The sequence below is a fragment of the Pseudophryne corroboree genome (genome assembly GCF_028390025.1).
Source record: "Pseudophryne corroboree isolate aPseCor3 chromosome 3 unlocalized genomic scaffold, aPseCor3.hap2 SUPER_3_unloc_51, whole genome shotgun sequence".
NCBI lineage: Eukaryota > Metazoa > Chordata > Amphibia > Anura > Myobatrachidae > Pseudophryne > Pseudophryne corroboree.
In genome coordinates, this window is record NW_026967543.1 from 635,428 (window position 1) to 923,785 (window position 288,358).

At 47.2% G+C, this 288,358-nt stretch overlaps 2 protein-coding genes, 1 long non-coding RNA gene and 2 pseudogenes across 3 annotated transcripts; 4 read left to right on the plus strand and 1 right to left on the minus strand.

Moving 5' to 3' along the window:
* Positions 1-8,478: 8,478 nt before the first annotated feature.
* LOC134984414 (5S ribosomal RNA) lies at positions 8,479-8,597 on the plus strand (annotated as a pseudogene).
* A 4,837-nt stretch (positions 8,598-13,434) lies between these two features.
* On the minus strand, positions 13,435-190,129 carry LOC134984405 (zinc finger protein 585A-like; annotated as a pseudogene).
* Positions 73,883-74,943, plus strand: LOC134984407 (uncharacterized). Its single transcript, XR_010191745.1, has 3 exons — positions 73,883-74,066; positions 74,653-74,728; positions 74,848-74,943. It is a non-coding gene; the product is annotated as an uncharacterized LOC134984407 (long non-coding RNA).
* On the plus strand, positions 101,811-103,099 carry LOC134984406 (oocyte zinc finger protein XlCOF6.1-like). The gene is made up of 2 exons (XM_063949996.1): positions 101,811-102,604; positions 102,689-103,099. Exons 1-2 carry the CDS (start codon positions 101,848-101,850, stop codon positions 102,970-102,972), a joined length of 1,041 nt encoding a protein of 346 aa, XP_063806066.1. The 5' UTR covers positions 101,811-101,847; the 3' UTR covers positions 102,973-103,099.
* Positions 190,130-246,406: 56,277 nt separating the features above from the next.
* Positions 246,407-249,053, plus strand: LOC134984411 (gastrula zinc finger protein XlCGF57.1-like). Its single transcript, XM_063949999.1, has one exon. It carries the CDS (start codon positions 246,444-246,446, stop codon positions 248,070-248,072), a length of 1,629 nt encoding a protein of 542 aa, XP_063806069.1. The 5' UTR covers positions 246,407-246,443; the 3' UTR covers positions 248,073-249,053.
* Positions 249,054-288,358: the final 39,305 nt, after the last annotated feature.

The window sequence follows — 288,358 nt, forward strand, 5'->3', positions numbered from 1 at the left end:
GAGGTTACTAACTAATTTATTAATAGTTTGGGGGCTCTAATACAGTCCCACCTGCTTGGTATACAGAACGTCACGTGCACACTCGGTTGCCGAGCAACAGGACACTCAACCCTGACGGCCTATCCGATCTCTGGAAAAAGATGACGTCACCTAAAACATTCGAGGACGTCCTGTATCCTAGCAACGTGACACCGGAAATGACGTTATGCAACAGGGCTCAGGACATATAAGTATCTGAAATAGGTAAAGCGGTCATCCCTGCGGCCAGAATATATTAAACCACTGTACTAACGAGGACACCAATAAAGAGTTTATCAACATTCTCTCCCTTCTCGTTTGTCTCTTTGCTAAAGCAAGAGTTATAGGTTGCCTAGCAACTTGATCAAATCCACCACTTCCGCTGAGCACAGCGAAAGTTTGACGATGATTACAAGCCAATTGAGCACATCGCAGCTATTGGCTAATAACTAATTATACAGGTATTTAAACCTCAGACCAGCAGCATTGGAAGTGAACAAGCCCGCAGGACGGGTGAAACGCGTTTTCCAGCATGACCTACCCCATTCCAGCATAAATCACTACAATACGAACTAAGGACCTGGGAAGTACACCTTGCATTTTGCAATCTAGTGACTGACCCAGGGACCTGGGCAGGGACCAGTACCCTTTTGTGCTTTTTGTTGTTTTTTGTTTTTGTGTTTTTTTCTTTAATGTTTTTCTCATTTGAGTATATGCAGCAATTTGGCATGTCCTTTTCGTGACCCTAATTAGGGCATCCCAGTGATCTGGGCAGTGACTGCTACTTCTAACAATTTTCCACAAATCTTTTGTGTCATATATATATATATATATATATATATATATATATTTTGCCAATTGTTATTTTTTGCTCTTTTCAAATCACAGCCTCATAATTACTATAATCATCTTAATTACCATTGTCATTTTATGATTCTTTTGAATAGCACCGAAGAGAGAATAATAATAATATGTAGCCAATTATATGTAGCCAATTAGTATCTGCAGGGGCCTGTCCACTCCCCTTACCTGGTATACTGGTAACAGGAGTATTCTCTAACATACCCTAAATTGTGAATTTTTCTAACGTCTCTATGTCACGATCCGGGTATCTGGACGCCATTTCTTACCCAACAGATGCCTCCTAAGGCTGGCTCAGCGCTCCAGGACCGGATCCCATCTGTTATCCTGACGTCCACTTTCCTGCCTCCTCTCCTGTTTCTCTGAGACACTGTTACAGTAGCGCCATATTACATCTGGCATGGCGTCTCCGCGGCCTCCGCCGCCGTCCCTGAGCTTCTGCATGCAGAGTGTCTGAGTGGCGATTACGTCAGCCGCGGCCTCCGCTGTGTCCGCGTGGTTGGATGTGCTCTTATCAGCCTGGCGTCTCCTGTCTCCGGTGGCCGGCGCCGCCATTACTGTTTTCATTACCACATGGATTACAAACCAAACTTCCCTCCAAGTGTCTGCATGGGCGCAGACATCTTGGATGTTGTCAGCTGATCATTTCCACCAATCTGTTGTCTGTATTGTTTATTTGCATAATTGCCTAGCCAATCCCTTCCTTGCTGCAGGTATAAATACACTGTGCCTGAGCAAGGAAGGCGTCAGTGCTTTGGTTGTCAAACCTAGTTCCAGTTTGTCTCTCTCCTGTGACTGTCTTCCAGGTTCCAGCTCCTGTCTCAAGACTTCCACTATAGAGACCCGCACCAGCATTCCACCTGCGGTGTAGCCTGACTTTCCCATCCATTTCGATTCATCTGTTTCCAGCTACAGATCTACCTGCTTTCAGCATCCAGCTTCCAGCAGAGGTCAGCTCATCTTAAAGTGCCGGTACCCTTTTCTGCAGATTATCATTTATCACCGGCATTATTATTTCACCGCTCTCAAACTCCAAACTTCAGCTCATATTTCATCGCTCTCAAGTTCATTTATTATTTAACTGGTTCCAGCCAGTATCCACTCCGTGCCTACAACAGTCTGGTTCCAGCCAGTATCCACAGCAGCTGTTTTATCTACAGCAGCCCAGCTTTTCCTGGAACACCAGCTGGTACAATCCTGGGCTATCTCCATTGCTACAGTCGGGCCTGGTAAGGACTTTCCAACTAGAAGATTATATAAGAACTATCTCACACTACCAGAGCCCTGTGGCTCTTGCCACCCTGTAGTACCCAGGAACTGTATTTATTCTGTGCTGACTTTTATGTTTCCTTTACTACTGCTGTGTTACGGAGTTTGTCATAAATAAACATCATTGACTTTTACCCAAGTTGTCGTGGTCACGCCTTCGGCGGTTATTCTTCATGTTACTTACATGTCCAGGGGTCTGATACAACCTCCCAGGTTTCAGTACATCTCAGCCCCTACAACTGAGGCTGCCTCCCGTCAGCTCAGGCCCTCAGTTGTGACAGTAAGCACTGACCTAATGAATCCAGCCGGAGACCAGGATCAAGCGGCCAGGCCGATGCAAGAACTGGCAGCCCGACTTGAACATCAGGAGGCTGCACAGGGCCACATCATCCGCTGTCTCCAGGATCTCTCTACTCGGCTGGATGGGATTCAGACAACTCTCCGTGGATCAGGCGCGTCTGGTGCGTCAACCACAGTGACTCCAGCTATAACCCCACCCACCTTACCCATTTCTGCTCCACGTCTTCATCTTCCAACGCCAGCAAAATTTGACGGATCTCCAAGATTCTGCAGGGGATTTCTCAACCAGTGTGAGATTCAGTTTGAGCTACAACCTGGCAATTTTCCCAGTGACCGTACAAAAATTGCCTACATTATCTCTCTTCTCAGTGGCTCAGCCCTTGATTGGGCATCACCGTTATGGGAGAGGTCCGACATCCTGCTATCCTCCTACACTGCCTTCGTGTCAACATTCAGGCGTATCTTCGACGAGCCAGGCCGGGTAACTTCAGCTTCATCTGAGATTCTCCGTTTACGCCAGGGATCACGTACTGTAGGACAATATCTAATTCAGTTCCAGATCCTGGCATCCGAACTGGCATGGAACGACGAGGCCCTGTATGCTGCATTCTGGCATGGCTTATCTGAGCGTATTAAAGATGAGTTAGCTACCAGAGACTTACCTTCTAAGTTAGATGAGCTAATCTCACTCTGCACGAAAGTTGATTTACGTTTCAGAGAGAGAGCAACTGAGCGTGGAAGACCATCTGCTCCAAAATCTTCTGCTCCTCCTCCTCGCCAACTGTCTCCATCTAAAGATGAGCCCATGCAAATTGGCCGTTCCCATTTAACTCCTGCTGAGCGCCGAAGACGTCTCTCCGAGTCTCTCTGTCTTTACTGTGCAGCTCCGTCTCACACCATTAATGCCTGTCCCAAACGTCCGGGAAACTCCAAATCCTAGCTTACCAAGGAGAGGGCCGGCTAGGAGTAATGATCTCCTCTCCATCTCCTCAAGATTGTAATCTCCCAGTCTCGCTTCAAGTTGCTCAACGTTATCGGAACGTCATTGCCCTCCTTGATTCCGGAGCAGCTGGGAACTTTATTTCTGAAGCCTATGTTAAACGGTGGTCCCTACCCACCGAGAGACTTCCTTCGTCCATTTCCTTAACTGCCGTGGATGGCAGCAATATTTTTGATGCAGTTATATCTCTAAGGACTCTACCAGTTCGTCTGAGAGTGGGAGTTTTTCATTCCGAACTTATTTCTTTTTTAGTGATTCCAAGAGCCACACATCCTGTGGTCCTGGGCCTTCCATGGCTCCGTCTTCACAATCCTACAATTGATTGGACGACTACGCAAATTCTGGCATGGGGTTCCTCCTGTGCTGAGACATGTTTGTTTAAAGTATTGCCTGTCTGTTCTTCCTCCCCCAGGTCATCTGATGTGCCACCTCCTCCATATCAAGATTTCACGGATGTGTTCAGTAAAGCTTCTGCTGATGTCCTTCCTCCTCATAGAGAATGGGACTGCCCGATTGATCTCGTTCCAGGGAAGGTTCCACCTCGAGGCCGAACTTATCCGTTGTCTCTGCCTGAGACGCATTCCATGGAGGAATACATTAAAGAGAACCTAGCAAAGGGGTTCATTCGACCTTCTTCTTCTCCAGCCGGCGCAGGCTTCTTTTTTGTAAAGAAGAAAGATGGTGGTCTGCGGCCGTGCATCGACTACAGAGGTTTGAACGACATTACCATCAAGAAACGCTATCCTTTACCCCTGATTACTGAGCTCTTTGATAGAGTTAGCGGAGCTACCATCTTCACAAAGCTGGACTTGAGAGGTGCATACAATCTCATCCGGATCCGTGAGGGTGACGAGTGGAAGACCGCCTTTAACACCCGTGACGGACATTATGAGTACCTCGTCATGCCCTTCGGATTGAGCAATGCTCCAGCTGTCTTCCAGCATTTTGTCAATGAGATCTTCAGAGACATTTTATACCGTCATGTCGTGGTCTATCTAGATGATATCCTCATTTTTGCCAACGATTTAGAGGAACATCGTTTTTGGGTAAAGGAGGTTCTGTCCCGTCTCCGTGTCAATCATTTCTATTGCAAATTAGAGAAATGCGTCTTTGAAGTCAAGTCCATTCCGTTTCTAGGGTACATTGTGTCCGGTTCCGGACTAGAGATGGATCCTGAGAAACTACAAGCAATCCAGAATTGGCCGGTACCCTTAACCCTCAAAGGGGTCCAGAGGTTCTTAGGGTTTGCCAATTATTACAGAAAGTTTATACGAGACTTTTCCACCATTGTGGCGCCTATTACTGCTTTAACTAAGAAGGGTGCTAACCCGTCCAAGTGGTCTGAGGAAGCTATGCAAGCCTTTCATCTTTTAAAACAAAGGTTCATCTCTGCACCAGTTCTGAAACAGCCCGACATCGACTCTCCTTTCATCTTAGAGGTGGATGCCTCCTCCGTTGGAGTAGGAGCGGTGTTATCTCAGAGGGCTAAAGATGGCCATGTACATCCTTGCAGTTTCTTCTCCCGGAAGTTCTCCCCAGCGGAGCGCAACTATGCCATTGGCGACCAGGAGTTGCTAGCCATCAAGCTCGCTCTGGAGGAGTGGAGATATCTCTTGGAGGGAGCTTCCCATTCAATCACCATACTTACAGACCACAAGAACCTTTTATACCTGAAGGGCGCACAATGTCTCAACCCTCGTCAGGCCAGATGGGCACTTTTCTTTTCCAGGTTCGACTTTAAACTCCAGTTCTGTCCGGGCTCTCAGAATCGCAAGGCCGATGCCCTTTCCCGCTCGTGGGAGCAAGAAAATGAGTCAGAGTCTTCAGACAAGCATCCTATTATAAATCCGTTGGCATTCTCCACGGTAGGGATGGACTCTACGCCCCCATCAGGGAAAAGTTTTGTGAAGCCGATGCTAAGGAAGAAGCTCATGCATTGGGCTCATGCTTCTTGTTTTGCCGGACATACAGGTATCCAAAAAACCCTGGAGTTTATCTCTAGGTCCTATTGGTGGCCAACTCTGAAAAAGGACGTCTTGGAGTTTATTGCATCTTGCCCAAAGTGTGCCCAACATAAGGTATCCCGCCAGTCGCCTGCGGGGCAACTGGTTCCACTATCCGTTCCCCGTCGACCATGGACCCATTTGTCGATGGATTTCATTACAGACTTACCCATGTGCAACAAGTTCAATACCATCTGGGTGGTAGTTGACCGGTTCACCAAGATGGCACACTTCATTCCTCTCACCGGTCTTCCGTCAGCTTCCAAGTTGGCTCAAGTATTCATACAAGAGATCTTCCGACTCCACGGTCTTCCTGAAGAAATTATCTCAGATCGAGGAGTTCAATTCACAGCCAAATTCTGGCGAAGTTTATGTCAAGTCCTCAAAGTCAAGCTAAAGTTTTCCACGGCTTACCATCCTCAGACCAATGGTCAAACTGAGAGGGTGAATCAGGACTTGGAGGCCTTCCTCCGCATCTATGTGTCCTCCTCTCAAGATGACTGAGTTCAATTACTTCCCTGGGCTGAGTTCTGTCATAACAACCAGTATCATTCCTCATCTTCTTCAACACCATTCTTCACTAACTTTGGATTCCACCCTAAAGTCCCCGAGTTCCAACCGCTTCCAGCAACTTCTGTTCCAGCAGTGGATATCACCTTGCATCAGTTTGCCAATATCTGGAAGAGCGTACGATCAGCTCTGCTCAAGGCATCATTCAGGTACAAGAAGTTTGCGGATAAGAAGCGTCGAGCAGTTCCTGCTCTCAAGGTGGGTGATCGGGTATGGTTATCCACGAAGAATTTGAGGTTAAGAGTTCCCAGTATGAAGTTTGCACCTCGCTACATTGGTCCTTTTAAAATTGAACAAGTCATCAATCCTGTTGCTTACAGACTCCAGTTGCCTCCCTTCTTAAAGATACCCAGGACATTTCATGTTTCCCTGTTAAAACCGTTGATCTTGAATCAGTTTCATTCCTCACTTCCTCCAACCCCGAAAGTCCAAACTCAACGAGGCATTGAGTATGAAGTGGCCAAGATCCTGGACTCACGTCACCGTTACGGTCAACTACAGTATCTTATTGACTGGAAGGGTTACGGCCCTGAGGAACGTTCATGGACCAATGCGTCTGATGTCCATGCTCCTGCCTTGGTCCGGAGATTCCATTCCAAGTTTCCTCAAAAGCCAAAGAAGTGTCCTGGGGCCACTCCTAAAGGGGGGGTGCTGTCACGATCCGGGTATCTGGACGCCATTTCTTACCCATCAGATGCCTCCTAAGGCTGGCTCAGCGCTCCAGGACCGGATCCCATCTGTTATCCTGACGTCCACTTTCCTGCCTCCTCTCCTGTTTCTCTGAGACACTGTTACAGTAGCGCCATATTACATCTGGCATGGCGTCTCCCGCGGCCTCCGCCGCCGTCCCTGAGCTTCTGCATGCAGAGTGTCTGAGTGGCGATTACGTCAGCCGCGGCCTCCGCTGTGTCCGCGTGGTTGGATGTGCTCTTATCAGCCTGGCGTCTCCTGTCTCCGGTGGCCGGCGCCACCATTACTGTTTTCATTACCACATGGATTACAAACCAAACTTCCCTCCAAGTGTCTGCATGGGCGCAGCCATCTTGGATGTTGTCAGCTGATCATTTCCACCAATCTGTTGTCTGTATTGTTTATTTGCATAATTGCCTAGCCAATCCCTTCCTTGCTGCAGGTATAAATACACTGTGCCTGAGCAAGGAAGGCGTCAGTGCTTTGGTTGTCAAACCTAGTTCCAGTTTGTCTCTCTCCTGTGACTGTCTTCCAGGTTCCAGCTCCTGTCTCAAGACTTCCACTATAGAGACCCGCACCAGCATTCCACCTGCGGTGTAGCCTGACTCTCCGATCCATTTGGATTCATCTGTTTCCAGCTACAGATCTACCTGCTTTCAGCATCCAGCTTCCAGCAGAGGTCAGCTCATCTTAAAGTGCCGGTACCCTTTTCTGCAGATTATCCTTTATCACCGGCATTATTATTTCACCGCTCTCAAACTCCAAACTTCAGCTCATATTTCATCGCTCTCAAGTTCATTTATTATTTAACTGGTTCCAGCCAGTATCCACTCCGTGCCTACAACAGTCTGGTTCCAGCCAGTATCCACAGCAGCTGTTTTATCTACAGCAGCCCAGCTTTTCCTGGAACACCAGCTGGTACAATCCTGGGCTATCTCCATTGCTACAGTCGGGCCTGGTAAGGACTTTCCAACTAGAAGATTATAAGAACTATCTCACACTACCAGAGCCCTGTGGCTCTTGCCACCCTGTAGTACCCAGGAACTGTATTTATTCTCTGCTGACTTTTATGTTTCCTTTACTACTGCTGTGTTACGGAGTTTGTCATAAATAAACATCATTGACTTTTACCCAAGTTGTCGTGGTCACGCCTTCGGACGGTTATTCTTCATGTTACTTACATGTCCAGGGGTCTGATACAACCTCCCAGGTTCCGGTACATCTCAGCCCCTACAACTGAGGCTGCCTCCCGTCAGCTCAGGCCCTCAGTTGTGACACTCTATACCATACCGGATGTTCCAGGGACCTAGGCAGGATTATCATACGATTACCTCTCTGAAATAACCTATCAGTTGTGCTGTAAGCTATACACAGTGTTCTTTTCTGATAATCTTTGCAGCATATGTGTTAATAAGTACAATAACAGGTACCCATTTGGGCCTGTGTACCAACCTTCAGTCAATTGGGCTTATACCCAATTATTCTTAACTTTGATTCTATTTTGGCTCTGATACCAAGCTGACATCTGACTCAATCTCCTTTCAGCTCCTTTTCCCTCCCCCCCTCTTTCTCTTTTTTCCCCCTTCACCTTGCTCTTCCCCTCCTTTCCTCTTCCTTTTCACTTCTGTATATATCTGCGGACTCTCATCCATGATCCACAGGTTTACCCTGTGCCTAACATAGACAGATCTGCCCCATTTTCTGTCTCTCCTTCTAATCTTCTTTAGGTGCACTCTCATTGGTGAGTCAGCTATAGCAGGCCCAAGAAATTACTACCATACCCCACCGATAAAGCCCGATCTCGTCTGATCTTGGAAGTAAAACGGTGGTGGGCTGGGTCAGTATCTGTGAGGGTGACCCCCAGAGAATACCCGGTGTTGTAATTTGTGACCTCCTCGACTCTTAGCCAACAGCAGGATCACCACATTCTCCCTGAATCATTTATTTTGCTTATTCTTCTGATCTGTGTACCGTTTCCCTTTATTCATTATAGATCCAAAATTGGTCAATACTAATCAGGATCTACATTTTTGACTATAATTCGGTTCAATGACCCTTGGAGGTCTTATTAATACAAGCTGAGCTTGTGCTGGTGGGATAGGATTAGGATGTAGAGCCAGAGTGTCTACATCCCTCCTGAAGTCTACTAATATAGACTAACCAGAACATTTCAAATTTTCTAAAAAATGTCTACATTTCCTTAATTTTAATAATTGTGGTGGACTATATAAGTGTGGATTTTTTTCTTAGAGTATTGAGTTAATAAAAGTTATGTTTTAATATCTTCATACTAACAAATATAAACAAGAGTGCACCCACACAAGAGTCTTCTGTAAATCCTTTTCTTCCCAGTTGTTTCTGACTCTGGGTGCACCACCAGACTTATCAATCAAAATACGAATCATTCGTACATATCATATGTTATTCTGGTACTCTATCATTATTGTTATCACTATTTTTTCTGTACCTTCAGAAAACTGGTGCAGAATCACGTCTACTTTGTGAGATACAATCTATATCGTCTAAGGCATCCAGTTGCCGCATAGGAGCTACTATCTAATAATCAATATATTTGGTGCTCATTTAATACATGTAGCATTGCATTAGCACCTGATTTAGCTAGGTAATTATATCTTGCATTTTGTCACCTCACTGACGTGACAGGCTCAGCTGTCAGTCATGCAGACCCACTGCGCCCACTCTCTCCGTACTCATACATACATGCCTTTCTGGGAGTGTCTCGTCCTGGTTGTCAGACAGTATCTCTGGCACAGCTGTGTAATCATGATGTGAGTGTGTGTGCTGAGTAGCGAGTACTGCTAGCAGCAAGTCTCACAGCTTAACTGCAGTGTAGCAGTGGGGTGTGGGGAGAAGGGGGTTGCTACACCAATGAGTCAAGGAATGGAGTAGTTGGATGGGACTCACACAGCAGGTGGTGAAAAGCTTAAAAAGGAGGAGTGGTTGGAAGGGGAAGCAACTGGTAGGTTCAGAAGGGAATAGTGAGGGTAAGGACTCTCAAGGGAAATTGGAGTGGGAGCCCACAGGTACCAAACTGGGTAAACAGCAGCTTTTAGGAAGGAAATTGGTGAGCTAGTCCCTGTGGTTGACCCTTCTCTGCCTCATGTGGGGTGGATCCTTGGACTCTCCAGTTCCTCAGGAGGCTGTGGATTCTTCTTGCCCACTACTTGGTGGTTCTGTGGTCATCTCAGGCCATGAACCTCCCAGATGCCTGGCCTCCAGATTAACATGTAATGGTCATGGAGGTGGTCCTGGGCTCTGTACAGGAGGAGGTAGAAAAAGCAAAGTTGTGTCCCTTCTGAAGGGGCAATGGTGGACATTGTGAATGGTGAAGGGAAGGTTTTTGTGGGTGAAGAGGGAGTTATGCCATATATCCCAAAAGCATGGGTCCTTAGCCTATATGATGTGCCACCATTAATGTGGCCTCTGTCTTGTCCGACCAAGCTTGATTTATGGGCTTTGTAATTTTTTTAAGTAGGATAAAGGCTGAGTTTTTTATTTCTGCAGTAGACTAGAATAAGCCCAGACAGTCAACTTCCATGATACCACCGGAATGTGACGGACAGTGACCACCGTGCCATCAATTACCTGTATGCTTACACGAAACACAATGATGGAACACTTACACGGTTTCTTTACATCTTCTGGGGTCCACTCCGAGATTAGACATTATGGCGTAATTACTCAGACGGGAATATAAAACAGAATAAAAATAAAAGATTTAATGTAATAATTAGATGCAAACAAAAGCTTTTATTATGAAATACAGGGGAGTATCCGCACCATATAGATGTAACATACAACAAACCACCGCAGATGGAACCCGGGTGACTCTAATGCACATGATAATGTACAGGGTATATATGGACAGGATCTTGTATCAGAAAACACTCGGCACTCCTTATCAAGATGAGTGTCTGCAACAAGTTAGGTAAACTAGAAGAAGTGAAAACACGTTCCAATGGCCGCCATACTGTCATGCAGCAATACAGATTGTGGAAACTGGTATTAGACATTCACATTTACACAAAGCACAAGATACAAAATAAACAGCAGAAAAAAGACCTAAGCATTTGGGATGTATTATTTAGGAACTAAATATACAGATGGGTCCTCCGTTATCTTGGCTGACTGAAACGTTAGTCGCGATCAAGCATATGCAGCGTACCTGGGCGCAAGGTGGCGCGCCTAGTCGTAGGAAGGCACACAGTATGGTCTATTGATGTTAGGGATATGCGAGTGTCCAAATCCTGTAGTATTAAGTATAATGGGGAGAGATAAAAGCTCCTCCCTAAGTTTCTGGATGCCAAATCCCTGTGTGTATAGTTTATACAGACGCAAATGAACGTGTTAAAACACTTGTGTATGCAGACACAACTAATGTGTGAAAGGAATAATGTAGCTCATTGACTTTACAGTATGTACAGTGCATAAAATGAGCGTCCGACTCCCCTAACGGCATAAACAAACACCAATGGGGAGGAATCGCTCTTTGCAGTACTTTTACACATGAACTTGAGAATCTTCCATGCAGTGCTGTGGGCTAGCGATGAAGGCTCCGGTCTGCCACGCTGAGTACCGGGTTAGATTCCCAAAGTGTCAATTTTTTTTGTGTTCCAGTGACATTCACTTTATTATTTTTTCTGTGTAATCCATTGTAAAGCATTCAACAGAAGGGTGCACACAGGTTTCCCACAAATCGGGGTAAATCTGCAGGAGTGACTCATTCACTATCTAAAATACACAGCAGTAATGAGCACGTATAGACATACCAGTAAATATAAATTAGTGTATTCTGACGCAACTAACTGTTCGAGCAACACAGTACTGTAGATCGTCGGCGTTAGAGAATCTATGTTGTACATTATAAGCTGTTCCTGCTAATTAGTACTCTAACAGAAAAAACTGTACAGAGATACTAAGGACAGTGATTTGGCATCCAGGAACTTAGGGAGGAGCTTTTATTTCTCTCCATTATACATAGAAAGATTAAACTTGCCACTCTACGTTACAAGCTGAATCCGATTGAGCTATTTAGTACACTACTAGTGTACTAAATAGCACGAACCCCATCACAACAGTTGCCCAGATCAAGAACACTCTCCAGGAGATAGGTGTATATGTGTCAAAGTCAACAATCAAGAGAAGACTTCACAAGAGTGAATATAGAGGGTTCACCACAAGATGTAAACCATTGGTGAGCAATAAAACAGGAAGACCAGATTAGAGTTTGCAAACAACATCTAAAAAAGCCTTTACAGTTCTGGAACAACATCCTATGGACAGATGAGACAAATATCAACTTGTACCAGAGTGATGGGAAGAGAAGAGTATGGAGAAGGAAAGGAACTGCTCAGGATCCAAAACATACCACCTCATCAGTGAAGCATAGTGGTGGTAGTGTCATGGCGTGGGCATGTATGGATGCCAATGGAACTGGTTCCTTTGTATTTATTGATAATGTGACTGCTGATAAAAGCAGCAGGATGAATGCTGAAGTGTTTTGGGCAATATTATCTGCTCATATTCAGTCAAATGCTTCGGAACTCACTGGAAGGCGCTTCACAGTGCAGATGGACAATGACCCGACGCATACTGCGAAAGCAACCAAAGCGTTTTTTTGAGGCAAATAAGTGGAATGTTATGCAATGGCCAAGTCAATCACCTGACCTGAATCCGATTGAGCATGCATTTCACTTGATGAAGACAAAACGGAAGAGAAAATGCCCCAAGAACAAGCAGAAACTGAAGACATTTGCAGTAGAGGCCTGGTAGAGCATCACCAGGGATGAAACCCAGCGTCTGGTGATGTCTATGCGTTCCAGACTTCAGGCTGTAACTGACAAAAGGATTTGCAACAAAGTATTAAAAAGTAAAAGTTTGATTAAGGATTCTGGAAACAAAGGAAGAAACAAGAGAGCGACTATGGTGTAGTATTTTTCAATCAGTTTTGTCTAGTGATGAGCAGATTCGGTTTTACTCGGATCTCAAAACAGAATCTTATTGGCTATCCAAAACACATGACATCTGTAAGCCAATAAGATGGCGTTTTGAGAACAGAGTAAAACCGAATCCGCTCATCACTAGTTTTGTCACACGCAAGATTATAGCGTACGGATTACTGCTTGACACATGGCGTATCAGTCCCCCATTCTTTAATCCAGGTTACTACTGGGATCTAAATGCTGCTAGGAGACACAAAGAATCGCTATATAGCGCAGTATATTTCCGTATGTGGGATTAAATTCAGTTATCACACAAAATTTATATGCGTACCAGATAAATAAATATTTGCATATCAGTATGGATATTGTATCCAGGTCTTCATCTAGGAGATGGTAATCAAATCGCACTTGGAAAATATGTCAAAGCTCAATTCATGAAACACTGATCCGGGCTGCGACCACATTAAGTAGTAAAGTACTTTTTGTTGAACTGGACGAGCGCACTGATCTACTGATTTACAATATTTGATTTAGGATTGTTTAGCTTGTACCATTACTTTTGGTCCCTTAAAAAGTGGGAGGCACATATAAAAACCATTTCAATTCCTACACCGTTCACCTGATTTTAATGTATATACCCTCAAATTAAAGCGGAAAGTCTGCAGTTAAAGCACATCTTGTTTAATTTCAAATCCATTGTGGTAAGTGTATAGAGCCCAAAATATGAGAATTGTGTCAATGTCCCAATATATATGGACCAGACTGTATATTGCATAAAGCATAGGAGATAGGATTGACCCTTGAGGAACATTGCATGACAGTGATAATTATACTCCAGAAGATTTAAATGGTTCTGTGCTTGGGTAATGTCTAATATGTTCAACAAGAGCGGATTTATTTCTCTCACAGCATGAAAATGGCTTCTCACCTGTGTGACTTCTCTGATGTGTAACAAGAGCTGATTTAGATGAAAAACATTTCCCACACTCAGAACAGGAATACGGCTTCTCACCTGTGTGACTTTTCTGATGTTTAACCAGATTTGGTTTCGATGCAAAACATTTCTCACACTCAGAACAGGTATATGGCTTCTCACCTGTGTGACTTCTCTTATGTGTAACAAGGGCTGATTTCTGTGTGAAACATTTCCCACACTCAGAACAGGAATACGGCTTCTCACCTGTGTGACTTCTCTGATGTTTAAAAATATCCGATTTATATGCAAAACATTTTCCACACTCAGAACAGGAATACTGCTTCTCATCTGTGTGACTTCTCTGATGTGTAACAAGATTTGATTTCGATGCAAAACATTTCCCACATTCAGAACAGGAATACGGCTTCTCACCTGTGTGACTTCTCTGATGTTTAAAAAGACTCGATTTCTGTGCAAAACATTTCCCACACTCAGAACAGGAATACGGCTTCTCACCTGTGTGACTTCTCTGATGTTTAACAAGATTTGATTTAGATGAAAAACATTTCCCACACTCCGAACAGGAATACGGCTTCACACCTGTGTGACTTCTCTGATGTTTAACAAGAGCTGATGTAAATGCAAAACATTTCCCACACTCAGAACAGGAATACGGCTTCTCACCTGTGTGACTTCTCTGATGTTTAACAAGAATTGATTTAGATGAAAAACATTTCCCACACTCAGAACAGGAATATGGCTTCTCACCTGTGTGACTTCTCTGATGTGTAACAAGAATTGATTTAGATGCAAAACATTTCCCACTCAGAACAGAAATGCGGCTTCTCACCTGTGTGACTTCTCTGATGTTTAACCAGATTTGGTTTCGATGCAAAACATTTCTCACACTCAGAACAGGTATATGGCTTCTCACCTGTGTGACTTCTCTTATGTGGAACAAGGGCCGATTTCTGTGTGAAACATTTCCCACACTCAGAACAGGAAAATGGCTTCTCACCTGTGTGACTTATCTGATGTTTAAAAAGATCCGATTTCTGTGCAAAACATTTCCCACACTCAGAACAGGAATACGGCTTCTCACCTGTGTGACTTCTCTGATGTGTAACAAGATTTGATTTATATGTAAAACATTTCCCACATTCAGAACAGGAATACGGCTTCTCACCTGTGTGACTTCTCTGATGTTTAAAAAGACTCGATTTCTGTACAAAACATTTCCCACACTCAGAACAGGAATACGGCTTCTCACCTGTGTGACTTCTCTGATGTGTAACAAGATTTGATTTATATGTAAAACATTTCCCACACTCAGAACATGGAAATGGCCTCTCACCTGCCTTAGCTGGCTGATGAGTAATACGGGTTGTGTTCTGTGTAAAACATTTGGCATCTGTAGAACAGGGAATCACTGTATCTACTCTCAGAGCTGTAACAGATGCACCAATATCAGAGTGATCAGGAGAACATTTCCCAGGATCAGGTGGATCAGTTGATAGAGCTGGATGTATAATTGGGGTAATGGGATTATCTCCTGGAGAATCCTGTCTACTGTCATTATCTTTTATTTCACAATCCAGGGATAACATTAGATTTACTTCTGAGATATTCCTGCTTGTGGGTCCATCTGCTGGAAATAAAATACATTAATATATAAAATGAGCAGACAATATATAATTCTATAACTGCCATTTTTTTTAACCTGTAATCAGTGCTTTTATGTTTATTAAAAAAAGAAAAAAGCTAGGATGCTTAGACTGGAGCTTAATCAACACTGAATGCTCAAGTGGGATTACTAGAGGTGACACAGACGCTCATATGGGATTACTAGAGGTAACATGGAAACTCATGGGGGATAATTAGAGGTGACATGGGCATTTATGTGGGATTACTAGAGGTGACACAGACGCTCATGTGGGATTACTAGAGGTGACGTGGACGCTCATGTGGGATTACTGGAGGTGACGTGGACGCTCATGTGGGATTACTAGAGGTGACGTGGACGCTCATGTGGGATTACTAGAGGTGACGTGGACGCTCATGTGGGATTACTAGAGGTGACGTGGACGCTCATGTGGGATTACTAGAGGTGACGTGGATGCTCATGTGGGATTACTAGAGGTGACGTGGACGCTCATGTGGGATTACTAGAGGTGACGTGGATGCTCTTGGGGGATTATTAGAAGTGACGTGGATGCTATTGGGGGATTATTAGAAGTGACATGGACTCTCTTGGGGGATTATTAGAAGTGACGTGGACGCTCTTGGGGGATTATTAGAAGTGACGTGGACGCTCATGTGGGATTACTAGAGGTGACGTGGGCGCTCATGGGGGATTACTAGAGGTGACGTGGAAGCTCATGTGGTATTACTAGAGGTGACGTGGGCGCTCATGTGGGATTACTAGAGGTGACGTGGGCGCTCATGTGGGATTACTAGAGGTGAGGTGGGCGCTCATGTGGGATTACTAGAGGTGAGGTGGGCGCTCATGTGGGATTACTAGAGGTGACGTGGGCGCTCATGTGGGATTATTAGAGGTGACGTGGGCGCTCATGTGGGATTACTAGAGGTGACATGGATGCTCTTGGGGGATTATTTGAGTTGACATGGACGCTCATGTGGGATTACTAGGTGGTGACATGGACGCTCATGGGGGATTACTAGAGGTGACATGGACGCTCATGTGGGATTACTAGAGGTGACATGGACGCTCATGTGGGATTACTAGAGGTGACGTGGATGCTCATGTGGGATTACTAGAGGTGACATGGACGCTCATGTGGGGTTACTAGAGGTGACATGGATGCTCTTGGGGAATTACTAGAGGTGACATGGACGCTCATGTGGGATTATTAGAGGTGACGTGGGCGCTCATGGGGGATTAGTAGAGGTGACATGGACGCTCATGTGGGATTAGTAGAGGTGATATGGACGCTCACGTGGGATTACTAGAGGTGACGTGGGCGCTCATGTGGGATTACCAGAGGTGACGTGGGCGCTCATGTGGGATTACTAGAGGTGACATGGATGCTCTTGGGGGATTATTTGAGGTGACATGGACGCTCATGTGGGATTACTAGGTGGTGACATGGACGCTCATGGGGGATTATTAGAGGTGACATGGACGCTCATGTGGGATTACTAGAGGTGACATGGACGCTCATTTGGGATTACTAGAGGTGACATGGACGCTCATGTGGGATTATTAGAGGTGACATCGACGCTCATGTGGGATTACTAGAAGTGACGTGGATGCTCATGTGGGATTACTAGGAGGTGACACTCACAATCATGTGGGATTACTAGAGGTGACATGGACGCTCATGTGGGATAACTAGAGGTGACACGGGTGCTCATGTGGGATTACTAGAGGTGACATGGACGCTCATGTGGGATTACTAGAGGTGACACGGACAATCATGTGGGATGACTAGAGGTGACATGGACGCTCATGTGTGATTATTAGAGGTGACATGGACAGCTCGTCTGGGCACAGATTCAAACAGAGGTCTGGAGGAGGGACATAGAGGGAGGAGCCAGAGCACACTAGTATGCAAATTCTTTCTTAAAGTGCCCTATCTCCTGCGGAGCCCGTCTATACCCCATGGTCCTTGCGGAGTACCCAGCATCCTCTAGGACGTAAGAGAAAAGAATATTGTTTTTTGTAGCAAAACTACAAGTCCCAGCAAGCCTCGCCCGCAAGCTGGTACTTGGAGAACCACAAGTACCAGCATGCAGGGGGGGTGGGCGCTGGTACCTGTAGTTCTACTTCAAAAATACCCAAATGAAAACAGTACACACACACACACACACACACACACCGTGACATACATGTACACCGTCACACAAATACTTACCTATGTTGACATGAAGCAGTCGGTCCTCTTCACCAGTAGAATCCATGGGGTACCTGTAAATAAAATTGTACTCACAACCATCCTGTGTAGATCGGTCCTCTTCAGAGTTTGTAATCCACGTACTTGGCTAATTAATAAAACGCAAAACACGATCCACGCACTGCCTTTCCTCGACTGCCGGGACCCCCTGTGACTGCTGTCAAAGAGGGTCCCTTCAGCCAATCAGGGAGCGCCACGTTGTGGCACTCTCCTGATTGGCTGTGCGCTTCTGAGTTGTCAGGCGGCGCACTCGAGATACAATGTAGCGCATAGGCGCTCCATTGTATCCAATGGTGGGAACTTTGCATCAGCGGTTGAGGTTACTCGTGGTCAACCGCTGACCGCAAAGTTCCCACCACTGAATATAATGGAGCGCCTATGTGCTATGCGCCGCCTGACAGCTCAGACGCGCACAGCCAATCAGGAGAGTGCCACGACGTATTGCTCCCTGATTGGCAGAAGGGACCCTCTTTGACAGCAGTCACGGGGGGTCACGCCAGTCGGCGAAAGGGGTCCCATGTGTAAACATGGAACCCCTTTCAGTGCGTGGATCGTATTTTGCGTTTTATTATTTTGCCAAGTACGTGGATTACAAGCTCAGAAGAGGACCGATCTACACAGGATTGTTGTGAGTATAATTTTATTTACAGGTACCTCGTGGATTCTACTGGTGAAGAGGACCGACTGCTTCGTGTCAATATAGGTATGTGTGTGTCGGTGTGCATGTATGTAATAAAGTTATACTGTCACGGTGTGTGTGTACTGTTTATTTGGGTATTTTTTTGTAGTAGAACTACAGGAACAAGCGGGCCCGTTTACCCCCCCACAAGCTGGTACTTGTGGTTCTCCAAGTACTAGCGTGCAGGGGAGGCTTGTTGGGACTTGTAGTTCTGCTACAAAAAACAATATTATAATTTTTTACACTTGGCTGGGGGGGGGGGGGGGACACAGCCTCGGGCTTCACCCCTGGCCCTTGGGTGGCTGGAGAGGGGGACGCCTTGATTTAAGGGGTCCCCACTCCTCCAGGGGTGACTAGTTGGGGATTTAATGCCACGGCCGCAGGGACTGGTATAAAAGTGTCCCCCGGCTGTGGCCTTATTTCTCTAGCTAGTGGAGCCCGGTGCTGGTGTGAAAAAATAAGATTTTACTTACCGGTAAATCTATTTCTCGTAGTCCGTAGTGGATGCTGGGGACTCCGTAAGGACCATGGGGAATAGATGGGCTCCGCAGGAGACAGGGCACTTTAAGAAAGAATCTGGATACTGGCGTGCTCTGGCTCCTCCCTCTATGCCCCTCCTCCAGACCTCAGTTAGAGAAACTGTGCCCGGAAGAGCTGACATTACAAGGAAAGGATTTTGGAATCCAGGGTAAGACTCATACCAGTCACACCAATCACACCGTATAACTTGTGATAACCATACCCAGTTACCAGTAAGAACAACGGAGTATCAGATCAACCCTGATGCAACCATAACATAACCCTTATTTAAGCAATAACTATATACAAGTATTGCAGAAGAAGTCCGCACTTGGGACGGGGCGCCCAGCATCCACTACGGACTACGAGAACTAGATTTACCGGTAAGTAAAATCGTATTTATTTTCGCTAACGTCCTAGTGGATGCTGGGGACTCCGTAAGGACCATGGGGATTATACCAAAGGTCCCAAACGGGCGGGAGTGTGCGGATGACTCTGCAGCACCGAATGAGCAAACACAAGGTCCTCCTCAGCCAGGGTATCAAATTGTAAAACTTTGCAAAAGTGTTTGAACCTGACCAAGTAGCTGCTCGGCAAAGCTGAAATGCCGAGACCACTCGGGCAGCCGCCCAAGAAGAGCCCACCTTCCTTGTGGAGTGGGCTTTTACTGATTTTGGCAGCGGCAATCCAGCCGCAGAATGAGCCTGCTGAATCGTGTTACAGATCCAGCGAGCAATAGTTTGCTTTGAAGCAGGAGCATCCAGCTCTTTGGATGCATATAGGATAAACAGCGACTCAGTTTTCCTGACTCTAGTCGTTCTGGCTACATAAACCTTCAAAGAACTGACCACATCTAGTAACTCGGAATCCTCCAAGTCACGAGTAGCCACAGGCACCACAATAGGTTGGTTTATATGAAAAGATGACACCACTTTTGGAAGAAATTGTGGACGGGTACGCAATTCTGCCCTGTCCATATAGAAAACCAGATAGGGGCTTTTATATGACAAGGCCGCTAATTCTGACACACGCCTAGCTGAAGCTAAGGCTAATAGCATGACCACCTTCCACGTGAGAAATTTTTACTCCACGGTTTTAAGTGGCTCAAACCAGTGTGATTTTAGGAAACTCAACACCACGTTAAGATCCCAAGGTGCCAATGGAGGCACAAAGGGGGGCTGAATATGCAGCACTCCCTTTACAAACGTCTGAACTTCAGGCAGAGAAGCCAGTTCTTTTTGAAAGAAAATAGACAGGGCCGAAAACTGGACCTTAATGGAACCCAATTTTAGTCTCAAAGTCACTCCCTCCTGTAGGAAGTGAAGGAAACAGCCCAGCTGGAATTCCTCCGTGGGGGCATTCCTGGCCTCACACCAAGCAACATATTTTCGCCATATACGGTGATAATGTTTAGCAGTCACGTCCTTCCTAGCCTTTATCAGCGTTGGAATGACCTCATCCGGAATGCCTTTTTCTGCTAGGATCCAGCGTTCAAACTCCATGCCGTCAAACGCAGCCGCAGTAGGTCTTGGAACAGACAGGGCCCCTGTTGCAACAAGTCCTGTCTTAGAGGCAGAGGCCATGGGTCCTCTGAGAGCATTTCTTGCAGATCTGGATACCAAGTCCTTCTTGGCCAATCCGGAACAATGAGTATTGTTCGCACTCCTCTTTTTCTTATGATTCTCAGCACCTTGGGTATGAGAGGAAGAGGAGGGAATACATAAACCAACTGGAACACCCACGGTGTCACTAGTGCATCTACAGCTATTGCCTGAGGGTCTCTTGACCTGGCGCAATACCTTTGTAGCTTTTTGTTGAGGCGGGATGCCATCATGTCCACATGTGGCAGTTCCCACCGACTTGCAATCTGCGTGAAGACTTCTTGATGAAGTCCCCACTCTCCCGGGTGGAGGTCGTGCCTGCTGAGGAAGTCTGCTTCCCAGTTGTCCACCCCCGGAATGAACACTGCTGACAGTGCTCTTACGTGATTCTCCGCCCAGCGAAGGATTCTGGTGGCTTCCGCCATTGCCACCCTGCGCCTTGTGCCACCTTGGCGGTTTACATGAGCCACTGCGGTGATGTTGTCCGACTAAATCAGCACCGATTGGTCGCGAAGCTGAGTCTCCGCTTGACGTAGGGCGTTGTATATGGCTCTTAGTTCCAGGATATTGATGTGAAGGCAAGTCTCCTGACTTGACCACAAACCTTGGAAATTTATTCCCTGTGTGACTGGCCCCCACCCTCGGAGGCTTGCATCCATGGTCACCAGGACACAGTCCTGAATGCCGAATCTGCGGCCCTCGAGAAGGTGAGCACTCTGCAGCCACCACAGGAGAGACACCCTGGCCCTGGGGGATAGGGTGATCAGCCGATGCATCTGTAGATGTGATCGGGACCACTTGTCCAACAGATCCCATTGAAAGGTCCTCGCATGGAACCTGCCAAAGGGAATGGCCTCATATGATGCCACCATCTTTCCCAGGACTCGCGTGCAGTGATGCACAGACACCTGTTTTGGTTTTAATAGGTCTCTGACCAGTGTCATGAGCTCCTGAGCCTTCTCCATCGGGAGATAAACCCTCTTCTGGTCTGTGTCCAGAATCATGCCCAGGAAGGGCAGACGAGTCGTAGGAATCAACTGCGACTTTGGAATATTTAGAATCCAGCCGTGCTGTTGTAACACTTCCCGAGAGCGTGCTACGCTGATCAGCAACTGCTCTCTGGACCTCGCCTTTATAAGGAGATCGTCCAAGTATGGGATAATTGTGACCCCTTGCTTTCGCAGGAGCACCACCATTTCCGCCATCACCTTGGTAAATATTCTCGGTGCCATGGAGAGACCAAACGGCAACGTCTGGAATTGGTAATGACAATCCTGTACCACAAATCTGAGGTACGCCTGATGGAGGTGGATAAATGGGGACATGAAGGTATGCATCCTTTATGTCCAGAGACACCATAAAATCCCCCCTTCCAGGCTTGCGATGACCGCTCTGAGCGATTCCATTTTGAACTTGAACCTTTTCAGGTATATGTTCAGGGATTTTAAATTCAATATGGGTCTGACCGAACTGTCCGGTTTCGGTACCACAAACATGGTCGAATAATAACCCTTCCCTTGTTGAAGGATGGAAACCTTGACCACCACCTGCTGAAGATACAATTTGTGAATTGCAGCTAACACTATTTCCCTCTCTAAGGGGGAAGCTGGCCGGGCCGATTTGAGGTATCGGTGAGGGGGCATCTCTTCGAATTCCAGCTTGTATCCCTGAGACACAATCTCTATTGCCCATGGATTCACCTGGGAGTAAACCCACTTGTGGCTGAAATTTCGGAGATGCGCCCCCACCGGGCCTAGCTCTGCCTGTGGAGCCCCAGCGTCATGCGGTGGATTTAGTGGAAGCCGGGGAGGACTTCTGTTCCTGGGAACTAGCTGTGTTGTGCAGCTTCTTTCCTCTGCCCTTGCCTCTGGCAAGAAAAGACGCACCTTGGACTTTGTGTTTTTGTGATCGAAAGGACTGCATTTGGTAATACGGTGCTTTCTTAGGTTGTGAGGGAACATATGGCAAAAAGTTTGACTTTCCAGCAGTAGCTGTGGAGACCAAGTCCGAGAGACCCTCCCCAAACAACTCCTCACCCTTGTAAGGTAAAACCTCCATGTGCCTTTTTGAGTCAGCATCGCCTGTCCATTGCCGAGTCCACAGGACCCTTCTGGCAGAAATCGACATTGCATTTATTCTAGAGCCCAGAAGGCTAATGTCTCTTTGAGCATCTCTCATATATAGGACAGCGTCTTTTATATGCACCAGGGTCATTAATATTGTGAGGAGACCAGGGAAAGGGATGTATAGGACTTGCTTTCATGTTAAAAAGGAAAGAGTTAATCCTATGGCCCAAGTTCCGAGTTCTTAAATTGAAGCCCTCAGTCTGCAGAAGTCACACACAGGAAGTATCCCAGAAGCAGACAGCAGGGCAGTGTTCCTTTTAGAAAATCCCTCCTCCTTCCCCTCTGGAAAGACTGACAGCATGATCCACCAATCAGAAAGGAGGAGAGAGAAGGAACCAGCAAGGGGGAATTGTGGGAGTGATGAAGTGGCTGGGAGAAGGAGACTGTGTGTGTGTGGAGGTGATGGTGCACAGCTAGACTCACTGGAGGTTGGGGTGTCGTCCCCTCTCAGTGTCATCAGTGACCAGCCACTCTGTGTGCCCTGCTACAGCTGTCATTACTGCCCAGGCCTGGAGGAGATATACAGCAGCTGGTAAGGACTTTGCTGAACTCTGAGTGGACATTATTAGTATAACCCTGCTTGCTGTTCACTGGATTTCTGGGTCTCCCTGAATAAAGATCACCTTGTTTTCATTATAACCGGCTCCACAGTGTGATCCCTGAACCCCAGGATACCCAGGTCACCCGGTATCCTCACAAATATAGTATCCTTGTCCAAGGTATCAAGTTCCTCAGATAAGGTATCCGTCCATGCTGCTACAGCACTACACACAGGCCGACACAATTGCCGGCCTTAGTAAGGTACCTGAATGTGTATAAATGGACTTCAGGGTACCCCCTTGTTTTCTATCCACAGCATCTTTTAGGGTGGCCGTATCCTGTAAAGGCAGGGCTACCCTCTAGGATAAGCGTGTTTGAGCTTTGTCCACCCTAGGGGAGGATTCCCAGCGTAACCTGTCCGTTGGCGGGAAAGGATACGCCATAAGCATCCGTTTGGAAATCTGCAGTTTTTTATCTGGAGATTCCCAAGCCTTTTCACATAACTCTTTTAGCTCATGTGAAGGGGGAAGGTCACCACCTGCCTTTTTTCCCCATACATATGAACCCTCTTGTCAGGGACTGGGGTTTCCTCTGTGATGTGCAACACATCCTTCATTGCTATAATCATATAACGGGTGGCTTTAGCCAATTTAGGCTGTAACTTTGCATCATCGCAATAGACATTGGAGTCAGAATCCATGTCGGTATCTGTGTCAACAATTTGGGATAGTGGGCGCTTTTGAGACCCTGACGGCCGCTGCGACATAGGATCAGGCATGGGCTGCGACCCCGACTGTCCTAAGGTTTCAGCTTTATCCAACCTTTTATGCAAGGAATTAACATTATCATTTAAAACCTTCCACATAGCCATCCAATCAGGTGTCGGCACCGTCGGCGGCGACCCCACATTCATTTGCTCCCGCTCTGCTTCCACATAGCCTTCCTCGTCAAACATGTCGACACAAGCGTACCGACACCACATACACAGGGGATGCTCTTTTTGAAGACAGTTCCCCCAGAAGGCCCTTTGGAGAGACAGAGAGAGAGTATGCCAGCACACACCCCAGCGCTATATGTCCCAGGAATCACACAGTAACTTAGTGTTAACCCAGTAGCTGCTGTATAATATGTTTTTGCACCTAATTTATGTGCCCCCCCTCTCTTTTTACCCTCTTCTACCGTGAATCTGCAGGGCAGAGCCTGGGGAGCTTCCTCTCAGTGGAGCTGTGGAGAGAAAATGGCGCTGGTGAGTGCTGAGGAAGAAGCCCCGCCCCCTCAGCGGCGGGCTTCTGTCCCGTGTTTCTGTACACAATTATGGCGGGGGCTCATGCATATACACAGTGCCCAACTGTATATATGCCCAACTTTTGCCAAGAGGTCCTAATTGCTGCCTAGGGCGCCCCTCCCCTGCACCCTACAATGACCGGAGTATGTGGGTGTAGTGTGGGAGCAATGGCGCACAGCTGCAGTGCTGTGCGCTACCTCAGTATGAAGACTGGAGTCTTCTGCTGCCGATTTTGAAGTCTTCTTGCTTCTTTCACCCGGCTTCTGTCTCCCGGCTCTGCGAAGGGGACGTCGGCGCGGCTCCGGGATCGAACGACAAAGGGTGAGTTCCTGTGTACGATCCCTCTGGAGCTAATGGTGTCCAGTAGCCTAAGAAGCAAGACCTATCTGCAGAGAGTAAGGGCTGCTTCTCTCCTCTCAGTCCCACGATGCAGAGAGTCTGTTGCCAGCAGATCTCACAGAAAATAAAAAAAAAAACTAACAAAATACTTTCTTATAGCAAGCTCAGGAGAGCTCACTAAGCAGCACCCAGCTCGTCTGGGCACAGATTCAAACTGAGGTCTGGAGGAGGGACATAGAGGGAGGAGCCAGAGCACACTAGTATCCAAATTCTTTCTTAAAGTGCCCTGTCTCCTGCGGAGCCCGTCTATTCCCCATGGTCCTTACGGAGTCCCCATCATCCACTAGGACGTTAGAGAAATACGGGGGACCTACGTCTTTTGTCCCCCATATTTTTGGCACCAGGACTGGACGCAGAGCCCGGTGCTGGTTGTTAAAATACGGGGGATCCCCTTTCATCCCCAACCCCCCGTATTTTTACAACCAGGACCGGCTCAAAGAGCCCGGGGCTGGTTATGCTTAGGAGTGGGGACCCCACGCATTTTTTTTCAGGATTTTTAACCCATTCCCACAGAAAAACATGCTCTGATCTCTCCATATTATTTTAGTCAGTAAAAAAAAAAAAATGTTTAAAAAAATATTTTAAATAATACTTGTGGCTCCTAAATAGACAAACCAAGTAGATAATCCCTTCTAATATAAATAGATATGCTATTACCAATAAAAAAAAAAAAACCACCAAAAAAACATGTTTTAAATTTTTTTTTTATTAGATCACGCCAGCAAAATGAGGCGGACTGAAACTGACGAAATGACTGTCGAAAAGCACTGTTGTCGAATCGACATTCTTCAAGTGAATATACTTTTGTCGAAAAGCCGCATTTTTACCATTGCAGACATGTCGAATTTGACCAATGTCGAATTGCAAAAAGTCGAATCTGAAACGGCCATTTTTTTGTCGAAAAGTACTGTATTGCAATGTTGAATCAGTTTTTGTCGAAAATGCCCTGTTTTTCGACATTTGCGGCAATTCGACCACAATTGCATATGGCCCTATATCTATCTCACTGGGGCTCTGCACTCACTATAATAACTAACAATAATAAACAGGGGAGATTTAGTTCACCTATTGACCAATGCATTTAAGCCTGCAGCCCCCGACAAGGGACCCCACTATACTGCAGGCTCTGCTCTATTGCTCAAAATAATTACCATAAAAATAGCTATCACATTAGTGTTACACTTTAGGTATGCTGCTACCTGGTGTAAAGCTCACAGCAACTTACCTTATATAGGTGAGACCGTTACCTACACACCTAATGTAAAGCACCCAGGAGAACAGCAGACACAATCTATACTTACCTTATATAGGTGAGACCGTTACCTACACACCTAATGTAAAGCACCCAGGAGAACAGCGGACACAATCTATAATTAACTTAAATCAGAGTGCATGAGAGAATGTGACCACAAAAAGATTAATGAAAAAGCTAATCTAATAAACAAAAAAAAAATATATATATATATATATATATATATATATACATACACAGGTTGAGTATCCCATATCCAAATATTCTGAAATACGGAATATTCCGAAATACGGACTTTTTTGAGTGAGAGTGAGATAGTGAATCCTTTGTTTTTTGATGGCTCAGTGTACACAAACTTTGTTTAATACACAAAGTTATTAAAAATATTGTATTAAATGACCTTCAGGCTGTGTGTATAAGGTGTATATGAAACATAAATGAAATGTGTGAATGTACATACACTTTGTTTAATGCACAAAGTTATAAAAAATATTGGCTAAAATGACCTTCCGGCTGTGTGTATAAGGTGTATATGTAACATAAATGCATTCTGTGCTTAGATTTAGGTCTCATGACCATGATATTTCATTATGGTATGCATTTATTCCAAAATACGGAAAAATCCGATATTCAAAATACCTCTGGTCCTAAGCATTTTGGATAAGGGATACTCAACCTGTATATATATATACACACACACACACACACACACACACACACATATATATATTCTCCTATGTAACCTGTAGATCTGCACAGACCAGGAGATAGACATTTATGTATGTAGTAGGGCTACTGGGAGACCTTAGATTGAGTAATATTGGATCTGACCATTACATTCCCTAAAGTCATAACCTCAGAACTGCACAGAGCAGGAACTATTATTCACAAGTAATTAGGAATTTTTTCATCAGGAACAAATCCACAATTACCATTTAAAGTTTACACAATTATTTGAAGTCTACACAATTGATATTTGAAGATAACAAGACTTATGGTCGACTTACCAGGGTTAACTCTTTTTCTTTGAGAAAAAAGGTACTACCACCTATACGCGCTATCCAATACAATACATAAATGATACAGTGAATGATGTACAAACAATGCAATATCAATGATGGATATCCCAAATGATGTGAAAATATATATATAGAAGGACATCTTTTTCTTTGAGGTCCACAGGATCCACAGTCCTTGTATTGGGGTGTAGGTGGTAGGAGTTGACTGGGCACCACACAGTTAAGCTTTTAGCTCCCATGATGCACCGGACCTCCTCATATACCCCGCCTCCGGCCTAGGGAAGATAGTTTTGTTAACAAGCCAAAAGGCAGGAGCCGGATTTCAAGAGAAAAGGAAGACTTGAACATACAAGACACACTATCCTGCTGATCAGAAAAAAAATCAAAGGGGGAAAAAAATTGGATTTTAATTACCTGCCGGTAAATCCTTTTCTCATAGTCCGTAGAGGATACTTGGGTCCACATTAGTTCCATAGGGTATAGACGGGTCCACTAGGAGCCATGGGCACTTTAAGAAATTAATAGTGTGGGCTGTCTCCTCCCTCTATGCTCCTTCTACCAGACTCAGTCTAGAAACTGTGCCTGAGGAGACGGACATACTTCAAGAGAAGGATTTAACTGAACAGTAGTGAGATTAGAACTAGCACACGCAACCAAGAGGAAAGCCATGCTAACCAAACTTGAAAAGGAACAGCAATGGCTGAACCAACTATAATAATACTTAACCTAGTAACAGTGCAGAATTGCCTCACGAAAGTATTTGTGAGGCAATGCCCCCCAGTTCCGACACGCGCCTGGCTGAAGCCAGGGCCAACAGTGTAACGGTCTGCCACATAAGAAACTTTACGTCCACTGCCTGTAAATTCTCAAACCAATCCGATTGGAAGAACTGCAACACCACGTTGAGATCCCAAGGTGCCATAGGAGGCCCAAAGGGCAGTTGGATGTGCAGAACACCCTTCAAAAAAGTATGAACCTCAGGAAGAGACGCCAATTGCTTCTGGAAGAAAATGGACAAGGCCGAAATCTGGACTTTCAAGGAGCCCAAACGGAGGCCCACATCCACTCCTGCCTGCAGAAAAAGGAGAAACTGTCCCAGCTTAAATTCCGTCGCAGGAATTTTCCTGTTCTCACACTAAGACTTATTTCTTCCAAATACGGTGGTAATGTTTAGACGTTACCCCCTTTCTGGCTTGGATCAAGGTTGGAATAACATTATCCGGAATCCCTTTCTGGGCTAGAATTTGACGCTCAACCTCCATGGCGTCAAACTTAGCCGCGGTAAGTCTTGATAGACTAACGGCCCCTGTTGCAGAAGATCCTCTCAAAGAGGAGGAGGCCACAGGTCCTCCAGGAGCAACTCCAGTAGATCCGCGTATCAGGCCCTTCTTGGCCAGTCCAGAGCAATAAGAATTGCTTGAACCTTTTCCCTTTTTATTTTTTTTGAGAATCCTTGGGATTAACGGAAGTGGTGGAAACACGTAAACCATCTGGTAGACCCATGGAGTCACCAGAGAGTCCACCGCCACTGCTTGCAGGTCTCTCGACCTGGAACAATATCACTTGAGCTTCTTGTTGAGACAAGAGGCCCTCATGTCGATTTGGGGGAAGTCCCCACCGACGTACCAGGGACCCAAACACCTGCGGGTGAAGGCCCCACTCTCCTGGATGGAGGTCGTGTCTGCAGAGGGAGTTTGCTTCCCAGTTGTCCACTCCCGGAATGAAGATTGCCAACAACGCCACCACGTCTTCATGCCCAGAGGAGAATCCTTTTTACCTCCGACATTGCAGCTCTGTTTTTCGTTCCGCCTTGTCGGTTTATGTATGCTACTGCCGTCACATTGTCCGACTGAACTTGTATGGCCTGATCTTGAAGAAGATGGGATGGAAGGCAGCATATACGGCTCTGAGTTCCAGAATGTTGATCGGAAGAATAGATTCTTGACTTGACCATTTTCCTTGGAACTTTTCCCCTTGGGTGACTGCTCCCAACAACTGAGGCTTGCGTCTGTGGGTAGCAGAATCTAATTTTGAATCCCGAACCTTCGGCCTTCGGCTAGGTGAGACGTCTGAAGCCACCACAGAAGAGAAATCCTGGCTCTTGGCGACAGACGTATCCTCTGGTGCATGTGGAGATGCGATCTGGACCATTTGTCCAACAGATCCAGCTGGAAGGGCCTTGCGTGAAACATTTCATATTGCAGAGATCAGTAAGAGGCCACCATCTTCCCCAAGAGGCGAATGCACAGGTGCACCGGAATCTGGGTAGGTCTTAGAACGTACCGTACCCTCGACTGGATCACCAATGCCTTTTGCATTGGGAGGAATACCCTCCGCGCCTCTGTATCCAGTATCATTCCCAGGAACGGACGCCTCCGTTCACTCCCCGCAAGCGGAGGAGCAACATCAACTCTGCCATCACCTTGGTGAATACCCGTGGAGAGTCCAAATGGCAGGGCCTGGAACTGGTAGTGGCAGTCCTGTAACACAAACCTGAGATAAGCCTGATGAGGCGGCCAAATCGGGACATGAAGTTACGCATCCTTGATGTCCAGAGACATCAGGAATTCCCCATCCTCCAGACCTGAGATCACCGCTCTCAGAGATTCCATCTTGAATTTGAACACCTTTAAATATGGGTTCAGAGACTTTAGGATTAAAATGGGTCACACCGAACCGTCCGGTTTTGGCACTACAAACAGTTTGGAATCATAACACTTGCTTTGTAGGTGAGGTGGAACTGGCAGAATGACCTGAGTCTGTACCAGTTCTTTTTTTTTTTTTTTTTTACATCAATAAGTTTTATTCAGATTTTTTTTTTGTTATGCAAAACAGGGGTAAAGAAAGAAAAGGAGAGGGGGGGAAGGGGGAGCAGTAAATACATAGGAGAGACATTTTGTATACTTATACATACATTTTAAAATCGATCAAACATGTGTATCAGAAGGAGTACAATGGACATAATGTAGTGAGGGGTACATAATAAAGGAAAAATAAAATAAAAAATGAATGAGTCCACAATAACTCCAAGAACTGCAACCAAGAGCACCGAGCGGCCCCATGCCTAGGAAGGGGAGGCGTCTCCAACTAGGGGAAGGGTGTGAGGGTGAATGTCCGGGGAGGACGATCGCCGTACTAAGTTGGCTCCCTCACCCTCCGTGGTAAAGAGCATCTAAGGCTTCCAACGCACTAGAGGGGACTTGGCAGAGAGGGAGCAAGGCATATACTCAGTCTCCATCAAGAATTGCTTCTGAATTTTATGTAGGACTTTCATTAGGGGGGAAGGGGGGGGGGTACGAATTGTTTCCAGTTCTGGGCTAAGGCCGCTCGGGCATCAAGGCAAATATGACCCAAACCATATTGTAGATTAGCACCTACGGTGCGCGGGTAGACATTTAGTAAAGCGATGAGTGGGGTGGGGGTCAGGGTGAGTCCCAGTACTTTATTAATCAACCCAAACACCTCGACCCAGTACGACTTAATAGAGGGGCAGGTCCAAAAAATATGAAAAAGATGGCCCACCTCACCGCAGAGACGCCAGCAAAACTTCAAGCATGCAGGCCAAATCGTGTGCAACCTATCGGGGGTGAGATATAACCTATGCAGTAACTTGACGTGCATCTCGGAATGGTTTAGGCATTTAGACATAGTGAAGGATGACAGAAAAACGTGTTGCCATTAGGGTTCGGTAAGGGTACAGCCAATATCAACCTCCCACCTGATTTGGGTTCTAGTTTAAGAACGGGAACTAATGCTAGTAGTGTCTTGTACCAGAAGGAGATCTCACCTGCAGAGTCATCCTTAAGAAGACGACCCAGGACCTGAGACATAGTAGGGTGCAATGGGGAGGGGGTAAGGTGTAGGCTGTTCCACCAATGTTGTATTTGATAGTATCTGAGCCTCTCAGATTCAGGTAAAGCAAAGCGTTCTTGGATGGTAGAGAAGGAGCTGAGAACGGGCCCGTTGAGCAGATCTCCCAGTAGACCGATCCCCCTAGAACGCCAACCTGTCAAATTAAGATTAGGGATTAGGGCGGTTACTGTATGTAGGGAAATTCGAGGCAAGGTATGAAGGGGAGAATATGAGTCGATGGTCAGTTTATCCCAGACCTGTAAAGTGGCTCGGGTTGAGGGGAGAAGGTGTAGATCAGAGGGTCGCATAGATTTAGGTAGCCAAAAAAGATCCCTCAAGGGGAACCTGGGGCAGGTTAGTCCCTCCAAACACGTCCACTCCGAATGGACATCACTAGTGAGAGCTTAAATCTGAGCCAAAAGGCAAGCTTCTTGGTGTAGAGGGAGGTTTGGCATGTCGAGGCCGCCTACTCTCCTAGGTAATGAGATCCTGGTGCGGGACAATTTAGGTGGTCGCAAAGACCAGACATAATTGGTGAGGATAGTAGTAGCCTTATCTAAATATTTCTTGGGGAAGACGAAGGGAATTGTGCGAAACAGAAACATTAATTTGGGAAGCAACGACATTTTAAAGGCGACCAGGCGTCCTAGCCATGATATCTCAGAGTTGAGCCACGATTTGGTGGACAATTGTAGCGCAGTCAGTAAAGGGGGGAGGTTAACATCAAATACAGAAGAGGAGGATGGGGGGATATGGATACCCAAATACTTTATCAAGGTTGTTTGCCAATTGTAGGGGTATTTAGTACGCAGAGGGGCCATGGAATGAGCGAGATTGATAGGCAGAGCGTCAGTTTTAGTTGTGTTTAATTTGTAGTAGGACGCTGCAGAGTACCTATCTATAATATTGTGTAAATGAGGGAGTGAGGTGCAGGGGTCGGTTACAAATAAAAGAACATCATCTGCAAATAAGCATAGTTTATGGGGGACGGTGCCTAGATGGAATCCTGGGAACTGCGAGTCCACCCGAATCTTAGCTGCCAAGGGTTCAATCGCCAGGACAAAAATGAGAGGGGAGAGGGAGCAGCCCTGATGTGTGCCATTGTAGATTGGGAAAGAGGAAGACAGGAAACCATTACTAAAGGCCCGGGCCGAGGGCGAGCTATACAGGGCTAGTTATAGATGACAGGATACGGTCGCGGAAGCCAAATTTCAATAATAATTCCCGTATGTAGGTCCAGTTTATGCGGTCGAAAGCCTTCTCCGCATCTAAGGATAACAGGAGGAGGCCCTGATCACGGGCTATGGAGTCTACGAGGTTAAATACCCTATGGGTATTATCAGACGCTTGTCGACCGGGGATGAATCCAACTTGATCAGGGTGTATCAAGGAGGGAAGGAGGGCGTTCAGTTGGTGAGCTATTAATTTAGCATATATTTTAATGTCTCCGTTTAACAACGCGATGGGGCGGTAGTTTTGTCAAGAAGTCAAGTCCTTACCTGGTTTGGGGATCGTGACAATACGAGCCTCCAGCATCTCCGTTGGGAGAGTGCCCTGAGAAGTGATTTTATTATAAACTGTTACCAGGGAGGGAGCCAGGAGGTCCTGGAGTGAAGCATAAAAATCATTTATAAAGCCGCCTGGGCCTGGGGCCTTATCTTTAGGAAGGGATTTAATCGCCCTTAACGTATCCGTGGTGGACCAGGGGGCATTCAGTACTTCTAATTGGTCATTGGTAATGGAAGGAAGTTTCAAGTCAGTGAGGAAGGAGTTGATAGAGGGAAGAGTGGGCTGCGGGGTAGAAGGGTCAGTCGAGAGATTATAAAGTTGGGAATAGAAGCCAGCAAACTGATTAGATATCTCCGAAGGGTTAGATATTTTGGCGCCTGTTGGGGATATAATAAGTTTAATTCTATTCCTAGCTTGTTGCGCTCTAGGCTTACGAGCAAGCAGTTTTCCCGGTCTATTCCGCGTCAGGTAAAATTTCTGACGCATCCTGTTTAATGAGGCCTGGGTACGCACCATAAGCAACGTCTGAAGCTGGGACCTAATATCAGCTAACTCTTTCTGGAGGGATCTCGAGGGTCGAACTTGGTTTTTCTCCTCCAGTTCCTTTAATTTACGCTCCAAATCATTCAAGCGTTGCTGATGTAGTTTCTTAAGGTGGGCTCCTGCCTGTATCGCCGCCCCTCTAGCAACGGCTTTCAGCGCACACCAGAAGTTCAGAGTGGACGTGTCCGCAGGACAATTAAATTACAAGTAGGATATGATGCTGTCTACTATAATTTTTTTTAGAGACGGGGTTGGCCAGTAGGTGAGGGGAGAGTCGCCAAGGTCGGGGTGGGGCATCCTGACTATTAAGATCCCATTTAAGAAACAGTGGGGCATGATCTGACCAGGTTATTGGAAGGATATCCGCGGATCTAGTAAATTGGAGGGTCCATTTATCAGAAAACAAAAAATCAATGCGGGAATAGGAGTTGTGAATGGGAGAATAGTATGTGTACTCACGGCCCGTAGGGTTTTTCACTCGCCAAATATCGTAGATGTCAAATTCAGCCAGGAGATTGCGGAAAGCTAAGCATGGGGCGTTAGAGGAGGCTAATGGGGAAGGGGAGGGCCTAGGAGACCTGTCCAACCTAAGGTCAAGGACCAGATTGAAGTCCCCCATGAGTAGGAGCGAGCCTGTACGGTTCCTCTGGATAACTAAACATAGTTTACGTAAAAAAAAGGCCACTTGGTTTGAGTTAGGGGCATAAGCTGAAACCAGGGTAACCGGTTTGTCATTTAAAAGGCCACTCAAGATAAGATAACGGCCATTTTTATCGGCAACCTGGGACATGTGGCCTGACGCCACCACCACCTATGACCTAGATAAGGAAAAAGGGAAAAAAAAACATATACAAATACAAATATGCCTACCGACCATGTAAGGACAACAGAGAACATATACGCATGGACTAATGAACTAAACCATGAGGACGGAGCCAGGACTCCAGCATTACAACTACTAAGAGGGTGACTCACGTGGCCGCGTCTAGACGAATAGTTAAGACCTATCCGCTAGAAGGGTACAGCATAACGTTCATATTCAAAGTCCAGGTTTACAGTGACGACTTCAGGCGACGAGCCACTCCGATTGAAGGGTTGACTGTTTCTTGGATCAAGGCGGCATCGTGACAGGGATATCCCACTCAGATAGCAGCTTGACTCCTCCTTCCAATGAGGCAACTGTGTAGGATTTATTTTCATATGAGATGATGAGCTTTATCGGAAAACCCCATCGGTAATTAATCTCGTGGTCACGAAGCGCTAGTGTAACAGGGATAAACGATCATCTTTTAGCCAAAGTCAAAGTCGGAAAGAGTCGTAACCCACCAAGAGCATCAGAGTCGGAGTCTCTTTCCGCCTTTAGGATGCGTTCTTTCGTCGTGAAGAAGTGCACTCTCATGAGCGTGTCTCGCGGGAGCGAGGGGGGCAACGAGCGTGGTTCAGGTAGTCTATGGATCCTGTCTATAAGCAGCTCCCTGGGATCAGCCCTGGGCAAGAGCTTCCTAAATAACGAGGTGGCGTAATCTTCCAGCTCGGAATTTTGCACGGAGTCGGGAATGCCTCGGAACTTGATATTATTGCGCAAAATCTGTCCTCGATATCCGCAATCTTGAGTTTAAACGCCTCCAGGTCATTCTGCCGTTGATCATGCGCCGCTATGGAGGTCGTTGTGAGACGAGACCAATTCCTCGACTTTCCGTTCCAGATGGTCTGTGCGTTCCCCTATAGCATGCAATTCTGTCTTAACCTCTCGGACAGCCGCTGTGAGATCTTGAGTCAGCTCTGTTTTAAACGCTGATAGAGCCTGGTACAGAGTTTTGACCGTGAGAGGGGCGTCGGATTCCGGGTCGAACCCCGGCACAGAAGCAGGACTGCAGGGAGGGTCTGACGCAGAGGTGACTATAGGGGACTTCCGTGCAGTAGGAGGGGCAGGAGCCACTTTCTGAGACAAAAAAGATACTCTAGGAGGGAGCACCTCTTTAACCTTTTTCGGCGGCATTCTGAAGCGATGGATCCCGGAGAATATATGGTGACAGGTTAGGTAAGCATAGAGGTCAAAGGAGGTGGTGTGTAAAGGGTCTGGACTACATCAGAAGAACGGCATCACCAGGGGCCCGGCATCCGTCTGTCAGCCTCCAGAAGAGCCCAAAGGTAAGTATCCAGCGAGCAAGGGAGAGAGGGATCCAGATACTCAGACAACAGTCAGCAGCACAGTGTCACAGGGGTCGGGCAGACAGTGCTCCCCAGGGCAAACACTCACCCCTCCTGGGATATTCTCACGGTGCTGTGCAGGGTCGAGGGGTATGATGAGAGAGCACAAAGAAGAAGCCAGTCCATCCACATCTGCAGGGGGGGATAAGTGGCTATTAACAGGCCTCCACACTGGCAGGGCTCGGCAGGCAGGTGTGTGTAGTTAATTTAGGCCCCGGATCCCGGTGCTGATGTAGGCCTCAACTCCCGGGTGCTTTAAAAGGAGCAGCAGACCACCCTTTTTCCCCACGGAGGGGGTATTTATGTGGCAGGAGGTCTCAGGGGGAGCAGGTCAGGCCCGTGGGGGCAGAGGAGTGCAGTCGGCCGACGGGCTGGGTGTAGCAAGATGGCCGCCGCCGGGCTGGGTGCAGGGACAAGGAGGCCGCAGCCGCGGCTCCGGAGGGCGGGGAGCAGGAGCTTGATCCTCGCCGCTGTCCCTGATGGTCTGGGGGAGGAGAGGGGCCCTGAATGAGCCGGGTTGCAGGTATATGGGAGACGCCAGGGGTCCCGGTGCGGCCGCGTTCCGGTCCTGGAGCCCGCGCCTGGGGTAGGCCCCAAACTCGAGGTCCCGGCTTCGGGACGGAGCGTAGGCCTCAACCTTAAACCAGTGCCAGGGGGCACCTCTCTAGCCTCCCCGAGCCCTGGGCGTGTTGGGCACTCGTCAGAGGGGAAAACCAAGGGTGAGGGTCTGAGGTGTATGCTCTTTAGTAGCAGGGCCGGCAGGAGCTCATGCAGGGCACAACTACTCAGGATGCAGGTCAGGCCACGCCCCCCGCACCAGTTTTTTAATTGCTGCCTGAAAGGTCAAACTTGCTTCTGGAGAAGCTGATTTGAAGAATCTGGGAGGTGGGAGTTTTTGAAAAATTCCAGTCTGTATCCCTGTGCGATAAGATTTTTCACCTAGGCATCTAGGCATGACGTTGCCCAGATGTGACTGAAATAACGTATCCGGGCTCCCACCTGCCTGTCTTCCAGGAAGTGTGGTCCACTGTCATGCTGAAGACTTTGAGGAAGCAGAACCAGAGGTCTCTTCCCGAGAACCTGCAGCTGCGGCTTTTCTGGGTTTACCTTTACTGCCTCTGAATGCTATAGAAGAACCCTTGGACTTGTTTTTAAATTAAGCTGTCCGAAAGGACTGCCAAGTCGGGGCAGGGTAGGTTTTGCTAGCAGGGGTCACTGAGGAAGGAAGGTATGTAGACTTACCCGCAGTGGCCATAGATATCCAAGTATCTAGTTCATCTCCAAACAGAGCCTCGCCCGTGAATGGTAGGCTCTCCACGCCTTTTCTGGAATCCAAATCCGCAGTCCACTAGTGTAGCCACAAGCCCCTGCGTGCTGACACTACCATGGCAGTGGTGCATGCGTTGAGTAAACCAATTTCTTTTATGGCCTCCACCATCTTGGATGTGCTGTAGGAGTTAATGTCATCCCTGGTTAGTGAATATAAATCTTCACTTAGATTATCAGACCATCTTGCAATTGCCCTAGTGATCCATGCACAAGCAATATTGGGTCTCTGGGCTACCCCAGCAGACAAGTATATAGATATGAGAGTGGTCTCACTCTTACAGTCAGCCGCGTCCTTTAAGGACACCGCCCCGGGAACCAGTAAGACTATCTTTCACGGGGGCGTGGTCTGGCTGCTGAAGGAAGCAGCTGTGTGTTGGCAGAGCTCCCGGGACTCACGGTATAAAACACACAAACCCATACCCACCTGCAGTCTCTATCCTGCCCCAATACCTTCCGAGCCCTTATTACACCCCCTGCTGAGTCCCCCGAGGCGCCGCGGAATCGAGGAGCAGTTTTAACTGCTCCCGCGGGTTGCGGCCTACGGGGACCACAGAAGCCGGGGCCTCGATTTTAACCCAGAGCCGGAGATGGTTCCGGGACCCGATGCCCGGGCTGTGAATCTCCCCCAGAAGTCTGGACCTCCTGCTACCGCTAGCCGCTGACCGCGACTACACATATCTCCCCGCTCTCCACTGCACCCGCAGCACTCCTACCTGACGGAGATCGGAGGAGACGCCGCGCGGAGCTGAACTGCCTGGAGCCCGGCGGCCATCTTGGAGACGGGCTCTGAGGAGAGCTGTGAAACCGGGGACCGAAGAGGAGTCTTCCCCCCGCCTGGACTCATCCCTGGCACCCCGGAGGCAGAGTCTACACCTGCACACATCGGAGGGCGGCGGCGGACAGGAGGGGAAACCGCGGGACGTGGCAGCGGCGACGGAGATTTGGTGCACCCGAGGACCAGATGGAGGCGACGGCTGGTAGGTCTTTGCTGGCTTGCCGGTCCCTCGTTTCCCGGCGGTCCCACGGCACCCGCTGCACTCCCCTCGCTCCTTGTCGCCTAACCAAAAGGCGCTCAACTTAGGCCTGACATCCTCTCCCCTGCATCCGAGGACAAGGAACTGAAACCTAACGGAGGCCCGGCTGTGAGTTCCGGGACCGGAACGAGACGCGGCGGACCCCAAGATCCTGAACCACGTGTGGTAGGCCTAATAACAATAACCTACACCAGCAAACAAGACACAGGGGTATTGATTATTTAATACTAAAAACCCTAATGACACACAGCACATTGAGGTGAATACACCCCCTGGAGACCCTGCACCATTTATCTCCTCATATCCCATTAGGCCTGCAGAATCCCAGCGAGGTCTCTTCATAAAGCATAGTCTTACTATTATACCTCCTGAGACCAGCAACTCCTAATCTACAGAGACTGTGCCCTCTGTGATTAATGTCCTGAGTTGGAGCTCCCTCTAGTGGCCTATCTATATACACAGTTATACACGTGTCACTCAAGCCCCTTTGTACTTTCACAAGAGAATCTGTAAAGGAGTTGGGCTGCTCCCTGGGAGCTGGCAATGCAGACACTTCATGTCTGCCTCCGCACCGCCGAAGAAACGAGATCCGACGCCATCTATATGCCTAGAATTGTAATACCGACCACCGATTAATGGCGTGCTAGTGCCATTCCACTGGGAGTCACCATGCTATAGGCACCTCATAACGCACCAAGCAAAGCCAAGTCTACACTTATGATAGCTCTTGCAACCAAGTACTCATCTACTCATTCTTAAGCATGGTCAGATCCTGGAAAAAAAAAAAAAAAAAGAGGTAAAGCCACGCAACCTAAGGAGACCGCGACCCAACCGGGGATGAGACCGTTCCTACAACCTACTCCCACAAGGCTATCCGAAAACCTCTCCCCCTCCAGCCCATCTTCCTGCCATTCGGCTTCCTCTGCTTCCCCGTCAACGATGGAGCAACCTATCTTACACACTCACAGCGATACCGCTCTTCAAGATATCCTGCAATTCATGAAAACACTACCAACTAAACAGGATATCCAAGATACTATGCGAAGAGAGCTGGCATCAATCAAACAAGATATCTCACAGCTCTCTGAAAGGGTAAACACACTGGAAGAACACCGAGACTCCACTGATAAATTCCTGGGGTCCTTAACAGACGCCATAAAATCCCAGTCGGACGAGATAAGAGTGCTACGGTCCCGTGTAGTGGATTTAGATAACAGAGGGAGGAGGAATAATATCCGGGTGAGAGGGGTTCCGGAAGAGGTCCCCCAGACAGGCATAGTGGATGCCTTGACGATAATCTTCAACACAATTATGGGCAAAGACCCAACCACCGCCATAACATTTGATAGAGCCCACCGCGCTCTAAAACCAAGGGGGCTTTCCTCCGATCGACCCCGAGACGTCATATGTCGCCTGCATTATTACTCCCAGAAGGAAGAAATCATGAATAAAGCGCGTCATATTGATGACTTGAACTACAACGGCGACCCTATCTCCATTTTTCAAGATCTCTCCTGGCACACCCTACAACAAAGGAAGATTCTTCGCCCCTTGACAGATGAACTCCGCAAGCGACAGCTGAAATATAGATGGGGTTTCCCTTTCAACCTACAAGTATCTTCCTCTGGCAAAATACACTCTCTCCACACCATATCTGACCTCCCAACCTTCTGTTCCGGTCTCGGCCTCCCATCTTTAAAGATCCCAGACTGGGACTTTGCCCCCCCGGATTTACATCCACCACAGCCATCAAGAGGAGGGGAACCATGGCAAGTGGTCAGCAGTGCTCAAAAGAAACCCTCAAATCCACTTTCTCCACGCCAGGATCATCCCCCCGCCTGAAGAAATTACTTCCCACTATCTCGCTGAATGAACTCTGCTGTTCTCTGTGAGAGAACTGAATATCTTGACTTTAAGGTACCGGGTGAGACAAGCCAAACACGGCCTAGTGCCAGTTTGACCTCGTTGTATTGTACCCTACCCTTCCCCCCCCCGGTCTTGTTCTTGGTCCTAGAGCTCAGCGACGAGACTCTATTAGACGATGAGTACCTGTATCCACCGATGAATATTATTATCGGTTGTTATAAACCTTATTAAATTGGTTTTGCACTATCGCGATGTTTATGCTACAATAGTGCTTGTAGAGGTGACTCCCTTACCCCGATCCCGCATACGGCCGTCGTGCCCCATGGGGATGCTGGTTAATATACCTACCAACTTCCCCATTGCGGATGTTACTATGTTTATGATGTTTCTATTCTTTGTAACCTGCTCTTTTTTTCACTCTTTTTCTCTTCATGGTTTCTTTAACTTTCTTACTTTTTCTTTGGTGAACTGTCCGAGTCCTATGCTTCTTAGTGTTGCGATATAGTGTGATGTCTACTTCAAAAGTAATTAAATTTACTTTGATCAATGCAAAGGGACTCAATACCCCCGAGAAAAGATCCCATTTACTTCGGACACTAAGATCTGACAAGGTAGATGTAGCTCTAATTCAGGAGACACACTTTAGGATCTCCGCTCGAGGCCCCTCTTTAGTAAACCAAAGATATCCCTTAGCTTTCTATTCCAATAACCCTGACAGTAAATCTAAGGGAGTCGCCATAATTTTTTCCAAGGCCCTCCAAGTATCTAATGTCTCGGTCCATAAACTTGTCCCAGGGAGGTTGCTAGTAGTCCAGTGCACTATATTTTCCCAAGCATACACTCTCATATCCCTCTACGCGCCAAATCAAGGCCAAGTACCCTTTTTTCGATCCTTCCTTCCCCGACTTGAAGCACTTGCAATAGGTATAATGGTGTTAGGGGGTGACCTAAATTGGTCCATGGATCCCTCCGTAGACACTTCTCCCCCAGCCCCGAGATTCTCTGAACACAAACATAGACAGGTTAGGAAGATCTTCCATGAATCTCAACTGGCTGATTCCTGGCGGGTCACACATCCCACCGATAGGGACTTCTCTTTTTTCTCACACCCACATCAGGTTTACTCACGCCTTGATTATTTGTTCTTGGGCCATAGACACCTCCCCCTAATTGTAGAAGCCTCTATAGGCTCCATCACGTAGTCTGACCATGCCCCAGTATTTTTATCCTTATCGACCCCCTCCCGAACCCCCGGTCCTTGGACCTGGCGCCTCAATGAATCACTCTTATACGATACGTACTGCAAATCAGAACTGGATAAGGCATTGTCTGACTACTTTGATATCAACGATGCAGGAGAGGTGTCTAAAATTACGATTTGGGAGGCCCACAAATGTGTTATACGGGGTAAACTAATCCAATTAGGCTCATTTGTGAAGAAAAATAGTCAGGCCTTGATCACTACATTATTACATAAAATTCACGCCTTAGAAACCCGCCACAAATCCTCCCTGACTCCATCAGATTTGGTGGAGTTGTCTGCGGCCCGAACACAACTCCGAATGACCCTTAATAACAAAACTCAAGCCACCCTACGCAGATGTAATAGTAAATATTATAAGTGGGGGAACAAACCAGGTAGACTGTTGGCCCAAGCACTTAGATCTCAGAGACTGGCCTCCTTCATTCCTTCAATGAAAAACAACACGGGCTCCATATGCTTTAAATCTCCGGAGATAGCAGCATGCTTTAAAAACTATTATAATTCCCTATATAACCTAGGTAACCCTTCCCAGACCCACGATCCCCTCTCCAATATGTTGAGAGCCAGGAAATATTTAGCCGATGTAGCATTTCCTCAACTATCACAATCCGCTCGGGAATCTTTAGAAGTACCTTTCACTTTAAACGAGGTGGAACATGTCATTTCTATCGCCCCCTTACGTAAAAGTCCAGGCCCAGACGGTTTTACAGCCACCTATTATAAGATGTTTAAAGAAGTTCTTGCTCCCAAACTACTGCAGGCTTTCAACTCCATATCTGCCGAAACCAACTTTTCTAGACAATCACTTGAAGCCCATATCACAGTAATTCCCAAACAAGGGAAGGACCCCTCAGTATGCTCCAGTTACAGGCCAATCTCCTTACTTAATCTAGATCTCAAATTCTTCGCGAAGCTGATGGCTCTTAGACTAAATGACTTCCTCCCGTCGCTCGTCCATAACGACCAAGTGGGCTTTGTACCCGGTCGTGAAGCTAAAGATAATACGACTAAACTCCTCAATTTAATCCATTTGGCCTCTAGCAGTAAAACATCCACTGTATTGTTGTCCACAGATGCCGAAAAGGCCTTCGACAGGGTAAGTTGGGACTTCATGAGAGCGGTGCTGGAGCATATTGGGGTGGGCCCTCGAGCCCTCCATAGAATATTATCTTTGTATACACAACCATCAGCTAAGGTACGGGTTAACGGGACCCTCTCTGATAACTTTTCTATCAGTAATGGAACGAGACAGGGCTGCCCCTTGTCCCCCCTGATTTTCGTCCTTTGTATTGAAGCCCTAGCCAGGGCGATCAGGGCTAATGACAAGATTAAAGGACTACAAGTAGGAGATATAGATTATAAACTTGCTCTATTTGCAGATGATCTGCTAACAACGGTCACAGACCCGGCGCTTTCGCTCCCCAACCTGATGAGCGAGCTGGACATCTTTAGCTCCATGTCGGGTTTTAAAATCAACACATCCAAATCCTACGCCCTTCATATCTCCATCCCCCATTCGGTCTTAACCGATTTGAAAGCTACATTTCCCTTTCAGTGGAGAGACTCCCACATCACTTACCTGGGAGTTCAACTATCCAGCGACCCCTCACGTCTACTGTCACTGAACTTCCACCCTATTCTCCAAGCCATCAGAAACGACTATTGCAGATGGCAATATCATAACCTCTCTTGGCTAGGAAGAATTAACGTTGTAAAGATGAATACGTTACCCAAACTGCTTTATCTCCTTCAGACCTTACCAATCCAGATCCCCGACTCCTGGTTCCGGACTGTGAGATCTTTGATTCAGCAATTCATTTGGCGTCGTAAGAGACCCAGGATCAGTGGATCTATCCTGACTCGACCACCTCAAAAAGGGGGGTTCTCGCTCCCAGATATTAAAATTTACTACCAAGCAATCCTCTTAAACAGAGTCTTAGACTGGACCAGGAGCCGGGAGATTAAACAATGGGTGGTCTTAGAAAGTTTATGCATACAATTGATCCCAGAAATATTCCCGTGGCTCCCGATCTTGCCCAAATTACAACGCCCTCACCCGACCATTACTCCTACACTTTCTTTTTGGAAGGGAACACGACGAAGATCATATATCTCTTCTGTCTTTGGCCCCCTCACCTCCTTTCTCAGCAACCCAAACTTTCCACCTGGCCTCTCACTGGGATATTATCAAAATTGGGCGCTAGAGGGACTCTTTAGAGTGGGGCAGTTGGTCCACCCATCAGGGATTAAACAGTTCTCGGAGATACGGGAGAAATGGGAGATCCCACAGACAGATTTCTGGAAGTTCCTACAGGTCCGACACTTCCTATACACAGATAATGCATATCGTGAGGCTTCAAGGGAGCTGACCGCGTTTGAAAAAATGTGTGTGGCTCCTATGACTCCCGTACACACTGTCTCCACCCTGTACAAACTCCTAAGTGCATCTGACTCCCTGACACCTCCCCATTTTATTCAAAAGTGGGAGAGGGATCTAAACATCTCACTCTCAGACAAGGAATGGAACTCTATCTTTCTTAAAACACATAAGAGCTCCATCTGTATCCAGGTTAGAGAAACACAATATAAGATCTTGATGAGATGGTACAGACACCCCACTCTCTTACACGTCATTTCCCCATCCATATCACCTATCTGTTGGAGATGTCATGGAGACCTAGGCTCTCTATTACACATCTGGTGGACCTGCCCCTCTATAAAAAACTACAGGGATGACGTAATTTCTATCTCTGGTGCTGTTTTACATACTCCCGTCCCATCTGACCCGGCCTTTTGGTTACTAAATCATTCCACTACCCCAATCTCTACCTACAAGTCATCGCTATTAAGACACCTAGGCAACGCCGCACGAGCAGTGATCCCCACAATGTGGAAATCTCCCAGTCCCCCCACAAGACATACCTGGTTTTCTAGACTAGATTATTACATGAACATGGAAGATGTCTTAATGAGCGCCGAAGACAGGCGCTCGGAATTTACTGCTCTGTGGTGGCCTTGGATAGATTATAAAACATCGGACTCATATAAGACTTACATTTCCTCTGTAAAATAGAGCAGAAGACGGAAATACCTCCCTGACTCAACCTGTATAGGGTCCTAGACGAATAAACTTAATCATTGAAACATTGCACATATCCTACTCTCCTCACCACAACATACTCGGTTCAGTCACCTCACCTCTGTGATGTTTTCTTTCTCTTTTCTCATATTATACACCTATTCTTTATTTTACTTCCTTAACCCAAAATGTTAATGCAGACTATAACTGTATGGAATATGCGATTATCAATATATGTACGCTCATGTTGACACATCATCTCGCTTTGATTGTTACCCAGAAATGTTTACAACCTGTTATAAGTCTGTATTGTTACAATAAAAACAGATTATACAAAAAAAAAGACTATCTTTCACAACAACCTGGACACAGATGCGTCCACTATCGGCTGGTTTTCCCATTTTTTTCTATCCTCCAAAGTAAAGGGGAAGGAAGAAATTAACCTTTTTGGGATCTGACATTTTTGGTCAGGGTTCACCCAAGCTTCTTCAAAGAGGACATTTAACTCCTTTGAAGCCGGAAAAGTAACTGAGGATTTCTTTTTTGTATTAAAGCAAGATTCCTCAATTACTTCCTCTGCCATACCAGGAATATGTAAGACAGTTCTAACCGCCTCTATGAGGGCCTGGATACCCTGTGACAGGACAGCACACCCCCCCCCCCCTTCCCACTGGCATCCATATCACCCTGCATGAGTTTGGCCAGAGTACGCTTTTGTAGGCAAATGGCGAGGGATTGAGACACAGGTATGGGAGCTGAATCTTTGTTGATCAGGTCATCTATAGACTGCCTTAAGAATTGTGTCTCCCTTTCACTATGAGATAGCCTAGTGCAAATATTAGAAATCATCCCTTTAATGGAAGTCAACCACGCGGGTTCAGCCCCACTAGCTGGAGAGGGAGCACAATCGTGGGTGCAGGGTAGTGAGTCCCCAGGGGATTAGAGACATTCTGCAGTACAAGAGACACAGTCCATGGACATGATTGTGAAAGGGACACACACACACACACACACACACACACACACACCAGGTGAAACACAGTATATGTAGGCAGGGTCCTCAGAAATCAGAGCCAGCCACACAGCGCCCCTTTAGCAAAGTTAAACCGAGCTGGGTCGCAATAACAAGCACTTTAGTAGAGTTTTATAAATTTACACCCCCCCCTTTCACTGAGACCCCCTGGTACCGCTGAGGGGACCTGGAGTCCTTGTGGAGGAGCAGCGCTTCCCTGTGAATGCTTCCTGTATGAGCTGCAGAGGGAAAATGGTGCTGGAGAGCTGTAGGATCCGCTCTGAGTGAAGCCCCGCCCCCTGTAATGGCGACAGCTTCCCGCATTTTTTATACTGGCCTAAGGAACTAAATGTCTAACCAATTGATTAAAATCCCTGTTAGCACAGTGTGGCCAGTGTGGATATTATAGGAGTCTTAGTGCGGCCCTTAAAGGGGGACCCGCCGCAGCGCGTGTCCTTCTGAGCCTCCCTGGAGCACAGCCTGCATGAAGAGCTGCGCTCCTACCCTTGTGCCGCCATTCCTACCGGCGACCCACTAACCGGGACGCCGGCGCTGTACTCACCACTCTTCTGTCTTCAGGCTCTGTTAGGGGTGGCGGAATGCTGCGGGAGGGTACGCTGTGCCGTGGTGTGGCTTGCGAATGGCTCCCTCAGGAGCTCAGTGTCCTGACAGCTGAGAAACGGGACCATTAACTCTCTAGGAATTTGGGCCGTTCTCCCCCCTAAGTGCCACGAAGAAGTCAGTCTGCTGCCTAAACAGACCTGACTGAGAATAACAAACATTAAATAAAAAAAATGGAAAACTCTTCAGGAGCTTTCCAAACCATGACCGGCTCCTCCAGGCACAGTTTCTAAACTGAGTCCAGTAGGAGGGGCATAGAGGGAGGAGCCAGCCCACACTATTAATTTCTTAAAATGCCCATGGCTCCTAGTGGACCCATCTATACCCCCATGGTACTAATGTGGACCCCAGCATCCTCTAGGATGTAAGAGAAAAGTATTTCCCCAAGACAGGTGTGTCTTGGTGGGCACCCTCTGGATCCTATGGACCTTAAAGAAAAAGAGTTCACCATGATAAGTCTAACATAATTATTTTCTTCATCAAGATCCATAGTGATCCACAGTCCTTACATAGGGGAAACTGCTTTAGGACATCCCCAAAGGGTGGCGACGCTCCTGAGTAGACGGGAGAATCCGACGCCCTAAGGAAGATTCCTGAGAGGCAAAGGTATCAAAAGGCATAAAAACCTCAGGAACGTGTTAATAGAAGACAACGTAGCTGCCTTGCAGAGTTGTTCAGCAGTAGCACCTCAGAGAGCCACCCATGAGGGACCTGCTGAACGTATCGAATGAGCAGAGACCGGAACAGGAAGATCAGCTCGAATGTAAGCCTCTGCAATAGTCATGCAAAGCCACCTGGACAGCGTTTGTTTACTAGCTGGCCAACCTTGCTTATAGAATCCATACAGGACAGATAGAGAATCCGTTTTCCTGATCAGTCTGGTACTTTCCACATAAATCCTTAGTGCACGAACCTCATCCAATAAGGCCTCACCAATAACAGGATTAAAAGGCTGGAACCAATATCTCTGTATTTAGATGAAACTTGGACACCATCTTAGGAAGGTGACCCACCTTGGTCCGGAGAACTACCCTATCTTGATGGAAGGTCAGAAACGAAGGAGGACAGGAAAGCACTCCTAAATCAGACACTCTTCTCGCAGAGGTAATAGCCAGGAGAAATAACACCTGTACAGCCAGCCACTTAAGGTCCACTGACTCTAAAGGCTCAAATGGGGAAGTCTTAAGAGCTTGCAGGACTAGGGATATATCCCAGGAGCCACTGGATGTACAAAGGGAGGCTGGATATGGAGTATTCCTTGAAAAAAGGTACGCCCATCTTGTAGTGGAGCGATCTGTCATTGAAACCACACTGATAGTGCAGAAACGTGTACTTTCAGGAATGCTAGGCAAAGACCAAGGTCTAACCCTGCTTGTAGAGAGGCCAGTACCCTGGAGACCCTAAAAAGGTAGGAGGGTCATAGCGCCTAGGCGCACACCACTGAAAATCAGCGTGCCAAATCTGGTAATAGATGTGGGTTGAAGACACAGATTTTCTATATCACTGCATCCGAGAACCCCTTCGCTCTAAAAACTGATGACTCGAGAGCAAAGCCGTCAAAGACAGTGGAGCCAGGTTCCAATGCAGACAGGGACCCCGAGACAACAAGTCTGCTCGCTGTGGCAGTAGGAATGGCATGTCTATGGATAGATTTTGGAGATCGGCGAACCAATGGTGCCTGGGCCATACAGAGTAATCAGTATAATGGGGCCTCCTTCCTGTTTAAACTTGCAAAGAAATCTGGGTAACAGCGATACTGGAGAAAACAGGTATCTCTGAAGGAAGGTCCACCGTACTGCTAAAATGTCCACGAAAGCTGCCTGCGGATCTTTGGTCCTGGATCTATAGATTTGGACCTTGTGATTGTGACGCGAGTCCATCAGGTCTACATCCGGCAGACCCCATCTGTTTACCAGGTTCTGGAACACTTCAGGGTGCAGAGACCATTCGCCGCTGTGGACATCCTGCCGACTGAGGAAGTCTGCTCCCCAGTTGAGGATTCCTGGCAGAAACACAGCTGAGATGGCCGGAAGGAGAGTTTCGGCCCACTGGAGCATGCGCTCCACCACTGCCATAGCCAGATGGCTGTGAGTGCCCCCTTGGTGGTTTAGATAGGCAACTGCAGTGGCATTGTCGGACTAAATCTGAACAGGCCTGCCTTGGAGGAGATCCTGAGCCTGAACGAAAGCTCTGTAGACTGCCCGAAGTTCCAGGACATTGATTGGCAAGCAACTTTCATCTGGAGACCACCGACCCGGAAAGACGTGAGGACCACCCAATCCAGAATCCATAAAAGGACATCCTTTGTCCAAGTGTGACATCTCTAGCCACCAGGTGAGAGACAGATGTACCTCCAGAGATAGTACCATCTTCTCAGCCCTGATCCAACGATACTGCCTGTTCCACCTGGAAAGGATCATATGTTGTAGGGGCCTGGAGTGAAACTGAGCATACTCCACCATATCGAAGGTGGAGACCAAGGACCCCAGAACCTGCATTGCGGAATGTATGGACACCCGGAGATTGTGCAGTAAGTTGTGGACCATTGACTGCAGTTTAGTAACTTTGTCCACTGGCAGGAAGAGCCTCTGTTCCCACAAATCCAGGAGAGCCCCTAGATGCAACATCTGTTATGAAGGGACAAGGAAGGGCTTTTGCCAATTGATCAGCCACCCGTGGGTCTGTAGAAAGGCAATGGTTATTTGAAGATAGCAGTGCAAAACTTCTTCAGATTGTGCCAGGAGCAACAAGTCGGCCAAATATGGGAGCACACTGATCCCTTGACGATGCAGCTGAGCACCAATCACCGCCATCAGCTTGGTAAATACCCATGGAGCCGTAGCCAGCCCAAAGGGTAGTGCCTGAAACTGGTAATACTGTGGCAGAACAGCAAAGCGGAGGAATCTCTGATGAGTAGGTTCTATAGGAACATGTAGGTAGGCATCTTGAGTATCCAGGGATACCATAAAGTCCCCTGGCTCTGACATCAGAGCAATAGACCGTATTGTTTAAATACAGAATCTGGGCACCCGCAAAAACTTGTTAAGAGATTTCAGATTGAGGATAGGCCGATAGGTCCCATTGGGTTACTGAATCAGGAAAAGGGGGTAGTGAAAACCCTTCCTCTGTTGTTCTTGAGAAACAGGGATAATAACCCCTACGTTCAGTAAAAAATGAACAGCTCCTTGGAGCGCCATGGCTGCGCCTTGATCCAATGGAGGAGTCGTGCAAAAGAACTGCTGGGGTGGCGGTCTCACAAATGAGAGGGGATACCCGTGAGGTCACTTCTCGCACCCAGGCGTCTATAGTTGACTGGAGCTATGAGACTGCGAATCGCAGAAGTCTGCCTGCCACCCTGGGGTCCCACAGGAGTAGGCCCGCCTCGTCAGGTGGAGGGCTTATCCCTCTGCTTGGGGTTCGGGGAATCTGGCCATCCAGGTTTACTTAGTCTGCGACTTAGCTGCCTTGCTGGAGACAACCTACCATGGAAAAGCCTGCCCTTTCACTTTGCCTTGAAACCGAAAATTCCAAAAGAAAGACATCCCAGCCTTCGGGTTAGATGCTGACGGCAAAAAAATCAGATTTAGAAGCTGACAGTGTAGACACAATATTATCCAATTCTGCACCAAACAGAATGTTTCCAGCGAAAGGCAGAACTTCCAACGCCCTTTTAGACTCTGAATCCGCCATCCAGGAGTGTAGCCAGAGTACACAGCGAGCTACCACTGAAGTAGTCGAGGCCCTGGAAGCCAACAGACTCGTATCCCAGGATGCCTCTTCTATATATCGGGCTGATTGCTTGAGGTTAGCAATAAGAGACAGGTGGTCTATGGAACCATCTAACTTCAGACTGTCCTCTAGTGCATCAGCCCAATTAATGTGGAGGAGTGCACCAGGCGTGCCACGTGAACATCCACACGAGGGGGAATTTCCCATTTAGCACACTCTCCTTGTGGTAAAGGGTAACGAGATGCTCTTAGGCACCAGGACCTTCTTCCTAGGAGCATTCCAAGCTTCCTGAAGGAGTTCAGCATGATACTCAGTGAGGGAACTCAGCCTTAACCACCTTCTGACGCTTAAAGATGATCCTCCTCACCCGACAAAGAGCCAGAGAGAGAGAGGTGTCCAACTCTTCCTCTGAGGACTCCAGAGTCTAACCACTGTGTAGACTGTAAGGATAAGAGAGAGAGAGAGAGAGAGAGAGAGAGAGAGAGAGAGAGAGAGAGAGAGAGAGAGAGAGAGAGAGAGAGAGAGGTGTCCAACTCTTCCTCTGAGGACTCCTGAGTCTGGCCACTGTGTAGACTGTAAGGATAACAGAGAGAGAGAGGTGTCCAACTCTTCCTCTGAGGACTCCAGAGTCTGACCACTGTCTAGACTGTAAGGATAACAGAGAGCGCTTATGTGCCATACTCATCTGAGGACGGTCTGCTGCAACAACTGCTGAGAGGTGGCCGACGTGTGGTCTGAGTAGGTCAATAAGTTCATCCATGGAGGATACCCCGGGGAATGCAATGCATGGGGCAATTGCTGCAGAAACCCCACATTAGGCAGCAAAGCAGGAGGCACCAATCGCTCCACCTGTGCAAAAGAAGCCACCCAGGGTAGTTCCTGCACAGGGCCTGGTTGGAGCAGCCGTTGTAGGTTTGGCACATAGCATTTATCACAAATGTTCCTGCACAAGGTCCTGTGGAAATAATGCTGCCGCACAGGCCTTACATGGAACCAGCACAGGTGCTATATCCTCTTTCTTACACTTTGGAAGATAGTGCAAACGGATAACCAGAAGCTAAGCACACACAATGTACAGCTTTAGCAATTGCAAATGTGACGGCCTTCACAAACCACAAAGTCATTGTGAAGTACCATAGCCCGGAACACCTGCACTCACATGTAAGGGACAGATACAATGCAGTCACACAGCCCGGAACACCTGTACATACATGTAAGGGACAGATACAATGCAGTCACACAGCCCGGAACACCTGTACTCACATGTAAGGGACAGATACAATGCAGTCACACAGCCCGGAACACCTGCACTCACATGTAAGAGATAGATAAAATGCAGTCACACAGCCCGGAACACCTGTACTCACATGTAAGGGATAGCTACAATGCAGTCACACAGCCCGGAACACCTGCACTCACATGTAAGGGACAGATACAATGCAGTCACACAGCCCGGAACACCTGCACTCACATGTAAGGGATAGATACAATGCAGTCACATAGCCCGGAACACCTGCACTCACATGTAAGGGATAGATACAATGCAGTCACACAGCCCGGAACACCTGCACTCACATGTAAGGGACAGATACAATGCAGTCACACAGCCCGGAACACCTGCACTCACATGTAAGAGACAGATACAATGCAGTCACACAGCCCGGAACACCTGCACTCACATGTAAGGGACAGATACAATGCAGTCACACAGCCCGGAACACCTGCACTCACATGTAAGGGATAGATACAATGCAGTCACACAGCCCGGAACACCTGCACTCACATGTAAGGGACAGATACAATGCAGTCACACAGCCCGGAACACCTGCACTCACATGTAAGGGATAGATACAATGCAGTCACACAGCCCGGAACACCTGTACTCACATGTAAAAGATAGATACAATGCAGTCACACAGCCCGGAACACCTGCACTCACATGTAAGGGATAGATACAATGCAGTCACACAGCCCGGAACACCTGCACTCACATGTAAGGGACAGATACAATGCAGTCACACAGCAGAGCTAGCACCAGTCACACACAATGTAAGTACATAACAATTGCAATGGGCACTGAAATCATCTCCTCGCACCACATTGGTAGGTAGGACTAGTGCATGTATAACCTGGCCACTTCTGGAGACAGAACCCAGCATTCCCAGAGCCTGGCATCACACTCATTCCCATTGGAATGTCACTCAGAGACTCTTATAAGGGAAGCATGTGGGGGAGGGAATCCCAGCTGTGGAATCTGGCTCTGGGAGAGGGCCTACCTCCCCTGGCTGACATCACCCACCAGGCACCCTGGCCTCCATTATCCTATATATGTATTATATGCATGCCCTGGTGGTCTAGTGTAACCCGTAGCAGCAGCCAGGGATCACATCAGAGCCTGCAGAAGCATGGACAGTATGTATTGTGGGTCCCACGTGCCGAAGAATGCCTTACCTGTCCTCCGGGTGCAGTCCTGGGCCCTGGATACTGTACTAGCGTGGCGATCAGGAAGTAACCACGCCGGAATCATCAGTCTCTTAGCCTCACTGACGTTGCGGCACCAGCGGGGGATTGTTGGAGCAGCAGCGGCGGCGCTCAGAGAGACTCCCAGCGCTGCTCATTCATTCCTCTCCGCAGTGTGACCGGTGCTCCGGCTTCTACCAGCACCAACACTAAAACTGGCCACTGGCCAGGGGCGGGGTACATGGGGAGGAGGTCCGGAGCATCCTGGGAAATAAAAGCTTAACTGTGTGATGCCCGGTCGACTCCTACCACCTACACCCCGATGTAAGGACTGTGGAGCACTGTGGACCCTAATGAAGAAAACGCCTTTAACAGAAAACACCCGATACAAATGTTGCTGCTGACGGGCGCAATATTAGCATTTCAGATCACCACCCCCGGGGGAGGCGAGCTGAAATGCGCAAAACTTTTTGTGATTGCGCCCATGATGTTAGTTGGGTTAAGTAGCTTTACAAAGCTAATCCAAACTGCTATGGGCGCGATATGACCAAAAATGGGGGACAATTGAATATTGCCCCGCAAACTCCTGTCACTGTAGACGGGAGATCGGGCGCGATATTACAATTGAATATCACCCCTTGTGTTATAAACACCCAACTGAGAACAGGGCTGATGGTCCTAGACTACACCACTGGGCAGATACATTTCCATCATTAGTCTGTAATAAGAGAGGAGGGTGTAGGATAAGAGATTGCTGTAGTGACTGAGCAATGAGAATATGTAACTTCTGTAATAAGTGTTTATTACTCACCTGTGCTGATATCTGTAGGGATCTCCTCCTCCTTACACTGCTGATCACCCCTCACATACGTCTCTTCTTCTCCCTCTATATCTTCTGCCTTTATATCAGTCACATACGTCTCTTCTTCTCCCTCTATATCTTCTGCCTTCATATCAGTCACATACGTCTCTTCTTCTCCCTCTATATCTTCTGCCTTCATATCAGTCACATACGTCTCTTCTTCTATCTCTATATCTTCTGCCTTTATATCAGTCACATACGTCTCTTCTTCTCTCTCTATATCTTCTGCCTTCATATCAGTTACATACGTCTCTTCTTCTCCCTCTATATCTTCTGCCTTTATATCAGTCACATACGTCTCTTCTTCTCCCTCTATATCTTCTGCCTTTATATCAGTCACATACGTCTCTTCTTCTCCCTCTATATCTTCTGCCTTTATATCAGTCAGACAGTCATCCTAAATAGCCCACAAAACAATATACATTAATAATATCTGATTTCAGATAGTGTAATATCAGTGTATAAAATACACAGCTTCTCTACAGATCATATAGTAACAGTCACTTTAGTATATTGGGGAGACCCTAAATCCCACCTACCTGATCCTCCTGTGGGATCCTGTGATTCTCCTCTGTACAGTCCTGGGAATACAGAGGACGGGGACATCTCTCTGGGGAATCTCTGTTACTGGGTCCATCTGTAGGAGACACACAGTGACTGAGTACAGTGTATATATGTGATTATCAGGTGATGTGTGTATATAGGGGCCCCCATATCTGCTCTCCCCTGTACAATACATGGCAGTCTCCTCTTACCCAGTGATGTGAGGGGGCCGGTGATTCTCCATCATCCCAATCCTTGTACAGACCCCTGTGTTCCTCTGTATACTCCCCCTCCTGCATGGAGACATAGACAGTGACATCCTGACACCTTATAGGAACCTGACACACGCAGTGATACAGTCATCACCCAGACACGTCCCCTGGTGTTACTGTATAATGCTCCATTCCCAGCAGTCACCTCTCCAGTCATCACCCAGACACGTCCTCTGGTGTTACTGTATAATGCCCCATTCCCAGCACTCACCTCTCCATTCATCACCCAGACACGTCCTCTGGTGTTACTGTATAATGCCCCATTCCCAGCAGTCACCTCTCCATTCATCACCCAGACACGTCCTCTGGTGTTACTGTATAATGTCCCATTCCCAGCAGTCACCTCTCCAGTTATCACCCAGACACGTCCCCCGGTGTTACTGTATAATGCCCCATTCCCAGCAGTCACCTCTCCAGTCATCACCCAGACACCTCTCCCGGTGTTACTGTATAATGTCCCATTCCCTGCAGTCACCTCTCCAGTCAGCAGCTGAATGATCTTGTTGGTGAGTTCCAGGATCTTCTGATTATTGTGTCTCATGTGTCAGTGACTGAGATGGAGGCACCGTGATGGGGCTCTGGGTCCTGCTCAGTCCTACACACAATGTGATGGCTGCTGGGTGTCTCACACTCACCGGAAGTCTTCTTCACTACTGTGTTAACCTGCAAAATGGAGGGGACATGAATATTAATGTAAATGCTCCGAGATCCCTCACCGCTCCAGTCATGTCCCTGTAATATTACTGTAGATATTAGTAATGTCACTGTGACACTCCCAGATCCCCTCACCTTCCTAGTCATATCCCTGTATTATTACTATAGATATAAGTGACGTCGCTGTGACACCCACAGATCCCCTCACCTCCCCAGTCATGTCCCTGTAATATTACTATAGAGATAAGTGATGTCATAGGGACACTCCCAGGATATACATTTGCTTCATACTGCTCCAATTATCATCTGTTACACATGCCAGTGATATTATGGTCTCTGCTTTAATATAATCTAGAATTTTAGCAATATTTTCAATCCCTACAATTACATAATAAATTAATAATAATAATGACACTAATGGCTGCACCCAGTATACAAATAATAACGTGTCTTTAAAAGCAGGACACCTCAGACCATTCCTCCTGTATTGTAGGACATCACCACCACTCCCAATGTATAATAATAATACCAGGACACCACAAGCTGCTGTCCCTGTATAATAATAACCGTACAAAAAAAACCTGCTCCCCCTGTACAGCACTAATAACAACGACAGGACACCCCATTCTGCTCTCCTTTATAGTAATAATAAAATGACATTACAGGATGCTCCCCCTGTATAATAATAACAACAGGACACTACAGGCCGCTCCCTCTGTATAATAATAATAACAGGACACCACTGGCTGCTCCCCCTGTATAATAATTATAATATTATTATTATCATCATCATCATCATCATCATCATCAACAGGACACCACAGGCTGCTCCCCCTGTATAATAACAGGATACCACATGCTGCTCCTCCTGTACAATAATAACAACAACAAGACATCACAGGCCGCTACTTTTGTATAATAATAACAACAACAACAACAACAACAACAGGACACCACAGCCCCCCCCTGTATAACAATAATAACAGGACACCACAGGTTGCTCCCCCTGTACAATAATATTAACAGACCACAGGCTGCTCCCCCTGTACAATAATAGTAACAGGACACAACAGGCTGCTACCCCTGTAAAATAATAACAATCAGACACCACAGGCTACTCCCCGTGTATAATAATATTAACAGAACACCACAGGCTATTCCTCCTGTATAAAAATAATACCAGGACACCACAGGCTGCTCCTCTTGTATAATAATAATAATGATAACAATAACAGGACACCGCAGGTGGCTCCCCCTGTATAATAATAACAACAACAACAGGACACCACAGGCTGCTCCCTCAGTGTAATAACCACCACAGGCTGCTCATCCGTTATAATAATAATAGGACACCACAGGCTGCTCCTCCTATATAATAATAACAACAACAGGACACCACAGGCTGCTCCCTCAGTATAATAACCACCTAAGGCTGCTCATCCGTTATAATAATAATAGGACACCACAGGTTGCTCCTCCTATATAATAATAACAACAAGACACCACACGCCACTATTCCTGTATTATTATAATAATAATAATAATAATAATAATAATAATAAGACACCACAGGCCGCTCCCCTTGTATAATAATAACAACAACAGGACACCACAGGCTGCTCCTCTTGTATAATAATAATACCAGGACACCACAGGCCACTATCCCTGTATAATAATAACAACAACAACAACAACAACAACAACAACAACAACAACAACAACAACAGGACACTACAGGCTGCTCCTGCTGTATAAAAATAACAACAACTGGACACCACAGGCTCCTCCTCCTGTATAATAACAACAACAGGACACCACAGACTGCTCCTCCTAAATAATAATAACAACAGGACACCACAGACCGCTCCCCTGTAAAACAATAATAACAGGAAAAAACAGGCCGCTCCTCCTGTATATTAATAATGACATGATACCAAAGGCTGCTCCCCCGTATAATAATAACAGGACACCAAAGGACGCTGCTCCTGTATTATAATTATAATAATAGGACACCATATGCTGCTCCTTCTGTATTATAATAATAATAACAACAACAACAACAACAACAGCAGAACACCACTGGCTGCTCCTCCTGTATAACAATAATAGCAGGACCTCACAGACCACTCCCTCTGTATTATAATAATAACAATAATAATAATAATAATAATAATAATAATAAGTCACCACAGGTCGCTATCCCTGAATAACAACAACAACAACAACAACAGGGACACCACAGGCCACTCCCTCTATATAAAAATAACAGTACAACACAGGCTGCTCCCCCTGTATAATAATAATAATAATAACAACAACAAAGGGACACTACAGGCTGCCCCTCCTGTATACTAATAACAACAACAGGACACCACAGGCTGCTCTTCCTGACGCCATTACCTGATGGTGGACGCTAGAACCGCGATTTAGAACCAACCATCACGTGATTTTCCTGTGTGTGGAACGGAATGCAGTGACCGGAAGTAAGGTGGACCGCACAGGCCGGAAGTAGGGAATGATTGGCACAGGCTGCTTCCTAGCGTCTGGCCCCTCCCATCCCATGCCCCGCCCTCAACTCCGTCTTCTGTAATCAGTATTACCATACATGTCCTCAGTGCAGGAGGCCGGCGGCCATTTTCTTGTAGACCAGTCCGGCAGCAGCAATAGGTTCCCTGGCCGTGTAATGACGTCAGGAGCGGCGGCCATTTTCCCCCGGGTCCGAGCTCCGCCTTCCTTCTATCATTCCCACAAGGCAGCAGGAGCAGAGAGCAGCCATTGCTGTGTCTGGCAGCAGGTAATGATATTATTATTATTATTCTATAGGCTGAGCAGCTCTGGTGTCAGGTTCTGTACTACAGGGGGAGCAGCCTCTGGTGCCTTGTTATAGTGCAGCTGGAGCAGCCTCTGGTGCTGCATTATCCCTGTACAGGTGGCACAGAACCCGGCGTTACCGTAATACAGGTGGCGCAGACCCCGCCGTTACCGTAATACAGGTGGCGCAGACCCCACCATTACCGTAATACAGGTGGCGCAGACCCCGCCGTTACTGTAATACAGGTGGCGCAGACCCCGCCGTTACTGTAATAAAGGTGGCGCAGACCCCGCCGTTACCGTAATACAGGTGGCGCAGACCCCGCCGTTACTGTAATACAGGTGGCGCAGACCCCGCCGTTACTGTAATACAGGTGGCGCAGACCCCGCCGTTACTGTAATACAGGTGGCGCAGACCCCGCCGTTACTGTAATACAGGTGGCGCAGACCCCGCCGTTACCGTAATACAGGAGGCGCAGACCCCGCCGTTACCGTAATACAGGTGGAGCAGACCCCGCCGTTACCGTAATACAGGTGGAGCAGACCCCGCCATTACCGTAATACAGGTGGCGCAGACCCCGCCGTTACTGTAATACAGGTGGCGCAGACCCCGCCGTTACCGTAATACAGGAGGTGCAGACCCCGCCGTTAGCGTTATACAGGTGGCGCACAGACCCCGTTGACCGTAATACAGGTGGCGCAGACCCCGTTGACCGTAATACAGGTGGCGCAGGCCCCGCCGTTACCGTAATACAGGTAGCGCAGACCCCGGTGTTACCGTAATACAGGTAGCGCAGACCCCGCCGTTACCGTAATACAGGTGGCGCAGACCCCGCCGTTACCGTAATACAGGTGGCGCAGACCCCGCCGTTACCGTAATACAGGTGGCGCAGGACCCGCCGTTACCGTAATACAGGTGGCGCAGGACCCGCCGTTACCGTAATACAGGTGGCGCAGACCCCGCCGTTACTGTAATACAGGTGGCGCAGACCCCGCCGTTACTGTAATACAGGTGGCGCAGACCCCGCCGTTACCGTAATACAGGAGGTGCAGACCCCGCCGTTACCGTAATACAGGTGGAGCAGACCCCGCCGTTACCGTAATACAGGTGGAGCAGACCCCGCCATTACCGTAATACAGGTGGCGCAGACCCCGCCGTTACCGTTATACAGGTGGCGCACAGACCCCGTTGACCGTAATACAGGTGGCGCAGACCCCGTTGACCGTAATACAGGTGGCGCAGGCCCTGCCGTTACCGTAATACAGGTAGCGCAGACCCCGGTGTTACCGTAATACAGGTAGCGCAGACCCCGCCGTTACCGTAATACAGGTGGCGCAGACCCCGCCGTTACCGTAATACAGGTGGCGCAGGACCCGCCGTTACCGTAATACAGGTGGCGCAGGACCCGCCGTTACCGTAATACAGGTGGCGCAGACCCCGCCGTTACCATAATACAGGTGGCGCAGACACCACCGTTACCATAATACAGGTGGCGCAGACCCCGCCGTTACCGTTATACAGGTGGCGCAGACCCCGTTGACCGTAATACAGGTGGCGCAGACCCCGCCGTTACCGTAATACAGGTGGCGCAGACCCCGCCGTTACCGTAATACAGGTGGCGCAGACCCCGCCGTTACTGTAATACAGGTGGCGCAGACCCCGCCGTTACCGTAATACAGGAGGCGCAGACCCCGCCGTTACCGTAATACAGGTGGCGCAGACCCCGCCGTTACTGTAATACAGGTGGCGCAGACCCCGCCGTTACCGTAATACAGGAGGTGCAGACCCCGCCGTTACCGTAATACAGGTGGAGCAGACCCCGCCATTACCGTAGTACAGGTGGCGCAGACCCCGCCGTTACTGTAATACAGGTGGCGCAGACCCCGCCGTTACTGTAATACAGGAGGTGCAGACCCCGCCGTTACCGTTATACAGGTGGCGCACAGACCCCGTTGACCGTAATACAGGTGGCGCAGACCCCGTTGACCGTAATACAGGTGGCGCAGGCCCCGCCGTTGCCGTAATACAGGTAGCGCAGACCCCGGTGTTACCGTAATACAGGTAGCGCAGACCCCGCCGTTACCGTAATACAGGTGGCGCAGACCCCGCCGTTACCGTAATACAGGTGGCGCAGGACCCGCCGTTACTGTAATACAGGTGGCGCAGACCCCGCCGTTACTGTAATACAGGTGGCGCAGACCCCGCCGTTACCGTAATACAGGAGGTGCAGACCCCGCCGTTACCGTAATACAGGTGGAGCAGACCCCGCCGTTACCGTAATACAGGTGGAGCAGACCCCGCCATTACCGTAATACAGGTGGCGCAGACCCCGCCGTTACTGTAATACAGGTGGCGCAGACCCCGCCGTTACCGTAATACAGGTGGCGCAGACCCCGCTGTTACCGTAATACAGATGGCGCAAACCCCACCATTACCGTAATACAGGTTGCGCAGACCCCGCCGTTACTGTAATACAGGTGGCGCAGACCCCGCCGTTACTGTAATACAGGTGGCGCAGACCCCGCCGTTACCGTAATACAGGTGGCGCAGACCCCGCCGTTACTGTAATACAGGTGGCGCAGACCCCGCCGTTACTGTAATACAGGTGGCGCAGACCCCGCCGTTACTGTAATACAAGTGGCGCAGACCCCGCCGTTACTGTAATACAGGTGGCGCAGACCCCGCCGTTACCGTAATACAGGAGGTGCAGACCCCGCCGTTACCGTAATACAGGTGGAGCAGACCCCGCCGTTACCGTAATACAGGTGGAGCAGACCCCGCCATTACCGTAATACAGGTGGCGCAGACCCCGCCGTTACTGTAATACAGGTGGCGCAGACCCCGCCGTTACCGTAATACAGGAGGTGCAGACCCCGCCGTTACCGTTATACAGGTGGCGCACAGACCCCGTTGACCGTAATACAGGTGGCGCAGACCCCGTTGACCGTAATACAGGTGGCGCAGGCCCCGCCGTTACCGTAATACAGGTAGCGCAGACCCCGGTGTTACCGTAATACAGGTAGCGCAGACCCCGCCGTTACCGTAATACAGGTGGCGCAGACCCCGCCGTTACCGTAATACAGGTGGCGCAGACCCCGCCGTTACCGTAATACAGGTGGCGCAGGACCCGCCGTTACCGTAATACAGGTGGCGCAGGACCCGCCGTTACCGTAATACAGGTGGCGCAGACCCCGCCGTTACTGTAATACAGGTGGCGCAGACCCCGCCGTTACCGTAATACAGGTGGAGCAGACCCCGCCATTACCGTAATACAGGTGGCGCAGACCCCGCCGTTACCGTAATACAGGTGGCGCAGACCCCGCCGTTACCGTAATACAGGAGGTGCAGACCCCGCCGTTACCATAATACAGGTGGCGCAGACCCCGCCGTTACCGTTATACAGGTGGCGCACAGACCCCGTTGACCGTAATACAGGTGGCGCAGACCCCGTTGACCGTAATACAGGTGGCGCAGGCCCTGCCGTTACCGTAATACAGGTAGCGCAGACCCCGGTGTTACCGTAATACAGGTAGCGCAGACCCCGCCGTTACCGTAATACAGGTGGCGCAGACCCCGCCGTTACCGTAATACAGGTGGCGCAGGACCCGCCGTTACCGTAATACAGGTGGCGCAGACACCACCGTTACCATAATACAGGTGGCGCAGACCCCGCCGTTACCGTTATACAGGTGGCGCAGACCCCGTTGACCGTAATACAGGTGGCGCAGACCCCGCCGTTACCGTAATACAGGTGGCGCAGACCCCGCCGTTACCATAATACAGGTGGCGCAGACACCACCGTTACCATAATACAGGTGGCGCAGACCCCGCCGTTACCGTTATACAGGTGGCGCAGACCCCGTTGACCGTAATACAGGTGGCGCAGACCCCGCCGTTACCGTAATACAGGTGGCGCAGACCCCGCCGTTACCGTAATACAGGTGGCGCAGACCCCGCCGTTACTGTAATACAGGTGGCGCAGACCCCGCCGTTACCGTAATACAGGAGGCGCAGACCCCGCCGTTACCGTAATACAGGTGGCGCAGACCCCGCCGTTACTGTAATACAGGTGGCGCAGACCCCGCCGTTACCGTAATACAGGAGGTGCAGACCCCGCCGTTACCGTAATACAGGTGGAGCAGACCCCGCCGTTACCGTAATACAGGTGGAGCAGACCCCGCCATTACCGTAATACAGGTGGCGCAGACCCCGCCGTTACTGTAATACAGGTGGCGCAGACCCCGCCGTTACTGTAATACAGGAGGTGCAGACCCCGCCGTTACCGTTATACAGGTGGCGCACAGACCCCGTTGACCGTAATACAGGTGGCGCAGACCCCGTTGACCGTAATACAGGTGGCGCAGGCCCCGCCGTTGCCGTAATACAGGTAGCGCAGACCCCGGTGTTACCGTAATACAGGTAGCGCAGACCCCGCCGTTACCGTAATACAGGTGGCGCAGACCCCGCCGTTACCGTAATACAGGTGGCGCAGACCCCGCCGTTACCGTAATACAGGTGGCGCAGACCCCGCCGTTACTGTAATACAGGTGGCGCAGACCCCGCCGTTACTGTAATACAGGTGGCGCAGACCCCGCCGTTACTGTAATACAGGTGGCGCAGACCCCGCCGTTACCGTAATACAGGAGGTGCAGACCCCGCCGTTACCGTAATACAGGTGGAGCAGACCCCGCCGTTACCGTAATACAGGTGGAGCAGACCCCGCCTTTACCGTAATACAGGTGGCGCAGACCCCGCCGTTACTGTAATACAGGTGGCGCAGACCCCGCCGTTACCGTAATACAGGAGGTGCAGACCCCGCCGTTACCATAATACAGGTGGCGCAGACCCCGCCGTTACCGTTATACAGGTGGCGCACAGACCCCGTTGACCGTAATACAGGTGGCGCAGACCCCGTTGACCGTATTACAGGTGGCGCAGGCCCCGCCGTTACCGTAATACAGGTAGCGCAGACCCCGGTGTTACCGTAATACAGGTAGCGCAGACCCCGCCGTTACCGTAATACAGGTGGCGCAGACCCCGCCGTTACCGTAATACAGGTGGCGCAGGACCCGCCGTTACCGTAATACAGGTGGCGCAGGACCCGCCGTTACCGTAATACAGGTGGCGCAGACCCCGCCGTTACCATAATACAGGTGGCGCAGACACCACCGTTACCATAATACAGGTGGCGCAGACCCCGCCGTTACCGTTATACAGGTGGCGCAGACCCCGTTGACCGTAATACAGGTGGCGCAGACCCCGCCGTTACCGTAATACAGGTGGCGCAGACCCCGCCGTTACCGTAATACAGGTGGCGCAGACCCCGTTGACCGTAATACAGGTGGCGCAGACCCCGTTGACCGTAATACAGGTGGCGCAGGCCCCGCCGTTGCCGTAATACAGGTAGCGCAGACCCCGGTGTTACCGTAATACAGGTAGCGCAGACCCCGCCGTTACCGTAATACAGGTGGCGCAGACCCCGCCGTTACCGTAATACAGGTGGCGCAGGACCCGCCGTTACCGTAATACAGGTGGCGCAGGACCCGCCGTTCCCGTAATACAGGTGGCGCAGACCCCGCCGTTACTGTAATACAGGTGGCGCAGACCCCGCCGTTACTGTAATACAGGTGGCGCAGACCCCGCCGTTACCGTAATACAGGAGGTGCAGACCCCGCCGTTACCGTAATACAGGTGGAGCAGACCCCGCCGTTACCGTAATACAGGTGGAGCAGACCCCGCCTTTACCGTAATACAGGTGGCGCAGACCCCGCCGTTACTGTAATACAGGTGGCGCAGACCCCGCCGTTACCGTAATACAGGAGGTGCAGACCCCGCCGTTACCATAATACAGGTGGCGCAGACCCCGCCGTTACCGTTATACAGGTGGCGCACAGACCCCGTTGACCGTAATACAGGTGGCGCAGACCCCGTTGACCGTAATACAGGTGGCGCAGGCCCCGCCGTTACCGTAATACAGGTAGCGCAGACCCCGGTGTTACCGTAATACAGGTAGCGCAGACCCCGCCGTTACCGTAATACAGGTGGCGCAGACCCGCCGTTACCGTAATACAGGTGGCGCAGGACCCGCCGTTACCGTAATACAGGTGGCGCAGGACCCGCCGTTACCGTAATACAGGTGGCGCAGACCCCGCCGTTACCATAATACAGGTGGCGCAGACACCACCGTTACCATAATACAGGTGGCGCAGACCCCGCCGTTACCGTTATACAGGTGGCGCAGACCCCGTTGACCGTAATACAGGTGGCGCAGACCCCGCCGTTACCGTAATACAGGTGGCGCAGACCCCGCCGTTACCGTAATACAGGTGGCGCAGACCCCGCCGTTACTGTAATACAGGTGGCGCAGACCCCGCCGTTACCGTAATACAGGAGGCGCAGACCCCGCCGTTACCGTAATACAGGTGGCGCAGACCCCGCCGTTACTGTAATACAGGTGGCGCAGACCCCGCCGTTACCGTAATACAGGAGGTGCAGACCCCGCCGTTACCGTAATACAGGTGGAGCAGACCCCGCCGTTACCGTAATACAGGTGGAGCAGACCCCGCCATTACCGTAATACAGGTGGCGCAGACCCAGCCGTTACCGTAATACAGGTGGCGCAGACCCCGCCGTTACCATAATACAGGTGGCGCAGACACCACCGTTACCATAATACAGGTGGCGCAGACCCCGCCGTTACCGTTATACAGGTGGCGCAGACCCCGTTGACCGTAATACAGGTGGCGCAGGCCCCGCCGTTACCGTAATACAGGTAGCGCAGACCCCGGTGTTACCGTAATACAGGTTGCGCAGACCCCGCCATTACCGTAATACAGGTGGCGCAGACCCTGCCGTTACCGTAATACAGGTGGCGCAGGACCCGCCGTTACCGTAATACAGGTGGCGCAGACCCCGCCGTTACCATAATACAGGTGGCGCAGACACCACCGTTACCATAATACAGGTGGCGCAGACCCCGCCGTTACCGTTATACAAGTGGCGCAGACCCCGTTGACCGTAATACAGGTGGCGCAGGCCCCGCCGTTACCGTAATACAGGTGGAGCAGACCCCGCCGTTACCGTAATACAGGTGGCGCAGACCCCGCCGTTACCGTTATACAGGTGGCGCAGACCCCGTTGACCGTAATACAGGTGGCGCAGGCCCCGCCGTTACCGTAATACAGGTAGCGCAGACCCCGGTGTTACCGTAATACAGGTAGCGCAGACCCCGCCGTTACCGTAATACAGTTGGCGCAGACCCCGCCGTTACCGTAATACAGGTGGCGCAGGACCCGCCGTTACCGTAATACAGGTGGCGCAGGACCCGCCGTTACCGTAATACAGGTGGCGCAGACCCCGCCGTTACCATAATACAGGTGGCGCAGACCCCGCCGTTACCGTTATACAGGTGGCGCAGACCCCGTTGACCGTAATACAGGTGGCGCAGGCCCCGCCGTTACCGTAATACAGGTAGCGCAGACCCCGGTGTTACCGTAATACAGGTAGCGCAGACCCCGCCGTTACCGTAATACAGGTGGCGCAGACCCCGCCGTTACCGTAATACAGGTGGCGCAGACCCCGCCGTTACTGTAATACAGGTGGCGCAGACCCCGCCGTTACCGTAATACAGGAGGTGCAGACCCCGCCGTTACCGTAATACAGGTGGAGCAGACCCCGCCGTTACCGTAATACAGGTGGAGCAGACCCCGCCATTACCGTAATACAGGTGGCGCAGACCCCGCCGTTACCGTAATACAAGTGGCGCAGACCCCGCCGTTACCATAATACAGGTGGCGCAGACCCCGCCGTTACCGTTATACAGGTGGCGCAGACCCCGTTGACCATAATACAGGTGGCGCAGACCCCGTTGACCGTAATACAGGTGGCGCAGGCCCCGCCGTTACCGTAATACAGGTAGCGCAGACCCCGGTGTTACCGTAATACAGGTAGCGCAGACCCCGCCATTACCGTAATACAGGTGGCGCAGACCCCGCCGTTACCGTAATACAGGTGGCGCAGGACCCGCCGTTACCGTAATACAGGTGGCGCAGGACCCGCCGTTACCGTAATACAGGTGGCGCAGACCCCGCCGTTACCATAATACAGGTGGCGCAGGCCCCGCCGTTACCGTAATACAGGTGGCGCAGGACCCGCCGTTACCGTAATACAGGTGGCGCAGACCCCTCTCTTACCGTAATACAGGCAGCGGAAACCCCGCTGTTACCGTAATAAAGGCGGCGCAGACCCACCGTTACCGTAATACAGGTGACGCAGACCCCACCGTTACTGTAATACAGGTGGCGCAGACCCTGCTGTTACCGTAACGCAGGTGCAGACCCCGCCGTTACCGTAATACAGGTGGCGCAGACCCCGCCGATACCGGAATACAGGTGGCGCAGACCCCGTTGACCGTAATACAGGTGGCGCAGGCCCCGCCGTTACCGTAATACAGGTAGCGCAGACCCCGGTGTTACCGTAATACAGGTAGCGCAGACCCCGCCGTTACCGTAATACAGGTGGCGCAGACCCCGCCGTTACCGTAATACAGGTGGCGCAGGCCCCGCCGTTACCGTAATACAGGTGACGCAGGACCCGCCGTTACCGTAATACAGGTGGCGCAGACCCCTCTCTTACCGTAATACAGGCAGCGGAAATCCCGCTGTTACCGTAATAAAGGCGGCGCAGACCCACCGTTACCGTAATACAGGTGACGCAGACCCCACCGTTACTGTAATACAGGTGGCGCAGACCCTGCTGTTACCGTAACGCAGGTGCAGACCCCGCCGTTACCGTAATACAGGTGGCGCAGACCCCGCCGATACCGGAATACAGGTGGCGCAGACCCCGTTGACCGTAATACAGGTGGCGCAGGCCCCGCCGTTACCGTAATACAGGTAGCGCAGACCCCGGTGTTACCGTAATACAGGTAGCGCAGACCCCGCCGCTACCGTAATACAGGTGGCGCAGACCCCGCCGTTACCGTAATACAGGTGGCGCAGGCCCCGCCGTTACCGTAATACAGGTGGCGCAGGACCCGCCGTTACCGTAATACAGGTGGCGCAGACCCCTCTCTTACCGTAATACAGGCAGCGGAAACCCCGCTGTTACCGTAATAAAGGCGGCGCAGACCCACCGTTACTGTAATACAGGTGACGCAGATCCCACCGTTACCGTAATACAGGTGGCGCAGACCCTGCTGTTACCGTAACGCAGGTGCAGACCCCGCCGTTACCGTAATACAGGTGGCGCAGACCCCGCCGATACCGTAATACAGGTGAAGCAGACCCCGCCGTTACCATGATACAGGTGGCGCAGACCCCGCCATTACCGTAATACAGGGGGAGCAGACCCCGCTGTTACCGTAATACAGGTAGCGCAGACCCCGCCGTTACCGTAATACAGGTGGCGCAGACCCCGCCGTTACCGTAATACAGGTGGCGCAGGCCCCGCCATTACCGTAATACAGGTGACGCAGGACCCGCCGTTACCGTAATACAGGTGGCGCAGACCCCTCTCTTACCGTAATACAGGCAGCGGAAACCCCGCTGTTACCGTAATAAAGGCGGCGCAGACCCACCGTTACCGTAATACAGGTGACGCAGACCCCACCGTTACTGTAATACAGGTGGCGCAGACCCTGCTGTTACCGTAACGCAGGTGCAGACCCCGCCGTTACCGTAATACAGGTGGGGCAGACCCCGCCGATACCGGAATACAGGTGGCGCAGACCCCGTTGACCGTAATACAGGTGGCGCAGGCCCCGGTGTTACCGTAATACAGGTAGCGCAGACCCCGGTGTTACCGTAATACAGGTAGCGCAGACCCCGCCGTTACCGTAATACAGGTGGCGCAGACCCCTCCGTTACCGTAATACAGGTGGCGCAGGCCCCGCCGTTACCGTAATACAGGTGGCGCAGGACCCGCCGTTACCGTAATACAGGTGGCGCAGACCCCTCTCTTACCGTAATACAGGCAGCGGAAACCCCGCTGTTACCGTAATACAGGTGGCGCAGGCCCCGCCGTTACCGTAATACAGGTGGCGCAGGACCCGCCGTTACCGTAATACAGGTGGCGCAGACCCCTCTCTTACCGTAATACAGGCAGCGGAAACCCCGCTGTTACCGTAATAAAGGCGGCGCAGACCCACCGTTACCGTAATACAGGTGACGCAGACCCCACCGTTACCGTAATACAGGTGGCGCAGACCCTGCTGTTACCGTAACGCAGGTGCAGACCCCGCCGTTACCGTAATACAGGTGGCGCAGACCCCGCCGATACCGTAATACAGGTGAAGCAGACCCCGCCGTTACCATGATACAGGTGGCGCAGACCCCGCCATTACCGTAATACAGGGGGAGCAGACCCCGCCGTTACTGTAATACAGGTGGTGCAGACCCCGCTGTTACCGTAATACAGGTGGCGCAGACCCCGTCGTTACTGTAATACAGGTGGCGCAGACCCCGGTGTTACCGTAATACAGGGGTAGCATCCTGTGCTATTATAGTATACAGGAGGAGCAGCCTGTGTTGTCATAATATACAGTTGTAGCATCCTGTGCTGTCATGGTATACAGGAGGAGCGGCCTGTTTTGTTATAATATAAAGGGGTAGAATCTTGTTCTGTCATAGTGTACAGGTGGGCGGCCTGTGTTGTCATAATATACAGTTGTAGCATCCTGTGGTGTCATAATATACAGGGGTATCATCCTGTGCTGTCATAGTATACAGGTGGAGCGGCCTGTGTTGTCATAATATACAGGGGTAGCATCCTGTGCTGTCATAATATACAGAGGGAGCAGCCTGTGGTGTCCTGTTATTATTATTATTATACAGAGGGAGCAGCCTGTGGTGTCCTGTTATTATTATTATTATTATTATTATACAGGGTGATCAGCCTGTGGTGTGCTGTTATTATTATTATACAGGAGGAGCAGCCTGTGGCATCCTGTTGTTATTATTATTATTATTATTATTATACAGGAGGAGCAGCCTGTGGTGTCCTGTTATTATTGTTATACAAGAGGAGCAGCCTGTGGAATCCAGTTATTTTTATTATACAGGGGGAGCCACTTGTGGTGTCCAATTATTATTATTCTACAAGTGGAGCAGCCTGTGGTGTCCAGTTATTATTATTATTATTATTATTATTATTATTATTATTTTTATTATACAGGAGAAGTAGCCTGTGGTGTCCTGTTGTTATTTTTATACAGGGGGAGCGGCCTGTAGTGTCATGTTGTTATTATACAGATGGAGCGGCCTGTGGTGTCCTGTTATTATTATTATACAGGAGAAGCAGCCTGTGGTGTCCTGTTATTATTATTATTATTATTATTATACAGGGGGAGCAGCCTGTGGTGTACTATTATTATTGTTTCTCTAGCATCCATAAGGGATATTGGGGTAATCTAGCACAATGGGGTATAGATGGGATCCAAAGGAGCCAGTGCACTTTAAATTTCTTCCACTGGGTGTGCTGGCTCCTCCCCTCTATGCCCCTCCCACAGGCAGTGTAGAAAATGTGCCCTCAGGAGAGGATGCCACCCTGGGGATCCAGAGAGTTTTCTTTAGTTTCTTTTCAATCTTTGTTATTTTCTGTATACTGCATACCGGAGATGGGTAACAGTATACCTGCACCGTGGGAGTTAGGAGGGGGGCGGGTGCGGTCACCGGCCTTGCGAGGTGTCAGAGCCGCTTCCCCGCTGCAGGACCACCGTCCTGAGAGGTTGTTGTACAGCAGGCACTGCGCCTTAGCGGTCACAATCGCCGCACACCCCTAATAGTAGCCTGAAGGTGACGAATGTGGTGATTACAAACCACGGCCCCACTAGGGGGGTCTCCCGGTTCATGGTGCTGCAAACACGCAGGGGTGGCATATGGGACCCTCCTGGGGCAGACCCACTATAGCCCCCTGTGTACACTGGCAAGCAGTAGTGGAAACAGGTATTTATATTATGTTTCTCTTACGTCCTAGAGGATGCTGGGGTCCATTTAGTACCATGGGGTATAGACGGGTCCTTTGGGAGCTATAGGCACTTTAAGAGTTTAATAGTGTGGGCTGGCCCCTCCCTCTATGCCCCTCCTACCAGACTCAGTTTAGAAAATGTGCCCAGAGTAGCCGGTCACAGCTAGGGGAACTCCTAGGAGTTTTTCTAGGTTTAGTATTTTCTAAGAGTTTGTTAGGTACAGGCAGGCTGCTGACAGCCTCCCTGCTTCGTGGGACTTAGGAGGGGGAGTAGGAACCAACTCTGTAAGTTAATGGTTCTCTATCTCCGCTGACAGGACACTGAGCTCCTGAGGGTGCTGATCGCAAGCCCACGAGGTGACCGCTCACTCCCACAGCACGGCTGCCACCCCCTAACAGAGCCAGAAGAAAGAAGAGTGGTGATTATAACGCCGGTGCCCCGGGAAACGGGTCGCCGCAAGAATGGCGGCACAAGGGTGGGAGCGCAGCTCTGACAGGCTGTTCTCCGGAAGGCTCAGCGGACACACGGTGTTAGGCGCAGTGAGGGGCATCCTGGGCCAGCGCAATACCCTACACTGGTCAAAATAACTTTCAAGGTCTAATCCACTGTTTGCTGCAGAAATATCTCAGACCAGTATAATCTCTAAGTGCGGGAATACGCGCCATTACAGGGGGCGGAGCTTCTCCTCATAGCGGATCCAGCACTCACCAGCACCATTTTCTCCCTGCAGATCATAGGAACAGAACGCTGCCCTCCACATAAATCCAGCATACCTCTGCGGTACCAGGGTGTTATAGACAGGGAAGGGGGAGGGGGTGATTATAGTACTGAGTACCCTATTAAGGTTAGTTAGTCAGCGCCGGGCTTTTATCATAATAACTACCTACAGGGGCGCTGTGGGGCTGGCTCCTTATACTCTGTGACTCTCTGAAGGTACTCTGGGGGAAACTGTGTCTGACATTTTCCTGTCTCTGTGTGTAAATATGTATATCTCACATAATCATATCTAGGGACTCTGAGTCTTGTGCTTCAGAGTGTGTATCTTCTACCAGGGAGTCTATACTATCCTCAAAACTGTACTGATCAGGCTTCTGGGGCAGAACCCCCAGGGGTGGCCTCAGCAAGGTGTACTATACCGTATTTTTATACAAATATATCCCATACTGGGAAGGAGCCACAGTTTTGAGAACTCTGGGGATTGAAATCCCACAGCTGTGCCTCTCACCCCAACTCTGTACCCTAGAAAGCGTAGTCTTGCCCAAATAATGCATATGAGGGGTGTAACATATGATTGAGGCTATTAGGGATGAGGAATCTTATTAAAAATAATTTGACTGTCGAATTGTCAAATGTCGAAACGGATCCAACGTTTTTTTGTCGAAAACGTGTTGAATTGTCGAATGCAATTTGACATTGTTTTTTCGTCGAAAGAACCCCGGTTTCGACAACACAAAGGATTCGACACCAATTGAATACACCCGTATTTCACATCCCTAAAGAGTGTCTAAATTGTCAAAGAGGGTTGTGTTACCTATCCATAAGGTACAACCTCCATAAGGGATTGGGCTGATCGCAGATTGAGACTACTCTCTAATACTGTACATACAGGTGTAACTCAGTAACTTGGTCAGGCTCCTTACTTGATGATTTAGGTTCTAGGTATGACTGTGACATTTCCTTGTTTCTATGTCACATACAGGATTCTACAGACTTCTCGGCTGGTGGCCGTGACAGAGTTTGGCCTGCATGACGCAGGGTCTTCTGTCCTGGCGGCTTAGACATGCAGGGGACGGTGGCGACACCAATGGAATGCGGATACAGAGTAAGGTATGGAGAGTCTGTCCTTCACAGGTGAGACCCTGGTGGGGACGTGCTGGATACCTAACTATCCCAGCCGACTGCGGGTAAGTCGACATGTCTTCCTTCAGTACTAACCAGAATATTGTATCCTCCGCATACACTGCAATACATTCGAATGGCAAGGGTTACACATAAATCCAAGGGTTCCTCCACTTCCTTTAGAGGACATTGGGGAAAATCCAGAAAACCTGCACCGCCAGGTTCCCAGGGACAGATTCGGGTTCTGCCTTCTCAAAGCCTTCGGTTTGATGGTGGACCTCGCTGCCTGGGGATCAGGCAGGTGGGGGAAATGGTTTCACTCAAACATCCCGGTGATATCATGCCTAGGCCCCTAGAATGAGTTAGGTTGCCAAGGGGGCGGACTAGAGTTTCTAGTTTTCCCGCCTCACGGATTCTTCGGGATTACTAGCTTCTCAGGCGAAGGGTACGATACTGCTGGTAGATATTCAAACATTTTACAAACAAATGTCGTTATCCGGTTCCACCTCATGTCCTGTACTGGCTCAACTAGGACTCTAAACTTCAGCAAAGCCAACTTTGACATGATGAAGGAAGCATTGAGGGACATTGAATGGGAAATTCTGTTTCAAGGAAAAAATAGGATTTTAATACCTACCGGTAAATCCTTTTCTCTTAGTCCGTAGAGGATGCTGGGGACATTCAAAGAACCATAGAACCATGGGGTATAGACGGGATCCGCAGGAGACATGGGCACTTTAAGACTTTTAAGGGGCGTGAACTGGCTCCTCCCTCTATATCCCTCCTCCAGACCTCAGTTATAGGAACTGTGCCCAGGGTGGCTGCAGACCTCTCACCTACTAGAGGGCCGCAGGTTCGGGATTCAGAATTGGATCCTCCTAACCACGGATGCAAGTCTCAGAGGTTGGGAAGCAGTCACCCAAGGGGAAAACTTCCAAGGAAATTGGTCAAGTCTGGAATCCATCCTCCCAATTAACATTCTGGAACTAAGGGCTGTGTACAACGGTCTTCTACAAGCGGCACATCTTCTGAAAGATCAGGCCATTCAGGTTCAGTCGGACAATGTAACGACTGTGGCCTACATAAACCAACAAGGCGGAACGAAGAGCAGAGCTGCAATGTCAGATGTAACAAGAATCATCCTCTGTGCGGAAAAGCACGAAGTGGCGCTGTCAGCGATCTTCATCCAGGAGAGTGGGGCCTCCACCCAGAGGTGTTCGCAGAGGTGACAAGTCTTTGAGGCATACCTCAAATAGACAAAATGGCCTCCCGCCTCAATAAGAAGCTAGGGAGGTACTGTTCCGGGTCGAGAGACCCACAAGCAGTGGCAGTGGACGCCCTGGTAACTCCGTGGGTGTTCCAGTCAGTGTATGTGTTCCCTCCACTTCCATTCAACCAAAGGATTCTCAAACTAATCAAAAGAACAAGAGTTCTGGCGATCCCGATTGCTCTGGACTGGCCAAGAAGGGCTTGGTACGTGGATCTTCTGGAGTTACTGCTGGAAGATCCAAGGCCTCTTCCTCTTTGAGAGGACCTTCTGCAACAGGGGCGGTTCACTTATCAAGACTTACCGCAGCTACGTTTGACGGCATAGAAATTGAACGCCAGATCTTAGCTCGGAAGGGCATTCCGAACAAGGTTATTCCTACCCTGAAACAGGCTAGGAAAAGAGTAACGTCTAAACATTACCATCGAATTTGCAAAAAGTACATGTCTTGGTGTGAATCCAAGTAGTTTCCTACGGTGGAGTTTCAACTAGGGCGTTTTCTCCTCTTTCTGCAAGCAGGTGTGGATGTGGGTCTGCGTTTGGGCTACATTAAAGTCCAGATTTCGGCTTTGTCCATTTTCTTCCAGAAACAATTGGCTGTCCTCCCTGAGGTTCAGACTTTCTTAAAAGGGGTTCTGCTCATCCAGCCTCCCTTTGTGCCTCCTACGGCACCTTGGGATCTTAATGTGGTGTTGCAGTTCCTCCAGTCGGATTGGTTCGAACCTTTACAGGAGGTTGAAGTCAAATTTCTAATTTGGAAGGCAGTCACACTTTTGGCATTGGCATCTGCTAGACGTGTGTCGGAATTGGGGGCATTGTCCTGCAAGAGCCCCTACTTGATTTTTCAGGAAGATAGAGCTGAACTCAGGATGCGTCAGCAATTTCTGCCGAAGGTTGTGTCGGCTTTTCATATCAACCAACCTATTGTGGTGCCAGTGGCTACTGACTCCTCAATTATTTCAAAATCCTTGGATGTTGTGAGGGCTTTGAAGATTTATGTGAAGAGAACTTCTCGTCACAGAAAGTCGGACGCTCTGTTTGTCCTGTATGATCCCAACAAGATTGAGTGTCCTGCTTCTAAGCAGACGATTTCTCGCTGGATCAGGTTTACTATCCAGTATGCTTATTCTATGGCAGGCTTACAGTGTCCAAAATCTGTTAAGTCCCACTCTACTCGTAAAGTGGGTTCTTCCTGGGCGGCTGCACGGGGTGTCTCGGCTTAACAACTTTGCAGAGCAGCTACTTGTTCTGGGTCGAACACGTTTACTAAGTTCTACAGTTTCGATACTTTGGCCTCTGGGGAACTAAAGTTTGGTCAAGCGGTTCTGGAGGAACCTCAGCCCTCTCCCTCCCGTACTGGGAGCTTTGGTACATCCCCATGGTACTAATGTGGACCCCAGCATCTTCTAGGACGTAAGAGAAAATAGGATTTTAATTACCTACCGGTAAATCCTTTTCTCGTAGTCTGTAGAGGATCCTGTGCTTCGTATTGGTTCAGTATTGTTGGTTCAGCCGTTGCTGACTTGTTTTAAGCTGGTTAGCTTGGTTTTTCTGTTGTTATGTGTGAGCTGGTGTGAATCTCACCACTGCCACCACTATATATATTTCCTTCTCTCAAAGTATGTCCGTCTCCTCGGGCACAGTTTCTAGACTGGGTCTGGTAGGAGGGGCCTAGAGGAAGGAGCCAGCCCACACCAATAAACTCTTAAAGTGTCCATGGCTCCCAAGGGACCCGTCTATACCCCATGGTACTAATGTGGACCCCAGCATCCTCTACGGACTAAGAGAAAAGGATTTACCGGTAGGTAATTAAAATCCCATTATTACTATTATTAATTTTATTATATGTAGTTGTGGGGATTGAAAATATTGCTCAAATTCTAGGATATATTAAAGCAGAGACCAAAATATCCATGGCATGTGTAACAGATGATAATTGGAGCAGAATGAAGCAAATGTATATCACACTCCTGGGAGTGTCACTGTGACGTCACTTATATCTATAATAATAATATAGGGACATGACTGGGAAGGTGAGGGGATCTGGGTGTGTCACAGTGGCATCACGTATATCTATAGTCATAGTCCAGGGACATAACTGGGGAGGTGAGGGGATCTGGGAGTGTCACAGTGACATCACATATCTATAGTCATAGTACAGGGACATGACTGGGGAGGTGAGGGGATCTGGGAGTATTTTCAGTGATATTGATGTCTCCCCCATTTCGTAGGATTACACAGTAGTAAGGAAGACATCCAGTGAGTGTGAGACACCCAGCAGCCGTCCCTGTGTGTCAGTAGGACTGAGAAGGACACAGAGCCCCATTACGGTGCCTCCATCTCACTCACTGATGAGAGACACAGTGACAAGAAGATCCTGGAACTCACCAACAAGATCATTCAGCTGCTGACTGAAGAGGTAACTGCTGGGAATGGGGCATTATACAGTAACACCGGGGGATGTGTCTGGGTGATGACTGGAGAGGTTACTGCTGGGAATGGGGCATTATACAATAACACCGGGGGACGTGTCCAGGTAATGACTGGAGAGGTGACTTCTGGGAATTGAGAATTATTTAGTAACACCAGGGGATGTGTCCGGGTGATGACTGGAGAGGTGACTGCCGGGAATGGGACATTATACAGTAACACCAGGGGACGTGTCCGAGTGATGACTGGAGAGGTGACTGCTGGGAATGGGACATTATACCGTAACACCGGGATATGTGTCTGGGTGATGATTGGAGAGGTGACTGCTGGGAATGGGAAATTATACAGTAACACCAGGTGACGTGTGTGGGTGATGACTAGAGAGGTGACTGCTGGGAATGGGACATTATACAGTAACACCAGGGGATGTGTCTGGGTGATGACTGGAGAGGTGACTGATGGGAATGGGGCATTATACAGTAACACCAGGGGATGTGTCTGGGTGATGACTGTATCACTGTGTGTGTCAGGTTCCTATAAGGTGCCAGGATGTCACTGTCTATGTCTCCATGCAGGAGGGGGAGTATATAGAGGAACACAGGGGTCTGTACAACGACGTGATAATGGAGAATCACCGGCCCACATCACTGGGTAAGAGTAGACTGTCATGTAATGTACAGGGGAGAGCAGGTATGGGGGCCCCCTATATACACACATCATCTGATAATCGCATATATACACTGTACTCAGTCACTGTGTGTCTCCTACAGATGGGCCCAGTAACAGAGATACCCCAGAGAGATGTCCCCGTCCTCTGTATTCCCAGGATTGTACAGAGGAGAATCACAGGACCGCACAGGAGGATCAGGTAGGTGGGATTTAGGGTCTCCTCAATATACCAAAGTGACTGTCACTATGTGATATGTAGAGAAGCTGTGTGTCTTATACACTGATATTATACTGTTTCACCTCAGTCTAATCTGACTGTATGCAAATGTCATTATAGTGTTTCTTGTTTTTTTTTAAGATACAACGTCTGTCTGATATTAAAACAGAAGATATAGAGGGAGAAGAAGAGACGTATGTGACTGATATAAAGGCAGAAGATATAGAGGGAGAAGAAGAGACGTATGTGACTGATATAAAGGCAGAAGATATAGAGGGAGAAGAAGAGACGTATGTGACTGATATAAAGGCAGAAGATATAGAGGGAGAAGAAGAGACGTATGTGACTGATATAAAGGCAGAAGATATAGAGGGAGAAGAAGAGACGTATGTGACTGATATAAAGGCAGAAGATATAGAGGGAGAAGAAGACACGTATGTGAGTGGTGATCAGCAGTGTAAGGAGGAGGAGATCCCTACAGATATCAGCACAGGTGAGTAATAAACACTTATTACAGAAGTCACATATTCTCATTGCTCAGTCACTATAGCAATCTCTTATTCTACACCCTCCTCCGCCATCAGCCCTGTTCTCAGTTGGGTGTTTCTAACACAAGGCTATCCATGACAAACATCACATGTAGAGAGTTATTACACACAACACTATAATGTTATTAAAAGTAACAAGCATAAGTTTATTATTAGTGATTATATATAAATGTGTATATATGTATGTATGTATGTATATAATATAATTAGTATTGTTTTTTGTGGAGTGCCTAATTTATATGCATTTTGTTAGATGATGCAGGTATGAAACAATTTCTGCTATACAGTAGACCTGAGATCACCAAATACAATTCGTATAAGATTCAGAAATAAAATTAAATTTGAATCTAGAACTTCAAGTAAAACAGATTAAGAGCTTAACACAAGTACATATCTGTATAATCATAAGACAAGCGTTTTGCACTTGTTGTCACCCTTGCATGGGCGGACTTGTTCTTATCCACTCCAATTCACTCTAAATACAAATTGCGTACACCAACGCGTTTTGTCAATAGTGACTTCTTCAGGGGTGTTTTTTGTTAAAGGCTTTATCCTCGACTTCCGGTGGGCGGGGCACCTCGAGTGGCCGCATTTTACCTTCTCTCCAGACAGGGGTCTACAAAATCACCCCTCATCCACTACTATAACTTCGATTTAGGGGTTTACAAACTGCACCATCGGACAGCTATAGGGCTGTGGATTACCCCGATACCAAAAAACTGTCTGGAATCTCTCTACCCTCCGGAGTCTGGCCTCTGATGTATGTGGCCTAAATAAGCGCCTCTCCGTTGGCGCGAAAGCCAGCGTGGCAGAGCGACCACAGTAGCTATTAGCTTCCACTAATAACCGCTCTCCTACACCTGCCTGGACATCTAAGTCTACCCCCCTCCTAGCAAAAACCCTGAGACGGACTCACTGGGGATCGCCGTCAGGTCGCTGGAAGTGTTCCTGAGTCGGGGACCCGAGAGACTCCCTCCTCTAACAACAATCTACCACAGCTGCAGGTCAGATTTTTACATCGGGACCGCAGACGGAACCTGATACGTAGTGGCGGGATTGGAGGTCACTATTATTCTCCTGGCTGGCTCCTGAGGCTCCCTCCGCTTGCCGACGGCTACTACCCATAGGCGGCACCGTTTACCGGCGTGTCTCATCGAGGGGATCCCGTGGTGAACGCTGAAGCAGCATCATTTACCTGACGGCTGGTGCTGCCCGTCCACTAGCTGCTGTATATTTGCTGTTGAGACCTGTCTGCCTACTGCTGCGTGACCCCTTCCACCAAATCAACGGGTGTCCGCGGAGGCGCTACACCGCCTGCTCACGGCTGTGTCTTGCGGGTGGAGTGGATGCCGGATCATCCTCCAGTGTATCATCACACACTGACGAGCGGCAGTTCTATTTACTGGTGGCCTCTCTACAAGCCTTACTGCTTACCTAGGTCCTCAGCCGCTCGATTTCACAGATCCTGGGCAGTGGAGCTCCGAAGCTCTCTATACAGCCGAGTCCTGCAAATCATCCTCCTGCTGCCCTGCATTGATTTCCCCCTTGCCTGACTTATCTTCTGGAGTTCAAGTGTCCCTATGATTTGTCTAGCCGTGTACCTTGGCTCATCTGAGAAAATCCCAAGCTGCTCGATCCTTTCCGACTGGACCTGTTTTCTTCAACCTGGACACCTAGATTGGTCCCTCCCCAGAAGTCGATTGGAGTACTTCGGAACTCCACACCTGATACCATCACACCGGGGGGTTGCCTGAGTGAAGCACCGCAAGACTCAAAATTGCCCATGTAATATTTCATAGGGCACTATAACTGTGCTCTATCCACTTTCTGGACTGGTCTACACAGCACTCCTTCTACCAAAAAGCTGTTTCGTCTCTGCTGTGCTTCTCACTTTTTACTTATTATTCCTAATTATTCTCTAGCTAAACTTCAACAGGGTTTTTTTATTTTATTTTTATAGGATACTGCCCTCTTGTGGTGTTCTATACAACACCCACTTGCTAAAAAAGCTGTTCTATATGTAATTTTTTCTTATATATTTTTTTTTTTTTAATTTATATATTTTTTTTCTTTTTTTTTTTTTTTCATTATCCTTTAAATGTACATTAGGCGGTATTTCAACTGGTAATTCTCTGTGCAAAAAGAATACGCAACAATCTGTAATATTTCCTATTTTTTTTTTTTTTTTATATTCATATAAATTGCGACAGCTTATATCCTAGCACCTTACAGTGCTATTGTCTAACACCGAATTTAGCGTTAAACCTCACAATTATACTTCTCCCATGTGTTCTGTGGGATGCTGCCCTCTGGTGGTGCTCTATGCAACACCCATACACTAAAAAGCTGAGTTATATGTCATTTTTCTTTTTATTTCTTTCCTTTTCTTATAAAATATATTTGGCTGTATTTCCTCTGGCTATCTGGTAAGCGAATGTAATACGCTGCAATTTGTGATACTCATATGCTAAAGGTTGCAGTCAATGTCTTAATATCCTACAATGTCAATGTGATAGCCAAGACTTGGAATGTAATTAACTAATTGCCCAATTTGACCCCTACCCGCACTAATCAAGCAAGTACATTTTTTCTAGTTATCGACCTCCTCTCTTTATAACCTTCATAATTGTCCTCCTCTACAGGGGTATGGACAAATTTGTTGACAAAATCATGCCTCCCAAACAGCAGAATAATGCAAACAAGGCTCCTAAAACAAAATCCAATGCTCAAAAATCTGGGCCACCATCCCCATCTCTCTCGGAAAGCGATAGCCTAGACTCCCCGGGAACGTCTACCACCCCCCTGACGGCAAAAGAAATCGCAGATTTCATGATGCCGCTTATGGATAAACGTTTTGAAGACCTCCAGATGCGTCTAGAGGCTGGTCTTACTCGTATAGATTCTCACGCTTCTCGTATAACCGCTTTAGAAACCAGAATTAGTGACGTGGAGGACCGCCTGCACTCTTGTCAGGAGGGTGGAGATAGCAACGACAGGGCTATCATGCAACTACAAGAAAAGGTAGACGAATTAGAAAACAGGTCCCGACGTAACAATCTGAGATTCATAGGTGTTCCGGAACCTATAGTTGGCCAGAATTTGACAACTTTTCTCACGGTTGATTTACCTAAAGCATTGGGAGTTTTGACTGACTTAGAGATTCCCCATATCGAAAGAGCCCATAGAATTGGCATAGAACGAGAGGGTCCCGGGCGTAGGCCTCGCCCAGTCATAGCCCGCTACCTGGACTATAGAGCGAAAGAAAAGATCCTGGCGTCCTACCGTAGATCTCAGGGTCTAGTGGTGGGAGGGACTAAAATACTGATCTTTCAGGATTTTTCAGCGTCAGTCACGCAGAAGCGTAAAGAATTTTCAGAGATATGCACCTTCCTTCATGGTGAAAAAATCAGATTTTCTTTGTTCTACCCAGCAAAATTAAGGGTGATAGAGGATGGAAAGCCAATTTACTTCTCTAACCCACTGGAGGCTAAATCATACTTTAAGCCCCCTCAGCTGTCCCCTCACTCTCCTCGTAGATGACTTATAGACACAAAAAGGTCGATTACAGGGTAGGGGAATCATAATCACTATAGATTCCCTGAAATAGGGCTATGGAACTATTGATGAAACACTTCCTCTGTTACTGGAATTGTTTTATTCTTGTTTGTTTATGTTATATTTCTAATTTGAATTTCAGGTGCGCACATCTAATTTTAGATGATGCCCACCAACGTACTGGTTTGTTTGAAAAGTTGAAAAGATGGTGTTTAGAGGTAACTTGGAAAATACTTATTAGTTGTATATTACTTACTGCGGGTCCTGGGAGGCTGATATGGATCTTTTTATCCCTAGGCTCCCTGCCTTCCGTATCAAAATGGGTGTTGGTGGCCCCTTTGCCATTTGGGGGGGGAGCTATTCCCGAAATCTCCTACCTGGTGACATCCCCTTATGGATACTTGACCCCTGGTGGGGGGATGGGTAGTCATGTCGTCTCCACATTTAGATAGTGATAGCCCCCCCACATTCAAACCTTTACACATAATATCATGGAACGTAGGTGGACTTAATACCCCGGTAAAAAGAAAGAGAGTTATTACCCACCTTAAACGATCTACCCCAGATATCATATTTTTGCAAGAAACACACTGGATCACCACAGAGGAAAACACACTCAAAGCCCCGTGGTTGGGCGCATGTGTATCAGCCCCTTATCATCGTAAGGCAAGAGGAGTAGCGATAGTATTTCACAAAGACCTCCCGGTCACCATTCTGGAACAGATTGTAGACCCGGAGGGTCGTTACATCATACTGGACATTGACTTGTACCATACTCAATACACGTTAGTCAAGCTCTATGCCCCTAATATAAATCCACATGTATTTATCCGAGACCTTGGCCACATCCTCCAGGGCAGGACGAATCATACCTTTATTGTAGGGGGAGATGATTTTAGATGATGCCCACCAACTTACTGGTTTGTTTGAAAAGTTGAAAAGATGGTGTTTAGGGCAGGACGAATCATACCTTTATTGTAGGGGGAGATGATTTTAGATGATGCCCACCAACGTACTGGTTTGTTTGAAAAGTTATCCGAGACCTTGGCCACATCCTCCAGGGCAGGACGAATCATACCTTTATTGTAGGGGGAGATTTTAATATGGTGGAAGATTCATCTTTAGACAAAAGGCCACCAGGACACAGACCCTCTAACTTCTATGCGCACCTATACCAGTCCTTCAAGCTAGACTTAGGCCTATCAGATCCCTGGCGCCTCTTGAACCCTACAGACAAAACATACACACACCTATCAATGGTACATGGGTCTCTCTCACGTATCGATAGAATCCTTATCTCGGATACTCTATTCAATAATATAACTCACACAGATATTCATGATATAATGGTGTCGGATCATGCTCCAGTTTCCATATCTCTGACTCATTCACACATGCACCCCCGTAATCGAATATGGAGGTTTCCGCACTATCTAGCACAATCTGACGAGTTCAAGGCTTACCTGACTAGTCATTGGACTAACTATGTCGATGATAACCTTGAACACTGGGAGAATCCCGTCCTCTTCTGGAACGCCTCTAAGGCGGTTATGAGGGGACACATAATTAGCTACGTCTCACAGAAAAACAAAAACACTAGGAAGGAATATGAAGCACTCCGTGCTGAGATGCAAACCTCCTTTACTCAATACACTAATGCGCCTTCGGATGAGACTAAAACTTTGTATAAACAGGCGCGCCAACTACTGGAGACATATCTTATCACTAAGGCAAAACAGTCAATAGACTTTACACGGAACAAATACTACCGCTGGGGTAATAAAGCAGGGAAACTATTAGCAACAATGTCTAGGCCATTCAGAAAATGTCACATTATCACCACATTAAAAAATCCTGAAACGAGAGCCCTATTGACCAAGTCTTCAGAAATAAACGCACAATTCTGTCACTACTTTGAAAAGGCGTTTCGCTCAACGCCTATAAACCTATCTGACCAAATAACTATTCTCTCAGACTCAGTGCTCCCTAAACTGACATCTGATCAAAAAGAAGCGCTTGCAGGCCCGATAAGCATGGAAGAAATCAATAAGACTATATCTAACCTTCCTAATGGAAAAACTCCAGGACCTGATGGTCTTTCAAGCGACTACTACCGAATTCTGCAAGTTCACCTCACACCGACCTTGCTAGGATTATTTAGGTCCATACATGAAAAGAAAACTCTCTGTCCATCCTTTAATGAGGCTTTCATGACTTTACTTCCCAAGCCTGATAAAGACCCGAGCTTATTGACTTCTTACAGACCTATAAGCCTGTTAAATGTAGATTACAAAATACTGGCCAAAATTATGGCATCACGTCTACAGACTATATTGCCATCCATCCTCTCGGACCATCAAATGGGATTCGTACAGGGGCATCATGCAGTGAAGGCAATTAGAACTGCCATAGCGGCGGTTGTAGCGGCCCAAAACCGAACACCCACTCAAAATATACTAGTCAGCCTTGACATTCATAGGGCCTTCGACTCAATACTATGGTCACACCGGTATCCGGACTCCAGGTCGACAGCACAAAGGTCGACACACTTTAGGTCGACGCCAATTGGTCGACACACATTAGGTCGACAGGGACAAAAGGTCGACGGGGTCAAAAGGTCGACAGGAACAAGGTCGACATGGAAAAAGGTCGACATGAGTTTTTCACGATTTTTTGGGGGTAATAAAGCAGGGAAACTATTAGCAACAATGTCTAGGCCATTCAGAAAATGTCACATTATCACCACATTAAAAAATCCTGAAACGGGAGCCCTATTGACCAAGTCTTCAGAAATAAACGCACAATTCTGTCACTACTTTGAAAAGGCGTTTCGCTCAACGCCTATAAACCTATCTGACCAAATAACTATTCTCTCAGACTCAGTGCTCCCTAAACTGACATCTGATCAAAAAGAAGCGCTTGCAGGCCCGATAAGCATGGAAGAAATCAATAAGACTATATCTAACCTTCCTAATGGAAAAACTCCAGGACCTGATGGTCTTTCAAGCGACTACTACCGAATTCTGCAAGTTCACCTCACACCGACCTTGCTAGAATTATTTAGGTCCATACATGAAAAGAAAACTCCCTGTCCATCCTTTAATGAGGCTTTCATGACTTTACTTCCCAAGCCTGATAAAGACCCGAGCTTATTGACTTCTTACAGACCTATAAGCCTGTTAAATGTAGATTACAAAATACTGGCCAAAATTATGGCATCACGTCTACAGACTATATTGCCATCCATCCTCTCGGACCATCAAATGGGATTCGTACAGGGGCGTCATGCAGTGAAGGCAATTAGAACGGCCATAGCGGCGGTTGTAGCGGCCCAAAAACCGAACACCCACTCAAAATATACTAGTCAGCCTTGACATTCATAGGGCCTTCGACTCAATACTATGGTCACACCGGTATCCGGACTCCAGGTCGACAGCACAAAGGTCGACACACTTTAGGTCGACGCCAATTGGTCGACACACATTAGGTCGACAGGGACAAAAGGTCGACAGGAACAAGGTCGACATGGAAAAAGGTCGACATGAGTTTTTCACGATTTTTTTCTTTTTTTGAACCTTTTCATACTTAACGATCCACGTGGACTACGATTGGAACGGTAAAGTGTGCCGAGCGAAGCGTTAGCGGAGCGAAGGCACCATGCCCGAAGCATGGCGAGCGAAGCGAGCCATGCGAGGGGACGCGGTGCACTAATTCGGGTTCCCGGTCACTCTACGAAGAAAACGACACCAAAAAAACATAAAAAACTCATGTCGACCTTTTTCCATGTCGACCTTGTTCCTGTCGACCTTTTGACCCTGTCGACCTTTTGACCCTGTCGACCAATTGGTGTCGACCTTTGTGCTGTCGACCCTGAGTCCCAGACCCGGTCACACCTATATACTGTATTAGAAAAAAGGGACTTTGATGATACATTTATAAATCTAATAAAGTGCATATATCATGATCCCAAGACCTCCCTATTGGTAAATGGCCTCACAAGCCCAAGAATTACAATAGAAAGAGGCACCCGCCAGGGTTGCCCCTTATCACCCCTCCTCTTTAACATAGCACTAGATCCCTTATTGCGCACTCTTCAACAATGGCATGTCTTCCAGGGTGTCAGGATTGGATGCAGGGAAATAAAGATCTCTGCATTCGCAGATGACATATTGCTGTACATATCTAACCCGGAACACTCCTTAGATCAAATTCTACATATGATCCACTTATATGGTTCCATATCGGGCCTACAACTTAATATGGACAAGTCAGTGGCAATGCTCCTCAAGGGCACAGCAACCCAACCCCGATGGGCGTCCCATTTGTCTATACAATGGGCCAGAACATCTATCCCTTACTTAGGAATAATTCTGCCCCGAAATCCGGCCAATTTATACCAGTTCAATATTAAAAAGATAATAAATACCCTTATGGAAGATGTAAGACGTTGGGAGCGCCTACCGCTCTCCTTTTTGGGGCGGGCAGATCTCTTAAAAATGGTAGCAATGCCTAGAATACTATACCCAATACAAAACCTTCCAATAATTTTAACTAAAACGGACACTGCTCAACTAAACGCTTCCATTAGAAAATTCATATGGAAAGGAGGACGCGCACGCATAGCTTTGCGGAAATTACACCAACCAAAATCAAATGGCGGGATAAATTTCCCTGACATCACGGGGTATAATCAATCAGCTCTCCTGCGACATTTAAGAGATTGGTTACAAAGGACATCGGTTTATACCGATGTCTCTTTGGAACAAGAGTTTCTGAGGGACACTGCATTAATAGGCTTATTACACCAACACGATCGAGAAGTGGAGGAACATATCAAATTAAATCCTTTACTTTGGTCAACACGGAGGCTTTGGCATATCCTACGTCACAAAGCTGGACTTAATGGTTTCTATTCCCTACACCTACCCCTGGTCAAAAATCCCCAGTTCCTAGACGGCATGGCTGCCCATCCCTTCACTCTGTGGAGACTCGCGGGAGTGGAGAACATAGGGACTCTGGTATCAAAGGAGAAACGCTCTCTCACTTTCACAGAACTATCCACTAACTACGCTATGGTTAGACCCTATCCTTTGGCCTTCTTACAGGCACGCTTTTATACAAACCACGTCATACAACACTTTTCCGAAAAAGACTGGGACAACCCCCTAGACACCCTTTTGAAGAATGCAGTCCCTCAACGTAGAGCTATCTCAATCCACTATACATTCCTAAGAGATGTTATGGATCATACTAAAGTATCGGGAGGAGTGGCGGGGTGGTTGGTTCACTTTCCCGAACTAACAATTCCAGATTTGGAAAAGGCACTTCTATATTCTCGTAAAATACTTCCCTCTAGTATGTATACCAAACTGTTCCTGAACATATTTCATAATGCATACCTTTCTCCACTGCGTAGATTCCACATGGGAACCTCCTCAACCCATAACTGCCCCAGGTGTCACCAGGGGGAGGCAGACAACTACCATTGTCTATGGGCTTGTCCTATAGTAAAGTACTTTTGGCACCTGGTACGTCGGTATACAGAATTGAAATTAACAAATTTTGTCCCATTTACCCCGGAGTGGGCAATTTTTGGAATGATTAATCCGACGCTACGAATCACTCCAGGTAGCAAGAAATTACTACTGGCTATTAGCGCAGCAGGTAAAAAGACTATATTACAAAGCTGGCATGATAATTCGCCCCCGCAATTACCCTTATTTTTTAATAAATTATATTTTCTCTTTCGAATGGATTGGAGGGAGACAATCCTGCATAAAGAAAAAGAAGTGGGAATCATATATAGATACTCTCCCACTCATAATTAGAAATCAGATTCATTACAGTCTTAAAGATACCACCTGGTATCTTACCAGGCTAGTAACACAAGATCCTCCGATTGCCTTAACATAGGAGGGGAGGGGGGCCCCCCTGCGTTCTACCTTCAGACCCCGGGAAGTGTTTAGGGACCCGCAGTCTCCATTAACCATTCAGTTGAATGCCAATCTTAGTATATCTAAATGCAATGTCTGGAACTTTACTATTGACGGCAATTGATGTTAATGGAATACAACAAGTTTTACTCAAAACTGAAAATTCTATAATATGAGCATTGAATGGTGGAATAGAATTATGCATTGTTTCATGTACCAGAGTTTGTACCAGCATTTGATATTCGCCTCGCTTATGTTCAACGTTTAAATTTATCAAAATTATATTGTAATTACTGCGATTTACTATTGTCATTTTCTTGTTGCCTCAATAAAAATAATATTAAAAAAAAAAAAAAGGCTTTATCCTCAAATATCAATTGTGTAGATTTAAAATAATTGTGTAACCTTCAGACGGTAATTGTGGACTTGTTCATGATGAACACATTCCTAATTACTTGTGAATAATAGTTCCTGCTCTGTGCAGTTCTGAGGTTATGACTTTAGGGAATGTAATGGTCAGATCAAGTATTACTCAATCTAAGGTCTCCCAGTAGCCTTACTACATACATAAATGTGTCTTGCACTCACTATTTTAACTAACAATAATAAACAGTGGAGTTTTAGTTCATGTATTGCTCAATGCATTTAAGCCTGCAGCCCCCGACAAGGGACCCCACTATACTGCAGGTCCTACTCTATTGCTCAAAATAATTACCATAAAAACAGCTATCACATTAGTGTTAGACTTTAGGTATGCTCTCAGTGGCGGAACAGTGGCCGAAAGGCTTGGATTGGTTTTCAGAGCACCAGTCTGATGTGCCACCACATCTCACGTAGCCCTCCAATTCACCAGATCTAGGACTGCTTGGCTGGGTCCGGCATTGTACTGTTGGTGCAGTTCCTGATGCGTTTGGAATGATTGGTGGTTGCTAGGCGCCCTAAATGCCTGTGGTCCTGATTTGTCATGATCTACATTTTCTCCCCCACTGTTCTGCCGCTGAGATTCTTGGTGTCCATGCTTGTTCCACTGTAGATGCATACTACTCACTGTCTACAAGGGATCACCAACAAACAAATGCCGGTCTCGGCCACAACCAATGGCTCCCTTTTGCCAGTTGCATGGTGCACGACCCATGGTTCCATCTGAAAATGAAACAATATCTCAACAAATTTGCATTGTATCAATAACTCAGACATTCACAATGATCATCCAGTAGTTTTAGTGTCACCATCTACACGGTCCCGTGTCATTAATATACCCGGTGGAACCGCCCATGTCGCCATCCGTCGCTCACTCCAGTACATCAAAGTGACGTCATCTGACACACGCTACATCTGGGGACACGGAGAGAACCTCGTCCACGTGACCTATAGTAACCAATGGGGACAAAAGTATCAAGTAACCTGCCAACAAAACAGTGTAACACCGGTCAAATTCTATCCTCTTAGATATATATATATGTTCCTGTGGCAGAATCCACAGGTTATCCACAGGATAACATTGGGATATGATGACGTGACAGCGGATTTGCAACAAACGGTCAAAGCTTTCAGCCTCCCAGTATGCAACGGGCCTGTCCATATATCTCTGCCTCCTGGCTCAGGCAAATCAGTTTTTCTCCGGCTGGTTCCACAGGTTATCCACAGGATAACATTGGGATATGCCGGAGGGACAGCGGAAATAGCACCAAACAGTCACGAGCTTTCTGGCCTCCCAGGATGCATCGGGGCTCTTGCATATAATCCCGCCCACTGACTCAGTCAAATCAGTTTTTTGTTTGGTGCGGCAGGAGCCGGACCATGGTCACAGGGCTGCTGTTAGGGCAGCCCTAAGCTTTTATTATTTTATTTTTATAGTCTTACTATGTTTTGAGTGATCTTTCTTAACAGCATCTTAAACGCATGCTAGAAAGAGTCGCTCCAACAACTCTCCACCGGGTCGCAACAATGCTTACCTTCGCGGTACAGTGCTGTCTTGGCGGGCGTCTGTGACAGATGTTCTAGCAGGTCCAGCAGACGTAACCAGGCTGTGGCCGGAGCATGGGGAGAAGGTAAGGCATCGGTTTCCTTTTACTAGGGGTTTCCGGACATATTGGAGGAGACTACAAACAGTGGTTGATGCGCCACCACTCTTAAGTGCAACAGCGCTACGCTTTAGGGACCATAGGCGCCAGGACTAGGTTGAGGCTGCGATCCCTAGAGTTTATGTCAACAGGGGGAGTCAGACGCTCTCCTGGTCGCCCCTCCCCCCAGTTCATGACCAGTTTCCGTGCATCTCCCGTCCATGAACTGATGACCTCACTTCCCACTCAGACGCTACAACGAGGGTACTCTGTCGCAGCTTGGGCCGCTGCGATGGTGTACACTAGAGTTTCCGCCTAGACCGGATCGCAGACAGGAGCGTCTGCATATACGTATCATTCACTGAGCGTCTGTGTCCGTTATTGAGCGTCTGTGTCTCTCATCAGTTACCGGAGCGGTAGTGTACACTAGTAGCGTCTGAATCTACTCAGTGTCTTTCGAGCGTATTGGTAGATCATGGAAGTGGGGTGTGTCTCCCTGTATCCCACTCTACTGAGTAAGGGTTATACAGTAATAAGATTCTATCTACTTGTTAGTATGAATTGTTAATTTTGGTACATATTGCATATGAGGCCTGTACAGTACTGTTGTTTTCTACTAAAATGTCTGAAAAACTTGTTATAAAACATAAATACAATAATTGTACTCTTACTTACTTGTAAAGTAATTGTTTGTGGTTGATTATATTCTCATATGACAATGTTTAATATTTAACATGTGACTGACTGCTAGTATGATTGCTGACTTTTATATGTTGTCAGTTTTATTCTGAACCTCAATTCAGGTGCACGGTTGTGGTCAGATTGATTTCACTTCTATATATCTATATATATATATATATATATATATATATATATATATATAATTCTCAGTCACAAATTGTGTAGTTGGTAAACACAGAAAAATTGACCTGTCTGTGAGCGGCAAAAGTGACGAGGATACCTTATCAGGCACTCCTACATCCTTAACATGTTTATCTTGTAAAACAGTGATTTTAGAAGGAAAGGAACAGTTTATTACTTATGATGGGTTATGTACAAACTGTTATGCATATCGGCAAAGTAAAAAGCAGGCTCCGGTTCAACAACCAGTAGAGCCACCATGGAGTATGTTCACGCAGACCTTGTCTGCAATATTGGACAGATTAACTCCTGCAGTTCCACCCCAGGGAATAGGTTACACTATTAACCCATACATGCAGCTCTCACCTTATGGTTTGGTTCCAGTAGCTTCTACAAGTAGCCAGGCTGTTAGGACCAGGGTAGATACATCCATGTTCCAGACTACACAAGATGATACAACAGATGAGGATACAGTGTATTCTAATACCTCATATGATGATCAGTCGGAGAGTTTTAGCTCAGAGGATATAGCTGAGCTTATTGATGCAATGAAGACTATTCTCTCTTTGGAGGAATCAGCCAAGACAGTGTCAAAATCTAAAGCACCTGTGTTTAAATGAACAAAGACAGTTAGGACTGAATTTCCAGTATCAGAAGATCTGACGGAAATGATGGAAGAACCTCGGGCTACACCTGGTAAAAAATATAAGATTCTGAAAAAATGGGATTCTTATTATCCTTTTCCAGCTGCGGATTGTTCAAAAAGAGAAGTTCCTCCTAAAGTAGATGCACATGTAGTGCGACTTGTGCGTAAATCTGTTTTACCATTGCCGTCTACTTCACTGAATGATGTCACAGATAGAAGAATAGATGGTTTATTGAAAAATATTTTTTTCTCTCTCGGGGGCTGTAGTAAGGCCAGCTATGGCTTCAGTCTGGATGACGAGAGCGATGGTAGAATGGGTGGAGAAACTAGAAAAAGGCCTCTCCCCTTCCACAGGGGAGGCGGAATCTCTTTTAGTCCGTATAAAACAAGCTGCGCAATATTTGGAAGAAGCAGCAATTGATATGGGTACAATTGCTTCTAAAGCATCAGCCTTGACAGTAGCTGCTCGCAGAGCAGTTTGGCTACGTACTTGGAAAGCGGATGTAGAATCCAAGAAGGTTCTGGAAGCTCTGCCTTTCGCTGGTGATATTCTGTTTGGAAAACAATTGACAGATATTCTAGAATCGGAAGCTGAATCCAAGAAGGTCAGATTTCCGGCTAGTTATAACCCTAAGACTAGGGGTTCGAAATTTCAGCCAAGGCAGAGCAAAAGGGAAAAGGAACCTAAGCAACCCCATTTCAATAAGTCAACTAGGGGTAGGAAGCAATGGGCCAATAGACGGCCGGTTTCCAAGCCAGAACAGAAGCCATCAGTCTGAGGGTACGGGCCTCCGCCTGGAGGATTCCAGGGTTGGGGGCCGACTCCTTCAATTTGCACATATATGGCAGCAGTCGAAGACAGATGCATGGGTGCAGAAGGTGGTATCTCTCGGTTATGGTTTCCCCTTCAAGAGGCAGCCTCCTCAAAGGTTTTTTTGCACCAGTCCATCTCGAATAGAGTCAAAGGCCAGTGACCTGCAGGAAGCGGTTCAGAAATTGCTTCAGTCTGGTGTAATTATCCAAGTACCCCCAACACAATGGGGACAGGGGTTTTACTCCAATCTATTTTTGATGCAGAAGCCAAATGGGTCATTCCGACCCATTCTCAATCTCAAAATGTTAAACAAATACATTTGGTTTCCAAGGTTCCACATGGAGACATTACGCTCCATAGTTTTGGCCATGGAACCGGGAGATTACATGGTATCTCTGGATATACAGGATGCTTACCTACATGTGCCTATAGCACAGTCTCATCAGTGTTACCTCCAGTTTGCCATCCTCCAGCAACATTTTCAGTTACAGGCTTTGCCCTTCGGGCTAGCAACAGCCCCCAGGGTGTTAACCAAAATTATGGTGGTTATGGCAGTCTATCTCCGCAAGCAGGGGATAAGATTATTTCCATTCCTTGACGATCTTTTAATCCTGGCACAATCTCAGGAATTACTTTTGAGCCATCTTCAACGGACAATAGTTTGTCTACAAAGACACGGGTGGCTCATAAACTGGGAAAAGTCGTCTCTGAGTCCGTCACAACGGATGGTTCATTTGGGGGCCATATTGGATTCAGGTCTACAGAGAATCTTGTTACCATGGAAAAAGATATCCAAGGTGCAAGTAATGACTCAGGAGTCGTTGCACGCTCAGACAATGTCAGTCCATGCAGCAATGCGACTGTTGGGTCTGATGGTGTCAACCTTCGACATGGTGGAATATGCACAATTCCACTCCAGACCTCTACAGCATCTCATTCTGACCCGATGGAAAGGAAGACATCAGATAATAAAAAGACAGATGATTAATCTTCCAGTAGACGTAAGAAGGTCTTTAGCTTGGTGGCTACAGACAGACCATCTAAGCAAGGGGAGACCTTTTTGGGTAACGGATTGGCAAATCCTGACAACAGATGCCAGTCTTCAGGGCTGGGGAGCGGTGTTCGAAAGCCTCTGGTTCCAGGGAAAATGGACCATAAGGGAAAGTTGCCTGCCAATAAATCTGTTAGAAATAAGGGCCATATATATGGCTCTAGTTCAGGCAAAGGACAGTCTGCAAGGAAGACTAGTCCAGATTCGTTCAGACAATGCTACAGCAGTAGCATACCTCAATCATCAGGGAGGAACTCACAGCAAAAGATTGATGGAGGAAGTAACTCACATACTAAGGTGGGCAGAGCTCCATCTTCCAGCATTGTCAACAGTGTTTGTTCCAGGAGTGCTGAACTGGGAAGCGGATTTTCTCAGTCGACAACCATTCAGGAAACCGAAGTGTTTCAGACCATAGTAAACAGATGGGGGTTGCCAGAGATAGATCTCATGGCGTCTCATCTGAACAACAAAGTTCCGATATACGGATCAAAAACAAAGGATTCCGCAGCAATCCTTGTAGACGCACTGTCAGTGAATTGGGAGTTGCGTCTAGCATATCTGTTTCCTCCAGTCTCCCTGTTACCCAGGGTAGTGAGGAAAATAAAGCAAGCAAAGGGAGCCATAATTGTAATAGCTCCAGCTTGGCCCAGAAGGCATTGGTACACAGATCTGCTAAGGATGTCCGTGGAAGCTCCAATACTGCTCCCTCAACGTCCAGATCTACTAATGCAGGGTCCTTGTTATCACAGTCATCTGGATCGTCTGTCTTTGACGGCGTGGCTGTTGAGACCTCTATCTTAGAAGCAAGAGGATTTTCAAAACAAGTAATTCAAACTATGCTTAGAGCAAGAAAACCTTCTTCAGCTCGTATTTATCATCGAATATGGCAAGCCTATACTCATTCATGTAGCGAAAGAAGTTTGGATCCAAGATCTTTTAAAGTATCCAGGATTTTGGATTTCCTTCTAGCAGGATTGGATAAAGGGTTAAAAGTAGCTTCCTTGAGAGTTCAGGTATCAGCATTAACTTTATGGTTTCAGAAAAAGATTGCTGACTTACAGGATGTGCGTACTTTCTTTCAGGGAGTGATACACATTCAACCACCTTTTGTTCCTCCTGCAGTTCCCTGGGATTTGAATCTGGTTCTTAAAATCCTTCAGGGACCTCTGTTTGAACCACTTAAGAGAGCAGATCTTAAATGGTTGACAGCTAAAGTTCTCTTTCTACTGACAATGGCGTCAGCTAGAAGAGTGTCAGATTTAGGAGCACTATTGTGTAAGTCTCCTTTTCTGATCTTTTTTCCTTATAAAGCAGTACTCAGAACTAGATCTGGTTATCTTCCGAAGGTGGTCTCAAAATTTAACCTTAACGAAGAGATTGTAGTCCCGGTTTTTCAGGTATCGAGACTTTCTGCGGGAGAAGCGTCGCTGGACGTGGTCCGTGCGTTAAGAATCTACGTGGATCGTACTAGTGCCATCAGAAAAACAGATTCTCTCTTCATTCTCTACGGATTTCACAGAAGAGGATGGCCTGCTAGTAAACAGACGCTGGCGAGATGGCTCCAAATGGTAATTTCAGAAGCTAATTCGCGTGCTGATCTCCCTGTTCCGGCTAATGTCTCTGCACACTCTACACATAAGATAGGTCCTTCTTGGGCGGCACAACATGGTGCTTCAGCAGAACAGATTTGTAAGGCAGCCACATGGTCTTCCATTAACACTTTCATTAGACATTACTCCTTGGATACTTTTGCCTCTCATGGCGCTAAATTCGGACGAAAGGTTCTCCTGTCTAATCAGGAGCGTCCCCACCACTAAAAATGGCTTTGGGAATCCCAATGTTATCCTGTGGATAACCTCTGGACCCAGCCGGAGAAGTAGATGTTATGATAAGAACTTACCGTTGATAACTTGATTTCTCCTATGTCCACAGGGATCCCACCGTGACGCACCTGATTTGAGGATCTTTACAATCACTAAACCTCTTCCCTCTTGTATGGAAGGGGGTACATTTGTGTTCTTATCGCCTGAACAGGGTTCTACATGATGTTCCTGCCTAAATTGCTGTGGAAACAACTGATTTGACTGAGACAGTGGGCGGGATTATATGCAAGAGCCCCAATGCATCCTGGGAGGCCAGAAAGCTTGTGACTGTTTGGTGCCATTTCCGCTGTCGCTTCGGCATATCCCAATGTTATCCTGTGGATACCTATGGACATAAGAGATATCACGTTATCAATGGTAAGTTCTTAGCATAACGTCTATTTTGTTTGGTGCGGCAGGAGCCATAAGTTTTCTTATTTTATTTTTATAGTATTACTAATTTTTTGGAGTGAACTTTCTAAAAAAGCATCTTATACGCACCGTAGAGTCGCTCCAACAACTCCCCGCCGGGTCTCGACAACGCTTACCCACGTGTACAGTGAGGCATGCACAGGTTCTGGTGAACCTTCATGGGCTACTTTGCACAGACATTATCCAATGTAGCTGAGCAGTTTATACCAGCTCCTATACCAGTGATAGGATTCCCTATTAACCCTTACATGCAACATTCATTCTGAGGTTTATACACCTATGGAATTGTCAGCCTCTCAAAAAAGCAGGCTGAAAGGCTGGTGGTAAGTAAATCACATAGATATGATACAACATCTTCACAGTCTACACATGTTTTAGATGAGGATTCGTTGGAGGATGAGGACTCATTGCACTTCGGAAGGTCTGGACATACCTGACATACCTGAGCTAATTAGTGCTATGTAAGCCATTCCATCCTTAGAAAAGGCAGCGGAGCCTGTGTTAAAAACTATAAAAACTAAGACAACTGTGTTTAAACATCCCAAAACAGCTGATGGAAATTTTGGGTTACGCCCAATAGGAAGTTAGAATTCCAGGAAATGGAATTCCAGTTATCCTCGTCCAGCTGGGGACTGTTTAAAAAAAGGGAGGTGGCTCCCAAAGTAGATTTGCAGGTCTTAGATTGGTGCGAAAATCAACATTACTTTTGTTTTCAACATCAATAAAAGATGTCACAGGGGGTATGGCCTGACTGGAAAAGCAGCAGGAAACAGGATAAAGAAGCTCCTGCTTATATAGGTCCTTTCTGCCTTTTACAGCTGTCATACGGGTTCTTCCAGGCCCTTTCTTGCCCCTCTGTGTGTTTTGACACCCCGGTGTGTAGGTTGCGGCGCCGGGGAGCCATTCATTTAGCTTTTGCAGGTTGCGGCCTACACCCGGATCTGAAGCTGTGGACTGAAATTGTGCAGTGATCCCACCGCGGGACCGGACCTCAGCGAGGTAGCGCTGCTACTCACCGAGGGCTGTGTACCCTGTCCACTCTTGTGCCTAGCCGTGCTGATGGAGTCGTGTGGAGAGGCTGACTGGGGATCAGCAGTGACTGCGGCGGGAGACACAGAGCGGAGCTGCTTTCCCGGCATCTGATGCGGTGCATACTACGGGGATTGGTGGCCTCAGCAGGGACGTGTCAGGTTAGTCAGCTCACCCGCCTGCAGCCTGCCTTCTCCTACTGTCCGGCCGTTGAAGCCCTGAGTCGTGGCACCGGGGAATACATGGAGCACTTGCCTGTCATCACTTCAGCAGTGTCCCGGCATCTCCCCCTCTCCTCCTAACCCATGGTGCTATGGGGGAATCTGGTGGAGCTGTGAATTATAGTGGACATACATGTGGGGTTCTTACGCAGCCAGATACACTACCCTGTGCCACTGCATCCTAGTACTCTCTCCTCTCCTGCCTTATTACTGACCTGGTTCACCCGCCATAGCCAGCCAGTTTCTTCTGATCTGAGCTTCCCTGCCAGAAGTGCCATCTTGAAAACTGGCAATATAGCCACATGCCCTCCTGAAACCAGCCGCTTCTCTGGGAGCTACAGACACTGCCAGCTCATGATCAGTGCCCTTCACTACAGCCTCAGTGATTTCCTGCAAGGACTTCTGCCACTGCGGCCCTACCTGGGCAGTAAGTGGTCGCCTGAACTGCTTTTATTATTATTATTGTCTGGCCTCCACTCCTGCTCTGTCGACTCCCTCTGGTGGCAGACTGTGCTGACTACATCCTCCACACTATTTGACTGCTGCTGTTTTTTTTCCCTCCTGCTCCCATCAATCCCAGCCAGATCCAATTAGAGCTCTTGGGGCATCAGTATAGCTACGACGTAACAGTCCATGTGTCCAGGACAGTAGCAGGCTCCAGTTGCTGGCTCCTATAAATTACTGTACCGCTCAAGGATGGCACCTTCATGCTATTACCCATAAACAACTGACCTCACAATGTTCCTGTAACCGATGGCCACTTGGGGTCTATGCTCACTGATGTCTCCCTATTTCCACACTTCAATACTTCTACTATGTCGCTACTGGCCTCCTGACCTTGTTCTCTAATCTCCGTAATGTTATGCTGAAGAATGGGCAGAACTGGAAAATCATCTCATAAGAAAGCTAAACCTCGTCCTCAACAGGAAACCTCTCAAACTGACTTGAGACCTTTTCTTCTTCCTAATCAACTAACATTGAGCCCCAGTCCTGATCATTCAGAATCTTCTCCCATTCTGTCTTCTCCTCCAAGTCCTTCCATGATGGCTTAAACCCATTGTTTAAACTCGTTGTTTAAACCCATGGCAAGCCAGGTGGGCTCTCTTCTTCTCTCGGTTCTCCTTCAAACTCTTTAACCGCCCAGGAACCTTAAATTGAAGAGCAGATGCACTTTCTCATTCTTTTCAAACAGATGATTCACTCAACTCCTCTGAGAAACAGTTTATTCTGATTCCGGCTTCATTTGCTTCAACTCGTACTGTTCCTCTACCTCCTCCAGGGAGAACTTTTGTAGCACCAAAATTTTGCAGGAAATAGCTTACGTGGGCTCATTCTTCATCTTTCATGTGTCATGCCGGTGGTCTTAAGACTCTCCAGTTCATTCAGCGATTCTACTGGTGGCCTCATCTTAAAACGGGTGTTTTTGAATTTGTAGCAGCCTTTTCTAAATGTGTTCAACATAAAAGTCCACAAGCATCTCCCTCAGGTTTTCTTCATCCACTTCCAACACCTCAAAAGCCTTGGACTCGCATCTCTATGGATTTCATAACCGATTTGCCGGTCTCCAGAGGGCATAACACCATTTGGGTCATTGTGGAATGGTGTTCGAAGATGGCTCACTTCATACCCCTCACCGGTCTTCCCTCTGCTCCTCAACTATCCAAATTGTTTTTCTCATAGATTTTTCATTTGCATGGCCTTCCACAGGAAATAGTTTCTGATTAGGGTCCTTAATTCGTCGCCAAGCTCTCAGCTCTGTCCTAGGAATCAAGTTGAACTTCTCTTCAGCCTACCATCCCCAGACTGACAGACAGACTGAAAGAGTCAACCAAGATCTGGAAACTTTCTTACGGATGTTCATGTCCCCTGCTCAGGAAGACTGGATGGATTACCTCCCATTTGCTGAGTTTGCATACTGTAACCTATATCATTCTTCTACCAATTCCACTCCTTTCTTCATTAACTATAGTTTTCATCCATGAGTTCCTTCCTTCTAATCTCTAACACCTCTTGAGGTTCCTGCTGGTGAATCCGCTCTTCGTCAGTTCACTAAGATTTGGAGACAAATTCATAAGGCGCTACTTAAGACTTCCCAGAAATAAAAGACCTGCGCTGATCGGAAACATAGGGCTGTTCCTAGTCTCAAAGTGGGAGATCGTGTTTGGATATCCACCAGAAACTCAAAGTTCCTACAAAAAGTTTGCTCCAAGATTCATCGGTCCGTATCCTATTAAGAGTGTTGAATCCTGTTTCTTACAGGGTGAAACTGCCTCCCTATTTGAAAATTCCCAATGCCTTTCACATTTCTCTGCTAAACTCTCCTGTACTAAATCATTTTCGGGCAGCTTTCCCTTAACCTCCGAAGGTTCAAGCTGCTCAAAATGAGGAATTCGAGGTTCATAAGTTTCTTGACTTCCGCAAGAGGTATGGTCGTCTCCAGTATCTCATAGATTGGAGAGGATATGGTCCGGAGGAAAGATCTTGGGTGGCTGCAGAGGATGTTCATGCTCCAAGACTGAGTTGTGACTTTCATGCCAAGAATCCCACTAAGCAGCGTGGGTGTTCGGAGACCACCCTAAAAAGGGGGGTACTGTCAGCATCTGGAGTCTTACCACCGGTTCTGGTCCCTGCGGACTTCCTCTTAGCTGGCTTGTGTCGCTGCGATGGATAGAAACTACAGCAGCAAGGTCCTCCGGTGCGGCTGCCGGGTGTCTGGAGGCCGGGGTCCGGGTCCTGGGGAGCGGAGCATGGCAGCCGGAGGTGTCTGTTTCCGAGTGTCCTGTTGCTGGAGTGCGGCATCTGGGAGGCTGAGGCCAGAGGTCGTGGCTTTGTGCTGGTTTCACATGTGTCCTCTGTGCAGGGAGCCACCACATTGGAGACCAATCCTAGTCAATAGGTATCCCAGTTCGCGTCCAGCCAGTCCGGTACAGGCTTCCCTTATAAAGAAGGGTTTATGCTTAGCTAAGTTGCCAGTACTTCAAGTTACTTGCTGCAGTAAGGTGCCCTGCGCTCCCAGGTTAACCTCTGGTATCCTGGGTCTGTTGTGTCCGCCTGGTGGTCAGTTCTGTTATTGCAGTCCTTTGCTCCCAGTCCACCTGCTCTTGTGGTTTAACCACTGGGCCCTCTATCTGGTAGAGGGTCTCCATTTGCTGATGGTGCTCACAGCGATCCTCTCTTCAGCATTGTTTACAAATCACAAGTCACTTCTTCATTCACTATTCTTCAGCATCGTTTACAAATCACTAACCTTTCATCTTTCAGAATTCACTCAGACTTCTCTCCTAGTCATTGTGTATGATTGAGGTCTCATTAAAACTGAATTCCTCTTTCTTCAGTGTATCGTTCCGGGTCATTGTCCTCATTGCCTACCCCATTACATCTTCAGGCCTAAGTATTCAAGCCATGAGTAAGAACTACATTCAGCCACCTTGTTTCCTTCCTTTGCCGATAGCTGCTCCCTCAGTCAATTATCAGTCGTCAGATCCCCAACTCAAGCCAAGCGTGACATGGAAGAAGGGGAATTCCTGGTTTCTCTGGATATTAAGGATGCGTATCTTCACATCCCAATATGGCCGCCTCTTCAGGCTTACCTCAGGTTTGCACTACAGGACAGTCACCACCAGGTTCAGGCCTTGCCTTTCGGTTTCTCAATGGCACTGATGGTGTTATCAGGGGTGATGGCAGAGATGTTGCTACAACTCTGCAAGCAGGAAGTGAACATCGTTCCTAACTTGGATGATCTCCTCATAATGGCTATATTCAGAGCACCGTTGATGGAAAAGATCAGCCTTCCAACACGACTACTCACGGATCATGGGTGGATTCTCAATCTGCAGAAATCCCACCTAGAACCTACGCAGAGGCTTCAGTTCCTGATAATGATACTGGACACGGTGTCTCAGAAGGTGTTCCTTCCTATGGACAAGGCAAAGATAATTCAGACGATGGTATATTCCATTTTGAAGCTGAACAAAATCTCGGTACATCTTTGCATACGCTTACTGGGAAAGATGATGGCCTCCTACAATGCAATTCGGTACAGAAGATTTCATGCATGACCATTCCAGCTGGATCTGCTGGACAAATGGTCTGGGTCACATCTGCACATACGCCAGATGATATGCCTTACACGAAACGCCAGGATTTCCCTCTTATGGTGGTTGCTGATCTCCCTTCCAGAGGGTCAACACTTCGGAATTCATCATTGGATTCTGCTGACAAAGGATGCAAGCCTCCATAATTGGGGTGCAGTGACCCTAGGGGCTCGGTTCCAATGAAGGTGGTCTGATCAAGAAGCTTCCCTTCTGATAAATGTTTTGGAACTCAGGGCGATTTACAGTGCCCTTCTGCTGACCTCTTTATATCCTTCAGTATCAGGCCATACAGGTATGGTTGGAAAACGCACCAACTATGGCGTACATAAACCAACAAGGAGGTCCAAACAGCAGAGCTGCAATGAGGGAGGTGTCACAGATATTTCTCTGGGTGGAGCGGAATCCCAAGGCCATTTCTGACATATTAATTCCGGGAGTAGACAATTGGGGAGCAGACTTCCTCAGTAGACACGATCTGCACCTGGGGGAATGGGGCCTCTACCCGCAAGTGTTTCAGCAGATATTTCATCGGTGGGGCTACCCGCAAATCAACTTGTTGGTTTCTCAGCTCACCAAGAAGCTTCTGCGTTACTGTTCTGGGATGAGGGATTCACAGGCCACAGCAGTGGACGCTTTGGCGAAACCGTGGATTTACTGGTTGGTGTACTTGTTGCCTCCAGTTCCTCTAATTCCAAGAGTTCTCAAAAGACTTAAAGGGACAGAGTTCAGGCAATTCTGATTGCCCCAGACTGGCCCCACAGGGCCTGGTATGTACACATTTTAGCCTTATTACTCGTAGGCCCCTGGCCTCTGCCAATTCAGGATGATCATCTTACACAAGGGCCATTCGTCTATCCAGACTTACAACGGCTACGTTTGATGCAATGGAAGTATATTGGGAGGATTTTTGCCAGTAAAGAGATTCCGGGCAAGGTTATCTCGACTATGCTGAAAGCCGGCCAGATGGTCGCATCGAAATATTACCATCGCATATGGAAGAAATGTGTCTCTTGGTGTGAAGGTCAACCGTATTCTGCTGTGGATTTTCATCTGGTACATTTCTTGCACTTCCTGCAGGCTGTTGTGGATGTGGGCCTACGTTTAGGCTCCATAAAAGTGAAAAATCGCAGCCTTGTCTTTTTCTTCCAGGGAACAATTGGCCGTTCTCCCAGTGGTCCTTCATATTCGACCACCCTTTGTGCCTCCCACAGCACCGTTAGTTCTCAATTTGGTTCTGGCCTTTCTCCAATAGGTTTGATTGAACCTTTCCACAAGGTGGACATGGAGTATTTGACATGGCAGGCTATCATGTTGTTAGCCTTGGCCTCAGTGAGGCATGTTTTGGAATTAGGGGCCTTATCCTGTTAGAGTCCTTCTCTGGTGTTTCATGAGGATAGAGCGGTGCTTAAAACTCGCTAGACATTCTTGCCTAAGGTGCTGTCAGCATTTCATATCAATTGGCCGATGGTGGTTCTGGTTGTCACTGGGACGTCTGTTACACCAATGTCCTTGGACGTGGTTCGGGCTTTGGAGATTTATGCCAAGAGGTCAGCTATTCTCAGAAAATCAAACTCGCTCTTTGTTCTCTATGATGCTTCAAAGATTGGTTGTCCTGCTTCGAAGCAGTCTATTGCGTGTTGGATCAGGCTTACGATCCAACAGGCTCACTCTTCTGCGGCTTTGCCGCTGCCACGGTCTGTTCAGGCCCACTTCACACGGTCAGTGGGTTCTTCCTAGGTGGCTGCCCGGGGTGTTTTGGCTTTGTAGTTATGCTGGGCAGCTACTTGGTTGGGTTCGAACATGCAGTAAAGTTTTAAAGGTTCAACACCTTGGCTACTGAGGATCTTCAGTTTGGTCAATCAGTTTTGATGGGGTCTCAGCACTCTCCCACCCAGTTTGGAGTTTTGGAACTTCCCCATGGTACTAAGACCAACCCAGTATCCCCTTGGACATTAGAGAAAATAGGATTTTAATATCTACCGGTAAATCCTTTTCTCATAGTCCATAGGGGATACTGGGCACCAGCCTCTGTGCTTTGATTTTTCCAGCAAGAGTTGTTCTTGTGTGTTGTATTTTTGGTCTGCTTTTGCTGTCCCTATTTTCAAGTTGTGGTTAGTGTTGCTATCCTCTTGTTATGTTGTGTGCTGGTTCGTTCTCTCACCACTTTCTTGTCTCTTTTCCTCCTTTCAAAGTATGTCTGTCTCCTCGGGCACAGTTTTCCTAGACTGAGTCTGCAGGAGGGACATAGAGGAGAGGAGCCAGCACACTCTGAAGAAGTTTTAAAGTGCCAGGCTCCCATGGACCCCATCTATACCACATGGTACTAAGACCATCCCAGTATCCCCTATTAACTACGAGAAAGGGATTTAGCGGTAGGTATTAAAATCCTATGTTTTCAGAATAGCAGGGCCATCCTCGGGTGAAGGTATCACTGCGAAGGCGCCGTTTCACATTACAATAACCTTAGTAGGAAATACCCATTTGTATTGTACATTTCCTTGGGTGGAATAGACGCCTTTTGCCCAGCGTCACAGGAGAAATTTCTACAGATTATCCAGGCACTCACCTGTGGATGAGGAATACAAAGCAGCCTGTAAAATGTGTTCTTTAATACGAAAAAAGTGGACCCTGAGCAGAGTGTCCCTCGGTGCTTGGATCAGGGCCTGTTTACCCACCGGTGACCTGCTAACCGGGATGCTGGCGCTGTACTCATCACTCTTCTTTCTTCTGGCTTTGTTAGGGGGTGGCGGCCATGCTGCGGGAGAGAGCAGTCACCTCGTGGGCTTGCGATCAGCACCCTCAGGAGCTCAGTGTCCTGTCAGCAGACTAGAGAACCACTAGAGAACCATTAACTCTTCAGAAAGTTGGTTCCTACTCCCACGAAGCAAGGAGGCTGTTGCCAGCAGCCTTCCTGAAACCTAACTAACTCTAGAAAATAAACAACTCCTAGGAGTTCCCCTAGCTGTGTCCGGCTCCTCCGGGCACATTTTCTAAACTGAGTCTGGTAGGAGGGTCATAGAGGGAGGGGCCAGCCCACACTATTAAACTCTTAAAGTGCCAGTGGCTCCCAAAGGACCCGTCTATACCCCATGGTATTAAATGGACCCCAGCATCCCCTAGGACGTAAGAGAAAGTAGATTATTACCTAGCAGATGATGATAATTGCAAGGTATCATATGGTGTATTGCATGTAAAGTACCTTGTTCCATACCTACTCTGCTGTAGCAATATACCTTATATAAGGGTGAGTAACACATATACAGGCTTACCAGCGTATGAGCACACACATAAAGGAATGCTACCTTACCAATGCTTCCAGGAGTAACGTTAGGAGACATTTCTCTGATCCATCAGCTCATATGACTGATGTTATTGTTCATCTAGAATCTCCAATTCATACGATATGTTCCCCATCCATTGTTTTACATTGGTGCTGAGATAGGACTTGGCGAGTGACTACATCTCCATTTATACTTCATGGTTAGTTACCAGTACAAGAGAGAGATATATCTAAGTCTTATTATAATATTACATTTGTTATTGTGAGTGTTCTCAGGAGGGTGGACACAATGATAGTCTTAGACACAGTATTATAAAGCCTTCATTAAAAGTTATGTTTTATTATACACACACATTTACAATTAAGTGTCCCAGCGAGTTGTCTTCTCCTATTGTTTACAAGATTAATATTGTTACAGAAAATGTCACATTTCCATAATGTATTTTATTTCCAGCAGATGGACACACAAGCAGGAATATCTCAGAAGGACATCTAATGTTATCCCCGGATTGTGACATAAAAGATAATGACAGTAGACAGGATTCTCCAGGAGCTAATCCCATCACCCCAATTATACATCCAGCTCTATCAGCTGATCCCTCTGATCCTGGGAAATGTTCTCCTGATCACTCTGATATTGGTGCATCTGTTCCAGCTCTGACAGTAGATATAGAGTTTCCCTGTTCTATAGATGCAAAATGTTTTACACAGAACACAAAGCCTATTAACCCACACACAGGTAAGGCAGGTGGAAGGCCACTGATATGTTCTGAGTGTGGGAAATGTTTTACATACAAATCAGATCTTGTTATACATCAGAGAAGTCACACAGGTGAGAAGCCATTTCCATGTTCTGAGTGTGGAAAATGTTTTGCAAGCAAATCAGATCTTATTAAACATCAGAGAAGTCATACAGGTGAGAAGCCATTTTCATGTTCTGAGTGTGGGAAATGTTTTACACGGAAATCATATCTTGTTACACATCAGCGAACTCACACAGGTGAGAAGCCATTTCTTTGCTCTGAGTGTGGGAAAGGTTTTGCAAACAAATCAGATCTTGTTAAACATCAGAGAAGTCACACAGGTGAGAAGCCATTTCCATGTTCTGAGTGTGGGAAATGTTTTACACGGAAATCATATCTTGGTACACACCAGCAAACTCACACAGGTGAGAAGCCATTTCTATGCTCTGAGTGTGGGAAATGTTTTGCAAACAAATCAAATCTTGTTATACATCACAGAAGTCACACAGGTGAGAAGCTGTTTTCTTGCTCTGAGTGTGGGAAATGTTTTACACAAAAACCACATCTTGTTATACATCACAGAAGTCACACAGGTGAGAACCCATTTCCATGTTCTGAGTGTGGGAAATGTTTTACACAGAAATCATATCTTGATACACATCAGCGAACTCACACAGGTGAGAACCCATTTCCATGTTCTGAGTGTGGGAAAGGTTTTGCACACAAATCACATCTTGTTAAACACCAGAGAAGTCACACAGGTGAGAAGCCATTTTCTTGCTCTGAGTGTGGGAAATGTTATACACAAAAATCACATCTTGTTAGACATCAGCGAACTCACACAGGTGAGAGGCCATTTCCATACTCTGAGAAATAAATCAGCTCTTGTTGCACACAATAGACATCACTCAGTTGAGGAACCATTTTAATCTTCTGGAGTATACTCATCATTGCCATGTGTTGTTCTTCAAGGTTCTTATCCTATCTCCTATGCTTTTTGCAATATACATATACAATCCTAAATGGTCTCGCTGAGCTCCAGGTGTGGGTGATGCCAGTTGGCTGTGACTCAGTCCTGGTGAAACAGGTCTATATGGTAAAAGCTCACCAACAAAGGGCAGGGCTACAGCTCAGCTTTGCAAACTAACCAGACTTTTGCTTGGGGGTTCAGATTTACAAAATGCTGATCATGTGCGGAATCTTGGTGTAATGGATGGTGGAGTGACACTTACACATCATGTATCAGCCACAATCAGATCCTCATCTGAGGAACATAGCCAGACTCCAGTACTTATTTCCCTCAGAAGATCTACCTACAGTCATACATACAATGCCACGGCCACAGGGCGCTGTATAAAAGTGACCCCCGGCTGTGGCATTATCTGTCCAGCTAGTGGAGCCCGGTGCTGGTACAAAAAATACGTGTGACCTGTATTTTTTGCACCAGGACCAGGCGCAGAGCCCGGTTAAAATACGGGGGATCCCCTGTCATTTTTTTCACCGTATTTTGGCAACCAGGACCGGCCCAAAGCTGGTTATGCTTAGGAGGGGGGACCCCACGCAATTTTTTCCCGTGTTTTTTCCCGTTTTTTAAACATTTTTAAAAATCTAATCAAAATCCGTCAAATCGCCCGTTTTTTGACAGCGGGACTGTCAAATTCATTTTTTATTGAATATGTCGAATTCCGACGGTCGAATTGTGTCGAATTTAAAAATGGGTGAAAATGTGCCGCAATTCGCCCGGAATTGCATATACCCCATAGACTACTGCAATGTCCTCTACCTGGGTCTCCCAGCAAAATAATTGCACCGCTTGTAGCTTGTACAGAATGCAGCAGCCAGGCTGTTACCTAACCAGCCCGTTCCTGCCACATAACACCCATTCTCTGCTCCATTCACCGGCTGCCTGTAAGATGGTGACTCTATTACATAATCTTACTGACTCTCCCAGCCCTACATGACCAGGGTCCACCTGCTTACTTCCACCTGCAGATGAAGGACTCTTACCAGCAGTACCAAGAATCCCCAAGAAGTTCTGAGATGTCAGGGGGAAGACAGGGTGGTGGCACTAGTGCTGTAGCGGGGGCTGCCAGAGGCACTGTCTATGGGTAATATTGTCCCCAAGCAGCGCTAAGGTGTCAGAGGGGAGACAGGGCAGTGGTAGTAGTGGGGGAGGACAGGGTGGGTGGCAGTAGTGGGGGGAGACAGGGCACTGGCAGTAGTGGGGGAGGACAGGGTGGGTGGCATTTGGGGAGGGAGATGGGGCGGTGGCAGTAGTGGGGGAGACGGCAGTGACAGTAGTGGGGGGAGACAGGGTGGTGTCAGTACTGGGAGGAGACGGGGTGGATGGCAGTAGTGGGGGGGGAGACAGGGTGGGTGGCAGTAGTGAGAGACAGGGCAGATGGCCGCAGTGCAGTACCAGGGGCTGCTGGAGGCAGTAAAGAGGTGTATGTGTTCTGCACAGAACCAGTTGATAATTAGACTTAATAAATATTCCTTATTTCTAATTAATCCCTTGTATGTGTTACGGTTATTTGCTGTGTCAGCCTTTATGTGTGTTCTGTGTAATAATCCTGAAAGTAGTGCTGCTACCGATCTCATATCATTTGTAGTAACTTGGAAAAGATGAGATATGAGGTGCACTCTGGAAGCTTATAGGGGGTTAATCAGAGATGAACGCAGATGTGACATCACGCAGCCCCTGGAAAATGGTCCTCACCTGCCCGCGTTCACCCCTCAGGGATGCGGCCACAATGTGTGTCTGCGCGGCCGCTGCGCACGTGCATTTTGTCACCACCAGCAAACTGCTGCAGGCTGCTATTGCGGCTGGGGCTGAATGACCCCCATAGAGTTTTGTCTCTCCTGATATGTATCTGTTTTACTTACCTGCAATACTATAATGTAACTGGAATTGTTTCTGTGATTTAAAGGACATTTTATCCATGTTGTGCAGAGTAAAGTATTTTTTAAGTGTAAAATATAGAGAAAAATCTGTGTATCAAAGATATGAAATAAAGTTATTTAAAAACAAAAGATTTCGGTTGAGTCTTTTTATGTGTCTGTGTATTATCTTATTTCCAGATAATTGTCGCTATGGTGACAGAAACAATTTCCTGTTAATGTGTCACTTGTATTGTTACTTTTGTGTCCAGCGGGTGGGCTCGGAAATGTTATCCTTTTCCTCGCAGCCCCAGTTGCTGGAGAAAATGAAGGAGGAGCTGTTGACGGGTCACGTTCCGCTTGAGTTGACAATTTTCTCACCAGCAGGTCTTTCCACCTCTGCAGACTTGTGTCCGGAAAGAGAGATACAACGTAGGCTTTAAACCTAGGATCGAGCACAGTGGCCAAAATGTAGTGCTCTGATTTCAACAGATTGACCACCCTTGAATCCTGGCAAAGCGAATGAAGGGCTCCATCCACAAGTATTTCCAGGGAAGACGTTAAGTCTGAAGGACTATGCACAGGCCCAAGTGATAATTGTTTTATGATCCTTCTATGTATGAACCAACCGATAGATGGAATAATCCTATAGTGTTAATACCAAAGATTAGCTAATCTGGTTGGAGGTGCGTCATTAAGCAAATTGCAATGACTGGTTAGGGGGTTTAGAAAAAAACGCTAGTGGGCTTATATCTAAAGAAGCCTTAATGTGTGGCACACTCTTTTTTCTTTATGTTTCATGAATAAATTAAAACATAACTTTTATTATTTTTATTTAAGATAGATTTTTCAATAGGCATGACATAAGGCAATTGATTGTCAGCCTGGAGAGACAAAAAATGAATGAAAGATATAAAATAATTTATATACCAACACTACCTATGTATGGGTATATGGGTAGAGCAATAACTGATATAAGCAAGTGAAATATAAAACGGATTTAAACACAGGTTTTATTTATCAAATTTATTGAATCCTCTCACAATGGGATTGTGATCTCAGAAAAATGTTTTACAGCAGCGACCTGCAGAGTGTTACTACTGCATACAACCTAAGTGCTCCCTGCAGAGCGTTACTACTGCATACAACCTAAGTGCTCCCTACAGAGCGTTACTACTGCATACAACCTTAGTGCTCCCTGCAGAGCGTTACTACTGCATACAACCTAAGTGCTCCCTGCAGAGCGTTACTACTGCATACAACCTAAGTGCTCCCTGCAGAGCATCACTGCTGCATACAACCTAAGTGCTCCCTGCAGAGCATCACTACTACATACAACCTAAGTGCTCCCTGCAGAGCGTTACTACTGCATACAACCTAAGTGCTCCCTGCAGAGCGTTACTACTGCATACAACCTAAGTGCTCCCTGCAGAGCGTTACTACTGCATACAATCTAAGTGCTCCCTGCAGAGCATTACTACTGCATACAACCTTAGCGCTCCCTGCAGAGCGTTACTACTGCATACAACCTAAGTGCTCCCTGCAGAGCGTTACTACTGCATACAACCTAAGTGCTCCCTGCAGAGCATTACTACTGCACACAACCTAAGTGCTCCCTGCAGAGCGTTACTACTGCATACAACCTAAGTGCTCCCTGCAGAGCGTTACTACTGCATACAACCTAAGTGCTCCCTGCAGAGCATTACTACTGCATACAACTTAAGTGCTCCCTGCAGAGCATTACTACTGCATACAATCTAAGTGCTCCCTGCAGAGCATTACTACTGCATACAACCTAAGTGCTCCCTGGAGCGTTACTACTGTATACAATCTAAGTGCTCCCTGCAGAGCGTTACTACTGCATACAACCTAAGTAGCCTTTTCTGGTAACCACTATGTCTTACAATGACCACTTTGTTACTACCCGTAGCATATCACACGATAAGACAGTGTTACTCCCTATAATGTATAACAGTGGGATCGTTCTCACAGGCACAAAGAAACATATATGTACAATTCAGCACATATGTAATAATATTGGTATTGAGAGGAAATGTTTTCCTATAACAAGTATATCATTGTAAAACCCTGTACCAGAGCAGAATCCTCAATCACATGTGTTACCCATTCAGTACATATATAAATTGATAACTGACCACATCACAAAGATATGCACATGGAATAAAACAATATTGTTGGTAATAAAAGATGTTCTCCTGTGACTGAGCATATCATGTGTAACCCTGTAACAGAGCACAGTTCTCTAAGGCATGCATATCCAATTCTACACATTTGTATCACTTCTGTGACAATATTGTTATTGAGAAGGGATATTCCCTGTAACAAGGTATACAATATGAAACCCTGTCACAGAGCGAGGTATACATTATATTATCCAAAGGTTAGTGCATAGATAATATCCAGCTTTCTGCCTGTTTAATTCCAAAGGCCTGCTAAGTTGTCCCAACATGTATCTACACAATACTATTGCCAATCACTGAGTGACGCCTGATATAAATATAAATCAGTCAGATAACGAGTAGTAACCAGTGACTAGTAATGACGTCTGTGTGCAATGAGTCCACAAATCAGGAGAACCACCTTTCTGTATCTCCAGCACCCGCTACAGAAATATAACATCTGAAGAATGAATGAGGCTGTGGAGAGAGTAGCAGCCTGTAATAATGATAATATATGCTGTTATATAAACAGTGCTATAACCATTCTTCTGATAGAGATCCTTCCTCTGATAGATATAAAGAAGCTCTGGTGTATATAGGCTGAATCCCCCTTCTACTTTTATCCCATGTGCCGTGGGGCAGTGACTGGGAACAATGAGAGCAGGGAAAGCACCAACACCAGAGCAGAAGGAAAGATAAAGTGCGAGCAGCTTCTGCTGTCCCCAGGATCAGTCGCTCCCTCCCCTGTTGCGGGTACACATTGCAGAGGAGGTGAGTGGTGTCCCGGGAATGAGAGAGCCGCTCTGAGTACCTGCCCGAAATGGTGGCTGCAGTGTCAATGCCGCTGGGAAATCTGTAGCGCTGTGCAGAGAGCGGTGTCAGTACCGCTAGGAGACCTGTAACGCTGCGCTGGGAGCCGCTCGAGAGCACAGACGCCGGGTCGGGTTTAAAATCCGTGCACCCGGAGACAGAGTACGTCTGAGCTTCCGATGACGTACGTTTCACTATTGCTTGATCACATCGGTGCCTGGGTTTTACAATGATATACTTGTTATAGGAAAACATTTCCTCTCAATACCAATATTATTACATATGTGCTGAATTGTACATATATGTTTCTTTGTGCCTGTGAGAACGATCCCACTGTTATACATTATAGGTAGTAACACTGTCTTATTGTGTGATACGCTACGGGTAGTAACAAAGTGGTCATTGTAAGACATAGTGGTTACCAGAAAAGGCCACTTAGGTTGTATGCAGTAGTAACGCTCTGCAGGGAGCACTTAGGTTGCATGCAGTAGTAATGCTCTGCAGGGAGCACTTAGGTTGTATGCAGTAGTAACGATCTGCAGGGAGCACTTAGGTTGTATGCAGTAGTAACGCTCTGCAGGGAGCACTTAGGTTGTATGCAGTAGTAACGCTCTGCAGGGAGCACTTAGATTGTATGCAGTAGTAACACTCTGCAGGGAGCACTTAGGTTGTATGCAGTAGTAACGCTCTGCAGGAAGCAGCTTTAAAAGAGTATTTTTCTGAGATCACAATCCCGTTGTGAAAGGATCTCATAAATTTGATAAATAAAACCTGTGTTTAAATCCCTTTTCTATTTCACTTGCTTATATCAATTATTGCTCTACCCATATACCCATACATAGGTAGTGCTGGTATATCAATTATTTTATATCTTTCATTAATTTTTGTCTTTCCTAGGCTGACAATCAATTACCTTATGTCATGCCTATTGAAAAATCTATCTTAAATAAAAATAATAAGTTATGTTTTCATTTATTCTTGAAACAAAAAAGAGTGCGCCACACATTAAGGCTTCTTTATATATAAACCCTCCATCCACAATTCCCACATACTTAATGGAATCGCTCCGTCTTAGCTCCTACTTCAATTTCTCCAGCTGCTTCTGTAAAAGCCTGATGAGGGGAATGACCTGACTCAAGCTGGCAGTGTCTGAACTGACTTCACGTGTGGCAAGTTTGAAGGGTTTGAGAACCTTGCAAAACACAGAAATCATTCTCCATTGCGCTTGAGTCAGATGTATTCCCTCTCCTTTGCCTGTATCGTAGGTGGATGTGTTGGATTGGCCTTTTGCTGCTCCTCCATCCTCTGAAGCATATAGAGTGTTGAATTCCCCTCGTTACCACCTCTTGCTTCAGCTGATGGCAGGGCATGTTCACGAGTGTTTGCTGGCGCTCCAGTCTTTGGCACACAGTGTCTGAATGTCGAAAGTGCCCCACAATTTTTTGGGCCACCAACAGCATCTCCTACACGCCCCTGTCGTTTTTCAAAAAATTCTGCACCACCAAATTAATTGTATGTGCAAAACATGGGACGTGCTGGAATTTGCCCAGATGTAATGCATGCACAATATTGGCTGCATTGTCCGATATCACAAATCCCCAGGAGAGTCTAAGTGGGGTAAGCCATTCTGCGATGATGTCCCTCAGTTTCTGTAAGAGGTTGTCAGCTGTGTGCCTCATATGGAAACCGGTGATACACAGCGTAGCCTGCCTAGGAACGAGTTGGCATTTGTGAGATGCTGCTACTGGTGCCGCTGCTGTTGTTGCTGCGGGAGGCAATTCATCTACCCAGTGCGCTGTCTGTCATGTAGTCCTAAGTTTGCCCTGCTCCACTTGTCCACATGTCCATGGTTAAGTGGACACTGGGTGCAACCTCATTTTTAAGATAGTAATTTTTATTGAGAATGATCAATAACCAAAGTAATCAAAGTAATATTGTACATACACAGGTACAGGTCAAGATAAAGAACTAGCAGATGAGAATTTGTCCTCATAGCATTATAGAATTATAACATTAAGACATTGTAGATACTGTAGCCTCCTGCCAGAGGTGGTAGAGGCTATGTCAGTAGAGCAATTGAAACATGCATGGGATAGGCATTTGAATATCCTTACAAAGAAGTACGGTTAAAATAGGTTTGAGATTGCCTAAAGAATTAAAAAAAGGGGCAGACTAGATGGGCCAAGTGGTTCTTCTCTGCCGTCAAATTCTATGTTTCTATTGTCGATTAATGTTAGAATGAAATATACAGTTCTATGAAAATATAGCGTAACAGAGGATAGTAACATTCATCCTGTGGAAATTGAAACGTGTGTGTGATCATTCCCTTTTTTTTTTTTTTTCAGCTAGAATATATAAACTACACAAAAACCGAGAGAAAACTTGGTAGAAATAAAAATAAGAAGGATAAGAAAAGTAAAATAAAGAGAGAAAGTGTAAGAGCAAGAGGGGAAAGTTGAGAAAGTCACAGATAAGGAAACAGGAGGTTGGCTGTAAGACTAAGCAAAGATGATAACAGAGGGAGTGGTAGAGGTATTAGCAATATGAGCTTTAGCAGAGTCCGGGGATGAGTAAAGAACGCGTGAGATACCTCGGGGACCATACGTTGTGGAATTGGCCCACTGTGTTGTTCCTTAAACTAGTAATATATTCCATATTGGCTATATAATTAATCTTAGTCATCAATAATGCCTTGGAGGGTGGTTTGTGATCCTTCCAGCATTTAGCGATCAGACATTTAGCCGCCATGCAGAATTGCATAACAAGCCTATCTTGGGATTTGGGTAGTGACGGTATGGGGGCTTGAAGTAAAGCAATTTCTGGAGAGAGATCCGTTATGTCTGCAAGATTGAGCTATAAGCGCTCCAACTGTGGTCCGGAAGGGGCGAATAGAGGGACAGGTCGACCACACGTGGAAAAAAGTGCCCGCCTCTCCACAAAGTCTCCAGCATAAATTCGAGGTCACAGGGAAAATGGAATGAAGTCTGGAGGGGACTAGATACCATCTGGTATAAACTTTGTAACATGTCTCCCTAAGTGCCACACTAATAGAGGCTTTAGCAGTGCACAATCTAATTTTCTCCCATTGTTCGTCTTCTAATGGATGGGAAAGATCTGATTCCCAGGCTAATTCGTGGGGTTCACGGGGAGGAGGATCTGGAGCCAAAACAGAGTTATAAATTGTGGAAATATTCCCCTTTTTGCCAATTGAAAGCAGACACATATGTTCGAAGGCGGTGGGCGATCTCAAAAGAGTAGTTTTAAGTTGTGATTTAAGGAAGCTAAGAATTTGAATGTAATGGTAATGACACGAGGATGGAATACCGAGGCGTTCTTGAAAATCTCCAAAAGAGGTCGGTGCAGAGTGACCCTTAACATGGATAAATCTCGTGACACCCTGGGATTGCCATGGGGCTGCCATGTGTCGGTCACTGCCTGGAGGGAAGGTGGGGTGACCCCAGATAGGTGACAGAGGTGAGGGGTATGAAGAAAGATTATAATTGATGCAGAGTTTGTCCCACAGTCCGAGGGTGAATTTAACCGTGGGGACTGAATAGGCAGAGGCTGGTCTGCAGGACCTGGGTAGCCACAGTAGGGAGTCCAGGGGGATACCCTGAAATATAGAGTTCTCAATATCAACTCATTTTCTGATCCCTCGGGGGGGATGCCAGGACACTATGTGGTTAAGTTGACAGGCGTTAAAATAAACCTGAAGATTGGGGTATCCCAAACCGCCTGAGGTTGCACTCTTGGTCAATATGGTTCGTCTTAAACGAGGTTTACGATGAGCACAAATGAATTTGTGACACACTGTTTGCAGGGAGGCCAGTGTTACTCTGGACACCATTGTCGGGATGGTTTGGAACAGATAAAGGATACGGGGGAGGAAATTCATTTTTAGGGCGTTAATCCGTCCAATCCATGAGATGTACAACCGGTCCCATTTATCTAAGTCATGCTTAAGCATTTTAATTATAGGAACATAGTTAGCCTGATAGAGGCTAGTATAGGATTTAGTGATATATATGCCCAGGTATTTTATGGCCGAGGGCCTCCAGAAAAAGGGGAAAGAAGAGGTCAAGGTCAAGCTAGTATGAGAAGAAACGTTAAACGCGAGGGCCTCTGATTTGGTATGATTTATTTTATAACCAGAGAGGGAACCGTACAAAAGTAGTTCTTTCTGTAGGTTAGGAAGAGAAATCAAAGGGTTAGAAAGAGTCACGAGCACGTCATCTGCAAACAGATATTTTATACGAGCTCTGCCCCTCAGTAATACCCTTAATGTCAGCATTGAGTCTAATACGGGCTGCAAGAGGTTCAATACATAAAGCGAAAAGTAGGGGTGAGAGAGGGCATCCCTGGCGGGTTTCGTTCTTTAAACTAAAGCGGGGTGAGCTTAATCCATTAGTCAGGACCACAGATGAGGGGTTAGAATAAAGGATCGCTACTGCAGTGATGAAATGACCATGAAGACCAAACGTAGATAATGTAGAAAACCAAAAAGGCCAAGAGATGCGATCAAACGCCTTCTCGGCGTCAAGCGCCAGAGCAATCGCTGGTGTTTTCGTTGCGTTAATTTGGTGAATTAAGTTAACAATACGTCTGGTGTTATCTGAGGCCTGGCGGCCGGGAATAAATCCCACTTGATCAGGGTCTATTAATGACGTCAACACAGTATTCAGGCGAGATGCCAGTACTTTGGCAAAAAGCTTGAGCTCGGTATTTATCAAAGAGATGGGTCTATAATTTGAGCAATAGGAGGGGTCCTTACCGGGTTTCGGAATAACTATAATACGAGAGGTCGTGGAATCAGTGTGAAAAAGGGTGCCCTGCATTATCTTATTAAATAAAGAGACCATATGAGGGATAAGCTGAGGAGCGGAAGTTTTGTAATGCACCATCGGTTAGCCGTCTGGGCCATGAGCCTTAGAAGGTTTTTGGGTTTTCAGTGCCGCTTCAATCTCCTCAGCAGAAATATCAGCATTGGGAGCAGAGTTAGCTGCATCATCTAACCGAGGAAGGGCGCATGAATCTAGATATTGTTGAACCTGATCGTCGAGTGCCGAGGGGTCGGTCGGGGGGTCAAGATTATAGAGTGCTCTGTAATAATCAGAGAAAATACCATTATTTTCTTAGGGTCGTAGGTAGCGCTACCCGAGGGTTCTATAATAGTATGAATGGCTTGATTAGCTTTTTGGCACGTAGGCGTTTAGCCAACAAAGTATGAGCCTTGTTGCTTTTGTCGTAAGATGATTGATTAGCCCAGCGAAGTGAGCGCTCAATGTTCTCAGCCAAAAGAGATTGTAGGTCATCACAGGTCTTAGAAAGGTCGGCTAGTATTTTCTTAGAATGTGTGCGTTTGTGTTCCCTATCTAGTTTTGCAATGGTGTCGGTTAATAAAGCAATTTGCGTTTCCTGATTTCTCCTACGGCAGGACGCAAATTGGATTATGGATCCTCTAATCACCGCCTTATGGGCCTCCCATATTGTGGCTAAACCGCATTCGCCCTCTACATTGACATCGAAATATTCCTGAATCCTAGTTTTAATTAAGTCCTGAAATTTAGGGATCTTCAATAGGGTTTTGTTAAGTCTCCATGTCGGTCTACCGTCAGGGATATCAAATATATCAAAAGTCGCAGCCAAAGCCGCGTGGTCAGTCCAAGTAAGCGGGACTATCGAAGAAGCGCGTGCCATCTGGGAGAGAGGTGCACAGCTTAGGAACATATCAATGTGAGAATACTCAACATGCAGATTGGAGTAAAAAGTGTAGTCCCTAGTGGTTGGATTAAGAAAGCGCCAGACATCAAACAGACCAGCCTCGGCCATGCCTCTGTGTAGTACAGAAGAGTGTGGGGTTCGTCCACTGCGCAAGGGGCCGGAATTATCCATATATGTGAGAGCCATATTGAAATCTCCACCAACAAGTGTCTTACCCCGTCTATATGAGTAGAGGTCTTGGAAGAACTTGCGAAAAAATTTGGATTGGGCCGTATTTGGAGAGTATAGATTAGCCAATGTAACCTCCTGGTGTCCAATTTTACCTCTCACCATTACATAACGGCCTTCAGTGTTGCATTTACAGTCTAGGAACTGGAAAGTAACGGATCCTCTGATTAAAATAGCAACCCCATTTCTTTTCGCTGCATTATTGGAGTACCAGGCCATGGGAAATCATTTAGACATCAGTGAGGGATGGGAGGCTGATTTCAAATGTGTCTCCTGTAGAAAAATCACGTCACCTTTCAAAGTTTTGAGAGATCTGTGGAGATGAGAACGTTTCTGGGGTGTATTCAGCCCCTTTACATTGATGGACAGACATGTTAGCGGCATGGCTAAAGAGAGAGAAGGGGGCAATCCACAGGAAACTGATGGGGCCCCGAACTCTGCTAAAATAGGTGAGAGAGAGAAGAAAAAAGAAAAAAAAGAGAGAAGAAAAAGAAAAAATAATAGAAGTGTTTAATCCTATACACAAACAACTATATAAGATATATAGATCTAACTATCTATAAATGCAGGTATATCATTGTACATACGAACTATAAAAAGAACCTAGAAAAGGAGGCGAGAAAGAAAAGACAAAAAAGTAGACGTAGTATCCCAAAGGCAGGATACCCGACTACTAAGATTGAGCTCTAAAAAAAAAGGAAAGAGCTCACTGGTGGGATACAAATGCAATGAAATAGAGGAGGGTATTAGCCCTATATTCTTAGGTATAGCTCTAATCCCTAGAGACTGGGGGAGGAAGTGTCAAGCCAAGGCACTGACACCCCCCACCCAAAACTAATCGTAAATAGAGAGAATGGGCCGTCCAGCACCATAGAGGAACCTATAGTAGAGGCAGGACAGTCCAATACAGAGAGAACCAGATGAAAAAAAAAGATAACCAGATATTAGACATAAGACAGTCTCAAAGTAGTAATAATATCAGAGCAATGGCATTGTCGCTGAGCTGACCGGTAACTAGAGACGGGTCCCTGGGTATCGGGGCAGGGATCAATCTTAAGGCCCATTTATAGGGCAGTGTATCCGGTCCACCGGTCAGGACTGCAAGATAAAAGTACAACAACACAAGAAGTACATATATCCAGCCAATAAGAACTGTGCAGAAGTTAAGTAAAGGAGCAGTCACATCTGAAACAGCATCTAAAATGGAGGCAGCACAACACTTGAGTAAGAATATGAAAAAGATTAGTTAAACTATACGGTATCAATACTCAAATGTAAACATAAATTGAAACAGAAGGGTCTTCACTTCTGAGAAGTAGTAGTAGGAGACAGTTGTAGTTTGCGAAGCAGTTTGTCTCCGTCTTCAGGGGAGCGGACGATATGAGCTTTGCAATCAATCTCCACAATCAGACGAAAAGGAAAACCCCAACGATACTTGTAACCGTTGTCGCGCAGTGTAGAGGTAACAGAACGTAGGTCACGCCGTTTAGCAATAGTCACTGGTGACAAATCCTGGTAAATCTGGATCCGTGATTCTTCGAATAGAGTTGAAGTCGAATTCCTGCATGCCGTGGTAATGCTGTTCTTAGTCTTGAATGACAAAAACCGAAGAATAACATCACGGGGAGGATCAGAGTCCCTTGGTTTAGGCCGCAGGGCGCGGTGGGCTCTCTCTATCAGGATGGCAGATTCCGAGAGCGATGGGACTAAATACAGAAACAATCGTTTGAGGTATGGTTCCAGTTCGGAGGCCGAAATGGATTCAGGGACATTGCGAATGCGTAAGTTATTCCGCCTCTCGCGATTTTCGCTATCCTCAACTTTATCTTTAAGGAATTCCAACTCGCCAGATAGGTAGCTCATGTCCTCGCCCACTTGTTTGTGGAATTCCCGTTGGTTTTCCACCCGTGATTCCAGTGAGGTGGTGCGAGAGTCCAAGGCCGCCAAGTCGGTCTTCAGCTCACCGATCGCTGATTGGAGAGCGGTGGTGAAGGAATTTTTAAGGTCCAATATCATACTCTGAAGGGATTGAATACCCTCTTTGGTTGAGGGTGAATCTTTCGGATCCATGTTAGGGGAGGACAATAGCGAAGACAGACAAATTTTCAGCCGTTTTTTCCTGGCGCAAAAAGTGTGAAATATCTTGCGAGGCTCCTGTTTTCTTTGCTAGGGTGTTCGCTCTGCTCATAATATCTGGTGAAATAGACGTGCCAGCTTAGGGATATATTACAATAAAGGTCTGCCAGGGTGTTACGTGCTCATCAGTTGAATTGGGTAGGGGGGTGGTCAGGCATTTGTGTTTTCACATCATTCGAAAGGACCTAGGTCCCAACATTTCGTTAAAACTAAGAAAGGAATCCACAGGAGAGCGTCCTGAATCACTACACACCGTGTCGGGAGTAGGTGAGGTGCAATATAAGAGTTAACAGCAGGGGGCTTTGAGGGTTAAATCTGAGAGAATGCACTGTACATGCAAAAAGAGAGAAATATGGGGTAGGAAGCCTCAGTGCAGTGCTTGCAGGTGGTTATCTGCAGAGAGCTCAAGGGATGATGCAGTGTCTCACTGTAATATAGAGCCTGCTGTCCAGCAAGCACCTCAGGAGCAGCACAATTCAAAGGAGCCTGCCCTGCCACCTCCAAGATGGCCACCGTCAGCTCCTGGTGTTACGATTCCTGTACTCCAGACTGGAGAAGATCTTATGGCAGAGATCTGAGTACAGGAATGAAATACAGGTTGTGGGAGCTGGAGAGCCTAGTAACCCCTGGCGCCCTAACTCCGTTGTCTCGCCCGTGTTATCAGAAATCCCCTGCGAGACTATGGTTGCTTGAGCCCATGGCAGCCGCGTTCGAAGGGCGGATTATGTCTGCCCAACCCCGATGCCCCCGCAGGTCTTAATGGGAGACAAGGGGAAGTCCGAGACAGGGTGATAACAAGGGGCCCTCTGACTAAGCAACCAAGCCAGGGGTTACAAGCTAACTAAACTAAATCAAAAGGTATGTGCGGACTAGCCGCCAGGGAAAAGGACAACCAAAGATCCACGGATCCGACACTCCTATCCGGCACCGCTGGACACCAGAGTGGATCTTGTGGAAGCGGAATCCTCCGCAAAGCTCCAGAACTCAAAATAAACACAATAATAAATAGTAGCGGACAAGCCGCAACACACGGCTGCGCCGCGACTCACGAACGCCACCAGATGTTAAAGGTGCTCGATCAGACTCCAGGAACAGATGGTAACTTCCGAGTACAGGATCACTGAGAACAGGAACAAACGAACAGACCGGGACTGGGAACTCTCTCTGCAGCAGAATCAGGCAAACAGGAAGCTATCACCGGCGTCTGTGAGGAGTCCTGGGAGTGCTTTTAACAGAGAGTCTTCCAATCAGCTGTTTGGAGGCTGATTGGATTAAATGCCATGCAGCTGACAAGCTGCATGGCCAGGGAAACAGATGAGTGATAATTACAACATGCCGTGCAGCTGCATGCTACACAGCCAGGAAACCAGTGATGATATAAACTTAGACCCAGCAACGGGGAACACGATCCGACAGTGGCGTCCCCGTTGCTAGGCGCCGGCCGCACTGACGAGCGGACCCTCGGCGCCTAACAGTACCCCCCCCTTGAGGTGGGGTCAAGGAACCCCTAAATCCGGGTTTCTGAGGAAATTCTTGAAAAAATGCCCTTTTGAGCCTTGGGGCATGAAGGTCCTCATCTAGGACCCACGACCTTTCCTCAGGACCATAACCTCTCCAATGCACCAAAAAATAAAGCCGACCCCGGGACAACTTGGAATCGAGAACCTTCTCAACCACGAACTCCTGCTGACCCTGTACATTAACTGGTGATCTCCCCTGAGGTTTTTTACGAGGAAATCTGCTAGATGAAACATATGGTTTGAGCAAAGAGCAATGGAAGGTATTTCCGATCCGTAACGTTTTTGGTAGCTGTAACCGGAAAGCAACTGGATTGACTTTTTTGATAATGAGAAATGGTCCAATAAATCTAGGACCCAATCTGGCTGAGGTTTGTCGAAGTTTGATATTGCGAGTCGACAGCCACACCCTGTCTCCTACTCTAAAAGTGCACGGCCGCCGGATCCTGTCCGAAAAATCTTTTTCCCTGAAAGCTGCTTTTCTGAGAGCTATGTGCACTTTTTTCCAAATAAGTTTAAGATGAGAGGTCAGGGCCAGAGAGGAGACAGAGGAATGTTGGAAAAATGAATTAGCTCTGGGGTGAAAACCAAAAACTGCAAAAAATGGAGACACATTGGTGGAGGAATGACAGGCATTATTATAAGCAAACTCTGCCAATGGAAGAAACTCAGACCAGTCATTTTGGAGTTTGGCCGAGTACAAACGCAAATATTGTTTTAAGGATTGGTTCACTCGCTCAGTCTGTCCATTTGATTGTGGATGATAACCGGAGGTTAATGATAATTTCATTTTTAACGAAGCACAAAAAGACTTCCAAAACTGTGCAATGAATTGTGGACCCCTGTCAGAAACAATATCAGTGGGTAACCCATGGAGTCTGAAAACATGACGGAGGAACAAGACTGCCAATCCCTGGGCAGATGGCAATCGGGGAAGACCAATAAAATGAGCCATCTTACTAAAACGGTCCACTACCACCCATATGACTGTGCATCCAGCTGACAGAGGGAGATCCACCACAAAATCCATGGAGATATGCGACCATGGTCTAAGGGGAACATTCAATGGCATAAGTTGACCAATAGGCAAAGAACGGGGAACTTTATGCTGTGCACAGACCTGACACGAAACAACAAACTCTTTAATGTCTTTAGAAAGACCAGGCCACCACACTGAGCGGGATACCAATTCAAAAGTTTTAGCGACTCCCAGATGCCCTGCAACTTTGCTATCATGAAATTCCTCCAAAACAGTTGCTCTCAAAAACTCAGGAACAAAAAGACGGCCAGCAGGAGTATTTCCCGGAGCTTGATGTTGAAGCAGCTTCAATTGAGAAAAAACATCCTGTGTGAGACCTGCCTGAATGACTGAAGGCGGAAGTATGAGAGTAACCGGACTGTTGTCTTGAACGGGAAGAAAACTGCGTGAGAGGGCATCTGCCTTGGTATTCTTGGAACCAGGTCTGAAGGTGATAATGAATTTGAAACGAGTGAAAAATAAAGCCCAACGAGCCTGTCGGGCATTCAGTCGCTTAGCTGATTCAATGTATTGAAGATTTTTGTGATCCGTCAAAACAGAAATGGTATGGGTCGCTCCTTCAAGCCAATGTCTCCACTCCTCAAAAGCCCATTTAATAGCCAGCAACTCCCGATTACCAACATCGTAGTTGGATTCAGCAGATGAGAATTTCCTGGACATAAAGGCACAAGGATGTAACTCAAGGGAATCTGGATCCTTCTGAGAAAGGATAGCCCCTACACCAACCTCCGAGGCATCTACCTCAACGATGAAAGGCAATTCTGGGTTGGGATGTCTAAGGACAGGGGCTGAGACAAAGGCTTGTTTCAAGGCCTGAAAAGATACTTTAGCTTCACATGACCAATTGGTAGGATCTGCTCCCTTCTTAGTGAGTGCCACAATGGGAGCAACTATGTCAGAGAAAGAGTGAATAAACCTTCTATAGTAGTTTGCAAACCCTAAAAAGCGCTGAATTGCTTTTAAGTTGGTGGGTTGCGCCCAACTCAGGATGGCTTGGAGCTTCTTAGGTTCCATTCGGAATCCCCGAGGGGAAATAATGTACCCTAAAAAGGATACCTCCGTGACGTGAAATTCACACTTCTCCGGTTTGGCATACAAGTGATTTTCACGTAATTTCTTAAGTACCTGACGCACCTGGGTAACATGTTGTTCTATAGAGTCAGAATAAATCAAAATGTCGTCTAAATAGACCACAACGAATCTTCCCAGAAACTCACGGAGCACATCATTAATGAGATCCTGAAAGACTGCCGGAGCGTTAGATAGGCCGAATGGCATGACCAGATACTCATAGTGACCTGATTGAGTACTGAATGCCGTTTTCCACTCATCCCCTGATCTGATTCTAATGAGATTATATGCTCCTCTCAGGTCAATCTTAGAAAAAATAACAGCCGAACGTAGCTGATCAAAGAGGACAGAGATCAGAGGCAGAGGGTAAGTATTCTTTACTGAGATTTTATTCAGGGCTCGAAAGTCAATGCAGGGTCTGAGGGAACCATCCTTCTTCTCTACGAAGAAAAAACCTGCACTTAAAGGGGATTTAGATGGCCTGATAAACCCTTTCTCAAGACTTTCTTTCACATACTCATTCATGGCCACAGTTTCGGGACCAGACAATGCATATAACCTTCCTTTAGGCAACGTGGCACCAGGAATTAACTCAATGGTACAATCATAAGGCCTATGGGGAGGCAAAATATCCGCATTGCCCTTGGAAAACACATCCAAAAAATCTTGGTATTCTCCAGGAATATGTGCGGACCTGGCAGCAGCTACTCGGATAGGAAGTGTAATACATTCTTTATCACAGATGGTACTCCATTGTAGGATCTCCCCAGACTGCCAATCTATGATGGGATTATGAAAGGCCAGCCAAGGGTGACCCAGAACCACAGGAACTGCTGGACAATGGGTAAGAAAAAACTCAATCTTTTCAGAATGTAGAGCTCCCACCGAGAGCAAAACAGGAGGTGTACATAGAGAAATAACCCCATTGGATAAGGGACTCCCATCTAAACCATGCATGGTGATACACCTACTTAAGGTTAACTGAGGAATACCTAAGGCCTTGGCCCATGTTAAGTCCATAAAGTTTCCTGCAGCTCCACTGTCCACAAAAGCAGAGACCGAGGAACAGAGGCTGTCATAAGAAACTTTAGCAGGAACCAATAGTGAATTATTTGAGGAGATGAGCTGTAGACCAAAGTGAACCCCCTCACTATTCACTTGGTCAGAAAGTTTCCCGACTTGTTTGGGCAACTACGGGCAAAATGTCCCTTACCTCCGCAGTACAAACACAGACCAGAATTTTGCCTCCTGGTTCTTTCTTCCGGAGACAATTTGGAGAGACCAATCTGCATAGGCTCCTCCATGTCTACCGGAACGGAAGAAACACAGGGAAAAGAAACTACAGATGCCTCTTTCTCAGTCCTCCGCTCTCTGAGCCTACGATCTATTTTAATAGTGAGCTCCATGAGTTTATCAAGGTTCTCAGGAGCGGGATACTGAAGGAGGCTGTCTTTTATAGATTCAGATAAGCCGAGGCGAAACTGACTGCGCAGGGCAGGATCATTCCAGCCACAGTCGTTCGACCAACGGCGAAACTCTGTACAATAATTCTCTGCAGGATTCCTACCCTGTCTTAGAGCACGCAACTGACTTTCTGCGGATGCCTCTCTATCAGGGTCGTCATACAATAGCCCTAAAGATTTCAAAAAGGCGTCTACAGACGATAAGGCCGGATCGTCTGTCTTTAAACCAAAAGCCCAGGTCTGAGGATCCCCCTGAAGCAGAGAAATTATAATTCCAACCCGCTGAGCCTCCGTACCTGAGGAAACTGGTCTTAAACGAAAATACAGTTTACAAGACTCTTTAAAATTAAAAAACTGTTTTCTATCCCCAGAAAAACGGTCAGGCAGATGCATTTTTGGTTCAGGGATGACCCTCGGGGAAGTCCGTAACAGATCTTCCTGTGAGCTTACCCGGAGGGACAAATCCTGAACCATCTGGGTAAGTTCCTGAATCTGACTAACCAAAAACTGGCCAGGATTTGGCCCAACACCGGTGGGATTCATGAGGCCGACAAAATTCTCCCAACTGGATAAGTGAAAAAATTAACTCCTGTTGAAAATTTTTTCTTTTGTCTGGCCGGTGATAATGTTACGATTCCTGTACTCCAGACTGGAGAAGATCTTATGGCAGAGATCTGAGTACAGGAATGAAATACAGGTTGTGGGAGCTGGAGAGCCTAGTAACCCCTGGCGCCCTAACTCCGTTGTCTCGCCCGTGTTATCAGAAATCCCCTGCGAGACTATGGTTGCTTGAGCCCATGGCAGCCGCGTTCGAAGGGCGGATTATGTCTGCCCAACCCCGATGCCCCCGCAGGTCTTAATGGGAGACAAGGGGAAGTCCGAGACAGGGTGATAACAAGGGGCCCTCTGACTAAGCAACCAAGCCAGGGGTTACAAGCTAACTAAACTAAATCAAAAGGTATGTGCGGACTAGCCGCCAGGGAAAAGGACAACCAAAGATCCACGGATCCGACACTCCTATCCGGCACCGCTGGACACCAGAGTGGATCTTGTGGAAGCGGAATCCTCCGCAAAGCTCCAGAACTCAAAATAAACACAATAATAAATAGTAGCGGACAAGCCGCAACACACGGCTGCGCCGCGACTCACGAACGCCACCAGATGTTAAAGGTGCTCGATCAGACTCCAGGAACAGATGGTAACTTCCGAGTACAGGATCACTGAGAACAGGAACAAACGAACAGACCGGGACTGGGAACTCTCTCTGCAGCAGAATCAGGCAAACAGGAAGCTATCACCGGCGTCTGTGAGGAGTCCTGGGAGTGCTTTTAACAGAGAGTCTTCCAATCAGCTGTTTGGAGGCTGATTGGATTAAATGCCATGCAGCTGACAAGCTGCATGGCCAGGGAAACAGATGAGTGATAATTACAACATGCCGTGCAGCTGCATGCTACACAGCCAGGAAACCAGTGATGATATAAACTTAGACCCAGCAACGGGGAACACGATCCGACAGTGGCGTCCCCGTTGCTAGGCGCCGGCCGCACTGACGAGCGGACCCTCGGCGCCTAACACCTGGAGTCCCTGCACCGTCTACCTCTGTCAACGATCAGCAGGATCAGAGGCCAGCCCATGCCCCCACCGACTCCAGCAAGGTCCCTCCGGCAAGCACAGGCCACTAACGGGCCGCTCGTACGAGCGCGGCGCCCGCACTTCACACTTCGCCACAACCAAAATGGCCGCCGCCACCGGATCCCTGCGGCTCGGCCCGGCTCAGCCAGCACACCACGGCTCCAGGGGCTCCCACCGCCACCTCGTTTGCTCAGTAAAGGCTCCCAGGTAGGATGTCTGCAGTGGGGTAGGTCGAAAAGCGTTGTGCGGCGCCTGGCGGTCGTCGGAGGGCGGGCGGAGGGCTCCCAAATTTAGGCCCCGGCTTCAACGTAAAGGGGTCCACGAGGGCTTTTTCAGCAGGAGCTCCCCTGGGACACTTCCTTTCAGTTCAGGCCACAAGCCACCATGTAACCTCATTTTTAAGGACACTGAGGACACTTTTCTTAATGTCCCTGTACAGTCCGGGAATCGCTTGCCTAGTGAAGTGGAATCTAGACAGGATTTGGTACAGGGGACACAGAATGTCATCAGCTGTCTAAATCCCACTTCACTAATGGCGGATACTGGATGCATGTCTACCACCAGCATAGTTGTTATGACCTCAGTTATCTGCTTTATAACAGGGTGATTGCTGTCATATTTAATCTTCCTTGCAAAGGACTGTTGGTCAGTCAATTGCTTAGTTGAAGCAGTACAAGTGGTCCTTCGACTTCCCCTCTGGGATGACGATCGACTCCCAGCAGCAGCGGCAGCAGTAGGCGTACCACCCAAGGATCCTCTGTAAGAATCCTGATTAGGAGAGGACTCGTCAGTCATCCCAATGACATGGCCTGCAGAAACACTGACGTTCCTGACTAAGGAGGAAATTGACATTGAGTGAGTTGGTGGTGTGGCTTGCAGGAGCTTGGGTACAACAGGAAGAAGGGATTTAGGGATCAGTGGACTACTTATGCTCTTACCCAAAGTTTCTGAACTTGACAATGACTTCTGATGAATGTGCTGCAGGTGATGTATACGGGTGTTCCTAGGTGGTTAAAATACTTGCCCCTACTTATTACGGATTGACAAAGGCAACCCTTGGCATGACACCTGTTTTCCGTATTTGTGGAGAAATTATTCCACACCGAAGAGGTGGCTTTTTTGGTATTTTGCCCAGGTATGATAATGGGTTTTCTCATCCCACGGACAAAAACTGTTTCCACTGCTGCCTTATTCAAACAAACCACATCACCCTCAGAATCCTCATCGTCACCTGTCACGAACCGATCATTCACCACTGTGGGTTCTGGGGTCTGTCCGTTGTCAGCACGGTTGCTCCCAGTGCTGTGTGGCTGTGTGGGGATGCGGTGTGGTCAGCAGCAGAGCTGATGTAGGTTCTGGGAGCTGGGAGTGCGGGGACCGAATGCTCCACTGTGTGTCTGCAGTATAGGAGGTGGCCATGTTGGAGACCAAATAAGTACCTATGAGCACTTGTGAAACACCTGTGGGTAAGTGTTAGCCAATCCTGTGCTTGTGCTGCCTTTAAGTAGGCTGGGATTATGTTACTCTGAGCCAGTGCTTTGTTGTATGTACTCTATGCCCTAGCTCTGTGCTCTCTCTGTGATATCCTGTGTGGTTCCAGTGGTCCTGATATCGCCTCCTCTCCCAGGGGTCTGCCTGCAGCCTTCACCACAAGAGATCCACCAGCTCCCTGCTGTGCTGTCAGTAAATCGCTCTCCAAGTGGCAACAAGTGGATTCCCGGAGTCCTGTGAGAAGTTTTCCTGTTTGTTCCGTGACTGCCTGCATCACTCATACAGTCTGTGGAAGTTTCTACCTAATCCTGATCCTAGTTCTCTCATCATCCAGTTTAACTCATTCTTCACCATTGTCGTCTGCTGCAGCTTCACAGTGCTTCAAGTATTATCTTCACAGCCTGCAAGTATTCTTTTCAGTATTGTATCATCATTGTTGCTTCATTCAAGGACAATTCTTCACAGCCTTCCAGTTTAACCTTTAAGCTTCAGTACAAGTCTCTACAGTTATTCATTTATGTCTACAATATCCAGTTAACACTCCTTACAGTTTGGGACCAATCATTGCTTCATTTGGACAATTCTTCATTCATTCTCAAGCCTGTTTGAATTCAGTTGTATGAACATTTCTTCTATGCATCTATAATACTGTTCCTACTTATTATTATACCATTCATTGCAGTACGTCAGTTTACATTCGGTGACTCATGATTGTCATTTAACTCATTATTGGAATTATTCTCCTGAAATAAATATATGAAACTGAACTTTCATCGTCCTCCCTGTTTTCACCTTACTCCAGCACCTACACCTTCGGTTGGTCTAGGTCCTCTTCAGAGCCAGCTACACCTACATCCTCCTCATCCTGGTGTACGTCTACAGTGTTATCCTCAATCTCAATATCAGCAACTGGACTGGCAGTGCTCCTACCAGCACTTGCAGGGGGCGTGCAAATGGTCGTAGGAGCCTCCTCTTTCCATATAGTCTTGGGAAGTTCAGTCCTAGACATCACTCATTAATTTTTGCTTCTTGGATTTTACACACCCTCTATGACATTGGGCATCGGCCTTAGCAGATGAAGTTGATGGAATGAAATCGTCAATGTCATGACTGGTGGCAGCAGCAGCTTCAGCACTAGTACTAGGAACTGGAAGTGGTTCCTGATCTGCCACTATTTTTTCCTCCAAATTGTTCTCCATTTCACAGGACAGCACCCCTTTATTATTACAGCACACAGAACAGTGCCCCTTTATTTTCACAGCACACCTGTATACTTACAGTATAGAGAGCCAGTGTATTGTTACTTGAACAGCAGCACCCCTATATTTTACAGCATACAGCAGTGTGCTTTTAATTTTTAACAACTGCACCCCTGAATTTTTATAGCATACAGGGCCAGTGTAATGTTATTTGAGCACCAGCACCCCTATATTTTCCAGCATACAGGAGGACAGTGCCCCTGCACCCTGTATAACACAGTGACAGCCAGGGCAGCAACACCCATGTACAGCTGCAGCACATGAAACACCAGTGACAGGACAGCACCCCTAACACAGCACAGGTACACCACAGTGACGGCAGCAGCACCACTACAGAGCACACACTGACCCCACCCAATGCCACCACCCACAGAGAGACAGAGGTCAGTCTCCCTCACTCTCCAAGTCTGGAGTGAAAATGGCAGAGACATGTGGATGTTTATATGGAATCCAAATCCCGCGAGAATCTGACAGCGGGATGATGATGTTTTGCCTCATTCTGGTTTCCAAGTTTGGCTGGAAGTCCCGAGCCAGACTCGGATCCAGGCTCAGAGCGTGAAGTTCGGAGAGGTTCAGTTCTCAGGGAACCCAACCCGCTCATATCTAATAATAATGTGTAATGGGCATTACAGTGTGTAATATTGTGTAATGGGTATTACGCTGTGTAATAATGTGTAATGGACATTACGGTGTGTAATGTGTAATGAGCATTACGGTGTGTATTAATGTGTAATGGGCATTACGCTGTGTAATAATGTGTAATGGGCATTACGGTGTGCAATAATGTGTAATGGGCATCACGCTGTGTAATAATGTGTAATGGGCATTACGGTGTGTAATAATGTGTAATAAGCATTACGGTGTGTAATAATGTGTAATGGGCATTACAGTGTGTAATAATGTGTAATGGGCATTACAGTGTGTAATAATGTGTAATGGGCATTACAGTGTGTAATAATGTGTAATGGGCATAACAGATGTGTAATAATGTGTAATGGACATTACAGTGTGCAATAATGTGTAATGGGCATTACAGTGTGTAATAATGTGTAATGGGCAATACAGTGTGTAATAATGTGTAATGGGCATAACGGTGTGTAATAATGTGTAATGGGCATAACGGTGTGTAATAATGTGTAATGGGCATTACGGTGTGTAATAATGTGTAATGGGCAATACAGTGTGTAATAATGTGTAATGGGCATAACGGTGTGTAATAATGTGTAATGGGCATTACGGTGTGTAATATTGTGTAATGGGCATTATGGTGTGTAATAATGTGTAATGGGCATTACGGTGTGTAATAATGTGTAATGGGCAATACAGTGTGTAATAATGTGTAATGGGCATAACGGTGTGTAATAATGTGTAATGGGCATTACGGTGTGTAATATTGTGTAATGGGCATTATGGTGTGTAATAATGTGTAATGGGCATTACGTGTGTAATAATGTGTAATGAGCATTATGGTGTGTAATAATGTGTAATGGGCATTAAGTGTGTAATAATGTTTAATGGGCATTACGTGTGTAATAATGTGTAATGAGCATTATGGTGTGTAATAATGTATAATGGGGGTAATTCCAAGTTGATCGCAGCAGGAAATTTTTTAGCAGTTGGGCAAAACCATGTGCTCTGCAGGGGGGGCAGATATAACATGTGCAGAGAGAGTTAGATTTGGGTGGGGTGAGTTCAATCTGCAATCTAAATTGCAGTGTAAAAAGATAGCAGCCAGTATTTACCCTGCACAGAAACAAAATAACCCACCCAAATCTAACTCTCTCTGCAAATGTGATATCTGCCCCCCCCTGCAGTGCACATGGTTTTGCCCAACTGCTAAAAAATTTCCTGCTGCGATCAACTTGGAATTACCCCCAATGGGCATTACAGTGTGTAATAGTGTGTAATGAGCATTACGGTTTGTAATAATGTGTAATGGTCATTACAGTGTGTAATAATGTGTAATGGGCATTACAGTGTGTAATAATGTGTAATGTCATTACGGTGTGTAATAATATGTAATGTGCATTATTGTGTGTAATAATGTGTAATGGTCATTACGGTGTGTAATAATGTGTAATGGGCATAACAGTGTGTAATAATGTGTAATGGGCATTATGTGTGTAATAATGTGAAATGGGCATAACAGTGTGTAATAATGTGTAATGTGCATAACGGTGTGTAATGTATATTGGGCATTATGATGTGTAATAATGTGTAATGGGCATAACAGTGTGTAATAATGTGTAATGGGCATTATGTGTGTAATAATGTGTAATGGGCATAACAGTGTGTAATAATGTGTAATGTGCATAACGGTGTGTAATAATGTATATTGGGCATTATGATGTGTAATAATGTGTAACGGTGCTGGAGATAAGTTTCTATTTTTCAGCTGGAAGCTCATAATTCAAGTTGCTGTTTGTGCGTGTTAAGCACACCAGTGCTGACAGGAGTATACCGGTGTATGAACAGAGAGGGATGCAAAGCAAACGAACTCACAGACAGACATGGGAGTATAACATAACATACACAGAAGGTGATGGAATAACTAATAAACACAAAGTGAACAAAGAAGCTTGAAGGCTCAGGAATTGGGTGTCTCCCTAGTGTCAGGAATGCTCAGATGGAATAGAGCGGACAATGAGGCGAGATGTAGTGATTTAACATGTGGAGCACCCGAAATGATGTTGCTAAGAGCAACAGAAGGAACCCTAAAGGGTTACCAACGGGTGTGGAAATAAACTCCTTGGTCAGAGATAGAAGTATAGACACAAGGACAGTATCCACAATCCTAACCCCCACTTGCAGGGCACAGGTTCAGCTTACTGCCACTAAACTGACACCTGGACGCCCTGCACAGTGAGAGAGGCAGGCAGGTCTGAGAGTACAGCCGCAAATCTGCTGGGTTCACAGAATAGCAAAAGAACCCCTGCAGGTTAAACAACTGACTCCAGTCTTACTGCTAGGTCCGGATTGGCAGAATGATGTACCGAATCCCAAGGCCTATTTGTAGTAAGCAACAAGTAAATACAAAGTAACACAGCACTAGCGAACTCTCTGGAACTGACTAACAAACAAAGATTCAGCAGCACCTGCCTAGCCTGAGAAGATGGTTTATATAGCAGGTGCTGTCCACGCCCCACTCAGACCTCACAGACTGTGAGCACAAAACTAGCGCGGATTCCCTGCCGTGCAGAGCCTGTAACCACTGCACAGTAAAAACCCGGACCGGAGTATCAGCTGCGCTCAGGTTACTTCGCTAACACTTGCCTCCCGGTTGCCATGGCGATGTGGCAGCACAGAGCAGGAGATCCTAACAGTGCGTTACTATACAGGTTGTATGACACAGGTGTGTACATTACACTAGTACTTTGTAGTTAACTTGTGTGTAATATTTTTCCCACAAATATATCAGCAGAGAAGTATCGCAAATTCTAGTCTGGATTAATTGAATTGTATCACGAGAACGAGTGCCTGTGGTGTGTAATAAGCGTGGACTATGCCAAGAGGACACAGAGGAATCGGGCATATGACCAGATGATCAGATACAGTAGAGTCAGGAACATCTAACAGTGTTTTTGTAGGATTACAAGAAGTACATGTATTCACAATGTTCAGGAGACGGGACGGATGAGGTTTACAAGACAACGCTGTGGTATTATGACCTCATGAAAACCACTTTGGAGCAAGAGACAAGGATAAGGTCACAGTGTAATCTGGATCCGGATTCTCCCACTCTTGTTGAGGAGGCATCGGAGATTCTGGATCTGGTAAGTACATCCACATTTGTATTGTATTGTACCCACACATTTTTACATGGAGTTAATTTTTGCTTTATATTGCTGGATATTACACCGGAGCTGGAAGTGAAGCCTTCCATGAGCGAGACAACTGAAGTGGACGACCCAACCCCACAGCCATGACCCCCGAAACAGCGGAGGTCATCCGGAAACCCACTTCTGCCCCGCCCAGCTCACAACAGTTTTTTTTACTCTCGCCGAGGAGGTTCTTAATAGGCCCCCGGACTTGGAGCAATCGTTTGGCAATTACATCATGGTGGAAATGTGACTGATGAAGGAGGATCAAAAGAAGATCTACAAGCGTCTGGTTCTTGATGCTACCTCATTCACAAATGACAAATCTCTTGTTGAGGTGTGTGAGATAACACTTGGGATAAGGTTGGTTTATTATCCTCCCTGCGCTATCGCCCCTCGGTGTCTAATGTTGTAGATTTCTTGATAAAAGTAACATTTCTTGATACAAGTAAATGACTTAATCTGTTTGCTACTAGATGTCACATGTTACACATAAATCCCCGCTGTTCTTGCAGTCTGGGTTGAACATTGCATTGACTATGTAACAGAAGACTATATTATGTTCCTCCAATAAGTGTGAATGGAATAAAATAGTCTCATCTTGTGCCTGTATTCTGTATAAATGTATTATTCCTATCAGAAAGGTGTTACCTGGGTGTTATATATATAGTTACTTGGATACTAGTGGGCTTAGAGAGTGTTTGATCCCAGGATGTAATGATATTATCTTCATATACAAATTATGGATCGTACTTCATTGTCCTGGTTGAGGCCTTTGGGTGTTCGGGTCACCATGTGGATTATCATACGCAGGTCCTCCCTGTTGATGGTGTGTATGTAGTCACCCCCTCTCCAGGTTTTCTTAACCTCCTTCAGTCCTGTGACCTTGAGTAGTGTGGGATTTGATTCATGATGTTCTTTGTAATGTAAGGAAAGTGGATGTTCTTCCAAACCTTTTTTTTTATATTCCGTATGTGTTCATTTATTCTCATTTTGAGTGGCTGTATAGTCCTTCCTATGTATTGTTGCGGACAGGGACATTCTAACATATATATGATGCCCTTGCTGTGGCATGGTAAGTTGTCCTGTGTGTTACATGTTGTGGAATGTGAAACAGACATTACTGTTTGGGTAGGTGTGGTGCTTCTAGCTTTTGTTGTGTTGCAGCCCATGCAGGTCCCTTAGTGGTAGAAGTCCCCTTCTTATGTGTTCCATCTATAGTAGTTTGTTTTGGTGGTACGTGGCTGTGTACCAGCTTCTTCTTAATGTCTGGTGCTTTCAGGAACACTACTTTTGGTTTTGGAGGTATGATATCTGCTAGTGTGTCATCTTGAAGTATCGGCCAATGTTTGTTTATGATCTTTTTAATCTGATTTGCTTGTTTTGTGTATTATGTTATGAAAGGGATCTCTTCTTTGTCTGTTTTCTGTTCTGGTCTCTTTTTGTATTGTAGGGGGGAGGTCTATCATTTCCCTTACCCATGGTATATGCTGTCTGTACCTTTTCTGTATCGTACTGTTTCTCTCTAAATTTTAAACTTAGTTCTTGTCCTTGTGTCTCATAATCGCTGACTCTGGAGCAGTTCCTCCTGAGTCTTTTGAATTGGCCTACTGGGACACTGTTCAACCAGTTTGGGTGGTGGCAGCTGGAGGTTAGTATGAAGCTACGGACGTCCACTGGTTTGTTGAACGTGTTGGTATGCATTTCGTTATCTGTGATGAATATGTAAATATGTAATTAGTACCAGTGTTGGATTCTTGACCTCATTGTCCTGGACTTCTGATCATTGTGATCTATGCACTTCTTATGTTCCTTATAAAAGCACTGTTCAGAAATCTGCCCTTTATCTTCTATACCCAATGTATAGTGGCAGCACTGATATTCTGTGGGATACGCCTGATTCCTCTACTGGTTACTGTTGGCATAGTCCTTGCTAAAAAGACACTTGTTCTCATGATAGAGTCACTGAATCCAGACCAGAATTGGTGATTTTCTTCTATTTTTTTATATATATAAAGTTTTTTTAAAAAAGTGTTTTTCTTGTTTAATTAATGGTTGTTAATGCAAATGTCATTTTGTGTAACATATTTTTGTAAGAATCAGAGGGTCAGCGAGACATTATGGAGCCAATGTATTATTTACTATTTGCTACTAATTCCCTCAAAACAACCAGACCTCCCAAATGTAAGTAGAAGGGACTGCAGCAGGTATCTCCCATACCTTCATACATGGACATCTCCAGGCAAGGGTCAGGTAAGTTTATTTTACCAAATACAACAACCCTAATTCACCTACAAGTTAAAAAACAACATTTGAACAGACATAATTAATTTAAAACTAACAAATAAAACTTTCTTTACACAGAAAGAGACCCCCCCCTTCCCTCCCGTAATATCATCCCACTATTCAAATGATTTGTCAAAATCGGACACAGCCAAAATCACACCGGAAATCTTTTGATTTTAAACTACTTTATTTCATATCTTTAATTCACATATTTTTGTCTATATTTTAAACTTAAAAAATACTTTACTCAGCAGTTTGCTTGTGGTGGCGAAATGCACATGCGCAGCGGCCGCGCAGACACACACATTGTGGCGGCATCCCTGAGGGTCGAAAGCGGGCGGGCCGGGACCATTTTCCAGGGGCTGCGTGATATCACACCTGCGGTCATCTCTGAGTAACCCCCTATAAGCTTCCAGAGTGCACCTCATATCTCATCTTTTCCAAGTTACTACAAATGATATGAGATCGGTAGCAGCACTACTTTCAGGATTATTACACAGAACACACATAAAGGCTGACACAGCAAATAACAGTAACACACACAAGGGATTCATTAGAAATAAGGAAGCATGGACTTCCGGTGGGCGGGGCATCTAGCATGGCCGCTTTTTAATTCTTGTCTGTATAGGGGCTACAGCAATCTGTCCGAATCCTCCTCCTATTGTCACCCTGACGATACCTGCTTTGTGGGAGTGTGTCCCTTGGGAGTAGAGGAACAATTTGATACCACACTTGCCCCTTTAGACCTCTTTTCCACCGAAGTCTAGCCATTTATATTAATGGCGTGGATGGCCGCCTACACTTGGCGCGAAACTCAGGAGGGACGGGACTGATGCCACGGAGCTTCTACTACTTGGTCTCCAGCGTCCCCTGCCACCCCCCCTGTCTATAAACTTACTTCCTCTGGGTTGCCGGAACTCTGGACGCCCGTCCGTGCGATTCGGGTGATAACATCCCCGCCGCGGGAGCACAGACCGCCGCAGAAGGATCCCCGGCGCTGAGATCTGGAAGCTTGGACGGAGGACCCCTCAGCCGTGACATCGCAGCGGAGTTTACAGACACCAGCGGCGCCGCAGCTTGCCGGGCGGGAGATACTGAAGTGGAGCTGCTTTCCCGTCTCTCCCCGGCGGCGGCTGTGTTGCGACATACACTGTCTCCAGCTGCCTGCGTGGAGGGCTGGCCGGCTCGAGACACCTGGGATCACCTGCCTCTGATGACCTCTCCCCTGCCGACCCTGCTAAGTCTGCCGAGGCTCGTCCTCACTTGTGCCGCTGAAGAGTGACTGTCGGGTCTGTCTGTGTGCCCGTCCCCGCTGCTGGTCTCCAGGGAGTCTGAAGGCTTATCTCCTGGGACCTTTGGTGTATGAGAGCTACTGCGGGGGCTGACCTTGCCGGGCGGTCTGCAGCCCCTTAGTCACTCCAGGTACTAACCCTGTTTGTACCCCCTCCACTCTTTATTAACAACCCCCATTTCTCTCTTTTATTACCCCTTACTTGATACCGTCCCCCCTCTTGTGTGCTCCTCTTCCCTCCCTTGCGATACACCCCCCCTTTCCCGAACACAGTTACCCATACTTGATCCCCTTCTCTTTTCTCTTGTTGTGGAAGCAATTGCCACACTGCAAGTGTGCTGAGGTACCTCCCTCTAATACGTGGGACTGTTGTTCGCTGCTTGGGACATTAACAGGACTTCATAGGGGTGTATTTACACTCCTTATGGATTGAACTGCTGCGACTAACGTTAGACGGATGTTATATTAGGGGGCAACGCATTGCACCGGCTGGTGCTACTCATGGACGCCCCACAATCGGAGGGGAGCCCAGATTGCCCGTTGTTTGGCTGCGAGGTTAGGATCTTCTCCACTGTGTGCCTGCTTACAGGGCTCAGACCCTATTAGCCGCTTGTGCCACATCTACGTTAGGGGCCATCCAGCTTGCATATTGCGGCAACTGAGGTAATAACGCCACTGAGTGACTTTCTGTTGGGAGACTTCTAGAGAAATTTTATTTTTTTTTCTATGTTTATTTGATCGCTTCAGATACATAACCTGCTCTGCTGGCTCCTGAGACAACCTCTATGTACCATTTATTATTTTTCTTATATACCATTATGTGACGTTTGTTATTTTTGCTCAGAATCTCTAATCTGTATTGCTTGACATAATATGACATCTAGTGTCTCTCAGACTAACAACTGTGGGCATTGCTTGATTGATTTTGAAACATAACACAACCGCAGTGTGACCCTTCAGTCTTATTGTTATTCCATTAGAAGTTATTTCTTGTTCAATGTATCCTTCACCCGGCATGTGGGTCTAACTTAATCTTTTGAGGGGTCTTTTTCAAACCGGCACACAGGCACTGCATAAGCAGATAACATTTTTGCTCAAGCTACTAGTGAGTGGTGATTTAGCCTTTGTGGGCGGATAACACTACTTGGGAGGCCGTGCACAGAGGATTTTTCAGTGTGCCTAGCATTTTAAAACTTCAATAATCCACTCACTGACTTAATATGAGCTGAGGTTAAGGATACATGCTTGAACGGGACAAACGCTAGAGTGTTCACTATATAGCATAAGTAGGAAGAGCACACAGCTTATGCAACAGCGACATCTGGTGTCTCTCTGACAAATAGCCGTGTATATTATCTGATTGAGTTTGTAACATAGAGTAACAGCAGTGTGACCCTACAGTCTGATAGTTTTTTCACTAAGAGTTCTTTCTTATTTAATGTATCCTCCAAACGGCATGTAGGCCAGCTTTTACCTTTCGAGTAGCCTTTTTCGAACCTGCAAACAGTTATTGCAAAGAGATTTTCTTTTAGCTTAAATTAACTGCAAATAGTGACAGAGGTAGAGAACAATGGATAAATATTATAACAGAACAAATTCCCAAAAATCCCAACACTCTTCTGCAAACACAAGGACGGGGAAATCCAAAAATAATCAAGGACGAGCTACTGCTCCTTCCTCTCCGGTGCATAACTCGGAAGAGGATGATTCTTTAAGCGCCCCCTCTTCTCCCACTCAGGTCCCCAAGGTTCCCTCGGCGGTAGAAACGGCCCAGGAAATCTCAAAAATCATCATGCCATTAATCGATAAAAAATTGGAAACCTTACAAACTGCATTTGATGCAGCCTTGGCTAAAATAGATACCAATACTACCCGTATTGCTGCCCTGGAGCAAAGGACCAGTGATTCGGAGGACCGGGTAGACTCAATACAACAACTGGTGGATACCCAGACCTCCTCCATCCAAAATCTCCAGGCTAAAGTTGATGATATGGAAAATCGTCATAGGCGAAATAATCTCCGTTTCATTGGCATCCCCGAAACGATTAGGGGCCCCAAACTCCTTGAGTTCCTCACAGTTGACCTCCCCAGAGAACTGGGGACCCAAGATTCCCCTTTCCTAGCGCATATTGAACGGGCACACAGATTGGGACCAGAGAGACCCGATTCTGCGGTTAGACCACGGCCTGTAATAGCCAAATACTTAGACTACCGCATGAAAGAGGCAACTCTGGGTGCTTATCGCAAGATTTCACGGTTAGAGGTAAAAGGGTCAAAAATTTTAATCTTCCAGGATTTTTCGGCCTCTGTTTCCCAAAAAAGGAAGGAATTTGTAGAAGTATGCAAACTACTCCATGACAGCGGTACACGATTTCAATTACTGTACCCGGCTAAACTGCGGGTACAGGAAAATGGCCGCGACGTATTTTTCTCTGACCCGACATTGGCTAAAACACACTTTGATAGGGTATTCCATGCAGGGGGACCATCTGATCGCTAAGTATAAAGTGGTTAATTTAATTATGTATATTAAGATGTAATGCCAGTAGATACTACCAGGCTACTCGAGATGATCTGATGTTTGGTTTTTATTTTGTTTTTGTTCTTCTATTCCCCATACTTTCTTGGTATATGTTCATGGGTGTCAATACTCTAAGCGTATTGGTCACTCTTAAGATGTTCGGTTACGGAAAAGTTAGAAAATGTGAATTGAAGCATTGTTTGTTTGTTAAGTCGGAGCTGCCGGGGCCTACACCCTCCCCCTGTCCCCATAGTTATTCGACCCCTTCCGATGGCTGGGACGGAGGGGTTCTCCCAACATGCACATACCACACGGTTAGATGGTTTCCCAAACTGGGGGTTGGATAATGCAATCTAATTCTCAACCAATCCCTTCTTTGAATACCCCTGCTCCTCTAAAGTTAATATCCTGGAATGTGGGAGGCCTCAACTCTCCCATTAAGAGAAAGAGAGTGGTGAACCACTTACGTAAATTTCACCCAGATGTTATATTTCTGCAGGAGACCCATTGGGAGGCGGGAGGTGAATCGACACTGCGGGCTCCATGGCTGGGCGAATGCATTTCATCTAAATTCCGCAATAAAACCAGGGGAGTGTCGATTTTATTTCAGAAAGATGTTCAATACTCCATCACTAATTCTACACTTGACTCAGAAGGAAGATTTATAATTTTAGACGCAATCATATGGGGAACAAATTACACACTAGTTAATATCTATGCACCCAATGTGTCAACCTCGGAGTTCTTGCAATCTTTGGCTCAAACCCTGGCGCAGCGACAGAATGGTCTCCTAGTACTTGCTGGAGATTTTAACTCAGTAGATGACCCAAAGATTGATAAACAACCCGTCCCACAGAACCCTTCATCAGCTTTCTACACACAAAGACATTTTCTCAAGACAACACTACAGCTTAGCGACATTTGGAGGCTCTTTAACCCAACTGATCATTCTTTTACCTTTTTCTCGGCAGTACATGGCTCCTGGTCTAGAATAGACTCCTTTCTCATAGGTGATCCCTTGGTGTCACGTGTTCTAAAAGTAGACATCCATAACATCCTGGTCTCCGACCATGCCCCAATTACACTCCATCTCACCAGATCTACGTCAGCTGGGAACTTTAAACCTTGGAGATTCCCGACTTACTTATATAATTCAGAAGACTTTCGTCTTTTTCTAAAAAATAGTTGGATGACCTTTACCGACGACAACATTGATTTTTGGGAGAAACCAACTATATTCTGGGGAGCATCTAAGGCTACTATGAGGGGAAGCATAATGGAGTATATCTCCAAACGGAAAAAGAAGGTCTCTGCGCAATATCAAGCTCTTCATGCTTCACTAACGGCTGCTTTGCGAACATACTTAGATTCCCCTTCCCCAGATAATAGACAGATATACACACAGGCAAGACAGACATTGGATGATTTTCTGCTGTCCCAGGCACAGCGTGATTTGACTTTCTCAAAATCTAAATACTTTCGGTGGGGCAATAAAACTGGACGTTTGTTAGCCACCATGTCCAAATTGAGCGCCCCAAAGAGATTGATCACCGCCATTAAAGACCCGAACTCGTCTTCAATTGACACAACGACCTCACGTATACTAGCACACTTCGAAGCGTACTTTTCCAATTTGTACGATGCACGTCCATTTGATCAAACATTACATGACAGTATTCTGTCTGAAGCAAACTTACCCAAATTGTCTAATACACAAAATGAAGTATTCAAACAAGATATCACACTTGAAGAAATAACTAATGCTATTTCAAAGCTAAAATTACATAAATCACCAGGCCCTGATGGGTTATCTAATGAATATTACAAAATACTTCAGGGACACATAGCACCTGCTTTGGGGGAACTGTTTAATGAAATTCTACACAACAATACATTTTTTCCTCATTTCAACAACTCACACACAATCATGATTCCCAAACCACAGCGTGACCCCCAGCAAATTGATTCGTATAGACCAATTACTCTACTTAACACAGACATTAAAATACTAACCAAAATTGTGGCGGATAGACTCCAGCTGCTGCTTCCACAGATTCTCACCGATCACCAGCTGGGATTTGTTCGCCATAAACATCTAGTCAAAGGAATTCGAACAGCGGTAGCAGCGGTAGTAAAATCTCATGGAGAACCACATACCCAAAATATTCTCTTAAATCTGGATACGACCAAAGCGTTTGATACTGTTTTATGGCCACATTTGTTTGGAATTCTCCATGCACGGCAATTTGACCCAGTGTTCATTAATCTTATAAAATACATCTATACTACTCCCTCCACCTCTCTAGTAATAAATGGATACAGTAGTAACCCTATAATGATGTCTAGGGGTACCAGACAGGGATGTCCCCTCTCCCCTATTTTATTTAACTTAGCTATAGATCCATTACTTAGACTTTTTCAGGGGGGAGATTACTTTAAGGGAATTCGGATTGGTCAAAAAGAAATAAAGTTGACGGCTTTTGCAGACGACATTTTGCTGTTTGTTGGGGACCCAGCAGAATCCCTGGATAGGATATTCTCTCTTTTGACTAAGTATGGAAGGGTATCCGGCTTCGAAGTCAATACGTCTAAATCGGTGGCGCTTCGTCTTGGTACTCCCCCCTCTCGCGTTTCTTTTAAATCCAATATCCCAATAATGTGGGCACATCAACACTTTACTTACCTTGGAGTTAAAATCTCACATAACCCTTTTCTCCTCTACAGTCTCAACTTTTCCACTGTTATTCGCTCTATAGCAACAGAGTTAGATGGGTGGAAGGGGCTGTGGTTGTCATACTTAGGCAGAGCGAACCTTATTAAAATGATTTAATTCCCAAAATTAATGTTTTTAATACAGGCACTCCCTTATGTGATCTCGAATAAAGACGCAAAGTCGATTAACCGTAGTTTTAGACAATTTATTTGGAAGGGCAAACACCCGAGGATAGGACTAAACAAACTACAACAAATGAAAATGAATGGGGGGATAAACTTTCCTGATGTCCAATTATACTCATATGCAGCGCACACTAGATACATTAAAGATTGGCTAAATGGCCGAGATCTTTACGCGAACGCATCACTAGAAAAGGAATTCTTGCAGGGAATTTGTCAGGAATCGACTTACCAGGCTGACATCCGTCCGCCGCTGCGGACTCCGTCCTGGCTCCCTGCGGTCACCTGTCACCTATGCCCCTGCCATGGGACATCATCAAGGGCCTGGGAACACTCCTGAGACAGCGGGCATGTAGCGCGCCGCGTCCCTGCTAGGCCGCAGCGTGGGCGCCGCCATGACAGTCTGTAAACAGCCAGTATACTGCGGCCAATCCGGTGCTTGGCCGCACCCACTTTCCTTCACTCATCCAATCCCTGTGCACCATGGGGTACATAAGAGACTGCAGGATCAGTCTGCAGGCATCCTGGACTTTGTGTCATTCCTGCGACCCATATGAAAGGATCGGTTCCTGTTGCTCCTGTGTTCCTGGCTCTCTGGTTAAAGACTTGTATTCCTGGTTACTCTGCACAGCTCCGTGGAACTTCAAGGCCCAGCAATACCTGCAACCTGCAAACAAGGCTTCACACTTATCACCACCTTGTGTGCTTCAGCCTGCAGTTGAAGACTGACTCCAGGTGTGTTTCATTCCTCCACCTGTGATACAGCTTGCTGCTGCCAGTGCCTCATCACCTGCACTGTGAAGTCAGACTCCTGCCTCTGCTCAGGTTTGCCATTCTACACCTTGCTGCCTAAGTTTCCTGTTTTAAAACCTGCACTGGTTTCCAAACCAGAACCATTTCACAAGCACTTGTTCCTCTGTTTATATATTACCGGATATTATTTTCTCAAGTCATCTGTCATCCATTGCCATAGACTTTCAGTTATCATACTGAGTGATTGACTTTATTCATCTGTTATTATTGTTTCTGCTACCATTCTGTATTATATCATCTGCCAAATAAAATACCATTGCGCTCATGCGCAGGAACGTTATCCAGCCTCCTCGTTTTCTCCCATCTACCTCCACTGACCCACTAGCGCCCCCTCCGGGGACACAGCCCAAACACAATCTGACAGTAAGTCCAGGATCGATGGACTCGGATGGTGGACGGAGTGTGGGGTCAGAGGCCTTGCAAAATCTGGTCTCCCGTCTGGATGGTCAAGAGGTTGCGCAGCAGCAGATGCTTCAATTCCTGCAAGGGATGTCCTCCCGATTAGATACACTACAGCAATCCCTGCCTAGTGTACTCTCTCCTACTGTTCCTGTTACTCCAGCACCTGCCAGTGCTGTGAGTTCTTCTATGCCGGCTGCATCAGCTCCAGTGTCACGTCTGCACCTGCCCGTGCCGAGCAAGTATGATGGCAGTCCTAAGTTATGTCGCGGGTTTCTCAACCAATGTGAAATACAGTTTGAGTTATTGCCACATAATTTCCCCACGCCAAGATCCAAGGTTGCCTACATCATCTCCTTACTCTCTGGATCTGCTCTGAGTTGGGTGTCTCCTCTGTGGGAACGTGCTGACCCTCTGATTAACAACTACACAGACTTCGTGTCAACCTTCAGACGGATCTTTGACGAGCCTGGTCGTGCAACATCAGCTTCGGCAGACCTGATCCAACTTCGTCAAGGTGCCCGAAGCATGGGACAATATGTCATCCAGTTCCAGACGTTGGCTGCAGAGATTCAGTGGAACAACCAAGCTCTGGTAGCAGCTTTCTGGCACGGACTCTCGGATCGGATCAAGGATGAACTGGCGACCCGTGACATTCCTGTTCAACTGTCTGATCTGATCTCCCTGTGCATTAAGTTGGACTCTCGCATCCGCGAACGCAATAATGAACGCGCTCGGAGTGAGCCACGCAGATCAAGGTTCATACCTTCTGTACAGTTCCAGTCTCCCTCTTCTGACGAGCCTATGCAGATAAATAGGTCCCGCCTAACTCCTGAAGAGCGGGCAAGAAGAATACCGGAGAGACTCTGCCTATACTGTGCTGCTGCGGGCCATCAGATTAACTCCTGCACGGTGCGTTCGGGAAACGCCAGATCCTGACTTGTAAAGGAGGAGTCAAGTTAGGATCTTTCAGTCAAGCTCCTTCTCAACAAGACCTCATTCTTCCAGTGACGCTAGAGACTCCAGTTGGGCTCCAGTCTGCGTCAGCATTAGTGGACTGCGGTGCTGCAGGAAACTTTATCACCCAAGCTGCGGTAAATAAATTTTGCCTATCTACCTGTGAACTTTCTTGTCCAGTTTACATTACTGCTGTGGACGGTAGTCGAATCTCCAAGGGGAACATTTCTCATCAAACTGTTCCAGTGGTTCTGGGAGTTGGATTTCTCCATTCTGAACTGATCAAGTTCCTGGTCATCCCTCAAGCCACCCAGGAGATTGTCTTGGGCATGCCCTGGCTCCAGCTACATAATCCACAGTTTGACTGGTCAACGTTGCAGCTTACCTCATGGGGTTCACATTGTCATCAATCCTGCTTAGCCCAAGTGTGTCCCATTAAGTCTACCGAAGTAAAGACACAGTCAAGTCTCCCAGCAGCTTATCAAGACTTCTCAGACGTCTTCTGTGAAAAGGCTGCTGATATCCTGCCGCCCTATAGGGAATGGGATTGTCCCATCGATCTCCTTCCTGGCAAGAAGCCACCTAGGGGGCGCACCTACCCGTTGTCTGTTCCTGAAACTGAGGCGATGAGTAATTACATCAGAGAGAATCTTCAGAAGGGATTCATCCGTCCGTCACCATCTCCCGCTGGTGCAGGTTTCTTCTTTGTTAAAAAGAAGGATGGAGGACTGCGTCCATGCATTGACTATCGGGGTCTCAATGACATTACCATCAAGAATAGTTATCCATTACCACTCATTACCGAATTATTTGACAGAGTTAAAGGAGCCCGCATCTTCACCAAGTTAGATCTCCGCGGTGCCTATAATCTCATCAGAATCCGGAGTGGTGACGAGTGGAAGACAGCTTTCAACACTCGAGATGGCCATTATGAATACCTGGTAATGCCATTTGGGTTGAGTAATGCTCCAGCAGTGTTCCAACACTTTGTGAACGAAATCTTTCGTGATGTCCTGTATAAGTACCTCGTTGTTTACTTAGATGATATCCTTATCTTCTCCCAAGACCTTCCATCTCATCGTCTACAAGTTTGTGAAGTTCTCCGACGTCTTCGTGAGAACCGGCTCTACGGGAAACTATCTAAATGCACCTTTGAAGTTCCCTCTATACCCTTCCTGGGTTATATAATTTCCGGATCGGATCTTCAGATGGACCCGACAAAATTGGAAGCTATTGCCAATTGGTCCATTCCAAACTCTCTCAAGTCTATCCAGCGATTCCTGGGTTTCGCCAACTACTATAGAAAATTTATTCGAGGATTCTCCACTCTCATCGCTCCTATTACCAACCTGACTCGGAAAGGGGCAGACCATTCCAACTGGTCAGAAGAAGCCTTGGCAGCCTTCCAGAAGATCAAGCTAGCCTTTATGTCTGCTCCAGTGCTGTCTCAGCCAGATGTCAACAGACCATTCGAGTTGGAGGTAGATGCCTCTACAGTTGGGGTTGGAGCTGTTCTCTCCCAGAAGGGATCCGATGGGAAAGTCCACCCTTGTGGATTTTATTCTCGAAAGTTTCTTCCTGCAGAAGCTAACTACTCCGTGGGAGATCAAGAACTACTGGCGATCAAGCTGGCTCTCGAGGAATGGAGATATCTCCTAGAAGGGGCCAAACATCCGTTTAATATCTACACGGATCATAAAAACCTGCTATATTTAAAGGCAGCTCAGTGCCTTAACCCTCGCCAGTCCAGGTGGGCTATGTTTTTCTCACGTTTTAATTTCAAGCTTCATTTCCGCCCAGGTTCGCAGAATGTGAAAGCCGACGCGTTATCCCGATCCATGGAATCTGAAGAAGGAACATCTGACTCAGTGCCACATTCCATCCTGAGTCCCGTGGTTTTCGCTGCATCTCAAGTCTCCCCAGCTCCTCCTCCTGGTAAGACTTTTGTTTCCCCAGATCTCCGTCCCAAGTTGCTATCTTGGGCCCATCAATCCAAGTTCACTGGTCATCCTGGGGTCCTGAAGACCTTCAAGTTCCTTTCTGCTACATATTGGTGGCCAAAGATGAAAATGGACATCCAGGATTTCGTGGCATCCTGTCCTAAATGTGTGCAGCACAAGACTCCTCGTCAGTCTCCAGCAGGTCAGTTACAACCACTGTCTATCCCTAGTCGTCCCTGGTCACACCTGTCCATGGATTTTATCACCGACCTTCCTCCTTCTCAAGGACATAATACCATTTGGGTTGTAGTGGACAGATTCACCAAGATGGCTCATTTTGTTCCTCTCCAGGGTCTCCCTTCTGCCCCAAAACTTGCCCAAATCTTCCTACGGGAGATTTTCCGCTTACATGGTTTACCCTCTGAAATAATATCTGACCGGGGGGTACAGTTTGTAGCGAGGTTTTGGAGGGCCCTCTGTTCTGCCATGCAGGTCAAACTGAAGTTTTCATCTTCATACCATCCTCAGACGAATGGGCAGACAGAGAGGGTCAATCAAGAACTTGAGACTTTTTTAAGATTATATGTTTCATCTTCCCAGGATGACTGGTTCGATCTGCTCCCATGGGCCGAGTTTGCCCACAACTTTCGATACCATACTGCCACTGAAACGACACCATTCTTTGCAGTATATGGGCAACATCCCCGTGTACCTGATTTCCAAGAACTCCCTCATATGGATGTTCCTGCTGCCACTACTGCTCTGACTCAGTTTTCATCTATTTGGAGAAAAATTCACGTTTCCCTCAAAAAGGCCTCCAGTCGGTACAAGGTCTTTGCCGACCGCAAGAGACGTGCGGTTCCCCATTTGAAACCTGGGGACAAGGTTTGGCTATCAACCCGTAACCTCCGTCTCAGGGTCCCATCCATGAAGTTTGCACCACGCTTCATTGGTCCTTACCCTGTCGAAAGAGTCATCAACCCAGTGGCCTATAAATTAAAGTTACCATCTTCCCTTCGTATACCTAACGCTTTTCATATTTCTCTCCTCAGACCTCTAGTCCTAAACCGCTTTCAGAATACTCTTCCAGTAGGTCCCAAGGTTCGAACTCAGCGGGGCGTGGAATTCGAGATCAACAAAATTCTGGACTCCCGTTGTCGGTATGGACGTCTCCAGTACCTGGTCGATTGGTCCGGTTATGGCCCAGAGGAGAGAAGTTGGGTGAATTCGTCCGATGTCCATGCTCCTAGGTTGGTCCGTGTCTTCCACAGCACTCATCCCTCCAAACCACGTGGGTGTTCGGTGTCCACCCCTAAAGGAGGGGGTACTGTCAGGAATCGACTTACCAGGCTGACATCCGTCCGCCGCTGCGGACTCCGTCCTGGCTCCCTGCGGTCACCTGTCACCTATGCCCCTGCCATGGGACATCATCAAGGGCCTGGGAACACTCCTGAGACAGCGGGCATGTAGCGCGCCGCGTCCCTGCTAGGCCGCAGCGTGGGCGCCGCCATGACAGTCTGTAAACAGCCAGTATACTGCGGCCAATCCGGTGCTTGGCCGCACCCACTTTCCTTCACTCATCCAATCCCTGTGCACCATGGGGTACATAAGAGACTGCAGGATCAGTCTGCAGGCATCCTGGACTTTGTGTCATTCCTGCGACCCATATGAAAGGATCGGTTCCTGTTGCTCCTGTGTTCCTGGCTCTCTGGTTAAAGACTTGTATTCCTGGTTACTCTGCACAGCTCCGTGGAACTTCAAGGCCCAGCAATACCTGCAACCTGCAAACAAGGCTTCACACTTATCACCACCTTGTGTGCTTCAGCCTGCAGTTGAAGACTGACTCCAGGTGTGTTTCATTCCTCCACCTGTGATACAGCTTGCTGCTGCCAGTGCCTCATCACCTGCACTGTGAAGTCAGACTCCTGCCTCTGCTCAGGTTTGCCATTCTACACCTTGCTGCCTAAGTTTCCTGTTTTAAAACCTGCACTGGTTTCCAAACCAGAACCATTTCACAAGCACTTGTTCCTCTGTTTATATATTACCGGATATTATTTTCTCAAGTCATCTGTCATCCATTGCCATAGACTTTCAGTTATCATACTGAGTGATTGACTTTATTCATCTGTTATTATTGTTTCTGCTACCATTCTGTATTATATCATCTGCCAAATAAAATACCATTGCGCTCATGCGCAGGAACGTTATCCAGCCTCCTCGTTTTCTCCCATCTACCTCCACTGACCCACTAGCGCCCCCTCCGGGGACACAGCCCAAACACAATCTGACAGTAAGTCCAGGATCGATGGACTCGGATGGTGGACGGAGTGTGGGGTCAGAGGCCTTGCAAAATCTGGTCTCCCGTCTGGATGGTCAAGAGGTTGCGCAGCAGCAGATGCTTCAATTCCTGCAAGGGATGTCCTCCCGATTAGATACACTACAGCAATCCCTGCCTAGTGTACTCTCTCCTACTGTTCCTGTTACTCCAGCACCTGCCAGTGCTGTGAGTTCTTCTATGCCGGCTGCATCAGCTCCAGTGTCACGTCTGCACCTGCCCGTGCCGAGCAAGTATGATGGCAGTCCTAAGTTATGTCGCGGGTTTCTCAACCAATGTGAAATACAGTTTGAGTTATTGCCACATAATTTCCCCACGCCAAGATCCAAGGTTGCCTACATCATCTCCTTACTCTCTGGATCTGCTCTGAGTTGGGTGTCTCCTCTGTGGGAACGTGCTGACCCTCTGATTAACAACTACACAGACTTCGTGTCAACCTTCAGACGGATCTTTGACGAGCCTGGTCGTGCAACATCAGCTTCGGCAGACCTGATCCAACTTCGTCAAGGTGCCCGAAGCATGGGACAATATGTCATCCAGTTCCAGACGTTGGCTGCAGAGATTCAGTGGAACAACCAAGCTCTGGTAGCAGCTTTCTGGCACGGACTCTCGGATCGGATCAAGGATGAACTGGCGACCCGTGACATTCCTGTTCAACTGTCTGATCTGATCTCCCTGTGCATTAAGTTGGACTCTCGCATCCGCGAACGCAATAATGAACGCGCTCGGAGTGAGCCACGCAGATCAAGGTTCATACCTTCTGTACAGTTCCAGTCTCCCTCTTCTGACGAGCCTATGCAGATAAATAGGTCCCGCCTAACTCCTGAAGAGCGGGCAAGAAGAATACGGGAGAGACTCTGCCTATACTGTGCTGCTGCGGGCCATCAGATTAACTCCTGCACGGTGCGTTCGGGAAACGCCAGATCCTGACTTGTAAAGGAGGAGTCAAGTTAGGATCTTTCAGTCAAGCTCCTTCTCAACAAGACCTCATTCTTCCAGTGACGCTAGAGACTCCAGTTGGGCTCCAGTCTGCGTCAGCATTAGTGGACTGCGGTGCTGCAGGAAACTTTATCACCCAAGCTGCGGTAAATAAATTTTGCCTATCTACCTGTGAACTTTCTTGTCCAGTTTACATTACTGCTGTGGACGGTAGTCGAATCTCCAAGGGGAACATTTCTCATCAAACTGTTCCAGTGGTTCTGGGAGTTGGATTTCTCCATTCTGAACTGATCAAGTTCCTGGTCATCCCTCAAGCCACCCAGGAGATTGTCTTGGGCATGCCCTGGCTCCAGCTACATAATCCACAGTTTGACTGGTCAACGTTGCAGCTTACCTCATGGGGTTCACATTGTCATCAATCCTGCTTAGCCCAAGTGTGTCCCATTAAGTCTACCGAAGTAAAGACACAGTCAAGTCTCCCAGCAGCTTATCAAGACTTCTCAGACGTCTTCTGTGAAAAGGCTGCTGATATCCTGCCGCCCCATAGGGAATGGGATTGTCCCATCGATCTCCTTCCTGGCAAGAAGCCACCTAGGGGGCGCACCTACCCGTTGCCTCCGGGGACACAGCCCAAACACAATCTGACAGAATTAACCTTACAAGTTTTCTTCATTTATATGACTGCGAAATTTCACCGGAAATACGTGATAACCCATTGCTCTGGCATACTAGGAAAACTTGGCATGTACTAAGACACAAATTTGGATTAAATGCATACAAATCTCTCTTTCTCACCTTTGTAGACAATCCTGAATTTCAGAATGGGCAGGCTTCCTACCCATTTTTTAGTTGGCAGACCCTGGGAGTGAGGACCGTGAGAGATTTGGTCTGTGCATCAGCAAGGAGGCCTTCCACGTTCCGGGACGCTGGGGAACGCCATCCCTGGATGGCGGCCTACCCTATTGCATTTTTACAAGCCCAACATTATATTAGCTCTATTATACGCCCTTTCACAATGTTGGACTGGAACAACCCACTAGACACATTACTACAAAATCAAAGCTTGACACAAAAAGCCATTTCCTTAACGTACAATTGCATACGGCAAATGTTTATACCAGACGGATCCTCTACAGCCCTGGCTCCATGGCTTTCACGACTTCCAAATATATCATCAAACGATATACTTCGTTCTCACACCAGAGCATGTGCTCTATTGCCTTACTCTCCATACACGACTATGTTTCTAAACATACTGCATAGAGCTTACTTGTCCCCGAACAGGAGTTTCTTGATAGGTAATTCACCAAGTTCCAACTGTTACAAATGTGGAACTAACTCAGCGGATTTATTTCACTGTCTTTGGGAGTGCCCCGTAATTCGAGGTTTTTGGACTCAGGTCAGGAAATATTCTGCTGATAGCTTGGTCAACTACATCCCTATGACACCTGAATGGGCCCTGTTCGGCATACTTCCCCCTAATATTCGTACATCACATGGGAGTAGGAGGCTCTTGCTGGCTATAGGAGCAGCGGCCTGCAAAACCATTTTACAGACTTGGTTACAACCCTCCCAGCCATTGTTGACACTTTTTAAAGCTAAACTACACTATCTATTTAGAATGCAGTGGGTGGAGGTGGTACTGGATAGAGAAAGCAAGGTTGAGAGGTTCTTTCTAACATGGGAGTCATATATAGCTACCCTGTCGCTTCCGTTAAGGACCCAAATCCATAATAGCTTTAAAGACACAGTTTGGTATATGTCGCAGGTGGTCGCTAATGACCCTCCGATCCCTCTGTGATATTACATTTTAGCTCATGTCAGATCTCGGATGGGGTATTCTATGCAAAACATGAAGTGTTCGAGGAGATGGCAGGAGGGGGGGGGTGGGGCTCTGGTGGCACGGCAGGCATTCACATAGATTATGTTTGCTTTGACTTTTATTCTCACCTGACATGGATAGATGAATACAAACGTGCTTTACAACATTAAGGTGAAAATGTTTTGTTCAATGATAATATGATAATTTGATATATGTGGTACTGTATGTTGATGGACCTACATTTCAAAAATGTTGAACCGATTTACCACAATGTTGTTGAACTGACCAGACGATGCTTCAATAAAAGAAATTTAAAAAAAAAAGAAATAAGGAAGCATAATCATCATTAAGTCTAATTATCAGCTGATTCTGTGCAGGACCCATATACCTCTTTACTGCCTCCAGCATTCCCTGGTACTGCACTGCGGCCATCTGCCCTGTCTCCCCCCACTACTGCCACCCACAATGTCTCCCCCCACTACTGCCATCTGCCCTGTGTTCCCCCACTACGGCCAACGCCCTGTCTCCCCACACACCTGCCACCCGCCCCGTCTCCCACCAACATCTCCCCCCATTACTGCCACCCACCCTGTCCCCCCCTACTGCCATCCACCATCTCCCCACCACTACTGCCACCCACCTGTCTCCCTCCACTACTGCCGCCTGCCCCGTCTCCCTCCACTACTGCCACCTGTCCCATCTCCCTCCATTGTTGCAACCCACCCTGTCTCCCCCCACTACTGTCACCTGCCTTGTCTCCCCCCACTGCTGACACCCACCCTGTCTCCTTCCACTACTGCCACTCGGCCTGTCTCCCCCCACTACTGTCACGCACCGTCTCCTCCCACTACTGCCATCGTCGTCTCCCTGCACTACTGCCACGACCCTGTCTCATTCCACTACTGCCACCCACCATCTCTCCCCCACTACTGCCACCGCCCTGACTCTCCCCACTACCACCCACCTGTTTCCCTGACATCCAAGCACTAGTTGGGGATTTATGGTACTAACAGTCCTTCATCAACAGATGGAAGTAACCAGGGCAGTACAGAGGCAGAAGCTGCTTCTGGTACATGGACCCGGGTCATGTAGGGCTGGGAGAGTAAAATTATGTAATAGGGGCCTACAGTAAGTCAGTAAGGAGGCAGAAGCTGCTTCTGGTACATGGATCCTGGTCATGTAGGACTGGGAGAGTCAGTAAGATTATGTAATAGGGGCCTACAGTAAGTCAGTAAGGAGGCAGAAGCTGCTTCTGGTACATGGACCCTGGTCATGTAGGGCTGGGAGAGTCAGTAAGATTATGTAATAGGTGCCTACAGTAAGTCAGTAAGGAGGCAGAAGCTGCTTCTGGTACATGGACCCTGGTCATGTAGGGCTGGGAGAGTCAGTAAGATTGTGTAATAGGGGCCTACAGTAAGTCAGTAAGGAGGCAGAAGCTGCTTCTGGTACATGGACCCTGGTCATGTAGGGCTGGGAGAGTCAGTAAAATTATGTAATAGGGGCCTACAGTAAGTCAGTAAGGAGGCAGAAGCTGCTTCTGGTACATGGATCCTGGTCATGTAGGGCTGGGAGAGTCAGTAAAATTATGTAATAGGGGCCTACAGTAAGTCAGTAAGGAGGCAGAAGCTGCTTCTGGTACATGGACCCTGGTCATGTAGGACTGGGAGAGTCAGTAAGATTGTGTAATAGGGGCCTACAGTAAGTCAGTAAGGAGGCAGAAGCTGCTTCTGGTACATGGACCCTGGTCATGTAGGGCTGGGAGAGTCAGTAAGATTCTGTAATAGGGAACTACAGTAAGTCAGTAAGGAGGCAGAAGCTGCTTCTGGTACATGGACCCTGGTCATGTAGGGCTGGGAGAGTCAGTAAGATTATGTAATAGGGGCCTACAGTAAGTCAGTAAGGAGGCAGAAGCTGCTTCTGGTACATGGACCCTGGTCATGTAGGGCTGGGAGAGTCAGTAAGATTATGTAATAGGGGCCTACAGTAAGTCAGTAAGGAGGCAGAAGCTGCTTCTGGTACATGGGCCCTGGTCATGTAGGGTTGGGAGAGTCAGTAACATTATGTAATAGGGGCCTACAGTAAGTCAGTAAGGAGGCAGAAGCTGCTTCTGGTACATGGACCCTGGTCATGTAGGGCTGGGAGAGTCAGTAAGATTATGTAATAGGGGCCTACAGTAAGTCAGTAAGGAGGCAGAAGCTGCTTCTGGTACATGGACCCTGGTCATGTAGGGCTGGGAGAGTCAGTAAGATTCTGTAATAGGGAACTACAGTAAGTCAGTAAGGAGGCAGAAGCTGCTTCTGTTACATGGACCCTGGTCATGTAGGGCTGGGAGAGTCAGTAAGATTCTGTAATAGGGGGCCTACAGTAAGTCAGTAAGGAGGCAGAAGCTGCTTCTGGTACATGGACCCTGGTCATGTAGGGCTGGGAGAGTCAGTAAGATTATGTAATAGGTGCCTACAGTAAGTCAGTAAGGAGGCAGAAGCTGCTTCTGGTACATGGACCCTGGTCATGTAGGGCTGGGAGAGTCAGTAAGATTATGTAATAGGGCCTACAGTAAGTCAGTAAGGAGGCAGAAGCTGCTTCTGGTACATGGACCCTGGTCATGTAGGGCTGGGAGAGTCAGTAAGATTCTGTTATAGGGAACTACAGTAAGTCAGTAAGGAGGCAGAAGCTGCTTCTGGTACATGGACCCTGGTCATGTAGGGCTGGGAGAGTCAGTAAGATTATGTAATAGGGGCCTACAGTAAGTCAGTAAGGAGGCAGAAGCTGCTTCTGGTACATGGACCCTGGTCATGTAGGGCTGGGAGAGTCAGTAAGATTATGTAATAGGTGCCTACAGTAAGTCAGTAAGGAGGCAGAAGCTGCTTCTGGTACATGGACCCTGGTCATGTAGGGCTGGGAGAGTCAGTAAGATTGTGTAATAGGGGCCTACAGTAAGTCAGTAAGGAGGCAGAAGCTGCTTCTGGTACATGGACCCTGGTCATGTAGGGCTGGGAGAGTCAGTAAGATTGTGTAATAGGGGCCTACAGTAAGTCAGTAAGGAGGCAGAAGCTGCTTCTGGTACATGGACCCTGGTCATGTAGGGCTGGGAGAGTCAGTAAGATTATGTAATAGGGAACTACAGTAAGTCAGTAAGGAGGCAGAAGCTGCTTCTGGTACATGGACCCTGGTCATGTATGGCTGGGAGAGTCAGTAAGATTATGTAATAGGGGCCTACAGTAAGTCAGTAAGGAGGCAGAAGCTGCTTCTGGTACATGGACCCTGGTCATGTAGGGCTGGGAGAGTCAGTAAGATTATGTAATAGGGAACTACAGTAAGTCAGTAAGGAGGCAGAAGCTGCTTCTGGTACATGGACCCTGGTCATGTAGGGCTGGGAGAGTCAGTAAGATTCTGTAATAGGGGCCTACAGTAAGTCAGTAAGGAGGCAGAAGCTGCTTCTGGTACATGGACCCTGGACATGTAGGGCTGGGAGAGTCAGTAAGATTATGTAATAGGGGACTACTGTAAGTCAGTAAGGAGGCAGAAGCTGCTTCTGGTACATGGACCCTGGTCATGTAGGGCTGGGAGAGTCAGTAAGATTATGTAATAGGGCCCTACAGTAAGTCAGTAAGGAGACAGAAGCTGCTTCTGGTACATGGACCCTGGTCATGTAGGGCTGGGAGAGTCAGTAAGATTCTGTAATAGGGAACTACAGTAAGTCAGTAAGGAGGCAGAAGCTGCTTCTGGTACATGGACCCTGGTCATGTATGGCTGGGAGAGTCAGTAAGATTATGTAATAGGGGCCTACAGTAAGTCAGTAAGGAGGCAGAAGCTGCTTCTGGTACATGGACCCTGGTCATGTAGGGCTGGGAGAGTCAGTAAGATTATGTAATAGGGAACTACAGTAAGTCAGTAAGGAGGCAGAAGCTGCTTCTGGTACATGGACCCTGGTCATGTAGGGCTGGGAGAGTCAGTAAGATTCTGTAATAGGGGCCTACAGTAAGTCAGTAAGGAGGCAGAAGCTGCTTCTGGTACATGGACCCTGGACATGTAGGGCTGGGAGAGTCAGTAAGATTATGTAATAGGGGACTACTGTAAGTCAGTAAGGAGGCAGAAGCTGCTTCTGGTACATGGACCCTGGTCATGTAGGGCTGGGAGAGTCAGTAAGATTATGTAATAGGGCCCTACAGTAAGTCAGTAAGGAGACAGAAGCTGCTTCTGGTACATGGACCCTGGTCATGTAGGGCTGGGAGAGTCAGTAAGATTCTGTAATAGGGAACTACAGTAAGTCAGTAAGGAGGCAGAAGCTGCTTCTGGTACATGGACCCTGGTCATGTAGGGCTGGGAGAGTCAGTAAGATTGTGTAATAGAGGCCTACAGTAAGTCAGTAAGGAGGCAGAAGCTGCTTCTGGTATATGGACCCTGGTCATGTAGGGCTGGGAGAGTCAGTAAGATTCTGTAATAGGGGCCTACAGTAAGTCAGTAAGGAGGCAGAAGCTGCTTCTGGTACATGGACCCTGGTCATGTAGGGCTGGGAGAGTCAGTAAGATTATGTAATAGGGGCCTACAGTAAGTCAGTAAGGAGGCAGAAGCTGCTTCTGGTACATGGACCCTGGTCATGTAGGGCTGGGAGAGTCAGTAAGATTATGTAATAGGGGCCTACAGTAAGTCAGTAAGGAGGCAGAAGCTGCTTCTGGTACATGGACCCTGGTCACGTAGGGCTGGGAGAGTCAGTAAGATTATGTAATAGGGTGCCTACAGTAAGTCAGTAAGGAGGCAGAAGCTGCTTCTGGTACATGGACCCTGGTCATGTAGGGCTGGGAGAGTCAGTAAGATTATGTAATAGGGGCCCTACAGTAAGTCAGTAAGGATAGCAGATGCTGCTAATTAGCAATCCTTTTTCTAGCGTGCTGGGGGCTGCCCATCGCAGGGCGAGGCAGCCTAGTATGCTGACCGGCGCCTCCCCCCTTTATGAAGCAGAAATTGCGATCGCTCCACAATTTCTGCTTCATCTTAGAAACTAGTGAAGCATCCTGCCAGCTTAGCTGTGCCTGCAGGATCCCCACCGCGTTCTTCTAGATTGCGATGGCTGCGTGTGATGTCATGCAGCCACAGTGAACATGACCGTTTGTCCGCCTCCCTTTCTCGCAACACCGCACTTGTAACGCTCCATCTTCTCACTGGAAACGGAGCTTTACCCCCCACCCCGTGACCACCTCTACCTGATTAACAAGAAGCAATCACATTTCCTACAGCCCCCTGTAGAGAATGCAGGTGCATACGCAGGACGGGCGCTGCGCATGCGTCCGCAAGTTTTTCTCAATAATTCCGTTTGGATCACACACTGTAGTCCAACCTGAATTAGGCCCAGAGTCACCATCTTACAGGCAGCTGGTGAAGGGAGCAGAGAATGGGTGTTATGTGGCAGGAACGGGCTGGTTAGGTAACAGCCAGGCAGCTGTATTCTGTACAAGCTACAAGCGGTGCAATTCTATTGCTGGGAGACCCAGGTAGAGGACATTGCAGTAGTCTATGTGTGATGATACAAGTGCATGTATGACTGTAGGTAGATTTTCTGAGGGAATAAAGTGCTGGAGTCTGACTATGTTCCTCAAATGAGGATCTGATTGTGGCAGATACTGATGTCTAAGTGTCACTCCACCATCCAGGACACCAAGATTCTGCACAGGATCAGCATTATGTAAACCTGAACCCCCAAGCGTAAGTCTGGTTGGTAACAAAGCTGAGCTGTAGCCCTGTCCTTTGTTGGTGAGCTAGCATAAGGACCTGTTTCACCAGGATTGAGTCACAGCCAACTGGCAACACCCACACCTGGAGCTCAGCTAGACATTTAGGATTGGTACTGGGTTCTCAGTACCCAGAACAAAAGACAGACCATCTGCATAGCAGTGGTAGATGAGGGCATGACATCTGATTATTTCACCCAGTGGTAGCATGTATATTGCAAAAAGCACAGGACATAGGATAAGAACCTTGAAGAACAACGCATGGCAATAATAAGTATACTCCAGAAGATTAAAATGGCTTCTCACCTGTGTGATTTCTCTGGTGTGTAACAAGATGTGATTTCTGTCTAAAACATTTCCCACACTCAGAACATGGAAATGGCTTCTCACCTGTGTGACTTCTGTGATGTATAACAAGATATGAGTTCTGTGTAAAACATTTCCCACACTCAGAGCAAGAATATGGCTTCTCACCTGTGTGACTTCTCTGATGTTTAACAAGATCTGATTTCAGGGCAAAACGTTTCCCACACTCAGAACATGGAAATGGCCTCTCACCTGTGTGACTTAGCTGATGTCTAACAAGTTGTGATTTCTGGGCAAAACATTTCCCACACTCAGAGCAAGAAAATGGCTTCTCACCTGTGTGACTTCTCTGATGTCTAACAAGATGTAATTTGTCTGCAAAACATTTCCCACACTCAGGACATGGAAATGGCTTCTCACCTGTGTGACTTCGCTGATGATCAACAAGATGTGATTTCCGTGAAAAACATTTCTCACACTCAGAGCAAGAAAATGGCTTCTCACCTGTGTGACTTCTCTGATGTCTAACAAGCTCTGGTTTGTCTGCAAAACATTTCCCACACTCAGAACATGGAAATGGCTTCTCACCTGTGTGACTTCTCTGATGTCTAACAAGCTCTGGTTTGTCTGCAAAACATTTCCCACACTCAGAACATGGAAATGGCTTCTCCCCTGTGTGACTTCTCTGATGTATAACAAGATGTGATTTCCGGGCAAAACATTTCCCACACTCAGAACATGGAAATGGCTTCTCACCTGTGTGACTTTGCTGATGTGTAACAAGACTTGATCTCCAAGTAAAACATTTTCCACAGTCAGAACATGGAAATGGCCTCTCACCTGTGTGAGTTCTCTGATGTCTAACAAGTTGTGATTTCCGGCAAAAACATTTCCCACACTCAGAACATGGAAATGGCTTCTCACCTGTGTGACTTTGCTGATGTGTAACAAGACATGATTTCCAAGTAAAACATTTTCCACAGTCAGAACATGGAAATGGCCTCTCACCTGTGTGACTTCTCTGATGTCTAACAAGAGCTGATTTGTATGTAAAACATTTTCCACACTCAGAACATGGAAATTGCCTCTCAGCTGCCTTAGCTGGCTGATGGGTAATAAGCTTTGTGTTCTGTGTAAAACATTTGGCATCTATAGAACAGGGAAACACTGTATCTACTCTCAGAGCTGTAACAAATGCTCCAATATCAGAGTGATCAGGAGAACATTTCCCAGGATCAGGGGGACCAGCTGATAGAGCTGGATGTATAATTGGGGTAATGGGATTATTTCCTGGAGAATCCTGTCTACTGTCATTATCTTTTATGTCACAATCCGGGGATAACATTAGACGTCCTTCTGAGATATTCCTGCTTGTGTGTCCATCTGCTGGAAATAAAATACATTATGGAAATACAAAAATGAGAACACACAATAACAAATGTAATATTATAATAAGACTTAGATATCTCTCTCTCTTGTACTTGTAACTAACCTTGAAGTATAAATGGAGATGTAGTCACTCGCCAAGTCCTATGTCAGCACCAATGTAAAACAATGGATGGGGAACACATCGTATGAATTGGAGATTCTAGATGAACAATAACATCAGTCATATGAGCTGATGGATCAGAGAAATGTCTCCTAACGTTACTCCTGGAAGCATTGGTAAGGTAGCATTCCTTTATGTGTGTGCGCATACGCTGGTAAGCCTGTACATGTGTTACTCACCCTTATATAAGGTATACTGCTACAGCAGAGTACGTGTGGAACAAGGTACCTTACATGCAATACACCATATAATACCCTGTAATCATCATCATCTTCCAGGTTATAATCCACTTTTACACCCCCCATCATCAGTGTCTTACCTCTATTCTCTCAATAGTAATAAGGATGATGTGTGTACAGTAAGTATGATATAGAGAATTACATATCAGGATCTATACAGCTGCCGCCATACTTCTGCTTCTCATACGTGTGCTACTGGCAGCAGTGAACATCTGAGTGAGAGTGCAGGGAAGACAGCAGAGTCTGATGAGAAAGAGATTGGATCTGCCTTTGCAGGGATGTACCACACCTGTCACCCTGTTAGTATATAAAATAATAAATAAGAGGGGCCTGAGTCCATCCAGACATGCTTTCTGGAGCTTTTATTACTACGTGGCTTCTTATCTACCCTACCTGATAGCTGTCGGCCACCACTGGAACCAAGAAACAATCTATTAAGTCCCCCACTTCTCCTGCCCTAAAGCCACTCACTCCGCTCAGTCCGGGCACCGTTCACTGCCGCAGCCTAGTGACGCAGCTGAAGCCACGGGCTGTATTCTGGAGCTAAGTGTGCCCAGTCTTTCCTGCACGCTCCGGATAGCTGACTTGGAGGCACTTTTGCCTCAGGTGGGAGCACTGGCTCTTCCGCTACTGCTGGGGGCAGAACAGGCTGCGCACAGTCACCGGAGCCCGGCAGTGATATTGGGAAGTGAGGTGATGATCAAGCACTCTTGCTCCGTTGCCCTTTCTCCGAATTCCACTAGCCGATCTGCTAAGGTATCCGTGTCGCCCCACTTGGGACGTTGGACCTCCGGCCCTGCTAGGTATGAAACATGGCTGCTGCTAATAGAGAGGCTGGGGCTTGTGGGTCTCACCGGTTCTGTACAAAGGTCCACTGGTAGGCCGCCCTCTTCAATGCCAACGCCCTTAGTACTCTACCTCCGCTCAGCGGGACTCCTCCAAGCTCACGAGTGCCGCCCTCATGATGCTTCTGGACACATTGAAAGGGATATCCACACCCTTCTCCTGATACACGATCTCCAGATCGTCCTTTGACATTCCACTGAAGACCGCCATCTTGTGCGTTCTCCTGCACTGCAGTTACTCCTCTCCTAACTCGGTTTCTCCAATCAGGTGACCGAAAAGCCACCTAGGATTATCCCACCGCTATGCCAGCAATTTCTGTGACTGGTGTTAGGCGCCGGGGTCCGCTCGTCGCTGCGGCCCGGCGCCTAGCAACCAGAGACGCCGTGCGCGTTCAGCCGCCGGCTCCCTGGCAACGCTAGACGCCGGGCGCACGGAGCCGCACGGACCTTAGCAACGGGGACGCCACTTGCGGACTGCGTTCCCCGTTGCTAGGTTCAATTGTGATTAATTACTGATCTGTTTCCCTGGCCATGCAGCTTGGCAGCTGCATGGCATTTAATCCAATCAGCCTCCAAACAGCTGATTGGAGGACTCTCTGTTAAGAACACTTCCTGGGCTTCTCACAGACGCCGGTAATAGCTTCCTGTTTGCTGTATCTGTTTGCAGAGAGTGTTCCAGTCCTGCTGTATCCGGTCGTTCCTGTCCTCAGTTGTCCAGTACTCGGAAGTTGTCATCTGTTCCTGGAGTCCTGACCGAGCACCTGTTAACATCCTGTGGTGTTCGTGAGTCGCGGCGTAGCCGTGTGTTGCGGCTTGACCGATTACTATTTATTATTTGTTATTTATGTTTCGGAGCTTTTGCGGAGGATTCCGCTCCCACAGATCCACTCTGGTATCCAGCGGTGCTGGGTAGGAGTTACGGACTAGAGGATTTTGGTTGTTCTTTTCCCTGGCGGTTTGTCCGCACATACTTCTGGTTTTGTTAGCTTGTAGCCTCTGGCCAGGTTGTTTAGTCAGAGGGCCCCTTGTTATCACCCTGTCTCGGATTTCCCTTTGTCTCCCATTAAGACCTGAGGGGGCATCGGAGTTGGGCAGACGTAATCCGCCCTTCAAACGCGGCTGCCATGGGCTCAAGCAACCATAGTCTCGCAGGGGATTTCTGACAACACGGGCGAGACAACGGAGTTAGGGCGCCAGGGGTTACTAGGCTTTCCTGCTCCCGTAATCAGCATTCCCTTCCAGTACTCTGGCCATTGCCGTAAGATCTCATCTGGTCAGAAGTACTGGAATCATAACAACTGGATGGTTCTGTACGAAAGCCCTCACCCTGCCTTGCGTCCTGCTCCAGTCACAGAATGGATGTTTAGGTCACACGGGATCTGGCCAATTAGGGGATTCCCAATTACCATTAGTAACCGCCTATTACTGACTCCACCCACTGCGTAATGGGCAGGTACTACACTGCCACCACCAGAATCCTTGTCGCTATGGAGTCTGGAACCATGGTACTGCTCTGTATGTGTCTACACGCTATCTTACCACACCTGTGTGGTGTCGACGAATCACCACTAGTCGCTGGACTTGGCCTCTGCACAGTAGCTGGCGGGAGGCGAAGCTTGGAGACGCTGAGTGCACCCTGGACAGCCGGAAAACGGAACTATGTTTGGCATAGCACTGCAGATCACAAGATGAAGCGGTCATCTTGAGGCAGATGTTTATTCACCCAGTCTTAAAAAAGACTGTTCCCTATTGCTAGTGGCAACAGCAATACAGCAAGATGTTTACAGCAGAGTGAAAATAGTATAATACCTCTGGAGGCTAACAGGCCTCCTCTTTTTATCTTACGCCAATACACATACCACAGGGGGCAAGTCCACCGTGCTGTTCTCAACCAATCATTGTTTACCCATGTGATGTGCATGCCTTGGCCACATGCACAGCTATCATTGTCCTCTACGGACGGTGGGGAGTAGTCGCTCTCCTTTGACCGTCCCATCCTGGAGGGTTGGTATCCACCCTGGTGACGCTCAGTCTAGGCTGGGGGAAGTTTTCCCATCTAAACTACTTCCAGGAATCTGCCCGGGTACCCAGCTCACCATCTCCAGTCTAAAATTGGGCTCCAGAGATGGGCAGCCTAGATCCCAGGTCAGGCTTTCCTGCCCACCAAAGGTGATCCCTAAGGAGCTCCAGAAAACCACTCAGCTTGTTTTAAAGCTGAGCTGCTCCTCTCTCTCCTCATGATACTTCCATGTGGGAGGCTAGAGAGGAAGGCATTCCATTTTGGGGGGAAAGTACTGGGGGAATCCACCAGCCTACACCAGGCATGTCCAAATTGCGGCCCTCCAGCTGTTGTGAAACTACATATCCCAGCATGCCCTGACAGTTTTGCTGTCAGAGAATGCTAAAGCTGTGTCAGGGCATGCTGGGATGTGTAGTTTCTCAACAGCTGGAGGGCAGCAGTGTGGACATGCCTGGCCTACACAGTAATGGATTCCCCCCTCCTGGGACACACAAACAAGTGCATTCCACCTTAAATACAATTCAAATACACTATACACATTGGCCCTCATTCCGAGTTGTTCATTCGCTAGCTGTTTTTAGCAGCCGTGCAAACGCTAAGCCGCCACTCTCTGGGAGTTTATGTTAGCTTAGCAGAAGTGCGTTCGAAAGGAACGCAGCGCGGCTACAATATTTTTTTGTGCAGTCTTAGCTTGCGATCACTTCAGACTGTTCAGTTCCTGTTTTGATGTCACAAACACGCCCTGCGTTCGGCCAGCTACACCTGCATTTTTCCTGGCACGCCTGCGTTTTTTTGAACACTCCCCGAAAACGGTCAGTTGACACCCAGTAATGCCCTCTTCCTGTCAATCACTCTGCGGCCAGCAGTGCGACTGAAAAGTGTCGCTATACCTTGTGTGAAACGACATCAATCGTTGTTAAAGAACGCCGTGCGTGCGCATTGCACCGCATACGCATGCGCAGAAGTGCCGATTTTTTTGCATGATCGCTGCGCAGCGAACGAAAGCTGCTTGCAAACAACTCGGAATGACCCACATTGTTGCTTAATAAATAAATAAATATATATATATATATATATATATATATATATATACACATACACACACACACACACACACATATACACAGTGTTTGCAAATACGCACTGTAGCGCGTATTTTACCCAGATCGGAGGACGGGGATTCACTTTTCAAAAACGTGTGGATCCCCGAGGACGCGCTCCGCTGCAGCCAATTCCTGGCTCTCAATTAACTGCACTTCCTGCCTGTAAAGAGGAGGTGGAGCCTTACCGCTACCAGTCCTCTGGCGGTGCCTCCCCCTCCTGGTCACATGCAGCCGCGGATTCACATGGGGGTCGGGCAGAGAATGAAGACGGCTCTACGGCTGCTCTACGCTGTGCTGCGGGCGGGAGGTGAGCGCCGGTGACAGCGTAAGTGCTGTGGGGTAGGGTAAGTAGCCTAGGAGCGGGTGGCTGAACTTGGGTGGTGGCTTTCCTTGCATGCCTTGTGTGTCTTCTGGGAGTGTCATGGGCTTGTAGCCTGACCTCAGTGGTTGTTTCAGGCATCCACTACAGTAAGTTTCCCTGATATTCCCAGCGCAATTCACAAATAAGCTAAGGATCTATGAGACTATAACATGAATCAATTGTGCAGGCACTGCTGCTACCTGTGGTGCACCCGCTACTTCTTCAGTCAAAAGCATTTATACAAGTGATCTGAGCCCGGGCAACATCATATAAGGCTAGAAATGAGAAGACACACCGGCATCCCAATCGCAGCACTGCCGACGCCTAACCCTCCCACTCACAGCCTAACCGTAACCTCCACCCAGCAGTGCCAAAACCTAACCTCCCTTGCCCACAGCCTAACCCTAACCTCCCCCCAGCAGTGCCTAACCCTAACCTCCCTTACCCACAGCCTAACCATAACCTCCCCCCAGCACTGCCTAAACCTAACCCCCTTACCCACAGCCTAAATCTAACCCGCCCCCCTAGAGACTAACCCTATCCCCCCTCTCTGCAGCCTAACCCTAACCTCCGCCCAGGAGTGCCTAAACCTAACCCCCTTACCCACAGCCTAACCCTAACCTCCCCCCAGCAGTGCCAAATCCTAACCCCCTTACCCACAGCCTAACCCTAACCTCCCCCCAGCAGTGCCTAAACCTAACCCTCCCACTCACAGCCTAACCCTAACCTCCCCCCAGCAGTGCTTAAACCTAACCCCCCTTACCCACAGCCTAACCCTAACCTCCCCCCAGCAGTGCCTAAACCTAACTCCCCTTACCCACAGCCTAACTCTAACCTCCCCCCAGCAGTGCCTAAACCTAACCCCCTTACCCACAGCCTAACCCTAACCTCCCCCCAGCAGTGCCTAAACCTAACGCCCCTTACCCACAGCCTAAACCTAACCTCCCCCCAGCACTGCAGACACCTAACCCTCCCACTCACAGTCTAACCATAACCTCCCCCCAGCACTGCCTAAACCTAACCTCCCTTACCCACAGCCTAAACCTAATCCCCCTTACCCACAGCCTAACCCTAACCTCCCCCCAGCAGTGCCTAAACCTAACCCCCCTTGCCCAGAGCCTAACCCTAACCTCCCCCCAGCAGTGCCTAACCCTATCCCCCCTTACCCACAGCCTAACCCTAACCTCCCCCCAGCAGTGCCTAAACCTAACCCCCTTACCCACAGCCTAACCCTAACCTCCCCCCAGCAGTGCCTAACCCCAACCTCCTCCCAGCAGTGCCTAAACCTAATCCCCCTTACCCACAGCCTAACCCTAACCTCCCCCCCCAAGCAGTGCCTAACACTATCCCCCCTTACCAACAGCCTAAACCTAACCTCCCCCCAGCAGTGCCTAACCCTATCCCCCCTTGCCCACAGCCTAACCCTAACCTCCCCCCAGCAGTGCCTAACCCCCCTTACCCACAGCCTAAACCTAACCCCCCTTACCCCCAGCCTAACCCTAACCTGCCCCCAGCAGTGCCTAAACCTAACCCCCTTTTCCCACAGCCTAACCTCCCCCCAGCAGTGCCTAAACCTAACCCCCGCCTTACCCAAAAACTAACCCTAACCTTCCCCCAGCAGTGCCTAACCCCCCTTACCCACAGCCTAACCCTAACCTCCTCCCAGCAGTGCCTAAACCTAACCCCCCTTACCCACAGCCTAACCCTAACCTCCCCCCAGCAGTGCCTAAACCTAACCCTCCATACCCACAGCCTAACCCTAACCACCCTTACCCACAGCCTAAACCTAACCCCCCTTACCCACAGCCTAACCCTAACCTCGCCCCAGCAGTGCCTAAACCTAACCCCCCTTACCCACAGCCTAACCCTAACCTCCTCCCAGCAGTGCCTAAACCTAACCCCCTTACCCACAGCCTAACCCTAACCTCCCCCCAGCAGTGCCTAAACCTAACCCCCCTTACCCACAGCCTAACCCTAACCTCCCCCCAGCAGTGCCTAAACCTAACCCCCTTACCCACAGCCTAACTCTAACCTCCCCCCCCAAGCAGTGCCTAAACCTAACCCCCCTTACCCACAGCCTAACCCTAACCTACCCCCAGCAGTGCCTAAACCTAACCCCCCTTACCCACAGCCTAACCCTAACCTCCCCCCAGCAGTGCCTAAACCTAACTCCCCTTACCCACAGCCTAACTCTAACCTCCCCCCAGCAGTGCCTAAACCTAACCCCCTTACCCACAGCCTAACCCTAACCTCCCCCCAGCAGTGCCTAAACCTAACGCCCCTTACCCACAGCCTAAACCTAACCTCCCCCCAGCACTGCAGACACCTAACCCTCCCACTCACAGTCTAACCATAACCTCCCCCCAGCACTGCCTAAACCTAACCTCCCTTACCCACAGCCTAAACCTAATCCCCCTTACCCACAGCCTAACCCTAACCTCCCCCCAGCAGTGCCTAAACCTAACCCCCCTTGCCCAGAGCCTAACCCTAACCTCCCCCCAGCAGTGCCTAACCCTATCCCCCCTTACCCACAGCCTAACCCTAACCTCCCCCCAGCAGTGCCTAAACCTAACCCCCTTACCCACAGCCTAACCCTAACCTCCCCCCAGCAGTGCCTAACCCCAACCTCCTCCCAGCAGTGCCTAAACCTAATCCCCCTTACCCACAGCCTAACCCTAACCTCCCCCCCCAAGCAGTGCCTAACACTATCCCCCCTTACCAACAGCCTAAACCTAACCTCCCCCCAGCAGTGCCTAACCCTATCCCCCCTTGCCCACAGCCTAACCCTAACCTCCCCCCAGCAGTGCCTAACCCCCCTTACCCACAGCCTAAACCTAACCCCCCTTACCCCCAGCCTAACCCTAACCTGCCCCCAGCAGTGCCTAAACCTAACCCCCTTTTCCCACAGCCTAACCTCCCCCCAGCAGTGCCTAAACCTAACCCCCGCCTTACCCAAAAACTAACCCTAACCTTCCCCCAGCAGTGCCTAACCCCCCTTACCCACAGCCTAACCCTAACCTCCTCCCAGCAGTGCCTAAACCTAACCCCCCTTACCCACAGCCTAACCCTAACCTCCCCCCAGCAGTGCCTAAACCTAACCCTCCATACCCACAGCCTAACCCTAACCACCCTTACCCACAGCCTAAACCTAACCCCCCTTACCCACAGCCTAACCCTAACCTCGCCCCAGCAGTGCCTAAACCTAACCCCCCTTACCCACAGCCTAACCCTAACCTCCTCCCAGCAGTGCCTAAACCTAACCCCCTTACCCACAGCCTAACCCTAACCTCCCCCCAGCAGTGCCTAAACCTAACCCCCCTTACCCACAGCCTAACCCTAACCTCCCCCCAGCAGTGCCTAAACCTAACCCCCTTACCCACAGCCTAACTCTAACCTCCCCCCCCAAGCAGTGCCTAAACCTAACCCCCCTTACCCACAGCCTAACCCTAACCTCCCCCCCCAAGCAGTGCCTAAACCTAACCCCCCTTACCCACAGCCTAACCCTAACCTCCCCCCAGCAGTGCCTAAACCTAACCCTCCTTACCCACAGCCTAACCCTAACCTCCTCCCAGCAGAGCCTAAACCTAACCCTCCTTACCCACAGCCTAAACCTAACCCCCTTTACCCACAGCCTAAACCTAACCCCCCTTACCCACAGCCTAACCCTAGCCCCCCTTACCCACAGCCTAACCCTAACCCCCCTTACCCACAGCCTAACCCTAACCCCCCTTACCCACAGCCTAACCCTAACCACCCTTACCCACAGCCTAACCCTAACCACCCTTACCCACAGCCTTTTCAGGACACTATAGTGTGTATAATAGCGTCTCTCCCCCTTATTTACACCCCTGTACCAGTTTCCTGTGTATCCTGAGTGTCTGGAGGGGCTGTGTGTCCTTGCTGCTGCAGCTGTAAGCAGAGGAAAGCGCCAAAACACCACTGGTGCCGCTCTAAGGAAGCTCCGCCCCCTGTAACGGCATTGGAGCTCTACATTTATTTATACTGGCAAATGTCTCCTAACAGGTGTAAAACGTAACATGAATCCCTGTTTCCACCACCGCTGCCAGTGTACACAGGGGGCTATAGCGGATCCCTCCGTAGAGCATCCACATGCCGCTCCTGTGATCGCGCTGCAGCAAGAGCCGGGGGACCCCCCTAGCGGGTCCCCCGGTTTGTACTCACCACTCTTCTCACCTCCCGGCATTGTTAGGGGGTGTGCGACGTGCTGCGATTGCATTTGCTAATGCACAATGCCCTGCGGTACCCACAACCTCTCAGGACGGTGGTCCTGCAGCGGGGAAGCGGCTCTGACGCCTGAAGAGACCGGTAACCGCCCCCCCCACCCAACTTCCTCAGTGCAGGTATACTGTTATACTGTTGCCCAAACAGCATACCGACAATAACAACGTTTAAAATAAACTGAAGAAAATTTTCTGGAGCTCCAGAGTGGCATCCTCTCCTGAGGGCACACTGTTCTAAACTGGCTGCAGGAGGGGGCATAGAGGGGAGGAAGAAAGCAAACCCAGTGGAAGAAATCTAAAGTACACCGGCTCCTTTGGACCCCCTCTATACCCCATCTTACAAAGTCCCCAGTATCCCTTGTGGATGTTAGAGAAAATAGGATTTTAATACCTACCGGTAAATCCTTTTCTCTTAGTCCGTAGAGGATGCTGGGGTCATCATAAAACCATGGGGTATAGACGGGATCCGCAGGAGACATGGGCACTTCAAGACTTTGAAAGGGTGTGAACTGGCTCCTCCCTCTTAGCCGCTCCTCCAGACTCCAGTTATAGGAACTGTGCCCAGGAAGACGGACATTTCGAGGAAAGGAATTATTGTTAAACTAAGGCGAGATTCTTACCAGCTCACACCTCAAGAATGCCGCAGAACATGGCATTCAACAGAACACAAGCCTACGGCATGAATAGCAGCAACATGCTGACAATAAACATAACACAACGTGTGTGTAACCACAACTAATAACTGCAGATACAGTACACACTGGGACGGGCGCCCAGCATCCTCTACGGACTAAGAGAAAAGGATTTACCGGTAGGTATTAAAATTCTATTTTCTCATACGTCCTAGAGGATGCTGGGGTCATCATAGAACCACGGGGTTATACCAAAGCTCTAGAACGGGCGGGAGAGTGCGGATGACTCTGCAGCACTGACTGACCAAACTTAAGGTCTTCATTGACTAAGGTGTCAAACTGTAGAACTTTGCTAATGTGTTTGACCCCAACCAAGTAGCTGCTCGGCAAAGTTGCAATGCCGAGGCCGCCCAGGATGAGCCCACCTTTCTAGTAGAATGGGCCTTCACCGATTCCGGTAACGGCAATCCAGCCGTGGACTGAGCATGCTGAATCGTGTTACAGATCCAGCGTGCAATGATCTGCTTGGAAGCAGGACACCCAACCTTGTTGGGAGCATACACGACAAACAGAGCCTCTGTTTTCCTAATCTGAGCCGTTCTGGAGACATAAATCTTCAAACCTCTAACCACATCCAGAGATTTTGACTCAGCGAAGGCGTCAGTAGCCACATGCACCACAATAGGTTGTTTCATGTGGAAAGAGGAAACCACCTTCGGTAGAAATTGTTGAGGTGTCCTCAATTCAGCTCTATCTTCATGGAAGATCAAATAAGGGCTCTTGTGAGACAAGGCCGCTAACTCAGACACCCGCCTTGCAGATGCCAAGGCCAACAGGATGACCACTTTCCAGGTGATGAATTTCAACTCCATCGTCCGTAAAGGTTCAAACCAATGTGATTGAAGGAACTGCAACACCACATTAAGATCCCATGGTGCAACTGGAGGCACAAATGGAGGTTGGATGTGCCACACGCCTTTCCCGAAAGTCTGAACTTCTGGAAGGGAGGCCAATTGTTTCTGAAAGAAAACCGATAAGGTTGAAATCTGTACCTTAATTGAGCCCAATTTTAGGCCCGCATCCACACCTGCTTGTAGAAAATGGAGAAAACATCCTAGCCGAAACTCTTCCGTAGGAGCCCCCTTGGATTCACACCAAGAAACATATTTTCTCCAAATACGGTGGTAATGTTTAGACGTTACCCCTTTTCTGGCCTGAATAATTGTGGGAATGACTTCACTGGGAATACACTTACGGTCTAGGATTTTGCGCTCAACCGCCATGCCGTCGAACGTAGCTGTGGTAAGTCCTGATACACGCACGGCCCCTGTTGTAACAGGTCCTCGCGCAGAGGAAGAGGCCAGGGATCTCCTATGAGTAATTCCTGAAGATCTGGATATCAAGCCCTCCTTGGCCAATCTGGGACAATGAGGATCGGCCGGATCTTTGTTCTTCTTATGATCTTTAGAACCTCTGGAATGAGAGGAAGTGGAGGGAATACATACACCGATTGAAACACCCACGGTGTCACCAGTGCATCCACTGCAATTGCTTGAGGGTCCCTTGACCTGGAACAATATCTCTGAAGCTTCTTGTTGAGACAAGATGCCCTCATGTCTACTTGAGGAACTCCCCAACGACTTGTCACCTCTGTGAAGACTTCTTGGTGGAGGCCCCACTCTCCTTGATGGAGACCGTGTCTGCTGAGGAAGTCTGCTTCCCAGTTGTCCACTGCTGGAATGAAGATCGCTGACAGAGCGCTTGTATGCTTTTCCGCCAAGCGGAAAATCCTTGTGGCTTCTGCCATTGCCGCTCTGATTTTCGTTCCGCCCTGACGGTTTATGTACGCTACTGCTGTTGCATTGTCCGACTGGATCAGTACAGGCAGATCTCGAAGATGTTCCGCTTGCAGAAGGCCGTTGTAAATGGCCCTCAACTCCAGAACATTTATGTGGAGACAAGTTTCCTGACTTGACCATCTTCCATGGAAGTTTTCTCCCATTGTGACTGACCCCCCCCAGCCTCGGAGGCTTGCATCCGTGGTCAGCAGGATCCAGTCCTGTATCCCGAACCTGCGCCCCTCTATGAGGTGAGAGCTGTGCAGCCATCACAGGATTTATACCCTGGTCTTGGAAGACAGGATTATCCTCCGGTGTATGTGTAGGTGGGACCCGGAACACTTGTCCAACAGGTCCCACTGGAACACTCTGGCATGGAACCTGCCAAACTGAATGGCCTCGTAGGCCACAACCATCTTCCCCAGCAACCAAATGCATTGATGGATTGACACTCTTGCTGGTTTCAGAATTTGTTTGCCCAGACTCTGAAGTTCCAGAGCCTTGTCCACTGAAGAAAGACTCTCTGTAGTTCTGTGTCCAATATCATTCCCAAAAACGACAACCGCATCGTCTGAATCAACTGCGATTTTGGCAAGTTTAGGGGCCAACCATGTTGCTGAAGAACCGTCACGGAGAGTGCAACGTTTTGCACCAACTGGTTCCTGGATCTCGCCTTTATCAGGAGATCGTCCAAGTATGGGTCCTTGCTTGCGAAGGAGAACCATCATCTCCGCCATCACTTTGGTGACAATCCTTGGAGCCGTGGACAGACCAAACGGCAACGTTTGAAATTGGTAATGACAATCCTGAATTGCAAACCTCAGGTAAACCTGATGCGGAGGATAAATGGGAACATGTAAGTAGGCATCCTTTATGTCCACCGACATCATAAAATCCCCTTCATCCAGACTGGAGATCACTGCTCCGAGAGACTCCATCTTGAATTTGAATTTCTTTAGGTAGAAATTTAGGGATTTCAGGTTTAGGATTGGTCTGACCGAGCCGTCCGGCTTCGGGACCACAAACAGGCTCGAATAAACACCTTCTTCCTGTTGTGACTGGGGAACCCTGACGATAACTTGATTTTGACACAACTTTTGTACTGTGTCGCAAACTACCACCCTGTCCGGAAGAGAAGCTGGTAAGGCAGATTTGAAAAAACGGCGAAGGGAAACGTCTTAAAACTCCAGCTTGTACCCTTGGGATACCATTTGTAAAACCCATGGGTCTAGGTCTGAGCGAACCCAAAACTGACTGAAGAGTTCGAGACGTGCCCCCACCGGTGCGGACTCCCGCATAGGAGCCCCAACGTCATGCGGTGGAATTGGCAGATGCCTGGGAGGACTTCTGCTCCTGGGAGCCTAACAAGGCTGGTGATCGTTTACCTCTTCCCCTTCCTCTAGCAGCAAGGAAGGAAGAACCTCGGCCCTTTCTGTATTTATTGGGCCGAAAGGACTGCATCTGATAGTGATGCGTTTTCTTTTGTTGTGGAGGAACATAAGGCAAAAAGGATGACTTACCTGCGGTAGCTGTAGATACCAAATCATCAAGGCTGTCACCAAATAAGGCCTTACCTTTATATGGTAGAGACTACATACTTTTCTTGGAATCAGCATCAGCATTCCATTGGTGAAACCACAACGCTCGTCTAGCTGAGACTGCCATGGCATTGGCCTTTGATCCCAATAGACCAACATCTCTCGCAGCTTCCTTAAGGTATGCTGCAGCGTCCTTGATATAACCCAGCGTTAAGAGGATGCTATCCCTATCTAGGGTATCTATTTCAGAAGACAAGTTGTCTGCCCACTTTTCGATAGCACTACTTACCCACACAGATGCAATGACAGGTCTGAGTAGCGTACCTGTGGTCGCATAAATGGACTTTAACGTAGTTTCTTGTTTACGATCTGCAGGATCCTTAAGGGAAGCAGTGTCAGGTGACGGAAGAGCCACCTTTTTAGTCAACCTAGACAAGGCCTTGTCCACAGTGGGGGGGTGACTCCCACTTTTCCCTATCCGCCGAGGGAAACGGATAAGCTACCGTAATTCTTTTGGGAATCTGAAACTTTTTGTCAGGACCTTCCCAGACTTTTCAAATGGAGTGTTCAGTTCATGAGAGGGAGGAAACGTCACTTCAGGTTTCCTTTTCTTATACATACAGGCCCTTTTATCAGAGACAGCCGGGTCCTCAGTGATATGTAATACATCTTTAACTGCCACAATCATGTATTGAATGCTAGTTGCCAATTTTGGATCTAATCTGAAATCGCTATAGTCGACACAGGAATCAGAGTGTGTCGGTATCAGTGTCTGCCAACTGGGCCAACGTACTTTTTTGTGACCCTGAGGGGACCCGACTTTGCAATAACATATCTTCTACAGATTTCTTCCATGCCTGGGTCTGAGACTCAGACTTATCCAGCCTCTTACTAATAAGAGCCACATTAGCATTCAAGGCGTTCAACACATTTACCCAATCCGGCGTCGGCGGTGCAGACTGGGTCACCCCCGCAGTAGTCTGTGTCCCCAATACAGCATCCTCCTGGGAAGAGCCTTCAGCCTCAGACATGTCGACACACGTGCACCAAACACCCACAGACAAACTGGGCATATAGGGGACAGACCCACAGTAAAGTCTGTCAGAGAGACACAGAGGGCTCACAACCCAGCGCTAAATCAACGGGTCTGAAAACACCAAGAAATTGCCTCAGACCTAAAGCGCTTTTACAGTCACATATATATTGCACCAATTGACCTGCCTCCTCCCGTTTTGTACCCCTGGTACTTGTCAGTGTGAGGAGGACCAGCGTCTCTGCAGCCTGCGGAGAAGAAATGGCGCTGAGGAAGAAGTTCCGCCCCCTTAATGGCGTGCTTCTGTCTCGCATTTTCTGATATTTATACTGGCGGGGGTTAGGACAGTGCCGTGGCACTAATGTCTCCACTTGCCAGTGGAATAATGAGGATGATTTTAGCTGCCCAGGGTGCCCCCCCCCCCTCGCGCCCTGCACCCTGTAGTGCTGTGTGTGGGAGCTCAGCGCGCAGCGTCTGCCCGCTGCGCAGTACCTCAGAAAATGCCGTCAGTGAAGCTGAAGTCTTCTTGTGATAATAGAGACACTCTCATTGAATACCTGGCATGTAATACTATAGGCAGAGGTACTGCTAGCACACAGTATGGCTGCTGGTGACACACAGTGACATGATGTGAGGGGGAGAGCAGGAGTATAATAGGTGGCTGATGTCTCCTGATGTACGAGATACACTAGAGTGTGGGGAGGAGACTGGTCAGATCTCTGGGCTGGAAACACACAGTGACATGATGTGAGGGGAGAGCAGGAGTATAATAGGGATGATGTCTCCTGATGTATGAGATACACCAGAGAGTGTGGGGAGGAGACTGGTCAGATCTCTGGGCTGGTAACACACAGTGACATGATGTGAGGGGGAGAGCAGGAGTATAATAGGTGGCTGATGTCTCCTGATGTACGAGATACACTAGAGTGTGGGGAGGAGACTGGTCAGATCTCTGGGCTGGAAACACACAGTGACATGATGTGCGGGGAGAGCAGGAGTATAATAGGGATGATGTCTCCTGATGTATGAGATACACTAGAGAGTGTGGGGAGGAGACTGGTCAGATCTCTGGGCTGGTAACACACAGTGACATGATGTGAGGGGAGAGCAGGAGTATAATAGGGGCTGATGGCTCCTGATGTATGAGATACACCAGAGAGTGTGGGGAGGAGACTGGTCAGATCTCTGGGCTGGTATCACACAGTGACATGATGTGAGGGGGAGAGCAGGAGTATAATAGGGGCTGATGGCTCCTGATGTATGAGATACAACAGAGTGTGGGGAGGAGACTGGTCAGATCTCTAGGCTGGTAACACACAGTGACATGATATGAGGAGGAGAGCAGGAGTATAATAGAGGCTGATGGCTCCCGACTCCAAATGAGATTTATGGTAAGAACTTACCATTGTTAAAGCTCTTTCTGCGAGGTACACTGGGCTCAACAGGGAATTACATTGGGGTGTAGAATAGGATCTTGATCCGATGGACCAACAGGCTCAAATCTTTGACCTTCTTCCCAGAAAGCATAGCGCCGCCTGCTCTATAACCCCGCCTCCGTGCACAGGAGCTCAGTTTTTGTTAACCAGTCCAATGCAGTAGCAAGGAAAAGAGACAACTGTTAGTAGCCACACACACACACACACACACACACACACAACACATTCTCATGACAGGAGAAAGTGTCAGCGGCTAATGCCATACCAACCCAAAAAAGCTAAGTGCATCAGGGTGGGTGCCTTGTGGAGCCCAGTGTACCTCGCAGAAAGAGATTTAACAACTAGTTCTTACCATAAATCTCGTTTTCTGCTGCGGGGTACACAGGGAATGACATTGGGGATGTCCTAAAGCAGTTCCTTATGGGAGGGGACGCACTGTAGCGGGCACAAGAACCCGGCGTCCAAAGGAAGCATCCTGGCCTCGGAGGCGGAAGTATCAAGGGCATAGAACCTTATGAACGTGTTCACTGAGGACCATGTAGCCGACTTGCACAATTGTTCAAGGGTCGCACCACGGCGGGCCACCCAAGAAGGTCCAACCGACCGAGTAGAAAGGTCCTTTATGGTAGCAAGAGCTGGAAGGCCAGCCTGTACATAAGCATGTGCAATCACCATTCTAATCCATCTGGCCAGGGTCTGCTTGTGAGCTGGCCAGCCACGTTTCTGAAAAACAAACAGAACAAAGAGAGAATCCGACTTCCTGATGGGAGCTGTCCTCTTCACATAGATACAGAGAGCCCATACCACATCCAAAGACCTCTCTTTGGAAGACAAGTCAGGAGAGGCAAAGGCCGGAACCATGATTTCCTGATTAAGGTGGAAAGAGGACACCACCTTCAGTAAATACCCGGGACGTGTTCTAAGAACCGCCCGATCACGGTGAAAAATCAGATAAGGTAACCTACAAGATAAGGCACCCAAATCCGACACCTGTCTAGCAGAGACAATAGCCAGCAGAAACAATACCTTAAGGGAAAGCCACTTAAGGTCTGCAGATTCATTCAAGAGGCTCAAACAGAGACCCTTGCAACGCCTCCAGAGCCACCGACAGGTCCCAAAGAGCCACAGGCGGGACATAAGGAGGTTGAATCCGCAACACATCCTGAGTGAACGCATGCACATCAGGTAAGGTCGCAATTTTTCTCTGGAACCAAACCGACAAGGCAGAAATATGAACATTGATGGAGGCCAGACGAAGGCCCAAGTCCAGGTCCTGTTGTAGAGGGGCCAAAAGTTTGGCCGTACTAAACTTGTAAGCGTCATAATTGTTAGATGCACACCTAGCAAAGTAAAAATTCCAGACCCTATGGTAAATCCGAGCAGAGGTCGGTTTCCGGGCCTTCAACGTGGTTTGAATGACCGCCTCAGAAAATCCTTTGGCCTTCAAGACGGAAGCTTCAAGAGCCACGCCATCAAAGCCAATCGGGCTAAATCCTAATATACACAGGGGCCCTGAACGAGGAAATCTGGACACTGCGGAAGTAGAAGGGGATTCTCTATCGAGAGACCCTGAAGGTCTGAGAACCAATGCCATCTGGGCCACGCTGGAGCGATCAGAAGCAGGATTCCTCCTTCTTTCTTGAACTTCCTTATTACTCTGGGCAGGAGTGACACCGGAGGGAACATGTATGGCAGCCGAAAGTTCCATGAAATTGCCAGTGCGTCCACGAACGCTGCTTGAGGATCCCTTGTCCTTGCTCTGAAGACCAGAACCTTGTGATTGTGTCCAGATGCATACGGGTCCACATCTGGAAGGCCCCACTTGTCCACAAGGAGTTGAAACACTTCTGGATGGAGGCTCCACTCTCTGGCATGTACGTCCTGACGAATGAGAAAGTCCGCTTCCCAGTTTAGGACCCCCGGAATGAACACTGCCGATATGGCTGACAGATGACGTTCCACCCACTGAACAATCCGTGATACTTCCCTCGATGCCATGTGACTTTGAGTGCCGCCTTGATGATTGATGTACGCCACCGTGGTGGCGTTGTCCAACTGTACTTGAACAGGTCTGTTCTGTATTAAATGAGGGCCAAGTTCAATGAGTTGAACACCGCCCGCAATTCCAGAATGTTTATCAGGAGGAGAGACGACTCCTTGATCCACCAACCCTGAAGGGAGTGTTGTTCCAACACAGCACCCCAACCTCTCAGACTGGCATCCGTCGTCAGAAGGACCCAGCTGAAGATCCAGAAGGGACGAACCCTGCTAAATCGTTGGTCCTGAAGCAACCAGCTCAGTGACAGATGGACCTCCGGAGACAAGGAAATCATTTGAGACCTGATCCGGTGAGGCAAGTCGTCCCACTTGGTAAGAATTAGCTTCTGCAGAGGGCAGGAATGGAATTGAGCATACTCCACCATGTTGAAAGCAGACACCCTGAGACCTAGCACTTGCATTGCCGAATGTATCGACACTTGCGGACAAGATAGGAAGCATCGAATCCTGTCCTGAAGATTCAGGACTTTCTTCTGAGACAAAAACAACTGCTGGTTGTGAGTGTCCAACAACGCCCACAGGCAGGAGCAGATTGGGAACAAAAAGCATCCCTGGAAAAAATAAGAATTTACTCACCGATAATTCTATTTCTCGTAGTCCGTAGTGGATGCTGGAAATTCCGTAAGGACCATGGGGAATAGCGGCTCCGCAGGAGACTGGGCACAGATAAGAAAGCTTTAGGGCTACCTGGTGTGCACTGGCTCCTCCCCCTATGAACCTCCTCCAGACCTCAGTTAGGATACTGTGCCCGGAAGAGCTGACACGATTAAGGAAGGATTTTGAATCCCGGGTAAGACTCATACCGGCCACACCAATCACACCGTACAACTTGTGATATTAAACCCAGTTAACAGTATGATAACAAGTGGAGCCTCTGAACAGATGGCTCTCAACAATAACCCGATTAGTTAACAATAACTAATGTACAAGTATTGCAGCAATCCGCACTTGGGATGGGCGCCCAGCATCCACTACGGACTACGAGAAATAGAATTGCCGGTGAGTAAATTCTTATTTTCTCTGACGTCCTAGTGGATGCTGGGAACTCCGTAAGGACCATGGGGATTATACCAAAGCTCCCAAACGGGCGGGAGAGTGCGGATGACCCTGCAGCACCGAATGAGCAAACTCAAGGTCCTCCTCAGCCAGGGTATCAAATTTGTAAAATTTTGCAAAAGTATTAGACCCTGACCAAGTAGCCGCTCGGCAAAGTTGTAAAGCCGAGACCACTCGGGCAGCCGCCCAAGATGAGCCCACCTTCCTTGTGGAATGGGCTTTCACTGATTTAGGATGCGGCAGTCCCGCCGCAGAATGTGCAAACTGAATTGTGCTACAAATCCAGCGAGCAATCGTCTGCTTAGAAGCAGGAGCACCCAGCTTGTTGGGTGCGTACAGGATAAATAGCGAGTCAGTTTTCCTGACTCTAGCCGTCCTGGAAACATAAATTTTCAGGGCCCTGACAACATCCAGTAACTTGGAATCCTCCAAGTCCCTAGTAGCCGCAGGCACCACAATAGGTTGGTTCAAGTGAAAAGCTGATACCACCTTCGGGAGAAACTGGGGACGAGTCCTCAATTCTGCCCTATCCATATGGAAGATCAGACAAGGGCTTTTACAAGACAAAGCCGCCAATTCTGACACACGCCTGGCCGAAGCCAGTGCCAACAACATGACCACTTTCCACGTGAGATATTTCAGATCCACCGTTTTAAGTGGCTCAAACCAATGTGATTTCAGGAACCCCAAGACCACATTGAGATCCCAAGGTGCCACTGGGGGCACAAAAGGGGGCTGAATATGCAGCACTCCCGTGACAAATGTCTGAACTTCAGGCAATGAAGCCAGTTCTTTCTGGAAGAAAATCGACAGAGCCGAAATCTGGACCTTAATGGACCCCAATTTGAGGCCCATAGTCACTCCTGCTTGCAGGAAATGCAGAAATCGACCCAGTTGAAATTCCTCCGTTGGGGCCTTCCTGGCCTCACACCACGCAACATATTTTCGCAAAATGCGGTGATAATGTTGTGCGGTTACATCCTTCCTGGCCTTGATCAGGGTAGGGATGACTTCCTCCGGAATACTTTTTTCCTTCAGGATCCGGTGTTCAACCGCCATGCCGTCAAACGCAGCCACGGTAAGTCTTGGAACAGGCAGGGTCCCTGCTGGAGCAGGTCCCGCCTTAGCGGTAGAGGCCATGGGTCCTCTGTGAGCATCTCTTGAAGTTCCGGGTACCAAGCTCTTCTTGGCCAATCCGGGACCACGAGTATCGTTCTTACTCCTCTCCTTCTTATAATTCTCAGCACCTTGGGAATTAGAGGCAGAGGAGGGAACACATAAACCGACTGGTACACCCACGGTGTCACTAGAGCGTCCACTGCTATCGCCTGAGGGTCCCTTGACCTGGCGCAATATCTTTTTTGTTTTATTGTTGAAGCGGGACGCCATCATGTCCACCTTTGGCCATTCCCAACGGTTTACAATCATTTGGAAGACTTCTGGATGATGTCCCCATTCCCCCGGGTGGAGGTCGTGCCTGCTGAGGAAGTCTGCTTCCCAGTTGTCTACGCCCGGGATGAACACTGCTGTCAGTGCTAACACGTGATTCTCTGCCCATCGGAGAATCCTTGTGGCTTCTGCCATTGCCCCCCTGATTCTTGTGCCGCCCTGTCTGTTTACATGGGCGACCGCCGTGATGTTGTCTGATTGTATCAGTACCGGCTGGTTTTGAAGCAGAGGTCTTGCCTGGATTAGGGCATTGTAGATGGCCCTTAATTCCAGAATATTTATGTGAAGAGAAATCTCCTGATTTGACCACAGTCCCTGGAAATTTCTTCCCTGTGTGACTGCCCCCCAGCCTCGAAGGCTGGCATCCGTGGTTACCAGGACCCAGTCCTGTATCCCGAATCTGCGGCCCTCTAGGAGATGAGCACTCTGCAGCCACCACAGTAGCGACACCCTGGTCCTTGGCGACAGGGTTATCCTCTGATGCATCTGAAGATGCGATCTGGACCACTTGTCCAACAGGTCCCACTGGAAGGTTCTTGCGTGGAATCTGCCGAATGGAATTGCCTCGTATGAGGCTACCATCTTTCCCAGGACTCTCGTGCATTGATGCACTGACACCTGTCCTGGTTTTAGGAGGCTTCTTACTAGAGACGACAACTCTTTTGCTTTCTCCTCCGGAAGAAACACTCTTTTCTGGTCTGTATCCAGAATCATCCCCAGGAACAGAAGGCGTGTCGTAGGAACCAGCTGTGACTTTGGGATATTGAAAATCCAACCATGCTGTTGCAGCACTTCGTGAGAAAGTGCTACCCCCACCAACAACTGTTCCTTGGACCTCGCTTTTATCAGGAGATCGTCCAAGTACGGGATAATTAAAACTCCCTTCTTTCGAAGGAGTATCATCATTTCGGCCATTACCTTGGTAAAGACCCTCGGTGCCATGGATAACCCAAACGGCAGTGTCTGGAACTGGTAGTGACAGTCCAGTACCACAAACCTGAGGTACTCCTGGTGAGGAGGGTAAATGGGGACATGCAGGTAAGCATCCTTGATGTCCAGTGATACCATGTAATCCCCTTCCTCCAGGCTTGAGATAACCGCCCTGAGCGATTCCATCTTGAACTTGAACCTCTTTATATATGTGTTCAAGGATTTAAAATTTAAAATGGGTTTCACCGAACCGTCCGGTTTTGGTACCACAAACATTGTGGAATAGTAACCCCTTCCTTGTTGAAGGAGGGGCACCTTGATTATCACCTTTTGTGAATACAGTTTGTGTATAGCCTCTAACACTGCCTCCCTGTCGGAGGGAGTTTTCGGTAAGGCAGATTTTAGGAAACGCCGGGGGGGAGGAGTCTCGAATTCCAGTCTGTACCCCTGAGATACTACCTGAAAGATCCACTTGTGAGCGAGCCCACTGTGTGCTGAAATTCTTGAGACGGGCCCCCACCGTACCTGGGTCCGCCTGCGAAGCCCCAGCGTCATGCTGTGGACTTGGCGGAAACGGGGGAGGACTTCTGCTCCTGGGAGCTGGCTGTCTGCTGCAGCTTTTTTCCTTTACCTCTGCCTTTTGGCAGAAAGGACGCGCCTCTCGCTCGCTTGCCCTTATGGGGCCGAAAGGACTGTGCTTGATAGTACGGTGCTTTCTTTTGTTGGGGGGCAGCTGTCGCTGTCGCCGTGGAAACGAGGTCCGACAGACCTTCCCTAAATAACTCCTCCCCTTTATAAGGCAAAACTTCCATGTGCCTTTACGAGTCGGCATCACCTGACCACTGCCGAGTCCATAACCCTCGCCTGGCGGAAATTAACATTGCACTTACTCTTGATGCCAGCCGGCAAATATCCCTCTGTGCATTACGCATGTATAAGAGCGCATCTTTTATATGCTCTAGAGTCAGTAATATATTGTCCCTATACAGGGTATCAATATTCTCTGTCAGGGAATCTGACCACGCAGCCGCAGCACTATACATCCATTCTGAGGCAATAGATGGTCGCAGTATAACACCTGTATGTGTGTATATACACTTTAGGATAGCCTCCTGCTTTCTATCAGCAGGTTCCTTTAGGGCGGCCGTATCCGGAGACGGTAGTGCCACCTTCTTTGACAAACGTGTGAGCGCTTTATCCACCCTAGGAGGTGTTTCCCAACGTGCCCTATCCTCTGGCAGGAAAGGGTACGCTAACAATAACCGTTTAGAAATTACCAATTTCTTATCTGGGGAAGCCCACGCTTATTCACATACGTCATTTAATTCCTCAGATGCAGGAAAAAATAAGAATTTACTTACCGATAATTCTATTTCTCGTAGTCCGTAGTGGATGCTGGGAACTCCGTAAGGACCATGGGGGGGGATAGCGGCTCCGCAGGAGTCTGGGCACATCTAAAGAAAGCTTTAGGACTACCTGGTTTGCACTGGCTCCTCCCCCTATGACCCTCCTCCAAGCCTCAGTTAGGATACTGTGCCAAGACGAGCGTACACAATAAGGAAGGATTTTGAATCCCGGGTAAGACTCATACCAGCCACACCAATCACACTGTACAACTTGTGATCTGAACCCAGTTAACAGCATGATAATAAAGGAGCCTCTAGAAAAGATGGCTCACTACAGCAATAACCCAAATTTTTTTTTGGTAACAATAATTATGTACCAGTATTGCAGACAATCCGCACTTGGGATGGGCGCCCAGCATCCACTACGGACTACGAGAAATAGAATTATCGGTAAGTAAATTCTTATTTTCTCTGACGTCCTAGTGGGTGCTGGGAACTCCGTAAGGACCATGGGGATTATACCAAAGCTCCCAAACGGGCGGGAGAGTGCGGATGACTCTGCAGCACCAAATGAGAGAACTCCTGGTCCTCCTCAGCCAGGGTATCAAATTTGTAGAATTTTACAAACGTATTTGCTCCTGACCAAGTAGCTGCTCAGCAAAGTTGTAAAGCCGAGACCCCTCGGGCAGCTGCCCAAGATGAGCCCACCTTCCTTGTGGAGTGGGCATTTACAGATTTTTGGCTGTGGCAGGCCTGCCACAGAATGTGCAAGCTGAATTGTACTACAAATCCAACGAGCAATAGTCTGCTTAGAAGCAGGAGCACCCAGCTTGTTGGGTGCATACAGGATAAACAGCGAGTCAGATTTCCTGACTCCAGCCGTCCTGGAAACATATATTTTCCGGGTCCTGACAACGTCTAGCAACTTGGAGTCCTCCAAGTCCCTAGTAGCCGCAGGCACCACAATAGGTTGGTTCAGGTGAACGCTGAAACCACCTTAGGGAGAAACTGAGGACGAGTCCTCAATTCCGCCCTGTCCGAATGGAAAATCAGATAAGGGCTTTTACAGGAAAAAGCCGCCAATTCTGACACGCGCCTGGCCCAGGCCAGAGCCAACAGCATGACCACTTTTCCTGTGAGATATTTTAACTCCACAGATTTAAGTGGGTCAAACCAATGTGACTTTTGGAACCCAAAAACTACATTGAGATCCCAAAGTGCCACTGAAGGCACAAAAGGAGGCTGTATATGCAGTACCCCTTTAACAAACGTCTGAACTTCAGGGACTGAAGCTAGTTCTTTTTGGAAGAAAATTGACAGAGCCAAAATTTGAACCTTAATGGACTCCAATTTCAGGCCCATAGACACTCCTGTTTGCAGGAAATGTAGGAATCGACCCAGTTGAATTTCCTCCGTCGGGCCTTACTGGCCTCGCACCACGCAACATATTTTCGCCAAATGCGGTGATAATGTTTTGCGGTTACATCCTTCCTGGCTTTGATCAGGATAGGGATGACTTCATCCGGAATGCCTTTTTCCTTCAGGATCCGGCGTTCAACCGCCATGCCGTCAAACGCAGCCGCGGTAAGTCTTGGAACAGACAGGGTCCTTGCTGGAGCAGGTCCCTTCTTAGAGGTAGAGGCCACGGATCCTCCGTGAGCATCTCTTGAAGTTCCGGTTACCAAGTCCTTCTTGGCCAATCCGGAGCCACGAATATAGTGCTTACTCCTCTCCATCTTATAATTCTCAGTACCTTGGGTATGAGAGGCAGAGGAGGGAACCCATACACTGATTGGTACACCCACGGTGTTACCAGAGCGTCTACAGCTATTGCCTGAGGGTCCCTTGACCTGGCGCAATACCTGTCGAGTTTTTCCCAACGGTTTATAATCATGTGGAAGACTTCTGGGTGAAGTCCCCACTCTCCCGGGTGGAGGTCGTGCTGAGGAAAACTGCTTCCCAGTTGTCCACTCCCGGAATGAATACTGCTGACAGTGCTATCACATGGTTTTCCGCCCAGCGAAGAATCCTTGCAGCTTCTGCCATTGCCCTCCTGCTTCCTGTGGCACCCTGTCTGTTTACGTGGGTGACTGCCGTAATGTTGTCCGACTGGATCAACACCGGCTGACCTTGAAGCAGAGGTCTTGCTAAGCTTAGAGCATTGTAAATGGCCCTTAGCTTCAGGATATTTATGTGAAGTGATGTCTCCAGGCTTGACCATAAGCCCTGGATATTCCTTCCCTGTGTGAATGCTCTCCAGCCTCGCAGGCTGGCATCCGTGGTCACCAGGACCCAGTCCTGAATGCTGAATCTGCGGCCCTCTAGAAGATGAGCACTCTGGAACCACCACAGGAGGGATACCCTTGTCCTTGGTGACAGGGTTATCCGCTGATGCATCTGAAGATGCGACCCGGACCATTTGTCCAGTAGGTCCCACTGGAAAGTTCTTGCGTGGAAACTGCCGAATGGGATTGCTTCGTAGGAAGCCACCATTTTTACCCAGAACCCTTGTGCATTGATGCACTGAGACTTGGCTCGGTTTTAGGAGGTTCCTGACTAGCTCGGATAACTCCCTGGCTTTCTCCTCCGGGAGAAACACCTTCTTTCTGGACTGTGTCCAGGATCATCCCTAGGAACAGAAGACAAGTCGTCGGAACCAGCTGCAATTTTGGAATATTGATAATCCAATCGTGCTGCCGCAACACTACCTGAGATAGTGCTACACCGACCTCCAACTGTTCCCTGGATCTTACCCTTATCAGGGAATCGTCCAAGTAAAGGATAACTAAAATTCCCTTCCTTCGAAGGAATATCATCATTTCGGTCATTACTTTAGTAAAGACCCGGGGTGCCGTGGACCAGCCCTACGGCAGCGTCTGAACTGATAGTGACAGTTCTGTACCATAACCTGAGGTACCCTTGGTGAGAAGGGTAAATTTTGACATGAAGGTAAGCATCCTTGATGTCCCGAGACATCATGTAGTCCCCTTCTTCCAGGTTCGCAATCACTGCTCTGAGTGACTCAATCTTGAATTTGAACCTCTGTATGTAAGTGTTCAAAGATTTTAGATTTAGAATCGGTCTCACCGAGCCGTCTGGCTTCGGTACCACAATAGTGTGGAATAATACCCCGTTCCCTGTTGCAGGAGGGGTACCTTGATTATCACCTGCTGGGAATACAGCTTGTGAATGGCTTCCAAAACTGCCTCCCTGTCAGAGGGAGACGTCGGTAAAACCGACTTTTGGAAACGGCGAGGGGGATACGTCTCGAATTCCAATTTGTACCCCTGAAATATTACCTGAAGGATCCAGGGGTCTACTTGCGAGTGAGCCCACTGCGCACGGAAATTCATTGAGAACGGGCCCCCACCGTGCCTGAGCTTGTAAAGCCCTAGCGTCATACTGAGGGCTTGGCAGAGGCGGGAAAGGGTTTCTGTTCCTGGGAACTGGCTGATCTCTGCAGCCTTTTTCCTCTCCCTCTGTCACGAGCAGAAAAGAGGAACCTTTTGTCCGCTTGCCAACAAGGACTGCGCCTGATAATACATCGTCTTATTTTGAGAGGCGACCTGGGGTACAAACGTGGATATCCCAGCTGTTGCCGTGGCCCCCAGGTCTGAAAGACCGACCCCAAATGTCCCCTTTTTTAAGGCAATACTTCCAAATGCCGTTTGGAATCCGCATCACCTGACCACTTTACTGGCAGAAATGGACAACGCACTTATACTTGATGCCAGTCGGCAAATATTCCGCTGTGCATCACGCATATATAGAAATGCATCTTTTAAATGCTCTATAGGCAATAATATACTGTCCTTATCTAGGATATCAATATTTCCAGTCAGGGAATCCGACCACGCCAACCCAGCACTGCACATCCAGGCTGAGGCGATTGCTGGTCGCAGTATAACACCAGTATGTGTGTAAATACATTTTAGGATACCCTCCTGCTTTCTATCAGCAGGATCCTTAAGGGCGGCCATCTCAGGAGAGGGTAGAGCCCTTGTTCTTACAAGCGTGTGAGCGCCTTATCCACCCTAGGGGGTGTCTCCCAACGCACCCTAACCTCTGGCGGGAAAAGGTATACTGCCAATAACTTTTTAGAAATGATCAATTGTTATCGGGGGGAAACCCACGCATCATCACACACCTCATTTTATTTCTCAGATTCAGGAAAACTACAGGTAGTTTTTCCTCACCAAACATAATACCCCTTTTTGGTGGTACTCGTATTATCAGAAATGTGTAAACATTTTCCATTGCCTCAATCATGCAACGTGTGGCCCTATTGGAAAACACGGTTATCTACAGGAGTCAGTATCCGTGTCAGCGTCTGTATCTGCCATCTGAGGTAACGGACGCTTTAGAGCCCCTGACGGCCTACGAGACGTCTGGACAGGCACAAGCTGAGTAGCCGGCTGTCTCATGTCAACCACTGTCTTTTATACAGAGCTGACACTGTCACGTAATTTTCAACAGTACATCCACTCAGGTGTCGACCCCCTAGGGGGTGACATCACTATTACAGACAATCTGCTCCGTCTCCACATCATTTTTCTCCTCATACATGTCGACACAAACGTACCGACACACAGCACACACACAGGGAATGCTCTGATAGAGGACAGGACCCCACGAGCCCTTTGGGGAGACAGAGGGAGAGTTTGCCAGCACACACCAGAGCGCTATATATATATATATACAGGGATAACCTTATATAAGTGTTTTTCCCTTTATAGCTGCTGTATGTTTTAATACTGCGCCTAATTAGTGCCCCCCTCTCTTTTTTTAACCCTTTCTGTAGTGTAGTGACTGCAGGGGAGAGCCAGGGAGCTTCCCTCCAACTGAGCTGTGAGGGAAAATGGCGCCAGTGTGCTGAGGAGATAGGCTCCGCCCCCTTTTCGGCGGCCTTATCTTCCGTTTTTCTGTATGTTCTAGCAGGGGTTAAATGCATCCATATAGCCCAGGAGCTATATGTGATGTATTTTTTGCCATGTAAGGTATTTGTTTTATTGCGTCTCAGGGCGCCCCCCCCAGCGCCCTGCACCCTCAGTGACCGGAGTGTGAAGTGTGCTGAGAGCAATGGCGCACAGCTGCGGTGCTGTGCGCTACCTTATTGAAGACAGGAACGTCTTCTGCCGCCGATTTTTCCGGACCTCTTCGCTCTTCTGGCTCTGTAAGGGGGCCGGCGGCGCGGCTCCGGGACCCATCCAGGCTGGACCTGTGATCGTCCCTCTGGAGCTAATGTCGAGTAGCCAAGAAGCCCAATCCACTCTGCAAGCAGGTGAGTTCGCTTCTTCTCCCCTTAGTCCCTCGATGCAGTGAGCCTGTTGCCAGCAGGACTCACTGAAAATAAAAAACCTAAACTAAAACTTTCACCAAGAAGCTCAGGAGAGCCCCTAGTGTGCACCCTTCTCGTTCGGGCACAGAGATCTAACTGAGGCTTGGAGGAGGGTCATAGGGGGAGGAGCCAGTGCACACCAGGTAGTCCTAAAGCTTTCTTTAGATGTGCCCAGACTCCTGCGGAGCCGCTATCCCCCCCATGGTCCTTACGGAGTTCCCAGCATCCACTAGGACGTCAGAGAAACTACGGGTAGTTTTTTCTCACCAAACATAATACCCTTTTTAGTGGTACCTGGGGTAATGTCAGTAATGTGTAAAACATTTTTCATTGCCTCAATCATGTAACCGGTGGCCCTATTGGAAGTTACATTAGTCTCCTCGTCGTCGACACTGGAGTCGGTATAAGTGTCGACGTCTGTATCTGCCATCTGAGGTAGCGGGCGTTTTAGAGCCCCTGATGGCCTTTGAGACGCCTGGACAGGCACAAGCTGAGTAGCCGGCTGTCCCATGTCGTCAAACCTTTTGTGTAAGGAGTTGACACTTTCACGTAATTCCTTCCATAAGTCCATCCACTCAGGTGTCGACCCCGCAGGGGGTGACATCACATTTACAGGCATTTGCTCCGCCTCCACATAATTCTCCTCATCATACATGTCGACACAGCCATACCGACACACAGCACACACACCGGGAATGCTCTGATAGAGGACAGGACCCCACTAGCCCTTTGGAGAGACAGAGGGAGAGTATGCCAGCACACACCAGAGCGCTATATATACTGGGATATCACTATACAGAGTGTTTTCCCTTATAGCTGCTTTTATATCATACACTGCGCCTAAATTGAGTGCCCCCCCCTCTCTTTTTTACCCTTTCTGTAGTGCAGGACTGCAGGGGAGAGCCAGGGAGCGATCCTTCCAGCGGAGCTGTGAGGGAAAATGGCGCCGGTGTGCTGAGGGAGATAGCTCCGCCCCTTTCTCGGCTGACTTTCCCCCGCTTTTTCTGGAAATCTGGCAGGGGTTAATTTACACCTATATAGCCCTTTGGACTATATATGGTGTATATTTGCCAGCCAAGGTGTGTTATTGCTGCTCAGGGCGACCCCCCCCAGCGCCCTGCACCCGTCAGTGACCGCAGTGTGAGGTGTGCATGAGGAGCAATGGCGCACAGCTGCAGTGCTGTGCACTACCTTGATGAAGACTGATGTCTTCTGCCGCCGATTTTCTGGACCACTTCTTGCTTCTGGCTCTGTAAGGGGGACGGCGGCGCGGCTCCGGGACCGGACGACAGAGTTTAGGCCTGTGTTCGATCCCTCTGGAGCTAATGGTGTCCAGTAGCCTAAGAAGCCCAAGCTAGCTGCAAGCAGGTAGGTTCGCTTCTTCTCCCCTCAGTCCCTCGTAGCAGTGAGCCTGTTGCCAGCAGGTCTCACTGAAAATAAAAAAACCTAAATCTAACTTTCTTTCTAGGAGCTCAGGAGAGCCCCTAGTGTGCATCCAGCTCAGCCGGGCACAAAGATCTAACTGAGGTCTGGAGGAGGGTCATAGGGGAGGAGCCAGTGCACACCAGGTAGTCCTAAAGCTTTCTTATTTGTGCCCAGTCTCCTGCGGAGCCGCTATTCCCCATGGTCCTTACGGAGTTCCCAGCATCCACTAGGACGTCAGAGAAATATGTACTAGTGGCCCCACATGGGCAGCACCAGAGGTGTAAGGTCTAGCCATGGGCCAGGGCAGCAGCACCCTCCCCCCAAGACTTTCCAGATAGTGGGCATGTCCAGCATCAAGGGGGAAGTTAAAAATAAATAAAATTACATATTATGAGCACATTATATGGTACACCTTCAGAATTTAGGAAACTATATAATTCTTTAGGTAGATATATTTTCTTGCTTATTACACCAACCGCGTATCCCAATCACTATTCACTCACTCTTATATGTCAGCCAAGCAGGCAGACAGAGCATACACTAGATCATCTGCAATCACAGGCTAAGTGGCAAAGTCATTTTCATATATGCAAATTATTTTGTATCTTATTCATTATGTCTATAAAAAGGACCACATGTCCTCAAACAAAACAGGCCCCACAGGTGCGTCGGCCTACCGGGAATCTTCCTTGCAAGCCCTATGGCCAATCCGCCTCTGCCCACAGGTGCACCATGCTCCAAGCAGGGGCCAGGGAAGATTTCTTCCAGTTGATGAGCCACCCGTGGGCTTGCAGAAACTGGATAGTCAGATGCAGATGGCGTAGGAGAGTTTCTGGGGAATTTGCCAGGATCAACAAGTCGTCCAGGTATGGTAGGATCCTGACCCCTTGACGGCGGAGCACAGCCGTCATGACCACCATAACCTTGGTGAAGACTTGCGGAGCCGTGGTCAAACCAAAGAGTAACGCCCAAAATTGGTAATGGAGGTTGCCAACCGCAAACCTCAGGTATTGCTGATGCGACATTGCAATGGGAATATGCAGGTAAGCATCCTGTATGTCCAGGGAGACCATATAATCCCCAGGTTCCAATGCCAGAACAATAGAGCGAAGAGTTTCCATACGAAACTTGGAGACCTTCACAAATTTGTTCAAGGACTTGAGGTTGAGAATGGGCCGGGAAGACCCATTCGGTTTCGGGACTAGGAACAGCGGTGAATAGTACCCCTTGCCTCTCTGAGCCAGAGGCACCTGTACTACCACTCCTGTGTCCAGTAGGGACTGTACCACCGAATGAAGAGTTTTTGCCTTTACCTGATCCGAAGGGATGTCTATCAGGCAAAATCTATGAGAGGGGCGATTTTTGAAAGATACGGTGTAACCTCAAGTGACGACTTCCCGTACCCAGGCATCGGAAGTGGTCTTCAACCATTCCTGGGTATACCCTAGAAGTCGCCCCCCCACCCTAGGATCCCCCATGCGGCAGGCAATTTAGTTTTGGAAGCAGGCTGACGGGTAGCCCAGGCCAGTTTGTGCTTATTTGGTTTGGAAGTGCGTACCTGTTTCGAGTACGCCTGACCCTTTGCTTACCCTGAAGGACAAAGGAGTACTCTTAGCCTTCGGCAACGAAGGGGCAATACTAGGTAAACACGTTGTTTTAGCAGAAGCTAAGTCAGCCACTATCTTATTGAGGTCTTCTCCGAAAAGAATGTCTCCCTTAAACGGGAGTACCTCCAGGGTTTTCTTAGAAGACAGATCCACAGACAAGGACTGCAACCATAGAATCCGGCGAGCCAGTATGGACGTAGTAGAAACCTTGGCCGCCAGAATACCTGTATCCGAAGCCGCCTCCTTAATGTAATGACACGCTGTGACAATATATGACAAGCATTGTCTAGCATGATCAGAAGCGTTGGACGGCAACTCCGCCTCCAGCTCCTGAGCCCACGCTTCCACAGCTTCTGCAGCCCATGTCGCGGCAATGGTGGGCCTATGTGCAGCACCGGTTAGGGTGTAAATTGCCTTTAAACAACCCTCCACACGCTTATCCGTCGGCTCTCTCAGGGACGTGACAATAGTTACGGGCAGAGCTGAGGATACCACCAGCTGCGCCACCTGCGAATCCACTGGCGGATGTGATTCCCAATTTTTACTTAGCTCCGCAGCGAGGGGGTAGCGAGCCAGCATCTTCTTGTGAGGCATGAATTTCTTTAAAAAGCTATTTCCTGGGGCTGCAGCACCCGTGTTGTATGCCTGCTTACTGCATGGCACCAACTACAAAACTGAGCTCCTGTGCACAAAGGTGGGGTTATAGAGGAATGGCGCTATGCATTCTGGGAAGAAGGTCAAAGCTTTGAGCCTGTTGGTGCATCGGATCAAGAGCCTACTCTACATCCCAATGTCATTCCCTGTGGAGCCCAGTGTACCCCGCAGCAGAAATACATATTCCACATTAGTCTGTACTGACAGAGGAGGGTGTAGGATAAGAGATTGCTGTAGTGACTGAGGAAGGAGAATATGTGACTTCTGTAATAAGTGTTTATTACTCACCTGTGCTGATATCTGTAGGGATCTCCTCCTCCTTACACTGCTGATCACCTCTCACATACGTCTCTTCTTCTCCCTCTGCATCTTCTGCCTTCATATCAGTCACATACGTCTCTTCTTCTCCCTTCATATCAGTCACATACGTCTCTTCTTCTCCCTCTATATCTTCTGCCTTTATATCAGTCACATACGTCTGTTCTTCTCCCTCTATATCTTCTGTTTTAATATCAGTCACATACGTCTCTTCTTCTCCCTCTATATCTTCTGCCTTTATATCAGTCACATACGTCTCTTCTTCTCCCTCTATATCTTCTGCCTTTATATCAGTCACATACGTCTCTTCTTCTCCCTCTATATCTTCTGCCTTTATATCAGTCACATACGTCTCTTCTTCTCCCTCTGTATCTTCTGTTTTAATATTAGACAGACGTTCTACCTACAAATAAAATAACAAAACCTATAATGACATTTGCATACAGTCAGGTTAAACTGAGGTGAAACAATATAATATCAGTGTATAAGACGCACAGCTCCTCTACAGATCATATAGTGACAGTCACTTTGGTATATTGGGGAGACCCTAAATACCGCCTACCTGATCCTCCTGTGGGATCCTGTGATTCTCCTCTGTACAATCCTGGGAATACAGGGGACGGGGACATCTCTCTGGGGTATCTCTGTTACTGGGCCCATCTATAGGAGACACACAGTGACTGAGTACAGTGTATATATGTGATTATCAGGTGATGTGTGTATATAGGGGCCCCCATACCTGCTCTCCCCTGTACAATACATGACAGTCTCCTCTTACCCAGTGATGTGAGGGGCCGGTGATTCTCCATCATCACGTCCATGTAAAGACCCTTGTGTTCCTCTATATACTCCACCTCCTGCATGGAGACATAGACAGTGACATCCTGACACCTTATAGGAACCTGACACACACAGTGATACAGTCATCACCCAGACACATCCCCTGGTGTTACTGTATAATGCTCCATTCCCAGCAGTCACCTCTCCAGTCATCACCCAGACACATCCCCTGGTGTTACTGTATAATGTCCCATTCCCAGCAGTCACCTCTCCAGTCATCACCCAGACACATCCCCTGGTGTTACTGTATAATGCCCCATTGCCAGCAGTCACCTCTCCAGTCATCACCCAGACACGTCCCCTGGTGTTACTGTATAATGCCCCATTCCCAGCAGTCACCTCTCCAGTCATCACCCAGAAACATCCCCCCGGTGTTACTGTATAATGCCCCATTCCCAGCAGTCACCTCTCCAGTCATCACCCAGACACGTCCCCTGGTGTTACTGTATAATGCCCCATTCCCAGCAGTCACCTCTCCAGTCATCACCCAGACACATCCCCTGGTGTTACTGTATAATGTCCCATTCCCAGCAGTCACCACCCAGACACGTCCCCTGGTGTTACTGTATAATGTTCCATTCCCAGCAGTCACCTCTCCTTTCAGCAGCTGAATGATCTTGTTGTTGAGTTCCAGGATCTTCTGGTCACTGTGTCTCTCATGTATCAGTGAGTGAGGTGGAGGCACTGTGATGGGGCTGTGGGTCGTGCTTAGTCCGCCTGACACACGAGGATGGCTGCTGGGTGTCTCACACTCACCAGATATCTTCTTCACTACTGTGTAACCCTGCAAAATGGGGAGACATCAATATAGCTGCAAATACTCCCAGATCCCCTCACTTCCCCAGTCACGTCCCTGTATTATTACTAGAGATATAAGTTATGTCACGGTGATGCTCACAGATCCCCTCACCTCCCCAGTGATATTTCTGTATTATAGCTATAGATATAAGTGATGTCATAGTGACACTCCCAGATCCCTTCACCTCCCCAGTCATGTACCTGTACTACAACTATAGATATAAGTGACATCACTGTGATGGTCCCAGATCCCATCACCTACCCAGTCATATTCCTGTATTATTACTATAGATATAAGTAATGTAAATGTGACGCTCCCAGATCCCCTCACCTCCCCAGTCATGTCCCTGTATTATTACTATAGATATAAGTGATGTCACTATGATGCTCCCAGATTCCCTCACCTCCCCAGTCATGTCCCTGTATTATTACTATAGATATAAGTGATGTCACTGTGATATTCCCAGATGCCCTCACCTCCCCAGTCATGTCCCTGTATTATTACTATAGATATAAGTGATGTCACTGTGATACTCCCAGATCCCCTCAGCTCCCCAGTCATGTTCCTGTATTATTATTATTAGTATTATAGATATAAGTGATGTCACTGTGATATTCCCAGATGCCCTCACCTCCCCAGTCATGTTCCTGTATTATTATTATAGATATGTTATGTCACTGTGACACTCCCAGGAGTCTGATATACATTTACTTCATACTGCTCCAATTATCAGCTGATACACATGCCAGGGATATTACGGTCTCTGCTTTAATACATCCTAGATTTTGAGCAATATTTCCAATCCCCACAGTATCCCTTATCCAAAATGCTTGGGACCAGAGGTATTTTGGATATTGGATTATTCCGTATTTTGGAATAATTGCATACTATAATGAGATATTATGGTGATGGGACCCAAGTCTAAGCACAGAATGCATTTCTGTTACATATAGACCTTATACACACAGCCGGAAGGTAATTTTAGCCAATATTTTTTTATAACTTTGTGCATTGAACAAAGTTTGTGTACATTGAGCCATCAAAAAACAAAGGTTTCACTATCTCACTCTCACTCAAAAAAGTCTGTATTTCGGAATATTTGGATATGGGATAATCAACCTGTAGTAATAATAATAACGACACTAAAGGCTGCACCCCAGTATAACAATAATAACAGATGTATTTAAAAGCAGGACACCACAGACCATTCCTCCTGTATTGTAGGAAATCACCATCACTCCCAATGTATAATAATAATACCAGGACACCACAAGCTGCTGTCCCTGTATAATAATAACCGTACACAAAAACCTGCTCCCCCTGTATAACACTAATAACAACACACCCCATTCTGCTCTCCCTTTATATTAATAATACAATCACACAATAGGCTGTTCCCCCAGAAAAAATATAATAGGACACTACAAGTCGCTCCCCCTGTATAATAATAACAGGACACCACATGCTGCTCCTCTGTATAATAATAATAACAGGACACCACAAGCTGCTCCCCCTGTATAATAATAATAACAGGACACCACAGGCTGCTCCCCCTGTATAATAATAATAATAACAGGACACCACAGGCTGCTCCCCCTGTATAATAATAATAACAGGACACCACAAGCTGCTCCCCCTGAATAATAATAATAATAACAGGACACCACAGGCTGCTCCCCCTGTATAATAATAATAACAGGACACCACAGGCTGCTCCCCCTGTATAGTAATAATATCAGGACACCACAGGCTGCTCCCCCTGTATAGTAATAATATCAGGGCACCACAGGCTGCTCCCCCTGTATAGTAAGACGCCATTACCTGATCTCCACGTACACTGCGAGGCAGCAAGCAGTCGATGAAAACTCACTTCCTGTATGTGGAACGCACAGTCCGGAAGTAAGGTGGAACGCACAGTCAGGAAGTAGGGCATGATTGGCAAAGGCTGCTTTCTGGTTATTGGCCCCTCCCCTCTACACCACGCCCGCACCTCCGCCCCCAGTAATATTTAAACCATAAAAGTCCTCAGTGCAGGAGGCCGGCGGCCATTTTCTTGTAGACCAGTCCGGCAGCAGCAATAAGAACAAACCGCAATAGATTCCCTGACGGTCTAGTGACGTCAGGAGCGGCGGCCATTTTCCCCTGGTCTGAGCTCCGCCTTCCTTCTATCATTCCCACAAGGCAGCAGGAGCAGAGAGCAGCCATTGCTGTGTCTGGCAGCAGGTAATGATATTATTATTATTATTCTATAGGCTGAGCAGCTCTGGTGTCAGGTTCTGTACTACAGGGGGAGCAGCCTCTGGTGCCTTGTTATAGTGCAGCTGGAGCAGCCTCTGGTGCTGCATTATCCCTGTACAGGTGGCTGACACTCTAGTGTCCTATTACTGTAATACAGGTGACGCAGACCCCGCCGTTACCGTGATACAGGTGGAGCAGACCCCGCCATTACCGCAATACAGGAGGTGCAGACCCCGCCGTTACCGTAATACAGGTGGCGCAGACCCCGCCGTTACCGTAATACAGGTGGCGCAGATCCCGCCGTTACCATAATACAGGTGGCGCAGACGCCGCCGTTACCGTAATACAGGTGGAGCAGACCCCGCCGTTACCGTAATACAGGTGTCGCAGACCTCGCCGTTACCGTAATACAGGTGACGCAGACCCCGCCGTTACCGTAATACAGGTGGAGCAGACCCCGCCGTTACCTTAATACAGGTGACGCAGACCCCGGCGCTAACGTAATACAGGTGGTGCAGACCCCGACGTTACCGTAATACAGGTGGCGCAGACCCCGCCGTTACCGTATTACAGTGGCGCAGACCCCATAGTTACCGTAATACAGGTGGCGTAGACCCCGTAGTTACCATAATACAGGTGGCGCAGACCCCGTAGTTACCATAATACAGGTGGCGCAGACCCCGCCGTTACCGTAATACAGGCGTCGCAGACCCCGCCGTTACCGTAATACAGGCGTCACAGACCCCGCCGTTACCGTAATACAGGCGTCACAGACCCCGCCGTTACCGTAATAAAGGTGGCGCAGCCCCTGCCGTTACCGTAATACAGGTGGCGCAGACCCCGCCGTTACCGTAATACAGTGGCGCAGACCCCGCCGTTACCGTAATACAGGTGGTGCAGACCCCGCCGTTACCGTAATACAGGTGGAGCAGACCCCGCCGTTACCTTAATACAGGTGACGCAGACCCCGGCGCTAACGTAATACAGGTGGTGCAGACCCCGACGTTACCGTAATACAGGTGGCGCAGACCCCGCCGTTACTGTATTACAGTGGCGCAGACCCCATAGTTACCGTAATACAGGTGGCGTAGACCCCGTAGTTACCATAATACAGGTGGCGCAGACCCCGTAGTTATCATAATACAGGTGGCGCAGACCCCGCCGTTACCGTATTACAGTGGCGCAGACCCTGCCGTTACCGTAATACAGGAGGTGCAGACCCCGCCGTTACCGTAATACAGGTGGTGCAGACCCCGGCGTTACCGTAATAAAAGCGGCTTAGACCCCGGAGTTAAAGACCCCGGCGTTACCGTAATACAGGTGGTGCAGACTCCGGCGTTACAGTAATACAAGCGGAGCAGACCCCGGAGTTTAAGACCCCGGCGTTACCATAATACAGGTGGCGCAGACCCCAGCTTTACCGTAATACAGGTGGCGCAGGCCCCGCCGTTACCGTAATACAGGTGGCGCAGAGCCCGCCGTTACCGTAATACAGGTGACACAGACCCCGCCGTTACCGTAATACAGGTGGCGCAGACCACGCCGTTGCCGTAATACGGGTGGAGCAGACCCTGCCGTTACCGTAATACGGGTGGCGCAGACCCCACCGTTACTGTATTTCCATAAATGGAGCATTACAGGTGTTGTGTGTTGTGTCCTTTGGCATTGTACTATACAGGGGGAGCGACCTGTGTTGTATTAATATTCAGGGGAGCAGCATGTGTTGTCATAATATACAGGGGTAGCGGCCTGTACTGTCATAATATACAGGTGGAGGGTCCTGTGGTGTCTTATTATTATTATATAGGGTGAGCGGCATGTATTGGCTTTCTATATTAGCATCCTGTGCTGTCCTAGTATACAGGGGGAGCGGCCTGTGTTGTCTTAATATACAGGGATAGCATCCTGTGCTGTCATAGTATACAGCGGGAGCGGCCTGTGTTGTCATAATATACAGGGGTAGCATCCTGTGCTGTCATCGTATACAGGGGGAGCGGCCTGTATTGTCATAATATACAGGGGTAGCATCCTGTGCTGTCATATTATACAGGAGGAGCGGCCTGTGTTGTCATCCTGTGCTGTCATAGTATACAGGGGGAGCGGCCTGTATTGTCATAATATACAGGGATAGCATCCTGTGCCGTCATTGTATACAGGGGAGCGGCCTGTTCTGTCATAGTATACAGGGGCAGTGGCCTGTGTTGTCATAATATACAGGGATAGCATCCTGTGCTGTCATACTATACAGGGGGAGCGGCCTGTGTTGTCATAATATACAGGGGTAGCATCCTGTGCTGTCATCGTAAACGGGGGGAGCGGCCTGTATTGTCATAATATACAGGGGGAGCATCCTGTGCTGTCATAGTATACAGGAGGAGCGGCCTGTGTTGTCATCCTGTGCTGTCATATTATACAGGGGGAGTGGCCTGTGTTGCTATAATTTACAGGGGTAGCATCATGTGCTATCATGGTATACAGGGGGAGCGGCCTGTGTTTTCATTATATACAGGGGTAGCATCCTGTGCTGTCATAGTATACAGGGGGAGCGACCTGTGTTTTCATAATATACAAGGGTAGCATAATGTGCTGTCATAGTATACAGGGGGAGCGACCTGTATTGTCATAATATACAGGGGTATCATTCTGTGCCGTCATTGAATACAGATGGAGCGGCCTGTGCTGTCATAGTATACAGGGGGAGGGGCCTGTGGTGTCTTGTTACTATTATTATATAGGGAGAGCAGCATGTATTGGCTTTCTATACAGAAGGAGTGGCCTGTGCTGTCATTGTATACAGGGGTAGCATCCTGTGCTGGCATAGTATACAGGGGGAGCGACCTGTGTTGCTAAAATACACAGGGGTAGCAGTCTGTGTTGTCATAGTATACAGGAGGAGCGGCCTGTGTTTTCATAATATACAAGGGTAGCATCCTGTGCCGTCATAGTATACAGGGGGAGCGGCCTGTGTTGTCATAGTATACAGGAGGAGCGGCCTGTGTTTTCATAATATACAAGGGTAGCATAATGTGCTGTCATAGTATACAGGGGGAGCGGTCTGTATTAACATAATATACAGGGGTAGCATCATGTGCTGTCATAGTATACAGGGGGAGTGGCCTGTGTTTACATAATATACAGGGGTAGCATCATCTGCTGTCATATTATACAGGTGGAGCGGCCTGTGTTGTCATAATATACAGGGGTAGCATCCTGTGCCGTCATTGTATACAGGGGTAGTAGCATAATATACAGGGGCAGCGTCCTGTACTGTCATAGTATACAGGAGGAGCAACCTGTGTTGTCATAATATGCAGGCGGAGGGGCCTGTGGTGTCTTGTTACTATTATTATATAGGGTGAGCGGCATGTATTGGCTTTCTATACAGAAGGAGCGGCCTGTATTGTCATAATATACAGGGGTAGCATCCTGTGCCGTCATTGTATACAGTGGGAGCGGCCTGTGTTGTCATAGCATACAAGGGGAGCAGCCTGTGATGTCTTGTTACTATTATATAGGGTGAGCAGCATGTATTGGCTTTCTATACAGAAGTGGCCTGTGCTGTCATAGTATACAGGGGTAGCATCCTGTGCTGTCATAGTATACAGGAGGAACGGCCTGTGTTGTCATAATATAGAGGGGTAGCATCCTGTGCTTTCATAGTGTACAGGGGGAGCGGCCTGTGTTTTCATAATATACAGGGGTAGCATCCTGTGCTGTCATAGTATACAGGGGTAGCATCCTGTGCTGTCATAGTATACAGGAGGAGTGGCCTGTGTTGCTGTAATATACAGGGGTAGCATCCTGTGCTGTCATAGTATACAGGGGAGCGGCCTGTGTTTTCATAATATAGAGGGATATCATCCTGTGCCATCATTGGATACAGGGGGAGCAGCCTGTGCTGTCATAGTATACAGGGGGAGGGGCCTGTGGCGTCTTGTTACTAATATTATATAGGGTGAGCAGCATGTATTGGCTTTCTATACAGAAGAAGTGGTCTGTGCTGTCATAGTATACAGGGGTTGCATCCTGTGCTGTCATAGTATACAGGGGGAGCAGTATGTGTTGTCATAATATACATGGGTAGCATCCTGTGCTGTCAAAGTATACAGTGGGAGCGGCCTGTGTTGTCATAATATACAGGTCTAGCATCCTGTGTCGTCATTGTATACAGGGTTAGTGGCATAACTATAGTTTTTTCACTGGTATGCTACGCTGGGCTTTCTGGCTTATGCTGGTGTTTTGGGATGCCACACCCTGCACCTAGATATAGCGCTAGGGACCCCAAATATACAGAGACGCCTTGATGCGGCTTTGGGGCTTATTCACACATTTGCTCAAATATGTGTAACGAAGATCTCTGAATTCTATTATCATGTGGGATTTAGATCTGGTTACGGTTATCATTCAGGGTACTGGGGGAAACCAATTGCCTTTCTTTCTTGCTCAGAAATACCCCTCCCTTTCGAGCACCTGAATGATATCACTAAGCTAATTGAGCATCTACCAATATATATGTTTGTAGTGGCATAATATACAGGGGTATCGTCCGGTACTGTCATAGTATACAGGAGGAGCGACCTGTGTTGCCATAATATACAGGCGGAGGGGCCTGTGGTTTCTTGTTCCTATTATTATATAGGGTGAGCGGCATGTATTGTCTTTCTATACAGAAGGAGTGGCGTGTGTTGTCATAATATACAGGGGTAGCATCCTGTGCTGTCATAGTATACAACGGGAGCGGCCTGTGTTGCTATAATATACAGGGGTAGCATCCTGTGCTGTCATAGTATACAGTGGGAGCGGCCTGTGTTGTCATAATATACAGGTCTAGCATCCTGTGTCGTCATTGTATACAGGGGTAGTGGCATAACTATAGTTTTTTCACTGGTATGCTACGCTGGGCTTTCTGGCTTATGCTGGTGTTTTGGGATGCCACACCCTGCACCTAGATATAGCGCTAGGGACCCCAAATATACAGAGACTCCTTGATGCGGCTTTGGGGCTTATTCACACATTTGCTCAAATATGTGTAACGAAGATCTCTGAATTCTATTATCATGTGGGATTTAGATCTGGTTACGGTTATCATTCAGGGTACTGGGGGAAACCAATTGCCTTTCTTTCTTGCTCAGAAATACCCCTCCCTTTCGAGCACCTGAATGATATCACTAAGCTAATTGAGCATCTACCAATATATATGTTTGTAGTGGCATAATATACAGGGGTATCGTCCGGTACTGTCATAGTATACAGGAGGAGCGACCTGTGTTGCCATAATATACAGGCGGAGGGGCCTGTGGTTTCTTGTTCCTATTATTATATAGGGTGAGCGGCATGTATTGTCTTTCTATACAGAAGGAGTGGCGTGTGTTGTCATAATATACAGGGGTAGCATCCTGTGCTGTCATAGTATACAAGGGGAGCGGCCTGTGTTGCTATAATATACAGGGGTAGCATCCTGTGCTGTCATAGTATACAAGGGGAGCGGCCTGTGTTGCTATAATATACAGGTGTAGCATCCTGTGCTGTCATAGTATATAGGGGAGCGGCCTGTGTTGTCATAATATACAGAAGGAGCGACCTGTGTTGTCATAATATACAGGGATAGCATCCTGTACTGTGATAGTATACAGGGGGAGCGGCCTGTGTTGCTATAATATACAGGGGTAGCATCCTGTGCTGTCATAGTATATAGGGGAGCGGCCTGTGTTGTCATAATATACAGAGGGAGCGGCCTGTGTTGTCATAATATACAGGGGTAGCATCCTGTGCTGTCATAGTATATAGGGGAGCGGCCTGTGTTGTCATAATATACAGGGATAGCATCCTGTACTGTGATAGTATACAGGGGGAGCGGCCTGTGTTGCTATAATATACAGGGGTAGCATCCTGTGCTGTCATAGTATATAGGGGAGCGGCCTGTGTTGTCATAATATACAGAGGGAGCGGCCTGTGTTGTCATAATATACAGGGGTAGCATCCTGTGCTGTCATAGTATATAGGGGAGCGGCCTGTGCTGTCATAGTATACAGGGGAGCGGCCTGTGTTGTCATAATATACAGGGATAGCATCCTGTACTGTCATAGTATACAGGGGGAGCGGCCTGTGTTGTCATAATATACAGGGCTAGCTTCCTGTGTTGTCATAGTATACAGGGGCAGCGGCCTGTGTTGTATTTATTTTAATATTTATTTATTAGCAGTTTCTTATATAGCGCAGCATATTCCGTTGCACTTTACAATTAAAACAACAGTAATAGAACAAAACTGGGTAAAAACAGACAGACATAGACGTAGGAAGGCCCTGCTCGCAAGCTTACAATCTATAGGGAAATAGGCATTGATGCACAAGGATAGATGCTACCTGTTGCATAATGGTCCACCAGCTTGCCAGTTTCTTAATGGGTTGTATGATATGATCACCCAGCAATAAAATGAGGTATAGATTGAGAACAGCAGAGGACCCCAGTCTGAGCCTTGCAGTACTCCAACTGATAGAGGTAGAGAAGAAGTAGAATCAGAGAAGTGAACACTGAAAGAGCGATTAGATAGGTAGGATGAGAACCAGGAGAGGGCTGTGTCCTGAAGACCTAGAGATTGTAGTATTTGTATGAGAAGAGAGTGGTCAGCAGTGTCATAAGCAGCAGAGACATCTAGAAGAATGAGTAGTGTGTAATGGGCTTTAGATCTAGCAGTGACCAGATCATTCACTACTTTGGTCAGCGCCGTCTCTGTGGAGTGTTGGGCATGAAAGCCTGACTGAAGTGGGTCCAATAAGTAGTGGGCGTTAAGAATGTGTGTAAGGCGAGTGTAGGCAAGTCTCTCAAGTAGCTTGGAGGGACCTGGTAGCTGAGAAATTGACGGTAGTTAGAGAGTGTGTTTGGGTCAGAGTTGTGTTTGTTTAGTAATGGGAGTAATCACTGCATGCTTAAACAGAGAAGGAAAGATACCAGTAGAGAGAGAGAGATTACAGATTTTAGTTAAGGTTGGGATAAGCACAGGAGACAAAGTTTTACTGACCTGTGAGGGTATAGGATCAAGAGGAGAATGTTGATACTTCATCTTCACTTGTGGGATCAAATGAAGAGAAAGTGCCAGAGGGTTCAGGTAGGGAATTGAGCAGGTCACTGGCTGAGGAAGAGCGTACCATTGCATCTCAGATTTTATCACTCTTATCCTTGAAGTAGGAGGCAAGTTCTTGTGCACTGATAGTAGCTAGTGGGGGAGGTGAGGGAGGGTAAAGAAGTGATTTATATGTATTAGAAAGTCGCTTGTGGTTGGTGACATGAGGAGAGATGAAAGATTGGACGTATGTTTGGCAGTGTCCAGAGCCTGATGATAGGAGTGGTAGGGTGGTCTTATATGTGAGGAAGTCACTTGGATTCTGAGATTTACGCCACTGACGTTCTACTTTACGTGACAGTTTTTGTAGGTGTCTTGATGATTTAGAGTGCCATGGTTGGCATCTAAGCCTACGTGGAGTGTGATGGGTAGCTGGAGCCACTTCATCAAGGGCACTCTCAAGGGTCTTGTGCAGGGGGGATACAGAAGTGTCAGGTGTGGTAAATGTAGAGATTGGTGAGCGCAGTTGTTGCAGAGAAGTGGAAAGTTGGTGAAAATGTATATTGTTAGTATTTCTGCGGGTTAGAGGAGGCTTGTAGGTTTTAGTGTCATAGAATTTAGAGTAATAGAAGAGATTGTGAAGGTGATCAGGATGTGATCAGAGAGAGGGAAAGGAGTGTTAATGAATTCAGAAACTGAGCAGAGCCTGGTGAACACAAGATCAAGGCAGTGGCCTTCCTGGTGTGTAGAGGAGTCGGACCATTGGGTGAGGCCAAGAGAGGAGGTTAGAGAGAGGAGTTTGGGGGCATGAACAGTTTGTGGAGTGTCAAGAGCTATATTGATATTGACCCATAATGATGGTGGAGATGTCAGAGGATAAGATGTGTGGGAGCCAGGCAGAAAAATCTTCTAGAAATTATTGTTTGGGTTGCCCAGGAGGGCGATAGATAGCTGCAACACGCAGAGAGAAGGAAGTGAAAATCCTGATAGAGTGATCTTCAAATTATGTGAATGCGAGTGATGGAACCTGAGGTAGAACAGTGTATGTCAAAAGTTGGGACAGTAAGATTCCAACCCCGCCACCTTTACCATGCCTGGGGGGGGGGGGGGGGTGAAGTGGAAACCACTGTGTGACAGTGCACGGGAGGCCGTGTCTGATTGTGTGAGCCAGGTTTCTGTTATAGCCAGCAGATTAAAGTTGTGAGATATGAAGAGGTCATGGATGGATGTTAATTTGTTACAAACAGAGCGTGCATTCCATAAGCCACATTTTAGTGACTTGGAGGGGGATGGGAGACACGTGATATTTATGAGGTTAGATGGAGTTCTATGTTGTTTTGAGACAGCTGAGTGTGAAAGGGACAGGTGGTTGGGGCCTGGATTTGGTGATATGGCACCAGCTAATAAAAGCAGAACACTGAGATAAATATTGGTGGATGTTTGCGAGTGTTTATTCTGGGGCCAATTGTGGTTGTCAAAGTACTTGCAGAGAAGTAAGTATAAAGCTCATGAGTGTTTAGAAGAGGGGAGTGGAGAATAGAAGCTGTAATGTGTACAGAGGGGAGAGTTTTATGGTGAATGGAGAATGTGTTACATTTGGTGAGAATTTAATGAATTGAAATAAGAAACAGTAGTGTGATGAACATGCTGTGGTTGTTTGTGAGATAATTTTGGGTTAAGTGGTTTAAGTAAGTTACCTTTCCTTGTTGGTGCTCAATGTTTGTTCAGCTGTTTTTTTAACTGTTTGGATAACACACTTCTTAATTCCACACTTATTAAATTCCCCAGCAAGCTGACCCCTTGACACAGTGACATCGGGGGACGTGTCTGGGTGATGACTGGAGAGGTGACTGCTGGGATTGGCGCATTATACAGTAACACCAGGGGATGTGTCTGGGTGATGACTGGAGAGGTGACTGCTGGGAATGGGACATTATACAGTAACACCAGGGGGCGTGTCTGGGTGATGACTGGAGAGGTGACTGCTGGGAATGGGGCATTATACAGTAACACCAGGGGACGTGTCTGGGTGATGACTGGAGAGGTGACTGCTGGGAATGGGACATTATACAGTAACACCAGGGGATGTGTCTGGGTGATGACTGGAGAGGTGACTGCTGGGAATGGGACATTATACAGTAACACCAGGGAACGTGTCTGGGTGATGACTGGAGAGGTGACTGCTGGGAATGGGGCATTATACAGTAACACCAGGGGATGTGTCTGGGTGATGACTGGAGAGGTGACTGCTGGGAATGGGGCATTATACAGTAACACCAGGGGACGTGTCTGGGTGATGACTGGAGAGGTGACTGCTGGGAATGGGGCATTATACAGTAACACCAGGGGACGTGTCTGGGTGATGACTGGAGAGGTGACTGCTGGGAATGGGACATTATACAGTAACACCAGGGAACGTGTCTGGGTGATGACTGGAGAGGTGACTGCTGGGAATGGGGCATTATACAGTAACACCAGGGGACGTGTCTGGGTGATGACTGGAGAGGTGACTGCTGGGAATGGGGCATTATACAGTAACACCAGGGGACGTGTCTGGGTGATGACTGGAGAGGTGACTGCTGGGAATGGGACATTATACAGTAACACCAGGGGATGTGTCTGGGTGATGACTGGAGAGGTGACTGCTGGGAACGGGACATTATACAGTAACACCAGGGGGCATGTCTGGGTGATGACTGGAGAGGTGACTGCTGGGAATGGGGCATTATACAGTAACACCAGGGGACGTGTCTGGGTGATGACTGGAGAGGTGACTACTGGGAATGGGACATTATACAGTAACATCGGGGGGCGTGTCTGGGTGATGACTGGAGAGGTGACTGCTGGGAATGGGACATTACACAGTAACACCGGGGGACATGTCTGGGTGATGACTGGAGAGGTGACTGCTAAGAATGGGACATTATACAGTAACACCAGGGGATGTGTCTGGGTGATGACTGGAGAGGTGACTGCTGGGAATGGGGCATTATACAGTAACACCAGGGGATGTGTCTGGGTGATGACTGGAGAGGTGACTGCTGGGAATGGGACATTATACAGTAACACCAGGGGACGTGTCTGGGTGATGACTGGAGAGGTGACTACTGGGAATGGGACATTATACAGTAACATCGGGGGGCGTGTCTGGGTGATGACTGGAGAGGTGACTGCTGGGAATGGGACATTACACAGTAACACCACGGGACGTGTCTGGGTGATGACTGGAGAGGTGACTGCTGGGAAAGGGGACATTATACAGTAACACCGGGGGATGTGTCCGGGTGATGACTGTGGAAGTGACTACTGGGAATAGGGCATTATACAGTAACACCAGGGGATGTGTCTGGGTGATGACTGGAGAGGTGACTGCTGGAAATGGGCCATTATACAAAAACATCAGGGGATGTGTCCGGGTGATAACTGTGGAAGTAAATGCTGGGAATAGGGCATTATACAGTAACACCGGGGGATGTGTCTGGGTGATGACTGGAGAGGTGACTGCTGGGAATGGGACATTGTACAGTAACACAGAGGGACGTGTCTGGGTGATGATTGGAGAGGTAACTGCTGGGAATGGGACATTATACAGTAACACCGGGAGAGGTGTCTGGGTGATGACTGGAGAGGTGACTGCTAAGAATGGGAAGTTATACAGTAACACCAGGGGATGTGTCTGGGTGATGACTGGAGAGGTGACTGCTGGGAATGGGGCATTATACAGTAACACCAGGGGATGTGTCTGGGTGATGACTGGAGAGGTGACTACTGGGAATGGGACATTATACTGTAACACCAGGGGACGTGTCTGGGTGATGACTGGAGAGGTGACTACTGGGAATGGGACATTATACAGTAACATCGGGGGGCGTGTCTGGGTGATGACTGATGACTGGAGAGGTGACTGCTGGGAATGGGACATTACACAGTAACACCACGGGACGTGTCTGGGTGATGACTGGAGAGGTGACTGCTGGGAAAGGGGACATTATACAGTAACACCGGGGGATGTGTCCGGGTGATGACTGTGGAAGTGACTGCTGGGAATAGGGCATTATACAGTAACACCAGGGGATGTGTCTGGGTGATGACTGGAGAGGTGACTGCTGGAAATGGGCCATTATACAAAAACATCAGGGGACGTGTCTGGGTAATGACTGGAGAGGTGACTGCTGGGAATGGGACATTATACAGTAACACCGGGGTATGTGTCTGGGTGATGACTGGAGAGATGACTGCTGGGAATGGGACATTATACAGTAACACAGAGGGACGTGTCTGGGTGATGATTGGAGAGGTAACTGCTGGGAATGGGACATTATACAGTAACACCGGGAGAGGTGTCCGGGTGATGACTGGAGAGGTGACTGCTGGGAATGGGGCATTATACAGTAACACCAGGGGATGTGTCTGTGTGATGACTGGAGAGGTGACTGCTGGGAATGGGACATTATACAGTAACACCAGGGGATGTGTACGGGTGATGACTGTGGAAGTAAATGCTGGGAATAAGACATTATACAGTAACACCGGGGGATGTGTCTGGGTGATGACTGGAGAGGTGACTGCTGGGAATGGGACATTGTACAGTAACGCCAGGAGACGTGTCTGGGTGATGACTGGAGAGGTGACTGCTGGGAATGGGACATTATACAGTAACACCGGGGGATGTGTCTGGGTGATGACTGGAGAGGTTACTGCTGGGAATGGGACATTATACAGTAACACAGAGGGACGTGACTGGGTGATGATTGGAGAGGTGACTTCTGGGAATGGGACATTATATTGTAACACCGGGGGAGGTGTCTGGGTGATGACTGGAGAGGTGCCTGCTGGGAATGGGGCATTATACAGAAACACCGGGGGATGTGTCTGGGTGATGACTGGGGAGTTAACTGCCGTGAATGGGTCATTATACAGTAACACCGGTGAACGTGTCTGGGTGATGACTGGAGAGTAGACTGCCGGGAATGAGACATTATACAGTAACACCAGGGGATGTGTCCGGGTGATGACTGGAGAGGTGACTGCTGGGAACGGGGCATTATACAGTAACACCAGGAGACGTGTCTGGGTGATGACTGGAGAGGTGACTGCTGGGAATGGCGCATTATACATGTCACGATCCGGGTATCTGGACGCCATTACTTACCCTTCAGATGCCTCCTAAGGCGGGCTCAGTGTTCCAGGACCGGATTCCGCTGTTCCTGAGTTTCCACATGCAGAGTGTCAGAGTGGTGTTTTCATCAGCCGCGGCCTCCGCTGTGCCCGCGTGGTTAAATGTGCATCTATCAGCCTGGCGTCTCCTGTCTCCGGTGGCCGGCGCCGCCATTACTGTTTCCCAGACCACATGGATTACAAACCAAACTTCCCTCCAAGTGTCATCTGATCATTTCCACCAATCTGCTGTCTGTATTGTTGATTTGCATAATTGCCTAGCCAACCCCTTCCTTGCTGCAGGTATAAGTAAGCTGTACCTGAGCAAGGAAGACGTCAGTGCTTTGGTTGTCAAACCTAGTTCCTGTTTGTCTCTCTCCTGTGATTGTCTTCCAGGTTCCAGCTCCTGTCTCAAGACTTCCACCATAGAGACCCGCACCAGCATTCCACCTGCGGTTTAGCCTGACTCTCCAATCCATTGTGGATTCATCTGTTTCCAGCTACAACATTACCTGCTTCCAGCTCAGCTTCCAGCAGAGTACAGCTTCCCTTAAAGGGCCGGTGTCCTTTCTACACTTTACCACTCTCCACCGGTATTATTATTTCTCCGCTCTCAAGTTCTACATTTCAGTTCATATTTCATCGCTCCCAAGTTCATTTATTATTTAACTGGTTCCAGCCAGTATCCACTCCGTGCTAACAACAGTCTGGTTCCAGCCAGTATCCACAGCAGCTGTTTTACCTTCAGCAACCCAGCTTTTCCTGGAACACCAGCTGGCACAATCCTGGGTTATCTCCATTGCTACAGTCGGGCCTGGTAAGGACTTTCCATCTAGAAGATCATAAGAACTATCTCACACTACCAGTGCCCTGTGGCTCCTGCCATCCTGTAGTACTCAGGAACTGTATTTATTCTTTGCTGACTTTTACGTTTTCTTTTACTGCTGCTGTGTTGCGGAGTTGTCATAATAAACATCATTGACTTTTATCCAAGTTGTCGTGGTCACGCCTTCGGGCAGTTATTATTCATGTTACTTACATGTCCAGGGGTCTGATACAACCTCCCAGGTTCCGGTACATCTCAGCCCCTACAACTGAGGCTGCCTCCCGTCAGCTCAGGCCCTCAGTTGTGACAGTAAGCACTGACCTAATGAATCCAGCCGGAGACCAGGATCAAGCGGCCAGGCCGATGCAAGAACTGGCAGCCCGACTAGAACATCAGGAGGCTGCACAGGGCAACATCATCCGCTGTCTCCAGGATCTCTCTACTCGGCTGGATGGGATTCAGACAACTCTCCGTGGATCAGGCGCGTCTGGTGCGTCAACCACAGTGACTCCAGCTATAACCCCACCCACCTTACCCATTTCTGCTCCACGTCTTCATCTTCCAACGCCAGCAAAATTTGACGGATCTCCAAGATTCTGCAGGGGATTTCTCAACCAGTGTGAGATTCAGTTTGAGCTACAACCTGGCAATTTTCCCAGTGACCGTACAAAAATTGCCTACATTATTTCTCTTCTCAGTGGCTCAGCCCTTGATTGGGCATCACCGTTATGGAAGAGGTCCGACACCCTGCTATCTTCTTACACTGCATTCGTGTCAACATTCAGGCGCATCTTCGACGAGCCAGGCCGGGTAACTTCAGCTTCGTCTGAGATTCTCCGTTTACGCCAGGGATCACGTACTGTAGGACAATATCTTATACAGTTCCAGATCCTGGCATCCGAACTGGCATGGAACGACGAGGCCCTGTATGCTGCATTCTGGCATGGTTTATCCGAGCGTATTAAAGATGAGTTAGCTACCAGAGACTTACCCTCCAAGTTAGATGAGCTAATCTCACTTTGTACGAAAGTTGACTTACGTTTCAGAGAGAGAGCAACTGAGCGTGGAAGATCATCTGCTCCAAAATCTTCTGCTCCTCCTCCTCGCCAACTGTCACCAACTAAAGATGAACCCATGCAAATTGGCCGTTCCCGTTTAACTCCTGCTGAGCGCCGAAGACGTCTCTCCGAGTTTCTCTGTCTGTATTGTGCAGCTCCGTCTCACACCATTAATGCCTGTCCCAAACGTCCGGGAAACTCCAAATCCTAGCTCGCCAAGGAGAGGGCCGGCTAGGAGTAATGATCTCCTCTCCATCTTCTCAAGATTGTAACCTCCCAGTCTCGCTTCAAGTTGCTCAACGTTATCAGAACGTCATTGCCCTCCTGGATTCCGGAGCAGCTGGGAACTTTATTACCGAAGCCTATGTTAAACGGTGGTCCCTACCCACCGAGAGACTTCCTTCGTCCTTTTCCTTAACTGCTGTGGATGGCAGTAACATTTTTGATACAGTTATTTCTCTAAGGACTCTACCAGTTGTTCTGAGAGTGGGAGTTCTTCATTCCGAACTTATTTCACTTTTAGTGATTCCAAGAGCCACACATCCTGTGGTCCTGGGCCTTCCATGGCTCCGTCTTCACAATCCTACAATTGATTGGACGACTACGCAAATCCTGGCATGGGGTTCCTCCTGTACTAAGACATGTTTGTTTAAAGTGTTGCCTGTCTGTTCTTCCTCCCCCAGGTCGTCTGATGTTCCACCTCCTCCATATCAAGATTTCACGGATGTGTTCAGTAAAGCTTCTGCTGATATCCTTCCTCCTCATAGAGAATGGGACTGCCCGATTGATCTCGTTCCAGGGAAGGTTCCACCTCGAGGCCGAACTTATCCGTTGTCTCTCCCCGAGACGCATTCTATGGAGGAATACATTAAAGAGAACCTAGCAAAGGGGTTCATTCGACCTTCTTCTTCTCCAGCCGGCGCAGGCTTCTTTTTTGTAAAGAAGAAAGATGGTGGTCTGCGGCCGTGCATCGACTACAGAGGTTTGAACGACATTACCATCAAGAACCGCTATCCTTTACCCCTGATTACTGAGCTCTTTGACAGAGTTAGCGGAGCTACCATCTTTACAAAGCTGGACCTGAGAGGTGCATACAATCTCATCCGGATCCGTGAGGGTGACGAGTGGAAGACCGCATTTAACACCCGTGACGGACATTATGAGTACCTCGTCATGCCCTTCGGATTGAGCAATGCTCCAGCTGTCTTCCAGCATTTCGTCAATGAGATCTTCAGAGACATTCTATACCGTCATGTCGTGGTCTATCTAGATGATATCCTCATTTTTGCCAACGATTTAGAGGAACATCGTTTCTGGGTAAAGGAGGTTCTGTCCCATCTCCGTGTCAATCATCTCTACTGCAAATTAGAGAAATGCGTCTTTGAAGTCAAGTCCATTCCGTTTCTAGGGTACATTGTGTCCGGTTCCGGACTAGAGATGGATCCTGAGAAACTACAAGCAATCCAGAATTGGCCGGTACCCTTAACCCTCAAAGGGGTCCAGAGGTTCTTAGGGTTCGCCAATTATTACCGAAAGTTTATACGAGACTTTTCCACCATTGTGGCGCCTATTACTGCTTTCACCAAGAAGGGTGCTAACCCGTCCAAGTGGTCTGAAGAAGCCATGCAAGCTTTTCATCTTTTAAAACAGAGGTTCATCTCTGCACCTGTCCTGAAACAGCCTGACATCGACTCTCCTTTCATCTTAGAGGTGGATGCCTCCTCCGTTGGAGTAGGAGCGGTGTTATCTCAGAGGGCTAAAGATGGTCATTTACATCCTTGCAGTTTCTTCTCACGGAAGTTCTCCCCAGCGGAGCGCAACTATGCCATTGGCGACCAGGAGTTGCTAGCCATCAAGCTCGCTCTAGAGGAGTGGAGATATCTGTTGGAGGGAGCTTCTCATTCAATCACCATCCTTACAGACCACAAGAACCTTCTATATCTAAAAGGCGCACAATGTCTCAACCCTCGTCAGGCCAGATGGGCACTTTTCTTTTCCAGGTTCGACTTTAAACTCCAGTTCTGTCCGGGCTCTCAGAATCGCAAGGCCGATGCCCTTTCCCGCTCATGGGAGCAAGAAAATGAGTCAGAGTCTTCAGACAAGCATCCTATTATAAATCCGTTGGCATTCTCCACGGTAGGGATGGACTCTACGCCCCCATCAGGGAAAAGTTTTGTGAAGCCGACACTGAGGAAGAAGCTCATGCATTGGGCCCATGCTTCCCGTTTTGCCGGACATACAGGTATCCAAAAAACCCTGGAGTTTATCTTTAGGTCCTATTGGTGGCCAACTCTGAAAAAGGACGTTTTGGAGTTTATTGCATCTTGCCCAAAGTGTGCTCAACATAAAGTATCCCGCCAGTCGCCTGCTGGGCAACTGGTTCCACTATCTGTTCCCCGTCGACCATGGACCCATTTGTCGATGGATTTTATTACAGATTTGCCCATGTGCAACAAGTTCAATACCATCTGGGTGGTAGTTGACCGGTTCACCAAGATGGCACACTTCATTCCTCTCACCGGTCTTCCGTCAGCTTCCAAGTTGGCTCAAGTATTCATACAAGAGATCTTCCGACTCCACGGTCTTCCAGAAGAAATTATCTCAGATCGAGGAGTTCAATTCACAGCCAAATTCTGGCGAAGTTTATGTCAAGTCCTCCAAGTCAAGTTAAAGTTTTCCACGGCTTACCATCCTCAGACCAATGGTCAAACTGAGAGGGTGAATCAGGACTTGGAGGCCTTCCTCCGCATCTATGTGTCCTCCTCTCAAGATGACTGGGTTCAATTACTTCCCTGGGCCGAGTTCTGTCATAACAACCAGTATCATTCTTCATCTTCTTCAACACCATTCTTCACCAACTTTGGATTCCACCCTAAAGTCCCTGAGTTCCAACCGCTTCCAGCAACTTCTGTTCCCGCAGTGGATATCACCTTGCATCAGTTTGCCAATATCTGGAAGAGCGTACGATCAGCTCTGCTCAAGGCATCGTTCAGGTACAAGAAGTTTGCGGATAAGAAGCGTCGAGCAGTTCCTGCTCTCAAGGTGGGTGATCGGGTATGGTTATCCACGAAGAATTTGAGGTTAAGAGTTCCCAGTATGAAGTTTGCACCTCGCTACATCGGTCCTTTTAAAATTGATCAAGTCATCAATCCTGTTGCTTACAGACTCCAGTTACCTCCCTTCTTAAAAATACCCAGGACATTCCATGTTTCCCTGTTGAAACCGCTAATCTTGAATCGGTTTCATTCCTCACTTCCACCAACTCCGAAAGTCCAAACTCAACGAGGCGTTGAGTATGAAGTGGCCAATATTCTGGACTCACGTCACCGTTACGGTCAACTTCAGTATCTCATTGACTGGAAGGGCTATGGTCCTGAAGAACGCTCTTGGACCAATGCCTCTGACGTCCATGCTCCTGCCTTGGTCCGAAATTTCCACGCAAAGTTTCCTTTAAAGCCTAAGAAGTGTCCTGGGGCCACTCCTAAAGGGGGGGGTGCTGTCACGATCCGGGTATCTGGACGCCATTACTTACCCTTCAGATGCCTCCTAAGGCGGGCTCAGTGTTCCAGGACCGGATTCCGCTGTTCCTGAGTTTCCACATGCAGAGTGTCAGAGTGGTGTTTTCATCAGCCGCGGCCTCCGCTGTGCCCGCGTGGTTAAATGTGCATCTATCAGCCTGGCGTCTCCTGTCTCCGGTGGCCGGCGCCGCCATTACTGTTTCCCAGACCACATGGATTACAAACCAAACTTCCCTCCAAGTGTCTGCATGGGCGCAGCCATCTGGATTCTGTCATCTGATCATTTCCACCAATCTGCTGTCTGTATTGTTGATTTGCATAATTGCCTAGCCAACCCCTTCCTTGCTGCAGGTATAAGTAAGCTGTACCTGAGCAAGGAAGACGTCAGTGCTTTGGTTGTCAAACCTAGTTCCTGTTTGTCTCTCTCCTGTGATTGTCTTCCAGGTTCCAGCTCCTGTCTCAAGACTTCCACCATAGAGACCCGCACCAGCATTCCACCTGCGGTGTAGCCTGACTCTCCAATCCATTGTGGATTCATCTGTTTCCAGCTACAACATTACCTGCTTCCAGCTCAGCTTCCAGCAGAGTACAGCTTCCCTTAAAGGGCCGGTGTCCTTTCTACACTTTACCACTCTCCACCGGTATTATTATTTCTCCGCTCTCAAGTTCTACATTTCAGTTCATATTTCATCGCTCCCAAGTTCATTTATTATTTAACTGGTTCCAGCCAGTATCCACTCCGTGCTAACAACAGTCTGGTTCCAGCCAGTATCCACAGCAGCTGTTTTACCTTCAGCAACCCAGCTTTTCCTGGAACACCAGCTGGCACAATCCTGGGTTATCTCCATTGCTACAGTCGGGCCTGGTAAGGACTTTCCATCTAGAAGATCATAAGAACTATCTCACACTACCAGTGCCCTGTGGCTCCTGCCATCCTGTAGTACTCAGGAACTGTATTTATTCTTTGCTGACTTTTACGTTTTCTTTTACTGCTGCTGTGTTGCGGAGTTGTCATAATAAACATCATTGACTTTTATCCAAGTTGTCGTGGTCACGCCTTCGGGCAGTTATTATTCATGTTACTTACATGTCCAGGGGTCTGATACAACCTCCCAGGTTCCGGTACATCTCAGCCCCTACAACGGAGTCTGCCTCCCGTCAGCTCAGGCCCTCAGTTGTGACAATACAGTAACACCGGGGAACGTGTCTGGGTGATGACTGGAGAGTAGACTGCCGGGAATGAGACATTATACAGTACCACCAGGGGATGTGTCCGGGTGATGACTGGAGAGGTGACTGCTGGGAATGGGGCATTATACAGTAACACAGGGGGATGTGTCTGGGTGATGACTGGAGAGGTGACTGCTGGGAATGGAGCATTATACAGTAACACCAGGGGATGTGTCTGTGTGATGACTGGAGAGGTGACTGCTGGGAAGGGGACATTATACAGTAACACCAGGGGATGTGTACGGGTGATGACTGTGGAAGTAAATGCTGGGAATAAGACATTATACAGTAACACCGGGGGATGTGTCTGGGTGATGACTGGAGAGGTGACTGCTGGGAATGGGACATTGTACAGTAACGCCAGGGGACGTGTCTGGGTGATGACTGGAGAGGTGACTGCTGGGAATGGGACATTATACAGTAACACCGGGGGATGTGTCTGGGTGATGATTGGAGAGGTGACTTCTGGGAATGGGACATTATATAGTAACACCGGGGGAGGTGTCTGGGTGATGACTGGAGAGGTGCCTGCTGGGAATGGGGCATTATACAGTAACACCGGGGGATGTGTCTGGGTGATGACTGGGGAGTTAACTGCCGTGAATGGGTAATTATACAGTAACACCGGGGAACGTGTCTGGGTGATGACTGGAGAGTAGACTGCCGGGAATGAGACATTATACAGTAACACCAGGGGATGTGTCCGGGTGATGACTGAAGAGGTGACTGCTGGGAATGGGGCATTATACAGTAACACCGGGGGATGTGTCTGGGTGATGACTGGAGAGGTGACTGCTGGGAATGGGACATTATACAGTAACACCAGGAGACGTGTCTGGGTGATGACTGGAGAGGTGACTGCTGGGAATGGAACATTATACAGTAACACCAGGGGATGTGTCTGGGTGATGACTGGAGAGGTGACTGCTGTGAATGGGGCATTATACAGTAACACCAGGGGATGTGTCTGGGTGATGACTGGAGAGGTGACTGCTGGGAAAGGGACATTATACAGAAACACCAGGGGATGTGTCCGGGTGATGACTGGAGAGGTGACTGCTGGGAATGGGGCATTATACAGTAACACCGGGGGATGTGTCTGGGTGATGACTGGAGAGGTGACTGCTGGGAATGGGGAATGGGGCATTATACAGTAACACCAGGGGATGTGTCTGGGTGATGACTGGAGAGGTGACTGCTGGGAATGGGACATTATACAGTAACACCAGGAGACGTGTCTGGGTGATGACTGGAGAGGTGACTGCTGGGAAAGGGACATTATACAGAAACACCAGGGGATGTGTCCGGGTGATGACTGTGGAAGTGACTGCTGGGAATTGGGCATTATACAGTAACACCACGTGATGTGTCTGGGTGATGACTGGAGAGGTAACTGCTGGGAAAGGGACATTATACAGAAACACCAGGGGATGTGTCCGGGTGTTGACTGTGGAAGTAAATGCTGGTAATAGGGCATTATACAGTAACACCGGGGGATGTGTCTGGGTGATGACTGGAGAGGTGACTGCTGGGAATGGGACATTGTACAGTAACACCAGGGGACGTGTCTGGGTGATGACTGGAGAGGTGACTGCTGGGAATGGGACATTATACAGTAACACCGGGAGAGGTGTCTGGGTGATGACTGGAGAGGTGACTGCTGGGAATGGGGCATTATACAGTAACACCGGGGGACGTGTCTGGGTGATGACTGGAGAGTAGACTGCCGGGAATGAGACATTATACAGTAACACCAGGGGATGTGTCCGGGTGATGACTGGAGAGGTGACTGCTGGGAAAGGGACATTATACAGAAACACCAGGGGATGTGTCCAGGTGATGACTGTGGAAGTAAATGCTGGGAATAGGGCATTATACAGTAACACCGGGGGATGTGTCTGGGTGATGACTGGAGAGGTGACTGCTGGGAATGGGACATTGTACAGTAACACCAGGGGACGTGTCTGGGTGATGACTGGAGAGGTGACTGCTGGGAATGGGACATTATACAGTAACACCGGGGATGTGTCTGGTTGATGACTGGATAGATGACTGCTGGGAAAGGGACATTATACAGAAACACCAGGGGATGTGTCCTGGTGATGACTGTGGAAGTGACTGCTGGGAATAGGGCATTATACAGTAACACCAGGGGATCTGTCTGGGTGATAACTGGAGAGGTGACTGCTGGGAATGGGACATTGTACAGTAACACCAGGGGACGTGTCTGGGTGATGACTGGAGAGGTGACTGCTGGGAATGGGACATTATACAGTAACACCGGGAGAGGTGTCTGGGTGATGACTGGAGAGGTGACTGCTGGGAATGGGGCATTATACAGTAACACCGGGGGACGTGTCTGGGTGATGACTGGAGAGTAGACTGCCGGGAATGAGACATTATACAGTAACACCAGGGGATGTGTCCGGGTGATGACTGGAGAGGTGACTGCTGGGAAAGGGACATTATACAGAAACACCAGGGGATGTGTCCAGGTGATAACTGTGGAAGTAAATGCTGGGAATAGGGCATTATACAGTAACACCGGGGGATGTGTCTGGGTGATGACTGGAGAGGTGACTGCTGGGAATGGGACATTGTACAGTAACACCAGGGGACGTGTCTGGGTGATGACTGGAGAGGTGACTGCTGGGAATGGGACATTATACAGTAACACCGGGGGATGTGTCTGGTTGATGACTGGATAGATGACTGCTGGGAAAGGGACATTATACAGAAACACCAGGGGATGTGTCCTGGTGATGACTGTGGAAGTGACTGCTGGGAATAGGGCATTATACAGTAACACCAAGGGATGTGTCCGGGTGATGACTGTGGAAGTAAATGCTGGGAATAAGGCATTATACAGTAACACCGGGGGACGTGTCTGGGTGATGACTGGAGAGGTGACTGCTGGGAATGGGACATTATACAGTAACACCGGGGGATGTATCTGGGTGATGACTGGAGAGGTGACTGCTGGGAATGGGACATTATACAGTAACACAGAGGGACGTGTCTGGGTGATGATTGGAGAGGTGACTGCTGGGAATGGGACATTATATAGTAACACCGGGGGAGGTGTATGGGTGATGACTGGAGAGGTGACTGCTGGGAATGGGGCATTATACAGTAACACCGGGGGATGTGTCTGGGTGATGACTGGAGAGTAGACTGCCGGGAATGAGACATTATACAGTAACACCAGGGGATGTGTCCGGGTGATGACTGGAGAGGTGACTGCTGGGAATGGGGCATTATACAGTAACACCTGGGGGATGTGTCTGGGTGATGACTGGAGAGGTGACTGCTGTGAATGGGACATTATACAGTAACACCAGGAGACGTGTCTGGGTGATGACTGGAGAGGTGACTGCTGGGAATGGGACATTATACAGTAACACCAGGGGATGTGTCTGGGTGATGACTGGAGAGGTGACTGCTGTGAATGAGGCATTATACAGTAACACCAGGGGATGTGTCTGGGTGATGACTGGAGAGGTGACTGCTGGGAAAGGGACATTATACAGAAACACCAGGGGATGTGTCCGGGTGATGACTGGAGAGGTGACTGCTGGGAATGGGGCATTATACAGTAACACCGGGGGATGTGTCTGGGTGATGACTGGAGAGGTGACTGCTGGGAATGGGGAATGGGACATTATACAGTAACACCAGGGGATGTGGCTGGGTGATGACTGGAGAGGTGACTGCTGTGAATGGACATTATACAGTAACACCAGGAGACGTGTCTGGGTGATGACTGGAGAGGTGACTGCTGGGAATGGGACATTATACAGTAACACCGGGGGATGCGTCTGGGTGATGACTGGAGAGGTGACTGCTGGGAAAGGGACATTATACAGAAACACCAGGGGATGTGTCCGGGTGATTACTGTGGAAGTGACTGCTGGGAATAGGGAATTATACAGTAACACCAGGGGATGTGTCTGGGTGATGACTGGAGAGGTGACTGCTGGGAAAGGGACATTATACAGAAACACCAGGGGATGTGTCCGGGTGATGACTGGAAGTAAATGCTGGGAATAGGGCATTATACAGTAACACCGGGGGATGTGTCTGGGTGATGACTGGAGAGTAGACTGCCGGGAATGAGACATTATACAGTAACACCAGGGGATGTGTCCGGGTGATGACTGGAGAGGTGACTGCTGGGAATGGGGCATTATACAGTAACACCGGGGGATGTGTCTGGGTGATGACTGGAGAGGTGACTGCTGGGAATGGGACATTATACAGTAACACAGAGGGACGTGTCTGGGTGATGATTGGAGAGGTGACTGCTGGGAATGGGACATTATACAGTAACACCGGGAGAGGTGTCTGGGTGATGACTGGAGAGGTGACTGCTGGGAATGGGACATTATACAGAAACACCAGGGGATGTGTCCGGGTGATGACTGGGGAGTTAACTGCCGTGAATGGGTCATTATACAGTAACACCGGGGAACGTGTCTGGGTGATGACTGGAGAGTAGACTGCCGGGAATGAGACATTATACAGTAACACCAGGGGATGTGTCCGGGTGATGACTGCAGAGGTGACTGCTGGGAATGGGACATTATACAGTAACACGGGGGATGTGTCTGGGTGATGACTGGAGAGGTGAGTGCTGGGAATGGGGCATTATACAGTAACACCAGGGGACGTGTCTGGGTGATGACTGGAGAGGTGACTGCTGGGAAGGGGACATTATACAGTAACACCAGGGGATGTGTCTGGGTGATGAGTGGAGAGGTGACTGCTGGGAAGGGGACATTATACAGTAACACCAGGGGATGTGTCTGGGTGATGACTGGAGAGGTGACTGCTGGGAATGGGACATTATACAGTAACACCAGGGGACGTGTCTGAGTGATGACTGGAGATGTGACTGCTAGGAATGGGACATTATACAGTAACACCAGGGTATGTGTCTGGGTGATGACTGGAGAGGTGACTGCTGGGAATGGGGCATTATACAGTAACACCAGGGTATGTGTCTGGGTGATGACTAGAGAGGTGACTGCTGGGAATGGGGCATTATACAGTAACACCAGGGGACGTGTCTGGGTGATGACTGGAGAGGTGACTGCTGGGAATGGGACATTATACAGTTACACCATGGGATGTGTCTGGGTGATGACTGTATCACTGTTTGTGTCAGGTTCCTATATAATGTGTCAAGATGTCACTGTCTATGTCTCCATGCAGAAGGGGGAGTATATAGAGGAACACAGGGGTCTGTACAAGGACGTGATGATGGAGAATCACCGACCCCTCACATCACTGGGTAAGAGGAGACTGTCATGTATTGTACAGGGGAGAGCAGGTATGGGGACCCCCTATATACACACATCACCTGATAATCACATATATACACTGTACTCAGTCACTGTGTGTCTCCTACAGATGGGCCCAGTAACAGAGATACCCCAGAGAGATGTCCCCGTCCTCTGTATTCCGAGGATTGTACAGAGGAGAATCACAGGATCCCACAGGAGGATCAGGTAGGTGGAATTTTGGGTCTCCCCAATATACCAAAGTGACTGTCACTATATGATCTGTAGAGGAGCTGTGTGTATTATACACTGATATTATACTGTTTCACCTCAGTTTAATCTAACACTATGCAAATGCCATTTTATTTGTTTTTTGGGTTATTTAGGAAGAACGTCTGTCTGATATAAAGTCAGAAGATGTAGAGGGAGAAGAAGAGACGTATGTGGCTGATATAAAGGCAGAAGATACAGAGGGAGAAGAAGAGACGTATGTGACTGATATAAAGGTAGAAGATATAGAGCAGGGGTGGGGAACCTTTTTTCCACCGAGGGCCATTCGGATATTTATAAAATTCTTCGGGGGCCATACACAAATTCTCAACTTAAAAAATGACCCTGCCCCCCAGTAGGTCTGCCTCTTAGAGGTACTGTGTGTGCGCGCCGGAGGCGCGCACGCGCCAAAAAATGGGTGTGGCCAGTTAAAATGGGACGTGATACACATATGCCCCCAATAGTGCGGTGCCAGATCCACGATTGCCCCCACAGTGCCAGGTATACAAATGCCCCCCACAGTTCCAGGTATACAAATGCCCCTCACAGTGCCTGGTATACAGATGCCCCCACAGTGCCAGGTGTACAAATGCCCCCACAGTGCCAGGTATACAGAATCCCCCACAGTGCCAGGTATACAAATGCCCCCCACAGTGCCAGGTATACAGATGCCCCCACAGTGCCAGGTATACTGATGTCCCCACAGTGCCAGGTGTACAAATGCCCCCCACAGTGCCAGGTACACAAATGCCCTCCCAGTGCCAGGTACACAAATGCCCTCCCAGTGCCAGGTATACAGATGCCCCCCACAGTGCCAGGTATACAGATGCCCCCACAGTGCCAGGTGTACAAATGCCCCCACAGTGCCAGGTATACAGAATCCCCCACAGTGCCAGGTATACAGAATCCCCCACAGTGCCAGGTATACAGAATCCCCCACAGTGCCAGGTATACAAATGCCCCCCACACTGCCAGGTATACAGATGCCCCCACAGTGCCAGGTACAGATGCCCCCACAGTGCCAGGTATACAAATGCCCTCACAGTGCCAGGTATACAGATGCCCCCACAGTGCCAGGTATACAAATGCCCCCCACAGTGCCAGGTATACAGATTCCCCCACAGTGCCAGGTATGCAGATGCCCCCACAGTGCCAGGTATACAAATGCCCCCCACAGTGCCAGGTATACAAATGCCCCCCACAGTGCCAGGTATGCAAATGCCCCCACAGTGCCAGGTATACAAATGCCCCCCACAGTGCCAGGTATACAAATGCCCCCCACAGTGCCAGGTATACAAATGCCCCCCACAGTGCCAGGTATGCAAATGCCCCCACAGTGCCAGGTATACAAATGCCCCCCACAGTGCCAGGTATACAAATGCCCCCCACAGTGCCAGGTATGCAGATGCCCTCCCCTCCGTGCTGCTTACCTTGGGACACGGAGGAGAGCACGGCTGTCGGGTCAGGGCCGGGAGGAGAGCGCGGCTGTCAGGCTGCGGCGGCGTGTAGGACTTCAAACCAGCCGCCGGTTCGAGAGCCAATCAGAGCTCGCGGACCGGCAGCCGCTGCTCCTGATTGGCTGCCGGTCCGCGAGCTCTGATTGGCTCACGGACCGGCGGCTGGTTTGAAGTAATACACGCCGCCGCAGCTGCCCGAGAGCCGCGCTCTCCTCCGTCTCCCATGTCCTAACAGCTGAGACACGCTGCCGCCGGACTGAGCGGCAGCGTGTCTCACTGACACCAACTGGTGGGCCGGACCAAACGGCTTCGCGGGCCGTATACGGCCCGCGGGCCGGAGGTTCCCCACCCCTGATATAGAGGGAGAAGAAGAGACGTATGTGGCTGATATAAAGGCAGAAGATACAGAGGGAGAAGAAGAAACGTATGTGACTGATATGAAGGCAGAAGATATAGAGGGAGAAGAAGAGACGTATGTGACTGATCTAAAGGCAGAAGATATAGAGGGAGAAGAAGAGACGTATGTGACTGATATGAAGGGAGAAGAAGAGACGTATGTGACTGATATAAAGGCAGAAGGTACAGAGGGAGAAGTAGAGACGTATGTGACTGATATAAAGGAAGAAGATATAGGCGGAGAAGAAGAGATGTATGTGACTGATATGAAGGCAGAAGATATAGAGGGAGAAGAAGAGACGTATGTGACTGATATAAAGGCAGAAGATACAGAGGGAGAAGAAGAGACGTATGTGACTGATATAAAGGCAGAAGATACAGAGGGAAAAGAAGAGACGTATATGACTGATATGAAGACAGAAGATATAGAGGGAGAAGAAGAGACGTATGTGAGGGGTGATCAGCAGTGTAAGGAGGAGGAGATCCCTACAGATATCAGCACAGGTGAGTAATAAACACTTATTACAGAAGTCACATTCTCATTGCTCAGTCACTACAGCAATCTCTTATCCTACACCTTCCTCCGCCATCAGCCCTGTTCTCAGTTGGGTGTTTATAACACAAGGCTATCCATGGCAAACATCACATGTAGAGAGATATTACACACAACAGTATTACAAATAACAAGCAGAAGTTTATTATTAGTGATTATATATAAATGTGTATATATGTATGTATGTATATAATATAATTAGTATTGTTTTTTGTGGAGTTCCCAATTTATATGCATTTTGTTAGATGATACAGTTATGATACATTTCCTGCTATACAGTAGACCTGAGATCACCAAATACAATTCGTATAAGATTGAGAAATAAAATGAAATTTGAATCTAGAACTTCAAGTAAAACAGATTAAAAGCTTATCACAAGTACACATCTGTATAATCATAAGACAAGCGTTTTGCACTTGTTGTCACCCTTGCATGGGCGTGCTTGTTCTTATTCACTCCAATTCACTCTAAATCCAAATTGCGTGTCTTCCAACGCGTTTCGTCAATAGTGACTTCTTCAGGGGTGTTTTCTGTTAAAGGCTTTATTCTCAAATATCAGTTGTGTAGACTTGAAATAATTGTGTAACCTTCAGACAGTAATTGTGGACTTGTTCATGATGAACACATTCCTAATTACTTGTGAATAATAGTTCCTGCTCTGTGCAGTTCTGAGGTTATGACTTTAGGGAATGTAATGGCCAGATCCAATATTGCTCAATCTAAGGTCTCCCAGTAGCCTTACTACATACATAAATGTGTCTTGCACTCACTATTTTAACTAACAATAATAAACAGTGGAGTTTTAGTTCATGTATTGCTCAGTGCATTTAAGCCTGCAGCCCCTGACAAGTGACCCCACTATACTGCAGGTCCTACTCTATGGCTCAAAATAATTACCATAAAAACAGCTATCGCATTAGTGTTAACCTTTATGTATGCTCTCAGCGGCAAAACAGTGGCCAAAAGGCTTGGATTGGTTTTCAGAGCACCAGTCTGATGTGCCACATCTCACGTGGCCCTCCATTTCACCAGATCTGGGACTGTGGGACTGTTTGGCTGGGTCCGGCATTGTACTGTTGGAGCAGTTCCTGATGGGTTTGTAACGATTGGTGGTTGCTAGGCGCCCTAAATGCCTGTGGTCCCGATTTGTCATGATCTGCTTTCGCCCACTGTTCCGCCGCTGAGATTCTTGGGGGTATATGCAATTGCTGTCAAATTCCGAAATTGGCGAAAAACTGGACTTTTTTGCCAAAAAATAATAATTAGTCAATGCAATTCAGTACTTTCCGTCAAAAAAACGGACTTTCAAAATTCAACTTTTTGAAATTCGACTTTTGACAAATTCGACTTTTTTGCATTGATACAAATGCTGCAATTCGACCAAAGTATATTCAATTGAAGTTTGCAAATTCGACAACAGTGCTTTTAGACAGTAAATTCGTCATTTTCAATCCGCCACACTTTGGTGGGTGAAACTAATAAAAAAAAATTGAAACATTTTTTTTTTGTGTTTATTTTTTGGGTAATAGCATATCTATTTATATTAGAAGGGACTAGGTACTTGGTTTGTCTCTTTTGGAGGCACAAGTATTTTTAAAGATGGAATGGCAAAATCCCGGAAAAAATTGGCGTGGGGTCCCCCCTCCAAAGCATAACCAGCCTCGGGCTCTTCGAGCCGGTCCTGGTTCTAAAAATCCGGGGGGGGAATTGACAGGGGAACCCCCGTATTTTTAAAACCAGCACCGGGCTCTGCGCCTGGTGCTGGTGCAAAAAATACGGGGGACAAAAAGAGTAAGGGTCCCCCGTATTTTTTACACCAGCATCGGGCTCCACTAGCTGGACAGATAATGCCACAGCCGGGGGTCACTTTTATACGGTGCCCTGCGGCCGTGGCATTAAATATCCAACTAGTCACCCCTGGCCGGGGTACCCTGGGGGAGTGGGGACCCCTTCAATCAAGGGGTCCCCCCCCCAGCCACCCAAGGGCCAGGGGTGAAGCCCGAGGCTGTCCCCCCCCCATCCGCGGGACTGTCGAATCCGTTTTCCATTGAATATGGTGAATTTCTGCAACCACTTGCCGAAATTGGACAGTCGAATTGTGTCGAATTTAAAAACGGCGATAATTTGCCGCGATTCACCGCTAATTGCATATACCCCTTGGTGTCCATGCTTCTTCCACTGTAGCTGGATACTACTCACTGTCTACAAGGGATCATCAACAAACAAATGCCGGTCTCGGCCAAAACCAATGGCTCCCTTTTGCCAGTTGCATCACGTGCACGACCCATGGTTCCATCTGAAAAAGAAACAATGGCCCTCATTCCGAGTCGTTCGCTCGTTCTTTTTCATCGCATCGCAGTGAAAATCTGCTTAGTACGCATGCGCAACGTTCGCACTGCGACTGCGCCAAGTAATTTTGCTATGAAGAAAGGATTTTTACTCACGGCTTTTTCTTTGCTCCGGCGATCGTAGTGTGATTGACAGGAAATGGGTGTTACTGGGCGGAAACACGGCGTTTTATGGGCGTGTGGTTGAAAGCGCTACCGTTTCCGGAAAAAACGCAGGAGTGGCTGGAGAAACGGGGGAGTGTCTGGGCGAACGCTGGGTGTGTTTATGACGTCAAACCAGGAACGACAAGCACTGAACTGATCGCACAGGCAGAGTAAGTGTGGAGCTACTCTAAAACTGCTAAGTAGTTTGTGATCGCAATATTGCGAATACTTTGGTCGCAATTTTAAGAAGCTAAGATACACTCCCAGTAGGCGGCGGCTTAGCGTGTGTAACTCTGCTAATTCGCCTTGCGACCGATCAACTCGGAATGAGGGCCAATATCTCAACAAATTTGCATTGTATCAATACCTCAGACATTCACAATGATCACCCAGTAACTTTAGTGTCACCATCTACACGCATGTGCACGTCAGTTTTTTGTTTGGTGCGGCAGGAGCCAGACCACGGTCAGAGGGCTGCTGTTTTTTAGCAGCCATAAGTTTTCTTATTTCTCTTACGTCCTAGAGTATGCTGGGGTCACTTCAGAACCATGGGGTATAGACGGATTTTCAGGAGACATGGGCACTTTCAGACTTTTCCAGAGTGAGTGTGAACTGGCTCCTCCCTCTATGCCTCTCCTCCAGACCTCAGTTTAGAATCTGTGCCCAGGCAGACTGGATGCACTCCAGGGGAGCTCTACTGAGTTTCTCGGGAAAAGACTTATGTTAGGTTTTTCATTTTCAGGGAGCACTGCTGGCAACAGCCTCCCTGCTTCCTGGGACCTAGGGGAGGAAGTAGGAACCAACTTCTGTGAGTTTCATGGCTCTGCTTCTAAGCTGACAGGACACCATTAGATCCTGAGGGGTACTGAATGCTAGCTGCGGCTATGTGCTCGCTCCCACAGCCTGCTGTCACCCCCCCGCCAGAAGTCAGAAGACAGAGTGTAAGAGGAAAAGACTCTTCAACATCGGGACGGCTAGAAAGGTACTGCACAGCGGGGGGGGGGGGGGGGGGGGGACGCTGCGCGCCATGCTCCCACACACACAGGTACTGCAGGGTGCAGGGGGGGAGGGGGCGCCCTGGGCAGCATGAACCCTTATAGGACTGGCAGATTAGGGGCATAAGTTGCTGCGACACAGTCCTACCCCCGCCAGTATAAACATGAGTCTCTCTAAGTCTGAGTGAAAGCGCGCCATTACGGGGGCGGGGCTTCTTCCTCAGACAGCCAGCACACTGCTCAGCGCCATTTTCTCTCCCTCCAGGCTGCAGAGAAGACCGCTGGTCCTCTTCCACTGCTGAAACAAGTATCAGGGTGCAAAATGGGGGGGGGGCGCTGTGAAATTTGGTGCTATGTACATTGTGTAATTAGAAAGGCGCTGCAGCTCTGTAGGCATTTTGTGTTTCACAGACAATTTATTACTGGCGCTGAGTTGTGAGCTGGCAATTCCTTCTGACAGATTTTACTGTGGGTCTGTCCCCTATAAGCCCCGGAGTGTCTGTGGTGTGGTTGTGCACGTGTGTGACATGTCTGAGGCAGGGAGCTCTCCCCTGAGGGAACCATTTTAGGGACACAGAGTTGTAATGTGGTGGTGCTGCCGGCACACCATGAGCCTGAATGGGTGAAAGAGTTACGTGATAGTGTGAATCATATCAGTAAGAGATTGGATAAGTCTGAGTCTCATGCAGAAACTTGGAGAAAGTCTGTGGAAGATGTGATTTGTCAAAACTCTGTGTTTTCATCCACAGGGGATCCCTCTGGGTCGCATAAGAGGTCATTTGCTCAGGTTATACAGACCGACACGGATGCTGATTCCTGTGTCGACACTGGTGATTCCAGGGCAATAGATCCAAAATTAGCTAAAAACATTCAGCACATGATTGTGGCTATAAAGGAGGTGTTAGAGGTTACGGAGATCCCTTCTTTACCTCAGCAGAAGGTTTACCTCTATAAAGAAAAGAAAACTAATGTAACGTTTCCTCCTTCTCATGAACTGAACACTCTCTTTGAGGGTGTCTGGGCAAACCCTGAAAAGAAATTTCAGATCCCCAAAAGAATTCAGGCTACTTATCCTTTCCCGGTAGAGGACAGGACAAAGTGGGAGTCACCCCCTGTTTTAGACAGGGCCCTGTCACGGTTAACAAAAAAGGTGATTCTCCCTGCACCTGGGATGGCTGCTCTCAAGGAGCCGGCAGAACGCAAGTTGGAGACTACATTAAAGTTTTTATGTGGCCAATGGGACACTACTCATGGCCTAACATTGCCTGTGTGTGGGTGAGTAGTGTTATTGAAAAGTGGTCAGATAACTCTTCTGAAATTGACACAATAGATAGAGATGAGGTTCTCCTTACGTTGGGTCATATAAAAGACGCAGCATACATGCGTGAAGCTATGAGAGATATTGGGCACTTGGAATCAAGAGCATCTACCATGGCAGTCTCGGCACGGAGGGCGTTGTGGATTCGCCAGTGGAATGCTGACGCAGATTCCAAAAGAAATATGGAGTCTCTCCCGTATAATGGAGAGGCCTTGTTTGGTGATGGGCTAGATGCTTTAGTTTCTGCGGCTACCGCAGGTAAATCAACTTTTTTGCCTTATGCTCCTACGCCGGCAAAGAAACCTCATCACTTTCAGATGCAGTGCTTTCGGCCCAATAGATACAAAAAGGCTAAAGGTGCCCCTTTCTTGGCAGGTAGAGGAAGGGGACGAGGAAAAAGGTCCTCAGCGTCCCCAGGATCACAGGAGCAGAAATCACCTGCTTCTGCCAAGTCTACAACATGACGCTGGGGCTCCCTTGCGGGAGTCCGCTCGGGTGGGGGCACGTCTGCAGCTTTTCAGTCAGTTCTGGGTTCATTCTGGCCTAGACCCGTGGGTCTTACAAATTGTGTCCCACGGGTACAAACTGGAGTTTCAAGGCGTTCCCCTGCGCTGCTTTTTCAAATCGGCCTTACCAGTTTCTCTCCCTGACAGGAAGGTGGTAACTGCAGCAATACAAAAATTGTGCCAGGATCACGTCATTGTCCTGGTTCCCCTCTCACAACAGGGAGAAGGTTTTTATTCAAGCCTCTTTGTAGTTCCGAAGCCAGACGGCTCGGTCAGACCGATCCTGGACCTAAAATCTCTGAATCTATACCTGAAAAGGTTCAAATTCAAGTTAGAATCTGAGAGCAGTGATCTCCTGTCTGGAGGAAGGGGATTTCATGGTATCCGTGGACATAAAAGATGCCTACTTACATGTTCCCATTTATCCTCCGCATCAAGCTTATCTGAGATTCGCTGTACAGGATTGTCATTACCAATTTCAGACGTTGCCGTTTGGACTCTCCACGGCACCGAGGGTCTTCACCAAGGTGATGGCGGAGATGATGGTCCTCCTTCGTCAGAAAGGAGTCATTCTAATTCCTTACCTGGATGATCTCCTAATAAAAGCGAGGTCCAGGGAACGGTTGGTGCAGAACATTGCACTCTCCCCGACAGTGCTTCAACAACACAGTTGGATCATAAACATTCCAAAATCACAATTGGAACCTACAACAAAGTTATCCTTTCTGGGAATGATTCTGGACACAGAAGTACAGAGGGTATTTCTTCCAGTGGAAAAGGCTCTGGAAATCCAGAAAATGGTCAAACAAATTTTGAAACCGACAAGAGTGTCAATTCATCAATGCATTTGGTTGTTGGGAAAGATGGTAGCGGCCTTCGAGGCCTTGCAGTTTGGACTATTCCATACCAGGGTATTCCAGTGGGATCTGTTGGACAAGTGGTCTGGATCCCATCTACACATGCACCAGAGGATAATCCTGTCATCAAAAGCCAGAATTTCGCTCCTGTGGTGGCTACACAGTGCTCACCTACTGCAGGGTCACAGGTTCGGGATTCAGGACTGGGTCCTGTTAACCACGGATGCAAGTCTCCGAGGCTGGGGGGCAGTCACACGGAGTAAGCTTCCAAGGAAGATGGTCAAGTCAGGAAACTTGTCTTCACATAAACGTTCTGGAGTTGAGAGCCATTTACAACGTCCTTCTACAAGCAGAGCATTTTCTTCAAGATTTACCCGTACAGATCCATTCCGACAATGTAACAGCAGTGGCGTACATAAACAGTCAGGGCAGAATGAAAAGCAGAGCGGCGATGGCAGAGGCGACAAGAATCCTCCTCTAGGCTGAAAAACATGCAAGCGCTCTCTGCAATTTTCATTCCGGAGTGGACAACTGGGAAGCAGACTTCCTCAGCAGACACGATCTCCATCCAGGAGAATGGGGCCTCCACCCACACGTCTTCGCAGAGGTGGCAGATCTTTGGTGAGTCCCTCAAGTAGACATGATGGCATCTCGCCTCAACAAGAAGCTTCAGAGATATTATTACAGGTCGAGTGACCCTCAAGCAATAGCAGTGGATGCACTGGTGACACAGTGGATGTTTCAGTCGGTGTATGTCTTCCCTCCACTTCCACTGATTCCAAAAGTTCTCAAGATTGTAAGAAGAACAAGGGTTCGGGCGATCCTCATTGTCCCAGACTGGCCAAGGAGGGCTTGGTATCCATATCTTCAAGAGTCACTCATAGAAGATCCTCAACCTCTTCCTCTTCGCGAGGACCTGCTGCAGCAGGGGCCATGCGTGTATCAAGGCTTATCGAGGCTACGTTTGACGGCATGGCTGTTGAACGCCAGATCTTAGCCCGAAAGGGTATTCCAGAAGAAGTCATTCCAACTTTCATTCAGGCCAGGAAAGGAGTAACGTCTAAACATTACCACCATATTTGGAGAAAATATGTATCTTGGTGTGAATCCAAGAAGGCTCCAGTGGAAGAGTTTCACTTGGGACGTTTTTCTCCTATTTCTACAGGCGGGTGTGGATGCGGGTCTGAAATTGGGCTCCATTAAGGTCCAGATTTTGGCCTTATCAATTTTCTTTCAGAAACAATTGGCCTCCCTTCAAGAAGTTCAGACGTTCGTGAAAGGGGTTTTGCACAATCAACTTCCATTTGTGCCTCCAGTGGCACCGTGGGATCTTAACATGGTGTTGCAGTTCCTTCAATCACATTGGTTTGAACCTCTACAGGAGATAGAGTTAAAATTTCTTACTTGGAAAGTGGTCATACTGTTGGCCTTAGCATCCACAAGGCGGGTGTCTGAGTTAGCGGCCTTGTCTCACAAGAGCCCTTACTTGATCTTCCATGAAGATAGGGCGCAGTTAAGAACTTGGCAGCAATTTCTTCCGAAGGTGGTTTCCTCTTTCCATATAAACCAGCCTATTGTGGTGCCAGTGGCTACTGACACCTTCTCTGCATCAAAGTCCCTAGATGTGGTCAGGGCTTTGAAAATTTATGTAGCAAGGACAGCTCAAATTTGGAAAACAGAGGCTCTGTTTGTCCTGTATGCTCCCAACAAGATTGGGTATCCTGCTTCTAAGCAGACCATTGCGCGCTGGATCAGAGGTACGATTCAGCACGCTCATTCCACGGCAGGATTGCCGTTACCGAATTCGGTGACTGCCCATTCTACTAGAAAGGTGGGCTCTTCCTGGGCAGCTGCCCGGGGTGTCTCGGCGTTGCAACTTTGTCGAGCGGCTACTTGGTCGGGGGCAAACACGTTTGCCAAGTTTTACAGGTTTGATACCTTGGCCGATGATGACCTCAAGTTTGGTCAATCAGTGTTGCAGGGTCATCTGCACTTTCCTGCCCGTTCTGGAGCTTTGTTATAACCCCATGGTTCTGAAGTGACCCCAGCATCATCTAGGATGTATGAGAAAATAGGATTTTAATACCTACCAGTAAATCCTTTTCTCCTAGTCCGTAGAGGATGCTGGGCGCCCGGCCCAGTGCGTACTTTACCTGCAGTTGTTAGTTGTTGTTACACAAGAGTTGTGTTACATTTCTTTTCAGCATGTTTTTTTTTGCAAATAGTTCAGACATTTCAGAGGGATTGGAACATTTTTTGCTTTCTGCTATCAAATTCATTTTGGAACACAATTATTTTGTTTTTGAGGGGGATTTCTTTTTACAAGTACTAGGGACGGCCATGGGTACCAGGTTCGCGCCGAGTTTTGCCAATTTATATATGGGAATGTTTGAAGATCAATTCATTTGGGATGGACCTTTCGGCGCGAGCCTGGTATTCTATGGCCGTTACATAGATGACTTGTTTTTTATTTGGGATGGGGATTTGGATTCGGCACTTGATTTTGTCACTTATTTGAACACTAATGACTTTAATTTAAAATTCACATATACCTTTAATAAAACCACGATTAATTATTTGGATCTAGCTATCTCCTCTAGCGAAGGGAATATAATTATAAAGAATTATAAAAAGGAAGTTGATACCAACAACTTCCTTCATTATTCCAGCAATCATTATAAACCTTGGTTACGTAATGTACCTTTCAGTCAATTTGGTAGGCTGCGTAGGAACTGTTCCAGCATTGAAGATTACAGAGAGCAGGCTAATGGAATGACACAGGAGTTTATCATGAAAGGTTATCCGAAAGACATGGTAATGGCAGCCTGTGATAAAGTAATAAGGAGTGATAGGAATACACTATTAACTAAAAAGAAAAGAGCTGCATCACATGGGGTAATAAATAGAGAAACTCCAGTCAAGATGAAGTTCATAACCAAATTTAATAGTCAATCTATAGAAATAAAAAGGGTAGTGAAGGAAAATTTCAAAATTTTACTACAGGACAACTTGTTACAAACTGCTATCCTACCAGACCCACAAATAATATTTAAAAAGAATCGTAATTTGAAAAGTTTATTAGCACCCAGCATGCTAAAAAAGACCTATAGGGAGTTAATTCACTCTACCACTTCACCATGGTTAGGGAAACCAATTGTGGGTTGTTTCAGGTGTGGAAAAGGCAAGTGTCTCACATGTGGCCATATAATAAACAGGTCCAGTGAAATAGAATCATTTATCACGAAAGAGAGATTTAATATACAAGAATTCATCAATTGTGATACTACATATTGCATTTACGTACTGCAGTGCCCATGTGGCCTGCAGTACGTGGGTAGGACTACCCGTTCTTTAAAAACCAGGTTCAGGGAACATCGTCTCAATATTATGAAGGGTTTCAATAAACACAGTGTTTCCCGTCACTTCTGCTTGGTACATCAATCAAATCCAACAGGTCTTAGAGTCACAGGAGTTCATCATGTGAAGGGGACTATCAGAGGGGGAGACCGTTTTCGGAAACTTTGCAGAAAGGAATCATTGTGGATTTTCCAGTTGAGAACTATATCACCACAAGGACTCAATGAGAGTATCGAGTTTGAATCGTTTGCATAAAGCTAAAAGTGGGCTATGGCTTATTAGGTATTTTTTGCCAGGCTGTTTTACAGCCATCCATATAGTTTTTTGCATGGTTTTCTAGTAGCGGGTGGGAAGGGAGTGGTGGGTGGGATTGGTCACAATATAACTATCAAATGTGGGGGGCGATTTGGACCAGTTCCACACTTGTAGTTAGTACTCCATTTTTGGACAAATATATATATATAGGAATACTTTCAATAATAACAAAATAAAAAATGATATGAAATATTAATAGAGAATGAATAAGTATAATCTATTAAAAATAAATAATAGCCAATCAGTGTAATCATTATAATTACAAAAAGATACAGATGGGGAAATTGAATGTAATATATAAAAATTGAATACTTTGGGGACAGAAGTGACGGATAGGGGAACGGTAGATTAACCGCTTGGGGAAGGTGTAACTATAAGTTCGATGCAAGGATTGTCAATTAGAGTCTAACAATGTTTCCCGTAGACTAATATTAGTAGGTACTGCGGGAATAGATATGTTTCTATTTTAGAGTGATGAATATGAATAACATAAGAGATCTATTTGAATAACCTCCTTATCTAGGATGGGAACCTCACCCTTTGTGCTTAATTATGCTCTTGTGATCAATGTTGTATGTTTTAAATTACTTATATCATTAAAATCAAACAGGTCTATGGAGACTAAGGATGGACTAGCGGTAGAGCATCGGACTATGAGAGATAGGGTACTCGGTTCAATCCATACGTTGGACTGTTAATATAAGTGCAAGTTTTTATGTGTATACATATTTATTTATATATTTGGTTTTTTCATTTTTTGATTTTTTTGTTTAAGAATCAATTGAATATATAGTATATATAAAAAATATTAGATGGACAAGCGGGCATGTATGTATGAGTATATAATTTTATATAATTTTATTTATTTACATTTATATTTGCACATATTATTCTGCATTATTTTTATAGCAGAACGGTATTTAGACATTTTTGTCATAGACTAAATGATGTTTATAAGGAGGTTGGATCAGGAGGTGGAATCAGGTAAACGTTGAACCAGGTGTTTTACATACTCATTAGTGGAAACACCAATAGGAGCTAAGATCTCTCCTTTAAAAAGGGTCCTGGACTATTGGGAGCTCATTCTATGAGGAAGCCCCCATAAGAGGAGCGAAACGCGTCAGAAGCAGACCTTTGGACCTTTATACCAGCTGAATTGCACCCCTACAATATATTTACATCCAGCAGCAGCATCCGTGGAGCTAACGGAGAACGGGGGATTACAACTGTGACTGAGGTGTCTGCATACGGCACTTGGAGACGTGGACTCACAGAGCTTGGAAGTCGGGTAAATTATCAGCACAGCAGGCGCCAGTGAAGCGCCGTTCCCGCAGCCCGAGACCGTCTCACATGTCATTTAACTTTCCCGCATGACAACTACAGGTGCAAGCTACATGTAAGGCTCCAGTGTGGAGCGGTTATTTTGCATATTATTGTCTTCTTGGCCGAGTGGCAACATACTGAGGATATCCAACACATAAAGACATAATGATATGCTGTCTACCACATGGGTGCGAATTACAGCTGGTTAATTAATTTTATGATCCAATACATGGACTGATTTTTTATTGATTTTATTAATTTTTCAACATATTCTGTGCACAGAAGTTTATCTAAGATCCACCTCCTATAGTTAGGTAAGATTTTTTGTTAGTGTTATATTTGACCGGTCTAAATAGTTTATTCTCTATATATATATTTATATGTGATAATAAAAAAAGATATATAGAATATATGAATCTATTCATTTGTTTTTATTGAACTCTGAGCCATATCATATCATATCATATCATATATAGCGCAGGAGGGGATTAGTTTGTCTTTTCAGCATGTTGCATGCCGTTGACACGTGTAACGTTGAATGCCCTGTTGTACGGCATTGTTGAAGTGTGCGCTGGTATGACTCTCACCATTAACTTTACAATAAATCCTTTCCGGAAATGTCAGTCTCCCTGGGCACAGTTCCTATACTGAGGTCTGGAGGAGGGGCATAGAGGGAGGAGCCAGTTCACACTCTAGAAAAGTCTTAAAGTGCCCATGTCTCCTGTGGATCAGTCTATACCCTATGATTCTGAAGTGACCCCAGCATCCTCTACGGACTAGGAGAAAAGGATTTACCGGTAGGTATTAAAATCCTATTTTTATTTTTATAGTATTACTATTTTTTTTGAGTGATCTTTCTAAAAAGCATCTTATACGCACCTTAGAGTCGCTCCAACAACTCCCCGTCGGGTTGCGACAATGCTTACCCATGTGTACAGTGAGGCAGGCACAGGTTCTGGTGAACCTTCATGGGCTACTTTGCACAGACATTATCCAATGTAGCTGAGCAGTTTATACCAGCTCCTATACCAGTGATAGGTTTCCCTATTAACCCTTACATGCAACATTCATTCTAAGGTTTATACACCTAGGGAATTGTCAGCCTCTCAAAAAAGCAGGCTGAAAGGCTGGTGGTAAGTAAATCACTTAGACATGATACAACATCTTCATAGTCTACACATGTTTTAGATGAGGATTCGTTGGAGGATGAGGACTCATTGCATTTCGGAAGTTCTCAGTTCAGTGGACATATCTGAGCTAATTAGTGCTATGTAAGCCATTCTATCCTTAGAAGAGGTAGCAGAGCCTGTGTTAAAAACGAAGGCAACTGTATTTAAACGTCCCAAAACAGCAGATGGAAATTTTTTGTTTACGCCCAGTAGGAAGTTAGAATTCCAAGAAATGAAATTCTAATTATCCTCGTCCAGCTGGGGATTGTTTTTTTTTAAAAAAAAGGGAGGTGGCTCCCAAAGTAGATTAGCGGGTCTTAGATTGGTGCGAAAATCTACATTACTTTTGTTTTCAACATCAATAAATGATGTCACAGGGGTGGGGGGGGGGGGGGCTGACTGGAAAGGCAGCAGGAAACAGGATAAAGGAGCATCTGCTTATATAGGTCCTTTCTGCCTTTTACAGCTGTCCTACGGGCTCTTTCGGGCCCTTTCTTGCCCCTCTGTGTGTTTTGTACGTTGCCGAGCCATTAATTTGGCTTTTGCAGGTTGCGGCGTACTCCCGGATCCGAAGCCGCGGACTGAAGTTGTGCAGTGATCCCACCACGGACTGGACCTCAGCGAGGTAGCACTGCTACTCACCGAGGGCTGTGCGCCCTGTCCACTCTTGTGCCTAGCCGTGCTGTTGGAGTCGTGTGGAGATGCTGACTGGGGATCAGCGGTGACCGCGGCTGGAGACACAGAGCGGAGCTGCTCTCCCGGCATCTGATACGGTGCATACTATGGGGATTGGTGGCCTCAGCAGGGACGCGTCAGGTTAGTCAGCTCACTCGCCCGCAGCCTGCCTTCTCCTACTGTCCAGCCGTTGAAGCCCTGAGTCGTGGCACCGGGGAATACATGGAGCACTTGCCTGTCATCACTCCAGCAGTGTCCCGGCATCTCCCCCTCTCCTCCTAACCCATGGTGCTACGGGGGAATCTGGCGGAGCTGTGAATTATAGAGGACATACACGTGGGGTTCCTACGCAGCAAGATACGCTACCCTGTGCCACTGCATCCTAGTACCCTCTCCTCTCCTGCCTTATTACTGACCTGGTTCACCCATCATAGCCGGGCAGTTTCTTCTGATCTGGGCTTCCCTGCCAGAAGTGCCATCTTGAAAACTGGCAATATAGCCACATGCCCTCCTGAAACCAGCTGCTTCTCTGGGAGCTACAGACACTACCAGCCCATGATCAGTGCCCTTCACTACAGCCTCAGTGATTTCTGGCAGGGACTTCTGCCGCTGCGGCCCTACCTGGGCAGTAAGTGGTCGCCTGAACTGCTTTTATTATTATTATTGCCTGGCCTCCACTCCTGCTCTGTCGACTCCCTCTGGTGGCAGACTGTGCTGACTACATCCTCCATACTGTTTGACTGCTGCTGGGGTTTTTTTCCCTCCTGCTCCCCTCAATCCCCGTAAGATCCAATTAGAGCTCTTGGGGCATCAGTATAGCTACAGCGTGTCCAGGAGAGTAGCAGACTCCAGTTGCTGGCTCCTATCAATTACTTTACCGCTCAAGGATGGCACCTTCTTGCTATTACCCATAAACAACTGACCTCACAATGTTTCTGTAACCGATGGCCACTGGGGGTCTATGCTCACTGATGCCTCCCTATTTCCACATTTCAATACTTAGGCTATGTTGCTACTGGCCTCCTGACCTTGTTCTCTAATCTCCGTAATGTTATGCTGAAGAATGGGCAGAACTGGAAAATCATCTCATAAGAAAGCTAAACCTCGTCCTCAACAGTAAACCTCTCAAACTGACTTGAGACCTTTTCTTCTTCCCTAATCAACTAACATTGAGCCCCAGTCCTGATCATTCAGAATCTTCTCCCATTCCGTTTTCTCCTCCAAGTCCTTCCATGATGGTTTAAACCCATTGTTTAAACTCGTTGTTTAAACCCATGGCAAGCCAGGTGAGCTCTCTTCTTCTCTCGGTTCTCCTTCAAACTCTTTAACCACCCAGGAACCTTAAATTGAAGAGCAGATGCACTTTCTTCTTTCTTGTTCTTTTCAAACGGATGATTCACTCAACTCCTCTGAGAAACAATTTATTCCGAATCTGGCTTCATTTGCTTCAACTCGTACCGTTCCTCTACCTCCTCCAGGGAGAACTTTTGTAGCACCAAAATTTTACAGGAAATTGCTTACGTGGGCTCATTCTTCATCTTTCATGGGTCATGCCGGTGGTCTTAAGACTCTCAAGTTCATTCAGCAATTCTACTGTTGGCCTCATCTTAAAACGGATGTCTTTGAATTTGTAGCAGCCTGTTCCAAGTGTGTTCAACATAAAAGTCCACGAACATCTTCCTCGGGTCTTCTTCATGCACTTCCAACACCTCAAAAGCCTTGGACTCGCATCTCTATGGATTTCATAACCGATTTGCCAGTCTCCAGAAGGCACAACACCATTTGGGTCATTGTGGAATGATTTTCGAAGATGGCTCACTTCATACCCCTCACCGGTCTTCCCTCTGCTCCTCGGCTATCCAAATTGTTTTTCTCATAGATTTTTCATTTGCATGGCCTTCCACAGGAAATAGTTTCTGATCGGGGTCCTCAATTCCTCGCCAAGTTCTGGAAAGCTCTCGGCTCTGTCCTAGGAATCAAGTTGAACTTCTCTTCAGCCTACCATCCCCAGACTGACGGACAGACTGAAAGAGTCGACCAAGATCTGGAAACTTTCTTACAGACGTTCATGTCCCCTGCTCAGGAAGACTGGATGGATTACCTCCCATTTGCTGAGTTTGCATACAATAACCTATATTATTCTTCTACCAATTCCACTCCTTTCTTCAATAACTATATTTTTCATCCACGAGTTCCTTCCTTCTAATCTCTCCCACCTCTTAAGGTTTCTGCTGCTGAATTCGCTCTTTGTCTGTTCACTAAGATTTGGAGACAAACGTATAAGGCGCTACGTAAGACTTCCCATAAATAAAAGACCTACGCTGATCTGAAACATAGGGCTGTTCCTAGTCTCAAAGTGGGAGATCGTGTTTGGATAACCACCAGAGAACTCAGACTCAAAGTTCCTACCAAAAAGTTTGCTCCAAGATTCATCGGTCCGTATCCTATTAAGAGTGTTGAATCCTGTTTCTTACAAGGTGAAACTGCCTCCTTATTTGAAAATTCCCAATGCCTTTCACATTTCTCTGCTAAAGCCTCTTGTACTAAATCATTTTCGTGCAGCTTTCCCTTAACCTCTCAAGGTTCAAGCTGCTCAAAATGAGTAATTCGGGGTTCATAAGTTTCTTGACTTCCACAAGAGGTATGGTCGTCTCCAGTATCTCATAGATTGGAGAGGATATGGTCCGGAGGAAAGATCTTGGGTGGCTGCAGAGGATGTTGATGCTCCAAGACTGAGTTGTGCCTTTCATGCCAAGAATCCCACTAAGCAGCGTGGGTGTTCGGAGACCACCCTAAAAGGGGGGGGGGTACTGTCAGTATCCGGAGTCTTACCACCGGTTCTGGTCCCTGCGGCCTTCCTCTTAGCTGGCTGGTGTCGCTGCGATGGATAGGAGCTACAGCAGCAAGTGGTCCGGGTCCTGGGGAGCGGAGCATGGCAGCCGGAGGTGTCTGTTTCCATGTGTCCTGTTGCTGGAGTGCGGAGTCTGGGAGGCTGAGGCCAGAGGTAGTGGCTGTGTGCTGGTACCACATGTGTCCTCTGTGCAGGGAGCCACCATGTTGGAGACCAATCCAAGTCAATAGGTATCCCAGTTCGCGTCCAGCCAGTCCGGTACAGGCTTCCCTTATAAAGAAGGGTTGATGCTTAGCTAAGTTGCCAGTACTTCAAATTAATTGCTGCTGTAAGGTGCCCTGCGCTCCCAGGTTAACCCCTGGTATCCTGGGTCTGTTGTGTCCGCCTGGTGGTCAGTTCTGTTATTGCAGTCCTTTGCTCCCAGTCCACCTGCTCTTGTGGTTTAACCACTGGGCCCTCTATCTGGTAGAGGGTCTCCATTTGCTGATGGTGCTCACAGCGATCCTCTCTTCAGCATTTTTAAAAAATGAGAAGTCATCTCTTCATTCCATGTTCTTCAGCATCGTTTACAAATCGCAAGTCACTTCTTCATTCAGTGTTCTTCAGCATCGTTTACAAATCGCAAGTCACTTCTTCATTCAGTGTTCTTCAGCATCGTTTACAAATCGCAAGTCACTTCTTCATTCAGTATTCTTCAGCATCAAGTCATGAACCTTTCGTCTTTCAGAATTCACTCAGACTTCTCTCCTAGTCGTTGTGTATGATTGAGGTCTCATTAAAACTGAATTCCTCTTTCTTCAGTGTATCATTCTCGGTCATTGTCCTCATTGCCTAACCCTCTACATCTTCGGGCCTAAGGCTTCAATCCATGAGTAAGAACTACATTGAGCCACCTCATTTCCTTCCTTTGCCGATAGCTGCTCCCTCAGTCAATTATCAGTCGTCAGATCCCCAACTCAAGCCAAGCGTGACATGGAAGAAGGGGAATTCCTGGTTTCTCTGGCTATTAAGGATGCATATCTTCACATCCCAATATGGTCGCCTCTTCAGACTTACCTCAGGTTTGCACTGCAGGACAGTCACTACCAGGTCCAGGCCTTGCCTTTCGGCCTATCAACGGCACTGAGGGTGTTATCAGGAGTGATGGTAGAGATGTTGCTACAACTCCGCAAGCAGGAAGTGAAAATCATTCTATACTTGGACGATCTCCTCATAATGGCTATATTCAGAGCACAGTTGATGGAAAAGATCAGCCTTCAAACACTATCGGATCATGGGTGGATTCTCAATCTGCAGAAATTCCACCTAGGACCTACGCAGAGGCTTCAGTTCCTGGTAATGATAGTGGACACGGTGTCTCAGAAGGTGTTCCTTCCTATGGAAGCTGAACAAAATCTTGGTACATCTTTGCATAAGCTTACTGGGAAAGATGATGGCCTCCTACGACGCATTTCGGTAAGGAAGATTCCATGCATGACTATTCCAGCTGGATCTGCTGGACAAATGGTCTGGGTCACCTCTGCACATACGCCAGATGATATGCCTTTCACCAAACGCCAGGATTTCCTTCTTATGGTGGTTGCTGATCTCCCTCCTGGAGGGTCGACACTTCAGAATTCAGGATTGGATTCTGTTGACAACGGATGCAAGCCTCCATGGTTGGGGTGTAGTGACCCTAGGGGCTCGGTTCCAATGAAGGTGGTCTGACCAAGAGGCTTCCCTTCCGATAAAAGTTTTGGAACTCAGGGCGATTTACAATGCCCTTCTGCTGACCTCTTTTATATCCTTCAGTATCAGGCCATACAGATATGGTTGGAAAATGCACCAACTGTGGCATACATAAACCAACAAGGAGGTCCAAACAGCAGAACTGCAATGAGGGAGGTGTCACATATACTCCTCTGGGTGGAGCGGAATCCCAAGGCCATTTCCGCCATATTAATTCTGGGAGTAGACAATTGGGGAGCATGCTTCCTCAGTAGACACGATCTGCACCTGGGGGAATGGGGCCTCTACCCGCAAGTGTTTCAGCAGATATTTCATTGGCGGGGCTACCCGCAAATCGACTTGTTGGTTTCTCAGATTACCAAGAAGCTTCTGCGTTACTGTTCTGGGATGAGGGATCCTCAGGCCGCAGCAGTCAACGCTCTGGTGACACCGTGGATTTACCGGTTGATGTACTTGTTCCCTCCAGTTCCTGTAATTCCAAGAGTTCTCAAAGGACTTAAGGGGACAGGGTTCAGGCAATTCTGATTGCCCCAGACTGGCCCAGCAGGGCCTGGTATGTAGACATTCTATCCTTATTACTCGTAGGCCCCTGGCCTCTGCCAATTCAGGATGATCGTCTTACACAAGGGCCATTCGTCTATCCAGACTTACCACGTTTGATGCAATGGAAGTATATTGGGAGGATTTTTGCCAGGAAAGAGATTCCGGGCAAGGTTATCTCGACTATGCTCCAAGCCGGCCAGATGGTCGCATCAAAACATTACCATCGCATATGGAAGAAATGTGTCTCTTGGTGTGAGGGTCAACAGTATTCTGCTGTGGATTTTCATCTGGGACATTTCTTGCACTTCCTGCAGGCTGTTGTGGATGTTGGCCTACGTTTGGGCTCCATAAAAGTTCAAATCTCAGCCTTGTCTTTTTTTCTTCCAGGGAAGTAGATTATAGTGGTACCATATAATTAGAAGGTAGTTTCACCTCCTGGCAAATGCTTCAATTTAGTGTAGTGACCCTGGTCCAGCTGTCAGGACACTTATTTATATTAAACCTTATTGAAGGCAGAAGGCAAACCATGCAATTGCCACGCACCAGGATCCAAAATGGCAGCCATCTCCCTCCCCAATATCACCGCTGGGCTCCGGTGACTGTGGGCAGCCCGTTCTGTCCCCAGCAGAAGCGGGAGCTACGCACCTGTGTTATCTGGAGAGCAAGTACTCCCGTCTGAGCCAAAAGCGCCTTCAAGTCAGGTATCCGGAGCGTGCAGGAAAGACTGGGCGCACTTAGCCCCAGAATACAGTCTGTGGCTTCAGCAGCGTCACTAGGCTGCGGCAGGGAACGGAGCCCGGAGTGAGCGGAGCGAGCGGTTATAGGGCAGTAGGAGCGGGGGACTTAATAGATTGGGGAATAAGTAAAAAAATACCCAGGGGTATTCGGGCGCTATGAGGCGAGGTGCTTGGCTAAGCAGCAGCCAGTATTTAGGGGAGTCACTCCCTATATGGTAACAATAGAAAAGAAAAGGAGGCTGCGCTATGAGAGGAAAGAACAGTACCATTCACTAAGTGTGTAAATTTGAAAACAATTTATTAAAAAACAATAACTCTTTAAAAAGCAGTATTTTGTGCAAAATAAGCCAATTGTAAGCAAGGAATGATTTAGCCAATGATATAAGATGGATGAAGTTTACCCCAGGAGATGATTCAGGACTGATGTTTTGTATTCTCTAGGATCCGTTCCACATTTTGCCCATAGATGATATGTCCAGTTAGATTCCACTATAAAGAGTCCCTTTTAGATGGTATTGTAGAGAGTCCAAATAAAGGTTCCATATGCCGCTAGAAGGTTATTGCAATATCCCATGTATGGTGGGTACCTCATGCGATGCGGAGATAGGATGGTGCCTCTCTAGGACTCCACTGGATAGCTGGTAGGTGATATGGGCTGGTTCGGGTCCAATTCCGGGTTGTCCTGTTCAAAAGGGTAAATTTCTGACGCGTTTCGCTGCATAAACCTTTGAAAAAGCTGCAAGGTTTATGCAGCGAACGTATCCTAGAGAATACAAAACATCAGTCCTGAATCATTTCCTGGGGTAAACTTCATTCATCTTATATCATTGGCTAAATCATTCCTTGCTTACAATTGGCTTATTTTGCACAAAATACTGCTTTTTAAAGAGTTATTGTTTTTTAATAAATTGTTTTAAAATTTACACACTTAGTGAATGGTACTGCTCTTTCCTCTCATAGCGCAGCCTCCTTTTCTTTTCTACTCTTAATAGATTGGGTCTTGGTCCCAGCGGCGGCTGAGAGCTATCAGGTAGGGTAGATAAGAGGCCACTTAGTGAGGAGATCACCAGAAAGCACGTCTGGATGGACCATGCTCCCCTTATTTATTATTTTATATAATAACAGGGGTGACAGGTGTGGTACATCCCTGCAAAGGCAGATCCAATCTCTTTCTCATCAGACTCTGCTGTCTTCCCTGCACTCTCACTCAGATGTTCACTGCTGCCAGTAGCACACGTATGAGAAGCAGAAGTATGGCGGCAGCTGTATAGATTCTGATATGTAATTCACTGTATCATACTTACCGTACACACATCATCCTTATTACTTTTGAGAGAATAGAGGTAAGACACTGATGATGGGGATGTCCTTTTCTCGTAGTCTGTTGGGGATGCTGGGGTCCATTTAGTACCATGGGGTCTAGACGGGTCCTTTGGGACCCACTGGCACTTTGAGAGTTTAATAGTGTAGGCTGGCCCCTCCCTCTTAGTCTAGAAACTGTGCCCGAGGAGACGGACATACTTCAAGAGAAGGAAATACACAGATGGTGAGATTCACACCAGCTCACACATAACAAAAGGCCAAACTAACCAACTTGGAACAATTCAGCAACGACTGAACCAACAATACTGAACCAAGTAACAATGCAGTAATACGAAGCACAGGGCGGGCACCCAGCATCCTCTATGGACTACGAGAAAAGGATTTATCGGTAGGTAATTAAAATCCTATTTTCTCTTACGTCCTAGAGGATGCTGGGATCCATTTAGTACCATGGGGATGTACCAAAGCTCCTGGTACAGGAGTGAGAGTACTGAGGTTCCTGCAGAACTGATTGGCCTCTGAGGACCTCAAGTTTGGTCAAAGTATAGAACTTGTAAAACCTAGCAAACGTGTTCGACCCTGACCAAGTAGCTCCTCGGCTGAATAGACGAGACACCCTGGGCAGCTGCCCAGGAAGAACCCACTTTACGGGTAGAGTGGGCCTGAACAGATTTTGGAATTGTCAATCCTGCCGTGGAATAAGCATGCTGGATAGTAAGCCTGATCCAGCGTGAAATTGTCTGCTTAGAAGCAGGACACCCAATCTTGTTGGATTCATAAAGTACAAATAGTGCGTCTGTCTTCTTGTGACGAGTAGTTCTCTTCACATAGATTTTCAAAGCCTGCACGACATCCACGGATTTTGAGATAATTGAGGTGTCAGTAGCCACTGGCACCACAATAGGTTGGTTTATATGAAAAGCCGACACAACCTTAGGGAGAAATTGCTGACGCGTTCTGAGCTCCGCTCTATCCTCATGGAAAATCAAGTAGGGGCTCTTGTGCGAAAATGCACCCAATTCTGACAGACGTCTGGCAGAAGCCAAGGCCAACAACGTGACTGCATTCCAAATAAGAAACTTTACGTCCACCTTCTGTAAAGGTTCGAACCAATCCGATTGCAGGAACTGCAGCAGTACATTAAGATCCCAAGGTGCCATAAGAGGCACAAAGGGTGGTTGGATGTGCAGAATTCCTCTCAAGAAAGTCTGAACCTTAGGGATAGCAGCCAATTGTTTCTGGAAGAAAATAGACAAGGCCAAAATCTGGAACTTGATGGAGCCCAGGCGTAGGCCAACATCCACACCCGCTTGCAGAAAGAGGAGAAAATGTCCCAGTTGAAACTCCACCGTAGGAAACTTCTTGGATGCATACCAAAACAAATACTGTTTCCAAATCCAATGGTAATGCTTGGACGTTACCCCCTTCCTAACTTGGATCAGAGTAGGAAAAACTTTATTCGGAATGCCCTTCTGAGCTAAGATCTGGCATTCAACCTCCATGCCGTCAAACGTAGCCGCGGTAAGTCGTGATAGGCGAACGGCCCCTGCAGTAGAAGGTCCTCACGAAGAGGAAGAGGCCTCGGAAGATCCGCGTGCCAAGCCTGCCTTGGCCAGTCAAGAGCAATGAGGATCGCCGGAACTGTTTATCTTTTTATTAGTTTTAGAATCCTTGGGATGAGTGGAAGTGGAGGGAACACATATACTGACTGGAACACCCACGGAGTCGCCAGGGCGTCCACCGCCACTACCTGTGGGTCTTGTGACCTGGAACAGTACCTCCGAAGCTTCTTGTTGAGGCGAGAGGCCATCATGTCTATATGAGGTACACCCCATCGGCGTGTTACCTCTGTGAATACCTCTGGGTGGAGGCCCCATTCTCCTGGAAGGAGATCATGTCCGCTGAGGAATGAACGCCTACAGCGCCAGTGCATGTCGTTCTGCCCAGAGGAGGATTCTTGTTACCTCTGACATTGCAGCCCTGCTCTTCGTTCCACCCTGCCTGTTTATGTAGGACACCGCTGTGATGTTGTCCGACTGAACCTGCATGACTCGATATTGCAGAAGATGAGACACTTTTAGAAGGCCATTGTATATGGCTCTAAGTTCCAGAATGTTTATTGGAAGGACCGGTTCCTGGCTTGACCACTTTCCTTGAAAGTTTTCCCCCTGGGTGAGGCTTGCATCCGTGGTTAGAAGAATCCAATTCTGAATTTTGAACCTGCGGCCCTCGAGCAGGTGAGAAGTTTGCAGCCACCAGAGTAGTGAAATTCTGGCATTCGGCGACAGGCATATCCATTGGTGCATGTGAAGATGCAATCCCGACCATCTTCCCCTGAAGACAAATGCACCGATGAACCGATACCCGGGGAGGTTTCACGACATCCCGGACCATTGATTGGATCACCAAAGCTTTCTCCACCGGTAGAAACACCCTCTGCACTTCCGTGTTGAGTATCATCTCCAGGAAGGGCAGTCTCCTTGTCGGTTCTAAATGTGACTTTGGATGGTTCAGGATCCACCCATGATACCAGAGTAGTTGAGTTGAGAGCGCAATACTCTGCAACAGCTTCTCCTTGGAAGATGCCTCAATCAGTAGATCATCCAGATATGGAAATATGTTCACTCCCTGCGTAGGAGTAGCATCATCTCCGCCATGACCATGGTGAACACCCTCGGTGCTGTGGAGAGGCCAGATGGCAATGTTTGGAACGGATAGTGACAGTCCTGTAGTGCAAACCGTAAATAGGCCTGGTGAGGTGGCCAGATCGGAATGTGAAGTTACGCATCCTTGGTGTCCAGGGATACTAGGAATTCCTCCTCCTCCAGTCCTGAGAGCACTGCTTTCAGAGACTCCATCTTGAATTGGAAAACCCTCAAGTAGGGTTTCAACACCTTCAGGTTCAATATAGGCCTTACCGAACCATCCGGTTTTGGTACCACAAACAAGTTTGAGTAATAACCCTTGATTTTTGGGTGAGGTGGAACTGGAACAATAACATTTGTTCGTACCAGTTTTTGAATGGCTTCCTGTAGAATATCACTTTCTGTCTGCGAACCTGGTAAGCCTGATTTGAAGAATCTGTGAGGTGGGAGTTCCTGAAACTTCAGTCTGTATCCCTGGGTAACAATATCCGTCACCCAGGGGTCTAGGCATGATGACGCCCAGACGTGACTGAAATCTTTTAGTCTCGCTCCCACCTGTCTGATCTCCAGGCTGACAGGTCCACCATCATGCTGAATATTTGGAGGAAGCAGAACCTGGATTCTGTTCCTGTGAACCTGTTGGTGCAGGTTTTTTGGATCTTCCCCGACCACCTCTAAAGAAGGTGGGAGGGGGTTTAGATTTTTTTAATTTTGCGGTCTGAAAGGACTGCAGTGTAGGTGTAGGATAAGATTTTCTACCTGGGGCTGCTGCAGAGGGAAGAAATGTTGTCTTACCCGCAGTCGCCGTGGAAATCCACGAATCCAATGCGTCCCCAAATAGTGCCTGACCTGTGAATGGCAGGTTCTCCACACTTTTCTTGGATACTGCATCCGCAGTCCATTGGCGTATCCTGAGTCCTCTGCGTGCCGAGACAGCCATGGAAGTAGCAGGCCAATGTCCTTCATGGCCTCCACCATGAAACCTGCAGAATCCTGTATGTGACGTAAAAACAAGTCAATGTCACTCCTATCCATAGAATCAAAGTCCTCTAGTAATGTGCCTGACCACTTTGCTATGGCTTTAGAAATCCATGCACAAGCAATAGTGGGCCTTAAAGCCATGCCTGCAGCTGTGTATAGTGATTTGAGCGTAGTCTTAATCTTGCGGTCAGCCGGCTCCTTTATGGCGGTTGTACCAGGGACAGGTAAAACCACCTTTTTAGACAGCCTAGATACAGAAGCATCTACTATAGGTGGGTTTTCCCACTTCTTCCTATTCTCTTCATGGAAAGGCAAAGCAATGAGAATTCTTTTAGGGATCTGGAATTTTTTCTCTGGGTTTACCCAAGATTTTTCAAACAAGGAGTTTTAACTCCTTATAAGCAGGGAAGGTAACCGAAGACTTCTTATTCACTGTAAAATAAGATTCCTCTACTTGTTCCGGAACCTTCTCAGAAATATGCAAAACATCCCTAATGGCTTCAATGATTAGCTGCACCCCTTTAGCAAGTGATGCTTCCCCCCCACCCCCCTGCATATCCCCATCACCGTCCCCTGTATCAGAGTCGGTATCAGTGTCAGCTTGCATTATCTGGGCAAGTGTACTTTTTTGGGGGTACGTAGGTTGGGTTTTAGATGAAATAGTGGGAGCTGAATACTTCATACCCACTACAGATTGTCTCAAAAACTGCCTCTCTTTCTCTGTATGTGACATCCTTGTTGAAATTTGGGATATCATTCCCCTTAAAATATCCACCCATGGGGGTTCGGATTCAGAAGGCTGAGACAGCACATTGCAGTACTGAGTACATGGAATAGACTCCTCAGGAGAAGATACACACTCTGCAGCACAGGACACAGAGTCTTTAGACATGGTAATGTGGATATACACACTTACACACACACACTTACACACACACACACACACTTACACACACAGGAAAATGTCAGACACAGTTTCCCCCAGAGTACCTTCAGAGAGTCACAGAGTACAAGGAGCCAGCCACACAGCGCCCCGGTAGGCAGTTATGATAAAAGCCCGCTGCTGACTAACTAACCTTAATAGGGAGGGCAGCGCTCCCTGTCAGTGTCCTAGCTCCTATGATCTGCAGGGAGAAAATGGCGCTGGTAAGTGCTGGATCCGCTCTGAGAGGAAGCCCTGCCCCTTGTAATGACGTGCGGCTTCCCGCACTAATTGTTTATACTGGCCTGAGGATTTTAGTGATAACAGGGTGATTAGCCCCTGTTAACTGCGTGACCAGTGTAGGGTTTATCCGTGCTGGCTCAAGACGCTCCTCAAAGCGCCTACACTGTGTGTTGCTGAGCCTTCCTGGAGTGCAGCCTGTCAGAGCTGCGCTTCCACCCTTGCACCGGCAACCTGCTAACCGGAACGCCAGCGCTGTACTCACCACTTTCTTCTGGCTTTGTTAGGGGTTGGCGGCCGTGCTGCGGGAGAGAGCAGTTGCCTCATGGACTTGCGATCAGCAACCTCAGGAGCTCAGTGTCCTGTCAGCAGAGTAGAAAACCATTAACTCTTTAGGAAGTTGATTTCTATCCCCTCCCCCTAAGTCCCACGAAGCATGGAGTCTGTTGCCAGCAGACTTCCTGTAACCTAATTATCTCTAGAAAATAAAAAGCTAAGAAAACTCCTAGGAGATTCCCTAGCTGTGACCGGCTCCTCCGGGCACATTTTCTAAACTGAGTCTGTCGGATTCTTGCGAGATTCGTATTCTATATAATGAGCCGCGCGTCGCCGCCATTTTCACTCGTGCATTGGAGATGATAGGGAGAGGATGTTCAGCGTTCTCTCCGTTTCTGTGTTCAGTGTGCTGCAAATATCTGTGCTCAGTGTGCTGAAAATATCTGCGTTCTCTGCCTGAAAAATGCTCCATATCTGTGCTGCATTGTAGTATAGGAGGACAGTGCAGAATTTTGCTGACCAGTGACCACCAGTATTATATAGCAGTACGGTACAGTAGGCCACTGCTCTACCTACATGTGTGTCGTCAAGTATACTATCCATCCATACCTGTGGTGCATTTTAGTTGTGCACAGTATATATAGTAGGAGGACAGTGCAGAATTTTGCTGACCACCAGTATATAATATATAGCAGTACGGTACAGTAGGCCACTGCTCTACCTACCTCTGTGTCGTCAAGTATACTATCCATCCATACCTGTGGTGCATTTTAGTTGTGCGCAGTATATATAGTAGGAGCACAGTGCAGAATTTTGCTGACCACCAGTATGTAATATATAGCAGTACGTTACAGTAGTCCACTGCTCTACCTACCTCTGTGTCATCAAGTATACTATCCATCCATACCTGTGGTGCATTTTAGTTGTACGCAATATATATAGTAGGACAGTGCAGAATTTTGCTGACCATTAGTATATAATATATAGCAGTACGGTTCAGTAGGCCACTGCTCTACCTACCTCTGTGTCGTCAAGTATACTATCCATCCATACCTGTGGTGCATTTTAGTTGTGCGCAGTATATATAGTAGGAGCACAGTGCAGAATTTTGCTGACCACCAGTATATAATATATAGCAGTACGGTACAGTAGTCCACTGCTCTACCTACCTCTGTGTCGTCAAGTATACTATCCATCCATACCTGTGGTGCATTTTAGTTGTGCGCAGTATATATAGTAGGAGGACATTGCAGAAATTTGCTGACCACCAATATATAATATATAGCAGTACGGTACAGTAGTCCACTGCTCTACCCACCTCTGTGTCGTCAAGTATACTATCCATTCATACCTGTGGTGCATTTTAGTTGTGCGCAGTATTATATAGTAGGAGGACAGTGCAGAATTTTGGTGACCACCAGTATATATATAGCAGTACGGTACAGTAATCCATTGCTCTACCTCTGTGTGGTCAAGCATACTACAAAAGTTCAGTAAAATGACCCAAAAATCTAAATTAAAAGCATCTGATGAGAAGCGTAAACTTGCCAATATGCCATTTACGACACGGAGTGGCAAGGAACGGCTGAGGCCCTGGCCTATGTTCATGGCTAGTGGTTCAGATTCACATGAGGATTGAAGCACTCATCCTCTCGCTAGAAAACTGCAGTGCCACTCCTAGGTGGGCCAGGTGTTTGTGTTGACCACTTGGGTCGCTTAGCTTAGCCATCCAGCGACCTTGGTGCACCTCTTTTTTTTTCTTTGCATCATGTGCTGTTTGGGGACTATTTTTTAAATTGGCCATCCTGTCTGACACTGCAGTGCCACTCCTAGATGAGCAAGGTGTTTGTGTCGGCCACTTGGGATGCTTAGCTTAGCCATCCAGCGACCTTGGTGTTGTTATTCACACCAGTGCCTGCAGGAATGTACTGGTGTCAGAACTGTTATGCACTCCAGTGCCTGCAGGAATGTACTGGTGTTTGAACTGTTATGCACACCAGTGCCTGCAGGAATGTACTGGTGTCTGAACTGTTATGCACACCAGTGCCTGCAGGAATGTACTGGTGTCTGAACGGATAGGTATGCAAAGCAAATTAACTCACAGACAGACTGGGGAATATGACATTACGTACACAGAAGGTGATATGGTAACAAAATACACACAAAGTGAACAGAGAAGCCCAGAGGCTAAGGAACTGGGCGTCTCCCTAGTATTAGTAATGCTCAGATGGGAAAAGCAAGATGTTGTGTTTTAATACGTAGAGAACCCGAAATGCCGTTGCTAAGGGCAACAGCAAAACCCTAAAGGGTTACCAACGGGTGTGGCAGTAAACTCCTTGGTCAGAGATGGAATGATAGACACAAGGAGAGTGTCCACAATCCTAATTCTCACTTGCAGTGCACAGGTTCAGCTTACTGCCACTAAACTGACACCTGACACCTTGCACAGTGAGACAGGATTTAGGCAAGTCTTAGAATACAGCCGCAAACTTGCTAAGTTCACAGAGTAGTAAAAGAACCCCAGCAAGCTAAACGACTGACTCCAGTCTTACTGCTAGGTCTGGATTGGCAGAGTGTAGTACCAAATCCCCAGGCCTATTTGCAGTAAGCAAAAACAAATACAAAGCTACACAGTACTGGTTAACTTTCAGGAACTGACTAACCAACAAAGATTCAGCAGCATCTGCTTAACCTGAGAAGAGGCCTTATATAGCAGGTGCTGTCCACGCCCCACTCAGACCTCACAGACTGTGAGCACAAAAACCAGCACCGGATCCCCTGCCGTGCACAGAGCCTGTAACCACTGCACAGCAAAAGACCCGAACCGGAGTATCAGCTGCGCTCAGGTTACTCCGCTAGCACTTGTCTCCCGGTTGCCATGCGACGTGGCAGCACAGGGCAGGAGACCCTAACAGGTGCACCTCTTTTTTTCTTTGCATCATGTGCTGTTTGGGGACTATTTTTTAAATCTGCCATCCTGTCTGACACTGCAGTGCCACTCCTAGATGGGCCAGGTGTTTGTGTCGGCCACTTGGGTCGCTTAGCTTAGTCATCCAGCGACCTTGGTGCAAATTTTAGGACTAAAAATAATATTGTGAGGTGTTCAGAATAGACGGGAAATGAGTGGAAATTGAGTCTGGTAGGAGGTGTATAGAGGGAGGGGCCAGCCCACACTATTAAACATTTAAAGTGCCAGTGGCTCCCAAAGGACCCATCTATACCCCATGGTACTAAATGGACTCAAGTGTCCTCTAGGACATAAGAGAAAGTAGAGTATAACTTAGCAGATGATGATGATGATGATGATTGCAGGGTATTATATGGTGTATTGCATGTAAAGTACCTTGTTCCACACTTACTCTGCTGTAGCAATATACCTTATATAAGGGTGAGTAACACATGTACAGGCTTACCAGCGTATGAGCACACACATAAAGGAATGCTACCTTACCAATGCTTCCAGGAGTAACGTTAGGAGACATTACTCTGATCCATCAGCTCATATGACTGATGTTATTGTTCATCTAGAATCTCCAATTCATACGATATGTTCCCCATCCATTGTTTTACATTGGTGCTGACATAGGACTTGGCGAGTGACTACATCTCCATTTCTACTTCATGGTTAGTTACCAGTACAAGAGAGAGATATATCTAAGTCTTATTATAATATTACATTTGTTATTGTGAGTGTTCTCAGGAGGGTGGACACAATGATAGTCTGAGACACAATATTATAAAGCCTTCATTAAAAGTTATGTTTTATTATACACACACATTTCCAATTAAGTGTCCCAGAGAGTCGTCTTCTCCTATTGTTTACAAGATTAATATTGTTACAGAAAATGTCACATTTCCATAATGTGTTTTATTTCCAGCAGATGGACACACAAGCAGGAATATCTCGGAAGGATATCTAATGTTATCCCCGGATTGTGACATAAAAGATAATGACAGTAGACAGGATTCTCCAGGAGATAACCCCATTACCCCAATTATACATCCAGCTCTATCAGCTGATCCCTCTGATCCTGGGAAATGTTCTCCTGATCACTCTGATATTGGTGCATCTGTTACAGCTCTGACAGTAGATACAGTGTTTCCGTGTTCTATAGATGCCAAATGTTTTACACAGAACACAAAGCCTATTAAACCACACACAGGTAAGGCAGGTGGAAGGCCACTGATATGTTCAGAGTGTGGAAAATGTTTTACAAAGAAATCATATCTTGTTATACATCACAGAATTCACACAGGTGAGAAGCCATTTCCATGTTCTGAGTGTGGGAAATGTTTTACACAGAAATCACATCTTGTTAGACATGGGAGAAGACACACAGGTGAGAAGCCATTTTCCTGTTCCGAGTGTGGGAAATGTTTTGCACAGAAATCAGCTCTTGTTAGACATGAGAGAGAGCACACAGGTGAGAAGCCATTTCCATGTTCTGAGTGTGGGAAATGTTGTGTAAGTAAATCACAACTTGTTACACATCTGCGCAGTCACACAGGTGAGAAACCTTTTCCATGTTCTGAGTGTGGGAAATGTTTTGCATGTAAATCAGATCTTGTTATACATCACAGAAGTCACATAGGTGAGAAGCCATTTTCTTGCTCTGAGTGCGGGAAAAGTTTTACCTGGAAATCCAATCTTGTTAGACATCAGAGAGAGCACACAGGTGAGAAGCCATTTCCATGTTCTGAGTGTGGGAAATGTTGTGTAAGTAAATCACAACTTGTTACACATCTGCGCAGTCACACAGGTGAGAAACCTTTTCCATGTTCTGAGTGTGGGAAATGTTTTGCATGTAAATCACATCTTGTTATACATCACAGAAGTCACACAGGTGAGAAGCCATTTCCATGTTCTGAGTGTGGGAAATGTTGTGTAAGTAAATCACAACTTGTTACACATCTGCGCAGTCACACAGGTGAGAAACCTTTTCCATGTTCTGAGTGTGGGAAATGTTTTGCATGTAAATCAGATCTTGTTATACATCACAGAAGTCACATAGGTGAGAAGCCATTTTCTTGCTCTGAGTGCGGGAAAAGTTTTACCTGGAAATCCAATCTTGTTAGACATCAGAGAGAGCACACAGGTGAGAAGCCATTTCCATGTTCTGAGTGTGGGAAATGTTGTGTAAGTAAATCACAACTTGTTACACATCTGCACAGTCACACAGGTGAGAAACCTTTTCCATGTTCTGAGTGTGGGAAATGTTTTGCATGTAAATCAGATCTTGTTATACATCACAGAAGTCACACAGGTGAGAAGCCATTTTCTTGCTCTGAGTGCGGGAAATGTTTTACACACAAATCACGACTCGTTACCCATCAGCAAAGTCACACAGGTGAGAAGGCATTTCCATGTTCTGAGTGTTGGAAAGGTTTTGCACACAAATCACATCTTGTTATACATCAGAGAACTCACACAGGTGAGAAGCCATTTTCTTGCTCTGAGTGCGGGAAATGTTTTTCACAGAAATCAGTTCTTGTTATACATCACAGAAGTCACACAGGTGAGAAGCCATTTCTATACTCTGAGAAATAAATCATCTCCTGTTGCACACAATAGACATCACTCAGGTGAGGAACCATTTTAATCTTCTGGAGTATACTTATCATTGCCATGCATTGTTCTTCAAGGTTCTTATCCTATCTCCTATGCTTTTTGCAATATGCATGTTACCACTGGGTGAAATAATCAGATGTCATGCCCTCATCTACCACTGCTATACAAATGACCTGTCTTTGCTCTAGGTACTGAGAACCCAGTACCAATCCTAAATGGTTGTCTAGCTGAGCTCCAGGTGTGGCTGATGCCAGTTGGTTGTGATTCAGTCCTGGTGAAACATGTCTTTAAGCTCACCACCAAAGGGCAGGGCTACAGTTCAGCTTTGCAAACCAACCAGACTTACGCTTGGGGGTTCAGAGTTACAAAATGCTGATCATGTGCGGAATCTTGGTGTCCTGGATAGTGGAGTGACACTTAGACATCAGTATCTGCCACAATCAGATCCTCATCTGAGGAACATAGCCAGACTCCAGCACTTATTTCCCTCAGAAGATCTACCTACAGTCATACATTTACTTGTATCATCACGCATAGACTACTGCAATGTCCTCTATCTGGGTCTCCCAGCAAAAGAATTGCACCGGTTGTAGCTTGTACAGAATGCAGCAGCCAGGCTGTTACCTAACCAGCCCGTTCCTGCCACATAACACCCATTCTCTGCTCCCTTCACCAGCTGCCTGTAAGATGGTGACTCTATTACATAATCTTACTGACTCTCCCAGTCCGACATGACCAGGGTCCATGGTACCAGAAGCAGCTTCTGCCTCCTTACTGCCCTGCTTGCTTCCATCTGCAGATGAAGGACTGTTACCAGCAGTACCAAGAATCCCCAAGAAGTTCTGAGATGTCAGGGGTGAGACAGGGTTGTAGCACTAGTGCTGTAGCAGGGGCTGCCGGATGCAGTGTCTGTGAGAATCTTGTTCTCAAGCAGCGCTAAGGTGTCAGAGGGGAGACAGTGGTGGCAGTAGTGGGGGGGGGGGCGGGGCGGGTGGCAGTTGGGAGAGATGGGGCAGTGGCAATAGTGGGGGAGATGGTGATGACAGTAGTGGGGGAGACAGAGTGGGTGGCAGTAGTCGGGGGAGACAGAGCGGATGTAGTTGTGGGGGAAAGACAGGGCAGTGGCAGTAATGGGGGAGACAGGGCGGGTAGCAGTAGTGGGGGGAGACAGGGTGGGTGGCAGTTGGTGTAGACAGGGCGGTGGCAGTAGTTGGAGGAGACGGCGGTGGCAGTAGTGGAAGGAGACATGGCGGTGGCAGTAGTGGGGGGAGATGGGGCAGGTGGCAGTAGTGGGGGGAGATGGGGCAGGTTGCAGTGAGGAAGAGACAGGGCGGGTGACAGTAGGGGAAGGAGATGGGGCGGGTGGCAGTAGTGGGGGAAGACAGGGTGGGTGGCAATAGTGGGGGGGCAGGTGGCAGCAGTGGGGAATACAGGGCGGGTGGCAGTAGGGGGGGGAGACAGGGCGGGTGGCAGTAGTGGAGGGAGACGGTGGTGGCGGTAGAGGGGAGAGACAGGGCGGATGGTCACAGTGCAGTACCGGGGGATGCTGGAGGCAGTAAAGAGGTGTATGGGTCCCGCACAGAACCAGTTAATAATTAGACCTAAAGATGATTATGCTTCCTTATTTCTAATTAATCCCTTGTGTGTGTTACTGTAATTTGCTGTGTCAGCCTTTATGTGTGTTCTGTGTAATAATCCTGAAAGTAGTGCTGCTACCGATCTCATATCATTTGTAGTAATTTGGAAAAGATGAGATATGAGGTGCACTCTGGAAGCTTATAGGGGGTTAATCAGAGATGAACACAGATTTGACATGCAGCCCCTGGAAAATGGCACCGCCCCGCCCGCGTTCACCCCTCAGGAATGCAACCGCAATGTGTGTCTGCGCGGTCGCTGCGCATGTGCATTTTGTCACCAACAGCAAACTGCTGCGGGCCGCTATTGCGGCTGGGTCTGAATGACCCCCATAGGCTTTTGGCTCCTGATATGTATCTGTTTTACTTACCTGCAATACTATAATGTAACTTGAATTGTTTCTGTGCTTATAGGACATTTTATCCATGTGCAGAGTAAAGTATTTTTTACATTTAAAATATGGAGAAATCTGTGTATTAAAGATATGAAATAAAGTTGTTTAAAAACAAAAGATTTCCGTTGAGTCTTTTTATGTGTCTGTGTTATCTTATTTCCAGATAATTGTCGCTATGGTGACAGAAACAATTTCCTGTTAATGTGTCACTTGTATTGTTACTTTTGTGTCCAGCGGGTGGGCTCGGAAATGTTATCCTTTTCCTCGCAGCCCCAGTTGCAGGAGAAAATGAAGGAGGAGCTGTTGACAGGTCACGTTCTGCTTGAGTTGACAATTTTCTCACCAGCAGGTCTTTCCACCTCTGCAGACTTGTGTCCATAGATACAACCTAGGCTTTAAACCTAGAATCGAGCATGGTGGCCAAAATGTAGTGCTCTGATTTAAACAGATTGAACACCATTGAATCCTGGCAAAGCGAATGAAGGGCTCCATCCACAAGTATTTCCAGGGAAGACGTTAAGTCTGAGAGACTATGCACAGGCCCAAATGATAATTGTTTTATGATCCTTCTATGTATGAACCAACCGATAGAGGGAATAATCCGAAAGTGTTAATACCAAAGATTAGCTAATCTGGTTGGAGGTGCGCCATTAAGCAAATTGCAATGACTGGTTAAGGGGTTTAGAAAAAAACGCTAGTGGGCTTATATCTAAAGAAGCCTTAATGTGTGGCACACTCTTTTTTCCCCCTTTATGTTTCATGAATAAATTAAAACATAACTTTTATTATTTTTATTTAAGATAGATTTTTCAATAGGCATAACATAAGGCAATTGATTTAGATAAAAATTATTGTGTTTTTTGCTCTAGATAAACAGTTAAAAATGCAGCATATACACTTCAGAAAAATCCACTAATTTTCCATACACCAAATACTACAAGAAATTAAGTGTACTAATTGCGCAAATTCTGTTTGTATGGTTACATATAATAAATGAACATTACTTCCCTTCTCTTTCTTTGTGGGGAGAGCAATAACTTCTAAGGTATCACCACATATTGAAATATTTAGACTGAAAAAGATAATACACACAATAGTGTAGACATCCAATTCAAAAACAATAAAAAATTTATTTACACGCCACACTCACAATATATCAAAGGGATGAAAGCGTATAATAATCTCTGCATTGAAGGGAGGTAGATGTTTCTGCTGGATTCTTTTAATATCCTCCTGTGCTTTGCTGAAACAAATAAAGCAATAGTGCAGACTCCCACTTAAAGAAAAGAAGTTTAATAAAAATGCACTCACAAACAAGTTTTAAAAGCATGTAATATCACTGATGTTAGAGATGACTGTGTACTCATCAATCCAAAAGGCCCACAGAGTTCCGGATACTCCTAGGATTAGCCCCAGTCCTATGCCTCTATTCACCAGGTTAGAAATAGCCACACCGCTTAATGCATTTACAACCCTGCTGGGTTCTTCCTCAGAAGTGTTTGTGGCAAAACAACAGAATGTTACATTTATACCCATCCAATTTACCCCCATAATATCCGTCAGCTGTGTCCAATAGTACACCTCCTCCCGTTTCCGCTTTCAAAAATCGCGGGGAGAGGTGGTGACATAACCATCCTCCAATAGGAGCATATCTTTCCCACTCACCGCCGCTGACGGCGGGCAGGAAGTGACGTCATGCGTGCCATCCGGTCTAATGCGTTCCATGTGCCGAGGTTTCCACTGAACAAGTACTTCCTGTTCCCGTCGTCAATGGAAATGGACGGGATATGACGTGGCGAACATCTTTCAAGGTCCCCCGGCATCATTCTTATACGGAAGTATGCGTTCCATGTCTACACATGCGGTCCAAATTGGCACCATGTTTATTAAATAAGTCCGTTCCCATTCAAAAAGATAAGTTCTTTTATGCAATCGGCCTCTGATAGTTTTCCATTATTAGTCCCATAGATATCAATACTAGAGGGAAAGATATAAATAATTTTAGTACTATGATATTAAAATACATAGATGATTAGTTTTATACATGATACAAAAATATATATAAATAAATAAAATTATGAATACATATACACGGATGAGGGCATAGGAATGAATATAAATATCAATATATCAAAAACACTTTAAAAATCACTTTAAAAACCACTTCATCTCAAAATCGGTATTTAATCCTTTAGATTGCAGAGTACTTAATTTAATAATCCATTTCATCTCATTCTCCGCTAATCTACTTTCTATATCTTTAGACCGCCATGTGGGTTTAATCTGTTCTATTCCCCAGAACCTTTTTACTAAATATTATTTCTTATCATGTTGAGTTTTAAAATGGGCTGAAAGAGAAAGTGTTTCCAGCCCTTTCCGAATGTTATACACATGTTCTGTGAGACGGGTCTTTAGATTTCTGCTTGTCCTACCTACATAGATCAACCCACATGCACATTCTATGCCGTAGATGACATTTTTTGATTGACACATAATAAAATTATTAATTCTGTACGTGTCATTATTAACCATGAATTCAGTGATTTTACTGGACTTACTCTTAACCGTCCTACACATCAGACACTGGCCACATCTATGGAACCCCTTCATTCTGATGCTGGGTCTCGTATTGTCATCTATCACACTCCTTACTAGTTTATACTTCAATGATGGCGCTTTCCTATAGATGAAAGTAGGTCTATCAGGTATCTCTTTTCCTATAACTGGATCTTTCTGTAATAAATACCAATTCTTTCTAAAAATTCTTTCAATATCTTTGTGCAGAGGATTATACTGGCTGATAAAAGACCACTTATTCCTCTCATCTTTAGATTTCTTCTCTTTTTCTTTTAAAAGGTCATCCCTATTGATGTTTTCTACTTTAGCCTGTGATTTATTTAAGAGATCTACTGGATAACCTTTATTGAAAAATCTGTTGGTGGTTTCTATTATTTGTTCATTACAGATAGTTTGGTCACTACAGTTCTGCTTAATATGTGTAAATTGGCTAAACGGAATACCGTCTAGCCAATTCGGGTGATGTAAACTACCCATTTCTATATATCCATTAGAATCTGTTGCCTTCCTAAATGTTTTGGTTTTAAGGGTGTCTTCTTCTACATATATACATAAGTCCAAAAAGGAAATTTCTTTTGTACTACTAGTTGTTACAAATTTAAGATTAAAATCATTCTGATTCAGTCTATCCATGAAGACTAGGAGGTCCACTTCCTGTCCATTCCAAAGGAATAGGACATCATCGATATATCGATGCCAGAATACCAGATCTGCCCCCAATCCATCCACCTTAGAGATGTTATGATCTTCCCAATATGACATGTATAAATTGGCATAACTGGGGGCAAATCTGGTACCCATGGCTGTCCCCACTTGTTGGATATAATAAATGCCATCAAAATAGAAATAATTGTTATCTAAAATGAAACCTATACCATCCAGGATGATTTTTAGTTAAATTATCATAATCACTTTTGTCTACAAAAATAGGAAATTGCTTCCAGACCCTTCTGTTTCTTAATAACAGTATAGAGGGTGCATACATCTGCACTGCATAAAATGGTGGAGCTAGTGTATTGCAAGTTGGTAAGTTTTTCTCAATACATCGCCCGTATCTTTCAGATACGCCTTTGTTTTTGTGACCATAGGCTGCAAAAAATAGACAATTAGTGCTGACAAATTTGATGTTAGACTATTGGCCACTGATAATAGTTGGCGACCAGGTGGGTGGAGGGGGTCCTTATGGACTTTCGGTAGAACATAAATTGTTGGTATAGAAGGTTCTTTTATATTAAGGAAATCATGTTCTTTCTCATTAATTACTCCATCTTTTAATGCATTATATGTTAATGTTAATAATGCCTCACTGATCCTCTGGATTGGATCAAATCTTAATTTCTTATATGTATTGCCTTTATTTAGTTGTTTCATGATTTCCTCTATATAATCCGATTTGTCCATAAGGACAACCCCTCCACCCTTATCCGCTGGCTTAATAACAACCTCCTTATCATCCTTTAGTGATCTTACTGCCTTGTATTCCTTTTTAGACAAATTACATTTTACCCTTTTCTTCCGTTTCATTAATTTTTAAAATTCATCATTAACGACTTCATTGAAACAATTAATGAATTTTCCCCTTTCATAAGTAGGATTGAAGCTAGAATTATTTTTACATTTATCGCATCCTGAAAGAGTTTCAACCTCAGGGACAACATCCTCTTTGCTTTTATTTATAAAAATGTTTTAAGAGTGAGTTTCCTTATATATTTTTGTGTGTCTATATACAGACCAAAAGGGTCAACTTCCCCTGTAGGGGCAAATTTTAAGCCTTTCCTTAAAACCCTAATTTCTACTGGTGTCAATACCCTTTTACTCAGGTTGAAAATCTTATCTTCAGATTCTATCGCTTTAATTCTATTTTTTGGTTTGGGCAAGGATTTTTTCTGGCCTCCTCTTTTACCTCGTTTACATCTCTTGGGGAAAGATACCTTTTTATTGATTTTTGAGCTTATCTCCTTCTGGTGGCTCTGTAATCCCACTGAAAAGGGGAACAAGGTTCTAATGGGGTAACTGGTTCCAATGGTTGATACCTATTGTGGGTTCTTATGTTCCTGAGATCCCTGTCCATAGGTCTTACTTCTTGAAACTGTTCCCTTCTCCAATTAGTATTTTTTCCAATTGGCTGAAACCTATAATGGGTCTTCTGTGACCAGGGCTCTCCCTCAATTACTCTAGGAGTTTGGAACCGTTGCCTTCTCCAATTAGCCTGTATATGATGATCTTGTTTATAATTTGAGTTTCTATTGAACCTCCAATTACCCTGTCTATGATTACCTCTTTGATAATCTGACTTTGTGTTAGACCTCCCATTAAACTGGACCTCCCTATTTGGATATTTTGTCCATTTTTTAGATTTCTGCAGTACTTCTCTATTGATAATCATACTGGAGTCAATATTTTCTTTTTGTTTCTCTACTTGATTATTACCCTGTAATACTGATTGATTATTTTCTTCATCAATTTGTTTAAGATCTCTCTGATACTTTTTCTGCTTAGTAGAGCTCATTAGTATTTTTCTTTATTTTATATAGCCGATCTTCTCCGCTCTCATGAAGTCATCTAATTCTTTATAGGGATGGATTATAGTCTGTAAATTGTTTATTTCAACATCTAGTAATTTAAGAGTTTCCCTTAAGATTAGATCAATCAGAGCACAGGAACAATCATTATGAATGGCCTCCCAATCTTTCTTAAAGGAGCTACTGGATATAGCAAAGGATGGGGTTTTATCATTTTTAATCCTTTGGGTATAATTTTGGACATTTATTATACCCAAAGGATTAAAAATTATAAAACCCCCATCCTTCTACATTAACACTTAACTTCTATGCAAATCCCCATTTGGATAAATATTAATAATCAATCAATTAAAATCCCCCTTTATTTCCCATCATCACATTAATGTTCCTCACCCCCCCCCCCCTTTTCTCATTTTCAGGGTATCATCTAATAGCATGGCTATCACGGAATATAATTTAAATTCCCTGCAACATGCAGGTGTTAATTATTCACATTGACACTTATTTCACTTTTCGGGCACATTTTAAATGGCCCCTTTAGTTTTTTCTTTACAATCTAATCCCCCCGTGTCTTTCCCTTTTTCAGCCTCCCTGTATATTGGTGTATCCTGACGAAAGGGCTGATGCCCTGAAACATGTTGAGCTAAACACACCGCTATTAAAAGCGATTGCAGAAGAGTCCCTGAGTGCCGTGCTTCTCTTGTATGGATGCATGGATTGGTTTGCACGAGGCACCAGGACCAGTTGGGACTACAGCGTGGAGTGCCGGCTGAATTGGATCAGCATATGGTGTGCGGGGTCTGTTTAAGTCTCCTCACTAGTTGCATGGCACCACAGCTTTCTATTATTGTTTGGTTTTTCAGTGGACACTAACAAGACTTATCTCTAACTGGGATTATACCTGGGTATTATTCACTGCGGCAGCCCTGTCAGTAAGGTGAATTAACAGGCAGACCTTCGTGTTCCAAAGGTCAAGATGGACCCAACTCCTGAACCACCAGCATCACAGGACGCAGCTGGATACAGGGATTTCAAAATACCACCCTGTGAGACATTCAGCTTTACAGCAGATCAAGTGCAACAGATCTTATTCAAAGAACCAGTAACCACTGGGGACCCGGTCCACAACTTGGACGACATGCATCATCAATTATTTAATTTAAAAAGACGAGAAATTGATTATTTAATGCATGGTTCATCACTATCTGATTACGTACGTGAACGTAAAATCCCGCGTGGATTCAGAGTCACCAACGTGCCAACGATCGGTAGACAAAATCCGGAATTCGTACGTAAGTGGATCGGGATTCTTAATAAATGTGTGCTGGACCTGATGGTGCTGGTCATTGAAGAGTCAGGCCGTGAACTATTAGCGACACGCACCAAGATTTCATCATTTGAACATGATCACCAGGAGGTGCTGAAGGATGACGCTAATACCAGCTGGCTGAATAAACTACAACAGCAATGTGAGCAGTACAAAAGTAATCTTATTAAATTCAAAAGAAATAAAAAACACACCGTAGATGCAGACTACGAGGAAAACAGGGTCTACAGATGGCTATCAGGAGGTGCGCCTGCAACACGCAACAGCGCCCTAGAACGACGCCGTAGACCATGGCAATCACGACGTCCGCAGAACCAGAAACGGACCCCGGCTTCCCTGAACACAAGCGACAGTGAATTTGCAGTGTCCGAATCCGATGATGCTTCCACCTCTGATGCAGTCCTTTTAGATCAACGGGGGGCTACCCAGAAAGGTGGTCAAAAACCACCCGCAGGGGCAGGCAGAACCAAAGAATTGCAAGAAGTCAGAAGAAATCCTTCTCGCAAAAAGATAGTCTGATCTTTAATCTCTCTAAGAGAGATCTTTCTCCAGTAGAGATTCAAGTGTTACAGAAGGGTCTTTCGTTTGTACCCACAAACATGCATGATGAGTACACTTGGAGATTAGATCATCATAATTTCTCCAGAAATTTACGTCTAAAAGAATATTTTCAATCTCAGAAGACGACTACAGAGTGCTCATCTCTAGAATCATTTACAATGGGGAAAACGAAATCTAAATTCGACCCAGTTTCTGCCAACCCGTCGTTAAAAACCTTTGACCGTCTACTGCATGATTCTGTCACCAAGTTCAGGATGGCACCGGGCAAGATCCATAAGAATTTATCTAGAGAGGAATCTACAGCTTTGAAACAACTAGGCTCCTATGATGACATCATCATTAGGCCCGCCGATAAAGGCGGGGCCATCGTGATCCAGGATATTACAGATTATCGCCAGGATATTATACGCCAGTTATCCGAAGAAGGAGTGTACAAACGATTACCAGGCAATCCCACTGACCGGTTCCGGAAAGAATTAGCTGAGGTGTTGAATACAGCGGTGCAACAACATCAGATCACGCCTAAAGTTTACAAGGCCTTAGTAGTAGAACACCCGAAGGTCCCGATATTGTACACCCTTCCCAAAATGCACAAGGACAGTATCCATCCTCCAGGCCGCCCGATTATATCGGCCCGCGATTCTATATATTATCCTGTTGCACAGCTACTTGATTATCTTTTACAACCCCTGCTGATGAATAAGGAGTCTTTCCTCAAAGATACCACAGAGTTTCTGAAACTGTTGGACCGAGTGGCTGAAGTACCTACGGGAACCTGGCTGTGCTGTCTGGATGTCTGCAGCCTATATACTTCTATTCCCCACGACGGTGGACTAGCTGCCATGAAGAACTTTCTATTACAGTATCTTGATCCAGCAGTTTTCAATCATGACCTATTTTTGAAGTTATTAGAGCTAACTCTCTATAGGAATTATTTCCTTTATGATGGTCATTATTATTTGCAACAGCGCGGGTGTGCGATGGGGTCCCCTGTGGCCCCGTCGTACGCCAACGTTTACATGTTTGAACAGGAAGAGCATTTACTGCTGCATCATCCAGCTGTATCTGGATGCATTAAGTTGTATACCAGATACATAGATGATATTTTTTTGTTATGGGGAGGAAGAATAGAATCCTTGACCACTATGCTTGAAGAAATTAATGGCAGTAGTTCGGCCATTAAGTTTACGTCTTCATGCAGTGAATCTCAAGTGCATTTTTTAGATGTACAAGTAAATGTCTGCGAGGGTAAGATCACCACAGAAGTGTTCAATAAAGATGTGGACAGAAATACATTTTTGCTGGCATCTAGCCATCACCCCACATCTCTGAAGCGGGGATTACCCCGCTCACAGATGATGAGGGTGGCGAAAATTTCCAGCAATCCCGCAAAGGCGGCTGAGTCCATAGATACTTTAATATCCAAATTCACAACACGTGGTTATGATCCTAAGATGCTAGAGGAAAATAAAGTGCAAGTGTTGAATATGCCTAGAGCATCTCTAATGCAATCGCACACTAAATCATCTGATCAAGTTCTTCCATGGGTCAGCAGTTTCACCACCGCTAGCCCCGTGATTAACCGGGCCACCAAAGCATTATGGCCTATTGTAACCTCTGACAAAGATCTGCCATGTTTTAAATCCACTCGCCCACTAGCAGCATTTAGGAGAGGCCGTAACATCAGGGACCGACTGATGATTACAGACATCACAGGCAGAGGTATCCCTAGATTACCAAATGTACACTTTAAACCAGCTGGGTGCTACAGCTGTCATAGCTGTACCACCTGTAGATTTTTGACAGTTTGCAAATCTTTTCAGCACCCACATCTCCCTATTAAATATGACATCCGACACGTGCTCACGTGCACCTCATCATTTGTGGTGTACGTGGTCACGTGTCCATGTGGGTTATATTATGTTGGCCAGACTTCTCGCAAGTTTCGGGAACGCATGGCCTTACATAGGTCGGCAATACACTTATCCATTGAGGGTAGAGCCAGTGATCAGCCGGTGGCCCGTCACTTTAAGACGATGGGCCACACATTGTCTGACCTAAAATATTTCATGATCGACCATGTGCGAGAATCTCCCCGTGGAGGTGATCGAATCAAAGCATTATGTGTGCTGGAAGCAAGATGGATTATCCGTCTGGGTACCATGGTACCTGACGGATTGAACGACAAAATTAATTGGAACAGCTTACGCTAATTAAATTAGAGATTGAAGATATGTATAACAGTATAATATTATTCATTGTTTAGTAGTCTGATTTTTTATAATATCAGATCATTAGCAAGCATTATGCCTGTGACACATCTATATTTCAGGGTTACTGCTGCTGTATGTTTTTAAATGTTTGTGTTTTAATTGTATAAGTTCTGTCCCCGGCAGTCCCCCACTGATGACGCCGACGGAGAACACTCCGCTCGGGCTTGCTGCACTGGAACGCAAGCTGGCGGTTGCTTGGGAACCGCGCCTTGCGTGAATCCGGAAGTGAGGTCCCGGCGATGTGCCAGCGGCTGCAGCTGAGGACGTGGACGCCGGCGGGAGAAAGGACTCGGTATCAGGTATATAAATGTTTTGTGTGTGTTTGTCTGTTTGTATATTGGTGTATCCTGACGAAAGGGCTGATGCCCTGAAACATGTTGAGCTAAACACACCGCTATTAAAAGCGATTGCAGAAGAGTCCCTGAGTGCCGTGCTTCTCTTGTGTGGATATATATATATATATATATATATATATATATATATATACACACAATGGGAATAGTTGGCACTCCAAAGCACATGTATACAGACCGGGGTGCCCTCCTTGGATCAATGCACAATGTGGGTGTTTGCAGTGTTAGAGGCCACGGCCCACTGTCCCCCTCTCCACAGAAACAGGCGGCACTCCACGGATTTGATGTGAGAAAAATTGTATTAAAGTACAAACAGCATGACGAGTCCAACGTTTCAACACCGCGGCGGGTGTTTTTGTCACCACGGTGTTGAAACGTTGGACTCATCATGCTGTTTGTACTTTAATACAATTTTTCTCACATCAAATCCGTGGAGTGCCGCCTGTTTCTGTGGAGAGGGGGACAGTGGGCCGTGGCCTCTAACACTGCAAACACCCACATTGTATGTATGTATGTATATATATATATATATATATATATATATATTTTATTATCTAATATTCCATTTTAAATATTATGAACATTACCATTAATTAATTTTTCTCATAACTAACATTGTAAAAACTTTTATCACGTGTATATTTATGTTTATTCTTATATCTTGTTGTCTCGTAAGATCTTTACGCTGATTAACTAAGAATCCTTTCATCTTATATACCATAATAGCTTCTGATTGTCTGTTTATGTATATTTAGAATCGTGACGTTTTATTTAATCTGGGTATACTAATTAATATTTTTAAGTAGTAAATAGGGAAAGAAAGGTTTCCTATCAGATTAATCTAATGTCAATATACACAGTATAAAATCATGGCTCAACAGGAATATGGATAAAAATAACCTTAAACTCTCATGTAATTAAATTCATTAAGTGAACATGGTGTGTAGTAAATGCTTGGTACATGAAGGTTTTCACGGATACCACCAGGTGATAACGCACCAATTATAGAGCCTGTATGTGATTGGCCTCTGCCACTTTAAATGAAGAGACTATTTTCACTATGTCAGGCCCACTGGGGGGCAAGGCTCGTATGGTGAAACGTACTTTCAGAGATTAGATTTCAGTCTAAAGAAATTGGTCCCTTGCAGCAGGGTGAAGTTGCCCACGGCAGCCGGAATGACCGCTGTTTGCAACTGCACCATACCCGCTCACGGCATATGAAACAACTTGTTGAAATAGCTGGTAATGCACGCTGCCCTACACACACACACCTTCCTTCTGGCACTCACTCATCTCCCGCTGGCGCATTCGGATCCTACAATGCCGCAGGTAACAGGATCCGCCTAACACCAGACACGGGTAGACAGAGTAATGCTATATTTGAATTTTCAATGGCCCGGCAATCACCCTCACTCTCACCCTTCATCCGCTCAGTGAAGATGTTGGGCAGCAGATGAGGGGTATTGTATCAATGGACTATACTGCTCTCTACATATGCAATCGTTACAAGTCAGTCTATACACTCTAATATGTGCACTGCATGCAATCTGCAATTCTGTTCTTAATTACAAAGGTTAATTGATAACAAATATAGTAGAGGATAAGCTGCGGGCATTTGTGCAGTGACATAATTGCTTCACTGCATATTGCCGGCTGTTACATCATTGCATGGGGTACCCCAGATATCTAATTACACTGTATCAAATTCTGATAACGCGTTATGTGTGGTGCATAAAAGTATTTCATACTCTAAGAAATCTTTTTCTATAATGAATGCAGCCAGTGGCCCCTTTGAGAGGCAATATCAGATACTTATGAAACAATTATTCAGTGTAAGATTTAGACAAGTACAAAGGAGTGTGGTATTGTGCTCTGCTCATTAAAGCAACTTATAGTAGGCTGTTGAATTGGAGCAGAGGTGTACGGCACCTGTGTCATATTTATGAGCAGAAGCGCACAGCATATGTGTTCAGTTCTGAGCAAAGTTGTGCGGCACTTATGGTGTTTTTCTATTTAGACAGATTATCCTTATATGGAATGAACCCCTGCCTTTAGATAAGCAGCAATTTAATTAGGATATCTATGTTCTGTGTAATTTGTCACTGTTACATACACATTTCTGGTATATGCACGGTGTGTATATTACAGGTTTCCTTGCATAATGGGTATTTGTGTATGGTATATGGTAATAAATGTGGAATTGTAGCCATTATGAGTACAATGTGATAAATCACTGAAACATTATCAATGGATATGATGTGCGGATTTCTGGTACCTATAATCTGTGCACGAGTACACACATTTATACTTTAACCATTGACTATTTCTCTACAGGGGGAATAACATTATAAGTATAGTCCCTATTACCTGTATTTAACATTGGTAAGTGCCATACAGCATTCTTTGAAAGGTTGGTGGACGTTAAGCTATTGGCTCAACTGACTTCACTGACTTCTGCTTGGATGGGTCTGAAGGTCTCCTTGTTGGGTTATTTATTCGGAGCCATTCCTTCCGCAGTTCCTCGTAAACTGTTAACCCAGATGTGAAAGTTAATGCTGTCATATATTTGGAAATGTAAACCTCCTCGATTGGTCTACGCATGTATGATTCGCTCTAAGTCCCTGATTTAACCAGGTATCACGAAGCATCTATGCTCTCCCAACTATGCGATTTATTTCTCCCCCTCACTCTAAACCGTGGGTAGATCTAGAACGTGCCCTCTTTCAGGATTTCCCCCTCAATGACCTTCTGTGGCTACCCCGACAACTCCACCCCCACTATTCATTATCACCTTCTGCCATAGCCGATACCTTAACAATTTGGGACTCTAGACTCTTGTCTTCCTTTGATATTACTGTTCCCACTAAAAAAATGTCTGTCTGCATTAGATTATTACCTCGTCTTCATTTCTCCTACTGGAGACGTTTAGGTATAGATTCCCTTGCTGATGTCTTCTCCCCATCTTCTATTTTGTCATTTTCAGAACTATGCGCTAAGTATAGTCTCGACCCCTCAGTTTGGCTCTATTATTACCAACCTAAACATTGGATCGACGATATGACTACTAGCCCTAACGTCTTCTAATTTCACTCCAGCACTATCCTGAACCGATTGGCTAAAACTTCATCTCGTGGAGCTATATCTGTTTGGTATGGTCTGCTAACACCTCCAGATGCCACGGCTAAATCTGCCGTTCAAATTAAGTGGGAAGCTGAACTCCATTGCACATTCTCTCCTAAACAATGGTAATCTATTCACTTTTCTTCCTTCTCCCTTTCTACCTGTACCAACCACACTGAAATGCATATTCAACTTTTAGATTGTACTTCACCCCATATAAACTACATAACATTTGGCCAACTAACTCTAAATTCTGTTGGCGCCTTTGCCACTATGAAGGCACACTCTTACATATTTTTTGGGAATGCTCTACGTTCCTTTTGGGATAAAGTATATGACCTTATCCATTCGATCACTGGTCTTCAATTGACTCAAGACCCTTCTTTAGCGTTGCTGCACTGGTGCCCTGACACTGTCCCCAAATCTACTCGTTATGTCCTTGGTCACATTCTAATTGCAGCCAGAGCTGCAATTGCTCAAAACTGGAAATCTCCCTCCTCCCTCCCTTCGAAAGTTATTTCTAAGACCCAATTCCATTTCGAGATGGAAACTATACTCTACGATTCCCTCTTCTCCCATTATGAAGTGGCTTCCATGGCATACATATATTACTGAGACTAAAGGAGTTTCCCCTTCGTCCCCCAACTTACAGAGCCCTCCATGTGACTTGAGAAGCCCTTTATCTGAAGAATATTCATGATTTGTGATTGTATATTTTACGTGATGCTTTTCGATGTCCTGTCTCTCCCCCTATATTATTTTTTCCCTATTGTTACCCTATTCTCTTTTGTTTTTTTCTGTATTCTTGTTTTAATTCTTTAATATGAATAAAAATGTAATGTTGAAAAAAAAATCAGGGGTACAGTTGTTAAACTAAAAGCACACTGTTCCTGTATGCTGTGAAAATCCAGGGGTGCTGGTAGTCTTGTATGCTGTAAAAATTCAGGGGTGCTGCTGTTAAGATATTACACTGGTCCTGTATGCTGTAAAAATGTAGGGGTGCAGTTGTTAAAATAAAAGCATACTGGTCCTGTATACTGTGAATATCCAGGGGTGCTGGTACAGTCTTGTATGCTGTAAAAAATTCAGGGGTGCAGTTGTTAAAATAAAAGTAAAACTGCTCCTGTATGCTGTTAAATATAGGGTTGCTGATGTCTTAATAATATTACACTGGTCCTGTATGCTGTACGAATACAGGGGTGCAGTGAAAATAAAGGGGAACTGCACTGTGTGCTGTAATAATAAAGGGGTGCTGTCCTGTGGAATTGAGAACAATTTGGAGATCAGGAACCACTTCCAGTTCCTAGTATTGGTGCTGAAGCTGCTGCTGCCACCAGTCATGACATTTACGATGCAATTCCATCAATGTCGTCTGCTAAGGCCGATGTCCAATGTCATAGAGGGCGTGTAAAATCCGAGAAACAAAAATAAATAATAAAAAAAATAATGATTATCTGATGAAATACATAAAATTGCCAATATGCCATTCAGGACATGAAGTGGCAAGGAAAGGCTAAGGCCTTGGCCTATATTCATGACTGGTGGCTCAGCTCCTCATGAGGATGGAAGCCCTCCTCCCTCTTGAAAAATTAAAAACATTAAGCTTGTTAAAGCACAGGAAAAAACAACTGTGCTTTCAGAGATATCACAAATCCCCAAGGAGAGTCCAAATGTGTCCGTGGTTGCGATGTCTAGGCCTGACCTTCCCAAGACTATATGGAAAGAGGAGGCTCCTACCACCATTTGCACGCCCCCTGCAAGTGCTGGGAGGAGTACCACCAGTCCAGTTGCTAATATTTAGATGGAGGATGTCACTGTAGATGTATACCAGGATGAGCAAGATATTGGTGTAGCTGGCACTGAGGAGGAAGTTTATGATGAGGATTATGATGGAGATGTGGTTGGTTTGAATAAGGCACCAGTGGAGACAGTTGTTGTCCATGGGATGAGAAAGCACATTGTCATGCCTGGGAAAAATACAAAAAAGCCACCTCTTCGGTGTGGAATTATTTATCTACAAATCTTGACAACAGGTGTCAAGCTGTGTGTTGCCTTTGTCAATTTGTAATAAGTAGGGGTAAGGACATTAACCACCTAGGAACATCCTCCCTTATACGTCACCTGCAGCGCATTCATCAGAAGTCATTTCCAAGTTCAGAAACTTTGGGTAATAGCGTAAGCAGTCCACTGACACCTAAATCCCTTCTTCCTGTTGTACCCAAGCAGTCCTTTGTGAGGAAGATGAAATATGACAGCAGTCACCCTGTTGCAAAGCAGATAACTGGGGCCATAATAACTATGCTGGTGGTAGACGTGCGTCCAGTATCCGCCATTAGTGCAGAGGGATTTAGACAGCTGATGGACATTCTGTGTCCCCGATACCAAATCCCGTCTAGATTCCACTTCACTAGGCAAGCGATTCCCGGACTGTACAGGGACATTAAGAAAAGTGTCCTCTGTGTCCTGAAAAATGAGGTTGTACCTAATGTCCACTTAACCACGGACATGTGGACAAGTGGAGCAGGGCAAACTAAGGACTACATGACTGTGACAGCCCACTGGGTAGATTTATTGCATACTGCAGCAACAACAGCGGCGGCACCAGCATCTCACAAATGCCAACTCATTACTAGGCAGGATATGATGTGTATCACTGTATCACCGGTTTCCAGGAGAGGCACACCTCTGACAACCTCTTACGGAAACTGAGGTACCTCATCACACAATGGCTTACCCCACTTAGACTCTCCTGGGGATTTGTGATATCGGACAATGCCACCAATATTGTGCGTGCATTACATCTGGGCAAATTCCAGCACGTCCCATGTTTTGCACATACAATTAATTTGGTGGTGCAGAATTTTTTTTAAAAACGACAGGGACGTGTAGGAGATGCTGTCGGTGGCCCGAAAAATTGTGGGCCACTTTCAACATTCAGCCACTGTGTGCCAAAGACTGGAGCGCCAGCAAACACTCCTGAACCTGCCCTGTCATCACCTGAAGCAAGAGGTGGTAATGAGGTGGAATTCAACACTCTATATGCTTCAGAGGATGGAGGAGCAGCAAAAGGTCATTAATGCCTATACATCCACCTACGATACAGGCAAAAGAGGGTGAATACACCTGACTCAAGTGCAATGAAGAATGATTTCCGTGTTTTGCAAGGTTCTCGAACCCTTCAAACTTGCCACACGTGAAGTCAGTTCAGACACTGCCAGCTTAAGTCAGGTCATTCCCCTCATCAGGCTTTTGCAGAAGCAGCTGGAGAAATTGAAGGAGGAGCTAATACGGAGCGATTTCGCTAAGTATGTGGGACTTGTGGATGGAGGGTTTATATCTAAAGAAGGCTTAATGTGTGGCGCACTCTTTTTTATGTTCCATGAATAAATGAAAACATAACTTTTATTATTTTTATTTAAGATAGATTTTTCAATAGGCATGACATAAGACAATTAATTGTTAGCCTGGAAAGACAAAAACTTAAGGAAAGATATAAAATAATTTATATACCAGCATTACCTATGTATGGGTATATGGGTAGAGCAATAATTGATATAAGCAAGTGAAACATTGAACATATATGTTTCTTTGTGCCTTTGAGAAAGATCCCACTGAAATACATTAGGTAGTAACACTGTCTTAACGTGTGATACGCTACGGGTAGTAACAAAGTGGTCATTGTAAGACATAGTGGTTACCACAAAAAGGCTGCTTAGGTTGTATGCGGTAGTAACGCTCTGCAGGGAGCACTTAGGTTATATGCAGCAGTAGTGCTCTGCAGGGAGCACTTAGGTTGTATGTAGTAGTGACGCTCTGCAGGGAGCACTTAGGTTGTATGCAGTAGTAACGCTCTACAGGGAGCACTTAGGTTGTATGCAGTAGTAACGCTCTGCAGGGCGCAGCAGTAAAACAGTTTTTTTCTGAGATCACAATCCCGTTGTGAAAGGATCTCATAAATTTGATAAATAAAACCTGTGTTTAAATTCCTTTTATATTTCACTTGCTTATATCAATTATTGCTCTACCCATATACCCATACATAGGTAGTGCTGTTATATAAATTATTTTATATCTTTCATTAATTTTTTTGTCTTTCCAGGCTGACAATCAATTGCCTTATGTCATGCCTATTGAAAAATCTATATTAAATAAAAATAATAAGTTATGTTTTAATTTATTCATGAAACAAAGAAAAAAAGAGTGCGCCACACATTAAGGCTTCTTTAGATATAAGCCCACTAGCGGTTTTTTTCTAAACCCCCTAACCAGTCATTGCAATTTGCTTAATGGCGCACCTCCAACCAGATTGGCTAATCTTTGGTATTAACACTTTCGGATTATTCCCTCTATCGGTTGGTTCATACATAGAAGGATCATAAAACAATTATCATTTGGGCCTGTGCATAGTCCCTCAGACTTAACGTCTTCCCTGGAAATACTTGTGGATGGAGCCCTTCATTCGCTTTGCCAGTATTCACGGGTGGTCAATCTGTTGAAATCAGAGCACTACATTTTGGCCACTGTGCTCGATCCTAGGTTTAAAGCCTACGTTGTATCTCTCTCTCCGGACACAAGTCTGCAGAGGAGGAAAGACCTGCTGGTGAGAAAATGGTCAGCTCAAGCGGAACGTGACCCGCCAACAGCTCCTCCTTCATTTTCTCCAGCAACTGGGGCTGCGAGGAAAAGGATAACATTTCTGAGCCCACTCGCTGGACACAAAAGTAACAATACAAGTGACACATTAACAGGAAATGGTTTCTGTCACCATAGCAACAATTATCTGGAAATAAGATAATACACAGACACATAAAAAGACTCAATGGAAATCTTTTGTTTTTTAACAACTTTATTTCATATCTTTAATACACAGATTTTTCTCTATATTTTAAACTTCAAAAATACTTTACTCTGCACAACATGGATAAAATATCCTTTAAAGCACAGAAACAATTCAAGTTACATTATAGTATTGTAGGTAAGTAAAACAGATCAGGATAGCCAAAACCCTATGGGGGTCATTCAGACCCAGCCGCAATAGCAGCCCGCAGCAGTTTGCTGGTGGTGGCAAAATGCACGTGCGCATCGGCCGCACAGACACACATATTGCGGCCGCATCCCTGAGGGGTGTACGCGGGTGGGCCGGGACCATTTTCCGGGGAGGCTGCGTGATGTCACATCTGCGTTCATCTCTGATTAACCCCCTATAAGCTTCCAGAGTGCACCTCATATCTCATCTTTTCCAAGTTACTACAAATGATATGAGATCGGTAGCAGCACTACTTTCAGGATTATTACACAGAACACACATAAAGGCTGACACAGCAAATAACAGTAACACATACAAGGGATTAATTAGAAATAAGGAAGCATAATCATCATTAAGTCAAATCATCAACTGGTTATGTTGCGGGACCAATACACCTCGTTACTGCCTCCAGCATATCCCGGTACTGCACTGCAGCCATCCCCGTCTCCCCCCCCCACTACTGCCACCACCCTGTCTCTCCCCACTACTGCTACCGACTTATCTCCCCCCACTATTGCCTCCGCCACATCTCCCCCAACTAGCCCCTCCTACTACTGCCACCCACCCTGCCTCCCACTACTGCCACTGCCATCTCCCCCCACAACTGCCATCACCATGTCTGCTTCCACTGCTGCCACTGCCCTGTCTCCTCCCCACTACTGTCACCCACCCCACCTCCCCCCACTACTGCCACTCCGGGACGTGCAGTGATCTAAATGGCTCAGGAAGTACTGGCTAGAGCCAGATTTACACACAACATATGAGCCAAAGTGTACATGTGGGCATTATACACAGGTGCAGCAGTATATACATCCGGGCATTATACACAGGTGCAGCAGTATAAACTCTTGGAAATTTGGTGACTTTTGATCAGAGATGTGCGGAAAAGATACACAGGTGGGGCACTGCCTCCCCTGCCATAGACTTTTTACTCCGGAGTTTTGGTTATAAACATGATTAGAATAATGCAAAGAAGATATTTATAAGTCTTTGTATTTTTCGTATACAGTAAAAACTCTTGCACAAACATTAGTATAACAGGAAAGGCTCTGCCTCACCTCACTGCACGTCACTGCCCTGTCTCCCCCCACTACTGCCACTGCTCTGTCCCCCCCCCCCCCCCACAACTGCACTTGCCCTGTCTCCCTCTGACACCTCAGCGCTGCTTGGGGACAATATTACCCATAGACAGTGCCTCAGGCAGCTCCTGCTACAGCACTAGTGCCACCACCCTGTCTGCCCCTCTGACATTTCAGCACTGCTTGGGGATTATTGGTACTGCTGGTAACAGTCCTTCATCTCCAGATGGAAGTAAGAAAGCGGGGCAGTAAGGAGGCAGAAGCTGCTTCTGGTACCATGGACCCTGGTCATGTAGGGCTGGGAGAGTCAGTAAGATTATGTAATAGAGTCACCATCTTACAGGCAGCCGGTGAAGGGAGCAGAGAATGGGTGTTATGTGGCAGGAACGGGCTGGTTAGGTAACAGCCTGGCTGCTGCATTCTGTACAAGCTACAAGTGGTGCAATTCTATTGCTGGGAGACCCAGGTAGAGGACATTGCAGTAGTCTATGTGTGATGATACAAGTACATGTATGACTGCAGGTAGATCTTCTGAGGGAAATAAGTGCTGGAGTCTGGCTATGTTCCTCAGATGAGGATCTGATTGTGGCAGATACCGATGTCTAAGTGTCACTCCACCATCCAGGACACCAAGATTCCGCACATGATCAGCATTCTGTAACTCTGAACCCACAAGCGTAAGTCTGGTTGGTAGGTAAAGCTGAACTGTAGCCCTCCCCTTTGTTGGTGAGCTTCTATCATAAGGACCTGTTTCACCAGGACTAAGTCACAGCCAACTGGCATCACCCACACCTGGAGCTCAGCTAGACAACCATTTAGGATTGGTACTTGGTTCTCAGTACCCGGAGCAAGAGACAGGTCATCTGCATAGCAGTGGTAGATGAGGGCATGACATCTGATTATTTCACCCTGCGGTTGCATGTATATTGCAAAAAGCATAGGAGATACGATAAGAACCTTGAAGAACAACGCATGGCAATGATGAGTATACTCCAGAAGATTAAAATGGCTTCTCACCTGTGTGTCTTCTCTGGTGTGTAACAAATTGTGATTTGTGTGTAAAACATTTCCCACACTCAGAACATGGAAATGGCTTCTCACCTGTGTGACTTTGCTGGAGAAAAAGACAGGTCATCTGTATAGCAGTGGTAGATGAGGGCATGACATCACCCAGTGTTATGCACACCAGTGCCTGCAGGAATGTACTGGTGCCAGAACTGTTATGCACTCCAGTGCCTGCAGGAATGTACTGGCGTTTGAACTGTTATGCACTCCAGTGCCTGCAGGAATGTACTGGCGTTTGAACTGTTATGCACACCAGTGCCTGCAGGAATGTACTGGTGTCTGAACGGATAGGTATGCAAAACAAATGAACTCACAGACATACTGGGGAATATGACATTACGTACACAGAAGGTGATAGGGTAACAAAATACACACAAAGTGAACAGAGAAGCCCAGAGGCTAAGGAACTGGGTGTCTCCCTAGTATTAGAACTGCTCAGATGAAAAAGCAAGATGTTGTGTTTTAATACGTAGAGAACCCGAAATGCTGTTGCTAAGGGCAACAGCAAAACCCTAAAGGGTTACCAACGGGTGTGGCAGTAAACTCCTTGGTCAGAGATGGAATGATAGACACAAGGAGAGTCTCCACAATCCTAATTCTCACTTGCAGTGCACAGGTTCAGCTTACTGCCACTAAGCTGACACCTGAACACCTTGCACAGTGAGACAGAATTTAGGCAGGCAAGTCTTAGAATACAGCCGCAAACTTGCTAAGTTCACAGAGTAGTAAAAGAACCCCAGCAAGCTAAACGACTGACTCCAGTTTTACTGCTAGGTCTGGATTGGCAGAGTGTAGTACCAAATCCCCAGGCCTATTTGCAGTAAGCAACAACAAATACAAAGCTACACAGTACTGGCTAACTTTCAGGAACTGACTAACCAACAAAGATTCAGCAGCATCTGCTTGACCTGAGAAGAGGCCTTATAAAGCAGGTGCTGTCCACGCCCCACTCAGACCTCACAGACTGTGAGCACAAAAACCAGCACCGGATCCCTTGCCGTGCACAGAGCCTGTAACCACTGCACAGCAAAAGACCCGAACCGGAGTATCAGCTGCGCTCAGGTTACTCCGCTAGCACTTGTCTCCCGGTTGCCATGATGATGTGGCAGCACAGGGCAGGAGACCCTAACAGTACCCCCCCTCTGACGAGGGGTCAAAGAACCCCTACCACCGGGTTTATCGGGGAACTGCGAGAAGAAAGAGCGTATCAGTCTGGGGGCATGAAGATCACAACTGCGCACCCACGACCGCTCCTCCGGGCCATACCCCTTCCAGTGCACCAAAAATGACAGCCGACCCCGAACCATCTTGGAGTCAAGAATCCTTTCAACAACAAACTCCCTCTGGCCACGTATCAGAAGAGGGGAAGGTTTTCCACTGGATGAAGGATTACTAATCGCCCGTTTTAAAAGGGAACAATGAAATGTTTTATTGATACCCAAAGAACGGGGCAGATCTAACTGAAATGCCACCGGATTGATAACCCTGGTGATCTTATAAGGGCCGATGAACCGGGGGCCTAACTTATGAGATGGCTGTCTCAACTTCAAATTCTTGGTAGACAACCAGACGAAGTCTCCTAATTTGAAGCTGCAGGGTCTTTTCCGCTTATCAAAAACCCTTTTGGTCACTAATGACACAGACACGAGGGCTTTCTTCACTTTCCGCCAAATACCTCTAAGGACCGAAACCACAGAGGAACCACCAGGCGTGGAGTCCAGGGGGTCAAAAGAATTGGCCTTAGGATGATGCCCATACACACAAAGGAAGGGAGAGATCCCTGTAGCAGAGTGAGCAGCGTTGTTATATGCAAACTCCGCCATGGACAGATGAGCAACCCAGTCAGTCTGACACTTGGAGACATAACACCTGAGGAACTGCTCCAAGGACTGGTTCACCCTTTCAGCCTGCCCATTAGACTGCGGATGGTAGCCTGACGACAAGCTGACAGAAATCTGGAGATCGGAACAAAATGCCCTCCAGAATTTGGCCACAAACTGGGATCCGCGGTCAGAGACCACATCAAGTGGCAACCCGTGGAGACGCACAACATGCAGCATAAATAATTCAGACAGGCGTCTGGCCGATGGCAGCCCAACCAGTGGAACGAAGTGCGCCATCTTCGAAAACCTGTCAACGACAACCCAGATGGCTGTCATCCCCGAGGATTTGGGCAAGTCCACCACAAAATCCATTGAAATGTGGGTCCATGGCTTAGATGGGATAGAGAGTGGATGTAATGGGCCAACAGGAACCCCTCTAGGAGTCTTATTTCGGGCACAGATGTCACATGCCCGAACCCACTGATCCACATCCTTAGCCACCGAGGGCCACCACACCGCCCTAGATAGCAACTCCCGAGTTCTGGCAATACCCGGGTGACCTGCCGACTTCTTGGCATGGAATTCCAGGAACACTCGCTGTCTTAACCTAGGAGGCACAAACAAAAGACCTACCGGAAGGTCTGGAGGAGCCTGCTCCTGTGCTCTAAGGACTAATGATAAGAGGTCCTGGGTAATGCCCACTTTAATACATGATGGGGACACAATGGGCAACGGCTCCTCGGTGGTCTCCTGGATTGGAGCAAAACTCCGCGAGAGCGCATCAGCCTTGATGTTTTTTGACCCAGGGAGATATGTTATCAAAAAATTAAAGCGAGCAAAAAACAAAGCCCATCGTGCCTGCCTGGCATTGAGACGCTTCGCTGACTCTAAATATGCCAGATTCTTATGGTCGGTGAGAATTGAGACCACAAACTTAGCCCCCTCAAGCCAGTGTCTCCACTCCTCGAGTGCATCCTTAATAGCCAACATCCCGGTTACCCACGTCATAATTCATCTCGGCAGGCGAAAATTTACGGGAAAAGTAAGCACAGGGATGAAGGCGATTATCAGACACTCCCATCTGAGAAAGCACTGCCCCAATACCCATCTCAGAGGCATCCACCTCCACCACAAAAGGACGCTCTGGATCTGGGTGTCGCAGCACCTTGGCCGATACAAATGCCCTTTTGAGACGGGCAAAAGCCGCTTTAGCCTCACAAGACCAGTGAGCAACATCCGCCCCTTTCTTAGTGAGTGCCACCAAGGGCGCCACTATAGACGAAAATCCAGCGATAAATCGTCTATAAAAATTCACAAAGCCCAGGAAACGCTGAAGCGCCTTCAAACTAGTGGGCTGCACCCAATCCAGGACTGCCTGTACCTTGGAACCCTCCATTTAGAAACCTTCTGGGGAGATAATATATCCTAGAAATGCGATTTGCTGAACTTCAAATTCGCACTTCTCCAGCTTCGCCCCAAGCCGGTGGTCTCTGAGTTTCTGGACGACTAAGCGTACATGCTTCCGATGTTCCTCCAGGGAATGGGAGAAGAAGATTAGGATGTCATCTAAGTATACAACTAAGAATCTATCCAAATATTCCCTGAGCACATCATTCATGAAATCCTGGAAGACTGCCGGGGCATTACAGAGCCCAAAAGGCATCACCAAATATTCATAATGCCCTGAGTGGGTATTAAAGGCAGTCTTCCATTCATCCCCCTCTTTTATTCGGATTAGATTGTACGCACCGCGTAGGTCAATCTTAGAAAAAATGGTGGCAGTACGAAGCTGGTCAAACAAGACCGAAATGAGGGGCAGTGGGTATGAGTTTTTAATCGTGATACGGTTCAATTCCCTGAAGTCGATGCAGGGTCGCAACGAACCGTCCTTTTTACCCACGAAGAAGAACCCCGACCCAACTGGAGACTGTGAAGGTCTGATAAATCCCTTAGCCAAGTTCTCCTGAATGTACTCTGCCATAGCCTGAGTCTCAGGACGTGACAGGGAGTACAACCTGCTCTTGGGAAGCTTAGCATTTGGCAACAAATCAATGGCACAGTCATAGGGGCGATGGGGAGGTAGTACCTCTGCAACTTTTTTGGAGAACACGTCCGCAAAATCTGCATAACACCCTGGCAATCTTAACTGCGAGAGCCTGACTGGAAGGCTCAAGCAACTCCTGAAACAATCAGTACCCCAACTAAAAATCTCCCCAGAGACCCAGTCAAATTGAGGATTGTGGGCCCTTAACCATGGTAACCCCAACACCAATGGGGGCAAAAGTACAGACAGTCACATAAAAGGACAATTTTTCAGAGTGTGTGGCTCCAATAAACAAAGAAATCTGGCTAGTGCAAGAGGTAATTTTACCTTGGGATAATGGATCCCCGTTTAACCCACAAATCTCAATTTCCGATGCCAAGGGTACTAAGGGAACAGAGTGTTTCAGGGCGAATTGGCGGTCCATAAAAACCCCGTCGGCCCCACTGTCCACAAAGGCCTCAGTCTTGACAGTTTGACCAAGGATCTTCAAGGTCACCGGAATGATAAAAGGTCTTCTTGGGAAATTCTGACTTCTGCCCTGACAGGATATTTGGGGGGTCCCGCACCCTAGATTTGTACCCCCCAAAATGTTAGGGACTTGCCCGACTAATGAGGTCACCTGGACGCGGTGGGCAAGCCGTTACTTATGGCCATAACTAAGCGAAGAACCTCGCTTAAAATGCAAAATTTTATTGCAATTATTATTATTAATAATTTGGTAATGTTTGAATTGTGCACCTGCAACCTTTTTCTTTGTATGCAGTTCTACTGAAAGGTTTCCGCAGGGTCGCACCTCTCATTACCGGTGTGCACCCCAGGACCCCTCCCCTGACAGGATATTTCCCATCACCCTCAGGCCCTGAAGTTTTCCGGCTTTTCTGGGCATGATACTACCACATGACCTTTATTTATTCCCACAGTACAAACACAACCCCTGCTGTCTCCTCCGCATCTTCTCACGCGAGGAGAGGCGGGTAGCCCCAATCTGCATAGGCTCCTCGGAAAATTCCTCAGAGTCTGAGGTTCCCTTGGGAAAGAAGGAAACCTCAGTCTCCCTTTCAAGCCTACGCTCTCTCAGCCGTCTATCCACCCGGATGGATAACTGCATGAGCTGATCCAAGCTATCAGGCAAGGGATATTGTACCAGTTGGTCCTTTATCTGGTTAGAAAGACCTCTTCGGTACTGGTGTCTCAGGGCTGGGTCATTCCACTGGGTATCATGAGCCAACCTCCGAAACTCCGTACAGTAAACCTCAACTGGCCTTCGCCCTTGCTTAAGGATCGAAATCTGAGCCTCGGCTGAGGCCGTCTTGTCAGGGTCATCATACAACATGCCCAGTGCCGTAAAAAAAGCATCAACACTTTTAAGCGACGGACATTCAGGCTGCAACCCATATGCCCAGACCTGTGGGTCTACTTGTAGCAAGGAAATCACTATGCCCACCCGCTGAATCTCCGACCCAGAAGACTGAGGCCTAAGCCGGAAGTATAGCTTCCAGCTCTCCTTGAAACAAAAGAACTGCGAGCGATCTCCAGAAAAACGATCCGGGAGATTTACTTTCGGCTCCTTAACCCCTGAAGGTGCTGCTGCTGCGGGAGCTCCGCCAGCGGCCTGGGAGGTGTGCATTTTAATGGACAAATCATTAAATTGTCGAGTCAGGACCTGCACCTGATCGACCACCTGTTGCAACGTATTTTGAGGGGTATGCTCCATATTCCCACAAAATTTCAACAGGAGTATTAGGCTGCTGAATATGTTATGCACACCAGTGCCTGCAGGAATGTACTGGTGCCAGAACTGTTATGCACTCCAGTGCCTGCAGGAATGTACTGGTGTTTGAACTGTTATGCACACCAGTGCCTGCAGGAATGTACTGGTGTCTGAACGGATAGGTATGCAAAACAAATGAACTCACAGACAGACTGGGGAATATGACATTACGTACACAGAAGGTGATAGGGTAACAAAATACACACAAAGTGAACAGAGAAGCCCAGAGGCTAAGGAACTGGGTGTCTCCCTAGTATTAGTAATGCTCAGATGGGAAAAGCAAGATGTTGTGTTTTAATACGTAGAGAACCCGAAATGCTGTTGCTAAGGGAAACAGCAAAACCCTAAAGGGTTAACAACGGGTGTGCCAGTAAACTCCTTGGTCAGAGATGGAATGATAGATACAAGGAGAGTCTCCACAATCCTAATTCTCACTTGCAGTGCACAGGTTCAGCTTACTGCCACTAAGACACCTGAACACCTTGCACAGTGAGACAGAATTTAGGCAGGCAAGTCTTAGAATACAGCCGCAAACTTGCTAAGTTCACAGAGTAGTAAAAGAACCCCAGCAAGCTAAACGACTGACTCCAGTCTTACTGCTAGGTCTGGATTGGCAGAGTGTAGTACCAAATCCCCAGGCCTATTTGCAGTAAGCAACAACAAATACAAAGCTACACAGTACTGGCTAACTTTCAGGAACTGACTAACCAACAAAGATTCAGCAGCATCTGCTTAACCTGAGAAGAGGCCTTATAAAGCAGGTGCTGTCCACGCCCCACTCAGAACTCACAGACTGAGCACAAAAACCAGCACCGGATCCCCTGCCGTGCACAGAGCCTGTAACCACTGCACAGCAAAAGACCCGAACCGGAGTATCAGCTGCGCTCAGGTTACTCCGCTAGCACTTGTCTCCCGGTTGCCATGACGACGTGGCAGTACAGGGCAGGAGACCCTAACACCCAGTGGTAGCATGTATATTGCAAAAAGCATAGGAGATAGGATAAGAACCTTGAAGAACAATGCATGGCAATGATGAGTATACTCCAGAAGATTAAAATGGTTCCTCACCTGAGTGATGTCTAATTTGTGCAACAAGAGCTGATTTATTTCTCAGAGTATATAAATGGCCTCTCACCTGTGTGAGTTCGCTGATGTCTAAGAAGATATGATTTCCGTGTAAAACATTTCCAGCACTCAGAACATGGAAATGCCTTCTCACCTGTGTGACTTCTGTAATGTGTAACAAGATTTGATTTCCGTGTAAAACATTTCCCACACTTAGTGCAAGAAAATGGCTTCTCACCTGTGTGACTTCTCTGATGTATAACAAAGTGGGATTTCCAGGTAAAACTTTTCGCGCACTCAGAGCAAGAAAATACCTTCTCACGTGTGTGACTTCTCTCATGTGTAACAAGATGTGATTTCCGTGTAAAACATTTCCCACACTCAGAGCAAGAAAATGGTTTCTTACCTGTGTGACTTCTGTGATGTCTAACAAGATGTAATTTTTGTGCAAAACATTTCCCACACTCAGAACATGGAAATGGCTTCTCACCTGTGTGACTTTTGTGATGTGTAACAAGATGTGATTTTTGTGTAAAACATTTCCCGCACTCAGAGCAAGAAAATGGCTTCTCACCTGTGTGACTTCTGTGATGTATAACAAGATGTGATTTACTTGCACAACATTTCCCGCATTCGGAGCAAGGAAACAGCTTCTCACCTGTGTGACTTCTGTGATGTATAACAAGATCTGATTTGTGTGCAAAACATTTCCCACACTCAGAACATGGAAATGGCTTCTCACCTGTGTGACTTCTGTTATGTTTAACAAGAGCTGATTTGTATGCAAAACATTTCCCACACTCAGAACATGAATATGGCTTCTCACCTGTGTGACTTCTGTTATGTTTAACAAGAACTGATTTCTGTGCAAAACATTTCCCACACTCAGAACATGGAAATGGCTTCTCACCTGTGTGACTTCTCTGATGTGCAACAAGTTGTGAATTCTGTGTAAAACATTTCCCACACTCAGAACATGGAAATGGCTTCTCACCTGTGTGACTTCTCGGATGTCTAACAAGACGTGATTTCCGTGCAAAACATTTCCCACACTCAGAACATGGAAATGGCTTCTCACCTGTGTGACTTCTCTGATGTATAACAAGATCTGATTTGTATGTAAAACATTTCTCACACTCCGGACATACTGGCCTTTCACCTGCCTTACCTGTGTGTGGGTTAATACACTTTGTGTTCTGTGTAAAACATTTGGTATCTATAGAACATGGAAACACTATATCTGTCAGAGCTATAACAGATGCACCAATATCAGAGTGATCAGGAGAACATTTCCCAGGATCAGGGGGATCAGCTGATAGAGCTGAATGTATAATTGGGGTAATGGGGTTATCTCCTGGAGAATCCTGTCTACTGTCATTATCTTTTATGTCACAATCCGGGGATAACATTACATGTCCTTCTGAGATATTTCTGCTTGTGTGTCCATCTGCTGGAAATAAAATACATTATGGAAATGTGACATTATCTGTAACAATATTAATCTTGTAAACAATAGAAGACGACTCTCTGGGACACTTAATTGTAAATGTGTGTGTATAATAAAACATAACTTTTACTGAAGGCATTATAATATTGTGTCTCAGACTATCATTGTGTCCACCCTCCTGAGAACACTCACAATAACAAATGTAATATTATAATAAGACTTATATATATATCTCTCTTGTACTGGTAACTAACCATAAAGTATAAATGGAGATGTAGTCACTCGCCAAGTCCTATGTCAGCACCAATGTAAAACAATGGATGGGGAACATATCGTATGAATTGGAGATTCTAGATGAACAATAACATCAGTCATATGAGTTGATGGATCAGAGAAATGTCTCCTAACGTTACTCCTGGAAGCATTGGTAAGGTAGTATTCCTTTATGTGTGTGCTCATACGCTGGTAAACCTGTACAAGTGTTACTCACCCTTATATAAGGTATATTGCTACAGCAGAGTAGGTGTGGAACAAGGTACTTTACATGCAATACACCATATAATACCCTGCAATCATCATCATCATCACCTGCTAGGTTATATCCACTCTTACACCCTCATCATCAGTGTCTTACCTCTATTCTCTCAATAGTAATAAGGATGATGTGTGTACGGTAAGTATGATACAGAGAATTACATATCAGAATCTATACAGCTGCCGCCATACTTCTGCTTCTCATACGTGTGCTACTGGCAACAGTGAACATCTGAGTGAGAGTGCAGGGAAGACAGCAGAGTCTGATGAGAAAGAGATTGGATCTGCCTTTGTAGGGCTGTACCACACCTGTCACCCCTGTTAGTATATAAACTAATAAATAAGAGGAGTGTGGTCCATCCAGACGTGCTTTCTGGAGCTCTCCTCACTAAGTGGCTATTTATCTACCCTACCTGAGAGCTCTCAGCCGCCGCTGGGACCAAGACCCAATCTATTAAGTCACCCCACTCCTACTGCCCTAAAGCCGCTGGCTACGCTTACTCCGGGCAGCGTTTACTGCCGCAGCCTAGCAATGCTGCTGAAGCCACAGGCTGTATTCTGGTCACCTGACTTGGAGGTGCTTTTGGCTGCAGGGGTGGGATGGTTAGGGTTAGGCTGTGGGTAGGTGGGGGGTTAGAGTTAGGCATCCCCAGAGAGGGATAGGGTTAGGCTGCTATGGTGGGGGGGCTAGGCTGTGGGGGAGGGAGGGTTAGGCTGCAGAGAGAAGGGTAAGGCTTAGCACCACTGGGGAGGGTTAGGGACAGGTTGTGGGGGAGGGAGGGCTAGGTTTAGGCTGCAGGAAGAAGGGTTAGCACCACTGTGGAGGGTTAGGGACAGGCTGTTGGGGAGGGAGGATTAGGCTGCAGGTAGGGGGTGTTAGGCATCCCCAGGGGAGGGTTAGGCTGTGAGGGAGATAGGCTGCGGATAGGGGGGGTTAGGCACCCCCCGGGGAGGGTTATGCTATGGGGGAGGGCGGGTTCGGTTGTGGGGGAGGGAGAGTTAGGGTTAGGCTTCAGGGAGAAGGGTTAGCACCGCTGGGTAGGGATAGGAACAGGCTGTGGGGGAGGAATGGTTAGGCAGCGTGTAGGGGGGGTTAGGCATCCCCCAGGGAGGGTTAGGCTGTGGGGGAGGGAGGGTTAGACCAGAGAGTGTTGGGAGGAGACTGGTCAGATCTCTGGGCTGGTAACACACAGTGACATGATGTGAGGAGGAGAGCAGGAGTATAATAGGGGCTGATGGCTCCTGATGTATGAGATACACCAGAGAGTGTGGGGAGGAGACTGGTCAGATCTGTGGGCTGGTAACACACAGTGACATGATGTGAGGAGGAGAGCAGGAGTATAATAGGGGCTGATGGCTCCTGATGTATGAGATACACCAGAGAGTGTGGGGAGGAGACTGGTCAGATCTCTGGGCTGGTAACACACAGTGACATGATGTGAGTGGGAGAGCAGAAGTATAATAGGGGCTGATGGCTCCTGATGTATGATACACCAGAGAGTGTGGGGAGGAGACTGGTCAGATCTCTGGGCTGGTTACACACAGTGACATGTGAGTGGGAGAGCAGAAGTATAATAGGGGCTGATGGCTCCTGATGTATGATACACCTAACACACAGTGACATGATGTGAGGCGGAGAGCTGGAGTATAATAGGGGCTGATGGCTCCTGATGTACAATATACCCTAGAGAGTGTGGGGAAGAGACTGGTCAGATCTCTGGGATGGTAACACACAGTGACATGATGTGAGGGTGAGAGCAGGAGTATAATAGAGGTGATGGCTCCTGACTCCATACTGGGAAAAAACAAATTCCTCATTAATTTGTACTGACAGAGGAGGGTGTAGGATAAGAGATTGATGTAGTGACTGAGGAAGGAGAATATGTGACTCTCTTCTATAATAAGTGTTTATTACTCACCTGTGCTGATATCTGTAGGGATCTCCTCCTCCTTACACTGCTGATCACCCCTCACATACGTCTCTTCTTCTCCCTCTGTATCTTCTGTCTCTATATCAGTCACATATGTCTCTTCTTCTCCCTCTGTATCTTCTGCCTTCATATCAGTCACGTACATCTCTTCTCCTTCTATATCTTCTGCCTTTATATCAGTCACATACGTCTCTTCTCCCTCTGTATCTTCTGCCTTCATATCAGTCACATACGTCTCTTCTTCTCCATCTATATCTTCTGCCTTCATATCAGTCACATACGTCTCTTCTTCTCCCTCTATATCTTCTGCCTTTATATCAGTCACATACGTCTCTTCTTCTCCCTCTATATCTTCTGCCTTTATATCAGTCACATACGTCTCTTCTTCTCCATCTATGTCTTTTGCCTTTATATCAGTCACATACGTCTCTTCTTCTCCCTCTATATCTTCTGCCTTTTTATCAGTCACATACGTCTCTTCTTCTCCCTCTATATCTTCTGCCTTCATATCAGTCACATACGTCTCTACTTCTCCCTCTGTATCTTTGATTTTAATATTATTTAACTGGGCTTCACCCTATGTAAACAAGACAAATATAATGACACACAGCTCCTCTACACAAATATAGTGACAGTCACTTTGGTTTATTGGGGAGACCCTATAGCCCACCTACCTGATCCTCCTGTGGGATCCTGTGATACTCCTCTGTACAGTCCTGGGTATACAGAGGACGGGGACATCTCTCTGAGATATCTCGGTTACTGGGTCCTTCTGTAGGAGACACACAGTGACTGAGTACAGTGTATATATGTGATTATCAGATGATGTGTGTATATAGGGGGCCCCCATACCTGCTCTCCCCTGTACAATACATGACAGTCTCCTCTTATCCAGAGATGTGAGGGGCCGGTGATTCTCCATCATCACGTCCTTGTACAGACCCCTGTGTTCCTCTATATACTCCCCCTCCTGCATGGAGACATAGACAGTGACATCATGACACCTTATAGGAACCTGACACAGAGTGATACAGTCATCACCCAGACACGTCCCCTGGTGTTACTGTATAATGTACCATTCCCAGGAGTCACCTCTCCAGTCATCACCCAGACACATCCCCTGGTGTTACTGAAAAATGCCCCATTCCCAGCAGTCATCTCTCCAGTCATCACCCAGACACATCCCCTGGTGTTACTGTATAATGTCCCATTCCCAGCAGTCACCTCTCCAGTCATCAGCCAGACACGTCCCCTGGTGTTACTGTATAATGCCCCATTCCCAGCAGTCACCTCTCCAGTCATCACCCAGACACATCCCCCGGTGTTACTGTATAATGTCCCATTCCCAGCAGTCACCTCTCCAGTCATCACCCAGACACATCCCCTGGTGTTACTGTATAATGCCCCATTCCCAGCAGTCACCTCTCCAGTCAGCAGCTGAATGATCTTGTTGGTGAGTTCCAGGATCTTTTGGTCATTGGGTCTCTCATGTATTAGTGAGTCAGGTGGAGGCACTGGGATGTGGCTCTGGGTTCTACTCAGACCTCCTAACACACAGGGATGGCTGTTGAGTATCTCACACTCATTGGATGTCTTCTTCACTACTGTGTAATCCTGAGTAAGGGAGGAGACATCAAATATCAATATATACACTCCCAGACCCCCCCCCCCTCACCTCCCCAGGCATGTCCCTTTATTATTACTATAGGTATAAGTGACTTCACAGTGATGCTTCTAAATCATCTCACCTCCCCAGTCATGTCCCTGTATTATTTCTATAGATATGAGTGACGTCACTATGAAGCTCCAAAATCCCTTCACCTCCCCAGTCATGTCCCTGTATTATGACTATAGATATTAGTGACGTCACTGTAATGCTCTCGGATCCCCTCACCTTCTCAGTCATGTCCCTGTATTACTACTATAGATAAAAGCAATGTCACTGTATAGCTCCCAGATCCGCTAACCTCCCCAGTCATGGCCCTGTATAATTACTATAGATATGTGATGTCACATTGACGCTCCCAGATCCCCTCACCTCCCCAGTCATGTCCCTGTATTATTACTATTGATATAAGTGATGTCACTGTGACACTCACAGATTCCCTCACCACCCCAGTCATATCCCTGTATTATTACTATAGATAAAAGTGACATTACTGTGACGCTCCCAGATCCCCTCACCCCACCAAGTCACATCTCTGTATTATTGCTACAGATATAAGTGAGGTCATTGTGACGCTCCCAGATCCCCTCACCTCCCCAGTCATGTCATTGTATTATTACTATAGATATGTGACTTCACAGTGATGCTTCCAGATCCCCCCACCTCCCCAGTCATGTCCCTGTATTACTATAGATATGAGTGACGTCACTGTGACACTCCCAGATCCCCTCACCTCCCCAGTCATGTCCCTGTATTATTACTATAGATATAAGTGAAGTCTCTGTGAAACTCCCAGATTCCCTCACCTCCCCAGTCATGTCCCTGTATTATTACTATAGATATAAGTGAAGTCACTGTGAAACTCCCAGATTCCCTCACCTCCCCAGTCATCTCCCTGTTTTATTACTATAGATATAAGTGACATCACTGTGCCACACCCAGATCACCTTACCTCCCCAGTCATGTCCTTGTATTATTACTATAGATATGTGACATCATTGCGCCTCTCCCAGATCCCCTCACCTCCCCAGTCATGTCCCTGTATTATTACTAAGATATGTGACTTCACAGTGACGCTCCCAGATCCCCTCACCTTCCCAGTCATGTTCTCGTATTACAATAGATATAATTGGTGTCTCAGTGACAATCCCAGATCCCCTCAACTCCCCAGTCAGGTCCCTGTATTATTACTATAGATGTGAGTCACAGAGACGCTCCCAGATCCCCCTCACCTCCCCAGTCATGTCCCTGTATTATTACTATAGATATAAGTGATGTCACAGTGACTCTCCCAGATCCCCTCACCTCCCCAGTCATGTCCCTGTATTACTAAAAATAAGTGATGTTAGTTATGCTACTATACTCCCTCACCTCCCCATTAATGTCCCTGTATTATTACTATAGATATAAGTGACTTCACAGTGACGCTTCTAAATCATCTCACCTCCCCAGTCATGTCCCTGTATTATGACTATGGATATTAGTGACGTCACTGTAATGCTCTCGGATCCCCACACCTTCTCAGTCATGTCCCTGTATTACGAATATAGATAAAAGTCATGTCACTGTATAGCTCCCAGATCCGCTAACCTCCCCAGTCATGTCCCTGTATTATTGCTATTGATATAAGTGATGTCACTGTGACACTCACAGATTCCCTCACCTCCCCAGTCATATCCCTGTATTATAACTAAAGATAAAAGTGATGTCACTGTGACACTCAGAGATCCCCTCGCCCCTCCCAGTCACATCTCTGTATTATTGCTACAGATATAAGTGATGTCATTGTGACGCTCCAAGATCTCACCTCCCCAGTCATGTCCCTGTATTATTACTATAGATATGAGTGACGTCACTGTGACGCTCCCAGATCCTCTCACCTCCCCAGTCACATCTCTGTATTATTACAATAGATATAAGTGACATCACTGTGCCACTCCCAGGTCACCTTACCTCCCCAGTCATGTCCTTGTATTATTACTATAGATATGTGACATCATTGCGCCTCTCCCAGATCCCCTCACCTCCCCAGTCATGTCTCTGTATTATTACTATAGATATGTGACTTCACAGTGACGCTCCCAGATCCCCTCACCTCCCCAGTCATGTTCTCGTATTATTACAATAGATATGTGATGTCACAGTGACAATCCCAGATCCCCTCAACTCCCCAGTCATGTCCCTGTATTATTACTATAGATGTGTGTCACTATGACACTCCCAGATCCCCTCACCCTCCCCAGTCATGTCCCTGTATTATTACTATAGATATAAGTTAGGTCACTGAGACACTCCCAGATTCCCTCACCTCCCAAGTCACGTCCCTCTATTATGACTACAGATATTAGTGATGTCACTGTGACGCTCCCAGATCCCCTCACCTCCCCAGTCATGTCCCTGTATTAGTACGATAGATATGTGATGTCACAGTGACGCTCCCAGATCTCCTCACCTTCCCAGTCATGTCCCTGTATTATTACGATATATGTCACGTCACTGTGCATCTCCTAGATCCCCTCACCTCCCCAGTCATGTCCCTGTATTGCTATAGATATTAGTGATGTCACTGTGACACTCCCAGATCCACTCACCTCTCCAGTCATATACGTATTATTAATATAGATATAAGGTCACAGTGGTGCTCCCAGATTCACTCACCTCCACAGTCATGTCCCTTTATTATTACTATAGATATAAGTGATGTCAATGTGACACTCCCAGATCCCCTCACCTCCCCAGTCATATACCTGTATTATTACTATAGACATAAGTGATGTCACAGTGATGCTTCTAGATCCCCTCACCTCCCCAGTCATGTCCTTGTATTATTACTATAGCTATAAGATCACAATGATGCTCCCAGATCCTCTCACCTACCCAGTCATGTCCTGGTATTATTACTAGAAATATAAGGTCACAGTGATGCTCCCAGATCCTGTCACCTCGCTAGTCATGTCCCTGTATTATTACTATAGATATAAGTGATGTCACTGTGACACTCCCAGATCCTCTCACCTCCCCAGTCATGTCCCTGTATTATTACTATAGACATAAGTGATGTCACTGTGACACTCCCAGATCCTCTCACCTCCCCAGGCATGTCCCTGTATTATTACTATAGATATGAGTTCACTGTGATGCTCCCAGATACACTCACCTCCCCAGTCATGTCCCTGTATTATTGCTATAGATAAAAGGTCACAGTGATGTTCCCAGATCCTCTCACCTCCCCAGTCATGTCCCTGTATTATTACTATAGATATAAGTGATGTCACTGTGACACTCCCAGATCCTCTCACCTCCCCAGGCATGTCCCTGTATTATTACTATAGATATGAGTTCACTGTGATGCTCCCAGATACACTCACCTCCCCAGTCATGTCCCGGTATTATTACTATAGATGTAAGTGATGTCACTGTGACACTGCCAGATCCTCTCACCTCCCCAGTCATGTCCCGGTATTATTACTATAGATATAAGTGATGTCATTACCCTCACCTACCCAGTCATGTCCTTTATTATTACTATAGATATAAGTGATGTCACTGTGACACTCCCAGATCCTCTCGCCTCCCCAGTCATGTCCCTGTATTATTACTATAGATATAAGTGATTTCATTGTGACACTCCCAGATCCTCTCACCTCCCCAGTCATGTCCCTGTATTATTACTATAGATTTGAGTTCACTGTGACGCTCCCAGATCCACTCACCTCCCCAGTCAGCAGGTAAATGATCTCCAGGGTGATATTTATTATCCTCTCAGTCCTGTGACTCCTGTCTTTGTCCATCCTTGATGAATTAGAGAGAATACAGAAGGTGTGATGTGTAATAAAGACTCCGTTCCTCACAGCTGGAGTTCTTTGGAATAAATATAATACATAAAACATATTGCACATGTAACATAGTAAATATGGAATAGAGTGGTCATTAAGTCTCCTATTTCCCCACAGCCATAGAGTCCTGGTCAGTGTCTCCGAGGTTCCTGTGACCCAGCCCCATAAGGTTGTACTGCATAGTGGGCCTGATCTAGAGTGTAGCGCTATTGTGGGTGGAGACACAATTAGCTGATGTTCAGTACACTGTGAAGGGACAGGGTCTCCTGGAAAAGCGGCAGGAGCCAAGCAGGGGAAAGGTTGCAGGAGAAAGGCGGCAGGAGACAGGCAAGGGAATGTCGGCCGGAGACAGTCAAGGGGTGGCAGGAGACAGGCAGGGGGAAGGCGGCTGGAGACAGGCAGGGGGAAGGCGGCTGGAGACAGGCAGGGAAAAGCCGGCTGGAGACAGGCGGGGGGGGCGGCAGGGTGGGGGTGGCAGTAAACTGGCATGAGGCTGTAGGGTGGGTGGTGGCAGGAGACATGCACGGGAAAGGAGGCAGGAGACAGGCAGGGGAAAGGCGGCCGGAGACAGACAGGGGAAAGGCGGCGGGAGACAGACAGGGGAAAGGCGGCGGGAGACAGACAGGGGAAAGGCAGCCGGAGACAGACAGGGGAAAGGCAGCCGGAGACAGACAGGGAAAGGCAGCAAGACACAGATAGGGGAAAGGCGGCCGGAGACAGACAGGGGAAAGGCGGCCGGAGACAGACAGGGGAAAGGCGGCCGGAGACAGACAGGGGAAAGGCGGCCGGAGACAGACAGGGGAAAGGCGGCCGGAGACAGACAGCGGAAAGGCGGAAGGAGACAGACAGCGGAAAGGTGGCCGGAGACAGACAGGGGAAAGGCAGCCGGAGACAGACAGGGGAAAGGCAGCCGGGGACAGACAGGGGAAAGGCGGCAGGAGACAGGCAGGGGAAAGGCGGCAGGAGACAGGCAGGGGAGCAGCCGCATGGAGTAACATGAGATGGGGCGGCAGGGTGGGGGTGGCAGTAAACTGGCATGAGGCTGTAGGGTGGGTGGTGGCAGGAGACATGCACGGGTAAGGAGGCAGGAGACAGGCAGGGGAAAGGCGGCCGGAGACAGACAGGGGAAAGGCGGCCGGAGACAGACAGGGGAAAGGCGGCGGGAGACAGACAGGGGAAAGGCAGCCGGAGACAGACAGGGGAAAGGCAGCCAGAGACAGACAGGGAAAGGCAGCAAGACACAGATAGGGGAAAGGCGGACGGAGACAGACAGGGGAAAGGCGGCCGGAGACAGACAGAGGAAAGGCAGCAAGACACAGATAGGGGAAAGGCAGCCGGAGACAGACAGGGGAAAGGCAGCCGGAGACAGACAGGGGAAAGGCAGCAAGACACAGATAGGGAAAAGGCAGCCGGAGACAGACAGGGGAAAGGCAGCCGGAGACAGACAGGGGAAAGGCAGCCGGGGACAGACAGGGGAAAGGCGGCAGGAGACAGGCGGCAGGAGACAGGCAGGGGAGCAGCCGCATGGAGTAACATGAGATGGGGCTCGGACGGGGTCAGCAGCAGCAGCCACGAGCGGGGTACAGTGCCAGCTGCCTGCAGGCTATAACCCGGCCCTCCCATACCAGAGGCTCCTGCAATGCTAGACACACAGCCCCCTGCCTCCTACCCACACCCTCTGCAGCCTAGGAAGGATGAGCTGCTGCGAGCCCCCTGGAGGAGCAAGTGCCGCTCTCTCTGTGCCTGCTTCTAGATGCTGCCCTCCCCTACTTGCTGCATGGGTGCAGATGTTGGCAGCGCACACAGCATGAAAACACAAGGTTTGTTGGCGCTGGGCAGGTCTGTGATGGAATACACCTTAGGATTAGCAGCCACCTGGAGAGGGGTAGCCGGCCTCCTCATACATAGAGACAAATGTAGGGGTTACCAGGTAGGCGCTCTATCCAAATGATGCAGCCAAAACATAATTAAAAACACTGTTTATTACACACAAGAAAATAAAAACAATATAAACAGTAATATAGACCAAAACATATACTAATGGGTGTTACCCTGAGGTATATGATATCTCTGGTATAAATGATATACACAATGAGTATACACAAAGGTATCACTGATAAAATCAATGTAAAAGGAAAACGCTGATCCTTCTACATAGGAGACTCTCAGAGGTTTTGTCCGTCTCTTATAGTAAATGAGCAGCGCACAGTGTGAGT

Bases quoted from the DNA above. Each gene is read 5' to 3' on its own strand.
- LOC134984406 (XM_063949996.1), top strand. From the start codon at position 101,848: ATGTTATCCCCGGATTGTGACATAAAAGATAATGACAGTAGACAGGAT. The intron at 102,605-102,688 runs GTGAGAAGCTGT...GAAGTCACACAG, and splicing joins ACATCACAGAAGTCACACAG to GTGAGAACCCATTTCCATGT.
- LOC134984411 (XM_063949999.1), top strand. From the start codon at position 246,444: ATGTTATCCCCGGATTGTGACATAAAAGATAATGACAGTAGACAGGAT.